The sequence below is a fragment of the Pelophylax lessonae genome (genome assembly GCF_965119305.1).
Source record: "Pelophylax lessonae genome assembly, chromosome: 9".
NCBI classification, from domain to species: Eukaryota; Metazoa; Chordata; class Amphibia; order Anura; family Ranidae; genus Pelophylax; species Pelophylax lessonae.
The window spans coordinates 48,269,950-48,558,307 of record NC_138776.1 but is presented as its reverse complement, the minus strand read 5'-3'; the positions used below and the strand labels follow the sequence as shown (position 1 = coordinate 48,558,307).

General features: G+C 44.4%; 3 protein-coding genes across 3 annotated transcripts in view; 1 reads left to right on the top strand and 2 right to left on the bottom strand.

Annotated features, from left to right (window-relative positions):
* Positions 1–78,572, bottom strand: part of ACSL5 (acyl-CoA synthetase long chain family member 5) — a 103,349-nt gene extending 24,777 nt beyond the window's left edge. Inside the window, exons 1-12 of the mRNA XM_082268373.1 lie at positions 78,419–78,572; positions 40,097–40,269; positions 36,115–36,223; positions 30,802–30,866; positions 30,609–30,710; positions 29,874–29,973; positions 26,134–26,312; positions 20,460–20,492; positions 16,659–16,710; positions 12,089–12,162; positions 8,584–8,661; positions 1,054–1,188 (exon numbers count right to left, since the gene is read on the bottom strand). Of these exons, the coding sequence (XP_082124499.1) occupies positions 1,054–1,188; positions 8,584–8,661; positions 12,089–12,162; positions 16,659–16,710; positions 20,460–20,492; positions 26,134–26,312; positions 29,874–29,973; positions 30,609–30,710; positions 30,802–30,866; positions 36,115–36,223; positions 40,097–40,252 (1,083 nt within the window). The 5' untranslated portion in view covers positions 40,253–40,269; positions 78,419–78,572. The remainder of the gene's footprint in view (positions 1–1,053; positions 1,189–8,583; positions 8,662–12,088; positions 12,163–16,658; positions 16,711–20,459; positions 20,493–26,133; positions 26,313–29,873; positions 29,974–30,608; positions 30,711–30,801; positions 30,867–36,114; positions 36,224–40,096; positions 40,270–78,418) is intronic.
* A 35,574-nt stretch (positions 78,573–114,146) lies between these two features.
* On the top strand, positions 114,147–247,779 carry LOC309564206 (guanylate cyclase 2G-like; the record flags this gene model as incomplete). The annotated part of the gene is made up of 22 exons (XM_082268833.1): positions 114,147–114,497; positions 127,833–128,181; positions 140,298–140,422; positions 149,762–149,929; positions 161,900–162,044; positions 163,330–163,465; positions 165,722–165,825; positions 174,489–174,655; positions 175,872–176,024; positions 199,832–199,918; positions 205,727–205,831; positions 208,553–208,624; positions 214,637–214,805; positions 222,511–222,666; positions 223,003–223,180; positions 223,299–223,439; positions 229,401–229,593; positions 229,827–230,001; positions 233,299–233,397; positions 237,877–237,968; positions 242,884–242,991; positions 247,756–247,779. The coding sequence occupies 22 exons, from the start codon at positions 114,147–114,149 to the stop codon at positions 247,777–247,779; spliced, it is 3,297 nt and encodes a 1,098-aa protein (XP_082124959.1).
* A 4,761-nt stretch (positions 247,780–252,540) lies between these two features.
* Positions 252,541–283,176, bottom strand: TECTB (tectorin beta). Its single transcript, XM_082266694.1, has 10 exons — positions 282,966–283,176; positions 277,677–277,867; positions 275,035–275,177; positions 274,860–274,932; positions 270,763–270,866; positions 266,997–267,080; positions 266,678–266,840; positions 264,051–264,120; positions 262,275–262,307; positions 252,541–252,646 (listed from the first exon to the last, which is right to left on the bottom strand). Exons 1-10 carry the CDS (start codon positions 283,039–283,041, stop codon positions 252,594–252,596), a joined length of 990 nt encoding a protein of 329 aa, XP_082122820.1. The 5' UTR covers positions 283,042–283,176; the 3' UTR covers positions 252,541–252,593.
* Positions 283,177–288,358: the final 5,182 nt, after the last annotated feature.

Below are 288,358 nucleotides of genomic sequence, written 5' to 3'. Positions count from 1 at the left end.
CATGCTCACAGCCCCGGATACCTAATGGAAGAGCTGAGGATCATGCGCACTAGTCTGAAACGATCTCGGTGTCCGTTAAAAAAACCTACCGACGCGGCGGTGACATAAAATAGCTGTGCTGCACTATGAGTCATCTCCGCTCCTGTCCCGGTCATTTCCCTGATCTTGGCTAGTAAATATAAAAGCGGCTGGCGGCTCCGTGATTTATCTTTTTATACACCCGCCGCCGCTTTTATATTTAGTAGCCGAGAGCAGGGAAGTGACCGGGACAGGAGCGGAGATGACTCATAGTGCAGCACAGCTGTTTTAATGTAACTGCTCGCGTTACACACACTACCGTGAACCGGAAGTGACGGGGGTAGGTTTTTCTCACGGGTAGGTAATTCTCACGGAACACCGGCACTAAGGCTACATTCACATCTAGGTGTTGCTATTTTATAAGCGTTTTTCAGGCATTTTTTATATGCGTTTTTACAAGCGTTTTACAGGCGTTTTTATAGGCGTTTTTTGCAGGTGTTTGGAGAAAGGCATTGACATCTAACAAAAACGCCTCTAATCTGCCCAAAAAGAAGCTCATGTACTTTTTGGAGCGTCGGGCATTTTGCTCAAGGCGTCGAAATGCTCAGATGTGAACAGGGGCCATAGAAATTAATAGGATTTGTCTTGTTGGGTGTTTTTTGAGCTGATCCTTAGAACTGAAAAATTCCCCAAAACGCCTACATGTGAACGTAGCCTTAATGTTTGTTTATAAATGCTGCCTAAATTATTTTATTTTACACGGCTGCTTGTATCTCTAATTGATGTGAAAAGCTTATTTCAGGGAAAGAGAGCACCATAAGTGCAGAGTGGGGGCACAAAATAATGTTGTTGAAAGATTGTTGAAGGAGCTCAGAAGCATCTCAAACTGTTCTAAAATAGAAACTGAATGTACCTAAATGGATGATACATTACACTTCTACACAAGCCGAAACTGAATTGGCAACCTGGCCTGGCAAGTATCGTTAAGCCAAAGGCAAATGCCCTCGTCGCTCTGAAATTAAAATCTTCCTATACCTTGTCGTAGATACGATTGAGTAGTCTTGGCACAGTGGGGAACATTGTCGGCTTCAGAACCTTCATATCATCTGTTAGTAAACGTATGTCCCCTTGGAAAAATCCTACTTTGGCTCCAGAGCAGAAGACCACCGTCTGATGGACAAGCAAAGAGGTGTCAGCATGGGACATACAGGAGGAAGGTTCATAGAATGATAAGAGTAAGACCAAACCAATAAAATTCATTTTTCAACTTGCACCAGTGAAAACTTAAACAAACAATTCTCAGTTTCAAACCCAGCTTATTTCCTTACTTGTCATCTTGCAAAGTTCAGGTCAGGGAATAAAAGTAACACCCCCCCCCCCCCCAGTGGGGACAAAAGCACAATTTTAGTGGACTGGGAAAGGGATACATTTTTTTGGAAGATGTCCAACATCATCTAGCTGTCTGAACATGGCTTCCCTGTCTCCTGAAGACATGATTTAACATGAAACACGTAAGAAGGAGCATATTGGGCAGCGATGCTGTTGTAAATGTCCGATACTCTTAGATGTTTGTGAGTACCTTTACTTTTGAAGAATTCCCTCTTCCTGGCTGATACTGGGCCATGGAGTTTGGTTTATTTTCTTTTGAGGGATACATGGATCCCTTGATGGAGACTTATTGGAGGCAGGGGCTTTGGTGAAAGCCATCAAGTGGGGAGCCGGGCTGCTTCTACTGTGAGTACAGAGAGTTTCTGTATGCCATCTTAACCTCTTATAATCTTGAGGTTAACAACTTTTGGTAAGCTGCGAGCACTGGTGGCAGTGGTGGCACACATTTGGAGGTGCATTATAGAACCTAAAATTCTAAATCACCAGTGTGTTCTGAAGTTTTTGGACTTTGGATGGACTTTTATATACATTATAATATATTTTTATGTATTTATTATGTGTTATGCACATGGGCACTTCATCTTCCAATATTGGCACTTGAATTGATTTCATATTGATTTTGGAATATATTTATTTGTTTAAGCACTTGAGCACTTTTAGTAAGGAGCACTTCTCTTCATCCTATCTGATGGTTGAAGTCATAATTTTTATAAAAATGGGAGTTTTTTCTTTATTGAAAGTCCCAATCCAAAATACAGATAGCTCTAAACATACTCCAAAAATAAAACTTTTATAAAAAAAAAAAACAAAATAAAACCCCAAAAGTTTGGCCCCGGAATACAAAGTTTCTGGGAGACCCGAGTAATGTCACAGTGCCTCACCTTGAAAAATATAATATCTCAGGTGGCTGTAGGTGCGATTGCCATCATCCCTTATTTTTTAACCAAATTTTATCCTCATTGAATGGGATTTTAAAGGCAATCAAAACATAACTATATAAAAAGTATCTTTTTTGAACATTTTTAAAAAATCTTTATAAAAACATATACATTTGTGTATATAAGAAGCAAGCAAACAACAAGTAATCCATGGTCAATAATGTATGAAATAAGGCGCAAGCATGTGATATTCCCCAACTACTTGCTGTACGGTTCCATTTGAGAATTGAAACAGCATTGATGTTTCTCAGTAGTGGGAGACGCAAATCAAAAACCAATAAACAAAGATCAGCTTGAGCTTGATAGAGCTTTGATTTTTGTTTTGAGTTTTTGTATTTTTGATAACTGCTGGACTGGGGTGAGGTATCAAGAGGCATGGTGTCATTTGTTAGGATTACCAGCGATGTATGATGTGTTGGGTGCTGGGGGTTCTGGAGGCTGGCTTGTGAAGGTTGGGTTGACAGGTCAACCCCTCCCCTTAAGTGGGAGGGGCTAGAGAAAATTTCTCCATACAAGAAGAGAAAGATGGTAGTGACTATTTTGCTCTGAAGAAGAGGACATGTTCCTCAAAAAGCATCAGTGATAGTCTGATTCATACTAGGACTCTGCGAGTTCCATCTTCTGGATCACTATCGTGGTTTCAGTGTTTGTACTAAGCTTTTATTCCTTGGCTTTTGTGAGTGTATACTCACTTGGTTTTATACTCAATGAATTAGAACAGTAATGTACTAGGCCCCTGCACCCTTTGTTTGCTCATTTTGTTTTTAAGATTCCCTAATCTCAGGATGGCATTTGGTGGATCATTCCCATTCTGGCTGTCCAGGGAGGGCTGCCACTCAGGACATTTATGCATGCCAGAAACTTGTGCAGATACAGGCACTGCCCCTTTTGTATCATCCACGAGGAAACGTCTTTTCACGTTTTCTGGGAGTGCTCATTTGCACAGAGCCTGTTGAGGGCCTTGGAACCTGAACTTAGAGACTTTGTTTCACAGACTGCCATCACACATTTTGCTGTGCTGAATGGACTTTTTCATGGTACTTTTACACAGGAGGACATTGACAACGCCTGGCGGGTGTTGTGTTGCTTTAAGGACGCTTTATGGTGCGCCAGAAAGCGCCTTATCCACCAGCGGGAGAGGATGTCCATTGAGGACTGTCGCAGACTGGTTCACAGTCTGCTCAGAGACTATAACCTGATGGATCTCATGGAGGAAGAGGAGGTCTGAAGATTTCCCCTTCCCCCACTCTCCCTTGCGTGTCTTTGTCCATTCAATAAAGCTTCGGGCCTGTGATTTCATTCCCCTCCCCTTACCCCTCTCTCCCACCCCCCATCACACCTGTTGCTTATTGAAAATGTTATAGTATTGAAACAGTTATGAGTAATGCAACGTATAGACAATGTTTTTAGTTTCATGCTTCAGGGGTATTGCGGCGTCATGCATGATGTGATGGCACGGGGTATCCTTACTCCGCACACCACATCAGGCATCATACCGCAGAATGAATGTATGTGATTGAATGTATTTATTAGTATGACCGGAAATGTATTGTAATGTAGTGTATTTATGCGCTGCGTCGCAGTACAGGGGAGAATGTACCCCGACAAAAGTATTGTTTTTTGTATATCTTTTATGCAAATAAAGATTACATTTTCAACCAAAAAAATTCCCATTCTGATATCGCTTCTCAGCCTTTTGGCTAAGATCAAGTGTAGTATCTGTTCTTATCAGTTGGTATGGGCCTAAGCTAGTACCAGTATGACCGAAACCCGGAGCGCTCAGAGTATTGAGGTATGCGGAGTAGGTCATCTGGGAAAGCATGTGGGGCCCGCCGCCTCCTGATTTGAATGGGTTGAACTGTCCTAACCAGTTTGAAGGGAGCAGGAAAGCCGTTGGCTGACCGGTGGAACTGCTCCTGGATGTAATGGGCTGAGGAACAGGATGGCGAGGGGAGGGCTTTCTCTCCTGGGTTTTGATCTGGCCTTGCAAAAGGCCTGTCCCCAGTGGTAGGTAAGCTCTCTCTAAGCTGTCCAGGTTCTGATGTCTGCTGGTGGGGATGGGCTACACTCGGTCTGGCCGGGGGCTGAAATTGAAGAAGCCCGTAGTGTAAGTGCCCCTGGGGTGGCAGCCCAGGGGTGCCTTAATTTCTCACTGGTGAGGGGCAGCTCGCTGTGAGTTTTTTCGGCACCTTGGTCACTGCACTATGCACACCTTTTTCACACCTGCCTCTTGGGACAGGCCTTTTGGCTTGCACCAGAGGAATTTTTTATTCCGGCTGGAAGGCCTGCCTTGGTTCTTCACATGGCACCAAAGCACTTTCCCCACTACCCCTTCCCCACTTCTTTGTTTTGTTTGTCTTTTTCTTTGGAGTCCGTCACCTGCACTGTCACCTTTGTTTTCTTTATTTGCACAGACTGGAGTGTGTGGGTCCTCGGGCCCAGCCTTAAGTCTTGGGAGGGGGTGGATATGGCCTTTTGGCTTAGTTCGCCCTCTCCCATGGGGTCTCCCTTCGGGGGAGCCCTACTTAGTACTCGGTGGGGGCTGTTTCGGCAGTCCCCCTGAAGAACGGGGTCAGTCTGGTTTCGGCCAGACAGACCATGAGTACCTTATATCCCTGTCAGGAGTCTTGCGCCCCGGGGGATTGAGGTTTCGGGTCCTACCTCTTCGGAGGGAAGACCATACGATTTCGCACACCCTGTGCTTTTTTGTGTTCTCACCTTGTGTGTGTGCACTTTTTTATGCACCGGGTGGAGTCTTTTGAGTGTGTTGCACACGCTACGGGCTAAAAGGGAAAAAAAAAAATAAAAAATTCCCATTCTGATATCGCTTCTCGGCCTTTTGGCTAAGATCAAGTGTAGTATCTGTTCTTATCAGTTGGTATGGGCCTTAGCTAGTACCAGTATGACCGAAACCCGGAGCGCTCAGAGTATTGAGGTATGCGGAGTAGGTCATCTGGGAAAGCATGTGGGGCCCGCCGCCTCCTGATTTGAATGGGTTGAACTGTCCTAACCAGTTTGAAGGGAGCAGGAAAGCCGTTGGGTGACCGGTGGAACTGCTCCTGGATGTAATGGGCTGAGGAACGGGACGGCGAGGGGAGGGCTTTCTCCTCCTGGGTTTTGATCTGGCCTTGTAAATGGCCTGTCCCCAGTTGTAGGTAAGCTCTCTCTAAGCTGTCCAGGTTCTGATGTCTGCTGGTGGGGATAGGCTACACTCGGTCTGGCCGGGGGCTGAGATTGGAAAAGCCCGTAGTGTAAGTGCCCCTGGGGTGGCAGCCCAGGGGTGCCTTAATTTCTCACTGGTGAGGGGCAGCTCGCTTTTTCACACCTGCCTCTTGGGACAGGCCTTTTGGCTTGCACCAGAGGAATTTTTTTATTCAGGCTGGAAGGCCTGCCTTGGTTCTTCACATGGCACCAAAGCACTTTCCCCACTCCCCTTCCCCACCTTTTTGTTTGACTGTCTTTTTCTTTGGAGTCCGTCACCTGCACTGTCACCTTTGTTTTCTTTTTTGCACGACTGGAGTGTGTGGGTCCTCGGGCCCAGCCTTGAGTCTTGGGAGGGGGTGGATATGGCCTTTTGGCTTAGTTCGCCCTCTCTCATGGGGCCTCCCTTCGGGGGAGCCCCACTTAAGACTCGGTGGGGGCTGTTTCGGCAGTCCCCCTGAAGAACGGGGTCGGTCTGGTTTCGGCCAGACAGACCATGAGTACCTTATATCCCTGTCAGGAGTCTTGCGCCCCGGGGGATCGAGGTTTCGGGTCCTACCTCTTCGGAGGGCAGACCATACGTTGTCGCACACCCTGTGCTTTTTTGTGTTCTCACTTTGTGTGTGTGCACTTTTTTATGCACCGGGTGGAGTCTTTTGAGTGTGTTGCACACGCTACGGGCTTAAAAAAAAAAAAAAAAAAATTCCCATTCTGATATCTAGTTGATGGTCTTCGATTTACCACCTGACCGGCTTCTGAAGTATCCCTGAGCGATATGCTTTAAAGGGGTTGTTGTTGTTTAAGCTATTTGTGTTCATAGTTACATAGTAGTTGAGATTGAATAAAGACTATAGTCCATCCAGTTCAACCTGTGTAGGTGTGTGTGGCTGCAATCATTCCACATACCCCTGAATGTTCTGATCCTTGAGATGTACGTCCAAGAGACTTTTGAAAGTAGCCATACTTCCCGCAGTAACTACCTTTTGTGGTAGAGAATTCCACAATCTTGTAGCCCTAACAGTAAAGAACCCCCTGCGTTGCCTGAGGTTAAAACGCTTCTCCTCTAATCGCATTGTAAGGCCTCGTGTCCTCATGCAATCCTTGCGACTGAATAGTTTTTTTTCTATGCTGAGATCACCGTTGAGGTATTTGTAAATTGCTATCATGTCCCCTCTCAAGCATCTCTTCTCCAGGGAGAATAAATCAAGCTCTTGTAAGCGCTCTCCATAATTAAAGTCCTCCAATCCCCTAATTAGTTTAGCTGCCCTTCTCTGGACTCTCTACAGCTCCAACACATCCCTTCTGAGAACTGGCGACCAGAACTGGACAGAGTACTCCAGAGGTGGTCGGACCAGAGTTTTATGAAGTAGTTTCCATTTTCAATGAAGGTCAACTTCAATCTAAGGATTGCATACAGTCTGATCACACTGCTTGCACCTGGCCCCTACACCCATATATATATAGTGTTAGAGCCATTTGGGTTGTTCAGAGGGGTGGTGTCAGGGAATCCCTGTATGACAGCTGGTGCCCAGGCATGCGCATGGTATTTCATACAGAACGGTGACCAAGCACGTGCACCTGCGCAGGCATGCACACACGTGCATCCATAGTTCCTGTTGGCGCCAACCGGCCTATTTAAAGCTCATGCCCATGCTTAGTGCTGACTGGTCTTCAGCTGTTCCTGTGTCCTGCTTGTATCTTGTTCTTGACCTCCATTGCTGGCTCTACAATCAACATCCACTTGCCCTCGTGTTTCTCCTGTCCCTTGTCACCATCAGTTCCACCTTCAGTGGGGCCTGGGCTAGAGATACAGGAGAGGCCAACCTCATAATCTCAGTCTCCTATCAGGTACGTGACAGGTGGAGGCTGTTGGTAAAGAAGACTTTCCATTTTCAAGGAAAGTCCACTTCAATCTAAAGATTGCATACAGTCTGATCACACTGCTTGCACCTGGCCCTTACACCCACAGACACAGTGTTAGATCCATTTGGATTGGATGGAACCCTCTATATCCCCATTCACCAAGCTGTAGCCCGAAGGCCATATGTGGCCCTTTGGTGCTTGTTGTGAGGCCCTTATTCCCCAGCAGTCAGGAGTGGAGAAGTTGGTTTGTAAAGGGGCTGCAATGGCGCTAATCTCTAGCAGTCTCTTATAACATGTCCCCAGTCTCTGATTGTCTCCTGCAGAATACTCTCTGTTTCTAATGACTCCTGTAGCATTTTACCCAGGGTTTTACCCTCTCCTGTAATAGGCATGCTGTTTCTGACAGTCTTCAGCAGCATTGTAAACATACAGAGTAACTTGGGTAACCCCTTGGTGATGTAACAAGAGGTTCCCCTATATCTCTCCTCCCCCCTTTGTAATAAGATGTTTCACAGTGCGTTGATTCTAGCAGACAATATATTCTCTTGTTTTAAAGATTGGGTTCCATTACACTGATACTGTTCACATGTGCTCCCGAGGAAGATCATTTGAAATGTGTTGAGTCCACATATGGATTTTTTTATTTGTGAACCCTTACAGTAGACATATGTTAGATCAGTGGTTCTCAACTCCGGGCCTTGGGACTCACCAACAGGCCAGGTTTGCAAGATAACTAAATTACATCACAGATGATCTCATTTGCTGCTCAGTGATTGCAGTATTCTAGTCTGCATCCCCCCAAGGTAATACTTAAAATCTGGCCTGTTAGTGGGTCCCGAGGACCAGAGTTGAGAACCACTGTGTTAGATGTATCTGTTCCTGTTTTATATTGGATGTACATAAAACTAAAATGTTGTTATATAAATGTACTTTAGTGCTCTTTATCTATATGTCCCTCAAAAAAGTCTAGGGCTACATTTTAGTGTTGTCTGGTATTACTCATAATTGACCACCACTGTTCTATATGGAACAATGTTTCACAGCTTTTTTAACTTCTAGTTACATGTAGCAGAGAACAGAAGCAGAGAAGGAACACAGTAATACAATATACAGTACGGTAGATCACACAGTGACTGTAGTGATAACAGACTGGAGCACAGAGCAGAGTCCTTACCTGAACCACCCTCTCAAACATGTGGGCCATGGGCAGATAAGAGATTTCAACATCGGAGGTCGTTGGAGCAAAGGTACTCTGTACAGTAAGAGAGGACACAAGTCAGCCTACATTGTGCAAAAAGCCAAACACACTTTCCCAGCTTACAGTTCAACATTGCATTACACATCCAATCATTCACCCTTGCCTGTCCTGCACTGTGGTCAGCAAATATATATAAGTGAAAGGAGGGGAGTTGGTGTGAGCCCCCAAATTGACCTGCGCAAATGAATGTGATGAATAAAATATTACTGAATTAAATGTGGATTCGTGTATTTTGTGAAATTTCTTTCAACCTTGTGAGCTGCAACATAAACGTGGTACACGTGGATAAATGCAAAAATATAAAGATATGACGCTCAACAAAAAATAAATCACAATATACATTAAATGAAACCACAAACGTGCTGATAGTGGAAGTAAATGTGTCAAACGTTGGTGCTCAGTCAATAAAGAGTGACAATAAATAAATCAAGTCTCTGGTGCTCAAAAAAACATTCAAACAGAAAGTCCAAATAACAGCAGCTGATGGAAAATCCTAGACTTAATAGCAGTGTATTCCTTAAGTGCCGGTTCACACTCTTGCGAGTGCAGCGATCTCATGTAATATCGGAGCGCACTGCTCCTTCATTACATGCGATCAGCTGTGCGGTGCGAATTCAGCCATACACTTATGGCTATGGCTAAATTCGCACACTGCACCCGCACAAAAGTCCCACATGACCTTTTTTTCAGCCGCATCAGGATCGGATCGCACAGTGGTTCACACTTGTGCGATCCGATCCTGTGCAAACTGTAAAGATCGCACTGCGATATGCGATTAAACTGGGGGTGTCGTTAACATTTCATTGACACCCCCAGCGTATCGCATATGGCAGTGTGAACTGCCAAGGGTGCGTTTGCGATGCGGGAACAGGCTGCGGATTCACAGCCTTCCCGCATCGCATAAGTGTGACCCGGCACTAAAAGCCTCCACATCCACACGTTCACCCAGTGCAAGCAAATATAAATGCTTACCAGAAATATAGGACTCCTTGATTATAGGGGGTCACTAAAGCATATTCCTTTCAACATGTGATCCGACCAGACCATACATCAATGTTAAATTAGCGCTTGGTGTAGAAAAAATGCTCTCTCACCATAGAGAGTATGTAGCCAGACCAAGAGTTAAATCAGGACCATGATATGGATAGAGAGAAAAAGAAAGGCTCTCATGGCGCAGTATCTCATGACAAAACCATTTAATAGTTTTAAAATCACACTTACTACATCCAAAGTATAAAAGAGCCTTCAATGCAGGAATCTCGGTTACAAGGGATAGGAGCGCCGCTTCCACGTTCCACCTGCGTTCCTCTTGACCGGAAGTTACGATCTCACGTTCCCGACGTACGTTTCGTCAGTTCGTGATGACGTCAGCTGCTGTTATTTGGACTTTCTGTTTGGATGTTTTTTTGGGCACCAGAGACTTGATTTATTTATTGTCACTCTTTATTGACTGAGCACCAAAGTTTGACACATTCACTTCCACTATCAGCACGTTTGTGGTTTCATTTAATATATATTGTGATTTATTTTTTGTTGCGCTCCATATCTTTATATTTTAGCAAATATATATAACTGTACACAAAAATGTAATATGCTGTAAATTTATATATGAAGATATATTTAAATATGATAGATAGATAGATAGATAGATAGATAGATAGATAGATAGATAGATAGATAGATAGATAGATAGATAGATAGATAGATAGATATTATAAATATAAATCTAACTACTATATAATTATATTATTATAATATAAATCCTACTATTCAAAAGGTCCTGCTGGAAAAACAGTATTCGGTCAGCCTCTGCAGAAAGTTGCTGCAGCACTGATCAGTGTATTCTAAGAAGAAGCGGGGGGTTGGAATACAATAGTACAGCAAGAGAGATTCCTGCATGCATACTGCTTGTGTGTGTTTTTTCTCGTTCAATCTGCTAGCTGAGTGAATAAAACTCTCAGTGTATAAGCAGCCTAAAGTGGTTGTAAACCTCTAACATGAGATATGAACAAAACATATCCCTCTATTTTGTGTGTAGCACTGTCCCCTAGGGAGCTGCTGAGTGTGGAATTCCCCTGGGTTACCTATAGCAACAGTCCGTAAAACTCATCTCTTTAAGACTTGGCTCAGTCAGTAAACAGTCCAGGGGATTTGGTTTTTTTTTTATTTTAGAACTTGGATAGGAGAAGGGATGAGTGGGATACTCCAACTTGAACTATGCACAATTTCTGAGGACACTAACTGTAATGGGTGCGGCAAGGCCGCTGCTTCACCTTGCCACTGAAGTAAAGTAGCAGATAGGTTCCGAATCCTGACTGAATTTCTCTTCAGGGTACTGACTTGGCAGTTGGCACCCCCTTTCTCACTTCCCGTGCATGCTAGCCCCTTGTCCACTGATTCTCTACTGGAGTGGTCCCCTTCCTGCACAGACCCCTGGCAAGCTACCCAGTACTCACGTATACTGTTTTTCCCTGGGCTGCTCTGCCTTCAGCTTCACTTGTCAGTATCCTGGACCTCCTGGCTTAGCATCACACACTTGATCCACTAGGCCGACTGCCTGTGACCACCTTTTTTGCTGACAGGAGGAGAGAAAAACCTTCACCCTCCTCCTGGGACCTGGCTTCCCGCCCAAAGACGCCCTGTCACATGTGCCCCTGGCTTTTATGACCTATCCCAGGATGCACCACTGTTGTGCCCTCCCACTCGGACAGCCACAAAAGCCTGTGTGTCACTGGCTGGGTTTCCTCCACTGTCCAACAGGCTCCCCTATTGGATACAGTGGGGACACTCCCTCAGACCAAGTGAATCACACTTGGACATATGTAACAGGCAAAACTACAGATCAGGCTCCCCTGAAAAGCAGATGGAGCAAACAATGCTTTTACATAGCACCTACCTAGGAGGTGCTACATCTTTATTTGTCATAGTTCAGAGTACTAAAGTTTAATTTCTATCTGCTGCCTCCTCACAAGTTTTCCTAAAACCGAGAAAAAAAAGTGATGGGGAGGGATCTCCAGCACACAGCCTGTGATTTACAGCCTCAGCTCTGTTCCTGTGTGCTATGTGAATAGGTGTGTCCCTTTCCTTCCAATCAGCTCTCACTGAGCTCTGCAGAGTGTAACTTCAGCTCCCCCTCACCTGCCTTCTGGAGCTCAGAAATGCTGCGTCAATTCTGGACTTCGATGTAGAGGAGCAAAGCAGATAAACAGGTACAACTTATGCAGGAGGATTTGTTTCATCTCTGTGTATCACCTGAGGTCAGTCACTTTACTGGGTCTATGTAAGGGTTTACAACCACTTTAACTCTTTACAAGAAGAGACAGATAAATCTGCAGGATTTTTAAGAACAGAAATATGCTTTCTTGGTTTTTTGATAACTGAGCTAAGAATCTGCTGAATCTCGGGGAAGGCGAAGGCTTACCTCTACATTTTTAATAAAACTGGCAGCATCAGCTACAACGTTTCTGTGGGTCAGCATGGCACCTTTTGGGTCACCTGATGTAAAAAAGAAAAAAAATAGGTGAAATAAAAATATAATCAGAGTAATAAGCAGAGCCCAAACAATGTACAACAAATTGGCAGCAAGAACTGAATCAATGACTCTAAGGGGACCTGTTGGATTAGAACTCTAGAAACTGCTGATAACGATTTTCTTAAAGTGAAGCTGTGGACAGGCCATGGATTTTCAAATATTTACATATTGCTAACGAACAAACAGCTGGTGACTCAGCAAACTGAATGCGTTATTGTATTATTTCCTACAAGAATAGCTGCCTTATCCGGTTTTTGGTTTTAGATTGATGAACCCTGATGAAGGGGGCCTGTGAAGCCCCTGAAATATGTTGGCTAATTGCTGTGACTTTTGTAACTTAAAACAAACGTCTGAGTGTGTGGTTAGGAGCATCTAGTACAAAAGTTCATTTCATGAGGGAATAACCTTTAAAACATTTATTGGTTAACCACTTGCCGACTGCCGCACGACTATTTACGTCGGCAGTCAGCCCCTCACAGGCAGAGTGACGTAAATCTGGTGGTCACGGACCCCCTCCCCCCCCCCCCCCCCGCGTGTGACCGGCGGATCCGATGTCCGCCGGTCACTCGGCGATCGACGCTGCAGAGGGAGAAAGGCAGGCGGCTGATGTAAACAAGCCGCCTGTCATTCTCCCCTGTGTAGAAACAGTGATCATACGGTTCTACTATGTAGGACAGTTGATCACTGTTCCTACACCTCAAGCCACAGCCAATCACAGTTAGAATCACGCCCCTAGGGACACACATAACCCCTCCCTCTCAAAAAAAAGTTAACCCCTTCCCTGCCAGTGTCATTTTGCAGTAACAGTGCATATGTATAGCACTGATTACTGTAGAAATGTCACTGGTAACCCCAAAAGTGTCTAAAAAATGTCAGTCAAGGGTCCGATCTGTCCGCCGCAATGTCGCAGTACCGCAAAAAAAATCGCAGATCGCCGCCATTACGCGTTAAAAAAAAAAAACAGCAAAAATGACAAAAATCTTTCCCTTTGTTAGTAAACGCGATAACTTTTGCGCAAACCAATCAAAATACGCTTTTTGCAATTTTTTTTACCAAACATATGTAGCATAAAACAAATTGGCCGAAAATGTTAAAAAATTTAGATTTTTACATTTATTTTGGGGGGGAATTTCATATAAAAAAAATGTGAAAAATAATGTTATTTTTGCAAAATTGACGCTCTTTTTTTGTTTATAGCGCATGATCAAAAAATCGCACAGGTGATCAAATACCACCAAAAGAAAGCTCTGTTTGTGGGAAAAAAGGACGTCAATTTCGTTTGGGTACAGCGTCGCACGACCGCGCAATTGTCCGTTAAAGTCATGCAGTGCCGAATCGCAAAATAGGCCCTGGTCAGGAAGGGGGTAAAATCTTCCGGGGCTTAAATGGTTAAAGCACATCTCTAGAGGACAGCAAAAATGCTCCTTTGCATTGGGGCTGCCCCCCGGCACAGTAAGGATTACATGCTCGCTTAAGTCTAGGAAGCAGCGAAAAGCACTTTTACATACTCCCTCCTCTGTTCCCCTGACATCTGGTCCTCTCCTCCACTTTCCTGTGCTTTGACAGTGGACTGTCCCTCAACTGTTCTCACATCCATTGCAGCACTGTGGGCTCTAAATTGTTCTTGATGACATCAGAGGACCTGCTTAGGGAAGGAGAGGCTGCAAGGACCAGACTTACAACCTAAAGCAGCCTTCAGAGGGAGGATCAGGTAAGTAAAAACTGCTTTTTTGTGGCCCCCTTACAATTGGGGGTAGGGCAGTCCCACCGCAAGAGAGTATTGTTGCTTTCACTGAAGCTCAGCTTTAAGAGGATAAAAAAGAGACAACACGTTTCAGGGGAAAGGGATCCTCCTTCTTCAGGTCTTGGACAATAGTTCGTAATAGGCTCAAGATGGAGTTTGTTTTGAGCATCCGATACCGCCAACACATTTCAGGGGAAAGGGCTCCTCCTCCTTCAGGGTTTGGACAATGGTTTGAAATAGAATCAGAATGGAATACACTAGAAACCTGAGTTAAGGCTGAATTTGGACCGTACTAACATGTATTGGTTGAGCCAGATGGACTTGTGTCTTTTTTCAACCTGACTAACTATGTGTAGCACCCTACCAGGTAGGTGCTAGGTAAAAGCGTAATGGGCTTTGGCTGCCTAACAGCGGTGCCATGATTTTCAGCTGGACTGTCATATCTCCCAGGTGTGGCTGCTGAGAGGAGAGTCTCCCCACTGGCTCCAAGAGAGGATTCTCATTGGGCAGTGGAGGAAACCCAATCAGTGGCCCATTCAGGCCTGTATCTACCCCAGAAGGCAGATTCTGCCACAGAAGATTCTGGGAGTGGGTATTAGTTTGAGGGGAACGCATGACGCAGCGTCTTTGGTGGGGAGCAGAGTCCCAGGAGGGAGGGTACGGCTGTCTCTCCTCTTGTCAGAAGGATCGGGTGTCTTGGGTGGCTGCCTGAGAATCCAGAAGGGAGAGCGGAGCTGAGCTGCAGAGAGGATCTGTTGTGCCGAGGACCAGTGGAGAAAGAGGGGTTCAGTTCCAGGAAAGCATTCCAAGGTCGTGAGTACTGTGAACTGCCTCTAGGGGTCTGCCTAGTGTAGAGGGAGCCTGAGAATCCAGAAGGGAGAGTGGAGCTGAGCTGCAGAGAGGATCCGTTGTGCCGATGACCAGTGGAGAAAGAGGGGTTCAGTTCCAGGAAAGCATTCCAAGGTCGTGAGTACTGTGAACTGCCTCTAGGGGTCTGCCTAGTGTAGAGGGGACCACTCCGTTGAAGGTCCCAGGGATCCTGGAGCCCGCAGGTGTCAAGGGGGTTGCCTAGTGAAAGGACCCTAAAGTGTCAAGGGGGTATCTTAGTGAAAGGACCCTAAAGTGTCAAGGGGGTTGCCTAGTGAAAGGACCCTGAAGTGTTAAGAGGGTTTTCTAGTGAGAGGACCCTGGAAGTGTAGAGGGGGTGTCAGCGGTTGGGCCCTGAAGAGTCAAGTATACAATGTTAAGAGTTGCAGCAGCACAAGCAATTACAAGGAGCTACCTCAGTCAATAGAGGGCTGGAGGGAGTCATACACAGGACTTTTGAGGTAGACAGAGTGTCAAGAGTCAAGGATCAATACAATCCTAGATCTTCTGAGTTAACCAAGGAGTTAAAATCGAAGTTTCAGCACTTTCAGCAGAACAGTATTTAAAGCGCCAAGCATTGGTCGGCATTCAGCTGGCGTCAGGACAGCGCTAGTAAGCATTTTTCTACAAAGTGTCCCAGTTGAACCTAGTTGAGCCAGAGGAGTATCCCACTCATTCCCTTCTCCCATCCCCATTATAAAATAAACATCACAAACCAAAGATGCCGGAATGGTCATTGTCTCAATTCTCACACTTGGGTTTTCAGCTTAAATGTGTTGGAAGTGTTTCCGGTAACAATGGCAGACATATGTAACTATGTAACTACAGTATGTAACTATGTCTTAGCTGCAATGTGGAGTGCCAGCTGTCCACATTGCTCTTAGAACGAGCTAGCCCTAACCCAGCCCTAACTCAGGCTTTCTAGTTTGAATGATTCTGTTACAAACCATTGTCCAAGCTCTGAAGAATGAGAAGCTCTTTCTTGTGAAATGCATTGGCTGTATCAGATAGTCCAGACCAGTTCCATCTTGATCCTTTTACAAACCATTGTCCAAGTTCTGAAGAAGGAGGAGACCTTTCACCCAAAACACAATGGCTGTATCTGATGCTCCTATTCAACAATTTAAATTTGATTCAATCACAGCCCTTGTTCAAGCCCTTCAGAAAGGTAAGTAATATTACCCAATAAGCATTTGTTGTATCTGATGCTCCTAATTAATTCCTCCATGGTTCTATCGCTAACCATTGTCAAAGCCTTTAGGAGTAGTTGGAAAGTAATTTCACCCGATAAGCATTTGATTTATCTGATGCTCCTACTGAATTCCTCCATAGTTCTATCACAAACCATTGTCCAAGCCCTATGGAAGGGGGAGTCCTTTCACCCAAAACCCAACAGTTGCATCTGATGTTCCTAACCAATGAATGTTGTAGAATAATTTCCAACCAAGATGAACTTTTGTACTAGGTGTTCCTAACCACATACCCAGAAGTTAGATGTGTGTTGAACAATTTGTCTATCAAGGTCAGGGAGGTAGCAGCCTAGGACCAGAATTAATTCCTTACACACATTCTTTTTAACTTAACTCCTTTAATGTTATTCCACATTGATTACTGTACAACTAATTTCCATTCTCATTGGTCCAGTGCTACCACAAACTTACCAGACCAATAAAACAAAGGGGTCTTTTCAGTTTACTTTTGGCACTCTTCTTTCTCTACCATACATACAAAGGATACAATTTTTATTGTTTTGACTTTTTTTTTTTTTTTAATGCATTTCAAAGCTAATATTATCTACTGAATATGTTATTTTTTCTAGTCATCTGATGTTTAGCAGACGGACAGTACCTGTGGTCCCACTTGTAAAGCAAATCACACACAGGTCTTCTGGATTTGGCGGCTGTATCAAAAAAAGACAAAAGGAAGAAATGCAAGTTTTCAAAAAATTATTTTGAGGCATACATTGTTTATTTGAAGGGTACTCAGCTGTTAGTAAAACAGTTGAAAATGTTGTTCATGGGATCATATCACACAAGGTCAGGGATCAACCCACTGGAACCCGTCCACCCAATGTAGGTAAATTACATAATAGTTTTCGTAACAATATTTGAAATCCCCTAATAAGGTGTATGTAATTCTAAAATCTGTATTTCAGTATGTTTGGCATTCTCAGGTCCACTGATAAGGAAGTAGCACTTGCCCTCTTGTATGGGGCCCAGGCCCCATAAGTTCAACAGGGGGGGTACAGAGCAGCAGGAGTGGGCTCAATTACGGCTCAATTACTGGGACCAACCCCCCTGTGTTTACATTGCTTCAGTTTGTCAATGAACAGGGAGCCTCTGTACAGAGTGCCTCCTGTTCATTCACCCTGCAGCTGAGGCTGTAGAGAAGGGATTGAGGAATCTGTGTCCTCAATCTTTCTCTGTCTCAAAAGTGAGACGTTAGGTGTCTGTTTAGACCCTTTCTTTTTCACCAGCTCCCACAGGGCTGTTCAAAAATATGTAAAAAATAAAAAACAAAAATTTTAAAAAATAATGAAAAAACATAATTAGGGCTCTTTCACACGGCCGCTCCGCTTGTCCGCAAATCATCCTATTTTTTTGCGGATGATTTGCGGACATAATGTAAGTCAATGGCATTGCGGATGTCAGCGGAATACCATCCGCTGACATCCGATTTTCTTCCTTTCAGTTCTGTTCCGTTTTTTGGAACGGAACAGAACCCTATTTTTCCTCCGAGTAAAAAACGGAAAGGAAGGAAAATCGGATGTCAGCGGTGTCATCTGCTGACATCCGCAATGCCCATAGACTTACATTATGTCTGCATATCATCCGCAAACGGATGGGATGATATGCGGACATACGGAGCGGATGACACAAGTGTCATCCGCTCCGTGAAAAAAAAAAAAAGTCCCGCATCGGATAAGAACAGCGGAGCGGCCGTGTGAAAGAGCCCTTAGGGCTCACTCTCACAGGTATTCTGGTTGCATGAATGAGTGGTTTGTTCATGCAGCTGGAGCCGCTTGTTAGGTTTGTTTCACTGTTCTTGTCAACTAGGTTTACGGGGGCCTCATGATTTCTAACAGCAGCCCTGGGCCCTCTATTCAGTATTCTTAGGCAAATTGTTTTTTTTTTTTCTGAATCTTTTGCAAAGTTTCTTCCTTTGGGAATTTACCAGTACCAGTAACTCCTGTTGCCAGCTGACAACACCAAAGCACTTGACAGCCTACTGTGCAAACTCCTTCAAGTGGAGTTCCGGGCAAAAATTTTTTTGGGCATAAAAATACCCCTAGGACAGTCAGGGCGAGTGCATTTAACCACTTGCCGACCGCCGCACGACTATCTACGTCGGCGGTCAGCCCCTCACAGGCAAACTAACGTAGGTCTACGTCGCTTGCCTGTGAGGGTCTAGGGAGCGAGCGCGCGCCGCCGGAGGCGCGCTCCCGCTCCCGCGTGGTCACGGACCCCCCCGCGCGTGTGACCAGCGGACCCGATGTCCGCCGGTCACTCGGCGATCGGCGGAGGAGAGGGAGAATGTCAGGCAGCTTGTGTAAACAAGCCACCTGTCATTCTCCTCGCTGTAAAGACACTGATCACACGGATCTAGTATGTAGATCCGTTGATCAGTGTCCTTACAGCTGAAGCCACAGCCAATCACAGTAGAAAGCACGCCCCTAGGGACACACACAGCCCCTCCCTCCCAAATAAAGTTAACCCCTTCACTACCAGTGTATTTTTACAGTAACAGTGCATATGTATAGCACTGATTACTGTAGAAATGTCACTGGGACCCCCAAAAGTGTCACAAATGTCAGTCAAGGGTCCGATCTGTCCGCCCCAATGTCGCAGTACCGCAAAAAAAATCGCAGATCGCCGCCATTACGCGTTAAAAAAAAAAACAACAAAAATTACAAAAATCTCTCCCTTTGTTAGTAAACGCAATAACTTTTGCGCAAACCAATCAAAATACGCTTTTTGCGATTTTTTTTACCAAACATAGGTAGCATAAAACAAATTGGCCGAAAATGTTAAAAAATTTTGATTTTTATATTTTTTTGGGGGGAATTTCATATAAAAAAATGTGAAAAATATTGCTATTTTTGCAAAAGTGACGCTCTTTTTTTGTTTATAGCCCGTGATCAAAAAATCGCACAGGTGATCAAATACCACCAAAAGCTCTGTTTGTGGGAAAAAAAGGACGCCAAATTCGTTTAGGTACAGCGTCGCACGACCGTGCAATTGTCCGTTAAAGTCACGCAGTGCCGAATCGCAAAATACCCCCTGGTCAGGAAGGGGGTAAAATCTTCCGGGGCTTAAGTGGTTAAGCAACGATAGCCTCTGAACTGTCCCCTGCTTAGTGTACCTGTAAGAAGAAAAACTTACCTTGAAAATTTCTTGTCCAGCGCTGCCATCTGCGGTGTGGGTAGCTGAAGCCGTAGTGTCCCTCTTCGTGTCCTCTTCCTGGATGTCGGAGTCCCAGAATGCCAAGCTCGACACTTCCGGGGCAGGCGCATCATCCCGCAGCTGGTTCTGCGCAAGCCCAAAAGCTGTTCTAATGCATTCAGCAGGGAATGACGCACCTGACCCGGAAGTGACGAGGGACACCGGTGAGGGCATTGACTCCTGGGATTGATAATGCTCATCTCCCAGGAGTCAATGCAAAGGAGGAAGTGATGTCGGGGGCCGCGGCCGCAGAGGGAGGAAGTGGAAGGAAGGTAAGTTAATTTTCAGAAAAAATCAGGTAAGTGAAACAAAAAAAAATAACTATCCAATTCTTTTTCAGGATCTTTTAATGTAACAGAAACTGCAAAGTTGAAAAATAGGGTGGAACTCCGCTTTCAGTTGGCCATTGGTAGACCTGATTGGCAACCCAATGATCAACTGAAGGAGCTTGCACACCAGACTGACAACGCTGCTGCCAATTAATGGGAAGTGGTTTGGTGTTGTCTCCCTTGAACAGAAAGAGCAGTAACTGGCAGGATCTTCAGGTAAATATTTTTTTCAACAGATTCAAAACTATTTGCTTAAAGTGTAACTAAAAGAAAAACTTTTTTTTTTTTTTTTTTGGAATAAAGTGGAGAGGGATTAGTACACTGGTCAGGTTTTATTGCTTTCTGTGCCCCTGTGTGTTTCTGAGATTCACCCTATCTATTGGTCCTGTTCATCATTATCACCGAAAGTGAAAGAATTTCCCAAGGTCTGCAATAGAGGGGAAATCTTCCAATGGGGGGCACAAGTTCTGGTGACAACAAGGGATTTCCTCGATTTGGAAGGATTTCCTCTCACTTCCTGTTTTGGCTAAGGGACAGGAAGCAAAGGGAAATCTCCCTAATGGGACACAGATAGCAAAAAAAGACCTTATATGTGCTATGACTCTTCTTTACTTTATCCAAAATAATAATAAAAAATAAAATAAATTAAATATAGAAAATAATAATAATAAAAAAAAATGTTAAAGTGGTAAGGTGATTGTAAAGTCAGAAGATTTTTTTTATCTTAATGCATTCTATGCATTAAGCTAAAAAGCCTTCTGTGTTTAGCAGCCCCCCCCCCTCAGCCCCCCTAAAACTTACTTTGCTGTTTTCTTAAAGTGATTGTAAAGTCTCATTTTTCTTTTTCTCTATTAAAATAACAAACATGTTTTACTTACCACAACTTTCTTGAAGTTCTCTTTTCCCAGGTACTAGAACAAAAGAATACATAAAGAATATATAAATGATTAATATTAAGGAAAGAAGTAAATCAAATTATTCATCAATAATTGGTGATATTAAACAAATGTTATACTTATACAATGATGAAATAGGGAGCCCTCAGTCTATCTTACCCTGTGCTATAAGAGCCAGTGTGGCCAGATTCTGCAACCAACCACCTTCTAGATGTCAGACCAATAGTGCTTGGCTGAAAATAAAATATGTAAGGATGTTGATTGGTTGCTTTGGGCAGTTTAGAATTATTATTTTAGTACTAGTTATTTTTTTTTTAGAACAAAAGTAAGTAAAATTGACATTTTATTGATACTTTAACCACTTGCCGACCGCCCACCGCATTTATACTGCGGCAGGCTGGCTCAGCTGCGCAAATCGCTGGAGGCGTGCGCATGCGCCCCCCATTCGTCAGCAGGGAAGCTGATTCACGGGGGCGGCGGCTGTGATTTCCACCGGGCACTCGTGATCGCTCCCCATGGAGAGGGAATGGCGGTTTGCTGTTGTAAACACAGCAGACCGTTGTTCTCTCTGAAATCAAAACAGAGCGCCTGTGATCCTTCTATTTAAGATCACACGTCTCTGTATTCATTCCATAAGCCCACCCCCCTCACAGTTAGAAAACACCCCCTAGGCATACATTTAACCCTTTGATCGCCCCTGGAGTTAACCCCTTCCCTGCCAGTGTCATTAGTATAGTAACAGTGCATATTTTTAAGCACTGATTACTGTAGTAATGTCTCTGGTCCCCCCATAAGTGTCAAAAATGTCAGTTAGGGGTCCGATCTGTCCGCCGCAATGTCGCAGTCCCGCTAAAAATCCCTGATCACTCCCGTTACTAGTAAATTAAATGACATAAATCTTTTCCCTAGTTTGTAGACGTGATAACGTTTGCGCAAACCAATCATAATACGCTTATTGGGATTACCAAAAATATGTAGCGGAATACAAACTGGCCTAAAATGATGAAAAAAATTTGATTTTTACATTTTATTTGGGAATATTATATAGCAGAAAGTGAAAAATATATATATATTTTTTCAGAATTGTTGCTCTTTTTTTGTTTATAGCGCAAAAAATAAAAATCGCACAGGTGATCAAATACCACCAAAAGAAAGCTCTATCTGTGGGGAAATAAGAACATCAATTTTTCCGGGTACAGTGTCGCAGGACCACACAATTGTCCGTTAAAATAAGTGCCGAATCACAAAAAATGGCCTGGTCAATTAAGGGGGAAAATCTTCTGGTCCAGAAGTGGTTAATCACACCTGGGCATTCACCATTTTGCCAAAATTTCTGCCAGAGTTCGTGGAAAAGATTGATTAGGATGGTTTTGGGTGGTTTTGGGGGGTAAAAGTTTTAAATGGCTGTCAAGGGTTATGGAGCTCCCTGCATTTTTAAAAAAAATGTCATGCTATTTTTTGGACTCTTTTTCTATTTTTATTACTTGAATTAAAGTGTTTACTTCGCTATATATTCACCTAGATAGCAGTGGCGAAGCGTGGGTTGTCAGCACCCGGGGCAAGGCAAGTAATTTGGGCCCCCTAACCCGTGGGATTTCAGCACTCGAATCTCTTCCACTAGATTAGTTAAAGAAACCCTTACCCCCTAAGCACATGTATTGTTTGTTATGAAAATACTGATGTAATTAAAGTAAAATGCATCTAAATACAAGTTTCAATGACCAGCGTGCCCCCTTTCAATGCAGAGAGACCAGCGTGCCCCCTTCAATGCAGAATGACCAGCGTGCCCCCTTTCAATGCAGAGAGACCAGCGTACCCCCTTTCAATGCAGAATGACCAGCGTGCCCCCATTTAATGCAGAGAGACCAGCGTGCCCCCTTTCAGTGCAGAATGACCAGCGTGCCCCCTTTCAATGCAGAATGACTAGCGTGCCCCCTTTCAATGCAGAATGACCAGCGTGCCCCCTTTCAATGCAGAATGACCAGCGTTCCCCCTTTCAATGCAGAATGACCAGCGTGCCCCCCTTTCAATGCAGAGAGACCAGCGTGCCCCCTTTCCATGCAGAATGACCAGCGTGCCCCCATTCAATGCAGAGAGACCAGTGTGCCCCCTTTCAATGCAGAGAGACCAGTGTGCCCCCTTTCAATGCAGAGAGACCAGCGTGCCCCCTTTCAATGCAGAATGACCAGCGTGCCCCCTTTCAATGCAGAATGACCAGTGTGCCCCCATTCAATGCAGAGAGACATGCGTGCCCCCTTTCAATGCAGAGAGATCAGCGTGCCCCCTTTCAATACAGAGAGACCAGTGTGCCCCCTTTCAATGCAGAATGACCAGCGTGCCCCCTTTCAATGCAGAATGACCAGCGTGCCCCCTTTCAATGCAGAATGACCAGCGTGCCCCCTTTCAATGCAGAGAGACCAGCGTGCCCCCTTTCAATGCAGAATGACCAGCGTGCCCCCCTTCAATGCAGAGAGATCATCGTGCCCCCTTTCAATGCAGACAGACCAGCGTGCCCCCTTCAATGCAGAGAGACTTACCTGCAGCGGCGGCTTCTTCTCAGTTCCCAGCGTCTCCTCGAGTCCTCCCACCTCCTCCTCGGCCAATGGCATGTGTTCGCCTTTTGGCCAATCAGGAGGAGGATCCGTGTGACAATAGCGAATTTTCATTCGCTATTGTCACACAATGGGTGGGCTTGGGGCGCACTGCTCTGCGCCCTGGGTCCAACATTTTTTGAAGCCTATTAGAGCCTCTGGCTCTAATCAGGTGATAAAAAAAAAACCCACTCTGTAACAGCGCCAGGCTGCTGACTCACTCGCTGCTAAACTGACTGAGCAGTGAGGAGAGGCGGCATAGGCAGGGCTTGGCTTTCAATGCCACCCCACCCTACACCAATGCACAGGTGAGGCACAGTCCAGCCCCGCCCCGACCCGCCATTTTCAGCCATAGGGCGGCCGCGCTGGACATCTCCCAGCCTAAAGATGGAGGCAGCCGCAGACAGTGTGAACTGTGTATGTCAGAGTCAGACAGACAGAGTGACACTGAGGATGCGCCCCCCCTTCCCCCAGATGTTGCGCCCGGTGCGGCCAGCCACCCCTGCACCCCCACGCTACACCATTGCTAGATAGAAACACAGTGGCAGCTTTGTTGACAAACAATACCATGTGAGTGATATGGCTCTATTTACCAAAAAAGTAATTTATTTCCATTTACTCAAATCACACAAATTCAGAGTCTGAAATGGCTTTGTTTATGAACAAAGCCACACAGCAACAACGATAGATAGATAGATAGATAGATAGATAGATAGATAGATAGATAGATAGATAGATAGATAGATAGATAGATAGATAGATAGATAGATAGATAGATAGATAGATAGATAGATAGATAGATAGATAGATAGATAGATAGATAGATAGATAGATAGATAGATAGATAGATAGATAGATAGTGCAAAACGTTTAAGCAAGTGTGACGAAATGCTGTAAAGTATGAATGCTCTCAAAAAAATATAATTTAATTGTTTATTTTTATCAATTTACAAACTGCAAAAAGAGCAAACAGAATAAAAATCCAAATCAAATCATTATTTGTTGTGACTAGCTTTGGCTTCAGGCCAGCATCAATTCCTACATTTGCACACAGTCAGGGAAGTTGTAGGATTAGAGTCAGGTGTATGATTAACAAATTATACTAAGGAAGTGCATATGATCATGAATTTCACATATAGATTAAAACAGTCATTAAATGAAGCAAACAGTTGTGTAGGAGGCCTAAAACTGGGTGAGGAACATCCAAACTCTGCAGCTAAGGTGAGGTTGTAAAAGACCGTTTTTATAGCGTACATTGTACGTACTACATAAGGGGTTCTTTACTTTCAGAGCAGTAAGGATGTGGAATTCTCTTCCACAAGCAGTGGTATCAGCAGGGATCATTGATAGTTTCAAAAAACTTTTAGATGGACACCTTAAAGAGGTTGTAAACCCCAGATTTTTTTTTTCAACCTGCAAGAGAAACACATAATGAGCTAGTATGCATCGCATACTAGCTCATTATGAAATACTTACCTCAGAACGAGCCCCCGCCTTGCCGCCCGCTTACCTCCATGACGGGCGACATGTCCAGTCGCCCGTCTTCCGGGATCCCGGCATCCGGCCATCTGGTTGGCCAGAGCCGCGGTGACATCACTCCCGCTAACGCGCGCAGGAGCCTACGGTCACGGCACGGGACTCTGAAGGAACGGCACCAGCGGTCGTTCCTTCAGAGCGCATGCGCCAGTGATGTCACTGGCTGCATGTAAGGTAAATATCTCCTAAACGGTACATGTTTAGGAGATATTTACAGTACCTATAGATAAGCCTTATCATAGGCTTATCTATAGGTACAAGTGTCAGAGGAGGGTTTACTTCCTCTTTAAAGACCGCAACAAACAGGCAGTGGTGGGATTCAGACGGTTTGCACCGGTTCCAGAGAACCTGTTACTAAAAATTGACAAGTTCGCCGAACCGCTGACTCAGATTTGTAGTCAGACTTACTGTTCAGTGACCCGTTGCACCATCTGGAATGGATCATCCGCATCCGACTCCGCTGGCTCTGGCTGTGGCTGCTCTCTCTCTCTGCTGCGGGAGGCGGGGGGGGGGGGGGGGAGCCCACACACACAGCACTGGTTGCTAGAGCCGCTTGGCGTCTAGCAACCAGTGACGTCACTTCTTCTTCCTCCACGCCGCCGCACCGCCACTACCCCGCCTACTTCAATTTGTCTCCGCCTCCACTCCACCCACTTCTTTCAGCGCGGTTAGCACTGCAGGCTGCCTCCCATCCCACCGGGAGACCCGAGTGACCAGCCAGTGCATCTGCCAGCTGGCCGGACAGCCAAGCAAAGCTAGGATCTGCTTTGATCAGCTGTTCGTAACAGAAAATCGGAAGCAATGACGGGACATAACTTCCAGCTTACTCGGGAACAATCGGCGACAGTTTTTAAAAATCTAAAGCATTAAAAAATGCAGATCTTGGTGTTTTGAATGCTTTTAAGTGCAGAGGAGGGATTTGCAGTTTTTTAGACCCCCGGATGTCTCCAAAAAGTGTACCTGTCACATGCCTATTGCTGTCACAAGGATGTTTCCATTCCTTGTGACAGCAATAAAAGTAATAAAAAAAAAAAGGTAGATCAACAGCGTAAAAATGTAAAAAATAAATAATAACAAAAAAAAAAATTAAAGTGCTCCCGTCCACCTGCGCTCACACGCAAAGGTAAAAGCGTGCGTCGGTCTGGCACGCATGATAACAGTGATCATCCTACACATGTGAGGTATCACCGCGAACATCAGATCATGGGCAGTAATTCTAGCACCAGATCGCCTTTGTAATTCCAAAGTGGTAAGGTGTAAAGGCTTTTAATGCGTTGCATATGGATAGTAATATGTACGTTGTTTGTCGCTGTTGCAGGGGCATGTGCAATTTTAAAGCAGCTGAGATGGGACAAATTTAGATGGGGGGGGGGGGGGTTGATTTTAGTCTTGCCTAGGGCAGCACAAAACCAAAAGACTTCCACTGCACCACTGTCTTGCATTTCTAAGTAGCCACAAAGTATAAGGCTGGTTCATCTTCTGTAAACATTTACTCTATTATATTTGCTCAAGCAGTTTTCTGGAATTACCTCCACGTCTTTCATAAGAAGAACCTCCACTCCACACTTGGTACCCCTCTCCTTCAAGTCATCTCCAAACTCCTCCATCAGGATGAGGATTTTCAGCACAGGGGTCAGTCCCTTTTCACAGTTGTTCAGAATGACCTGGGCCTTGTCCAGCTTGTCGCAGACCACCACTGACAGTTCCGCTGTATAAACACAGAAATAGAAGGACACATTCCCATATTTAATCATGGAGAAATTGTTAAACCGGAATAAAAGCCAAACTTCATTCAAAACTATTTTTTTAAGTAAAAGTATAAGAAAACCTTTTATTTTCATTTTGGATAGAGTAAGGGAGGGTTATAACTTCTGATCAGTTTTTGTTTTTTACCACTTGTGTCCCATGGTGGAGATTTCCTTTGACTTCCTGTCCCATACCAAAAAACAGGAAGTGATAAGAAATCCTTTCAAAGTGGGGGAATCCTTGGTTGTCACCAGAACTTGTGTCCCCATTGGAAGATTTTTCCTCTATTCTAGTTTTGGTGATAATGGTAAACTGGACAAATAAAGAGGATAAATCTCCCAAACGGGGGCACAGACAGCAATTGGAACCACATAAAAATAGAAATAGAATCTTATCGTCCTCTACTCTATCCAAAACTAAAAAAGTTTTGACTTTAGTTATACTTTACATTTTGGATTCCCCTGACATCATGGAGCAGGGAGAGGAGGAATCCTTATAGATAAGATAAGTTGGTTTGCAAGGGTTATGGTTAATAGTATTATTTTACAAAGGAGGTAGGATAGGATTAGGGTAAGGGTTAAGGCAATAGGGGTTAACCCTAAAGTCAACTGAGAGAGACTGGGGCAACCCTTGTGAAAATGCTATTTGTCTGGCTGGCGTGCTGACATCCTGGCTTCAGTAAATTAAGTCAATATCCTGAAACAAGTATGCAAGAAAGTAAAAAACAGGACAGTCAGAATGAAAGGCGATGGTTAATATTAACTGTTAGGTTAAGAATTAAAGTAAGACTTTTTTTTTCCAATTTTGCACAGAGTGGGGAAGGATTAGAACCCCTGTCAGTTTTTTTGCTGTCTATGTCCTCATTAAGGAGGTTCCCCTCTCTATTTGGCCTGTTTATCTTTATCATTGAAAGTAAAGGAAAATCCCAAATTTTGGGTTGTCCTCAGAAAAGAATTAAAAGGGAAATCTTCCAATGGGGACACTAGTTCTGGTGATCTGGGGGTCCCTAAGGAATTCCCTTATTTGCAGGGATCTCCTCTCATTTCCTGTTTGGCTATGGGACAGGAAGTGAAGGGAAATCTCCACAATTGGACACAGGTGGCGAAAAAAAAATAAAAACTGACATGGGTTATGTCCCTCTCTTCCTCTATCCAAAAAAATAAAATAAAATTGCTATAGTTCTACTTTTCTGTCAATGAGGTGAAAGGCTATAAAGTGGCGTAGCATGGGTTGTCAGCACCCGGGGCAAGGCAAGTAATTTGCGCCCCCTAACCCGCGGGATTTTAGCACTCGAGTCTCTTCCACTAGATTAGTTAAAGAAACCCTTACCCTCTAAGCACATGTATTGTTTGTTATGAAAATGCTGATGTAATTAAAGTAAAATTCATCTAAATACAAGTTTGAATGACCAGCATGCCCCCTTTCAATGCAGAGAACAGCGTGCCCCCTTTCAATGCAGAATGACCAGCGTACCCCCTTTCAATGCAGAATGACCAGCGTGCCTCCATTCAATGCAGAGAGATCAGCGTGACCCCATTCAATGCAGAATGACCAGCATGCCCCCTTTCATTGCAGAATGACCAACGTGCCCCCTTTCATTGCAGAGAGACCAGCGTACCCCCTTTCAATGCAGAATGACCAGCGTGCCCCCTTTCAATGCAGAATGACCAGCGTGCCCCCTTTCAATGCAGAGAGACCAGCGTGCCCCCTTTCAATGCAGAATGACCAGCGTGCCCCCTTTCAATGCAGAATGACCAGCGTGCCCCCTTTCAATGCAGAGAGACCAGCGTGCCCCCATTCAATGCAGAGAGACCAGCTTGCCCCCTTTCAATGCAGAGAGACCAGCGTGCCCCCATTCAATGCAGAGACCAGCTTGCCCCCTTTCAATGCAGAATGACCAGCGTGCCCCCATTCAATGCAGAGAGACCAGCGTGCCCCCTTTCAATGCAGAATGACCAGCGTACCCCCTTTCAATGCAGAATGACCAGCGTGTCCCCATTCAATGCAGAGAGATCAGCGTGACCCCATTCAATGCAGAATGACCAGCGTGCCCCCTTTCATTGCAGAATGACCAGCGTGCCCCCTTTCATTGCAGAGAGACCAGCGTGCCCCCTTTCAATGCAGAATGACCAGCATGCCCCCTTTCAATGCAGAATGACCAGCGTGCCCCCTTTCAATGCAGAATGACCAGCGTGCCCCCTTTCAATGCAGAGAGACTAGCGTGCCCCCTTTCAATGCAGAATGACCAGCGTGCCCCCTTTCAATGCAGAGAGACCAGCGTGTCCCCTTTCAATGCAGAATGACCAGCGTGCCCCCATTCAATGCAGAGAGACCAGCTTGCCCCCTTTCAATGCAGAATGACCAGCGTGTCCCCATTCAATGCAGAGAGACCAGCGTGCCCCCTTTCAATGCAGAATGACCAGCGTGCCCCCTTTCAATGCAGAATGACCAGCGTGCCCCCTTTCAATGCAGACAGACCAGCGTGCCCCTTCAATGCAGATAGACTTACCTGCAGCGGCGGCTTCTCCTCAGTCCACCGCGTCTCCTCGAGTCCTCCCGCCTCCTCCTCAGCCATGCGTTCGCCTTTCGGCCAATCAGGAAGCGGGTCTCGGACCCACTTCCTGATTTGCCAGGAGGAGGATCCGTGTGACAATAGCGAATTTTAATTCGCTATTGTCACGCAATGGGTGGGCTCGGGGCGCACTGCTCTGTGCCCGGGTCCACCCTTTTTTGAAGCCTATTAGAGCCTCTGGCTCTAATCAGGTGATTAAAAGAAAAAAAACTCACTCTGTGACAGCGCCAGGCTGCTGACTCACTCGCTGCTAAGCTGACTGAGCAGTCAGGAGAGGCGGCATAGGCAGGGCTTGGCTTGCAATGCCACCCCACCCTACACCAATGGACAGGTGAGGCACAGTCCAGCCCCGCCCCACCCCGCCATTTTCAGCCATAGGGTGGCCGCGCTGGACATCTGCCAGCCTAAAGATGGAGGCAGCCGCAGACAGTGTGTGAACTGTGTATGTCAGAGTCAGACAGACAGAGTGACACTGCGGATGCGCCCCACCAGATGTTGCGGCCGGCACCCCTCACGCTACGCCACTGAGGCTATGTATTGGGGTCAGGTTAGGTTAAAGAAACCCTGTCACTAATTTTAAAAAATTGCAGGGAACGGCAGAGAAAAATCTAATATTTGCAGTGTTTTCCTTTCCATAAATTATAATTTTTTTACTTGCAATGAGCCTTGGTCCAATGTGAACTTGCAGGAAATTTGACTACTTCCTTAGTATAGCCCCTTCCTCTTTTTTTTACAGCCCTCTTCTTTTCTAAGAGTGTCTAATTACTGTCTGTGCTAGCCCAGCTCCTCTGCACCCCCTTTTAAGTAGCTGTTGAGGGTGGAGTGAAGAGGAATATTATAGACTTGAATGACAGCTCTGAATCTTCCGGTAGCTGCTGACGCTATATCTGGGCTATAAAGCAGCAGCTTTATATGTATATAAATTCCGGCATGCCATGTGATGTCACTCACCTCTGTTAACAATAAACACAATGGCTTCCGGTCCTAGCGTGTCATAGAGAGGTACTACAGCCATGGAGTAGGAATAACAGGCCAGCTCCGCAACCACCACCTGAAGTTGGAAAAGAGGACACTGGTTATTACCACAATAGAAGGATTTTTGTCTCTGCCCCTCCCACAATGGTGAGATTCCTCCAGTAGTTTGTGTCTCTGCCCCTCCCACAATGGAGAGATTTCCTCCAGTAGTTTGTTTCTCTGCCCCTCCCACAATGGAGCGATTTCCTGCAGTAGTTTGTGTCTCTGCCCCTCCCACAATGGTGAGATGTCCTGTAGTAGCTTATGTCTCTGCCCCTCCCACAATAGTGGGATGTCCTGCAGTAGTTTATGTCTCTGCCCCTCCCACAATGGTGAGATGTCCTGCAGTAGCTTATGTCTCTGCCCCTCCCACAATAGTGAGATGTCCTGCAGTAGTTTGTGTCTCTGCCCCTCCCACAATGGTGAGATGTCCTGCAGTAGTTTATGTCTCTGCCCCTCCCACAATGTGAGATTTTAATGCAGTAGTTTGTTTCTCTGCCCCTCCCACAATGGGGAGATTTCCTTCACAGTAGTAGTGTCCCTGCCCTTCCCACAATGTGAGATTCCTCCAAAAGTTTGTGTCTCTGCCCCTCCCACAATGGGAGATTTCAATACAGTAGTTAATGTCTCTGCCCCTCCCCCAATGTAACCCTTCTGTGTTGCTTTGCTTACCTCTGGTCGGTTCTGAGAAAACACCCCAACAAGTTGTTCTGGGGAAGCTTTACATCCCTTGTACAATAGGCCTGAGCCAAAAAATTCCGCTCTGTCAACGACCTACAAAACACAGAACAACACTGAACTTAGAATGGCCGCTGTATGTGGAAACACAACCCACAGAGTGCAGAATATGGTTGTTAGGACTTACCTGTCTGTAGGTGATCCATGTATAGGGCTGGTTCGGCCTGCGGGTTCCCAAGCAGTCTCCATTCCCTGCAGTCATAATGCATAGGTTTCATTATTTATTTAAGCAGATGATAAAAGCCCAGGCATTGGACCATGTGATCGGTTCTACAAGAGGGATTGGCCAATCAGAACTCTAATCTTTCCTTACAGTGGAGGTCATGTGACTATAAGACTTGAGTTTGGTATCCAGGGGCAGCAGTTTTTCTAGTCCAAGGTATGTTGTGCCTTCTGTAAAAGTTAGCGGGTGGCCGTGGAAGCTGAGGTCTGATTTTAAAGCTCAAATACAAAGAGAACCTCTTTCAGGTAATCATCAGAAATGTGTCCTTACTTTATGTCAGGTAACCACCCAGGAAATGAGGGGACATCTGCCCCAAGGGGACACTAAATCCAACCACACCCTCTACTCAAAATGAGAAAAAGAACATTTTTGGCTGGGGTTCTGCTTTAACAATAGTTCTTCTTCAGAGCAGGGGTCTCCATACTATGGACGGGGGGCCAAGATTTTATCCAGCCGGCAGCTAGGGTCAATGGTTTCTCATACAGGTCTTCAGGTCAGCCTATAGTCTCCATTTCTCTCCAACATCCACAACCCCCCCACTCTTGTCTCCAGCACAGGTTCCCCAGCTGAGCTGGTATTGCACCATCGTTGGTTGATAGGAAGCCCGGCATGCTGATAACCAATCATGTGCTTGCTCCAGCTTTGAGGAAGAAGGAACTTTGTCTAGACCTGCTTCACCTCCACCTACTTCTACAGCCAGGCACCCGGGATCCCAGCCATGCTGTAAGTGTGTGAGGCAGTGGCGGCTGGTCAATAGGGGGCGCAGGGGCGCCGCCCCCCCCCCCCTAGGCTAGTCACAGTAAAATGCAGCATATAAAAAAAAGTGTACCTTTAATATGCCAGCGGGGCGCCGGACACATTGCTGGCTATGGGAGGGGTGGGGTTTTGGCATCATGTGCCTCTTTTCTTTTGCAGTGATTGGTGGCCTTTGAGGTAAAGGTGAACTATGATGGAGACTTTTATGTAAGGGAGGACTCTGATGTAAGGGAAGACTCTGATGGAGACTCTGATGTAAGCAGTGTTGCCAACCGCCCGTAGATTTACGGACAGCCCATAAAATCAGGGCACTTTTCTCCTGCCTGTAAATGCCCGTAGCAGGAGAAAAGTGCCAGTAAATCTACGGCGGCAGCGGCAAGGTTGGAACTGCGCATGCACGGCGCGCAGTTCCGGACTCGGAGATCCCCGAAGCGAGCCGAGTTCTCTTCTCTCGCAGAGACCGTGTGATGTCAGCCCCAGCTTCCCCCCTCCCTCTCTCGCACACCCAGCGCTGCGCGTCTCGGCCAATCACAGCCTCCCCTGACTCTCCGCACCTGACACATGCCAAATGGACGGAGCTGTGTCAGATGATCGTCGGACGAGAGACTAGTGCCACAGCCCGCCTGCGCCCGCCCCTGCCTCCGCCCCCGCCCCTGCCTCCGCCCCCGCCGTCATTTAAGTTTTCCCGCCGGGCCGGCCGCCAGGCGCCGGCTAGAGACAGTGTGGTGGAGTGGAGTGGAGTCTGATGAACAGTGCCTGGCCCTGTGGATACTAGATGCAGCTGGAGTCTGGACAGATGGTGGAGTGGACAGAGCAACAGACTGACAGCAGAGGCAGCCACCCGCAGAGCACACAGAAGAGAAGAGGACTGGTGAGTGGGGCTCTGAGCCTCCGACAGCTAGCAGACAGAGCAGACTGGAGTAGAGAGATGAGTCAGGGGGCAGAGGACATCAGTGTCCTGCTCCTGTGCCCCCTTCACCTCTCCACAGGCAGTGTCACAGCTTCACTCTGCAGTAATGTCACTGATATGGCTATGGAGAGGTGAAAGGGACTTAGGAGGAGGACACTGATGTGCTAATATGAAGGGGGACATAGGAAGAAACTACTGTGAGGGGTGAGGAGGGCAATTCCATGTCCGCAGTCTCTGACCACCTCCTGTTCCATGTCCGCAGTCTCTGACCACCTCCTGTTCCATGTCCGCAGTCTCTGACCACCCCCCTGTACCATGTCCGCAGTCTCTGACCACCCCATGTACCATGTCCGCAATCTCTGATCACCTCCTGTTCCATGTCCGCAGTCTCTGACCACCCCATCTACCATGTCCGCAGTCTCTAACCACCTCCTGTACCATGTCCGCAGTCTCTGACCACCCCCCTGTACCATGTCCGCAGTCTCTGACCACCTCCTGTTCCATGTCCGCAGTCTCTGACCACCCCCATGTACCATGTCCGCAATCTCTGACCACCTCCTGTACCATGTCCGCAGTCTCTGACCACCTCCTGTTCCATGTCCGCAGTCTTTGACCACCCCCCTGTACCATGTCCGCAATCTCTGACCACCTCCTGTACCATGTCCGCAGTCTCTGACCACCTCCTGTACCATGTCCGCAGTCTCTGACCACCCCCCTGTACCATGTCCGCAGTCTCTGACCACCTCCTGTTCCATGTCCGCAGTCTCTGACCACCCCCCTGTACCATGTCCGCAATCTCTGACCACCTCCTGTACCATGTCCGCAGTCTCTGACCACCTCCTGTTCCATGTCCGCAGTCTCTGACCACCCCCCTGTACCATGTCCGCAATCTCTGACCACCTCCTGTACCATGTCCGCAGTCTCTGACCACCTCCTGTACCATGTCCGCAGTCTCTGACCACCTCCTGTTCCATGTCCGCAGTCTCTGACCACCCCCCTGTACCATGTCCGCAATCTCTGACCACCTCCTGTACCATGTCCGCAGTCTCTGACCACCTCCTGTTCCATGTCCACAGTCTCTGACCACCCCCCTGTACCATGTCCGCAGTCTCTGACCACCCCCCTGTACCATGTCCGCAATCTCTGACCACCTCCTGTACCATGTCCGCAGTCTCTGACCACCTCCTGTACCATGTTCGCAGTCTCTGACCACCTCCTGTACCATGTCCACAGTCTCTGACCACCTCCTGTACCATGTCCGCAGTCTCTGACCACCTCCTGTACCATGTCTGCAGTCTCTGACCACCTCCTGTTCAATGTCTGCAGTCTCTAACCATCTCTTTTCTTTAATCGTGTCTGCAGTCGAGTCTGGAGAGAAGTCAAGAGTGAGAGCGCCGCCGGGATGGGGGTCACGGGAGAAGTTAGATGTGTGGGGCCACGGCCTGCGGAGTGGAGACCAGAGCCGTCTGACTGAGCCCTGCACAGTGCACACCTGAGGGGAGGTCAGTGACAGCGCCGCCAGACCAGTCTGATGGGGGGGGGGGTCACTGATGTAAGGGGGAGAGAATACAATAATGTAAGTTGGCACTGACTTTTGTTTAACTTAAACTCATTGCTAATAGCACTATCTACATGTTTATAGTTTAATTATTCATATTTGCACGGTTTAGCACTGAAAACGGCTATTTTATGTACATTTTTGCAGTGCCAGTAAAAAATTGGTGCCGTCCGTAAATTTTGGACGTTCTGCCAGTAAATTTCACTCCGGGGGGTTGGCAACACTGGATATAAGGGGGGACTCTGATGTAAGGGAGGACTCTGAGGGAGACTCTGATATTAGGGGGAACTCTGATGTAAGGGAGAACTCTGATGAGGACTTTGGTGTAAGTGGGGACTCTGACGGGGACTCTCATGTCAGTGAGGGCTCCGGATAATTTGCCTTTGGGATAATTATGTGTTTATTCAGAAGAGGAAGGTGCAAGTAAGTGTCATATTTATCGACCCCTTACCCAATGCTCCATCTTGAAACATTCCCCGCAGCAGCCAGTGGGAGAGGAGAGGAGGGATGCCTGCAGCGTTGTGCGAGGGGAGACACACACAGGGAATCTGCACCACCCCGGGTGATTAGAGTGTGCCCAAGCACACCTGGCACACCCCATGTGCATGCCTATTAGGGCTGCTGAATATAATTGCCGAATCGATGCATCGCGATGCGACCCTTCGCGATTCTGCATCGATTCGGGGTGGTTGAATAATCGATTACCTAATGACGTCACTTCCGGGGGCGGGGACAGAAGTGACATGGCGGCGCTGGCCGGGCTTGTGGGATACGGAGCTCCTCCTCGCGGCGCGGGAGAGGAGAGGAGGAGAGCGAAGCTATCAGTGCTCTCTCTGGCCCCGGGATACACACGGCATGCCCACTTAGCACGCTCCTGCCCGACCGCCCGCTCTGACAGCCCGGCCGCCCGAAGTCGCGGCCTTCCCAGCTCAGTACACTTCTGGTAGCGGTGCGGTTCTCGGCAGACAGCCTGAGTTGACCGCAGGGGAGCGAGGAGGCCCTGCTTTCCGCCTGTACCGTGCACTGCACTAGTCCGAGCTCCAAATTCCCAACATGAGGCTCATCACCCAGGACCTGTCCGAGCCCTACTCCATAAACCTACCGCTACTTCATCCACAACTGGCTGCAGCTCTGCTTCCTGGTAAGTCGGGGCACTACAGGGCTGCACAGAGCCAAGCATTCCTCCTTACCAGAGCCTGTTATACTACAGCTAGGGGGACTACAGAGCCCAGCATTCCTCCTTACCAGAGCCTGCTATACTACAACTAGGGGGACTACAGAGCCCAGCATTCCTCCTTACCAGGGCCTACGGTACTACAACTAGCATCAGGTAACTCTTCTAACCTGATGTGGCCTGCTCTAAAGGGGGATCTATGAGGGGACCTGCTCTACTAAAGGGGGATCTATGGGGGGACCTGCTCTACTAAAGGGGGATCTCTGGGGATGCTGGCCTGCTCTAAAGGGGGATCTATGGCGACCCTGCACTAAAGGGGATCTATTCCATAGGGTCCCCATAGATCCCCCTTTAGAGCTCAGTTCCCCTGGATCCCCTTTAGGACAGGCCCAGGCTCCCCATAGATCTCCTTTAGAGCAGGGTCCCCATAGATCCCCCTTTAGAGAAGGGTCCCCATAGATCCGCCTTTAGAGCAGGGTCACCATAGATCCCCCTTTAGAAAAGGGTCCCCATAGTAATCGTGATGCATCGCGGAATCGAATCGTATCGAATCGCGACCCTAATAATCGTAATCGCATTGAATCGTGAGGTAAGTGAAGATGCGCAGCCCTAATGCCTATGGCAATATACTTTTTTAACCTGGTGTGTCAGAGGGGCTGAGGTCATTCACAGAGTCAAAGCAGAGAACAGAGAATCCATTTTATGGGGGTAGAGCTACACTGTAAATACATGTAATGGTCACCACCTGTATGTGTACCCCCCTCCGCTCACCCTCCAATCCCCTTCCACTAATATTTACCAAGACTCCGCCCCTCTCACCTGACACCCGCAGACCTCTCAGGAACACTTCATATAGCGTTTTAGCATCTTCGTAGTAATGTGTCATCAGGGTGTCATCCTTCAGAAGCGCACATCTCCGAGCTCCAGCCTGCATTCACATTTACAAAACATTTACCAAACATTCACAGAATTTTCACCAATTTCATTCCTCGGTTTCCTTCCTGAGATAAACAGTATCTCACAAAAGTGAGTACACCCCTCACATTTGGGTAAATATTTTATTATATCTTTTCATGTGACAGCACTGAAGAAATGACACTTTGCTACAATGTAAAGTAGTGAGTGTACAGCTTGTATAACAGTGTAAATTTGCTGTCCCCTCAAAATGACTCAACAAACAGCCATTAATGTCTAAACCGCTGGCAACAAAAGTGAGTACACCCCTAAGTGACAATATCCAAATTGGGCCCAATTAATTATTTTCCCTCCCCGTTGTCATGTGACTCGTTAGTGTTACAAGGTCTCAGGTGTCAATGGGGAGCAGGTGTGTTAAATTTGGTGTTATCGCTCTCACTCTCTCGTACTGGTCACTGTAAGTTCAACATGGCACCTCATGGCCAAGAACTCTCTGAAAAGATGAAAAAAAGAATTGTTGCTCTACATAAAGATGGCCTAGGCTATAAGAAGATTGCCAAGACCCTGAAACTGAGCTGCAGCACGGTGGCCAAGATCATACAGCGATTTAACAGGACAGGTTCCACTCAGAACAGGCCTCACCATGGTCGACCAAAGAAGTTGAGTGCACGTGCTCAGCGTCATATCCAGAGGTTGCCTTTGGGAAATAGATGTATGAGTGCTGCCAGCATTGCTGCAGAGGTTGAAGGGGTGGGGGGGGGGGGTTCAGCCTCTCAGTGCTCAGACCATACACCACACACTGCATCAAATTGGTCTGCATGGCTGTCGTCCCAGAAGGAAGCCTCTTCTAAAGATGATGCACAAGCAAGCCTGCAAACAGTTTGCTGAAGACAAGCAGACTAAAGACATGGATTACTGGAACCATGTCTTGTGGTTTGATGAGACCAACATAAACGTATTTGGTTCAGATGGTGTCTTGCGTGTGTGGCGGCAACCAGGTGAGGAGTACAAAGACAAGTGTGTCTTGCCTACAGTCACGCATGGTGGTGGAAGTGTCATGGTCTGAGTCTACATGAGTGCTGCCGGCACTGGGGATCTACAGTTTATTGAGAAGACCATGAATGCCAACATGTATTGTGACATACTGAAGCAGAACATGATCCCCTCCCTTCGGAGACTGAGCCGCAGGGCAGTATTCCAACATAATAACGACCCCAAACACACTTCCAAGATGACCACTGCCTTGCTAAAGAAGTTGAGGGTAAAGATGATGGAGTGGCCAAGCATGTCTCCAGACCTGCTACCCTATTGAGCATCTGTAGGGCATCCTCAAATGGAAGGTGGAGGAGCACAAGGTCTCTAACATCCACCACCTCCGTGATGTCATCATGGAGGAGTGGAAGAGGAATCCAGTGGCAACCTGTGAAGCTCTGGTGAACTCCATGGCCCAAGAGGGTTAAGGCAGTGCTGGAAAATAATGGTAGCCACACAAAATATTGACACTTTGGACATTTTCACTTAGGGGTGTACTCACTTTTGTTGCCAGCAAATTTACGCTGTTATACAAGGTGTACACTCACTACTTTATATTGTAGCAAAGTGTCATTTCTTCAGTGTTGTCACATGAAAAGATATAATAAAATATTTACAAAAATGTGAGGCGTGTACTCACTTTTGTGAGATTCTGTACCTCTACCCGCTTATTCCTATACACCTTACATTAAGGAAAATGATTCCCCCATTTATTTATCATTTTCTTTTAAAAACTCAAAGGATGAAGATGTCTATCTATCTATCTATCTATCTATCTATCTATCTATCTATCTATCTATCTATCTATCTATCTATCTATCTATCTATCTATCTATCTATCTATCTATCTATCTATCTATCTATCTATCTATCTATCTATCTATCTATCTATCTATCTATCTATCTATCTATCTATCCATCTATCTCCAAGAATCTATCTAATCTATCCCCAACTGATTAATTCAGCAGTCAGTGTAATCTGATCTCTCCTGTCCTTTAGTTCTACTTTTGGCATTATAGCTTTAGACAGGATCTTGTATAATAATAATAATAATAATATTAATTATAATTGACAGGATCTGCAGAGAGATCTTGCAGCTCAAAGAGCTCCCCTAGCCCCACCTGCTGGCTTCAAGTGGTAAATAGGATATGATCCAGTGCTGTATTTTATTGTATAACACCTAGAAAAATATTTGTAGTATGTATAAGTGATATTAAGATGGAAGAATAGACACCTGAAAAAGATGCAATCTTTCTAGTAACATTTGAATCTAAATGGGGCACTGGCTAATGTCTATCAGTGGCCAAAGAGATGTTAGTTTTCTCATTTTGTCTTACATAGTTTGGGTCTCCAGTGCTGGGCACAGACCCGTTAGCATTTAGGAAATGTTCCCCACATTCAATCAGCCTAAAATCACTAAAGAGGTTATTGTTGTTGCATCCTACCAAAAAAGTCTGCACTTTATTAATTATTTAATACATAGTTACATAGTTAGTCAGGTTGAAAAAAGTCCATCTGGTTAAAAGAAAAAAAACAAAAAAAAAAAACAGTATTGCAAACCCAACCATACAATCCCATATACACAATCCTATACCCGCAGTTAATCCAGAGGAAGGCGAAAAAAAACCCAGCAAAGCATGATCTTGCTACAGCAGGGGAAAAAATTCCTTCCTGATCCCCCGAGAGGCAATCGGATATTCCCTGGATCAACTTTACCTATAAATATTTTAGTACCCATTTATATTATGTACACCCAGGAAATAATCCAGGCCTTTTTTAAAGCAATCTACTGAGCTGGCCAGAACCACCTCTGGAGGGAGTCTATTCCACATTTTCACAGCTCTTACGGTGAAGAAACCTTTCTGTATTTGTCCTCTGTGATGACCTTAAAGTGAACAACTCAACACCAAGTTCACTATATGGACCCCTTATGTATTTATACATGTTGATCATATCCCCCCTTAATCTCCTCTTCTCAAGAGAGAATAAATTCAGTTCCTCTAATCTTTCCTCATAGCTGAGCTCCTCCATGCCTCTTATCAGTTTGGTTGCTCTTCTCTGCACTTTCTCCAGTTCCCCGATATCCTTTTTAAGAACTGGTGCCCAAAACTGAACTGCATATTCCAGATGAGGTCTTACTAATGATTTGTACAGGGGCAAAATGATATCTCTCTCTCTGGAGTCCATGCCTCTCCTAATACAAGAAAGGACTTTGCTTGCTTTGGAAACTGCAGCTTGGCATTGCATGCTATTATTAAGCTTATGATCTCCCAGAAGAACACCCAGATCCTTCTCCGCTTCAATACATTTGTGTTGTTTTTTTTTTTCCCCCTTTTAACTATTTTAGTCTAAGTATGGCCTCGTTCACACAGGTGACAGAGGAATGGATAAAACAAGCAGATGATCTGTGTTTTTACTACCCCCCAACTACCCATTGGAAAGTTAACATTGCTGATGGATATGTCTGTACACATTGTCGGGATCATGTTGCGGCAAAGTGTATTCAGCATTGTGCTTTTGGCAGGTGGTACCGTGGCCAATTGCACATATTCAAGTGAATGGGACAGTGACACAACTGTGTCCAATGTATGTGGTGCATCAGTATTTCTCCTATAAAACAGCTGACCAGGAGACATCATATCTCCTCCACCGCAGATCGCTTTTCAGAGCTGTCCAAAAAACAGCCACTCGTGTGAATGAGGCCTATAGATCTATGAAAATTGCCTGAAAACTGTCAGGGGTATGGTCAGCAGAAAGGTCACAGCGTGCAACTCTATGACTGAGCCCCATAAACAGGAAGCAAATAATCCACCCCGTGTCATGTGACCAGCGCTGTCACTTTCCAGAGCTTACCTCTGTTCCGATGGACTGCTTGTTGAGGTCTATTGGTGGGTAGACGGGTTTAGGTTTGGTGAGCACATAGATGAACGCCGATATCCCAACTGTGATGAGTGCGATGATAACTGACGTGGGGAGAGGCGTAAACAAGAAACCGAGGCAGCAGCACATTTCCACAAGTGACCGATCTGTCCAACACAAGAGAACAAAACAGGCTAAATTCACCACATCGTAAAAAGAAAAAGAGTACTTGTGTTACAGAATGTACTGATGATATATATATATATATATATATATATATAGAGAATATGAAAAGTAGATGTAATCCCTAACAGAACGAATGTTCTTTAAAGCTATTTTCTTTTCGCAGCGAATGTTCTTTTATTATAGGCAGATAAATAACACATTATGGCCACTAGATGGAGCTGAGGAGCAAATAGTCTAGAAAGAAAGAACATTTCATTTTTGCCCAATTCATATAGAACAAATGTACAAGCAGATTCGCTGGAGGAATGTACATTTTTTACAAAGAGACCCCCATAGTTTGCTCTGTGCATCATAAACATACAGTATGCTGTTGTCCGGTCATGCAATCTGGCTCCCCTGTATCAGCCAGCTGGAGCTGCAGAGGAGAAAAGGGAGCACTGATGATAGACGGGCCATAGGAGCCTATGGCCCCTTTCACACAGGCGGACCGTTCAGATCCGCCTGTCCGTTTTTTTGGCGGATCTGAACGGTCCCCCCATGCATTCCTATGGGGCATCGGATGGCAGCGGAGACACGTCCGCTGACATCTGACCCGATCCGATCCGTCAAATCTGGACGGATGGAAACCCTATTTTCCATCCGTCCAGCGGATCGGATCGGATGGGATCGGGTGAGAACGGACTGACGGTCCGTTGACATCCGATTTCCCCCATAGAGATGCATGGGCAACTGTCAGCTGTGTCTCCGCACACAGTGCTGAGACACAGCTGTCCTCCTGCTGCTCAGCGGGGGATCGGCGCCTCGATCCCCCGCTGAGAAAAACGGACTCCGTCCAACGGACGGAGTGTGTGAAAGAGCCCTATGGGTGACATCACCGCTCTCAGGCATTACTAGCTGTTGTCAAGCGCTCTATTCTCTCCCCTGCAGCTGCTGCAGGAGATCACGTGACCAGACTGGAGCGGGCTGAGAATAGGTAAGTATATAGATCTTTATTATAGAGGATAGTCAAAGTAGGTGTTAAGAGGGGGGAGGGGACGTATTTAAGATTAGTTGGGTATATCCCAGAATTGTTTTATTTATTTTTTAATTCTTTTTATTGAAAAGTTTTCAAGTGCAAGGCAGGGCCTTGGGCATTCCATGGCCAACAACCACAACACTTAAAAACACAAACATAACCCAAACAATTGGAGGTCACTAACAAAGACCCCCCACACACACAAGCTGCTCAGAACCCAATACTCAGTTAAAACACATGAAAAATGGTATAGAAACAATGTCAGGAAACATTATTGTCTCTCCCCTCGTGGCTCCCCACACCCGAACCTCAAGGCGTGCTCGGCTCCGAGTCCCACTCATTTACCGTAGATGTAGAAGTTACCCATACCTGCCAGACCTTTTCATATTTCTTAGGGAAATTTCTAGAAATGTATGTCGCCTTGTACAACGGCACCACAGCATTAACCAGTCCCTTCCAGAAGCCCATGGTTGGGGGGGGGGGTGCGATTTCCACTGAAGGACTATCGCCTTCCTGGCATAGAATAACAGGATAACTATTAGGGTACGTGTCGCCCTGGCCGTCGCCAACTGGTCTACCAGGCCAAGGAGACAAACCCCTACTGTTAGAGAAATCGAAACAGAAGTTAGGTCAGAGATGAACCGGGTCAACCCCAACCAATAGGAAGCGATCTGTAGGCACTCCCAGAAAATGTGGGAGAAACCCACAGAATCGCAAGAACATCTCCAGCACGAAGCCGAGACACTGGGGTAAATACGATGTAGCTGTTGAGGAGTAAAATATATTCTATGCAAGATTTTAAAATGAATCAAGACATCCCTGGTCGCTATAAGCGGCTGAAATGAACTGTCCCACATGTCCTCCCAGTCCTCGTCATCCAGTCCCTCCTCCTCCGCACACCACGCCGCCCGCAGCCCAGCCAGTCTGGCGTGGACCGAGGGCAACAGGGCCCTGTAGATGGTGGACAATGGTTTGCTTAAGTCAGGGTCCCACACTTGGGACTCAAAGTCCCTGCGCTCCAGGCTAGCCACGGGAGTGGTGAACTGCGCACGATAGGCATGGCGGAGTTGGAGGAACCTGAAAAAGAAGGAATTAGGAAACTGAAACTTAGCCTTGAGGTCGTCAAATGTGGCTAGGGTGCCGCCATTGCTAATGTCTGCCAAAGTCTTAATGACTCTGGTTGCCCACAGGGCGGGGTCCGGAATAGACAGGATATCCGCCAAGTGGGGGTTGAACCAAAGTGGGGTATCCGGAGACCAGCGAGCCCGTCTCTGCTCAGGCACAACTACCAAGAGAGTCCACACCCTCACCACAACCCGCATATATCCCAGAATTTTACTTTAATCTTTAAGCATTACATTATCTTGGTAGAACTCAGCACTATCATTCCATTTTGAAATCTGTATTAATAATTGTATTTTTTTAAACCAAAACTCTGAAGCTGTAAAATTAATTTATAGAAATACATAAAAATACATAAATAATTTAAAAATATATATATATAGTGGGGAAAATAATTATTTGATCCCCTTCAGATTTTGTAAATTTGCCCACTTACAAAGAAATAGTCTATAATTTTTATCATAGGTGTATTTTAAATGATAGAAACAGAATATCAATCAAAAATTTAGAAAAAACACATAAAACAAATGCTATAAATTAAGTTGCAGTTCAGTGAGAAAAATAAGTATTTGATCCCCAAGCAAAACACGACTTAGTACTTGGTGGAGAAACCCTTGTTGGCAAGCACAGAGGTGAGACGTTTCTTGTAGTTGGTTACCAGGGTTGCGCACATCTCAGGAGGGATTTTGGTCCACTCTTCTTTACAGATCTTTTCTAAATCCTTAAGGTTTCTTGGCTGTCTCTCAAAGGTTCAGCTCCCTCTATAAATTTTTAAACTAAAAATGACATTTTTGTTGCAGAGCATGCCTAAAATCTGACTTGTGCAGACTTCTAGGAAACTCAGTGAGCCAAGCAGATTAAAGGTAAAGGTCATGTTTACCAACACACAGGTACAATATAGCTAGTTTAGCATTTTTTTTTTATGACTTGCTATTTTTTTCCACAAGAGTAGAAGTAAAGTGGAATTCCAGGGTATACCAGGGTGTGTATATATATATATATATATATATTGTGAGGGATTAGCTCGGTGGTAGGCGTGGATGACCCCTTTGGGGGTGCGTTTTCACAGAGAGATAGCCGATTAGAGGTTGAAAACAAGACTGATTTATTCATGCAATTTACTTAACACAATTGCAAGCATCAAAACAGCCAAAATAAAATAAAAGACAAAATAAATCCTTGCCTCTGTGGGCGGCTACCTTCTCACGCTGGAACCTACCTAAGAAGTCTTTCCAACCTACTGTTGGGCCGACACTGCTGATCCTACAGCAGACACTCAAATGTCCATTTGTTTGCTTTTCACACAGCACAAACATTGTCCATTGAACATGTCCCTTTGTTTTCTTTCACACAGCACATGTTCATTTATAACAGGATCCTTTACTCTTCAGATTCTTCATATTGAACACAGTTCATTTAACAGGTCCCTTTACTCTTCACACTCTTCACATGGAACACTTTGTCTTCTCACCTTTGAGACGTCTTCACTCGTGGTTACCCTCCTTAGCTTCACATCGCTGTAGGGGGTCTTCTCCCATGCTCACCAGCTTGTCGGGAGGCACACATCCGACTGTCCCCCTCTCCCAGCCCACACGGCGACAGGCGGCAGCAGTCCTTCTCCCATGCCCACACGGCGTCGGGAGGTACACGTATGTCTGTCCTCCTCTTCCCAGCTCACACAGCGACAGGAGGCAGCACTCAATAGATTTTCTCTGGACAAATTATAGAGTCCTTGATCTCCTCATTCTGAACAGCTGAATGGTTTTCAACTTCCTGCTGGCTCTCTCTGCAGCCAACACCCTATAGTATCAGTGAACTTTCAAAGCAGGTGGGAATGTGTCTCCTCTCAGTGACTACATTCCCAGATTTACCTGACTTCCTGTCACATACCCCCCCCTCTTGTTTCAACCCTAGGGTTGGGACACATATTTCCAGGCACGCATGTGTCAGGCACTGCTGACTCACTGATAAGCCTCCTATTATCCTCAAGCTTCCGGATGAAACTGTTTTGTCATCTTCATTGACAGATTTCTCATAACTGCCACACAGTTTGTCTCTCATCTCATATACACATTCTTCAACTGCATTTTTGGCATCATTTTGCTCCTTCTCGTTTCTGTCATCTTCATTGACAGCTTTCTCATAAATGTCAGACAGCTTGTCCCTCATAACCGTCTGTCCAATCCACCATGGAGGACCGTGATCCATAGGCAACTCAATTGGGCTAGTCTTAATGTCTTCAACATTCTTAAGACGCCTCTCTCTGCAATCCATAAATGTTTTCCACAAAACTTTGAGAACCTTTGCTTCACTAAGCTTTGTTCCAAGTAGGGACTCTTGACATCCCTCTGTGACTTGAGTTGCCTCTCCATACATCTGTACACAATCATTGACTTTTTGTTGTAAAAGGGAATGATCTTCCTTCTTGAGCTTTGCTTGCTCTAAGATGCTGTGCAGAGGATTTTCCAATTGAGACAACAGGCTGTCACACATTTCTTCAAAGTGACCCCTGTTCCTTTTCCCAGAGATATCAATATCATTCACCAAACATTTCATATTCATAGGCAGATCGGAAGCATTTGCACTCATCAACTTCTTAAACTTTTCGCCCTCCTGAGCGAGTCGCAGTAAAGGCCTACTATTTGATTTGATATTCAGTTTATATTTCTTGCCAAACTCTTCACAGAAGTAGTCAACCAGAACATCATCAACTTTCCTTACACCAACATAGGGGTTAAAGGCAACAACACAGTTGAACCCAGCGATCTGGGTGGTATCCATTATAGACCTCCTCTCTGCATCAGTGAAGAAGCATGGAACTGCAACACATTCTTTTACAGGTTTCTTCAATGCACTTTCTGCTGAACTATTTGACCGCTCAAGGTCACCTAGTTCTTTTTCTCTATCTGAATTCCACATGGAATGCATCTCAAGATCACGATCAAACTTCTGCCACCCGTCTTTCACCAGTTCCATTTTGGAAACACTCCCTGAAAGGCACTTATTCATTTGCTTCACGTTTTCACCAACAGCCTTAGTTTTCCCCACTAGGTTTTCAGCCTGAACTGAGAAATCATCACATTTCTTACTCAGCTCCTTTGTTTGCTGAAGCTCTAATGATACATTTTCCAATGCTTGAAGTTTTTGAAGGAACGGTTTATTCCAAAAGGGTGATTCAAGCCACATGTCATCACATTTCTGAGGCTCACTCAGGACAGACCCCAAAACACTGATCCTTTTAAAAACTGCATCAGGCACACTATCCCCTCTTTGGGACAGATCCTCTGTTGCCTGGAATTCCTCTTCCAGTTCCTGCAACGGAATCTTCATCTCTTCTACTTGCTGTTCTAAGGCTCGCTTAGACTTTTCTAGCTCCTGAACTCTTTTCACAACATCCTCCTTGGAGCTGACCAATTCTTCCATTTCTGTACGCAGCTGTTTGTTAACACTTTCTAGTTCAGCCTTACACTCTAGAGCTTCCTCCAAAGAGCGAGCCAAGAACAGGGCTTTGCTCTCGTTATCACGCACCTCCGTTTCTGCACGGGCGCGTTCTTCTGCATATTTTGCAGACACAGTCTTCTCTTCACCAAGCATCTGATCAAACTTCTTTTTCACATCTTCAACACACTGTAATGAACCAACGCTTTCTTCCATGCGTTTTTTCATATCCGCTATCTGAGCTTGCAATGTTGCGACTTGCTCTGATAGGTTTTTCTTTGCTTCCGCCTCCTCTTTTAATTGTTCCAGGAAGCCATTTTTCTCATCTTCCATTTGTTTGAGCTTTGTGCTAAAACTCAGCCTTTGACACCTCTCTTCCTGTAAGAGTTCCTGCGTGTCTTGCAGCTGCGATTCCAAGATAGAAAAATCTTCCGCAATTTCTCTAGATTTGCTGTCTGCTTGAGAAAGCTGATTTGTAACATTGTCCAACTCAACCTGCAGTCGGTTTGCCTTCTCTGACAGCTTAGCACACAATCGGTCACCTTCTGACACCTTGACTTGCGATTCCAGAAGCTGTGCCTCTACTTTTTCCCTCTTATGTTCACAATCTTCTTTTCCCTGCATAAGAGCCTTCACCTCATTGGCTAGCATCTGGGAATAAGAATGTAATTCTGCCACACAGGCTTCTTTCTCCTTTAACTGCTGCTGGACACGTTGGGCTTCCCCTTTCCAACTTTCACAGTCCGCACGCCATTCATCTACCACATTGCTTAAAGTAGTGAGCTCATACACAGTACTCAGTAATTTAGCCTCTCTTTCACTTTTCTCTTTGTCGCTGAGAGACAATGTCGCTTTCAGAGCAACATTCTGTTCCTGCGACTCCTGCAGGTCTATTTTTGTAACTTCCAAACACTGAAGACTTTTTTCCAGCTGATTACGCAACTCCAACATATCAGCCATACTTTGCTTCTGCAAAGTCTGAATTTCACTTTCCTTTTCCATGAGGATGGTATCTTTCTCCATTATAGTCTCTCTGCGTTTTTGCAACTCGACCAAAAGAAGAGCAGTGGATTCTTCCCACTGTAACACATGAGACTTGAGTAGTTCATTCATTTCCTGCAAGTTTCTATGCTCCATTTTAAGCAATTCCAAGGCTTGTTCCTTTTCTTCCATTTTCCGTTGCAAGGCATCCAACTCAGCCCTGCACACATACTCGGTTTCTTCCAAACCGATGGCCTCCATTGGCTGCTGGCGTCTCTGTTTCCAGCCTGCCATGCTCTCTTGGTGAGCCTTTTGCTGAGCTGCAAAGCTCCGCTGAAAATCCGCATTTGCCTGCTGTTGAGCTGCATTTGCTTGCTGTTGAGCTGCATTTGATATAATCAGATGTTTCAACATCTCCTCCATTTTGAGTTTACTTTTCATCTGAGCACACTGCGTCTCCATAGCAGTTTCATCAGTGTTGCTAGGGATAACAACCTTCCTCTTTAGTAGACTCTCTTTAGGCATGGATGGGGCTGGTTCAGACGGCAACATCCCCTCCATCCAAAGAATCCGGTCTCTCATTTCATCTATCTTTGCATTTTTCAGGCGTTTGGACCGCCCCATCTTCAATAACTCCACAAACAAATTTTTCACAGTCCAGCAAACAATTTTCAGACCACTGTCTCTTCAACACATGTAGTTTTTCTCTCTCTTGCAGGATCTCTTTTCCTGCGCACACAGTTTGTGCAGTCACTTGCACCAGACACAACAAAGTTCATCAAAAAAATTTTGAGACCCCTGTCTCTTTAAAACACTTTTTTTTTTTTTTTCTGTCAGGATCTTCTCTCCTGCACACATAGATTGTGCAATCTCATGCACCAGACAAAGTTCATCAAACATTTGCACTTCCTTGCAGGGATCTTGCTGCTTCTGCCCGCATCCTCCACCATATGTGAGGGATTAGCTCGGTGGTAGGCGTGGATGACCCCTTTGGGGGTGCGTTTTCACAGAGAGATAGCCGATTAGAGGTTGAAAACAAGACTGATTTATTCATGCAATTTACTTAACACAATTGCAAGCATCAAAACAGCCAAAATAAAATAAAAGACAAAATAAATCCTTGCCTCTGTGGGCGGCTACCTTCTCACGCTGGAACCTACCTAAGAAGTCTTTCCAACCTACTGTTGGGCCGACACTGCTGATCCTACAGCAGACACTCAAATGTCCATTTGTTTGCTTTTCACACAGCACAAACATTGTCCATTGAACATGTCCCTTTGTTTTCTTTCACACAGCACATGTTCATTTATAACAGGATCCTTTACTCTTCAGATTCTTCATATTGAACACAGTTCATTTAACAGGTCCCTTTACTCTTCACACTCTTCACATGGAACACTTTGTCTTCTCACCTTTGAGACGTCTTCACTCGTGGTTACCCTCCTTAGCTTCACATCGCTGTAGGGGGTCTTCTCCCATGCTCACCAGCTTGTCGGGAGGCACACATCCGACTGTCCCCCTCTCCCAGCCCACACGGCGACAGGCGGCAGCAGTCCTTCTCCCATGCCCACACGGCGTCGGGAGGTACACGTATGTCTGTCCTCCTCTTCCCAGCTCACACAGCGACAGGAGGCAGCACTCAATAGATTTTCTCTGGACAAATTATAGAGTCCTTGATCTCCTCATTCTGAACAGCTGAATGGTTTTCAACTTCCTGCTGGCTCTCTCTGCAGCCAACACCCTATAGTATCAGTGAACTTTCAAAGCAGGTGGGAATGTGTCTCCTCTCAGTGACTACATTCCCAGATTTACCTGACTTCCTGTCACAATATATATATAATATAAATATATACTGTATATATTTATTTATTTTTTTTACTTTTCAATCTGCAGCGCTGTCATTTTCTGTAAAATGCAATGCAATATGGCTACCTGGAGGCATTATATACACTGTCAATGTAGAGAACTTCCCCAAAAATGTAATTTCCTGCTTGCGTGATTTGATTGACTAACCATTTTTCCCAGAAATCTGCCCAAGTTGGATTTTAGGCATCCTCTGCAACAAAAATGTCATTTTGGTGAGATACTCCCAAAGTATTAATGACTTCTAAAGGGATGCAGGCACTGCAACTTTTCTCACTGGCAGTGCATCAGCTAATTAATAATGAAAGAGTCGCTCCCATTCAGATTCGCTCTGCACATTGACAAAATCAAACAGCTTTTTCTTTAGAGCAGAAACAGGTAAGAATCTGCAACAAAGTTTGCTAAAGCTGTGGTCTGGACATATTGTTTTGGTATTTGACAATTAACGTATGTCAATTTTTTTTTAGATTGTAAACTCTAACTAGCAGGGCCCTCTGATTTCTCCTGTATTGAATTGTACTGTAACTGCCCTCATGCTGTAAAGCACTGCACAAACTCTTGTTGCTATATAATTCCTGTATAATATTATAAATAGCTAAGGTAAAGGTGTAATCATTTTTTAATTATTTTTTGAATTGTATCCTTATAAAGTGAATCCATAATTAAGTATGTTTGATATTTTTTAATGGTTACATTGTGTGGATCTTCATAGTAACTGCCATTTGCAGTAGGTTTTCTTCAACCTCTGCATTTTTCTTAACCCGTTAAAGACCGCCCGCCGCAGTTATACCACGGCAGGCAGCCCCTCCTGCACGAACCGACGTAGGTATACGTCGGTCGCGTGCCTGCAGCTAGGGGGCAAGCGCAGCTGCCGGTGGCGCACTCCCGCCCCCACTCAGCAGCGGGGCCTCCGATGCACGGGGCAGGCGGCTCCGATTGCCGCCTGACACCCGCGATCGCTCCCCGCTCAGAGAGGAGGACGGGCAGCTGTTGTAAACACAGCTGACCGTTCTTCTCTCTGGAAAGATCACAGAGCGCCTGTGATCCTTCTATGTAGGATCACATGTCTCTGTGATCATTTCAACAGCCCTGCCCCCTTACAGTTAGAATCACTCCCCTAGGCTCATATTTAACCCCTTAATCACCCACAGTGTTAACCCCTACCCTGCCAGTATCATTATTACAGTAATAGTGCATATTGTTAGCACTGATTACTGTAGTAATGTCACTGGTCCCCCCAAAAGTGTCAAAAATGCCAGTTAGGCGTCCGATCTGTCCACTACAATGTCACAATCCCGCTAAAAATCGCAGCTCGCCACCATTAATATAAAAAAAAACAATAAAAATGACATAAATCTTTCCCGTAGTTTGTAGATGCGATAACTTTTGCGCAAACCAATCAAAATGACATATAGTTACATAGTAGTTGAGGTTGAATAAAGACAATAGTCCATCCAGTTCAACCTGTGTAGGTGTGTGTGGCCGTAACCATCTCTCATACCCCTGAATGTTCTGATCCTTGAGATGTACGTCCAAGAGTCTTTTGAAAGCAACCATACTTCCTGCAGAAACCACCTCTTGTGGTAGAGAATTCCACAATCCTGTAGCCCTAACAGTAAAGAACCCCTGAGGTTAAAACGCTTCTCCTCTAATCGCAAGTCCTCATGCAATCCTTTCGACTGAAAAGATTTTTTTCTATGCTGAGATCACCATTGAGATATTTATAAATTGCTATCATGTCCACTCTCAGGCGTCTCTTCTCCAGGGAGAATAAATTTGCGATTGCAGACGCTAATTAGTTTAGTTGCCCTTCTCTGGACTCTCCCCAGCTCCAAAACATCCCTCCTGAGGACTGGTGACCAAAATACGCTTATTGCAATGTTTTTTTTACCAATATAAATATGTAGCAGAAAACATTTTAGGCCAAAACAAATTGGCCTAAAATGTTAAAAAAAATTTGATTTTTTTTTTTTTAATTTTTGGGGAATGTTATATAGCAGAATGTGAAAAATATTAACTTTTTTTTTTTTTCAGAATTGTCGCTCTTTTTTTGTTTATAGCGCAAAAAATAAAAATTGCAGATGTGCTCAAGTACCACCAAATGAAAGCTCTATTTGTGGGAAAAAAAGGACACCATTTTATTTGGGTACAGCGCTGCACAACCTTGCACTTGTCCGTTAAAATAACGCAATGCCAAATCGCAAAAAATGGCCTGGTCATTAAGGGGGCAGATCCTTCCGGTCCAGAGGTGGTTAATAAAGCTTGTTAAAATCCCTTCAATGTATATTGATCACCCAGAGGAGATTGTTTTTTTTTTTTTTCCCCAACAATAGCAGAGTTTTACTTTATCATTTAACTGTCTGTGTATCTATTGCAGAGATTACCCCTCACTTCTTGTCCTGGTGACGCCCTGACACATGCCTTGGGATGGCTTATCTCAGTATCTACAGAACAAAATCAGATCAGCATCTCCCGTACAACCTTGCAATGTGTTTCCCTGAAATTATTATTTTTTTACTTTTTCTCAGTAAAGTTGCACTTTAAATAATTTCAGCATTTGACCCTGAAAACTATTTGAAATTGTTGGGGGCTATGCAGGTCATAGAATCTTCCTCTGCCGGGTTTAGTTACAGTCAGCCGGATCTGCGTGATTGATTTAATTTGGTCTTCGGATCCTGCAGTTATCACTACATGTGCGAACACGCACAGCTCAGAACATGTCGGGCTAATTAAAAAGTGAGATTTCCAAAGTGCAATTAAATTAATTATGGGTTATTAAAAGCATAAATAGACAGCGCTAACAGGTGACAAAATGTAAATGAATTATAAATATATATAAATGTGCTACAATAATTAATTGGTGCCCTAAAACATTGATGCTCTAAAAAATTGGTACAACCAAAAAGTGTATATATAAACAATACATATATAATAAATACTAAAGTGCTAAGATTAAGTGTCCATAATATAACCATTAAAGTGCAAAGTGATTTGTTAAGGTGCAGTCCAAAAAATGCTTCTTCAACACAAAACTAAAGTGCCAAACAGGTGCTCGAATCCATAAAAGTGCCCAAGTGCTCTTCAGGAAAAAGGCCCCCAATGGGGATGCACTCACCAGATTTTGGGTAAAAATGAGCCTTGAACATGTATAATGTTCCTTGATCGGATCACAGGATCAATGCAGCTACCCTAGCATATGAGATATCCCTCAAACGGATGGATGGATGACAAGCACCTCATAGACTGGCTCCTTAATAATTCGTCTCCTCTCTCTCTCCCATGTGTGTTTCAAATATAAAGAGAGAAGCCGTACATAGTGAAGCCCGTAATATTTATTTAAAACAGAATGGTAAGAATAGTACTCACAATGTATCTTTAAAAAATCGGCAATGAACAGCATTAAACAGCCTAGCACAGTCAATCCTCCAATTTCCGTGTCTGGACACGGAAATTGGAGGATTGACTGTGCTAGGCTGTTTAATGCTGTTCATTGCCGATTTTTTAAAGATACATTGTGAGTACTATTCTTACCATTCTGTTTTAAATAAATATTACGGGCTTCACTATGTACGGCTTCTCTCTTTATATTTGAAACACACATGGGAGAGAGAGAGGAGACGAATTATTAAGGAGCCAGTCTATGAGGTGCTTGTCATCCATCCATCCGTTTGAGGGATATCTCATATGCTAGGGTAGCTGCATTGATCCTGTGATCCGATCAAGGAACATTATACATGTTCAAGGCTCATTTTTACCCAAAATCTGGTGAGTGCATCCCCATTGGGGGCCTTTTTCCTGAAGAGCACTTGGGCACTTTTATGGATTCGAGCACCTGTTTGGCACTTTAGTTTTGTGTTGAAGAAGCATTTTTTGGACTGCACCTTAACAAATCACTTTGCACTTTAATGGTTATATTATGGACACTTAATCTTAGCACTTTAGTATTTATTATATATGTATTGTTTATATATACACTTTTTGGTTGTACCAATTTTTTAGAGCATCAATGTTTTAGGGCACCAATTAATTATTGTAGCACATTTATATATATTTATAATTCATTTACATTTTGTCACCTGTTAGCGCTGTCTATTTATGCTTTTAGTTTTTCTGGTATTTCACCTAGTGAGCAGCAGCTTCAGGTTTTATACATTGTTTATATTTTATTTTTTCACCAAAATATACATCACAGCGCGGAAAATAAGTTATTGTTTTACACAATTATGGGTTATTATCCAGACCTTACAAATCAATATTGAATTTTTCAGATTTCTTTGTATGTTTGGATAGCACAGGGCTGGAAATACATCTGCAGTTATATTCCATAAAACTGTTTGATCACAGCTGTTTACATTGGGATTAGTAAATGACACTCTAAGCTTACCCACACTCAGCACAAAGCTGGGCTGGGGTGGATAAACAAGGAGCAAGAGGATCTTTAACCACTTAAGCCCCGGAAGATTTTACCCCCTTCCGGACCAGGGCCTATTTTGCGATTCGGCACTGCGTGACTTTAACGGACAATTGCGCGGTCGTGAGACGCTGTACCTAAACTAATTTGATGTCCTTTTTTCCCACAAACAGAGCTTTCTTTTGGTGGTATTTGATCACCTGTGCGATTTTTTGATCATGCGCTATAAACAAAAAAAGAGCGTCAATTTTGCAAAAATAACAATATTTTTCCAATTTTTTTATATGAAATTCCCCCAAAAAAATGTAAAAATCTAAATTTTTTAACATTTTCGGCCAATTTATTTTATGCTACATATGTTTGGTAAAAAAAATCGCAAAAAGCATATTTTGATTGGTTTGCGCAAAAGTTATCGCGTTTACTAACAAAGGGAAAGATTTTTGTCATTTTTGTTGTTTTTTTTTAACGCGTAATGGCGGCGATCTGTGATTTTTTTTGCGGTACTGCGACATTCCAGCGGAAAGATCGGACCCTTGACTGACACTTTTGGGGTTACCAGTGACATTTCTACAGTAATCAGTGCTATACATATGCACTGTTGCTGTAAAATTACACTGGCAGTGAAGGGGTTAACTTTTTTTTTGAGAGGGAGGGGTTATGTGTGTCCCTAGGGGCGTGATTCTAACTGTGATTGGCTGTGGCTTGAGGTGTACGAACAGTGATCAACGGTCCTACATAGTAGAACCGTATAATCACTATTCCTATACAGGGGAGAATGACAGGCGGCTTGTTTACATCAGCCGTCTGCCTTTCTCCCTCTGCACCGACGATCGCCGAGTGACCGGCTGACATCGGGTCTGCCGGTCACACGCCCGGGGGGTCCGTGACCGCGCGGGATCGCGCCTCCAGGGGCGCGCGCTCGCTCCCTAGACCCTCACAGGCTAGCGACGTAGTACTACGTCGCTCTGCCTGTGAAGGGCTGACCGCCGCAGTAAATAGTCGTGTGGCGGTCGGCAAGCGGATAAATATTAGCATTTCCTGGAGAAAACGCTGCTCCAATCTCTCTTTACTGCTGCTCACGGGGACCTTTTTAATTGTTTTTAACCTTTATATTTGAGTATAAATTTATTTTTGCCCCAAACATAGTTACATAGCTAGTTAGGTTGAAAAAAGACACAAGTCCATCTAGCTCAACCTATAAAAAAACAAAAAAGAAAACCCAACCATTCAATCCCATATACACAATCCTATACCCGCAGTTGATCCAGAGGAAGGCGAAAATCCCCAGCAAAGCATGATCCAATTTGCTACAGCAGGGGAAAAAATTCCTTCCTGATTCCCCGAGAGGCAATCAGATATCCCCTGGATCAACTTTACCTATAAATATTAGTACCCATTTATAGTATGTACACCCAGGAAATAATCCAGGCCTTTTTTAAATCAGTCTACTGAGCTGGCCAGAACCATCTCTGGAGGGAGTCTATTCCACATTTTCACAGCTCTTACGGAGACAAAATCTCTTTTTCTCTTGATGTAAAGAGCGCCCCCCTTGTCCTCTGTGATGACCTTAAAGTGAATAACTCAACGCCAAGTTCACTATATGGACCCCTTATGTATTTATACATGTTGATCATATCCCCCCTTAATCTCCTCTACTCAAGAGAGAATAAAGTCAGTTCCTCTAATCTTTCCTCATAGCTGAGTTCCTCCATGCCTCTTATCAGTTTGGTTGCCCTTCTCTGCACTTTCTCCAGTTCCCCGATATCTGTTTTTGAGAACTGGTGCCCAAAACTGAACTGCATATTCCAGATGAGGTCTTACTAATCATTAGTACAGGGGCCAAATGGTAGGGTCCCAACACTGAACCTTGGGGTACACCACTGATAACCTTAGACCATTCAGAGTAAGAATCATTAACCACTACTTTCTGAATTCTATCTTTTATCCAATTTTCTATCCATTTACAAACTGATCTTTCCAAGCCTGTAGACTTTACCTTACACATTAGCCGCATGTGTCAAACTCTTTTGCAAAATCCAAGTATACTACGTCCACAGCCACCTCTCTGTCCAAGGTTTTACTTACCTCCTCATAAAAAGAAATCAGGTTTGTTTGACAACTTCTGTCTTTCATGAATCCATGCTGTCTGTTGTTTAAAATGTTTTTTTCCAGCAGTAACTCATCTATGTGGTCTTTTATTAAACTCTCCAGTATCTTCCTGACTATAGAAGTTAAACTAACATGTCTATATTTACTTGGCAAAGACTTTGATCCCTTTTTAAATATAGGCACCACATTGGCCCTACGCCAATCCAGTGGTACTATTCCAGTCCTTAACGAGTCCCTAAAAATTAGAAGCAAAGGCTTTGAAATTACAGTGCTCAGTTCTTTTAGGATGCGTGGGGGGATGCCATCTGGTCCAGGTGCTTTATCCACCTTTATTCTGTCTAAATATTTCTGGACCATATCACTTTTAAACCATTGTGGATAATTTGGGGCTGTGTCATTACCATCCCCATTATGGTCATGAGCTCCCCCATGCTCCTTTGTATATACAGAGCTGAAGAAAGTATTTAATAAATGTGCCTTCTCTTTGTCCCTAGTCACCCACTCCAGATGTTTTTGTAAAGGGCCTACATCCTCAGACCTAACCTTTTTACTATTAATATATTTGAAGAATTTTTTTGGGTTTATCCTACTAACTTTTGCAATCTGTCTTGCATTTTGGATTTTTACCTCCTTAATTCCCTTTTTACATATTCTGTTATATTCTTTGTAACAATTAAACAATGATAGTGTTCCTTCATTTAAAAAAAAAAATTAAAAGCACTTTTCTTATTATTTATAGCTTTTTTTAACTTTGGCTTTTTTAACTTTTAGCCTTTTAAACTTATTGCCCACGGGAATATACTTTGCAGTAAGTTCACATACAGTTTTTTTTAAGAATGCCCATTTCTGTTCTGTGTTCATCGATGCCAATATTCCCTCCCAGTCTAAGTCTTAGAGAGCAGCCCTCATCCTTGGAAAATTTGCTCTCTTAAAGTTAAGTGTTTTTGTATTTCCTCTATGCGTTTTTTGCTTACAGCTAACATTAAATTAAATCATATTATGGTCACTGCTACCCAGATGTTTTATGTTATATGAATATTGGTAATAAGCTCTGCATGGTTTGAGATTACCAGGTCCAGCAGAGCATAATTTCTAGTTGGGGCCTCAATAAACTGCACAATAAAATTGTCTTGTAATAGGTTTATACATTTTTGCCCTTTAACTGTTCCAGCAGTGACATTACTTCAGTCAATGTCTGGGTAGTTAAAATCCCCCATTATTATCACTGTCCCAGCCCTTGCAGCCCTATCTGTGCCAGGAGCTGAGTGTCTACCTCCTCATTAATACTGGGAGGTCTATAACAAACTCCAATGATAATCTTTGTTTTACGCACACTCATGTACATTTCCAACCCATACTGCTTTAGTCTCAGCACACTCTCCATCAGTTAGGTCCTCTTTCACACTCACTTTGAGATCACATCTAACATAGAGACTAACACCACCACCCCTCCGTTTTACCCTGTCTTTCTGAGAGAGAGCATAGCCAGGAATAATAATAGCCCAGTCGTGTGAAGAATGAAGCCAAGATTCAGCAATACCAATAAATCATAGTTCTCCTTGTGCACCAGAGCTTCCATTTCCCCTATTTTGTTCGGCAGACCTCCGGCATTGGTGAACAAACACTTTAATTCATTGCCACATTTTGCACACTTGTTTTGCATATTTTTTATTTTAGTACAAATAGTACCAATTCCAATAGTTGTTTGAACATTTTTAAACTCACTTACTGTTTACTGTCCCATTCCCTCTGCTGGAAGTCTGTTCAAAGCATCAAATACTAAGGTTCGTTTTGAAACATGATGAATTTTATTGAATCAAGGATGCTACTAACCTACATACAGTGCATCCGGAAAGTATTCACAACGCTTCACTTTTTCTACATTTTGTTATAGTACAGCCTTATTCTGAAATTGATTAAATTAATTACTTTCCTCAAAATTCTACAAACAATACCCCATAATGACAATGTGAAAAAAGTTTATTTGAAATCTTTGCAAATGTATTAAAACTAAAAAAACGAAAAAAAATCCCATGTATAGAAGTATTCAAGGCCTTTGCTCAATACTTTGTTGAAGCACATTTGGCACTACTTACAGCCTCAAGTCTTTTTGAGTATGATGCTACAAGCTTGGCACACCTATTTTTGGGCAGTTTCTCCCATTCTTTTTTGCAGGACCTCTCAAGCTCCATCAGGGTGGATGAGGAGCGTCGGTGCACAGCCATTTTCAGATGTCTGCAGAGATGTTTCATCATGATTTAAGTCTGGGCTCTGGCTGGGTCACTCAAGGACATTGACAGCGTTGTCCCATAGCCACTCCTTTTTTATCTTGGCTGTGTGCTTATGGTCGTTGTCCTGTCTGAAGATGAACCTTCGCCCCAGTCTGAGGTCCAGAGCAGGTTTTCATCAAGGTCTCTTCATTGCTGCATTTATCTTTCCTTCAACCCTGACTAGTCTCCCAGTTCCTGCCACTGAAAAACATCCCCACAGCATGATGTTGCCACCACAATGCTTCACTGTAGGGATGGTATTGGCCAGGGGATGAGCGGTGCCTGGTTTACTCAAGATATGATGCTTGCCATTCAGGCCAAATAGTTAAATCTTTGTTTCATTAGACCAGAGAATTTTGTTGTTTATGGTCTTAGAGTTCTTCAAGTGCCTTTTGGAAAACTCCAGGTGGGCTGTCATGTGTCTTTTACTTTCGTCTGGCCACTCTACCATACAGGCTTGATTGGCAGAGTACTGCAGAGATGGTTGTTCATCTGGAAGGTTCTCCTTTCTTCACAGAGAAACCCTGAAGCTCTGTCAGAGGGACCATCTAGTTCTTGGTCACCTCCCTGACTAAGGCTCTTCTTCCCCAAGTTAGTTAGTTGCTTAGTTTGGCTTGATAAAAGAAAAGGAATTGGCACCACTCCAGGTTGAGTCAAAATCCAGATTTATTGACTGGACATCCAAATAGGACAATCGTGACAAGGTAGACGCGTTTCACACACTGACTGTGTGCTTAATCATTACAAAGAAAAATGGATATAACATCTCAATATATACACACAGTTTGGCTTGATGATGGAGGCCACTATTCTCATTGGGACCTTCAATGCTGCACACATTTTTCTGTACCCTTCCCCAGATTTGTGCTTTGATACAATCCTGTCTCGGAGGTCTACAGACAATTCCTTGGACTTTATGGCTTGGTTTGTGTTCTGACATACACTGTTAACTATGGGACCTTATATAGACAGGTGTGTGCCTTTTCAAATTATGTCCAATCAACTGAATTTACCACAGGTGGACTCCAAGTAAGGTCTAGAAACAGCTTAAGGATGATCAGTGGAAACAGGAAGCACCTGAGCTCATAGGTGTGCGCAGCCTATTGCATTAGGGTGTGCAGTCCAAAGCTCAAACACACATGTGTACACTCTTATTTTAAAATGTATTAAAACAGCCAGTAGGGCAGTGGATGTCAGTAGGACAGAGGATGGTATGAGTAGAACAGTAGATGATGTCAGTAGAGCAGTGGACGGTGTCAGCAGTTTTTTATTTTATAGAAAAAATATTAAATATTATTATTATTATTTTTTACAATTTACTATTTTTACTATTTTACTATTTACTATTTTTTACAATTTTTTCAGGAGCCCATTTGGGGGGCTTTGGTAAAATATCAGGGGTTCTAACAGACTCACACTTTTCAGACAGAGAAAAGGACAGAAGACAGAGATTCCCAATCCCTATCTGTGCAGCCTCTACTGCACTGGGCAGTGAATGAATGGGAAGTGTTCTGTGCTGAGCAGCTTCCTATTTATTCACAAACTGAACCATAGTAAACACTAAGCTGCACTGCACAGGATGATCAGGGTGTGCCCAGGTACATCTGGCACACCATGTGCGCTCACTTATGCCTGAGCTTAATTTTGAGTGTCATGGCAAAGGCGTTGAATACTTATGCACATATGATTTTTTGGTTTTTATAAATTTGCAAAGATTTCAAACAAACTTCTTTCACATTGTCATTATGGGGTATTGTTCGTAGACTTTCGAGTAAATTCATGAATTCAATCCATTTTGGAATAAAGCTGTAACATAACAAATTGTTGAAAAAGTGAAGCGCTGTGAATACTTTCCGGATGCACTATATAAGGCTCCATTCACATCTAAGCTTATAGTTTTTAGGCCCTGTTCACACCTGAGCGTATTTCAGCTCGTTAAACGCTCATCTCTGAAGTCTCAAAAAACGCCCAACAAGAAAAATCCTATTTATTTTAATGGCACCTGTTCACAAATGAGCATTTTGTCACCTGAAGCAAAATGCCTAAATGTCAAAAAAGTACACAAGTTTATTTTTTGGCAGATTACAAGAGTTTTTGTTAGATGTCAATGCCAGCCTCCAAACACCTGAAAAAAATTCCTAAAAAAAACACCTGAAAAACACCCCAAAAAAAACGACTGAAAAACACTTGAAAAAACACCCGAAAAAAACATCTGAAAATGATACGCTTAGGTGTTAATGGAGCCTTTTGCATTTTTTCTAGGCATTTTTCAGGCGCTTTTCATATGTTTTTTTGGCTTGTCAGGCGTTTTTTGCAGGTGTTTGGAGGCAGGCATTGACATCTAACAAAAACGCTTGTAATCTGCCAAAAAGAAGCTTTGAGCTTCAGCGACAAAACTTTCAAACGTGAACAGGGGCCATTAGAATGCATAGATTTTGCTTGTTGGACCTTTTGGAACTTCAGAGACGATCGTTTTACGAGCTGAAAAACACTAAATTTGGAACAGGGCATAACTGAAGCTTTTACAATTGTCAAGGGCTTAATGGCAACTTTCGGCCCAGGGGGAAGTACAAACCGAAGGCCCATGGTGCAGAAAACCCAGCCCCCCTCCCACTCTCCCTATTCCCGGCCTCCTCCTGACCTCATTCCAGGCTGAAGCTCTGCTCCAGGTTCTTTCTACTCATCGTTTAAATCAGGGTTCCCAACCTGGCCAACAGGGGGCGGTTGGGGGAGCTGGGTCAGCTCGGTTGGGGCTGGCGGGGGGAGAAGAGTCTCCAGTGGGGCATGGAACCGGCCTCTGCTCAGACACAGTTTACACCATTCATGCTGGGGGGGGGGGGGGCCTGCTCTCTGTCCTTGTCTTCAACCCGCACTTAGTAGGTCAGCGGCAGGGACTTTTCACTTCTCTTCACCAGGAATCCTTTAGGCATGTCAGCAGCAGAAGCCGTGCAGCCTTTTTACGGGGCATCAGAGCGGCCCGGGGGGGGGGGGCAATTGCCTCCCTGTCCCCTGGCCCAGTCCTCCCCTGACAATCGTGTACGTTAAACACAATAAAATGATGTAAATTATATGACTTTCAGCTAAATGTAGCAATCATAACTCAAAATTGTATGTGGCCCTATAAATGGTCTGTAGTTTCCCTATCAGTAAAGGTAATTGAGCAAATAGTTGTGTTTGCAGCTTTTGCTGTGAGCGATATCAGAAGGTGATGAAAGGTTTGTGTGTAAAAGGGCAGGAGTACGATCGCTAAAGGTCGGGGAAATGAGTGACGGCTGATCTTTCTGTAGATGTCATCACAAAAGGAGGGTAAAGGTTATCGCTTATCGGTCTAAATCCCGAGTAAATCAGATATCTCCTGAATGACTTTGGCAATCATGGAACGATTTGCTTGTTGTAATCGCAACATCTCAAATACTTAAGGTGGACTTGTCAGTCTAAAAGTCTACATGAAAATATTCCTGACATGTCAGAAAAATACAGCAACGCTATCACTTTTTTAAAGCTCCGCCTTTTATCATTTAAAAGTTGTCCTTCAGCTCCAATTGTCAGATGTCATCAATCTGCTGCAGGCAGGGGGAAGCATTTTCTCAGTCTTCTTTCCTTCAGTTTTATAGTCTCAAGTCTCAAGTTTTTCTTCCCATGCAGGGCCGGGACAAGGGGTGGGCAGGAGGGACGGCTGCCCTGGGCACTGTGGTATTATGAGAGGTGGGATCGGGCACCACGAGGACATTAGGGGGGGGGGGATTTGTATTGGAAGGGAGAATTTGGGGGACAGCAGGGGGTAGGTATTGTTATCGTAATGTAATGCACCTACAGTTGTGTTTTGCAAATGCCGCAAGTCCTTTCTTACTTTCATTTCACTTTTCATGCGTTTATTAATTCCACTGGCCAGATTATTAAAGTGATACTAAAGTCTCATTTTTTTGGTATTAAAAAATAACAAACGTCATACTTACCTGCTCTGTGCAGTTGGTTTTGCACAGAACAGCCCAGATCCTCCCTCACCGGCGCTCTTGGCCCCTCCCTCCTGCTGAGTGCCCCCACAGCAATCAGCTTGCTATGGGGGCACCTGAGCCGATGCTCCTTATTGGCTCACTGACTTTGATTAACAGTAGTGGGAGCCAATGGCACCCCGCTGCTGTCTCAGCCAATGAGGAAAGAGAGTCCCTGGCAGCCGAGACTCTCATGCATCATCGCTGGATCAAGATGGAGCTCAGGTAAGTATGAGGGGGGCTGCTGTACACAGAAGGCTTTTTATCTTATTGCACAGAATGCATTAGACTAAAAAAACCTTCTGACTTTATAACCACTTTAATTTATTTTGGCCATTGGAATGAATCTCAAGAGCTAAATGTGCCTAGCACCTGACTGCATTTAGTTTACTCGTGTTTAGGCGCATCAGACTTTTTTTTGCGGCAAATCACTCCTCTCTGAAACGAGCTGGCTCTGGGTTTTTTATTCTGCCTCTAAACACTTGTAAATGTGTTCAAGGACACCAATTTACTAAAACTGGAAAGACTGAAATCTGGTGCAGCTGTGCATAATAGCCAATCAGCTTGCTCAGTAAGGCCCCTTTCACACAGGTGGACCGATCAGATCTGCCTGTCTGTTTTTTTGGCGGATCTGAGCGGTTCCCCCATGCATCTCTATGGGGGATTGGATGTCAGCGAAGACATGTCCGCTGACATCCGATCCGATCCGTCAAATCTGGACGGATGGAAACCCTTTTTTTTCATCCGTCCAGCGGATGGGATCGGATGAGAACGGACCAACGGTCCGTTCCCATCCGATTTCCCCCATAGAGATGCATGGGGAACTGACAGCTGTGTCTCCGCACACAGAGCAGAGAACAGCTGTCATCCTCCTGCTCAGCGGGGGATCGGCTGATCGATCCCCCGCTGAGAAAAACGGAATCCATCCGACGGACGGATAGTGTGAAAGGGGCCTTAAGCTTTGACAAAAAAAAAAACTGGAAGCTGATTTTTTTTCTATACAGAGCTGCACCAAATTTTGCACTATTCAATTATAGTAAATCTACTCCTGTGTGTCTGATTCTGCATAAAGCACCTCATTGGCCCCTCACACAGAAAGCACCTCATTGGCCCCCCACACAGAAAGCACCTCATTGGCCCCCCATACAGAAATCACCTCATTGGCCCCCCATACAGAAATCACACAGAAAGCACCTCATTGGCCCCCCATACAGAAATCACACAGAAAGCACCTCATTGGCCCCTCACACAGAAAGCACCTCATTGGCCCCCCATACAGAAAGCACCTCATTGGCCCCCCATACAGAAAGCACCTCATTGCCCCCCCCCCACAGAAATCACACAGAAAGCACCTCATTGGCCCTCCACACAGAAATCACAGAGAAAGCACCTCATTGGCCCTCCACACAGAAAGCACCTCATTGGCCCCCCCACACAGAAATCACACATAAAGCACCTCATTGGCCCCTCACACAGAAATCACACAGAAAGCACCTCATTGGCCCCTCACACAGAAAGCACCTCATTGGCCCTCCATACAGAAAGCACCTCATTGCCCCCCCCCCCCCACAGAAATCACACAGAAAGCACCTCATTGGCCCCTCACACAGAAAGCACCTCATTGGCACTCCCCACAGAAATCACAGAGAAAGCACCTCATTGGCCCTCCACACAGAAATCACACATAAAGCACCTCATTGGCCCCTCACACAGAAAGCACCTCATTGGCCCCCCACACAGAAATCACACATAAAGCACCTCATTGGCCCCTCACACAGAAAGCACCTCATTGGCCCTCCACACAGAAAGCACCTCATTGGCCCCCCATACAGAAAGCACCTCATTGCCCCCCCCCCACAGAAATCACACAGAAAGCACCTCATTGGCCCCTCACACAGAAAGCACCTCATTGGCCCTCCCCACAGAAATCACAGAGAAAGCACCTCATTGGCCCTCCACACAGAAAGCACCTCATTGGCCCCCCACACAGAAATCACACATAAAGCACCTCATTGGCCCCTCACACAGAAAGCACCTCATTGGCCCTCCACACAGAAAGCACCTCATTGGCCCCTCACACAGAAAGCACCTCATTGGCCCCCCACACAGAAATCACACAGAAAGCACCTCATTGCCCCCCCCCCCCCACACACAGAAATCACACAAAAAGCACCTCATTGGCCCCTCACACAGAAAGCACCTCATTGGCCCCTCACACAGAAAGCACCTCATTGGCCCTCCACACAGAAAGCACCTCATTGGCCCCCCACACAGAAAGCACCTCATTGGCCCCCACACAGAAATCACACAGAAAGCACCTCATTGGCCCCTCACACAGAAAGCACCTCATTGGCCCCTCACACAGAAAGCACCTCATTGGCCCCTCACACAGAAAGCACCTCATTGGCCCTCCACACAGAAAGCACCTCATTGGCCCTCCACACAGAAAGCACCTCATTGGCCCCCCATACAGAAAGCACCTCATTGCCCCCCCCCCCACAGAAATCACACAGAAAGCACCTCATTGGCCCCTCACACAGAAAGCACCTCATTGGCCCTCCCCACAGAAATCACAGAGAAAGCACCTCATTGGCCCTCCACACAGAAAGCACCTCATTGGCCCCCCACACAGAAATCACACATAAAGCACCTCATTGGCCCCTCACACAGAAAGCACCTCATTGGCCCTCCACACAGAAAGCACCTCATTGGCCCCCCACACAGAAATCACACATAAAGCACCTCATTGGCCCCTCACACAGAAAGCACCTCATTGGCCCTCCACACAGAAAGCACCTCATTGGCCCCCCACACAGAAATCACACAGAAAGCACCTCATTGCCCCCCCCCCCCACACACAGAAATCACACAAAAAGCACCTCATTGGCCCCTCACACAGAAAGCACCTCATTGGCCCTCCACACAGAAAGCACCTCATTGGCCCCCCACACAGAAATCACACATAAAGCACCTCATTGGCCCCTCACACAGAAAGCACCTCATTGGCCCTCCACACAGAAAGCACCTCATTGGCCCCCCACACAGAAAGCACCTCATTGGCCCCCACACAGAAATCACACAGAAAGCACCTCATTGGCCCCTCACACAGAAAGCACCTCATTGGCCCTCCCCACAGAAATCACAGAGAAAGCACCTCATTGGCCCTCCACACAGAAAGCACCTCATTGGCCCCCCACACAGAAATCACACATAAAGCACCTCATTGGCCCCTCACACAGAAAGCACCTCATTGGCCCTCCACACAGAAAGCACCTCATTGGCCCTCCACACAGAAAGCACCTCATTGGCCCCCCACACAGAAATCACACAGAAAGCACCTCATTGCCCCCCCCACACACACAGAAATCACACAAAAAGCACCTCATTGGCCCCTCACACAGAAAGCACCTCATTGGCCCCTCACACAGAAAGCACCTCATTGGCCCCTCACACAGAAAGCACCTCATTGGCCCTCCCCACAGAAATCACAGAGAAAGCACCTCATTGGCCCTCCACACAGAAAGCACCTCATTGGCCCCCCACACAGAAATCACACATAAAGCACCTCATTGGCCCCTCACACAGAAAGCACCTCATTGGCCCCTCACACAGAAAGCACCTCATTGGCCCCTCACACAGAAAGCACCTCATTGGCCCTCCCCACAGAAATCACAGAGAAAGCACCTCATTGGCCCTCCACACAGAAAGCACCTCATTGGCCCCCCACACAGAAATCACACATAAAGCACCTCATTGGCCCCTCACACAGAAAGCACCTCATTGGCCCTCCACACAGAAAGCACCTCATTGGCCCTCCCCACAGAAATCACAGAGAAAGCACCTCATTGGCCCTCCACACAGAAAGCACCTCATTGGCCCCCCACACAGAAATCACACATAAAGCACCTCATTGGCCCCTCACACAGAAAGCACCTCATTGGCCCTCCACACAGAAAGCACCTCATTGGCCCCCCACACAGAAAGCACCTCATTGGCCCCCACACAGAAATCACACAGAAAGCACCTCATTGGCCCCTCACACAGAAAGCACCTCATTGGCCCCTCACACAGAAAGCACCAGCATTTCTGAGAAGCTGAGATGAGGTCACCAGAGGTTTTATTGTATATTGTACCTATGACCTTGACCATATGGAAAGTCTGGACTAACATGGGCCAGGAGCCAGATTATGTTGAGTGTACATATCAGCCTTGGATCCCGAACAAAGGTGACTTTTATGGCCTGAACATTTATATTATCACACGAATGGCAATTTTCTGTATGTCGAAGTCTCAGTACTCACTGGATGTTTCATCTGTTCTGTTATAGAAAAGAAAATCATTTGTGTTGTATTGCACACATCATGTTCCATACATTGTTTTTCAGTCCCAGGATCTTGTTGGATTTTGGTATCCTGAAGAGAAAATCCATCTGAATAACCAGAGTTTCCCAACCCGTGTACTATGGAACCCTAGGGTTCCTCCAGAGCAGGGCCACTGATAGGGGGGGACCACTGGTCCTCCTGTAGGAGGCCCGGACAGCAGGAGGATCGGTGGAGCAGAAAAGGAACAATGCCCTCTGTGTCACTCACCCAACAACTAAAAGCCAGTTTCCACAGCCCGAAAACTCTTTTGCTCCTGGGACCCATCACATTCACATCAGCCTGCTGGGTGTGTGTGTCTGACAGCAGCCTACGGTCTAGTGCACGAAGCCTGACCCGCTTCAAGAACTCCGCGGATGCTCGACGCTGCACTGTGGAAGCTCTCGCAGTGCCACTGAGATACAGACAGCGGAAGTTGGTTGGGCATCTCGAGGTGGCAGAGCACGGCCAGCTTCCAGGTGTCGGAGCGTGGGAGGTCGCATCGCCTGTTCTATAGGGCCTTCACAGAGAGAGGGTGCCTGTGCCTGGCTCGGACCACAAGTATTTCACCTCATCTTTGCACTGAACACAGTCATTGTAGAAGACATTATCCCTTAGGATTACAATTTAACATCTGGATCTTATTGTCATCCTAAACCACAGTGGAAACTATTTATGAGCTCCAACTGCTGGTGAAGAACATAGCAAGGCCTTGCTATAGGGAGGGACATTGGTGCACATCAGCTTTTAACCGGTTCCTAACCGCACGCCGCCGATTTACTGCGGCAGTGTGGCCCTCCTGCATGAAACATCGTAGACCTATGTCGCGCGCCTGCAGCTAGGGGGCAAGGTCACGGCAGCGGGGACTCTGATGCATGGGGCAGGTGGCTCAGATTGACGCCTGCAACCCGCAATCGCTCCCCACTGAGAAAAAAGAACGGTCAGCTGTTTTTTGAGAATGTTATATAGCAGAAAGTGAAAAATATTGTTTTTTTTTTCGGAATTGTCGCTTTTTTTTTTTTGTTTATATCGCAAAAAATAAAAATCGCAGAGGTGATCAAATACCACTAAAAGAAAGCTATATTTTTGGGGGAAAAAAAAGGACATCAATTTTATTTGGTTACAGTGTCGCACGACCGCGCAATTGTCCGTTAAAATAACGCAGTGCCGAATCGCAAAATATGGCCTGGTCATTAAGGGGGAAAATCTTCTGGTCCAGAAGTGGTTAAAGGGGACATGTTATAGATATATTACTATATCTTTACTTAGAATAGTGACAGTATAGATAAGTTTAAAGCTCTTCTTTAATCTTGAGTACTGCTTCATTACAGTAGAGTATATCTATATCTATATACTTGCTGAATATAGAGTACTGTGTTGAATATAATTTCTTGTTATGATACTATTCTGTTTATCTATTGTTTCTGTCAGTCTTGTTGAACCCTGACAGTTTATAAGGGGTTTAGTTGACTGACATAATTTCACTTGCATATTCACTGAGTAAAGCCTCGTACACACGCACCGATTGTTGGCCGACCGATCGGCCGTCGTTTGGCCAGTGTTGTTGTGTTGGTTGAAATGTGCTCTAGACTTGCACTGGACTTTTGTTGGCCGACAGAAACCAACTTCAGAAGTGATGTCATGTGCTGGTTAACTTTCCGTGTGTTTTTCTTCTCTGAGCATGCCCAGTCTTGCTCATCTGATTTTTGTCTGCCGAAATCTGTACTGACTGAGGAACAATCGGCCGTTCTGGTGACGGCCAACAAAAATTTTATAGCCTGCACACCAGATTTTGTTCGGCAGTCGGTTGTCGGAAGCATCATACTAACAAGCCGACAATCGACCGATCGGACGTTGGCCGAAAATTTACGGCCAACAATCGGTGCGTGTGTACGGGGCTTAAAAGTCAAAACTCATTTGTACTGTGTCAGTGTGTTTCTTAAAGGTATATACACAATGTTTGAACCTAGAGTGTCAGGTGGGCTGGACGGTTTGCAGGGTCACAGTAGGGCTAAAGAACACCCATCAATCAGCAACCCCCAAGGGGGTAGTGCTATAATGACAAATCCTTTAGTAAAAAGTTAAAAGCCCCCAAAATATCCCACAACGTGTATCCATCATCGATCATGTCATCCATCAATAAAGATCAACGTCAGTCACAATAAATCTTCCAAAAGGAAAAAATCCTGCCGACTGAATGACATCTCCCATAGTCTCACAGATGATTATGTCATTGACCAAATATGGACATGACCATATCTAGTCAATTTCATGGCCCAATTATTTGATCGGTGATGTTAGCGCTATCTCCGCCCCTTTGTTTATATGGCTGTGGATTCCAAACCAGTAAATGAATGAGATCAGGTGATGTCACTGTTTGCTAAGGAAGGTGCACGTGCTGGCCTTGCCACTTCCTTAGCAACCATTGACAGGGAGGAATCTGTCATATATATATATATATATATATATATAGCGGGAAAAATACTATCATTATATATGACATTTAGCTCTCACTGAACAAACAAAAAGCCTGGAAGTCGGACGACACTTTGAGCTCATCCCTGCATTTTCCCTTCCCCTACCTGATGCACAGCATATAACTGGCTATTAATATTTACAAGTAAAAAAACACCAGAGGTTGCTGACCCAGGAAATATCCCATTGCCCTAGGACTGGCAAAGGGCCATTTTAATGTCCTTCTGACTTTAGGAGGGCCGGATTGTGGCTAGTGGGGTAGAAAATGACCCAGACATAGTGATTAGTGGGGGTTAAAAAAATAAATACATTACATTTATTTAGAAATAGTGCCTCCTCATTGGCATTAGTGGAAAGAATAATTTCCATCATTGGAGTCAATGGAAGGAATGGTGCCCCATTGTTGGTTTTAGTGGGAGTAATAGTGCTCCATCATTGGTATCAGTGGGAGAAATAGTGCCCCGATCATGGTGTCAGTAGGATGAGTAGTGCCCCGTTCATGGTGTCAGTGGAAGGAATAGTTCCTCATCTATGAGGTCAGTGGGATAAACAGTGCCCTGCCTGTGGTGTCGGTGGGATGAACAGTGCCCATTTCCCCCCCTTCCAGTTTTTTATCCCGTTATATAAACTAGGCAATCAGTTGTTTGTACCATATTAATATTATGTTATGATTTTATTATATTACCCTACTTACCAAGCCGATTGCCCTATGTACCCTTATTATCATTTTTTATTCCCTCCCCTTGTATTCATCAGTGCCCCATCTATGTTGTCAGTGGGATGAATATTGCCCCATCTATGGTGTCAGTGAAAGGAATATTGCCCCATATATGGTGTCAGTAGGATGAGTAGTGCCCCGTTCATGGTGTCAGTGGAAGGAATAGTTCCTCATCTATGAGGTCAGTGGGATAAATAGTGCCCTGCCTGTAATGTCGGTGGGATGAACAGTACCCCATCTATGTTGTCAGTGGGATGAATATTGCCCCATCTATGGTGTTAGTGGGAGGAATAGTGCCCCATCATTGGTGTCAGTGGGAGGAATAGTGCCCCATCATTGGTGTCAGTGGGAGGAATAGTGCCCCATGTAAGGTGTTAGTGGGGGGAATAGTGCCCCATCTATGGTGTCAGTGGGAGGAATAGTGCCCCATTTCTGGTTTCAGTGGAAGGAATATTCCCCTATCATTGGTGTCAGTGGGAGGAATAGTCCCCCATCTATGGTGTCAGTGGGAGGAATAGTGCCCCATTTCTGGTTTCAGTGGGAGGAATATTCCCCTATCATTGGTGTCAGTGGGAGGAATAGTGCCTCATTTCTGGTTTCAGTGGGAGGAATATTTCCCTATCATTGGTGTCAGTGGGAGGAATAGTGCCCCATCTATGGTGTTAGTGGGGGGAATAGTGCCCCATCTATGGTGTCAGTGGGAGGAATAGTGCCCCATTTCTGGTTTCAGTGGAAGGAATATTCCCCTATCATTGGTGTCAGTGGGAGGAATAGTGCCCCATCTATGGTGTCAGTGGGAGGAATAGTGCCCCATCTATGGTGTCAGTGGGAGGAATAATGCCCCATCTATGGTGTCAGTGGGAGGAATAGTGCCCCATCTATGGTGTCAGTGGGAGGAATAGTGCCCCATTTCTGGTTTCAAATTCAGTGGAAGGAATATTCCCCTATCATTGGTGTCAGTGGGAGGAATATCTCTGGTGTTGTTTCAAGATGCACAATAAGGAGGCACTTGAAGAAAGATGGGCTGCATGGTCGAGTCGCCAGAAGAAAGCCATTACTATGTAAATGCCACAAAGTATCCAATACTTACAATACGCCAAACAGCACAGAGACAAGCCTCAAACCTTCTGGCACAAAGACATTTGGAGTGATGAGACCAAAATTGAGCTTTTTGGCCACAACCATAAATGCTACATTTGGAGAGGAGTCAACAAGGCCAATGATGAGAAGTACACCATTCCTACTGTGAAACACGGAGGTGAATTGCTGATGTTTTGGGGATGTGTGAGCTACAAAGGCACAGGAAATTTGGTCAGAATTGATGGTAAGATGAATGCAGTATGTTATCAAAAAATATTGGACGAAAATTTGCATTCATCAGCCCGGAAGCTGCGCATGGGACGTACTTGGACATTCCAACATGACAATGATCCTAAACACAAGGCCAAGTCGACTTGTCATTGGCTACAGCGGAATAAAGTGAAGGTTATGGAGTGGCCATCTCAGTCTCCTGACCTCAATATCATTGAGCCATTCTGGGGAGATCTCAAACGTGCCGTTCATGCAAGACAGCCCAAGAATTTACAGGGACTTTATGCCAGGAAGAATGGGCAGCTTTACTATCGGAGAAGATAAAGAGCCTCATCCACAAATACCACAAAATACTTCAAGCTGTCATTGATGTTAAGGGGGGCAATACACGGTATTAAGAACTGGGGTATGTAAACTTTTGATCAGGGTCATTTGGGTAGTTTCTGTTGTCATTAATATATAAAAAGAGTAAACACAGTTGATTGATATTAAATGTCTTTAGCCAAACACTAACCATGAGTGAAAGATAAGTTTTTGTGTTATCATTCATATTCTCTGAAAAATGGCCCAGAAATCATAAATTCTGCCAGGGTATGTAAACTTATGAGCACAAATGTAAATGAATTAGCTTCTCCTTCGTTTTTTTTTTCTTCTGGGTCACACATGTGCAGTACCAACAGTTTAATTTTTAACGGGAGAGAAACACATCAACCTTTCAACCCTTCAATTTATCATCCATTTCCAAACTGTTCCTTAAATTTTTTGTCTCAAAAAGTCACAACTGATTTTCAATCTGCACCCATTAACTTGACAAAAAATCCACCAGCAGTAACTGCCAACACTACCCACCAGCATTACCCGCCAGCAGTAACCACACCAGCAGTAACCGCCAGCAGTACCCACCAGCATTACCCGCCAGCAGTAACCACACCAGCAGTAACCGCCAGCAGTACCCACCAGCATTACCCGCCAGCAGTAACCACACCAGCAGTAACCGCCAGCAGTACCCACCAGCATTACCCATCAGCATTACCCGCCAGCAGTAACCACACCAGCAGTAACCGCCAGCAGTACCCACCAGCATTACCCATCAGCATTACCCGCCAGCAGTAACCACACCAGCAGTAACCGCCAGCAGTCTACAAAATAAGTAGAAAAGGTATGTGCATTAGCGTGTGTAAATTATTGTAATATGTTTTTTAATAACTAGTTGTGTTTTGTCATAATATGTCATGTCCTTGTTCATAAGGACATGACATTTTCTGGCTGCCTAAGTCACATGTGCTAGGGGTGCAACTGTCCCCCATCACATAACTGTAAATATCCCAGCATGTGCAGTGTTTCTGACTCCTCCCACTATCACCACTTCAAATCACTGAAGTGGTCATGGTGGTTAGAGTGTTCCTTTAATATCTCTCAGAAGAAGTAAACTTCTGTATACTGATTCCATTTCATTTGATCATCCTTTAGTTGTGTTAAATTAGTGAAATGGGGGGGGGGGCGCGCGGCGGCACAGGAAGGATGCAGTGGCGCGGGGAGGGGGGGGAGGCGGCAATCGCGGAGTACCACCTCCTTGAAACAAGTCTGCCACCTCCCTGAAATACGTTTTTGCAGGTTGGGATGCCTGGTTACTGACCAGGTCACCAGGTGAAAACGGAGGGGAAAAGGCCTAAAAAGGAAAATGAATGCAGCCACCACATCGAATAATTGGAAAGATGTAATATATTACATTTTTGGTTTTGGGTTGAATACCGCATTTAACTGACCATACATTATACAATCAGACTGCACAAGCTCCTTTAGATCTACCATTAACTTTGTATTACAAGAGCCTACCTGATTGGATACAAATTGAACTGATTGTTTAGATGTGTCCTCATTTAACATCTTGGTACATGTAATGGAGATTGTATGGATATTGCAGATTGTATAGTCTATGGCCAGTTTAAGGCTCCATGAGTTAAGACATATGCATGTGTAATATGTATACAGTGGTGATTGAAAGTTTGGGCACCCCAGGTTAAAATTTGCATTAATGTGTCTAAAGAAGCCAAGGAAAGATGGAAAAATCTCCAAAAGGCATCAAATTACAGATTGGACATTCTTATATGTCAACAAAAGTTAGATTTTATTTCCATCATTGACACTTTCAAAATGACAGAAAACAAAAAAATGGCGTCTGCAAAAGTTTGGGCACCCTGCAGAATTTATAGCATGCACTGCCCCCTTTGTAAGGCTGAGACCTGCCAGTGTCATGGATTGTTCTCAATCATCGTCTGGGAAGACCAGGTGATGTCAGTCTCAAAGGTTTTAAATGCTCAGACTCATCTGACCTTGCCCCAACAATCAGCACCATTGGATCTTCTAAGCAGTTGTCTAGAAAACTGAAAATAGTTGACGCTCACAAAGCTGGAGAAGGCTATAAGAATTTAGCAAAGCATTTTCAGATGTCAATATCCTCTGTTCGGAATGTAATTAAGAAATGGCAGTCATCAGGAACAGTGGAAGTTAAAGCAAGATCTGGAAGACCAAGAAAAATATCAGACAGAACAGCTCGCAGGATTGTGAGAAAAACAATTCAAAACCCATGTTTGACTGCAGGATCCCTCCAGAAAGATGTGGCAGACACTGGAGTTGTGGTACACTATTCCACTATAAAGAGATACTTGTACAAATATGGTCTTCATGGAAGAGTCATCAGAAGAAAACCTCTTCTACGTCCTCACCACAAAAATCAGCGTTTGAACTTTGCAAATGAACATATAGACAAGCCTGATGTATTTTGGAAACAAGTTCTGTGGACCGATGATGTTAAAATTGAACTTTTTGGCCGGAATGAGCAAAGGAACGTTTGGAGAAGAAGGGCCACAGAATTTAATGAAAAGAACCTCTGTCCAACTGTTAAGCATGGGGGTGGATCAATCATGCTTTGGGGTTGTATTGCAGCCAGTGGCACAGGGTACATCTCACGAGTAAAAGGAAAAATGGATTCAATAAAATTTCAGCACATTTTGGATGGTAACTTGATGCCATCTGTGAAAAAGCTGAAGTTAAAGAGAGCATGGCTTCTACAAATGGATAATGATCCTAAACACACCTCGAAATCCACGGGGGATTACATCAAGAGGCGTAAACTGAAGATTTTGCCATGGCCTTCACAATCTCCTGACCTCAACATAATTGAAAATCTATGGATAGACCTTAAAAGAGCAGTGCGTGACAGACAGCCCAGAAATCTCAAAGAACTGGAAGACTTTTGTAAGGAAGAATGGGCAAAGATACCTCAAAGAAGAATTGAAAGACTCTTGGCTGGCTACAAAAAGCGTTTACAAGCTGTGATACTTGCCAAAAGTACAAGACATTAACTCAGCAGGGTGCCCAAACTTTTGCAGACCCCATGTTTTTGTTTTCTGTTATTTTTAAAGTGTAAACGATGGAAATAAAATCGAACTTTTGTTGACATATAAGAATGTCTAATCTGTAATTTGATGCCTTTTGGAGATTTTTCCATCTTTCCTTGGCATCTTTATGCACATTAATAAAAATTTTTACCTGGGGTGTCCAAACTTTTGATCCCCACTGTATATATATATATATATATATATATATATACACATGCATGTGTGTTTGAGCTTTGGGGTACATACCCTAATGCAATAGGCTGCGCACACCTATGGGAAGAAAGGGGATTTGAATGCATTTGAACGCGGCATCGTTGTTGGTGCCAGACGGGCTGTCTGAGTGTTTCAGAAAATGTTGATCTACTGGGATTTTCACACACAACCAGGGAATGGTCCAAAAAAGAGAAAATATCCAGTGAGCGGCAGTTGTGTGCAGGAAAATGCGTTATTCATGTCAGAGGTCATCGGAGAATGGGCAGAATGGTTCTAGGTGACAGAAAGACAACTCAAATAACCACTCGTTACAACCAAGGTATGCAGAATACTATCTCTGAACGCACCACACATCGAACCTTGAACAGATGGGCTACACCTTGTAGAATCTAAGCCATGAAGAATGAAGGCAGTTCTGAGGGCAAAAGGGGTCCAACCTGGTACAAGCAAGGTGTACCTAATAAAGTGTCCGGTGAGTGTATATGACTGTTGTGGATACAGTGGATAGAGTGTAAGCTTCTCTGGTGCAGAGACTGATATGTTCTCTGTACAGCACTACAGAACATGTCAGAGCTACATAAATGTATAATAATACTATTAATATGAACGGTTTGTAACTGCGGTGGGATATTGAAGTGTAAGCTCTTCTGGTGCAGAAACTGATGTGACTGGTACAGTGTTCTCTGTACAGCACTGCAGTATATGTCAGAGCTATATACACATATAATAAGAATAGTGTGTGACTGTGGGGGGAGATTAGAGTGTAAGCTCCTCTGGTGCAGAGGCTTATGTAATTGACCCTGTTCTCTGTACAGCACTGTGGAATAAGTCAGAGCTACAGTATATACATCTATAATAATGATAGTGATAGTGTGTGACTGTTGTGGGGAAATTAGATTGTAAGCTTCTCTGGTGCTGGGATTGATATGAATGACTCAATGATCTATGTATAGCACTGCAGAACATAGTCAGAGCCAGGGTCGGTGCTAGACTATTTTGCGCCCTAGGCAAGACCAGCTACTTGCACCCCCCCCCCCCAAAAAAAACTGTACATATTGCCCCCCCCTCCTGCACATAATGCCCCCCCCTTTAACCATACACTCCCCTTCCTATACACACTGCCCCCCTTTAATGCTACACCCCTTCCTACACACACTGCCCTACTTTAATGCTACACCCCCTTCCTACACACACTGCCCTACTTTAATGCTACAACCCCTTCCTACACACACTGCCCTACTTTAATGCTACACCTACTTCCTATACACACTGCCCTCCTTTAATGCTACACCCCCTTTAACCCTACACCCCTCTTCCTATACAGACTGCCCCCCTTTAAGCCTACACTCCCCTTCCTGTACACACTGCACCTCTCTCTAGAGGTGATATTCACCGGGGATGAGGAGGTGACAGGAGAGGAATATGGCACTGGCCATGGCTGCGTCCTAAGTGGCAGTGCGCCCTAGGCGGCTGCCTAGTTCGCCTAGTGGTAGCACTGGCCCTGGTCAGAGCTTTATACATGTATAATAATAATCATAATAATAATTATTATGATTATTATTATTATTATTATTATATCAATAGTGTGTAACTGTGGTGGGATATTAGAGTGTAAGCTCTTCTGGTGCAGAAACTGATGTGACTATCTCAGTGTTCTGTGTACAGCACTGCAGTATATGTCAGAGCTATATCAATGTATAATATTTAATATCAGTGTGTGACTGTTATGGATACATTAATATTATTATATTACAGGATTTATATAGTGCCAACAGTTTGCGCAGCGCTGTACAATATGAGGGCATAAAGTACAGTTACAATACAATTCAATACAGGACGAATCAGCGAGCCCTGCGAGTGTAAGCTCTTCTGGTGAGGAGACCATGAAATGGCTCGGTGTTCTCTGTACAGCACTATGGAATAAGTCAGAGCTATATAAATGTATAATAATAATAATAGTGTGTGAATGTGATGGGACATTAGAGCGTAAGCTTCTCTGGAACAGAGACTGTAAGCTCTTCTGGTGAGGAGACTGATGTGAATGGCTCAGTGTTCACTGTACAGCACTGCAGTATATGTCAGAGCTAAATTAATGTATAATAATAATAATAATAATAGTGTGTGACTGTAATGGGACATTAGAGTGTAAGCTTCTCTGGAAAAGAGACTGATGTGACTGGTACAATGTTTCTCATACAACACTACAAAATATGTCAGAGCTATAAAAATGTATAATAATAATAGTGTGTGACTGTTGTGGGGAAATTAGATTGTAAGCTTCTCTGGTGCAGCGACTGATATGAATTGCTCAGTGATTCATGTATATCACTGCAGAACATTGTCAGAGCTTTATACATGTATAATAATAATAATAATATCAACAGTGTCTAACTGTGGCGGGATATTGGAGTGTAAGCTCTTCTGGTGCAGAAACTGATGTGAATGGCTCAGTGTTCTCTGTACAGCACTGCAGTATATGTCAGAGCTATATCAATGTATTATAATAATAATAATAGTGTGTGATTGTGGCGAGACATTAGAGTGTAAGCTCCTCTGGTGCAGAGACTTTGACTGGCTCAGAGTTCTCTGTACAGCACTGCAGTATATGTCAGAGCTATATCAATGTATAATAATAATATTAGTGTGTGACTGTTATGGATACATTAATATTATTATATTACAGGATTTATATAGTGCCAACAGTTTGTGCAGCGCTGTACAATACGAGGGCAGACAGCACAGTTACAATACAATTCAATACAGGAGGAATCAGAGGGCCCTACTTGTTAGAGCTTACAAGCTAAATATAGAGTGTAAGCTCTTCTGGTGAGGAGACTGATGTGAATGGCTCAGTGTTCTCTGTACAGCGCTGTAGAATATGTCATAGCTATAAAAATGTATAATAATAGTGTGTGACTGGTATGGATACATTATTATTAATATAATGCAGGATTTATATAGTGCCAACAGTTTGTACAGCGCTGTACAACATGAGGGCAGACAGTACAGTTACAATACAATTCAATACAGGAGGAATCAGAGGGCCCTGCTCGTTAGAGCTTACAATCTAAAATTAGAGTGTAAGCTCTTCTGGTGAGGAGACTGATGTGAATGGCTCAGTGTTCTCTGTACAGCACTATGGAATATGTTAGAGCTATATAAATGTATAATAATAATAATAATAATAATAATAATAATAATAATAGTGTGTGACTGTGGGGGGGCATTAGAGCGTAAGCTTCTCTGGTGCAGAGACTGATGTGACTGGAACAATGTTTCTTATACAACACTACAGAATATGTCATAGCGATATAAATGTATAATAATAATAGTGTGTGACTGTTGTGGGGAAATTTGATTGTAAGCTTCTCTGGTGCAGCGATTGATATGAATGGCTCAGTGATCTATGTATAGCACTGCAGAACATTGTCAGAGCTTTATACATGTATAATAATAATAATAATAATAATAATAATATCAACAGTGTGTAACTGTGGCGGGATATTAGAGTGTAAGCTCTTCTGGTGCAGAAACTGATGTGAGTAGCTCAGTGTTCTGTGTACAGCACTGCAGTATATGTCATAGCTATAAAAATGTATAAGAATAATAGTGTGTGACTGGTATCGATACATTATTATTATTATAATGCAGGATTTATATAGTGCCAACAGTTTGCACAGCGCTGTACAACATCAAGGGGAATACAGTACAGTTACAATACAATTCAATACAGGAGGAATCAGAGGGCCCTGCTCCTTAGAGCTTACAATCTAAAATTAGAGTGTAAGCTCTTCTGGTGAGGAGTCTGGTGTGAATGCCTCAGTGTTCTCTGTTCAGCACTATGGAATATGCCATAGCTATAAAAATGTATAATAATAATAGTGTGTGACTGGTATGGATTTATTATTATTATTACAATACAGGATTTATATAGTGCCAACAGTTTGTACAGCGCTGTACAATATGAGGGCAGACAATACAGTTACAATACAATTCAGAGGGCCCTGCTCATTAGAGCTTACAATCTAAAATTAGAGTGTAAGCTCTTCTGGTGAGGAGACTGGTGTGAATGGTTTAGTGTTCTCTGTACAGCGCTGTGGAATATGTCATAGCTATAAAAAATGTATAATAATAATAATAGTGTGTGACTGTAATGGGACATTAGAGTGTAAGCTTCTCTGGAACAGAGACTGATGTGACTGGAACAATGTTTCTTATACAACACTACAGAATATGTCAGAGCTATATAAATGTATAATAAGAATAGTGTGTGACTGTGGTGGGACATTAGAGTGTAAGCTCCTCTGGTGCAGAGACTGATGTGACTGGCTCAGTGTTCTCTGTACAGCACTTCAGTATATGTTAGAATTATATGGAATAAGATATAGAAGATATGGAAGAACACACACAAAAGTTATTAGTATTTTCTCTTCGGGAGTGCGGGACCACCTACCTCTCTGTCTTGTATCTAGTTGTCACCTGTCATTCAGGAACCTGAGGAACCGGGTTATATCCTCGATAAGTCCAAACGAGGGACTGTACTACGACCGTCCCAGGGACGGCTGTGATAAAGGCCTGGCATTGCACTTAGAGCCTAATCTTTGGACCTTGGCTGCAATAGGGTACAAAGGTTTGGAATCCTTGTGTCTGAGTTCTGGTGACAGGCTGTACATGAAAGGAAATTCTCAGCTGAAACCAAGAGCCTTGCACAATCTTTAGTTGGCTTAAAAATGGCAAGAAGTTAAAAAGTTTCAACATCCAGCCAGATTGCATGCTCGGATTATGGGTCCAGTATGGATTTTGGACACATTTTTATTTTTTTTGCATGGAGATCCCTCTGGAAGGGAACCCCATTTCTTTCATTTTTTTTCCACCAAAGATTCATGGGGGGTCTGCTATGTATTTTGGGAGGGGGGCACTTTGAAATTTCTCTTTTTCATTTTGGCCATAGGATGTGCTACAGCAAAAGTGACATTTACAAAGAAAACTAATTATACTGTATATTTTAAATTGCTGGAAAATTAAATTTCAGTGCCTGCTTCTTAAAAAAAAAAAAAAAAGAAGAAGTCACAGTTTTTTCTTTGTTCACTACTTCAATACTGGGCACTTTCACCCCCTTCCTGCCCAGGCCAATTTTCAGCTTTTAGCGCTGTTGCATTTTGAATGACAATTCAAAAACTGTACCTACACCAAATTTATGTCATTTTCTCCCCACAAATAGAGCTTTCTTTTGGTGGTATTTGATCACCGCAAGGTTTTTTCTTTTTTGCTAATAAATAAAAAAAAGACCGAAAAGTTTGAAAAAAAAAAAAAGTTTTTTTGTTTAGGTTATACAATTTTGTAAATAAATAGTTTTTTTCCTGCACTGATGAGCACTGATGAGGCTGCACTGACAGGCACTAATGAGGAGGCACGGATGGGGTGGCACTGATATGCAGCACTGATAGGCGGCACTGATGGGCACTGATAGGTAGCACTGATATGCAGCATTGGTGGGCACTGATATGCGGCACTGCTGGGCACTGATAGGCAGCATTGATGGGCACTGATAGGCGGCACTGCTGGGCACTGATAGGCAGCATTGATGGGCACTGATAGGTGGCACTGATGGGCACTGATAGACAGCACTGATGGGCACTAATGGGCACTGATAGGTGGCACTGGTGGGCACTGATGGGCACTGATAGGCGGCACTGATCTGCACTGACGGGTGGCACTGATGGGCACTAATGGACACTGATAGGCGGCACTGGTAGGCAATGATGGGCACTGGTGGGCAGCACTGATGGGGAGTGCACTGGCAGGCAGCACTGATGGGGAGGGCACTGGTGGGCTCTGTGATCATTCCAGGGAGAAGAACGGTCAGCTGTGTTTACAACAGCCGACCGTACTTTTCTCTCAGCAGGGAACGATCACGGGTGTCAGGCGGCAATCTGAGCCGCCTGACCCATGCATCGGCTTCCCCGCTTACCCCCTAGCCTCCTGAGAGTAAGCGATGTACAGCTACAGTGATTTTGCCCAGTAGCGTCTGCCTGCCGCCGCCGTTAAAAGAGAAGTTTGGGAATAGCAAAAAAAAAAAAGGCTACTCATCTAGATGGCTGCCGCATTGATCCAAGCTGCAGCTGTCCCCCACCGCCTGTAAGACCGAGCGATCATAGCCTGCTAATTGCACAGTTCTCGGTCTTAAGTCTGCAGGGGGCCAATGACTGTCAGTCCCCACTCTCTGCTCTGCCCATCCAGCGCTTGCTGGAGCACTGGGCTGTGGAGGGGGCGGGAGCAGCTGGCTCAGGTGATCAGCGGCTTGCTCATACTTGCCAACTGTCCCTTTTCTCCAGGGACAGTCCCTGCAAATAGGAGCCTGTCCCAGGTAATTTATATTGTCCCTTGAAGTGCCTGTTAATCAGGCTGCCCATAAATGTTACACAGAAGTAGTGCAGCTGAATAGGAGAAATATTCCATCTCTGCTGCTGTGGCCTTAAGTTTGAAATTCCCTTTTTAATTTCCGGTAATTCTCTCTATATTGAGTAGATTCTATAATCTGATGATAAATAGGCGAGATTAATTATGCCGAGTGGGCGGAGCTTCGGGGAAGTGGGTGTGGTAATTGATAGCTGTGCTGCAAAGTGTCCCTGGAAATTTTTTTTAAATGTTGGCAACTATGCTTGCTGAGAGGCTGCTTCAGCTGCTGGTCCAGACTTCTGGGTGGATCCCGACCATATGGGTGGATCTTTCCCCCAGCCTAGACTGCTAGACTGGCTCTGTGACGCGCTTTAACCTGCTGTTGGCGGAACCTGGGTCACAGAGGTATGGCCGCTGTTATCTCAGCACTTTAATGACCACCCTTTGAACCCACCGGAGATTTTCTCCTGTCCCTGTGGCTGTTCCCCTTGCCACCACTCATAGGAGTGTTTGAAAAAGCAGCCTTATCTTTGTTTTCGGCTCTCCACCAGGACAAATTTGTCTTGAGGCCTAAAGCCTCCTCTCTCCACAGGAAATGTATAGCCAAAAAAATTTGACCATACTTCTCCTTTAAGAAAATAACCGGTCCTATCTAAATGGAATCCATTAAAACATTTTTTTTTTTGCATTCGCACATGTTTCCCAGGACCGTTCCCACCCCCACGCTATTTTATTGACATCCCCAAAGGCCCTTTCACACGGGCTTTCCGATCAGGTCCATCTGTCAGTTTTTTAGGCAGACCTGATTGGATCCTCCCCCCTCCCCCCTATGGAGCGGCGGATGTCAGTGGTGAAATGTACGCTGGCACCCGCTGCTATCCGATTCGGTCCTGTCCGTGAAATCCAGATGGATGGAAACCCTATTTTTCCATCCGTCTGGAGGATCAGATCGGATGAAAATGGACAGGCGGTCCGTTTTCATCCGATCTCCCTTAGAGGCGAGCCGGGATCTGACCAGGGGCGTAACTACAGGGGCTGCAGGAGTTGCAATTGCAACCGGGCCCCATGCTCCAGGGGGCCTGTGCAGCTCCCCTGTACACCTGGATAGGAGGGGCGGCGGGGGCAGCATGTAGAGAAATCACTGTCCTCCTTTTTCCTCCTGTAGCTGCAGGAGGAAAATGCAGGAGATTGGTTCCTCTGTATGCTGCCCCCGCCATTCCTCCGATCCATCTCACTTGTGTTCTGTTGTCTCTGGGCCTCTGTGTGCTCCCTTGCCCCCCCCCCCACTGTGCTACCCCCCTCCCTACTGTGCTCCCTCCCCTCTCCTGCTGGCTGCTGCAGGGGGGATGTGTCACAATAGAGAACCATGAAGGGGTCGGTAAATATGTAATTTACCAGCTCCTTCCATTTCTGAATGGACAGAGTCATAGTCAGTGACATTGTAAAAAAGTAAAATAAAATGATAAAAAATAATACAAATTAAAATACCAAAAAATAAAAACTACTGACACCAGTGGGTGAACTTCCATGATCGCAAAGGTCACACTTGCAACTGGGCCAGGGCCGGATTAAGAGCATCATGGGCTTGGTGCTGAGGATTTTGAAGGGCCTTAAGGGCCGTGCCTTGGCATGCACCCAGAGGAGGAAGGGTGCAGCCATGCTTGCCTAATTCAACATGGGATGCTGTCTCTGAAGCCCATAAACACATCCATGCATCGGCAACTGTCCCTCCTTGTCCGGCCTTCGTGCTGTGTGGGGAGGTTCTGAGGGAGCTGCCTGGGGAAGCGAGCATAGAAGCCAGACTTCTGTGTTTACAAGTGACAGAAGAGCGGTAACAGTGAATATGGCCAACCCGGGGCCTATATAAAGGTAGGGGCCTGGAGCTGCAGCTCCAATAGCCCCTACGTTAATCTGGCCCTGAACTGGGCCCTGGCATTCCACCACCGTGGGGAGGCCCCAAGATGGCAGGAATGGGGCCCACTGCAGAACTTGTGAAAGGGTCCCTCAACAAGAATAAAGGGCCCCAGGATCAGTGGGAAGAGCCCCAGGCTTGAAGGGAAGGGCCCCGGCCAGGTTTCTTGCACCAGGACCCTGAAGGTTCTAGTTACGCCTCTGGATCTGACAGGTAAGCAGAGACGAAGCTGTCATCCGCCTGCTCAGCGGGGATCGGCAGATCGATCCCGGCTGAGAAGAACAGAGTCCGCCGGGCGGAAAGCCCGTGTGAAAGGGGCCTTAGTCCAGAAAATAGGAATTTGTAATTTGACAGTTTGTCAGTACCCGAACGTTTTGAAAGTTTGCAGAACAGCACTTCAACCAAACCCAGGGCAGCTTGGCTCATCCCTGCTTGTACATACTGTAACTGGGATCAATACTGGTTTTTCTCTTCATTGGCTTGTGGTTTTTACTATTATGTGCCCACTCAATATATTGTACAAGTGCATTAGGGATGACTAGCTTACTTTAAAAAAAAAAAAATGAACATTTTTACTAAATGAGACCAAATAGATTGGTGGAAAGTGCAGTGATTCATAGTAGCCAATCAGCAGAAACGTGATGTTTGATTGATTGTTTTGGCAGACTGCACATCCTCGCTCTTTGCACTCCACTAATGTTGCAACACATACCACTAAGACTAGTTAAGGTTGTAACCGGCATATCTGAAGCTCTCGGTGTCTTTAGGTGATCGGGGAGGGGAAAGGTCAATGACAAACCAAGAATAGATAAGTAAATATGAAACAGTCCAATATCCAGAGATCGTGACAACTGTCACCCTGGAGGATTAAAGTCATAGAATGGAAATGAACACAGCGGCACAACAGGTGTAAAGACTCAGAAACTCAGGGAAAAGACGGTGGTAGCTCCTCATAATGGGCACAGCAGGTGTGCAGACCCAAAAACTAAGCACAGACATGGTGGAAATGCTCATAATGGGCCCGGTAGGTTTGCAGACCTGGGAACTCAGAGAAGGGATGGTGAGAACCCCTCATAATGAGCACAGGTGGTGGGGGGTCTGGGAACACAGTGTAGGGATGGTGGGAACCCCTCATAATAGGCAAAGCAAGTGTGCAGACCCAGAAACTAAGCACAGAGATGGTGGAAGCCTCTCATAATGGGCTGAACAGGTTTGAGGACCCACAAATTCAGTTCAAGGATGGTGGGGACCCCTCATAATGGGCACAGCAGATGTACAGACCTGGGAACTCAACACAGGGATGGTGGGAACTCCTCATAATGGGTACAGCAGGTGTACAGACCTGGGAACTCAACACAGGGATGGTGGGAACCCCTCATAATGGGCACAGCAGGTTTGCAAACCTGGGAACTGAAAGCACCAATGGCGCTGGTGCATTGGGGACGCGGGGCGCTGCCCCCCCCATCCAATGCGTCCGGCCCCTTAATCTACATGCGGGGCGCCAGATGCATGGAGTTCAATGGGGTTTGTTTTTTTCGGAATCACCTGATTAGAGGCTCTAATAGGCTTCAGAAAAGGGTGGACCCAAGGCGCAGAGCACTGCGCCCTAGCCCACCCATTTGTGTGACAATAGCAAATGAAAATTCGCTATTGTCACACGGATCCTCCTCCTGGCCAATCAGGAAGCGGGTCCGAGACCCGCTTCCCGATTGGCTGAAAGGCGAACCCATGCCATTAGCCGAGGAGGAGGCGGGAGGACTCGAGCAGACACGGGGGGCTGAGAAGAAGCCGCAGCTGCAGGTAAGTGCACTGACTGGTCTCTCTGCATTGAAGGGGGCACGGCACGCTGGTCACTCTGAATTGAAAGGGTAACGCTGGTCACTCTGCATTGAAAGGGGGCACGCTGGTCACTCTGCATTGAAAGGGGGCACGATGGTCACTCTGCACTGAAAGGGGGCATGATGGTCACTCTGCATTGAAATGGGGCACGATGGTCACTCTGCATTGAAGGGGGCACGATGGTCACTCTGCATTGAAGGGGGCACGCTATACATTGATTACTGAAGGCCCCTTTTACACTTTTGTGACCTCAAAGTCACGCAATTTTTTACACCGTTTTTTGCCGCAAAGCACAGGTAATGGCTATGCCTTAAAAATAATATAATCTGCCTTGGTAGCAGATATTACCAAGCCTTGATTAGGGGCTTTTAACTCTATCCACTCCAATTTCAAAAATGCATTTGAAATGCATATCAACGGGCACCAATAATGCATGTTGACGCACAAAGGAAACACATGATGATACACGACAAAGCACCTTCTATATAAAATGCACGCACATGCATGAATCTAAATGGACCCTTATTCTGAATGGCAACCCAACAAACTAAGGCAACGCAGCTGCATTGCGGTCCAATTGAAGTGGTTACATTTGATTTTTGACACATTAGGGTGCAATGGTAGTCCAATACCTTCAATGGTCTGCCTTAAAAAAGATTTCGGGCCAGTGCTACTTTGGCCATACTTCTCTTCTGGATCCCAGGAGTGCAGAATCCAAAGCCTTCTGTCAGCTGACATCACAGAGTCGGCCCACTCTCTGGAAAAACCTGGCCAATAATGTCGGGATCCACCTATATGCTTGACCGGCCGCTGGCTCAGCCTTTCAGGTCACCACCCCTGACCCCTCCACAGCTCCAGTGAGCGCTGGAGGAACAGAGCAGAGAACGGTTACTAATAGCCACCACTCTCTGCTCAGAGAAGAAAGAGAACTGACTGATCAACAGTCATGTAATCGCTCAGTTCTCAGACTTAGAGTCGATATGCAGAGGAGGGAAAGCTAATACTTGAGGTTAAAGGAAGTCTATGGTCACAGCATACACTTTCATTTTATAACCTCGGCATTGTAATAACAATACAAACAATAGTTATATTTGACAACCCAATATAAGATTTCTTGAGAAATCTTCTTTCATATGAGTGCTGGAGGAGAGCGGTGGCTGTCAGTAACCATACTCTGCTCTGTCCCTCCAGCGCTCACTGGAGCCCCAGGCAGTGGAGGGGGCAGGAGTGGCAAATGTATTATTGGAAAGAAAAAAGTTGACCTCAAGCTAACTTCTAAATATATGTCAGTACAAGAATCACTGCTTACAAGGTACCATGGGATATATAGTCCTTAGAAATGAAGGAGAAGCTCTAAAGCATGCAGGAAATCCAGGAAGCTGTGGAAAGAGACGGCCTGCCCGCATGGGTGCTCAACCTGTGGCTCTCCAGCTGTTGTGGAACTACAAGTCCCAGTATGCTTCTGCTTTGGGAGGCATGCTAGTTTAACCTCTTCCCGACCGATCGCCGCAGTTGTACTGCGGCAGGGCGGCCCTCCTATACGAACCGACGTAGGTATACGTCGGTCGCGCCTGGAGCTAGGGGGCGAGTGCGGCACTCGGCAGTGGGGACTCCAATGTATGGGGCAGGCGGCTCCAATTGCCGCCTGCCACCTGCGATCGCTCCCCACTGAGAGAGAAGGACGGTCAGCTGTTGTAAACACAGCTGACCGTTCTTCTCCCTGCAATGATCACAGAGCTCATGTGATCCTTCTATATAGGAACACAGGTCTCTATGATCATTTCACAAGCCACGCCCCCATACAGTTAGAAACACGCCCCTAGGTACACATTTAACCCCTTGATCACTTACTGTGTTAGCCCCTTCCCTATCAGTGTCATTTTACATTAACAGTGCATATGTATAGCACTGATTACTGTAGTAATGTCACTGGTACCCCCAAAAGTGTAAAAAATGTCAGTTAGGGGTCCGATCTGTCTGCCGCAATGTCGCAGTCCCGCAAAAAAAAAATCGCAGATCGCCGCCATTACTCGTTAAAAAAAAAACAACAAAAATGACAAAAATCTTTCCCTTAGTTAGTAAACGCAATAACTTTTGCGCAAACCAATCAAATACGCTTTTTGCTAATTTTTTTGTTTATAGCGCATGATCAAAAAATCACACAGGTGATCAAATACCACCAAAAGAAAGCTCTGTTTGTGTGAAAAAAAGGACGTCAATTTCATTTCGGTACAGCATTGCACGACTGCGCAATTGTCCGTTAAAGTTAAGCAGTGCCGAATCGCAAAATAGGCCCTGGTCAGGAAGGGGGTAAAATCTTCTAGGGCTTAAGTGGTTAATAGGATTTATGTTAGGGGCCGAGGCACAGACCGACTGAACGGCAGCAGTGGGGAGGAGTCAGCTAAATGGATCGGGCACGGGCTGCTTAGAGTTTGGAACCATTTGGTGATAAGCTGCGGTTGTATGGAAGGAGCTTTATCTGATCATTGCGGCAATTACTATAAAAAGGTTTAAAGGGCGCTCTAATGGATTGATTTTCCGACAGCGTCATGTGACCCAATCACAGGAAAAAAATTTTATCAGCCAGAAAAAAATGAAGAAAGGAAATGTAAGGATGACTAAATCATAACAAAAACATTTAACCAACCAAGTAGCTACTGTTTTTGTCAAGCTGGAATACATAGACATTATGTCAACTCACAAAAAATGTGTAATTCTGTTCAGTCAGTCTAGAGATTCACACACTTCTTCACAATGCACAGACAGAGGAGGGACACCACTAATAATAATAATATATAAATACCTCCATGTGCAGAAAATGTATACTGTTTAGTCTAAACAAATACAGTATCTCACAAAAGTGAGTACACCCCTCACATTTTTGTAAACATTTTATTATATCTTTTCATGTGACAACACTGAAGAAATGACACTTTGCTACAATGTAAAGTAGTGAGTGTACAGCTTGTATAACAGTGTAAATTTGCTGTCCCCTCAAAATAACTCAACACACAGCCATTAATGTCTAAACCGCTGGCAACAAAAGTGAGTACACCCCTAAGTGAAAATGTCCAAATTGGGCCATCAACCATTTTCCCTCCCCGGTGTCATGTGACTCGTTAGTGTTACAAGGTCTCAGGTGTGAATGGGGAGCAGGTGTGTTAAATTTGGTGTTATTGCTCTCACTCTCATACTGGTCACTGGAAGTTCAACATGGCACTTCATGGCAAAGAACTCTCTGAGGATCTGAAAAAAAGAATTGTAGATAAAGATGGCCTAGGCCAGTGATGGCGAACCTGTGGCACGTGTGCCACAACTGGCACGCAGAGCCCTCTCTGTGGGCACGCCAGCTATATTGAGAAGCTGCCACCATAGCTGCATTGATGTGACAAGGGGAGAAGCGAGCGAGGGCTGTCGGTGTATTTCCCACCGCTCGCCCCCCTTCTGTTAAGCAGCACTGGACAGGGACAGAGCAGCGCTCGCAGAGATCGCCGCCCATTGTGATTCTTCCTGCCTCCCCATTGGCTGCAGCCAGGGACCAATGAGGAGCTTGACAAGTGCACCATGGGACATGTAGTCCCGGAAGACTATGGGTCCATTTTAATGTCCACCACTCGGAGAGAGAGTCATTGCTGCAAGGGAGAGAGACAGGGGCAGCACACGGTGAGCCATGGGACAGACAGGCTGCGAGGATACAGCCCCTGCAGTGCCATTTGCGGGTGTCGCAACAGAGAATGAGTAAACATCTGTTCGGAGCAAGCGTTGTTGCTGTGATTGGTGAGAGGCCAATTATCTGTGGCTGTTACTAATTGCAGTGTTGGCACTTTGAAAAAAATAAGTTGGTTTTGTGAAGCAATTTGGGCACTCGGGCTCAAAAGGTTCGCCATCACTGGCCGAGGCTATAGGAAGATTGCCAAGACCCTGAAACTGAGCTGCAGCACGGAGGTTTAACCACTTGCCGACCGCTCACGTTGCTGCTACTGCAGCAGAGCGGCCCAGCTGGGTCTTGCGACGTAGACCTACGTCACTAGATACCTACCTCTCTCGGCGGTGCGCGCGCGCCGGAGTCTGGCCAGGGGAGGAGCGGCAGTGATCACTGCCGCTCTTCCCCGATCATCGGGGAAAGGCTGAGGAAATCCGCCCGCTTGTGTAAACAAAGCAGGCGGATCTCTTCTGTGACAGGCAGGGACAGATCACAGGATTCAGCATAGCTGAACCTGCAATCTGTGTCTGTGTCACAGAACCCCCTCCCCCCACACACGTCAGTAAGCATGAGGCACACATTTAACCCCTTGATCACCAACAGTGTTAACTCCTTCCCTGCCAGTGTCATTATTACAGTAACAGTGCATATTTATAGCACTGATTACTGTAGTAATGTCACTGGTCCCCCCAAAAGTGTCAAAAATGTCAGTTAGGGGTTCGATCTGTCCGCTGCAATGTCGCAGTCCCGCAAAAAAAACGCAGATCGCCGCCATTACTACTTAAACAAAAATAAACAATAAAAATGACAAATCTTTCCCGTAGTTAGTAAACGCGATAACTTTTGCGCAAACTAATCAAAATACGCTTATTGTGATTTTTTTTTTTACCAAAAATATGTAGCAGAAAACAAATTGGCCTAAAATGTTAAAAAATTTTGATTTGTAAATTTTTGGGGGGGGGGGGGGGGGGGGAATGTTATATATCAGAATGTGAAAAATATTGTTTTTATTTTCAAAATTGTCGCTCTTTTTTTCAAAAATTAAAAACCACACAGGTGATCAAATTCCACCAAAAGAAAGCTCTATTTGTGGGGAAAAAAAGGACATAAATTTAATTTGGGTACAGAGTCGCACGACCGCGCAATTGTCCGTTAAGGTAACGCAGTGCCGAATCGCAAAATATGGCCTGGTCAGGAATGGGGTAAAATCTTCCAGTCTTAAAGTAGTTAAAAATACGCTCTTTGAGAATTTTTTTGTCAAAGACGTGTAGCTAAATACATTTTGGCCTAAATATATGACAAAAATTGAATATATTGGATATTTTTTAACTGTCAAAGTAGAAAATGTCAATTTTTCGCGAAATGTTTGCTTTTTCTTTTATTAATATTGCAAAAAATGAAAAGCGCAGAGCTGATCAAATAACACCAAAAGAAAGGTCTGTTTGTGGGAAAAAAAGGACATAAATTATGTTTGGGTACAGCGTTGCATGACCGCGCAAATGTCAGTTAAAGTCGCGCAGTGCCAAGTTGAAAAAAGTGGCCTGGACGTTAAGCAGGAAAATCCTCCGGTCTGAAAGTGGTTAATAGGACAGGTTCCACTCAGGATAACGACCCCAAACACACCTCCAAGACGACCATTGCCTTGCTAAAGAAGCTGAGGGTAAAGGTGATGGACTGGCCAAGCATGTCTCCAGACCTAAACCCTATTGAGCACCTGTGGGGAATCTTAAAACAGAAGATGGAGGTGTGCAAGGTCTCTAACATCCACTCCCTGATGTCATCATGGAGGGGTGGAAGAGAACTCCAGTGGCAACCTGTGAAGCTCTGGTGAACTCCATACCCAAGATGGTTAAGGCAGTGCTGGAAAATAAGGGTGGCCACACAAGATATTGATACTTTGGGCCCAATTTCGACATTTTGACTTAGGGGTGTACTCACTTTTGTTGCTAGCTGTTTAGACATTAACCACTTGCCAACTGCCTGCCGCAGTTATACCGTGGGTCGCGTGCATGGTGCTGAGGGGCGAGCGCGGGGTGCCGATATATGGGGCCGGCTGCCGCGATTGCCGCTGGCCACCAACAATCGCTCCCCGCTGAGAGGGAAGAACGGTCGGTTGTTGTAAACACAGCTGACCGTTCTTCTCTCTGAAATGATCATAGAGCCCCTGTGACCCTTCTATATAGGAACACAGGTCTCTATGGTCATTTCAAAAGCCCATCCCCCCCACAGTTAGTAAACACTCCCCAAGGCTCACATTTAACCCCTTGATCACCCACAGTGTTAACCCCTTCCCTGCCAGTGTCATTATTACAGTAACAGTGCATATAAATGAAACAAAAACTGTTTGTTTCATTTATTGAAAAAGAGTGTTGAGGAGGAAGGAAAGAAGGTAGGACAAGAAGGAAGAGAATGAAGGGAGGGAGGAAATGAGGAAAAAGGAAAGGATGGGAGGAAAGGTAGGAAGAAAGGGAGAAGAGGGAGAAGGAAGGAAGTGAGAAGAATATGGAGGACTGAGCTGTTTTTTTTTTAAGAGACAATTTGGGGGGGAGGGGGAATTAAGGAGAAAGACATAAGAATGCGGGGGGGGGGGGGGGGGAGAAAGGCTGGAGGTAAGGAAGATGGGTAGAGTACCCAATTGCATTACTTTACATTTCCCTGCATTGAACCCCATTAGCCATGTGTTTGCCCACTCCTCTATTTTATCAAGGCCACCCTGCAAAATTGCTATATCATGTGGTGAAGTTATTGTCCTGCTTAGCTTTGTATCATCAGCAAACACTGAGATTGAACTATTTATTCCATCCTCTATATCATTTATGAACAAGGTAACCACTTGCCGACCGCACTATAGCAAAATGACGGCTACACCGTGGTTGGTCAGTTCTGGGAGGGAGTCATATGATGTCCTAACGTGATCGTGCCTGCTGCGGTACAGGGGCGGCGCGCTCTGTAATCGCTGTGTCCTCAGGATTGGCATTCCTTTCCAAACTTTTATATTTTATTAAGAGACTTTATATGGTATAAAGCACCTATTGTGTTTAGAATTGATTTCACCATTTGTTGTTATATTACCTGTTGCTAGCGCTGTTTTAACTTAAATTTACACATTCCTTTCCTAACACTGTCACAGCGTGAGGAGAGAGCTGGTAACTGGCTAGTGTGAAAGGGGATATCTGCACTAATAATCAGGGCACTGATCAACAATGTCCTGATTATCAGTGCAGCCCCGACAGTGCTGTAAATCAGTGCCCATCAGTGCCGCCTATCAGTGCGTATCAGTCCTGCCTCAACAGTGCCTCCTCATCAGTTCAGCCTATCAGTGCCGCCTATCAGTGCGTATCAGTGCCGCCTCAACAGTGCCTCCTCATCAGTTCAGCCTATCAATGCCCATCAGTGCCGCCTATCAGTGCGTATCAGTGCCGCCTCAACAGTGCCTCCTCATCAGTTCAGCCTATCAGTGCCCATCAGTGCCGCCTATCAGTGCGTATCAGTGCCGCCTCAACAGTGCCTCCTCATCAGTTCAGCCTATCAGTGCCCATCAGTGCCGCCTATCAGTGCGTATCAGTGCCGCCTCAACAGTGCCTCCTCATCAGTTCAGCCTATCAGTGCCCATCAGTGCCGCCTATCAGTGCGTATCAGTGCTGCCTCAACAGTGCCTCCTCATCAGTTCAGCCTATCAGTGCCCATCAGTGCCGCCTATCAGTGCATATCAGTGCCGCCTCAACAGTGCCTCCTCATCAGTTCAGCCTATCAGTGCCCATCAGTGCCGCCTATCAGTGCGTATCAGTGCCGCCTCAACAGTGCCTCCTCATCAGTTCAGCCTATCAGTTCCCATCAGTGCAGCCTATCAGTGCCAATCAGTGCAGCTTAATCAGTGCACATCAGTGAAGGAGAAAACTTTCCTGTTTGCAAACTTTTATAACAGAAACTAAGAAAAACTTTTGTTTTTTAATCAACATTTTTGAGCTTTTTCTGTTTGTTTACCAAAAGATAAAAAACCCAGCGGTGATTAAGGCCCCTTTCACACATACAGTCCGTTCAGTTCATCAGTTCAGTCACGTCAAATGTATCAGTTTTTCATCCGTTTTTCATCAGTTTTTCATCCGTTTTTACATAGAGATGCATTGATGTCCGTTTTTCATCCGTCAACGGATGGATGAAAAACGGACAAACGGACAGCATGTGTGAAAGGGGCCTAAATACCACCAAAAGAAAGTTCTATTTGTGTGAAAATAAATGACAAAAATGTCATATGGGTACAGTGCTGCCCGTGCAATTATCATTAAAAGTGCGACAGCGCTGAAAGCTGAAAAGTGACCTGGGCAGGAAGGGGGTCAAAGTGCCCGGTATGCAAGTGGTTAAACAGGATTAGTCGAAGGACAGAACCCTGGGGTACCCCATTTATAACTCCAGACCATTCAGAAGATAGGTTATTTATCACCCAGCAGTGGTCAGACTGAGGCGGGCAGATCTTTTTCCATTCAGAGGAGGGCGCCATCAAACTGGGCATAAATCCTTACTCACCAACAAGGCCAGGTGGGGTAATTACAATTGTCTGTAATAAATAAAATGTATTTTTCCCTTTGGTGTGATGCCTAGCTGGTACACAGGGTAGCAGTAGGTGTGATATTTTAATTAGAAAAATGAAGACAAATTATTAGCATTTAAATGAATTCCCAGGTGCAGGCCAGGCATTCAGGACTTCCCGTGAACTGTACACAAGGTGGTGATGACTCTCTGGGGTGCCCCTGATTGTTTTTGTGCCAAAGTCTAATTACCTCCCAGGGATAATCAATGACAAGCTGAATCTGCCATCATTATTTCATGAGTCAAGTCCCTTAAAGCGGAACCACACTGCATCTGAACACCACAAACCAAAAACACTATGTAATTAATTTTAATTAATTAATTAATAAATTAATTAATTAACTCACCCATCCATCCATTCATGACTTTACTTTGCTGAGAAATCACCTAAACCACCCCCTCCCCCCAGCATTTCTCATCATGGCCATCTTAACCACTTTACGACTGCTCACAGTAATATTACTGCGGCAGAGTGGCTCGTTATCGTCTGACGACGTAGTACTACGTCGTCAGACACTCCCCCTTCTGGGCGGCGCTTGCGCGCCGCCGGAGGCTCGCTCCCGCTGTTTTCATTCACAGCGGGAGTCAGGCCAGGGGAGGAGCAGCGGCGATCGCCGCTGCTCTTACCCGATCGTCGGGGATCGAGTCTGGAGATCCGCCCGCTGTGTGTAAACACAGCGGGCGGATCTCCATAGTGACAGGGAGTGACAGATCGGACTGTTCAGCATAGCTGGACATCCGATCTGTCCATGACTCACACAGTCACCTCCCCCCCTACACGTCAGTAAGCACCAGGCATACATTAACCCCTCCCTCTCCAATAAAATTAACCCCTTCCCTGCCAGTGTCATTTTTACAGTAACAGTGCATATATATAGCACTGATTACTGTAGTAATGTCACTGGTACCCCCAAAAGTGTCAAAAATGTCAGTCAAGGGGCCGATCTGTCCGCCGCAATGTCGCAGTCCCGCAAAAAAAATCGCAGATCGCCGCCATTACGCGTTAAAAAAAAAACACCAAAAATGACAGAAATCTTTCCCTTTGTTAGTAAACGCAATAACTTTTGCGCAAACCAATCAAAATACGCTTATTGCGATTTTTTTTACCAAACATAGGTAGCAGAAAACAAATTGGCCAAAAATTTTTTAAAAAATTGGTTTTTACATCTTTTTTGGGGGGAATTTCATATAAAAAAATGTTAAAAATATTGTTATTTTTTCAAAATAAACGCTCTTTTTTTGTTTATAGGGCAAAAAGTAAAAATCGCACAGGTGATCAAATACCACCAAAAGAAAGCTCTGTTTGTGGGAAAAAAAGGACGTAAATTTCGTTTGGGTACGGCGTCGCACGACCGCGCAATTGTCAGTTGAAGTCGCACAGCGCCGAATCGCAAAAAATGGCCTGGACGGAAGACAGCAAAATCCTCCGGTGGTAAAGTGGTTAAGTAAGGGCAGATGATTTATGTAGCTTTTACTTCCTGGAATCCATCTGCCCTTAGTTTAGGCATGCAGGCAGGAGGTTGTGCTTAGCTGAGCAAACCTCTCCTCCTCTCCTGACGACTCCTGGGATACATGACCAAATTTTGGCCTAGGCCAGAAACCAGTTAGTAACTGAAGAAAAAAAAGTGTAAAACAAGTAAATATTATATATTTTCCTATCTATTTACTAATGCTAGCAGCTTGAGGATTCAAAATAATCAATGTTGATTGAGAGTGAAGTTCCTCTTTAAACTTACTGTTCATCTGTAAAAAATCCTCCAGCTCTAATTCTTCAGTCCACTGCCAGCTGCAGAAGAACCAACAATGTAATTGTTAGCTCTTGGGTCAACTGCACCTTTCACCTTTTAGTTAAAAAAAAAAAAAAAAATGCAACCTGCACTCCATGTAGCAACCAGCAAAGTGAATGCTGCTCTGATGTTTGTGGAATAGGTCCAATGAAAACTGGAGATAAATTATTTAAAAATAAGATGCCTGCACATTTGAATTATCCAATCTTCTAATATCCCCATACACTGAAAGCAGCTTTGCAGATCGAACCTCTGCCTTTTCTTTCTTCTTGCTGGTAGACTATCACTGCAGACAAAGTTCAGTGTAAATAATGCATTGGTTACATTCAGCTAGTCTGCGGTCCACACTATTACTACAGAGGAGGACTAAAAAAAAACACAAAAGGATAGCACCTGCTATATATACCTGTTTGAATTAATGAGGTTGATTTACTAAAGGCACAGAGCAAATTCACTTTGAAAAGTTTATGTTTATTTTAGCCTAGTGAATGAGGTAGAGCTGTGTTCTTATACTGGGCAAGAAAATATCCTATTTTCCTTTTTTCTCTACCATAATTGGGTATTTAACGTGAACTCAGCTTCACTTTATTTACTAAGCTATGTAAATGACTGCATGTATTCAATCAAACAAACAGACCTTTTGACAGCTTCAATACAGGTTAATAAAAAAAATGAAAAAAAAAAAAAAAGAGAGCAGTTTTGTTTTACGGATTTGTCCTCCAGGTTCGGCTGAGGCAATTTCAATCTCATCTCTATGTAGTCGATCAAATTTTTTTTATTCCAATCGAAAATGGTTGAAATTGTCAGAAAGTTGTTATGTGTATGGTCAGCTTAACCACTTTACCACCGGAGGATTTTGCTGTCTTCCGTCCAGGCCACTTTTTGCGATTCGGCACTGTGCGACTTTAACTGACAATTGCGCGGTTGTGCGACGCCGTACCCAAACGAAATTTACGTCCTTTTTTTCCCACAAACAGAGCTTTCTTTTGGTGGTATTTGATCACCTGTGCGATTTTTACTTTTTGCGCTATAAACAAAAAAAGAGCGTTTATTTTGAAAAAATAACAATATTTTTCACATTTTTTTATATATGAAATTCCCCCCCAAAAAAATGTAAAAATCAAATTTTTTTTAAATTTTTGCCCAATTTGTTTTCTGCTACCTATGTTTAGTAAAAAAAATCGCAATAAGCATATTTTGATTGGTTTGCGCAAAAGTTATTGCGTTTACTAACTAAGGGAAAGATTTCTGTCATTTTTGGTGGTTTTTTTTAACGCGTAATGGCGGTGATCTGCGATTATTTTTGCGGGACTGCGACATTGCGGCGGACAGATCGGACCCTTGACTGACATTTTTGACACTTTTGGGGGTACCAGTGACATTTCTACAGTAATCAGTGCTATATATATGCACTGTTACTGTAAAAATGACACTGGCAGGGAAGGGGTTAATTTTATTGGAGAGGGAGGGGTTAATGTATGCCTGGTGCTTACTGACGTGTGGGGGGGGAGGTGACTGTGTGACAGAAGGACAGATCGGATGTCCAGCTATGCTGAACACTCCGATCTGTCAGTCCCTGTCACTATGGAGATCCGCCTGCTGTGTTTACATACAGCGGGCGGATCTCCAGACTCGATCCCCGACGATCGGGGCAGAGCAGCGGCAATCGCCGCTGCTCCTCCGCTGGCCCGACTCCCGCTGTAAATGAACACAGCGGGAGCGAGCCTCCGGCGGTGCGCGAGCGCCGCCCACAAGGGGCGGAGTCCAGCGACGTAGGTCTACGTCGCTGGACGGGATCGCGGCACTTTGCCGCAGTAGCCTCCATGTAAGCGGAGGTAAAGTGGTTAAAGCGGAGTTCCGGCCTATATTGCAACTTTAGTGATTCCTGGAGTGCTCGCTATGCTGATCAACAATTGAGCATTTTCAATTTTTTTCGGGGGTCCCTTACCTTATTTTTAGGGCATTTTTGATTGTACTTCCTCCTTCTCCCCCCTCTGTGGCCACGGCCACTGACATCACTTCCGCCTTTGCATTGCATCCTGGGAGCTGTTTGTCATCACTCCCAGGAGGCTGGAATCAGGAAGAACTCCCAGAACACTCCCTGGAATCAGGAAGAAGGACACAGCAGATTACACTGCGGCTTCAGATGCCCACATCCAAAATGGCCGCTCTCAGACAGCTTTTTTAAAAGTAAGATTTTGATTAAAACCCAATACTGTACACCTTGTAAGTATGAGAATAGCGGTTCTGTAAAGGGCAATGGATTAGCATTATAGGGGGATTTTTAGTTAAAAAAGGTATTTGAGGCCGGAACTCCGCTTTAAAGCAGAACTATGGCCTCCCATTAATTTGCCAATCCCGCTATAGTCTAATGACAGCTTCAGCTCTGTCATCCAGTTCTGGGAAGGTGTCCATGGACGTCCTCCCAGAACCCCGCCTCCTGCACGCACCCTGGGTCCCAGATCGTGATAAAGGGGCCAATCACATCGGCACTTTGTGATGTGATCAGCTGTGTCCAATCAAAGCTGATCACATATAAACAGACTTGCCAGTTATCAGCAATCCTTTCCTCATGTGCAGTGTCTGTGTGAGGAAAGCAGAGCCAATAACTGGCTCTGATCATCAATGCCCTGATTATTAGTGCAGCCCCATCAGTGCAGCTTTCAGCGCCTATCAGTGCAGTTTTCAGTGCCCATCAGTGCAGCTTTCAGTACCTTCTCTTCAGATCCCATCATTATTATAATAATAATAATAATAATAATGTATTTAATGTATTTTCTAAAGTAGTTGTAAAGGCAGAAGTTTTTTTTTATCTTACTGCATTCTATGCATTAAGATAAAAAGCCTTCTGTGTGCAGCAGCCTCCCTAATGCTTACCTGAGGTCCATCTAGATCCAGCAATGTTGCAGGAGTGTCTCGGCTGCCCTGGACTCCCTTCCTCATTGGCTGAGACAACAGCGTGGCGCCATTGACTCCTGCTGCTGTCAATCAAAGTTAATCAGCCAATGAGGAGAGAAAGGGGGCGGGGCCGGGCCATGGCTCCATGTCTGAATGGATACAGGGAGCTGTGGCTTGACTCGGGTGCCCCCATAGCAAGCTGCTTGTGGGGGCACTCAGCAGGAGGGAGGGGCCAGAAGCACAGAAGAGGGACCAGAGAAGAGGAGGATCCAGTCTGGTCTGTACAAAACCACTCCACAGAGCAGGTAAGTATAACATATTGTTATTTTTAACAAAAAAAAAAAAACGAGACTTTACTATAACTTTAAGGTTAGGGGTTAATCATTGTTTATTTATTTATAATTTCATATTATTAATTTATTTTATTTATTTGTTTATTATTAATTTATGATGATTTTTAGTTATTTGTGTATTTATTTTACATTTGTTTATACATATAGTATTGCAATTTTTTTAACATCTTTCATTAGAGCAGAAAATTGTGCAAAAACATCAACGCATCAAAATGCAAACAAATACGCGGAAATGGCGTGTTTCCATTCATTTAACAATGGGAATGAAAAACCTACCAAAAAATGTGCAAATTTTCCCAATTTGAGCTATAAAAAAAGCTCCAGAACTTTTATACAGCTTAGGGGCTCTTTCACACACACTGTCCGTTGGACGGACTCCGTTTTTCTCCACCGATCCCCCGCTGAGCAGGAGTGTGAAAGCTGTGTCTCCGCTCTGTGTGCGGAGACACAGCTGTCAGTTCCCCATGCATCTCTGTTGGGGAAATCGGATGGGAACGGACCGTCGGTCTGTTCTCATCCGATCCCATCCGATCCGATCCACTGGACGGATGGAAAATAGGGTTTCCATCTGTCCAGATTTGACGGATCGGATGTCAGCGGACATGTCTCCGCTGACACCCGATGCCCCATAGGGATGCATGGGGGGACCGTTCAGATCCGCCAAACAAAACGGACAGGATCTGAACGGTCCGCCTGTGTGAAAGGGGCCTTAGACTTTTGGCTTCAGGTGACATGTAGCGGAGATGTGAACCATCTCCATAGAGAATAATTGATTATTTTCTCCTCCAGCGTTTTGGAGCTTCAAGCTACAAAATGCTGAGGTGTGAATGGGGCATTAGTACCCCTACAAAGTCCCATAAATATCAACAATGCTGCACTGCTCCTGGATTCAGAGCACCATTGCCGCTCTCATGTAGGCGGTGCCTCCCTGCACTACAGAGAGATGAAAATGTTGCAGGAAGCGTGGCCATCAATGTCCCTGCTGATTCACAAGCCTGCAGGCTGTGAATCAGCACCTGTCCACACTTAACCCCGCCCACTGCTTTCTAGATTGACAGCACTGCCTCTGTTGCTGAACCCTCCCACTGTGAGCTGCAGTGTCTGGGAGGGGGAGCGTGTAAGATTTAAAGGAAGGAGGATTTGGTTCAGTTAAGGGAGGTAAAAGCAGATATTTCTTTACATTCTGAGGCTTGTGTATTACATAGTTACTGGATTTAGCACTTGTTTAGACTATCATACAGGAGCCTTTAATTATAAGTTTAACCGCTTGCCGGCCGCCCCACGCAGATTTACTGCGGCAGGGCAGCTCTGCTGCGCATAATCACATAGATCTACGTGATTATGTGCATACAGTCTCGGCGGCGCACGTGTGCCGCCGGAGCCGTGCACGTGTGCCGCCGGAGCCGCGCTCCCGCTGTGATTAGACACAGTAGGAGCCAGACCGCGGGAGGAGCAGGCCTGATCGCCGCCGGTCTCCCGCGATTTTCAGAGCAACTGACAGGAGAGGGCCGTCTGCCTATGTAAACAAGGCAGGCAGCTCTCCTGTCAGACAGACACAGTGAGATTGTGTGTCTCAGCTAAGCTGAAACACTGATCTCTCTTTGCCTTTCACAGAGCCCTCCCCCCTCCACAGTTAGTAAGCACAATTTAGGCTCAAACTTAACCCCTTGATCACCCTCAGTATTATTTAGCACTGATCACTGTGTTGGTGTCACTGGTCCCCAAAATGTGTCACTTAGTGCCAGATTTGTCCGCTGCAATGTCGCAGTTCCACTAAAAATCGCTGATCTCCGCCATTACTAAAACAAACAACAAAAAAAAAATAAAAAGTCCTAAAATCTATCCTATAGTTTGTAAACGCTATAACTTTTGTACAAACCAATTAATATACACTTTTTGGATTTTTTTTTTTACCAAAAATATGTAGCAGAAAACAAATTGGCCTAAACTGATAAAAAAAATAGATTTTTAAATTTTTGTTAATGGGAATGTTATATAACAGAAAGTAAAAAAAAAATATATTTTTTTTCAAAATTGTCGCTCTTTTTTTGTTAATAGCGCAAAATCTAAAAATCGGCAGAGGTGATCAAATACCACCAAAAGAAAACGGAAAATTCCTATCATACTTACCGTAATTTTCCTTTCCTGATAGTCTCCATGGCAGCCTACGTGTGGGTTAACCCCGCCTCCACTCCAAGGGTATAGGACCCCCCTCCCATAAATTTCAGCTCTCAGGTACAGCAGGTGTTCCATATCTTAGCCGAATCCAAGACGAGAGGGTGGGTACTCCGGCTGCCATGGAGACTATCAGGAAAGGAAAATTACGGTAAGTATGATAGGAATTTTCCGTTTTCCTGTCTGTCTCCATGGCAGCCTACGTGTGGGAAATAACTAGCTCACTCCACACGGGTGGGAATGCTTTAGCAAAGAAAATTTTAATTCATGCTATTTGCAGACAAAACAGTCAAACCAAAATTAACTGAGGACAGAGAAGCAGGCTCTACACAATAGTGGGTCATAAAAGTATTGACTGATGACCACGAAGCCGCTCTGCAAATCACATCTGGAGCCACGTGCCGCGAAGCCGCCCAGGAAGTAGAGATACTCCTTGTAGAGTGCGCCGTCACCGCCTCCGGAGGAGCCAGCCCCTCAGCTCTATAGGCCTGTTGGATAGCTGCCACTATCCATGAAGCGATAGTCCTAGATGAAGCAGGTTTACCTCTGTTCTTTCCCCAGAACAGGACAAAGAGGTTGTCAGACTGCCTGAATGGTGCAGTTGCTTGAAGATAGGCTTTTAAGGATTCTCCTACATCCAATGGATGAGGATTGGACTCATTAGATGAACGGAAAGTAGGCAGGACAATCTCCTGATTCTGGTGAAACACTGAGGTGACTTTCGGATTTGAATTCAGCCTGGGTATCAGTACTACCCGATCCGGAAAAAAAGTCAAGAATGGTTCTTTACATCCGAGAGAACTTAATTCAGAGACCCTTTTAGCCGAAGTAATGGCTACCAGGAAGACAGTTCGGATGGTCAGGTCCTTGATAGAAGAAGAGGAATCTATGCCCGATTTGGAGAGGGCATTTAGGACAAGAGGTAGATCCCATTTCGGGAACCTAGGTCTTCTCTGAGGATTGAGCCTGATTGCTCCTTTGAAAAATTGTTGGATTAGTGGGTGTTGGGCCCACATGACCCCGGAGAAGGCCGATAAGGCCGAAACTTGAACTCTAAGAGTTGCCACTGAAAGGGGCATATCCAGACCAGCCTGAAGAAAACTTAGTATTTCTTGAATCCCAGGGACTGAGGAAGACATACCTTCAGGATATGCAGACTCCATGAATCTTGCCCAGATTCTACAGTATACTTTATTAGTACTTGGTCGTCTAGCATTCATCAAGGTGGAAATGGCTGTAGATGGGCAGCCGAGCGATTCCAACCTTTCCCTCTCAAGAACCAGACCGTCAACCGGAGGATTGCAGGACAGGGGTGCACTGATGTTCCCTGAAGAAGCAAGTCTGGTCTGAGGGGAAGAGGGACCGGATCCCGGTAACTCAGTTGTAGGAGTAGCGGAAACCATGGCCTGTTCGGCCAGAAAGGCGCCACCATCACTATCTCCACATCTTCCGCTTGAAGTCTTTGCAGGAATTTGAGAATGATGGGTACTGGAGGAAAGGCATAAGCCCTGCTGAACTCCCACCTGTCGGTTAGTGCATCTGTCCCGTAAGCTTGAGGACACTTGCCCCTCGTGACATACTTCTCCAACTTGTGGTTGCAAGGGGAGGCGAACAGATCGACTTCGGGAGATACTCCCAACGACAGAATCCATTTGAACGACTCCACATGGAGCGACCATTCGTTGTGGTTCAACTGGACCCTGGACAGAAAATCCGCTTGAACATTCTGTGAACCTGGGATGTAAACTGCCGAGATGTTTACTAGGTGAGTCTGGGCCCAGGACATGATCGGGTCTAATTCTCGTAGCAGAGAGAGACTCCGTGTCCCACCTTGTCTCTTCACATAAGACACTGCCGTGGTGTTGTCCATCCGAATCATTACAGATTTCCCCTCTAGCAGGTGTTGGAAAGATCGAAGACCCTGGTAGGCTGCTCGGAGTTCCAGTATATTGGAGACTGGAGTGTGTCTCTGAAAAGACCATCTCCCCTGTGTCATCTCTGTCAGACAATGAGCCCCCCAACCTGAGTTGCTGGCGTCTGTTGTGATTATAGTCCATGAGACTGGAACCAGAGAATGACAGTTGAGCAGATTCCTGCGTTGCAGCCACCAAAGAAGACTGTATCTCATGCTGGAGGAGATATGAATGTACTGATCTTTCTCTTCTGTGTTCCATTGTTGTAGGAACCCTTTTTGGAAGGGCCTCATATGCCAGAGAGCCCATTTGACCATTGGAGCCGTGGACACCATGGTGCCAATGATTTTGAGGCACTGAGAGGCCTTCAGCCGAGGAGAGGAAAGAGCCGGAAGGATTCTCTCCCTCACTACCGGTATCTTCTCTAATGGGAGAGAGATTGAATTCTCGACGGTGTCGAATTGCGCCCCAAGATAGACTAGGCGCTGAGTAGGCTCCAGCTGACTCTTTTGTAGGTTTAGCAGCCAGCCAAACTCTTTGAGGGTCGATATGACCTGATCTCTGTGTGCCAATAACTGATCCTTTTCTTGAGACAGAAGCAGAAGATCGTCTAAGTAATGATGTAGACGTATACCTTTCAATCTTATGAAGGCTACCACTGCCAGAAGAACTTTGGTGAATACTCTGGGTGAGGTAGACAGGCCGAAGGGTAGGCAAATGAATTGCAGATGCTGATTCCGAACACAGAAGCGAAGATATTTGTGGAAGTCGGTTGCCACAGGTACATGAAAATACGCATCCTTTAAATCTATTGAGGCGAGCCAATCTCCCGGCAGTACTGCCCTTTGAATAGTTGAGAGTGTTTCCATCTTGAATTTTTCGTTCTTTATGAACTTGTTCAGGTATGTGAGATCTATAACAGGTCTCCAGGCCCCGTTCTTCTTCTGGACTAAGAAGAGGGGTGAGTAAACCCCTTGAAATTTTTCTTGTTCCGGAACCGGAGCTACCGCTCCTTGAGCCACCAAAGCGTCTACATAGGCGAGCAAGACTTCTCTTCTCTCTTCTAGACAGGGTAAATGAGTTGAGATGAATCTTGGAACTGGATCTGCCAGAAATGACCATCTGTGGCCTGTAGAGACCGTCCTGACGGTCCAAAAGTCCGTGATTGAGGCCGCCCAGACATGCTGAAAATGGAGAAGACGTGCCCCCACCTGACATGCCTGGACGGGCCCAATCTCAAAAAGATTTAGTGGAATCTTGTCCAGCAGGCGCTGGATTTTTTGATGACCTCCGAGTAGAGGATTGACCACCTCTCCAGTTTCTTCGGAAATCTCTATTAGGCTTGTAAGAGCGTGCATCTCTTGATCTCTCCGTGTATTGCCTCCTAGGTTGAGGCTTCTTCTGACCAAATAGTCGTCTGTCTTGCGGGAGGAAACCTGACTTTCCGCCAGTAGCCTTGGCAATGGCGCTGTCTAGTTTGTTTCCAAAAAGGGAAGTACCCTCAAAAGGGATCTTACACCATGCCTGTTTAGAAGCTGGATCTGCAATCCACGGGCGAAGCCACAAGGCCCTCTTTGCTGTTACTGAGGATAGCATCGATCTGGACAGAAGACGCAGAACATCAATAGATGCTTCTCCTAAAAACACTGAAGCCAGCTTGAGTTCGTGAATAGGGGAACTTTCTACGGCTTCTTCCGAGAGACTTCCAAGTTTGGATTCTATATCGGAAACCCAGACTTCCATGGCTTTAGACATTGTTGCTAATGCCATCACAGGTTTGCAGGCCGCGCCGGCCGTCACAAAGATCCTCTTTAGGTCCAGATCTATCTTCCTATCCAAAGGGTCTTTGAAAGAGACCGCGTCATCTAGTGGCAAAGTGACATGCTTTGCTAATCTTGTAACTGCCGCATCCACAAGAGGAGCAGATTCCAGACGGGCGACATCTTCAGGTTTAAAGGGATATAATTTCCCAAGTTTGGAGGATAAGGAAGACTTACTATCCCCTTTACTCCATTCTTCAGTAATCACCTCTTGTAATTCAGAGAGGGAAGGGAAGTTGATACGCTCCTTACCAAGGTGCTTGAAGAACTTCCGCTGCTTTTTCTGAGGAGACACAGGATCCTCCCATCTGAGAGCTTCTTTAATGGCTCTGATCAGGGGTGAAACTAGGGCGAACTCAAAGCCGCCTACAGCCCCTTCTTCTTCCGAATCACTGTCAGATGACTTTGCAGAAGTAATACTCGGTTGAGAGGGGCCTTGATCTTCCTGCACTTCCCCTGGAGAACTGGATGTGGTGGGACCAAGTGGTGGGACTGTACCCCATTCTTTCAGGGACTGTTGTACTATTCTCTTCACTAGAGATTCCAATCTTTGATCCTTTTGCCCCCTCTCACCGGCTGCATGAGCAAAACATGGCTCACATAGGGACTTGTCCTCCGGGACATGCGCCCCACAACCCCAACAGGCTCTCTGGTGTGTGCGGTGACTCTGGTATCGTGTATGGTGTCTGGGGGAGGAATTGGAGCGTCTCCCTTGTTGCCTACTCCCTGATGGAGATTCACGGCGTTTAGATCTGGAGGATGAACTCCCACGAGGTCTGACAGGGTCTCTTTCTTGTGGTAAATCAGGCCTGGGAGAGCTGATGGAAAAAGAGAAAATCGGGGAGACACTGGATTTAGCCATGACCTAGGGACCAGCAAGCCCTCCCCGCCCCCCCCTCTGAAAAAATGCCAGCACCCACCTGTTGTGAGAGGGCTGGCCACAGGAGGGCGGTGACGCAGGATCCATACTTCAGGCCAAACAACCAGACTGATAAAGAAAGGTAATACATATCAGACACCATGTCAGTGATACATTGTGAGGTGACAACCCTCCGACCCCCCCCCCCCCCCTCTGCAGTCAAGTCTCCATTGCACATACCTGAAGCAAGGAATCCAGAGACACTGGGAAGCTGCCGCAACGCCCACAGTACATTCCCAAAGTACAGGGGAATCGTCAGCTGTTTAAATCTCCCGCCGGAATGACGTCAGCGGTGATGCGGCCGCGATCGCTAATGCGCATGTGCGAACCAAGCCTCGACTTCGCTCGCGGCGCACTGCGCATGCGCGGGACCACGAAGCGTCTACCGATTGGACGCTAGAAGCAGAGGAGGAAGAGGAAGGGTTTGTTGGAACGCAGGAAGGGTTTGCTGGAACGCAGGAAGCGTTCCAGCGCCATTGGGCCAAACAAACAAATTGTACAGTGATAGAAAAAGAGACAAACAAAGTGTACATAAATAACAAATACCGCTGCCATGAAGGGAAGCAATGCGAATCTTCAGACCCATGTCAGAGAATGCCAATCAAGCTTCAGTCAACCGCAGAGAGCAGGGGATTTTAAATGTCACTCACCCGCCCGTGGCTGGGCTCTGGACATGCAGACACCATCCAAAGTATCCTAAGGTAAGCTGGACGTAGTAAGACATCAGAAGTGTAGGTCCTTGGAGGAGGACAAAAAATGAACACCTGCTGTACCTGAGAGCTGAAATTTATGGGAGGGGGGTCCTATACCCTTGGAGTGGAGGCGGGGTTAACCCACACGTAGGCTGCCATGGAGACAGACAGGAAAGCTCTATTTGTAAGAAAAAAAGGACATCAATTGTATTTAGGGTACAGCATCGCACAACTGCGCAATTGTCAGTTAAAGCAATGCAGTGCCGAATCGCAAAAAATGGCCTGGTCATTAAGAGGGTAAAACCTTCTGGGGCTGAAGTAGTAATGGTGGATATACACGCTTCAATTTTTTTATCCAGTTGTTTGGAGATTCCATCAAAACGATCGAATCTGCAAAAAAATTGAATATCCAAAACTTCCCCTCCAATCGATTTCGATTCAATCAAACTGAGTTAATTGGCCGAGGTAAAAAAAAAAAATGATTGATCGTTTTGCATTGATTGGGACCAGCAAGATACTTTGTTCATGAATATGATCGCATTTCGGTCAATCAGAATATGAGTTTGTATGTTGGAAATAGAAATCCGATTGATGACTTTTGATCATATCTTTAAGTGGTTCTAAAGGCAAGTCGTAAAAAATGTCCAAGTGTTTGTATCGCCCCTCAAGCCCCCCCCCCCCCATATTGTTACCTAAGTCCCATCTCAATCCAGCACTGTGCCCATCTGCAGCAGCACTGGTCTCTGTCCCCCCACCTTTCAAGACCTGATGCATGCTTAGACTAGGGGTCTTAAAACAATAAAAATGACATAAATCTTTCCCGTAGTTAGTAAATGCAATAGCTTTTGCACAAACCAATCAAAATACGCTTATTGCGATTTTTTTTTTTTACCAAAAATATGTAGCAGAAAACAAATTGGCCTAAAATGTAAAAAAATTTAGATTTTTACTTTTTTTTTTAGAATTTCATATAAAAAAATGTGAAAAAGATTATTTTTTTCAAAATTGTCGCTTTTTCTTTGTTTATAGCGCAAAAAATAAAAATTGCACAGGTGATCAAATACCACCAAAAGAAAGATCTGTTTGTGGGAAAAAAGGACGTCAATTTAATTTTGGTAAAGCGTCGCACGACCGCGCAATTGTCTGTTAAAGTCACACAGTGCCAAATCACAAAATAGGGCCTGGTCATTGAGCAGCCAAATCCTCAGGGGCTTAAGTGGTTAAAGTTAATTTTAGGGGGCACAAAAATACAATAAATTACCCAATTTTTTGGTAAAACATAAAAGACGAGGTTGCACCGAGTAAATAGATACCCAACATGTCAAACCTTAAATTTGTCTGTGTCCCTGAAATGGCGATATACTTCAGTACCCTATATTTTCCATGGGCGACGCTTTAAAAGCCCCCAATAGGTCATCAGTTTAGTATTATGAAGGAGGTCTGATGCTAGAATTGTTACCACCATCACAGGTCAGAATGCAGCACATCCAGGCCTTGCTGCGAGAAATGCTGCATTCTGCTTCTCCATGCGCTGGCAGAGGAATTTTCACTCACAGAGAAACAGTTGCGGTTAGCAATCCAACAGCGCCTGCAAGAAGAGGGCGGTTTGAAGATGTGTTGGTCACTTCTAATATGAGATCATTCTTTCAGCCAACTCATCGACAGCTGTACTCCGGATCCAGCATCAGGGAACGCCTAGACCGACAGGTGTCCGACTACATAGGGTTAACGGCCGATGTGGACGCTCTGAGGAGTGATGAACCCCTGGACTACTGGGTGGGCAGGCTTGACCTCTGGCCAGAGCTTGCACAATTTGCAATGGAACTGTTGGCTTGCCCCCCATCCAGTGTCCTGTCCGAAAGGATGTTCAGCGCAGCAGGGGGGTTTGTGACCGATAAGCGCACTCGCCTAGCTCATGACAGTGTCGATTACCTCATATTTATAAAAATTAATGAGGTATGGATCTCAGAGGAATTTAACACATGTGACCAGTAGACCATGTTTCATTGAAATTCCTCATGACAGGCCACAAATATCCCCCAGACCGCCATCCACCCACAGCAATTCCTGGTCCTTGTCTTCGCTAAATACAGCGGCATATAGGCATTTCATGTCAATTGAATGCCTAATTTTTGGGACCTTTCATGGCCAACAATTATTTTTCCTGTCAATGCCTAATGTAGCTCCAGGCAGCCACAGAATACTACGTTCTTAGCTGTCAGGTAAACCCATGTGGGCTAATTTTTGGGGCCTGGAATGGCCGACACTTACTTCTGTATCCAGTGAATGCCTAATGTACCTTCAGCCACAGAATACTACATTCTTAGCTGTCAGGTAAACCCATGTGGGCTCATTTTTGTGGCCTGGAATGGCCGACACTTACTTCTGTATCATAGTTACATAGTTACATAGTAAGTGAGGTTGAATAAAGACAATAGTGCATCCAGTTCAACCTGTGTAGGTGTGTGTGGCTGTACTCATCTCACATAGCCCTGAATGTTCTGATCCTTGAGATGTAAGTCTAAGAGTCTTTTGAAAGCCACCATACTACCCGCAGAAACCACCTCTTGTGGTAGAGAATTCCACAATCTTGTAGCCCTAACAGTAAAGAACCCCCACTTTGCCTGTGGTTAAAACGCTTCTCCTCTAATCGCATTGTATGCCCCCGAGTCCTCATGCAATCCCTTCGAATGAACAGCTTTTTTTCTAAGCTGGGATCCCCATTAAGATATTTATAAATTGCTATCATGTCCCCCCTCAGACGTCTCTTCTCCAGGGAGAATAAATCGAGCGATTGTAGACGCTCTTCATAGTCAAGGTCCTCCAATCCCCTAATTAGTTTAGTTGCCCTTCTCTGGACTCTCTCCAGCTCCAACACATCCCTCCTGAGGACTGGCGACCAGAACTGGACAGAATACTCCAGATGCGGTCGGACCAGAGTTATATAAAGTGGAAGGATTATAGTCTTATCTCTGGAATACATCCCTTTCTTTATGCATGCTAATATTCTGCTGGCTTTGGCAGCTGCCGCTTGACATTGCATGCTGTTGCCTAATCTATCATCAACCAAGACTCCCAGATCCTTCTCCATTTTTGATTCCCCCAAGGGTTCCCCTCCTAACGTGTATTGTGCTTTAATGTTTTTAGTCCCCAAGTGCAAAACCTTACACTTCTCCACGTTAAACCTCATTTGCCATGTCGTTGCCCACTCTGTAATTTTGTCCAGGTCATTCTGTAGGATATCTGCTTCATGCTGTGCAGTTATTGCCCTGGCCAATTTTGTGTCATCTGCAAAAACTGATAACGCACTACTGATCCCGTCCTCAATGCTGTTTATGAATAAATTGAACAAGGTTGGTCCCAGGACTGAGCCCTGGGGCACCCCTCTTACAACCTCAGACCAGTCTGAGTATGCGCTGTTTATTACCACCCTTTGGACACGCCCCTTTAAGCCAATTCCGTATCCAAGAGCAAACCCTGCTGTCGATACCTGCAGACCTTATTTTATAAATTAAGCGCTTGTGGGGAACTGTATCAAATGCCTTAGCGAAATCCAAGTACACCACATCCACTGGTCTCCCCCTATCTAGCTCACAGCTTACCTCCTCGTAGAATGCTAAGAGATTGGTTTGACAAGAACGCCCATTTGTAAACCCGTGCCGATTACTGCTGATGATGTTGTTGTCTTTAGCAAACTCTACGATATAGTCCCTTATCATCCCCTCCAGAAGTTTACATAGTATTGATGTCAAACTGACAGGCCTATAATTTCCCGGGATATGCCTCTGGCCCTTTTTGAATATCGGAATCACGTTAGCTTTCTTCCAATCCCCTGGTACATCTCCTGTCCTAATACTGTCAGCAAAGATCAGGAACAGTGGTCTGGATATAACCTTACTGAGTTCCTTGAGTACTCTCGGATGTACGGCATCCGGGCCTGGTGATTTGTTTGTGTTAAGTTTATCCAGCCTTTCCCTGATTTCACCCTCTGTTAGCCATAGTGGCAAGTCCTGTGTATTACTACTAACCATACAGTCATGGTCAGTGTACCCCTCCGTTTCCTGTGTAAAGACTGACGAGAAAAAAGCATTCAGCACGGTTGCTTTTTCAGTGTCCTCTGTAACCATCCCCCCATCATCGCTAATTATGTGTGCAATATGCTCTGCCCTAGTTTTTTTGCTGTTGATATATTTAAAGAATTTCTTTGGGTTTTTTTTACTATCCTCCGCTATTTGTCTCTCAAAGTTGATTTTAGCCATTTTGATTTCGTGTTTACTTTTCTTATTTGCCTCCTTGTAATGCTCGAAAGCCGATACTGTGCCCTCTGATTTATATTTCTTGAAGGCCAATTTTTTTCCCCTAATAAGTTTTTTTAACGCTACGGTTTAGCCAGCCAGGTTTGGCTTTGTCTCTTCTAAATTTATTTCCCATAGGAATGCACTGCAAGATGCCTTTGCCTAATATGTTCCTAAAGCATTCCCATTTTTCCTCTGTGGTCAGGGATCCCAGGGTTTGGTCCCAGTTTACCCTTTCCATCAATGAGTTCAATTTTGGAAAGTTTGCCCTTCTGAAGTTTAGGGTTCTTATGTTCCCCACTTGCCTTGTTATATTGTTATTTACACTAAATGTGATCATCCTGTGATCGCTAGAGCCCAGGTTGTCCTGAACTCCTACCTCCGAGATTATGTCTGGGTCATTAGTGATCAATAGATCCAGGACTGCATTTTCTCTAGTCGGAGAATCCACCAACTGTGACATGTAATTATCCAGTAAGGTTTCTGTGAATAGGCGGGCCTTCTGTGAGTGTGCAGTCCCCTCGTCCCAGTCAATGTCGGGATAATTGAAGTCCCCCAATATGATGACTGATCCCAATTTTGCCACTTTACTCATTAGTGCTAAGGATTCCAGCTCTACCTCCTCCCCTTGGTTAGGTGGCCTATAACAAACCCCCACAATTACTTTCCCCTTTTCTCCTTCCCTATGGAGTTCAACCCACACAGATTCTAACTCCATACTCATCCCTTCCGTAATGTCACTCCTTTCTATCACCTTTATATTGTTCTTGACATAGAGACATACCCCTCCCCCTCTTTTTCCTACCCTGTCCTTCCGGTACACCGAATACCTTTGGATATTGGCCAGCCAGTCATGTGAGGTATCCTGTGAATGCCAAATTTTTCAGACTGGAATTGAAAATCAATGGGTCTGTAAATGTTCCGCCAAATTGTGGAATGGATTTTACAGACGCGTGAATGGACCCTATATGTATTAGACAATGTATTTACCAGCTGCTGTCTGTTCTAGCTGATTTAGGAAAAAAAATAAAAAATTTAGGGCAACATTTCCAATTGCAATACTTCTGCTATGACATTGTCCATGTGCTGGGACTATTTGTGCACAGCTAGTATGTATTTTGTGGCTGCAAATATGACCTAAAGGTTTTTAAAGTTCACCTCCCATTAAAGTCGATGGGGCCCGCTGCGAACTGCAAGTTCGCGGACATTTGAGAAAACTTGCGGCTAACGTTCGTGAACTGCCCCGGCCGATGTTCGTCCATCACTAACCCCTGCTTTATCCTACCAGCTGTTCATTTGTCCTGTTAATTCTCATGCTAAATTGTTTCGTAAAAATCTAAGCCCAGAATTGTGAATGCAGTTTATCAGTATACATCTTATCTATACCCGTGTCCCTGTTTGAAAAATAAAAATAAAGAATGTTAAAAAAAAACCGAACGCAACCACCACATTTAGGCTCTATTCACACCAATGTGTTTTTTCATGCTTTTTGCAGATACACAAGACATAATTTTTTAACATGGGTTCCTATGGAATACGTTCACATTAATGCATTTTTGCGCCTCTTCATTTTTGGAAAAGGTCAGGGACTTTCTGAAATGCAAAACGGTGCTTTTTTTTTTTTTTTGCTTTTTTTGTTTCAATAGACTTCAATGGAGAAACTGCAGAAAAGTATGTGGTGCATTTTTACATTTTTTTGCCGCAACTTGCGTTTTTAAATCTGCCCAACAAGTTTTAAAAAAAAAAAAAAGTATAAAAAACACAAAACACAAATCGTGGCAAGATTGCTGTTAAAAAAAAGCACTGCAGAAACACTTAAAAGCAACACGCCTAGATGTAAACCCAGCCGCAAGGACTGGTAGGCACGTGCTGTGACACCTGCTCAGTCACATCTCTACTGGTCAAAGGCAAACTTATTTTTGATGAAACGTGTTACCTTTTCTGGTTACATTCCCCATTACTAAGGCTGGCCATACACCAAGTTAACAAAAGAAATGTACTTGATTCCCCCATCCACAAACTCGATGTGTATGAGGGAATCCCTCCCACTGAGCTATTGTATTCTGACAGTGGGGAGATTTCCCCGCCATCAGTCAGAATTCACTCATCGGTACTGCGGACTATAGCCAGCGGCGCTGATCAAGAGGACATTTTCCAACGTACTGGTTGCACACAAGGCGATCAATGGATTGACCTGTGTACAACCAGCCTGATCATCCATGGATCGAAATGTGGCTGGTCCCTGCTGAACCGGACAAATTTCGATTAATTTATGGCCGGCTTAACTGTGAAATGCAGACAGTCGTGGCTGCGGTGTAATTATACTAATCCAGACACTGCAGAACTCGGATTTCTAGGAAGAGGAAATCAGCTGGCAACATTCAATCAATTCTCAGTTTAACCTGATTTCCCTTCCAACTGTGCCGCAGCCGTCCGTCACATTGTTATGTCTGATTGGTCATTACTGCGAGCGAGGCCTCGTTATACCTTGTATAGAAGGAAATAGAACGATGAGGTAACTGTGTGACATGGAAATTCTACCATCCACAACAGTCTACTTGGCTCATTCTTTCTTTCTTCTGGTTCTATGATTTCTTTCTTTCTTTCTTTCTTTCTTTCTTTCTTTCTTTCTTTCTTTCTTTCTTTCTTTCTTTCTTTCTTTCTTTCTTTCTTTCTTTCTTTCTTTCTTTCTTTCTTTCCTTCTTTCTTCTTTCCTTTCTTTCTTCTCTTTCCTTTCCTTTCTTTCTTCTCTTTCCTTTCCTTTCTTATCTCCCTTTTTCTTATAGTTATATGATCTCCTTTCTTTCTTTCTTTCTTGCTTTCTTGCTTTCATTCTTTCTTTTCTTTCTTGCTTCTCTTTCCTTTCTTTCTTCTCTTTCCTTTCTTTCTTCTCTTTCCTATCCTTTCTTTCTTATCTCCTTTTTTCTTCTAGTTATATGATCTCCTTTCTTTCTTTCTTTCTTTCTTTCTTTCTTTCTTTCTTTCTTTCTTTCTTTCTTTCTTTCTTTCTTTCTTTCTTTCTTTCTTTCTTTCTTTCTTTCTTTCTTTTCTCTCTTTTTCTTCTAGTTCTATGATCTTCTTTCTTTCTTATCTCTTTTTTTGTTTCTTTCTTTCTTTCTTTCTTTCTTTCTTTCTTTCTTTCTTTCTTTCTTTCTTTCTTTCTTTCTTTCTTTCTTTCTTTCTTTCTTTCTTTCTTTCTTTCTTTCTTTCTCTTTCTTATCTCTCTTTTTCTTCTAGTTCTATGATCTTCTTTCTTTCTTATCTCTTTTTTTGTTTCTTTCTTTCTTTCTTTCTTTCTTTCTTTCTTTCTTTCTTTCTTTCTTTCTTTCTTTCTTTCTTTCTTTCTTTCTTTCTTTCTTTCTTTCTTTCTTTTTCTTCTAGTTCTATGATCTTCTTTCTTTCTTATCTCTTTTTTTGTTTCTTTCTTTCTTTCTTTCTTTCTTTCTTTCTTTCTTTCTTTCTTTCTTTCTTTCTTTCTTTCTTTCTTTCTTTCTTCTAGTTCTATGATTTCTTTCTTTGCTTTTTTCTTTTCTTTCCTTTCTTTCTTCTAGTTCTATGATCTCCTTTCTTTCTTTCTCCTTTCTTTCTTTCTTTCTTTCTTTCTTTCTTTCTTTCTTTCTTTCTTTCTTTCTTTCTTTCTTTCTTTCTTTCTTTCTTTCTTTCTTTCTTTTTTTCTTTCTTTCTTTCTTTCTTTCTTTCCTTCTTTCTTTCTTTCTTTCTTCTAGTTCTATGATTTCTTTCTTTCGTTCTTTCTTTTCTTTCCATTCTTTCTTCTAGTTCTATGATCTCCTATCTTTCTTTCTTCTTTATTTCTTTCTCTTTTTTTTCTTTCTTTCTCTCTTTCTTTCTTTCTTTCCTTTCTTTCTTCTAGTTCTATGATCTTCTTTCTTCCTTTCCTTCTTTCCATTTTTAAAAGTCCTGCTTGCTGCATTTTTGGTGCGCTTTTCAAGACTGCACCAAACACGCAGCTCCCCATTTAAATGAATAGAAAATGCGTAAAAAAACACACTGCGGTTGCGTTTTTGGTGTGGTTTTTTTTGAGTCACCTGATCCTGTTTTACAGGTGCATGCTGGGGGGTCAGGCAACCATAAGCCTCCGTTCGCACAGGTACGATTTGCCATGTGATTTGACAAGTTCCAAATCGCTTGACAAGTCGCACCCTGTTGTCGGCAATAGAACTGTTCAAATTGGTGCGACTATGACTTCATGGTGCCGCACCGATTTATAAAAAGGTTCCTGCACTATTGTTTGGCGATTTCAGTTGCAATTTGCATAGACATATGTACATGAACTTGCACGGATGTCGCACCTGAAATTGTACTGACCTGTGGCTTTGGAATCATGCTACATCAAGTGAAGTCAAGTCACATTTAATGTGGACTACGGCTTAAATGTTCTATAAATGCATCAAAAACTGCATTTTTCATGCATTTTTTTTGTGTGAAAGCAGCCTGAAGTACAAAAAAAAGCAACATATAATACTTACATATTTATAAATTTCAAGGTAAAAACAACTATTTGTTGATTTCATAACCTTAAAAGTAGAATAAACACATTGTAACAATTCGCACTCGCAGCAAACGTTATCACAGTGTTCTGGAAGGAATGAAGGGTGAAATATTTGATATAAAATGACTGATTACAGAGGTGGCCCTCAAAGGGTTACAGAATTAAGGGCCAATGAGGACCTCAGCTGTCACTGGAGGCTGTGCGTCTCTGCTAATGAGGGTTGTTTCATAAGGGACATGTAGAAGACACAGGAGAATTGGACAGATATCAGGTATAAGTAGCCTGGATCGAACACCGCTGAGGTCTTCGCGTCTTCGGTAGGGGGGAAAAAAAAAAAAAGTCATCCCTTGTTAGTTGAACCTCCTGCTAATCCTCCACAATGCTGCTCATCCTCTGTGCTCTTTGTATCTGTTTTCTCGTTGCAGAGACTCAGGTGATCAGCGCGGTCAATGACACGGAAGGACTGGGGTCAAAAATATTTCTGGGCTTCCAGGCCCCGTGGAATTTCTCATACCCATTCAGTGCCCAGCGCCTGGGCTCTGCTATCGAACTGGCCATCGATAAGGTTTACAAAGAGTGGAACATGGAGCTGCTGGGGAACAAGACTTGGGAGGTCGTGTACGCCGATTGCGGCTGCAGCGCCAAAACCTCCCTCCCTGCATTCATCAGCCAGTTCAAGAAGTACCAAATCGCCGCGCTTTTCGGGCCAGTGTGTCCAGAAGCAGCCGAGGTAGGTGTAACATTCTCTAGGGCTGGTAAAATGCAGCTACTAACTTCTGTGTAACTATGGGGTGAATTTACTAAAGGCAAATAGACTGTGTACTTTGCAAAGTGCAGTTTCTCCAGAGCTTAGTAAATGAGGGGAAGCTCTGCTGACTTCCATCATCCAATCCTGTGCAAGCAAAAATTATGTTTCTCAAATTTTCCTTACACGTGATTGGGTATTCTTTGCAAAGTAAAGCTTTACCTAATTTACTAAGCTCTGGAGCAACTGCTTAATCATGGGAATGGAGATCCCAAATGTAAGGGGGGGGGGGGGTATATATCAGGGTTGCCAACCTACCAGATTGAAATTTACTGACACTATACCCAAAATTTACTGGCACAGCCAAGTTTTTACTGACATTTCTAAAAGTTACAAAATTAGAGTTTTAAGTGCAAATTTCAGTATTTAGGCTATAAACAAGTACAGTATGCAATTAGCAGTGTGATTTAAGGTAGATATTAAAGCAAAAAACATTTCCTATTTTATTTTATATATAGTAAGTAAGTAACTTAGGGACAGGACAGGAGGGCAGCAGCCTATTTGCCTTTAGCAAAACAACTTTTTAAGGGCCAGTTTACACCATAGAAACGCAGTTCGGATGCATTCCAGATGTCCAGATGCTTTTCTGCATGCGTGTTTTTGATGCGCTCCAGTGCATTTTGGATGCATTTTTGATGCAGTCCAGAGCATTCCCCCCCCCCGCTTTTATATTAACCTTAAGGGCCAGTTCACACCATATGTGTCACAAACGCACCTAAACTCACAAAAAATGCACTGGAACACACATGTCCTTATTAAGGGCCAGTTCACACCACATGCAGTCCAGTGCGTTTTTTTTTTGTCTGCATCAAAAACTCAAGGAAAGTAGGTTATATGGTTTCTAATGCCATAGTTCCAGTCCAATGCTTGCAGTTCCAGTGCGTTCCAGTTCCAGAAAAAAAAGTAGAACATGCTGCATTTTTCCTGCACTGGACTGTACTGGAACGCTGTAAAATGCATCAAAAACGCACTGGAACGCTCCTAAACTCACCAACAATGCACTGGATCACACATGTCCTTATTTAGGGCCAGTTAACACCATAGAAACGCAGTCTGGATGTGTTCCAGATGCTTTTCTGCACGTGTGTTTTTACATGTTTTACATGTTTTTGATGCATTCTTGTGCATTTTTGATGCAGTCCAGTGCATCCCCCCCCCCCTCTTTTTTCTAAACCTTAAATAAGAAATTGTTCGTTATTGGTGCGTTTAGGTGCGTTCTAATCTAAAAAAAAAGTTTTGCCTTTAGTTATACATTAAGTGGTTTGTCTCTTCCAATTTGATACATTCTGCTAGGGGGATTTGTACTGTGAAAAACCACAGACTTAATGCCAGGATCACCAGGTGACAATAAAAGAAAGTAAGCCTAAAAAAGACAACTAAATAAAAAAATTTTAACCACTTCCATACCACGCAAGTTCCAACATTCCTCTCCTACATGTAGAATCATCATTTTTTTGCTAGAAAATAACTCAGAACCCCCAAACATTTTATATATATATATATATGTATATATATATATATATATATATATATATATATAGAGGCAAATGTAGAGGCAGTAATTGCCCAAGGAAGACTGGGGGAAGGGGAGGGAAAAGGGAGAGGAAGGGAGGGGGGAGGGGCTAGGGGTCTAGCCCCCACCTATTCCTCTCCCTTTCCCTTTCCCGTCCCCCTCCCCCCAGTCTTCCTTGGGCAATTGCTGCCTTTACATTTGACATTTCATTGGGATGAAGGTACCATATTAGCTATTATTTGTATTGTTTAACACACTCAATTCTTTTTTTTTTTTTAATTCTTTTTTCATATATGTATATATATTTTTTTTAGCAGAGACCCTAGGGAATAAAATAGCAGTCATTGCAATTTTTTATGTTACATGGTATTTGTGCAGCGATTTTTCAAAAGCGATTTAAAAAACAAAACACTTCAGGATTAAAAAAAAAAAAAAAACAAGACAGTAAAGTTAGCCCAATTTTTTGTAAAATATGAAAGATGATGTTACACTGAGTAAATAGATACCTAACATGTCACGCTTTAAAATTGCGCACACCTGTGGAATGGCACCAAACTTCAGTAATTAAAAATCTCCATAGGTGCCCCTTTAAAATCTTTTATAGGTTACCAGTTTAGGGTTACAGAGTAGGTCTAGTGCTAGAATTATTGCTATCGCTCTAACATTTGCGGCAATACCTCACATGTGTGGTTTGAGCGTTGTTTACATATGTGGACACGACCTACGTATGTGTTCGCATCTGCATGCAAGAACGAGGAGATGGGGGTGCTTTAATAATTTTTTTGCTATTATTGTTTATTTTATTTAAGTTTTTTATTTTTACAAATCCCCTTTAATTTATTTATTTATTTTTAATCACTTTAAGCCCCCATTCACACTGGGGCGACGCTACTTCGCACCGCGACCTCCGAGGTCGCGGTGCGAGCAGCGCGCCGCTACCTCGGAGCGGCCGCCACGGACTTCGTAACATTGAAGTCTATGGCGGTCGCCTCCTGGTCGCCCCAAAGAAGCTCCGGACCCTTTTTCTGAGTCGGAGCGACTTGTGTCGCTCCTATCAGAACGGGTCCGCAGCTTCCCTATGGGAGGCGACCTGCGGCGACCTGTGAGGCGACCAGGTCGCCTCACAGGTCGCCCCAGTGTGAACGGGGGCTTATTCCTATGACAAGGAATGTAAACATCCCTTGTGATAGGAATAGGGCATGACAGGTCCTCTTTATGGAGAGATGTGGGGTCTATAAGAAAAAAACAGACCTCAAGCTCTCCAGCTGAATACGCCCGGCTTCTATAGTAAACTTCCACTGCCGGCGGATTCTTTCGCTGTCTCGCCAATTGCACAAGCGAGCTGGTAAAAGCACCTGTAAAAACAATCAAGCGGCTGAACTGCTGCTACGATTGCTTTTACGGTGCAGGGAATCGCCGGCTGAAAAAGAAAATATCTGGATGATGCCTGCAGCTGCACCCAACACCCAGATATCTCCACTGAAAGCCCAGGACGTCACATGACCTACTGCGGTATGGAAGTGGTTATTATTGCTTTCACCACTTCAGCCCCCCGGAAGATTTTACCCCCTTCCTGACCAGGCCCTATTTTGCGATTCGGCACTGTGTTATTTAACGAACAATTGCGCGGTCGTGCGACGCTGTACCCAAACTAAATTTACGTCCTTTTTTTCCCACAAATAGAGCTTTCTTTTGATGGTATTTGATCACCTGTGCGATTTTTATTTTTTGCACTATAAACAAAATAAGAGCGACGATTTTGAAAAAAAAAACAATATTTTTCACATTCTGCTATATGACATTCTCAAAGAAAAAAAATGTAAAAATCTAAATTTTTTAACATTTTAGGCCAATTTGTTTTCTGCTACATATTTTTGGTAAAAAAAATTGCAATAAGCGTATTTTGATTGGTTTGCGCAAAAGTTATCGCGTCTACAAACTATGGGAAAGGTTTATGTCATTTTTGTTGTTTTTTTTTTTTTTTACTAAAAACTGGTTGCAGGACTGGTCAAATCGCATGACAAGTCGCATCCTATTGCGGGCAATCAAATCAGTGGGACGCCGACTTTGCAGTGCCGCATCAATTTAAAAAAAAGTAGTTCCTGGTAGTTTCGGGTGCGACTTGCATAGATATCTGTGCATGAAGCGGCACAGATGTCTTCCAAATTGCACCCGAAGTCGCACTGATATGCGGCTTTGAAATTGTGCGATTTCAGATGAAGTCGCACAATTTCAAAGCCGCAGTCAATGTGAACAAGGGCTTAAGGGGCTCAGTACCCTTTTAGGGAGGGACAGCGATAAAAGGAGTAGCAGTGATAAAAGGATGTACATAGACAATTATCAGCAGACAATGTGTGATAAAATACATTTGAAAAAAGAAACATTATAAGTTCATACTTCAAGAAATTGTTTGTATGATATAATGTAATGCATATACGATTTATAGAGAAAAATAAGGAAGAAAAAATATATAATAATAGTAATATTAAGAAAAATAAAAAAATGGTAAAATAATTTAATAATGATACTAATAATAATAAAAACTTTTAATAATAGTTTAAAATATTTAATGATAATAATTAAATATTTTATAATAATAATTAAAGTTGTCTGTTAATAAAGGAAGACTAGTGAGCCCCTAAAAGGAGATGGCCACACCCATAATTTTCTCTAGACCATTGGGGGCCAGATGTGGCCTTTTGCTTGCTTTTATCCGGCCCTCGGGGCATTATTCCCCCCACTGTTGCATAGTTCCTGTCACTGACACTGACAATAGAGCACTGTTCTTCCCCCTGACACCAATGATGGGGCACAATTCCTCCCCCTGACACCAATGATGGGGCACTATTCCTCCACCTGACACCAATGATGGGGCACTATTCCTCCCACTGACACCAACTATGGGGCACTATTCCTCCCACTGACACCAACTATGGGGCACTATTCCTCCCATTAATATCAAAGATGGGGTCCTATTCTTCCCACTGGGGCCAACGATAAGGCACTATGCCTCCTACTGACACCAATGATGGGACACTATTCCTCCTACTGACACCAATGATGGGACACTATTCCTCCCACTGACACCAACTTTGGGGCACTATTCCTCCCACTGACACCAACTATGGGGCACTATTCCTCCCATTAATACCAAAGATGGGGTCCTATTCTTCCCACTGGGGCCAACGATAAGGCACTATGCCTCCTACTGACACCAATGATGGGACACTATTCCTCCCACTGACACCAACTATGGGGCACTATTCCTCCCACTGTCACCAACTATGGGGCACTATTCCTCCCATTAATACCAAAGATGGGGTCCTATTCTTCCCACTGGGGCCAACGATAAGGCACTATGCCTCCTACTGACACCAATGATGGGACACTATTTCTCCCCCTAATACCAAAGAGGGGACACTGTTTACTCCCATCGGCCACAGTCCAGCCCCCCTAAAGGTCGAAGGACAGCAAAGTGGCCCTATGTTCAGAAAGTTTGCAGACTCCTGCACTAGAACTTGGATCTGGATTAAACTTGGCGCTCTCACTTCTTGACTATCTTTATTTTAGCAATTAAAGCCTGAGAGCAGGTCTAACACTTTCCTATCCATGATAAAGAAAAATATATGGCTTGAATTCCACTTTTAAGTTAGAGACCCTACAGCAGTCAAAATAATAGTTTAGGAAATCCATAAAATCTCTTAAGGTTCAGCACCAGGCCCAGGTGGCTTTTCCTTGTTTTACTATAAACAATTTGCTCACCTTTTGATCCCAAAATGAACATCATTATATAATAGAATTTTGAAGGGTGAGGTTTTCCCTTAAGAAATGCTCCTCACCAACATGTCATTAACCACTTTACCACCGGAGGATTTTGCTGTCTTACGTCTAGGCAACTTTTTGCGATAAAAAAACAAAATTTACGTCCTTTTTTTCCCACAAAAAGAGCTTTCTTTTGGTGGTATTTGATCACCTGTGCGATTTTTACTTTTTGCGCTATAAACAAAAAAATAGCGACAATTTTGAAAAAATAACAATATTTTTCACATTTTTTTATATGAAACCCCCCCCCCCCCAAAAAAAAATGTAAAAATCTAATTTTTTTATCATTTTAGGCCAATTTGTTTTCTGCTACATATTTTTGGCAAAAAAAATCGCAATAAGCGTATTTTGATTGGTTTGCGGAAAAGTTATTGCGTTTACTAACTAAGGGACAGATTTCCGTCATTTTTGGTGTTTTTTTTTTAACGAGTAATGGCGGCGATCTGCAATTTTTTTTGCGGGACTGCGACATTGCGGCGGACAGATCGGACCCTTGACTGACATTTTTGACACTTTTGGGGTTACCAGTGACATTACTGCTGTAATCAGTGCTATACATATGCACTGTTTCTGCAAAATGACACTGGCAGGGAAGGGGTTAACTTTATTGGGGAAGGAGGGGTTTAAGTGTGTCCCTAGGGGCGTGCTTCTTACTGTGATTGGACATGGCTACTGGTGTAGGAACAGTGATCAACGATCCTACATAGTAGAACCGTATGATCACCATTCCTACACAGGGGAGAATGACAGGCGGCTTGTTTACATCAGCCGCCTGCCTTTCTCCCTTCACAGCGGACGATCGCGAGGTCACACGCACGGACTTCCCAGGGAACGAGCCGGGGCGGGCGCGCGCCTCCGCGAAGGCGTGTTCGCCCGCTATTGGCTCACAAGGAAGTGACAGGCTAGTGACGTACTGGTACGTCACTTTGCCAGGCCGGGGCTGACCGCCACAGTATATGTACTTGCAGCGGTCGGCAACCGGTTAAGAAATGCTCCTCACCAACATGTCATTTATACCCAAACCAGGAAAAGATCATACTTTACCCCAAAATTGCAAACTTAGGCCAATCTCAGTAATAAACAATGATCTCAAGATATTCAGTAGATTATTAGCAAACAGACTTTATACAATAATCCCATCACTGATATCCTCATACCAATATGGATTTATCCCTGGTGGCCAAATTACAGATAATATCTGTCTAGTGACAAATATAGCAAGATGCAAACCTTCAATCTCGAGCTGTACTGTTTCTAAGTCTAGACATTAATAAAGCTTTCCATAGCGTCTCATGGAAGTACCTAGACAGTATCTTACGCAGATATGGTTTCCAAGGTGAATTTCTTCACGCTTTCCAGGCATTATACCATATTCCTTACACAAGAATAAGATTACCTGGCTGCAATTCTGAGTTTTTGAGGAGTGCCACAGCAATGCCCCCAATAAATGCAGAGTGCCACAGCATTGCCCCCAATAAATGCAGAGTGCCACAGCATTGCCCCCAATAAATGCAGAGTGCCACAGCAATGCCCCCAATATATGCAGAGTGCCACAGCATTGCCCCCAATAAATGCAGAGTGCCACAGCAATGCCCCCAATAAATGCAGAGTGCCACAGCATTGCCCCCAATAAATGCAGAGTGCCACAGCAATGCTCCCAATAAATGCAGAGTGCCACAGCATTGCCCCCAATAAATGCAGAGTGCCACAGCATTGCCCCCAATAAATGCAGAGTGCCACAGCAATGCCCCCAATAAATGCAGAGTGCCACAGCATTGCCCCCAATAAATGCAGAGTGCCACAGCAATGCCCCCAATAAATGCAGAGTGCCACAGCAATGCCCCCAATAAATGCAGAGTGCCACAGCAATGCCCCCAATAAATGCAGAGTGCCACAGCATTGCCCCCAATAAATGCAGAGTGCCACAGCAATGCCCCCAATAAATGCAGAGTGCCACAGCATTGCCCCCAATAAATGCAGAGTGCCACAGCATTGCCCCCAATAAATGCAGAGTGCCACAGCATTGCCCCCAATAAATGCAGAGTGCCACAGCATTGCCCCCAATAAATGCAGAGTGCCACAGCAATGCCCCCAATAAATGCAGAGTGCCACAGCAATGCTCCCTTTCAATGTAGAGATGCCAGCGTGCCACCTTTCAATGCAGAGCGCCAGCGTTCCCCCCCGTGAGACCCGTCCGTGCAATTACCTCACTTCTCTTCAGTTCAGTCCCCGGCTCCCTGATTGGCCAGGAGGAGGATCAGTGTGACAATAGCGAATTTTCATTCGCTATTGTCACACAATGGGCGGGCTCGGGGGGGGGAGCAATGCTCTGCTCCTCGGCTGCGGCAGTGACGGTTTTAGGCATGGGGGAATGGGGCTCAGCTGCCACAGTGAAATTATTCAAAGTTCCTCGGGCGGCCCGGTACCATTTGATCCATGGACCGGTACCTGTACCGATCCGCGGCCCGGGGGTTGGGGAACACTGTCATGCCGCCCCCCACGTGTCATGAAAAAATGCCGCCCCCGGGCGGCTTCCCCGTTCGCCCATGCCTAAAACCGCCACTGTATATACCACCCTCACAATTAAACACATTACATAATTCCTTCCCCTTCATATGGTCTATGGAGTCTCTCTCGTATCTGGGCATTAATTTAACCCCTGACATTAAAGATTTATTTGCTAAAAACTACCTCACACTAATACAAAAATTAGGAGAGACACTTAGATTATGGAAGTCCTACCATATCTCCTTCTTAGGTAGAACTACAGCCATTAAAATGTCGATACTCCCCCAAATGATTAAACTTATATAGAGCACTCCCTATTAGAATAAATAAAATAATGGTAACGAAATTTCAAACAGAAGTCAATGAATTTGTGTGGTCAGATTCTCACCCATGCTTTTCCAAAATGGTCCTACATAATTTGCAAAACAGAGGAGGATTCGGTTTACCACACTTCTGTTTGTACTATTTAGCAGCATGTTGGTCGCAAATAGTCCAATGGGATATACAGTATTCCACAAAAGTGAGTACACCCCTCACATTTTTGTAAATACTTTATTAGATTTTTTCATGTGACAACACTGAAGAAATGACACTTTGCTACAATGTAAAGTAGTGAGTGTACAGCTTGTATAACAGTGTCGATTTGCTGTCTCCTCAAAATAACTCAACACACAGCCATTAATGTCTAAACCGCTGGCAACAAAAGTGAGTACACCCCTAAGTGAAAATTTCCAAATTGGACCCAATTAGTCATTTTCCCTTCCCAGGTGTCATGTGACTCGTTAGTGTTACATGGTCTCAGGTGTGTTAAATTTGGTGTTATCACTCTCACTCTCTCATACTGGTCACTGGAAGTTCAACATGGCACCTCATGGCATACAACACTCTAAGGATCTGCAAGAAAGAATTGTTGCTCTACATAAAGATGGCCTAGGCTATAAGAAGATTGGCAAGACCCTGAAACTGAGCTGCAGCACAGTGGCCAAGACCATACAGCGGTGTAACAGGACAGGTCCACTCAGAACAGCCTCGCCATGGTCGACCAAAGGTGTGAAGTGCACATGCTCAGCGTCATATCCAGAGGTTGTCTTTGGGAAATAGACGTATGAGTACTGCCAGCATTGCTGCAGAGGTTGAAGGGGTGTGGGGTCAGCCTGTCAGTGCTCAGACCATACACCGCACACTGCAGTCAAATTGATCTGCATGGCTGTCATCCCAGAAGGAAGCCTCTTCTAAATATGATGCACAAGAAAGCCAGCAAGCAGTTTGCTGAAGACAAGCAGACTAAGGACATGGATTACTGGAACCATGTCCTGTGGTCTGATGAGACCAAGATAAACTTATTTGGTTCAGATGGTGTCAAGCGTGTGTGGTGGCAACCAGGTGAGGAGTACAAAGACAAGTGTGTCTTGCCTACAGTCAAGCATGGTGGTGGAAGTGTCATGGTCTTGGGCTGCATAAGTGCTGCCGGCACTAGGGAGCTACAGTTCATTGAGGGAACCATGAATGCCAACATGTACTGTGACATACTGAAGCAGAGCATGATCCCCTCCCTTTCCGAGACTGGGCCACAGGGCAGAATTCCAACATGATAACGACCCAAACACACTTCTAAGACGACCACTGCCTTGCTAAAGAAGCTGAGGGTAAAGGTTATGGATTGGCCAAGCATGTCTCCAGACCTAAACCCTATTGAGCATCTGTGGGGCATCCTCAAAGTTGGAGGAGCTCAAGGTCTCTAACACCCACCAGCTCCGTGATGTCATCATGGAGGAGTGGAAGAGGACCCCAGTGGCAACCTGTAAAGCTCCATGCCCAGGAGAGTTAAGGTAGTCCTGGAAAATAAAGTTGGCCACATAAAAAATTTACACTTATGATCCAATTTGGACATTTTAACTTAGGGGTGTACTCACTTTTGTTGCCAGCAGTTTAGATATTAATGGCTGTGTGTTGAGTTATTTTGAGGGGACAGCAAATTTACAGTTATACAAGCTGTACACTCACTACTTTACATTGTAGCAAAGTGTCATTTCTTCAGTGTTGTCACTTTTAGCCCCCGTTCACACTGGGGCGACGCTACTTCGCGCCGCGACCTCGGAGCGGCCGCCACGGACTTCATAACATTGAAGTCTATGGCGGTCGCCTCCTGGTCGCCCCAAAGAAGCTCCGGACCCTTTTTCTAGGTCGGAGCGACTTGTCGCTCCTATTAGAACGGGTCCGTAGCTTCCCTATGGGAGGCGACCTGCGGCGACCTGTGAGGCGACCAGGTCGCCTCACAGGTCGCCCTAGTGTGAACCGGGGCTTAAAGATATAACAAAATATTTACAAAAATGTGCAGGGTGTACTCACTTTTGTTAGATATTGTACATACACTGAAGATCTTATGGGTCAGATTTGAGAGAGATTCAATCTCCCCCTTCTCATTTTCAGGACTCTTGTGAGGTAAAAATATCCCACAACAAGCTCTAGCAACAAGAGACCAATTAGTATTCCAATCATATCAACTATGGAAACTATATAATACAAAATATAATATGACTTTAGCCACCCAAACCCCCCTCACAAGCCTCCTTTGTAAGAGATCCCAAATTTCCTCTAGGACAGGGATCCTCAAGCTATGGCCCTCCAGCTGTTGCGGAACTACACATCCCATGATGCATTGTAAAACTTTAACATTCACAGACATGACTAGGCATGACGGGAGTTGTAGTTCCTGAACAACTGGAGGGCCATAGTTTGGAGACCCCTGCTCTAGGAGAACACAGATCCACAAACTTTGCATGCTGAATTACCAACAATATAACCACTCTTTTCAACTTTATTGAAAATTCTACTTTCACCTCTTTTTCATGTCTACAAGCAAAATATCAAACTCCCAATAATGAACACTGTAGATTCTTACAGATTAGACACTTTTTTTTAACCACACTTTCAAACATCAACCCAGGCCTTCCATCATTCTACAAAAAAATATGTCAGACATCCCCTAGAGGACAGGGCCTGATCTCAGATATATATAGCAATATGGTGAATTTGTGTACACAGGAGAAGTTCCCATATATGCAAAAATGGGAGTCAGAATGCAGAACATCCCTCTTTACAGAGGAATGGGTGGATTGTATAATGAACCTTCGTAAATGTACAAGATCTCTTACGGTCACAGAGACTACTACCAAACCTTTTACTAGATAGTACTATATGCCCACTAAGTTACATTCCATCTTTCCTACAGTGCCCCAAATGTGTTTTAGGGGATGCGACTCACCAGTCTAATTTTCACACATATTTTGGGAATGTGAGAAAATTTTGCATCAACTATCTCAGGTTCCTAAATAAATTTTACTCTTCCTAATGGCTTATTGTTCACACAAATCATTGGTTTGTCTCTTGACCACACATGAGACTAATGCCCCGTACACACGTGCAGATTGTCGGCCGAAAAGATTCGGCCGACGACCGATCGGCCGATTGTAGGCTTGTTAGTATGATGCTTCCGACAGCAGACAGCGCACTTTCGGCCGAACAGAATCTGTCGTGCAAGCATTAACATTTTTGTATGCCGACACCAGAACGGCCGATTGTTCGCCAGTCAGTACAGATTTCGGCCGACAGACAGCAGATTTGCAAGACTGGGCATGCTCAGAAAAGAAAAAACACAGGGAAAGTTAACCATCACATGACATCACTTCTGCAGTCGGCCATTTTCTTGGTTGGAAACCAGATCCTAAAGGCGATTTCTGAGCGAGACATGCTGTTTTATCTGCTACGAAATGTGAGTTGCCAACTTTTATACTAGTGCATCAATAAACACACTCGTGACTGTACTTCACTATGGGAGTTGTCCCTCTTTCTTCACATATGTACCTATACCTGTGCCTTCAATGATTGGAGCTGATTTGGATATCGCTATGACCCGGGTACTGTCTACAAGGGCCATATAGATGTGTGAATTGAGCTGGATCTGATCTCTGTAGTGGGGATCCATACATTGCGGTAAGGGGCCATCTTTTCTCTTGGTGGTGGTCTCTCTGCACAGATCTGGAGTGTGAAGTAACTGGCTACACCTTTGGGAGCACGTCTTTCTGAGTGGACTTGTTTTCCTTCCAATGATTGATATATTTGTATATGGACTGCGGAGTTCATTTTATCATATAAGTGCTACACCACATACCTTTACAGTCGGCTGTTGTTGGCCGACAAAATTCTTTTCAACAGACACGACAGCCCTCGGACAAAAGACGGCCGATCGTTCGGCCGACGATCGGTACGTGTGTACGAGGCATTATGGGCCATACACACTATAAGATTTTCTGAAGACTTTTTCCTTTAGATTTACCAAAACCATATAATATGAGGTCAAACCTAAACACGTTCAATTTGTATGCAATCTGGCAGGCCCTTGCACTACATAGAAAAGGTAAATCTGAAGGAAAAAGTCTTCAGAAAATCTTATAGTGTGTATGGCCCTTAAAGCCCCGTACACACGCACAGATTGTTGGCCAACTGATCGGCCAACTTTTGTCCAGTGTTGTTTGTCGGTTGGAATGTGCTCTAGACCGCACTGGACTTTTGTTGGCCAACAAAAACCAACTTCAGAAGTGATGTCATGTGATGGTTGACTTTCCCTGTGTTTTTTCTTCTCTGAGCATGCCCAGTCTTGCTCATCTGATTTTTGTCTGCCGAAATCTGTACTGACTGAGGAACAATCGGCCGTTCTTTGTTGGCCAACAAAAATTTTATAGCATGCACACCAGATTTTTTTCGGCCGAAAATTCTCAGTTGGTTGTCTGAAGCATCATACTAACAAGCCTACAATCGGCAGATCGGACGTTGGCCGACAATTTACGGCCAACAATCTGTGCGTGTGTACGGGGCTTTATTCATACTATTAGTGTTGCCATACATTGGCTCATAGCTTATCATTGGAAATCCCTATTGGTTCCGACAGCCCAATTGAAAACAAGAATAAATACTATCAACGTAATTGAAAAAATATTTCACACACCATATAACGCTATGCAATTTATGAAAAAAAAAAATTGGACCCCTGGTTCATTCATGGTGATGTTTTATTTAGTCATTTGGATAACTAATCTTATATATCCACTGCCCTACTGGGAATTTAATTTTACAATATTTATTAAAAAGATGAAAAGGAATATATGATTATTGCCCCGTATTATATTCTTTTTTGTACTGTTGTATTCTAAGTAACATGTTTTTTTGTAACGAGCCTAACAAGATAGTCCCTATATACTTTTTGTAGGTCAGTCATATACAATTTACTATGATGTAAGATTTTTCTTCACAATGTTCGAATTTTCTTTTTGTACCATTATTTTGCACCAAATAAAAAAGTTTGTAAACAAAAAAATAATAATAGTTTGGCAAATTTGCTCTGTTCCTTCTCCATCCAGGTCACAGGCTTGCTGGCCTCCTCTTGGAATATTCCCATGTTCGGTTTTGTAAGTCAGACAGCAAAAATGGATAACACACTTATTTATGACACCTACGTCAAAATGGTGTCACCCCTGCAGAGAATATCTGAAGCCTGTGAGAAGACCTTAAATTATTTTCAATGGCAGTATATCGCCCTTTTCGGAGGGACTTCAGGGGGTTCAACTTGGGAGAAAATTGATGAACTCTGGGCGTCCTTGGAAAGCCAACTGGTTGCCAACTTCACCATCACAGCCAAGATCAAATTTGACACGGGAAACCTGGAAAATCTTCGGGAAAATCTTCTGCTAGTTACTTCAGCTGCACGAGGTAAAAAAAAAAAATCCTGGCTGGCTAAATTGCACCTATTAAGATGTGTGATTATTATTTTCTTGCTTTCTTTGCTTGGCAGTTGGCACTCAAAGTGCAACTAAAGACTAGTCAAAATGTCTTTCCTTTATTTTTTTCTTAAAAAAAAAAAAATCATTATTTTACAGTTTTGTGACAAAACAGAGCAAAGAATTCCAAGCATAGGAAAGAAAATTTTTCCCACAGATATGAGGCACTATTCCTCCTACTAACACCAACAATGGGGAAATCATTTCTCCACTGACACCAACAGTAGGGAACTATACCTTCCACTGACACCAACGATGAGGCACTATTCCTTACCCTGACACCAATGATGGGGCACTATTCCTCCCTCTGACACCAATGATGGGGCACTATTCCTCCCACTGACATCAATGATGGGGCACTATTCCTCCCACTGACACCAATGAGGGGGCACTATTCCTCCCACTGACACCAATGATGAGGCACTATTCCTCCCACTGACACCAATGATGAGGCACTATTCCTCCCACCGACACCAATGATGGGGCACTATTCCTCCCACTGACACCAACGATGAGGCACTATTCCTCCCCCTGACACCAACAATGTGGCACTAATATTTCCCCCAATACCAAAGATGGGACATTGTTTACTCCCAGTGAGCCAGGGCATTTTCTACTCCCACTGGCCACGGTCCAGCCCCCCTAAAGTCTGAGGCACAGTGAACTGGCCCCTTGTTTAGAAAGTTTAGAGACCCATGATCTATATGTACATGTTCACAGCAATGCATTGGGTTTTGTCTGTCTGGCAGACTTCTTTAGATCTCATTTAAGCAGAGAAAGTCAGGAGTAGAACCAAGGTAACTTTAAGAATTAGGAACATGATAGAAAAGACTGCATGCAGGAGGGTAAGAGAGGAAAACGGGATGGGAGGGGGGGAGGGGTTTAGGGTTGGGTAGAGGTCAAAAGGTTAGGATGAGAAAAAGGTAAAGGGGTGGCGGGGACAAAAGGATAGTGGTGGGGGGTGGAGAAGGTTGTACAGTAGCTGATGTAATTGTCCCAAAATGTCTTCGTTTTAAATAAAGGTAGTGAAGGGTCAAAAGCACCTGGCCTATTTTTGACAAGGTCAATATTTTATTGGATAATTTCTGGACTAAATAAATAAAGAATTAAAGTGATACTAAACACACACTGTTTTTTTTTTTAACAGAAATTTTTTATTGAACAAAGCAGCATTACAAAACAAATGCATAAAAGCATCCAACACATTGCACGACAATGTAATCATTGACAAAAGAAAACGGAATTTCTTGAATCGGTGGCTAACCCCTGGTTACACACCATACATAGTAGGATTCCCAACCATTTGAAACCTAAAGGGAAAGTGTATTATATCATTGAAGTTTATTTCAAAACCAAGTAAACACTGCGCTAAGAGGGGAGCTGCTAGCACTTGGAACGGCGATACAGGCTTCCGAAACAAAAGAATAAACAAATAGTGCAGCGCTAATGACAATAGATAAAACCATTAATTTGGCATGATTATAAAAGTGATCATAATAAAAATGATAATAAATAAGGATAATAAATAATCAAGTTCATATAACATCCATAAAAGTGATCAGATCCAAAAGAGAAGGGGTGGATGACACCACCAGTCCCAGGAGATCCACAAATGGATAGTAAGAGAAGGTGACTAGAAAAACCAGGAGAGAAGCTTTACACCCTATGTGATAAGGTAATCTCCTTACCAGATCAAATGGACCACTAGATTATAGGTGGTCAAACCAGGCAAAACATCTATCCATAAAGAGTGGTCATCTGTCCTCCAATACACCAAGTAGATCACTAGATAGTGGGTAGTCAGATCTAATGAACAATCAAGCCTCCGTTCATAAACACTACAGGTGGTCATCAATCCTTACACTCAGGAATCATGGAGAAGGGAAGATGCTCCCATAGTGCATTAAAAGATATCACATTTATTTTAAAAATAATCGATTGCACTTACAAAAAACAAGACATAAGCAGGCATACAAAAGATGGTAAATAAAACAACTATGTACCTGCGCTGCTTGTGCATAAATTTGTGTTTATGCACAAGCAGCGCAGGTACATAGTTGTTTTATTGTTTGAAAGGTATTACCTTTTATACCTGCGGCAGCTTATTATTTTGGGTAGTTATTTATTAATTTATTCATCTAATCATTTACTAACACCAAGTGATCCTAAGCGCAAACCCCTCACATTTCTAATACAAAAGATGGTGCTGTTGCGGCGTTCCTGCGGGCTTCGCTTCTCTAGCCCGGCTTCTGGGAGGGATAACGGCAAACCTCTAACCAGAGTCGGGAAGCGTGATGTTGTCACCGCCGTAGACCACGCCCTACATGTTTCGTCCTACGTGACGTCGTATGGGAGTTGGTCTTGGCCCAGTTATCACTGCCAGAAGCCGGGCTGGTGGAGCTAAGCCCGCAGGAACGTCGCAACAGCACCATCTTTTGTATGCCTGCTTATGTCTTGTTTTTTGTAAGTGCAATCAATCTTTTTTAAAATAAATGTGATATCTTTTAATGCACTATGGGAGCATCTGCTCTTCTCCATGATTCATGAGTGTAAGGATTGATGACCACCTGTAGTGTTTATGAATGGAGGCTCGATTGTTCATTTGATCTGACTACTCACTATCTAGTGATCTACTTGGTGTATTGGAGGACAGATGACCACTCTTTATGGATAGATGTTTTGCCTGGTTTGACCACCCTATAATCTAGTGGTCCATTTGATCTGGTAAGGAGATTCCCTTATCACATAGGGTGTAAAGCTTCTTTCCTGTTTTTTTTTAGTCACCCGCTCTTACTATCCGTTTGTGGTACTCTTGGAACTGGTGGTGTCATCTACCCCTTCTCTTCTTGATCTGATCACTTTTATGGACGTTATATGAACTTGATTATTTATTATCCTTATTTATTATCATTATTATTATGATCACTTTTATAATCATGCCAAATTCATGTTTTTATCTATTGTCATTAGCGCTGCACTACTTGTTTATTGAACTTTTTTTATCATCCTTCATACCCTATAATTAACCAGTTTATGTCCAAGGATGGAAAGTAAAGTGCAGGAAGGAAGGGGGTTGGGGGAGTACATGGGGAAGAACAACCCAGGTGGCAGAGGAGGGGGGGGGGGGCAGGAAGGTAGGAGGGGAACGAGGAAGGAAGGGAAAGCAAGGGTGAGAGAAGGGGACGGGGAGGAATACAGTGTGGCCCCGTTGCATATCCAGGACCCCGAGGGCATCCATTCAGACATTGGAGTTTAACCATGTGCGTCTATCCATCTAGATTAAATTTTATCAAATTTCCTCAGGTACTGTCTGCTCTCATATGTGATTCTATACAGAGTTAGGGCTGAGTTGACTGTTTTCTGCCTGGAACTGTGAGTAGAGGGGGATCTTCAGATTTCCATCTCAAAAGAACTTCTCGTCTGGCATAAAACAGGGTAAAGTGAGACAGAGCTTGGTGTATATAAAATCTCCCTCCATGTCCTCCAAATGGCTCAGCAGAAGGACAAGAGGGTCTAGAGGTACTTTAATATCACATAGGTTGCTCAAGGTGGTAACTACTGCTTCCCAGTATGGACGAAGTTCAGGGCAAGACCAGACCATATGCCAAAAGGTTCCAGTCTCTTGATTACATCTGGTACATTTGGGATCTAGCTGGGGGTATATGTGGGATAGCTCCTGTGGAGTGAAGTATGCCCTATGGAGAAACTTGAGTTGTATGAATCTGTCATTTGCTGCTATCATAGAAGGAACAAAGGAGGAGACACAGTGCTCCCACTCCTCCTCACTGAGAGCAGGAATATCTGCCTTCCACTTGTCAAATGAGTGATATAAATAGAGGAAAGATAAAAGTTTTTTTATCACACTGGAGGTGAGAAGACGCTCCACAGAGTCTGATTCAAGAACAATAGGCTCCGGGAAGTGAGCCCCGATGGCATGCCGCAATTGTCAGTATCTAAATTTAAAGGATTTAGGGACCGAATACAGTCACCTGAACTCCTGAAAGGACATAAGTCTACCATCTTTCATCACATATTTTAGCATGGTGATCCCCCTTCTTGCCTGGGTTGAGGGGTCTGGGACATTATTTAAGTGAGGAAGCAAAGGATTGCCCCACAGAGGGGTGTGCAGGGATACATGAGAGGGCTTCCTATATATTGCCCTGGCACACTGCCAAACCCGTATAGTTGTTTTCATAGGGGTTGTCACTGCTGGGTGAGCTCTATGTCCCCAGAACCTGAAGTTGCTCAACGCAGCATAGGATCCCAATATCGCCGCCTCCAGAGCCACGGCAGGATTCTGTCTGGGCTGGGAGAACCACCATTGTACAGTAATTAGGACAGCTGCCCAGTAGTAAGTTGGAAGTTTGGTAGCGCCAAGCCGCCGCCAGACAGCGGAAATTACAATATATGCTACTCTCGGAGGCCTCCCAGCCCAAAGAAAAGACACCACCACTCCTTCCAATCGCCCAAAGAAGGTTTTAGGGACACAGGATGGGGTATTCCAAAAGAAATATAAAAACTTGGGTAAGTATATAATTTTCAATAGATTAACTCTTCCCACCCGTGTCGATGGAAGGGAGCGCCAGGCCACACATCTACGGGTAAGCTGCTGTAGTATGGGATTTACATTCTTCTCCAAATAATTACCTGCACCGCTGCTCACCCTAATTCCCAGATAGACAAATTTGTCTACCTACTGGAGAGGAGTGTGAGTATCGACCTGAGGGACAGAAGGATGTAGCGGAAACAGCACTGATTTGTCCCAATTAATAGGAATGTTAGAGTATTGGCCAAACTGATCAAACACAGCCAATGCGGAGCGAAGAGATGTAGAAGCACCCACCAAGTAGAACAGGGTGTCATCTGCGTAGAGAGACATTTTTAACTCAATGGGTCCCATCCTAATACCCCTCACCCCAGGGTCTGCCCTCAGTAGGATAGCAAGGGGTTCCAGAGCCAGAGCAAAAAAGCCCAGGGAAAGAGGACAGCCCTGATGAGTCCCATGTCCCAGGAAAAAGCAGGCCGATAGGTTGTTATTAGTTCAGACTTGCGCTGTCGGACTGGCATAAAGCATTTGTAGTCCGGATAGAAACCGGGGAACAAAGCCAAATCTGGACAGGACTGCCCAAAGGTAACCCCACTCAATGGAGTCGAAAGCCTTCTCCGTGCCGAGTAAGGCTACCACTCTCGTGAAGTTGGCATGGCTATATGAGTGTGGAATCTTCTAATGTTAATGTCTGTCCCTCACCCTGATATAAACCCCATCTGATCGGGGTGGATCACAGCAGTTATAATCGTGTTCAGCCTAACGGCAAGAACCTTGGAGAGCAACTTTGCGTCTACATTCAGGAGGGAAATGGGGCGGTAGGAGGAGCATAAGGAAGAGACCTTCTCCAATTTGGGGATCACCACTATTGCCGCCTCCCCCATATAGCTTGGAAGTGATCCCCCCTCCATCAACCCAGCAGCATCAAATGAAGCCTCTGGGTCAAGACATCTTCATATGTTTTGTAAAATTCTATTGGGATGCCATCGAGCCCAGGGGTTTTATCACAGTGGAGCGTCTTTAGGGCCTTCAGTATTTGGTGCATCCAATTTGTCGTGGTATACTGAGGTGAGAACCGGGATGTCGATGGTCTCAAGATAGGAGGTCAACTCATCAGTCCCATATGTCGCCCAAGAGCTATAGAGAGTTTGATAGAACAAAACAAAGCATTGATTTTTCCCGTCAGAGGCAGAAAAAAGAGTGCCGTCTGGACCAAGGATATGAGGTACAGTAGTCCCCCCCCATCCATTCCCTAGAAAGCTAGCAATCTCCCCTTCCTCTCCTCCCAAAGATACCTTGAGCTTGATAGAGTTAGTAGCTTCTTTTGTGTGAGGGATGTACAGAGGCGAAGCAAACACACACTGTTTAATTAACATTTGACCTATTTCTCTACAGTGCCTTGAAAAAGTTTTCATACGCCTTAAAATTTTCCACATTTTGTTATGTTATAACCAAAAACGTAAATTTATTTTATTGGGATCTTATGTGATAGACAAACACAAAGTGGCACATAATTGTGAAGTGGAAGGAAGATAAATGGTTTTCCAAATTTGTGAAAAGTGTGGCGTGCATTTGTATTTAGTCCCCTCTGAGTCAATACTTTGCAGAGCCACCTTTCGCTGCAATTACAGCTACAACTCTTTTTGGGGATGTCTCTACCAGCTTTGCACATCTAGAGAGTGAAATTTGTGCCCATTATTCTTTGCAAAATAGCTCAAGCTTTGTCAGATTGGACGGAGAGCGTCTGTGAACAGCAATTTTCAAGTCTTGCCACAGATTCTCAATTGGATGTAGGTCTGGACTTTGACTTGGCCATTCTAACACATGAATATGCTTTGATCTAAATCATTCCATTGTAGCTCTGGTTTAGGGTCATTGTCCTGCTGAAACTGGTGAACCTCCGCCTCAGTCTCAATTCTTTTGCAGACTCCAATAGGTTTTCTTCTAAGATTGTCCTGTATTTGACTCTATCCATCTTCCCATCAATTCTGACCATTTTAACAATTTCCCTTGGGATTATTAAAGTATTCTGTATTTTGACCAGCTTCCCTGTCCCTGCTGAATGAAAGCGTCACCACAGCATGATGCTGCCACCACCATGTTTCATGGTGGGAACGGTGTGTTCAGGGTGATGTGCAGTGGTAGTTTTCCGCCACTCATAGCGTTTTACTTTTAGTCCAAAAAGTTAAATGTTAGTCTCATCTGACCAGAGCACCTTCTTCCACATGTTTGCTGTGTCCTCTATATGGCTTCTTGCAAACTGCAAACGGGACTTCTTATGACTTTCTTTCAACAATGGCTTTCTTCTTGCCACTCTTCCATAAAGGCCAGATTTGTGGAGTGCACGAATAATAGTTTCTCCCACCTGAGCTGTGGATCTCTGCAGCTCCTCCAGAGTTTCCATGGGCCTCTTGGCTTCTCTGATTAATGCTCTCCTTACCCGGCTTGTCAGTTTAGGTGGACGGCCATGTCTTATTAGGTTTGCAGTTGTGGCATACTCTTTCCATTTTCGGATGATGGATTGAATAGTGCTCTGTGAGATGCTCAAAGTTTGGGAATTTTTTTTACTACCTAATCCTTCTTTTAACTTCTTCACAACTTTATCCCTGACCTGTCTGGTCTGTTCCTTGGCCTTCATGATACTGTTTGTTTACTAAGGTTCTCTAACAAACCTCTGAGGGCTTCACAGAACAGCTGTATTTTTACTGAGATTAAATTACACACAGGTGTTTACGAATTAGGTAACTTCTAAAGCCAAATGGTTCCACTAGATTTTAGTTAGGGGTATTAGAGTAAAGGGGGCTAAATACAAATGCATGCCACAATTTTCAGATATTTATTTGTAAAACATTTAGAAAATCATTTATCATTACAATTATGTGCCACATTGTGCTGGTCTACCACGTTAAATCCCAATAAAATACATTTATGTGTTTGGTTGTAACATGACAAAATGCAGAACATTTCAAGAGGTATGAATACCTTTTCAAGGCACTGTATATGGATGATGGCACTGTAATTATTTCAATAAAAAAAAAAAAAAGTACCTTTTTCCTAATCGATATACAACTGTGACCTGACCCAGATCTTTCCCAGCCTGTCTACAGGGAAACATAAGCAGGAGGAGCTTCTAGACCTCTGCTGCTGCTCACATGTTAAAAAAAAAAAAAAAAAAAAAACAGCCTTTGGAATACAGAGTAAAAATAAATAATTAATATTAATAAACTGTTTTAAATTGTCATGCAATATATATATATATATATATATATATATATATATATATATATATATATATATTTGAAATTAAATCTTTATTATTTTGTGGAAATAACATGGTGTCGGCAGATTTCTGCCAGTCACAGGCAGTGTAATACCCCTCCAGCCTGTGTCTTAATATAAAAGAGGGATGTGAAGCATCCATTAATCTACATTTAAAATCAAGTCCCCATTATGTTTAGCTGATTCGTGGGCATGGAGGAGGAGGGAGGGGGTGGGCTGTCATTTACCACTGTGTATACGACCACGTGTGTGACTCTCTAGTCAAATGGGCTGCTCAGATGTGATAGGGAGGAAATGTTAAGCATAGAAACTCATAGAAACTCACTGAAAACTGAGCATGTGCAGAGTTGTCAACACTGCTGCAAAATCCCTAGAGGAATTGAGGACATGGACAGAAGGTCTCCCCCATAGAGAGCAGCAGGATCAACCAGGTTTTTTGCAGAATACAGAAAACAAACCTCATAGTGACTGAGCGAGTATGAACAACATGTAATACACCGTTTATTGATAGTTTTGTTATAATGTGGGTTCAGTGACACTTTAGGGGGAAAAAAAATTCCCGCCCATTTGTCCTAGAGGCACAACAGGTAATCTCTCCAAAGTAAGGGAAATCATGCTCCCAACTTTGTGGGAACGGTTAAAGTTGTCCAAAATGTATTGTTATGCTTAGAAGTTCCCAAGCCCAACTCCTGGAAAAAACCTACATCATAATTCCCCCCTCCACCAAATGATTTGAACCAGTGCACAAAGCCAGGTCCATAAAGACAGGGATGAGCGAGTTTTGGGGCTTGACGGGCTTGAGTCCTGACCTCAACCTGATAGAACATCTTTGGGATGAAATAGAGTAGAGACTGAGAGCAACATCAGTGTCTGACCTCACAAATGGGCTTCTGGAAGAATGGTCAAACATTCCCATAGACACACTCCTAAACCTTGTGGACAGCCTTCCCAGAAGAGTTGAAGCTGTTATAGCTGCAAAGGGTGGGCCAACTCAATATTGAACCCTACGGACTAAGACTGGGATGCCATTGGTTAACGTGAGTGTAAAGGCAAGCGTCCCAATACTTTTGACAATAAAGTGTATTTTGAATATATTTTCTGCAGTTTATTAGTAAAAAAAAAACCAGCTACAGTAAAACCTTGGACTGCGAGCATAATTTGTTTCCGGAAACGTGCTTGTAATCTAAAGCACTCTTTTATTAAAGCAAATTTCCAGAAATAACTGGAACCATTTATTCATAAATCCTTCAGTGTATAGTCCATATAAAAAGATAATAGCAATGTGATAGGTTGTGTAACCATAAAATGTCCATCCACAAATGGCGCCTCCACAAGGGGATTAGAAGCAAAATCCAGCAGGAGCTACAGAGTATAAAAGAGAAGAGAGGCGCCTCTAAGTGTAGCAATATGGTTACATTTAATGAAGGTTCAACATTTACCAACTTACATGGTTGATGACTAAAACAGGCACATCTAAGCAGAGGCGTACCTAGGGTCTCCAGCGCCCCTTGGCGAGGAACTGTATCGGCGCCCCCCCAAGTAGAGAGAGTTTGACAGAGAGAGAGGGGGTTACAGAGAGAGGGGGTGACAGAGAGAAGGGATGACAGAGAGAGAGGGGGGTGAGAGAGGGAAAGAGAGAGAGAGGGCAGGTGACAGGGAGAGAGAGAGAGGGCAGGTGACAGGGAGAGAGAGAGAGAGGGCAGGTGACAGGGAGAGAGAGAGAGGGCAGGTGACAGGGAGAGAGAGAGGGGTGACATGAAGAGGGGGGGCCCGGGAAAGAGAGGGGGTGACAGGGAGAGGGGGTGACAGGGAGTGAGAGGGGTGACAGGGAGTGAGGGGGGTGACAGGGAGTGAAGGTGGGGGTGACAGGGAGTGAAGGTGGGGGTGACAGGGAGTGAGAGGGGGTGACAGGGAGTGAGGGGGGATGACAGGGAGTGAGGGGGGTGACAGGGAGGTGACAGGAGTTGACAGGGAGTGAGAGGTGGTGAGAGGGGGTGACAGGGAGTGAGAGGGGGTGACAGGGAGTGAGAGGGGGGTGACAGGGAGTGAGAAGGGGTGACAGTAGGGGAGGGGGTGACAGGGAGTGAGAGAGGGTGACAGGGAGTGAGGGAGGGGGTGACAGGGAGTGAGAGGAGGTGACAGGGAGTGAGAGGGGGTGACAGGGAGTGAGAGGGGGTGACAGGGAGTAGTGGGGGGTGACAGGGAGTAGTGGGGGGGTGGTGACAGGGAGTGGTGGGGGTGACAGGGAGTGAGGGGGTGACAGGGAGTAGTGGGGGGTCAAAGGGAGTGGGGGGTGACAGGGAGTGAGGGCGGGTGACAGGGAGTAGTGGGGGGTGACAGGGAGTGAGGGGGGTTGACAGGGAGTAGTGGGGGGTGACAGGGAGTGAGGGGGGGTTGACATGGAGTGGGGGGGCAGAGTAGTGGGGGGTGACAGGGAGTGGGGGGGGTGACAGGGAGTGAGGGGGGAGGTGACAGGGAGTGAGGGGAGGGTGACAGGGAGTGGGGGGGAGGGTGACAGGGAGTGAGGGGGGGTGACAGGGAGTGAGGGGGGTTGACAGGGAGTGAGGGGGGTGACAGGGAGTGAGGGGGGTGACAGGAAGTAGTGGGGGGTGACAGGGAGTAGTGGGGGGGTGGTGACAGGGAGTGGTGGGGGTGACAGGGAGTAGTGGGGGGTGACAGGGAGTGAGGGGGGGTGAAAGGGAGTGGGGGGGTGAAAGGGAGTGAGGGCGGGTGACAGGGAGTAGTGGGGGGTGACAGGGAGTGAGGGGGTTTGACAGGGAGTAGTGGGGGGTGACAGGGAGTGAGGGGGGGTTGACATGGAGTGAGGGGGGGTTGACATGGAGTGGGGGGGTGACAGGGAGTGGGGGGGGTGACAGGGAGTGAGGGGAGGGTGACAGGGAGTGAGGGGGTGACAGGGAGTGGGGGGGAGGGTGACAGGGAGTGAGGGGGGTGACAGGGAGTGAGGGGGGTTGACAGGGAGTGAGGGGGGTGACAGGGAGTGAGGGGGGTGACAGGAAGTAGTGGGGGGTGACAGGGAGTGAGGGGGGGTTGACAGGGATAAGGGGGGTGACAGGGAGTGAGGGGGTGACAGGGAGTGAGAGGGGTGACAGGGAGTGAGGGGGGGTTGACAGGGAGTGAGGGGGGGTTGACAGGGAGTGGGGGGGTTGACAGGGAGTGGGGGGGTGACAGGGAGTGAGGGGGGGTGACAGGGAGTGAGGGGGGTGACAGGGAGTGAGGGGGGTTGACAGGTAGTAGCGGGGGGGGGGTGACAGGGAGTGAGGGGGGGGGTTGACAGGGCTTGATACACCGCCCCCGGTCCTTGTACCATCATGGATGGTGCACTGCTCGGCAATGAAGTCTCCATGATCCTACCTCCATCACCGCATCTCGCAGACACACTCTCTCCCCCTGTGTGTGATCCTGTCACTGGGCGCGCTCCCCCTTACCTTCATTTAGCAAAGCTGCAGCATCTCGCGGGAAGCCGGGAACACGCTCCGACGCTCATTCCAGCAGCCGCGAGCAGCCAGGTGGGCGGGGACACCTTCCAGCGAGAACAAACCCAGAGCATGGGTGGAAGGCAAAGTGAAGAAAAGGAAGGGAGGGAGGGGGGACGCTGGACGCCGGACGCCCGCCGGGGGCACAGGCTGAGGAGCGGTAATTCACTGCTACAGTGCCAATGTTTTTGCGCCCCCCCCCTCGGCCTGCGCCCCTGGCAGGTGCCGTTCTGCCCAACCCCACGGTACGCCCCTGCATCTAAGTATGCAGGCATCCAGGGTAAAGCTGTCCACATAGACCATCCTTTGCACCGCCAGCTCTTACCGCTGTCAGTCTGCAGTCGTGACCGGGAAGACTGCAGTAGAGCTATCTGAAAGCGAGGCTTGAAGCGCTTGTGGAGCGCAGTGTGGAAGGGATGACGTTGATGGCGGTGAGGAGAACGGTCTACGTGGACAGCTTTACCCCGGATGCCTGCATACTTAGATGTGCCTGTTTAATTATCAACCATGTGAGTTGCTAAATGTTGAACCTTCAGTAAATAAAACCATATTGCTACACTTAGAGGCGCCTCTCTTCTTTTTTGTACTCAGTTGTGACGTGACACTACTTGTATATCAAAACATCGCTTGTTTATCAAGTCAAAATTTATTTAAAAATTGTCTTGCAAAACGCTCTCAAACCAAGTTACTCTCAATCCAAGGTTTTACTGTATTTCTTTTTTCTTCCAGTGATCATTTTAGTGACCAGCTCAGCAGATGCCAAAGTAATTTTACAGGAGGCGGAGAAACAAGGGTTAACAGATGGACGCTACGTGTTTATTATGTTGCAGCAGTTTGAAGTCAGCGGATTCCTGGTGAGTACGAAAGTAATAGAAGATAACGAAACCTACAGAGTCCTGATACACAACCTGCGGCCCAGGGGGCCACATACTGCCCTTTGGCTCCAAATATGCTGCCATAAAGGCCTCTGCACACAGCAGCCTGGGCTTTCCTTACCTAGGTTCTTTCTCATGCCAGTGAAGGAGAACAAATCTTTGGACGGAATTCCAGTTTACGCTGTAAATTGTTTCGATTGTTTCTCTCGCGCTATCTTATTTTATACTGTGCTGTCTCTTTCCTTTTATGTTTTTCTAATGGATATTGCTGAGAGAAATATCAAATGTCCCCCAAGCAGGGGCGGCCCGTCTATTGGGGGCGCCGCCCCCCCATCCATGCGTCCGGCCCCCTAATCTACATGCAGAGCACCAGACGCATGGATTCCAATGGGGTTTTTTTATTTATTTTGAAGCACGTGATTAGAGCCAGAGGCTCTAATAGGCTTCAAAAAAGGGTGGGCTCGGAGCGCAGAGCACTGCGCCCTGAGCCCACACAGATGTGTGACAATAGTGAATGAATATTCGCTATTGTCACATGGATTCTCCTCCTGGCCAATCAGGAAGCGGGTTTCCCGATTGGCCGAAAAGAGAAGCCATGCCATTGGCCGAGGAGGGAGGAGATGCAGGAGACCGATGGGGACCAATGGGGTAGCCGCTGCTGCTGACTGCTGACTGCCCTCCACATGTCTGGGGTGAGAGGGCGACCGGGGGGGGGGGGGGGGTTGGGCATGGTGTGCGGGCTGGTGTGCTCTGAGGGGGGGTATGGTGGGGTCCATCTGACGCCCCCCCCCCCGGCCCATGGAGCACCAGCCGCCACTGCTCACAAGTAATTTTAAGGGATTGTAGGGAGCGCATATGCATTTATTTGTAAAGAGACTGTAATAGCCCTGATCTCCGGCAGCAGGGCTGCTGTTATAAATCATGGTGCCCCGTACAGCTTGTTTGACATTGCCCCCCCAGAAAACATCAAAAAAATATTTTTGCAAAAAATACACTAAAATCTTATTAGCGGACACAAACACAACATAACTTACATGTAGCGCCCTCTTAGGTACCTACTAGTATAGGTGTGTGTGGTTTTTGGTTTCTCTGCTTGGCAGGGAGACAGCCAGGTAAATCTAGGAGCCGTCTGCCTAACAGAGAGCTGTGATTGTTGGATAGAACCTTCCCAGTGTGCTCTGATGCTGCTCATCCTGGCTTGATGTTTCACACTGATCCAATAATAGTACAGTGTATTGGACAGTGGGAGGAAACCATGCAGATGAGAGCAGGGGATATCTGTACAGCCCTGGCCAATGGGCATGGGAGGTGCCCCAGTGCATGCTGGGTGCTTGCACTTATATCTGAGGTGCACATGTGGCTCCTGGTATTCGGCCGGAGAGCGGAGTCCAGGTGGGGAGGGGCTGTCGCCTCTCCCCAGCACAGGCTGCCATGCGGCCTCGGGTGGTTGACCTGAGGGCCAGAAACAAAGATGCTGAAACCCAGGGATTCTTTTAAACAGTGGCGGCTGGTGTATTGAGGGCGCAGTAATGCCGCCCCCCCATTCAATGGTCCGGCCCCCTAATCTGCATGCAAGGCACCGGACGCAAGGAGCTTAATGTTTTTTTTTTTTAATCACCTGATTAGAGCCAGAGGCTCTAATAGGGTGATGCAAAGGGTGGTCCCGGGGTGCAGAGCAGTGCGCCCTGAGCCCACCCATTGTGTGACAATAGCGAATGAAAATTCCCTATTGTCACACCGATCCTCCTCCTGGCCAATCAGGTGGCCGGTCTAATACCGGCTTCCTGATTGGCCGCAAGGCAAACTCCATGCCATTGGCCGAGGAGAAGGCGGGAGCGGAAGGACTCGAAGACGCGCCGCCGAGGGACACAGTGAGGACTCGGAGAAGCCACCCGCAGGGACTGAAGAGAAGCCGCCGCCGCAGTCTCCAGGTAAGTGCACTGCATTATTGAAGGGGGCACGCACGCTGATCTCTGCATTGATGGGGGCAAGTTCTCCTTTCGAAGCCGCTGCCTGTGTGTGTGTCTCCTCTCCCGCCGGCCACCACTGCTCTGTACACATGGGTGCCCCATGGCATGGCTGGGGTTAAGAAGGGTGACCCCCTCAGCCCGGCTGTCTGATCTGCTCTCATCAAATTGATCCGGCACTCCGGGGGAAATTTAAGGTGGCGTGTGTCAGTGAGCGGAGGAGCGGCGGTGGCGGGGCTGTAACGCCCTGACATGCTGAGCCATCTGGGAGGTCTATACAGGGTGACCTATATAGGAGCCCCCCTCCTCTATGTGCAGCCTTTTTTCTTGTGCCCAAACACTGCTTATATTTATAAAAATGTAATCTAGAACTATATTGTAATATCTGTAAACATAAACATGCATTTAATTAGTGTATGTCCAAATTGTTCTTTTCTTGGTGGTGTTTTCTCTTTACTTTTGCTCATTGACTTAGTAATGCATACATAATATGATCAGTATGTAGGTTTGCCCATCATTATGTAAATCTAGGACAACACAGTAAATAAAACATTGAAATGTGCTGATAGTGAGTGTTCAGTGGATAGGTGTGTTTTTTTGATTGTTCATGGACACAGAAAGTATTCTTGCTTTGACTCCTTGGCCTTCTGGGAAGATACTGTGTTCACATGCATGCCCTTACAGCAGGGGTGGGGAACCTTTTTTCTGCCAAGGGCCATTTGGGTGTTTATAAAATCATTCGGGGGCCGTACAAAATTATCAACTTAAAAATGTGCCTGTTATATTTGGTTTAAACATTTAATTAACTCACCCCTAATGTGATGGTTGCAACTGCTTCTCTTTGGCGAGGTGTGTGATGTTAGCTGGTATTGATGATGTTGCTACTCGCAACTGGTTTTCCAGGTTTGCGTCCGTCAGTCTGGAGCGCAGTCGAATCTTTGTGGTGGTAAGTTTTGAAAAGAACTGCTGGCGGGTACCGCTGGTGGGTATAGCTGGTTGGTACTGCTGGTGGGTATAGCTGGCTGGTACTGCTGGTGGGTACTGCTGGCTCAGGCTGGTACTGCTGGATTGTACTGTGCTGAGGGTACTGCTGGCTGGTACTGCTGGCTCAGGCTGGTACTGTGCTGTAGGTACTGCTGGCTGGTACTGCTGTGAGTACTGCTGGCTCAGACTGGTACTGCTGGCTGGTACTGTGCTGTAGGTACTGCTGGCTGCTACTGCTGGTTCTGTCTGGTATTACTTGTTCTGACTGGTACTGCTGGTTCTGTCTGGTACTGCTGGTTCTGGCTGGTACTGCTGGCTCTGGCTGGTACTGCTGGCTCTGGCTGGTACTGCTGGGTGTGCTGCTGGCGCGAAATGCTGATTAGCAGCGGCGCTGGGCTGGAGGAAGAGACAATGTTTCCTGTATTGGTCACAGGCGGAGTGCATTTGATATCACTCCGCCTGTGACTCACTCAGACTGTCCGAACAGAGCCGGAACTATACAGGAAACATCGGCTCCCTTCTGACAGATCAGCTGAGAGACACAGACTCAACTGCACAGGGGGCCGTACCAAATGACTTTGAGGGCCGCATACGGTCCCCGGGCCGTAGGTTCCCCACCCCTGCCTTACAGCATTAGCACTGAGGGACAGATCACATTTCCTCTTTTTCAGCAAGCTGACATGTGCTTTCCTTTGCTTGCCTATTGAACCTGGATTGTCTAAGTGAACCTGAAAATGTTGAATTGTGTTTTCTATTATATGGAGATGATGATGATGATGGGTGTATAATACAATGATGAGGATGATGATGAAGGGTGTATTATATGAAGATGAGGATAGTGATGACGGGTGTATAATATGGAGATAATGATGATGGATGTATTATACAGTGATGAGGATGAAGATGAGGCTGATGAAGGGTGTATTATATGGAGATGATGGGTGTATTATACAATGATGAGGATGATGATGAAGGGTATATTATATGAAGATAAGGATAGTGATGACGGGTGTATAATATGGAGATAATGATGATGGATGTATTATACAGTGATGAGGATGAAGATGAGGCTGATGAAGGGTGTATTATATGGAGATGATGGGTGTATTATACAATGATGAGGATGATGATGAAGGGTATATTATATGAAGATAAGGATAGTGATGACGGGTGTATAATATGGAGATAATGATGATGGATGTATTATACAGTGATGAGGATGAAGATGAGGCTGATGAAGGGTGTATTATATGGAGATGATGGGTGTATTATACAATGATGAGGATGATGATGAAGGGTATATTATATGAAGATGAGGATAGTGATGACGGGTGTATAATATGGAGATAATGATGATGGATGTATTATACAGTGATGAGGATGAAGATGAGGCTGATGAAGGGTGTATTATATGAAGATGATGGGTGTATTATACAATGATGAGGATGATGATGAAGGGTGTATTATATGAATATGAGGATAGTGATGACGGGTGTATAATATGGAGATAATGATGATGAGTGTATTATACAGTGATGAGGATGAAGATGAGGCTGATGAAGGGTGTATTATATGGAGATGATGGGTGTATTATACAATGATGAGGATGATGATGAAGGGTGTATTATATGAAGATGAGGATAGTGATGACGGGTGTATAATATGGAGATAATGATGATGGATGTATTATACAGTGATGAGGATGAAGATGAGGCTGATGAAGGGTGTATTATATGGAGATGATGGGTGTATTATACAATGATGAGGATGATGATGAAGGGTGTATTATATGAAGATGAGGATAGTGATGACGGGTGTATAATATGGAGATAATGATGATGGATTTATTATACAGTGATGAGGATGAAGATGAGGCTGATGAAGGGTGTATTATATGGAGATGATGGGTGTATTATACAATGATGAGGATGATGAAGGGTGTATTATATGTATTATATATTTTTGCGCCCCCCCCCCCCAAAAAAAAAAACTTTGAGCACCAGCCGCCACTGCTTTTGAGAGCTGACTGAGGGAGGATGTCCATGGATCTCGTCTGGTATCACGGAGGAATGTGACCTGTGGACCGGACATTGTGACTACAGACTTCACACAGGGAAACTAGATACTGTTGCTGTTAAAGTCCCCCTCTTGGTGCTAGAAAGTCAATGTGTTGGGTGTAAGCTAAAGGGGATACTTGATAGTGTCCTGAAGATACAGAGTTCACTGAGTCTGCTGCTAAGGCAGGCAAAGGACCTATTCTTCCCATACAAGTGATGTATGGTTCAGCAGAAGATCTGCTATTCAGTTCCACTAAGTGAGGCCAAGTCAGAGTTGTCTTCACCTGTACAAAGTTGAATTTGCAGTATCCCTTTAACCACTTTACCACCGGAGGATTTTGCTGTCTTACGTCTGGGCCACTTTTTGTGATTCGGCACTGTGCGACTTTAACTGATGATTGCGCGGTCATGCGACGCCGTACCCAAACGAGATTTATGTCCTTTTTTTCCCACAAATAGAGCTTTCTTTTGGTGGTATTTGATTACCTGTGCGATTTTAACTTTTTGCGCTATAAACAAAAACATAGCGACAATTTTGAAAAAATAACAATATTTTTCACATTTTTTTATATGAAATTCCCCCAAAAAAATGTAAAAATCTAAATTTTTTTAAATTTTTGGCCAATTTGTTTTCTGCTACATATGTTTGGTAAAAAAAATCACAATAAGCGTATTTTGATTGGTTTGCGCAAAAGTTATTGCGTTTACTAACTAAGGGAAAGATTTCTGTCATTTTTGGTGTTTTTTTTTAATGGCGGCGATCTGCGATTTTTTTTGCGGGACTGCGACATTGCGGCGGACAGATCGGACCCTTGACTGACATTTTTAAAACTTTTGGGGGTACCAGTGACATTACCACAGTAATCAGTGCTATAAATATGCACTGTTACTGTAAAATTGACACTGGCAGGGAAGGGGTTCATTTTTATTGGTGATCAAGGGGTTAATGTATGCCTGGTGCTTACTGACGTGTGTGGGGGGAGGGGACTATGTGACACAGGGACAGATCGCAGGTTCAGCTATGCTGAACCCTGCAATCTGACCCTGCCTGTCACATAGGAGATCCGCCCGCTTTGTTTACACAAGCAGGCGGATCTCCACACTCGATTCCCCGACGATCGGGGAAGAGCGGCGGCGATCGCCGCCGCTCCTCCCCTGGCTCCCCTGGCCCTGGCACGTGCGCCGCCGAGAGAGGGGAATGTCTGGGGACGTAGGTCTACATCGCCAGACGTTATCGAGCCACTTTGCCGCAGTAGAGCTCTAGTGAGCAGAGCGGAAGTGGTTAATCCCTTCTCCTATTCAAGTTCTCCAAATAAAATACAAAACAAATCCCCTAGAATGGTCATTGGAGACAAAGAGCGAAAGTGTGTGTGTGTGAAAATACCCGGTATCTGGCAACAGGATAATCAGAGGGAGACCCAAGATAGTTTTAAAGGTCAGCAGCTCCTAGGGGGGCAGTGCTACATACAAAACTGCTAAATGCATCAAATTAGGAGCTGCGGCTGTGTTCGTACAGCCACTACAATCCCATAGAGTAAGGCTGGCCATACATGTTCAACTTTTGTTGTACAATTTTCTGTTAGATCTACCACAAACCACATAATTTGAGGTCAAAGCTAAACAACACTTTCACTTGTATCCAATTAGGCAGGCCTTTGTACTACGTACTTGAAGGTAAATATCAAGAAAATTGGACAGAAAATTGTAAGAAAATTGGATCATGTATGGCCAGCCAAACAGACACCTTCAGCTACATGAACAACACACTCCTTCATACAACCAGAGCACCTATGTGAATGAGCTCTTAGGACTTGTTCAATTGTAAGTTTGGGGAGAAAGGGGTGGTAAAATCCAGTAAATGAGCTACAACTTTTCCATCCCCCAATTGCTACCACCTTTAGCTCCAGAAGCAGCAGCTTATGAAGAACACATGCCGTGGTTATAATGCTTTGCTTTATGCTCCATAGCAGGAATTGTACCCCCTGTTGCAATTTCTGTAACCGATGCCCCTGTGGCTCCTCCTGCAGCAGTTGAAAGCCAGGTGGGAGGTAGAAGAAGAGAATCTGGCTGCTCTGCAGGGGGATCTGTTTCATAAATTAAAGCATAGAATGCACAGTGTTTATATTTTGAGGTTACTTTACCAGATATATAAAACACATTTACCTATGTTAAAAGGGCCGCCAACAGGGCCTCTGATAAGGCAGTACAGCTGACCCTTCTGTACCAGTAGACCCTCTAGCTCCTCATAGGGCCTCCAGAACTCTTTTGGGTTTTTTACTTTATTGTACCCGTAAAGCTGTTGTACTCAGATGGAAATCCTCCTTAGCTCCTTCGGTAAACTTTTGGTAAAATGTTAATTTAGCTTTACCACTCTAAAAGGCTTCACCACAAAGTTCCACAAAGTATGAAATATTTGGGTAGAATCCCTGTCTACGAATGAAGAATTTAAAAATTGCAGCGCTAATCATAAAGGACAAATAAATTAATTAAGTCCATAAAAGTTGCTAAAATCCACGTGGTAATGTGAAGCCACACCGACAATGTTGAATGTGAAAAAGGTTCACTAGATCCGCCACCAATAGATATGTCCAAAATACCCTTACCAGATCCAAAGATTAGAAAGGCCATATACATGAGATGTAGAAATCTGGGAAGCATTGATCTAGAAACACCGAACTATTCCACATCTATATCCTACATTTCAATTCAAGCCACTGAACCACTTTGAACTTCACTCTCATAAAAAGGAGAAAAGATGCCTCTCATAGTGTAGTGAATCAAACATGAATTTATTATAACAAAGGAGAGAGACTCACATTGTATCAGAGTGGCAGCAGCATGTGTGTGCAGTTCATTCGGCGTGGTTCCGTTTACAACCAAAAAGATGGCCGCTGTCCTCCTCAGCTGCGCATGCGTCCGGACATCCACCAATGAGAGTCCACCCAATGCGTTTCGTCACACATAATGACGTCGTCAGGGGCGTCTACGAATGCTGATTCTAATACACCTGGTTACCACTTATACCAGTGTAATTGATGTGTTCCAGGGAAAGGGAAATGGTATTCTATGTTATTGCTCTTTGTGATATAGTACTCAGCTAGGTGATTACATCTGGGAAGGTGCCTTGTTCATCATCCTCCTTTGTCCAGAATCCATGATTTCAGGTATAAACTCTGAAAAAAAAACTTGTGATTTCAATCCGTTTGTGGTCTGAGTGTACTTTTTAGTTTTGCGTTGTTTCGTTTTATTTTTTTTTTGTTTCCATGTTGGTTTGTTCTACGAGCCTGGGCATGCCTAGGCTCTGTATTGAACAAAACTTTCGAAACTTTCAATAAAAATAATTAAAAAAATAAATAAATAAAATTTCTTGAGGAAAATCTGCTGCCCGCTACCAGAAATTTGTCAATGGAAAGAAGGTTTACCTTATAACATGACAATGACCCAAAGCACACAGCAAAAATAAGAACACAGTGGTTAAAGGTGAAAAAGATGAATGTCCTTGCATGGCTTAGTCAGAGCCCAGACCTAAACCCCATTGAAAATTTGTGAAATGACTCGCAGACTGCAGTCCACAAATGGTCATGCGCATTTCCCGCATTGCGTTTTAGATGCACTGCACTTGGGATCTGCAGCGGGTGTCAGTGTTAATTTATTGACACCCCAAACGCAGTGTGTTTGCCTGCATCGGATCGCATAGTACAGTAGCACCATACAATCTGGTTGCTATGCGTTTTAAAATTTAGTGTGATTTATGGTGTGAACCGGCCCTTAGCTCTGGTTCACACTGATGCGGTGTGGGAAACGCAGCGATTCCTGTGCGTTTTCCGAACTGCATAGCAATTGCACTAAGATCATGCGATCTGCTGTGGGTGCCAAACAAAAGTTAACCACACCCCAAAAGCAGGTCGCAAAACACAGTGTGTTTGCATGAACCGGATCTCATGGGTGTAAACCAAAAAAAAAGCCATCTGCACCTTTTTCATGCGGATGCTGTGTGATATGAGCCATTCAAAATAATGGATTCAAATCACACTGCACGGAATGTGGTGCGAATCACATGTGGTGTGCAGTGTGAACCAGGGCTTAAGCGTGTTTTTTTTTTTTTGTCTGTTTTCACTCTTTTTTTGCTTTTTCCCCCCTTTTTTTTTTTTTTTTTTACCAGTCTATTTACTTTTTACCATGATTCCTTTTTTATTCTGCATCTTTCTATATAGAACTTTCATAAACGTTGTAACTTAGTAACAATGTGTCGCAAAATTAAATGTAATTTCTTTTCCTGGTCTTTAAAAATGTTCTTTTCCTTCTTTCAGGAGATGTTTTGGAAGGACAGCGAAAGCACCCAAAATAAATTTAGGGCTTATGACCCGGTGCTCATGATCGCCCTGAATTCCAGTTACAGCTACACATCCTTCATGAAGCAGGTCTATGAGAGACTGAAAGGGCCTCCGTACTACAGCGAAATCACTTCTGAGAGCCAGGTGATTTTATTGAATTCTCAGCAAACAGCTCAGCACATACCTTCCAAAGGATTTGTATTTCTTTCCATCCAGTCCTGAGTTTTACACAGCCCTGTCAGGACAGGAGACCAAAATTTTCTCTGCTGCAGTTAAGCAACTTTTAACCACTTCTGGACAGGAAGATTTTCCCCCTTAATGACCAGGCCATATTTTGCGATTCTGCACTGTTATTTTAACAGACAATTGTGCAGTGGTGCGACGCTGTACCCAAATAAAATTGATGTCTCTTTTTTCCCCACAAACAGAGCTTTCTTTTGGTGGTATTTGATCTCCTGTGCGATTTTTATTTTTTGCGCTATAAACAAAAACAGACCATCAATTCACTTTCTGCAATTTAACATTCTGAAAAAAAATGTAAAAATCTAAATTTTTCAACATTTTAGGCCAATTTGATTTCTGCTACATATTCTTGGAAAAAAAAAAATCACAATAAGCGTATTTTAATTGGTTTGCGCACAAATTATTGCGTCTACTAACTACGGGTAAGATTTATGTCATTTTTATTGTTTTTTTTTTTACTAGTAATGGCGGCGATCTGCGATTTTTAGCGGAACTGCGACATTGTGGTGGACAGATCGGACCCCTAACTGACATTTTTGACACTTTTGGGGGGACCAGTGACATTACTACAGTAATCAGTGCTAAAAGTATGCACTGTTACTGTAATAATCACACTGGTAGGGAAGGGGTTAACACTGTGGGTGATCAAGGGGTTAAATGTGAGCCTAGGGGAGTGATTATAACTGTGAGGGGGGGCGTGGCTTGTGAAATGATCATAGAGACCTGTGATCCTATATAGAAGGATCACAGGCGCTCTGTGATTATTCCATGGAGAAGAACGTCGGCTGTGTTTATAACAGCTGACCGTTCTTCTTTCACAGCGGGGAGCAATCGCGGGTGTCAGGCGGCAATCGGAGCCACCTTCCCCATGCATCGGAGTCCCCGCTGCCGAGTGGGGGCGGACGCTCGCCCCCTAGCTGCAGGCGCTGACTGACGTAGGTCTACGTTGGTTTGCGCAGGAGGGCCGCACTGCCGCAGTAAATAGGCAGCGGGCGGTCGGGAAGCAGTTACAGAGGAAATAAACCCTCCTCTGTAACTTTTACCTATAGGTAAGCCTATGATAAGGCTTACCTATAGGTACTGTAAATATCTCCTAAACATGCACCGTTTGAACCATAGAAAAATTCCCCTTAATGTGGAACTGTTTAGGCACTAATTGAATTTACCACAGTATTTTGTATAAAAGGCTCATTTTATTGTATCACAAATGAATCAAAGCATTTACAAAAGAATTACAAAAAATACATGGAATGCGCAATGGTACTTGCACCAATGTGTATAATGTACATCAGGGGTAATGAATTAAAATTCAAGGAGGTCCGGTCGCTAAAATTTTCATTTGCCCGAGGTCCGAATCTGGTCTGAGTCTGTGCTGACTCTGAACAAAATGTGCCCACCAGCGTGACCCTTAACATAAAATATGCCCATCAGCGTGCCCCTTAGTATAACATTTGCCCGTCAGCGTGACCCTTAACACAAAATAAGGGGCACGCTGATGGGCATATTTTATGTTAAGGGTCACGCCGATGGGCACATTTTATGTTAGGGGGCACCCTGATGGGCACATTTTATGATGGTGGGATCGCTGATGGGCAAAAAAAATGTGTAAATCAGCGTTGCTCTTAACATAAAATATGCCCATTAGAGTGCCCCATAACATAAAATATGCCCATCAGTGTGTACCACAGTATAAATATGCACATCAGCATGCCCCTTAACATAAAATATGCCCATCAGCATGACCCTTAACATAACATTTGCCCATCAGCGTGACCCTTAACACAATAAGGGGCACGCTGATGGGCATATTTTATGTTAAAGGGAACTCTGATGGGCATATTTATGTTAAGGGACACGCTGATGGGCACATTTTATGTTAAGGGGCACGCTAATGGGCATATTTTATGTTGAGCGCAACGCTGATTTACACGTTTTGTTTTGCACATCAGCGTGCCCCCTAACATAAAATGTGCCCATCAGCGTGACCCTTAACATAAAATGTGCCCATCCGCTTGCCCCTTATTCTATGTTAAGGGTCATGCTGATGGGCATATTTTATGTTAAGGGGCATGCTGATGTGCATATTTATGCTGTGGTACACACTGATGGGCATATTTTATGTTAAGGGGCACTCTGATGGGCATATTTTATGTTAAGAGCAACGCTGATTTACATGTTTTATTTTGCCCATCAGCGATCCCACCATCATAAAATGTGCCCATCAGGGTGCCCCCTAACATAAAATGTGCCCATCAGCGTGACCCTTAACATAAAATATGCCCATCAGCGTGCCCCTTATTTTGTGTTAAGGGTCACGCTGATGGGCAAATGTTATGCTAAGGGGCACGCTGATGGGCATATTTTATGTTAAGGGTCATGCTGGTGGGCATATTTTGTTCTGCCCATCAGAGTGCCCCTAACATAAAATGTGCCCATCAGCTTGCCCCTTATTTTATGTTAAGGGTCATGCTGATGGGCATATTTTATGTTAAGGGGCATGCTGATGTGCATATTTTTTGCTGTGGTACACACTGATGGGCATATTTTATGTTAAGGGGCACGCTGATGGGCACATTTTATGTTAAGGGTCACGCTGATGGGCAAAACAAAACGTGTAAATCAGCGTTGCGCTCAACATAAAATATGCCCATTAGCGTGCCCCTTAACATAAAATGTGCCCATCAGCGTGTCCCTTAACATAAAATATGCCCATCAGAGTGCCCCTTAACATAAAATATGCCCATCAGCGTGTCCATTAACATAAAATATGCCCATCAGAGTGCCCCTTAGCATAAAATAAGGGGCACGCTGATGGGCACATTTTATGTCAAGGGAGCAATCTGATGGGCATATTTTGTTTCTTTTATGGGGCACTCTAATGAGCACAACAACACATGCCAGTCTGCACACTTCAGGGTTTTTTTTTTTTTAAATTGCATTATTCTCCTCTAAAAATGTGCTCCACATACCTGGAGCCAGCTGAGTCAAAAGCCGCGAACAGGGGGGCGGGGCATGCACATAGCGTCCGCTGTGAGGGAGCCGCAGTCAGGAGCAGAGGGCGGGGCGCGCGAGTGACGTCACGCCCCTACTCGCAGCCCGACAGGACACCGCGATGTCCATTAGTCAGTTGCAGGGGGCGGGGCGCGCGCGGGACGTCACTCCCCTACTCGCGGCTCGCGGCCCGACAGGACAACGGCTGCTAGTGAGCCGCAAGCGGTCCGGGCAGAAGCATCGCGCGGGCCGCCAATGGACCGCGGGCCGCCATTTAGTGACCGCTGATGTACATGGATCAACAGCTAAGTCACTGACGCGTTTCAAAGCCCAGGCAGCTTCTTCCTTAGGGGTGTAATATGTGTCAATACTCTATAAAATGCAAATATATATGTCAGTAGGACATACATGCCACAATGTATATTACAATCAAAAAAATCATAACTTGGTACAGGAGAACCTACATATATTAAACTGATGACGGATTCCAAGTTTCCATGTATAATGTTAAAAACAATGTCTCAGGATCTCCGCCATCCGTGCCTAGACATATATATCTATGTGACTTTTATAGGTATGAAGTGTTGGTGGTGGGAGTTTTATATACAGTCACAACAATCTTTGACCACTGAGGCCGAACAGACATGCCCTGTAATGCAAACACATATTTGCCATTAAATGAACGAAAAGAAACGTTCATAAACTAGAAAAAGGATAACTTAGTGGAACAGCCTACCTGCAGCGGGATATAGTATGGGGATGCTGTTTACCGTGTACCCCAAAGTGTTGGAGGTGCTACCTTCAACAAGGCTGCCTAAATGCATAGACAAAAATTAAAAATCAACACACACACACACATATATATCTCTATCAATCTATCTATCTATCTATCTATCTATCTATCTATCTATCTATCTATCTATCTATCTATCTATCTATCTATCTATCTATCTATCTATCTATCTATCTATCTATCTATCTATCTATCTATCTATCTAAATATATATATATATATATATATAAATGTGCGAGCCCACCCACACATAAAAATATATGCACCCATACAACAAAGCAATCCCTGATCCAGGACTGATAAACCCGACAGTGCTTGCATATATTGTAACTGGTAATAGTATATTACACCTGAGAGGGGACATGATAGCAATTTACAAATACCTCAATTGTGATCTCAGTATAGAAAAAAAGCTATTCAGTCGCAAGGATTGCATGAGGACACGAGGACATACAATGCGATTAGAGGAGAAGCGTTTTAACCTCAGGCAATGTAGGGGGGTTCTTTACCGTTAGGGCTACAAGACTGTGGAATTCTCTACCACAAGAGGTGGTTACTGCAGGAAGTATGGCTACTTTCAAAAGACTCTTGGACGTACATCTCAATGATCAGAACATTAAGGGGTATGAGAGATGATTAGGGCCACACACACCTACACAGGTTGAACTGGATGGACTGTTGTCTTTAGTCAACCTCCATTACTATGTAACTATATAGACTTGATCAAACTTAGGTGCAAGTGAGTGTCTGTTTAAGCTTGCTCGTGCCCCTGTTAGGTAAAGTCTACCCTTGCAGTGACCCCCCACCCCCGCACTACATAGATTTGATTCTTACAAACACATTGCAATGGTCATGGGCCTTTAAATGAGACAGGTCACTTAATAAAGTACAACTTCATTAAAAGTAGTAATAATTACACATTCCATGACTTACACAAGTATATTCAATCAATTTCCAAATATAACACAGATATGTTACAAAAGAGCTGACATAGGAAAAATTTATATTGTAGTAAACCAAATTCATATTATAATGATATAGAGGCATATAAATGTACATGACTGACCTATTATATAGCATTGAGGATATAGGATTGAGTCCCAAAGATGCCAAGATATTTTATGTGCTATATCAGGGTTTCCCAACCTTTCTTCAGTCAAGGCACCCTTTTAAATTATGCACCCCATTCTCGAGACACCCCATTCTAAAATGTTTAAAACAAAACTAATATTCTTACATTTGCAGTACACACGTCGGACATCCAACATTAGAGGTGATTTATTTTTAAAAAGCAAATGCATCTTTGCATACTGGTACTGACTAGTATTTAGTGTTTCTCTTCTCTCAGTTTCTCTCCCTCACTTAGCTAACTTGACCAGAGTGCTGAAAAAGAGGAGCAGAGGAAGGGCAAACTAGAGTGTCCTCAGGCATCTGATGCCCACCTTATCAACCTATGATGTCATTGGTTCTTAGACACTGGCATCTGCCCTACACAGTGCCCAAGGCTCTAGTGTTGCACAATAAAAGCTTGTAGCTTTGTTTAACAAAAAAGGCAGACCTCATCCACCCACGTGTTGACAGTTTTTGGACAATTTGGGGCAAATTTTAGGCATTTTGTCAAGGCACCCGTGAAGAACCCAAAAGGCACCCCAGGGTGCCAGGGCACCCTGGTTGAAAAAGGCTGTGCTATATTATGGAGTGTGTATATTATGCAGTGGGCATTATTCCTCCCACTGACACCAATGATGGGGCACTATTCCTCCCACTGACACTGATAGGGCACTATTCCTCCCACTGACACCTATAGGGCACTATTCCTCCCACTGACTTCAATGATAGGGCACCATTCCTCCCACTAACACCAATGATGAGGCACTAATTCTCCCACTGACACCAATGATAGGGCACTATTCCTCCCACTGACACCAATGATAGGGCACTATTCCTCCCACTGACACCAATGATGGGGGACTATTCCTCCTCACTGACACCAATGATGGGGCACTATTCATTCCACTGATACCAATGATGGGCCACTATTCCTCCTCACTGACACTGATGGGGCACTATTCCTCCTCACTGACACTGATGGGGCACTATTCCTGATGGGGGTAGCGTGCGGACTTCACTTTTTTCTGCATGTAGGAGAGAGGGCAGGGTCGGTCCCACAACCCTAGTGCTGTTTTGAGGGGAGAGAGGGGAGAGGAGAGACGCCCAGAGGGTAGGGAATCTATGAAGATCATAACTAGTAAACAGTGCCATAGTATAAAATTGAGAAAACAGTACAGCCTGGTAAGTAGTCATTGGTTAACTGTCACAATATCTGATTAAAATCGAACATACAAGTGCTCACCTTTTGAAAAGTAAGCAAAAGACCCATTGGGGATTATTATCCCAAATAAACATTAACTCAGTTTAACATTTATCAGCTTACCAAGTTCACCAACAAGGGTAAGGTATGCCTCGCTATGAACGAGGAGAAAGAGAAGAGGGCCCCACATGAAGGGCTGTGTGACCAAAAGTTCAGGTGATGGCTCTGCGGGAGGAGGGAGCACCATATCTGACTTTTTTTAATGATTCCTTAGTGGGGGTTATTTGCGCTTTGCGTGATAGCGAAGCTTTCCTGGCAGGAGAAGAGGAGTCTTCCATAGGTATGAGGTTAGAAGAGAGGTAGTGTTCCGCATCAGTAGGGGAGTGAAAAGACAAGCATTCTCCTACCGTAGCGGTCACAGGCAATGTGCAGGGTAGGCCAGGGTAAATTTAATTTGCTGCTGGAAGAGGGTCGAGCAAACCTGAGAGAAGGATTTACGTCTCTTGGACACCTCCGCAGAGTAATCTGCAAACAGTAGAATAGAATAGCCGTACACTTGGAGTGAGCGTTGGTGCCTGAATTTCATTCAAATTAAATTTTTGTCCACATAGTTCAGGTACCTGGCTATGATGGGTCTTGGATTTTTCCTGTACTTATTAGGTGAGCCTACCCTGTGAGCCCGCTCCACAATGCAGGGGGATGTAAGGCCTAAGGCGTGTGGTATGGTATCGGAGCAGAGTGTATGTATGCCTTCCCGATGAACCGATTCTGGGACCCCAATAATGCAGAGATAATTTCTCCTGGAACGATGTTCCGGGTCCTCAATTTTGTCCTGCAGGGCTTGTAGTGCCTAATCTTGAGCTTGTATTTCTCTGTTATTGAGTATTGTTTCCTGTATCTGGTGTCTGTGGGAGGTAAGCTCCTTGTTGATTTGTGACAGGCCCTGGGTTATGGCAGATTCCACAGCTGCCTTTATAGTAGGGGACAATATTGCTGCAACATCCTCAGCTATTTTGTGGTAAGCTGGGTCCGTGGGTTACCCTGCGGGTGTAGGGGATTGCTGTGAGGGCATATTGGCGCCCCCTTAGAAAGAGAGAGAGGGGGTTTACAGAGAGAGAGAGAGAGGGGGGGGGTTTGACAGAGAGACAGGGGGTGACAGAGAGAGAGAGAGAGGGGTGACAGAGAAAGAAAGAGAGGGGGTGACAGAGAGAGAGGGGGTGACAGAGAGAGAGAGAGAGGGGGGTGACAGAGAGAGAGAGAGAGAGAGGGGGTGACAGAGAGAGAGAGGGGGGGTTCCCCAGTCAGCATTGCCTGGGAGAGGAGGTTGAAGGAGTCTCATTGTGCTGGGCGGTGGTACGAGCTCAAGGATTGGAGCCGCACGCTGCCTGGGGTCGTTTGGGTTGCATGCTGAGTGGAGGGCGCAAAAATCACTGCTAACACTGCCAATTTTTTTGCGCCCCCCTCGGCCTGCGCCCTTGGCGGGCACCAATCTGGCCAACCCCTTGGTACGTCCCTGGGCGTCTGTCTGTTGTGCAGCGGCCCCCGGACGATCGGTGCTGGAGGCAGCCTGTGACTTCTGGTGTTCTAGGAATTGATCCATTCCGACCTCCAGGGGGTCTGGATGCTGTGCGGGGTGATTGCTCTCCTCCAGGCACCCTCCGGTGCTCTATTTTTAAATAGATGTGCAGCGGGAGCTGAGTGGATCGCTCCTCCTGCATGAGCGCCAGAACCGGAAGTATGTGCATACTTGCCAACTGTCCCTTTTTTCCTGGGACAGTCCCTGCAAATAGGAGCCTGTCCCAGGTAATTTATATTGTCCCTGGAAGTGCCTGTTAATCGGGCTGCCCATAAATGTTGCGCAGAAGTAGTGCAGCTGAATGGGAGACTTATTCCAACTCTGCTACTCTGGCCTTAAGTTTGAAATTCCCTTTTCAATTTCCTGTAATTCTCTCTATATTGAGTAGACTCTATAATATAAGTAGGCGAGATTAATTATGCAGAGTGGGCGGAGCTTCAGGGAAGTGGGTGTGGTAATTGATAGCTGTGCTGCAAAGTGTCCCTGGACATTTTTATGAAATGTTGGCAACTATGTATGTGTTTGAACTTGAAGATCTTAAGAATGGCTGTCTAAAATTGATGAGCAGTGGAGGGCTCTAGAACCTTGGGGATCAGTGAGAAGAATGCTCCTTACATTGGTGGTCAGTGGGAAAAATGTTCCTTACATTGGTGGTCAGTGGGAGTAATGCTCCTTACATTGGTGATCAGTGGGAAGAATGCTCCTTACATTGGTGGTCAGTGGGAAGAATGCTCCTTACATTGGTGGTCAGTGGGAAGAATGCTCCTTACATTGGTAATCAGTACGATAACTGAAAAGATCACTGGTATTAGCGGTAACTTATCTGAGATGCATAAATTGTTAAAGAGCCCATACCAACCTCTGGAACAGTGATGGCGAACCTTGGCACCCCAGATGTTTTTGAACTACATTTCCCATGATGCTCATGCACTCTGCAGTGTAGTTGAGCATCATGGGAAATGTAGTTCCAAAACATCTGTGGTGCCAAGGTTTGCCATCACTGCTCTAGAGGTGCCCTATGGTTTGACGGAACCCTTTATGAGAATGGCAGCGCTAGGGGGCGCTCTCAGCGCAGTGGCTTGGCAGGATTATGTCTAAATTATAACAGCTGTTAAGATAAAATATCAGCCACACATTGGTTTTAATTGGCTGACTCACAGACTTATATTGTTAGAAGGAACAGTAAGGCACAACCATTGTGTAGCAAAGCAAAGCAGGAAACAGAACCTGCATGTCCTTTATTCCTCACTAAATTATATTTCTTTTTACCTTTTGTCTGCGTTGTAAAAAAATGTTACTAAAGCAATCCTGAAAGCAGAAAAACTGATATGCAGCAGTGGAACGTTTAATCTATTCTCCATCGTATGAATGACCTTTGCCCTTGCCTATTTTGCTATCTTCCAATAATGAAATGATCTCTCACAATGCATGGACGTATCATCTTCATAATGTCCAGAATTGCTGTGTGAGATTTTTGCCCACATATGATTTTCATGGTAGGGAAAGTCATTGGTGTTCATGCAGAATAATCTTTCCTATAAATTATGGATTTCCCTGATGTCATTAAAATGAAAAGTCACAAATTTGCTGAGTTGCTTAGATGAAATTTACATGAAAAAAAAAAAGTTTTACTTTTTTTTTTTAATTTACATGCCTTTTTTTTGGGCGGGGGTATGTAGTTTAGTTTTAATGTTAATTTCTGTTATTTTATTGCTACTTGTGTACTGTCGCTTTTAAATTATTTTCATATACACTAGAATGTCAAAAGTATTGGGACGCCTGCCTTTACACGCACATAAACTTTAAAGTGGTTGTAAAGTCAGGAAGGCTTTTTATCTTAATGCATTCTATGCATTAAGATAAAAAGCCTTCTGTGTGCAGCAGCCCCCCCTCAGCCCCCCTAATACTTACCTGAGCCCGACTTTATCCAGCGATGTCCACGAATGCCTCGGCCGTCCCAGGACTCTCCCTTCTGATTGGCTAAGACACAGCAGCATTGCCATTGATTCCTGCTGCTGTCAACCAAAGTCAGTCAGCCAATGAGGAGAAAGGGGGCGGGGCCTGGCCCCAGCTCCGTGTCTGAATGGATACAGGGAGCTGTGACTTGACTCGGGTCCCCCCATAGCAAGCTGCTTGTTGTGGGGGCACTCAACAGGAGGAAGGGGCCAGGAGAGCAGAAGAGGGACCCAACAAAAGGAGGATCCAGGCCACTCTGTGCAAAGTCAACTGTACAGAGGAGGTAAGTGTAACATGTTTGTTAGTTTTATTTTTTTTAAAAATGAGACTTTACAATCACTTTAACCGGTTGCCGACCGCCGCACGACTATATACTGCGGCGGTCAGCCCCGGCCAGGCAGAGTGACGTATCGGTACGTCACTCGCCTGTCACTGACTTGCGAGCCTATAGCGAGCGGGCGCGCGCCCGCCGAGGCGCGCGCCCGCCGCGGCTCGTTCACAGGCAAGTCAGTGCGTGTGACCGGCGGACTCGATGTCCGCCGGCCACACTACGATCGCTCCTGTGAAGGGAGAAAGACAGAGCAGCTTGTGTAAACAAGCTGCCTGTCAGTTCTCCCTGTGTAAAAGTAAAGATCTGACCGTTCTACTATGTAGAACGGTTGATCTTTGCTTTTACACCAATAGCAATGTCCCTACACAGTAGAAAGCACGCCCCTAGGACACACTTAACCCCTCCCTTCCCAATAAAGTTAACCCCTTCCCTGCCAGTGTCATTTTTGCAGCAACAGTGCATATGTATAGCACTGATTACTGCAGTAATGTCACTGGTAACCCCAAAAGTGTCAAAAATGTCAGTCAAGGGTCCGATCTGTCCGCCGCAATGTCGCAGTACCGAAAAAAAAATCGCAGATCGCCGCCATTACGCGTTAAAAAAAAAAACACCAAAAATGACAAAAATCTTTCTCTTTGTTAGTAAACGCGATAACTTTTGCGCAAACCAATCAAAATACGCTTTTTGCGATTTTTTTTACCAAACATAGGTAGCATAAAACAAATTGGCCGAAAAATGTTAAAAAATTTAGATTTTTACTTTTTTTTTTGGGGAATTTCATATAAAAAAATGTGAAAAATATTGTTATTTTTGCAAAATTTACGCTCTTTTTTTGTTTATAGCGCGTGATCAAAAAATCGCACAGGTGATCAAATACCACCAAAAGAAAGCTCTGTTTGTGGGAAAAAAAGGACGTCAAATTCGTTTAGGTACAGCGTCGCACGACCGCGCAATTGTCCGTTAAAGTCACGCAGTAAAAAATCGCAAAAAAACCCCTGGTCCTTTAGCAGCCAAATCCTCCGGGGCTTAAGTGGTTAATGGCATCCCAGTCGTAGTCCGTAGGGTTCAATACTGAGTTGGCCCACCCTTTGCAGTTATAACAGCTTCAACTCTTCTGGGAAGGCTGTCCACAAGGTTTAGGAGTGTCTATGGGAATGTTTGACCATTCTTCCAGAAGTGGATTTGTGAGGTCCGGCACTGATGTTGGAGAAAAGGCCTGGCTCACAGTCTCTGCTCTAATTTATCCCATAGGTGTTCTATAGGGTTGAGGTCAGGACTCGGTGCAGGGCAGTCAAGTTCCTCCACCCCAAACTCACTCATCCATGTCTTTATGGTCCTTGCTTTGTGCACTGGTGTGCAGTCATGTAATGGCAACTCTTATATGTATGTAAATTAGGGGGCCGGACGCATGGATAGGGGGGGCGGTGCCCCTGCTCCCCATATACAACAGCCGCCACTGGTCTGAAGTGATGTGCAGCTTTTCGGGTTTTATCCTTTGCTCTACATAATAAAAAAGCATTTAATACAAAAATAAAAAATATATAAATATAATATATAATAAAAATATTTATATATTAAAAAATATTTTTTTTCAGTTGTTTTCTGTAAATCATTTTTTTTTTCACAAATAATGAGGGTAATAAAATTTTTGCCACAAGAACAGGTTTAGGATAGATGAAAGGAACTTCTGTAGTCCTCAGGAGATAATTAAAACACAATTATACTCTTAAAAACACAAAAAATCTACCTTAATTATACCTTCCCCAATAACTCCAATGCATTGCACCAAAATGCCAGATTTTACCAAAATCTCGTATTTTTCACCAGAATTTTGGGTGAATGTAAAAACTCAAATGTTTATCTCCATTGACAAGATCCTATACCTTCCTACCTGATGTGTTCTTCCTTTGCAGGTGAGCCCCTATGCCGCTTACCTCCATGACTCGGTCTTAATGTATATGCTGGGATTGAAGATAAGTCTGAAGCACGGGATGAATATGACGGACGGAAGGTCATTGGTGCAAAGTCTGAGAGGATACAACCACACTCAGCTCTATGGTGAGAGCAGTGACCACTCACAAGCCCATTGCACCGGGTCAGTCTCTTGAAAGAATGTGTGCCAGAATCCGAGAATGGGCCCAGCCATCGGTAAATCCAAAGGCGAAAAACCCAGCGGCACGCCATTATAATTCAATACAGGTGTAACTTTATTGTTTCAGACATGTAGACACAAAGTAACCTATAGAACAGGGATACTCAAACTACGGCCCTCCAGCTGTTGCAAAACTACTCATCCCATGAGGCATTGGAAAACTCTGCCATTCACAGACATGACTAGGCATGATGGGAATTGTAGTTCCTGAACAACTGGAGGGCCATAGTTTGAAGGATCCTCCTCTACAATTAAGCCCAGTTTTTGAGTGGAATGACTGAAAAGGATACGCAGCAGAGCAAAAGCCTTTGGCTCACCATTAATATTCAATGCAGGTGTAACTTTATTGTTCATGATAAGCAGACACAAAGTCTCCCCCTGATGTGTTTTACCAAAAAACACATTTTAATTGTATAATTGTAGAGGAGGAGGTCCTAGGGAGAAGGCGGGAGGGAGCTCTGTGTCTGCTTATCTTGGTACAATAAAGTTACACCTACTTTGAATTTTATTTGTGCGCCACTGGCTTTTTCTCTGGCACCTATTATGTATAGAAACAGCGGAACTGATGGTCATTGGCTTGCAGCATGAGGGACAATCCCGAGAAAAATATAATAATTTTCAATATGATGTATTTTTAATGCAATTTTTTGTGTAAAAGTCACAATCTAATATATATATATATAAAAAAAAAAAAAAAAACAGATTTCAACTATGCTGTATATTTAAACTGTTTTACCAGCCATAGTTTTGTAATATTTTTTGCCCATTCCTGGCATTTACACACATCTCTCATGTTATACTGTTATAGGGTGGCACCATTGCTTTCCACTGCAATAATGCAGCTTCCTGTGTCTCCTGCCTGCTTGTTGGAAGTAAGAGGAATTCCCCCCTTAGACAGTTGTTAGTGGAACAGGAGGGATATTTCTGCTCTATTCCCATTCTGTTGACAAGTGTAAAATTTTGGATTTCCCATCAATCACTGTCTCAGTGATAATGGTCACCAGAACACATAGAGAGGGTAAATCCCCCCAGCGGGGACACAGACAGCAATAAAAACATGACAGGGGCTCTAACACTTCCACACACCCTCCCCAAGTAAAAAAATAAATAAGGCTTTATAATACAAGTTAATTTTAAAGCTTTGTTATACTATACTTACATGGCATTTATGTCAGTAATTCATCTACACAGGAATCACTGGCCTGTTGAGCATTGATGAAAAGGGACAGCGTTTTATTGATTACTCCATATATGACCTGCAGTTGGTTGGCAATATGTCTCAATTCGTCCCGGTCCTGCAGTATGACAGTTACCGCAAAGTGATCAGGTAAGTGTGTAACAAGGTGTTAGGCATGTAGTTCTCACTATTCACCACAAGATACACCACCCATCTCCTTAATTGAAATAGTTTTGCAGGGCAATATATTTCCTTTTGTTCTGTCTAGGGTCGGGGGACAGGCATGGCATCAATGTGCCCTCAGCCATGGATCCTGGTTGCCATCTTGAGAAGCCTGTGTCTAATGGGATGCAGAACAGAGATTTGAGACAGAGAGGTTATATACAGCCCCTGTGCCAATCTTCAACCAATTAAAAAATCAGACTTATCCAGAGCATCAGAATATTACCAATATGAAAGATTGGAAAAAAGGTAAATAACACCACTTGTAAACCCAGAGCCAGGTCATGGGGTTGGCAAAAGAGGCGGCTGCCCTATGCGCTGTGGTATCTTGTGAGGTGGGGGGGCACCTCAAGGAGATGGGGGGAGAGATTTGTGTTGGGAGGGGGAATTTGGAGGGTGGCAGGGGGGATAAGAATTGTTCCAGGAGGGGGTGTGCTAGTAGTGGTTTGGGGGGGGGGGGGGTCTGTGTTGGGAGGGAGAAGAGGATTTGTGCTGGGAAGGGGGATTTGGTGGGGTTGTGCTAGAAGATGTGATATAGTAGAGGTGGAGATGGTAGAGGGGGAATTCGGAGTTGGGGGAGAGGATTTGTGCTGGGAGGAGGGATTTGGTGGGGTTATGCTAGAAGATGTGATATAGTAGAGGGGGAGATGGTAGAGGGGGAATTCAGAGTGGGGGGGAGAGGATTTGTGCTGGGAGGGGGAATTTGGTGGGGTTGTGCTGGAAGACGTGATATGGTAGAGGGGGAGATGGTAGAAGGGGAGAGGTAATTGTTTTTGTGGCAGATTTGTGTTGGGGGGATTTAGAGAAAGAGAGGGTTTGAGGTTGGAGAGGGTATAGGGGGCAGATTTTCACTGAGAGGAGGGGGAATGTATGCTTAGGGGGTAAGCATGCAGATTAGTGCTCTATTTTTTATGGGGGGGGGGGGTTGTTGCTGACACATAATGCTCAAACATCTTGGGGGGGGGGGGGGCAGGGGTGCAGATTGGTATGTGTGCCGTGGGCTCTAGATGACCTTGCTCTGGCACTGTGTGAACCGTGCATGAGAAGTCCATCAATGCAGTATGGACTTATTGTTAACGATTCACACGTGGTGATATTTATTTTATTGTTTACCTATTTTTCATATTGGTGATATTCTGATAAATTGGATGGGTCTGATGATTTAATTGGTTGAAGATCGGTAAACACTGATATTTATTATACACATCACAACAGTATCTGCATAGATTATTTGTGATGTTGTTTCACATAAATTTATCACAATTTTTCATTTATTTATTTGCCTAATTACATGGGTACAATTTATTTGATTTAAATTCAACACTGAGCACAGTTATATTCCTAAGTATATATAGCCTCTGTTGAGCCATTTTGGTTAACCCACAGTGTGGATAGTTTCAGGTAGAGACAGATACCCGTTTGTGAGTAAAAAATATGTTCAGCTTTGAGAACAGATTCCTGAAAGGGAGGGACAGTTTAGGGACCCTACCAGAAGGGCCGGCGCTACCTGTAAGGCGACCTAGGCAGCTGCCTAGGGCGCAACTTAGAGGGGGCACTACCATCCTGCACCCGGAAACAGGATGAGGACTTCCAGCGTCGCCAAAATCCCCATAGGAAAGCATTGAATAATGCTTTTCCTATGGGGAGGTCTAATGCGCGTGCGGGGCCATTGCTGTGCATGCACATTAGGCGAGTAGGCTGAGCCTGACCCAGCGCCAAGCTAAGTGACTGAAGGAGTTTTAACCCTTTCAGCAACTTAGGATGGGGGTGGGAGGGAGAGGGGCTCTACAGGGTCCTGCAGTGCCAGAAAAACAAATATGTTTTCCAGGGGGCGGCAATTTTTATGTTGCCTAAGGTGGCAAAAATCCTTGCACCGGCCCTGCCTACCAGACACCCTTGGAGACCACCTGGTGTTCAGGGAAAATATGCTTACCATTGTTTCAGCTAATTGGGCTGCTTCTGCAGCTCGAAGTACAATTCTAGTATCTACCGGCTGCTGGGATGCTTTAACTCCCGTGTGCATGTGCAGGAGTTACGTCATCCCATGCTGGCCAGTGAAGATAGTTGAAGACCTTGTATCCTGAAGAAGCCAAGGAGAACATCTCAGCACCGGCAAAGGAGCTTGCTGGAGAGGAGGTGAGTATTTGTGGACTTTGGTTCTATATCAATTGTTTGATGTGTTAGTCCTACAGATGCCTACCAATACATCAGCTGGCCTGGACCCAATCCCCCTAATGACCATCCAGACTGCGGCTTCTCCAATGAGCTGTGTGGGGTAACAATAATCGGTAAGTGTGCTGGAAGACATACATCCTAACATTTGTGATATGCTAACCATATATTCCACCTTACTTATATCCTATTAGATTGTAAGTTCTTCTACCTTCTGTAGTTTTTCTTATGCCTTAAAAGATTGTAAGCTTCTCTACCTTCTGTATTTTCCCTTATACCCTAATAGATTGTAAGTTCCTCCACCTTTAGTATTTTCCTCCATACCCTAATAGATTGTAAGTGTAAGCTTCTCTACCTTCTGTATTTTCCCTTATACCCTAATAGATTGTAAGTTCCTCCACCTTTGGTATTTTCCTCCATACCCTAATAGATTGTAAGTTCTTCTACCTTCTGTATTTCCCCTTATACCATAAACTATTGTAAGCTCTTCTACCTTCTGTATTTCCCCTTACACCCTAAACGATTGTAAGCTCCTGTATTTCCCCTTATACCCTAAAGGATTGTAAGCTCTACTACCTTCTGTATTTTCCCATATACCCTTAAAGATTGTAAGCTCTTCTACCTTCTGTATTTCCCCTTACACCCTAAACGATTGTAAGCTCCTGTATTTCCCCTTATACCCTAAAGGATTGTAAGCTCTACTACCTTCTGTATTTCCACCTATACCCTAAAGGACTGTAAGCTCTTCTACCTTCTGTATTTTCTCTTATACCCTAAAATGGCCTTTCTCAACCTGCGTTCCATGGAACACTAGGGCTCCTCCAGAGGTTGCTTGAGGTCCCCTGAGCAATGAGCATTTGCTGCCACTGAGATAAGTTGCCCCTGAAACCAATGATCTTTTTAGCTATCTGTAAGAAGGGAATTATTCCCACTGACTACAAATGTAAGGAGCATGAATAAGGGTATTCCTAAGGCTACTACCCCTAACCCCTAAACCACTTCCTTAAAATATAAAGAAACACCCGTGACACCAGTTTGGAGAAAAGTGGCCCGGTGGGCCATTTATTAACACAATTAACCAAAACACATAAATATTAACATAACCATAAATACTCCAGTATCCCCTAAATGAGTTGTTGGTCTTGGGAGGCACCAAATTCCAATTGACTGTGTATCAGTGTAACTCGTTAAACGGTCCCCAGCCGCGAAACACCAGCTCAGGGACAACCCACTTGACCACTGATACCTCGTTGTTACCACTTCCCGTTAATCCGCTATTAACCGGGATACACTAGAGGGCTCCATACCTAGATGGGTCACCCTATGAACTTTGTTACCAACAACAGATTGTACCGTCTCCAAAGACCCCCAACCGCCAACCCAAAAAAAAAAAAAAAAAAAAAACAACCCCCAGCACAAACAAACCAACCAAACCCACCAACCCAATACACCAACAAACCCAACCAGCAAAACAATCCCCCTAGAACTAACCAATCCAGGGCGGGAGGGCGGGGATCCTTTCACCTTGGCTCCCAGCGAATTGTGCTGCAACCGTAAGTAAACCCCCCCCACTTCTCTCACTAACTACCCCACCTACCTGACACTGACCAATCCCTGACCTTGACCTCCACTTGAACCAACAGCCTTAACCCTAGACTGACCGTAGCCCATTAAACCCTTCCATGAGGCCCTACGCTTATTTTTTTTTTTTTTGCTGCGGGCCTTTCTTGAATAAGGGTATTCCTAAGGCTACTACCCCTAACCCCTAAACCACTTCCTTAAACTATAAAGAAACACCCGTGACACCAGTTTGGAGAAAAGTGGCCCGGTGGGCCATTTATTAACACAATTAACCAAAACACATAAATATTAACATAACCATAAATACTCCAGTATCCCCTAAATGAGTTGTTGGTCTTGGGAGGCACCAAATTCCAATTGACTGTGTATCAGTGTAACTCGTTAAACGGTCCCCAGCCGCGAAACACCAGCTCAGGGACAACCCACTTGACCACTGATACCTCGTTGTTACCACTTCCCGTTAATCCGCTATTAACCGGGATACACTAGAGGGCTCCATACCTAGATGGGTCACCCTATGAACTTTGTTACCAACAACAGATTGTACCGCCTCCAAAGACCCCCAACCGCCACAGCACGCAGACGTGAAACCTTACGCCTGCGAGCCCCTCCACACTCGCAAAGCCCTCTGCAAGCCCTCCTGAATGCCTAGGAACCACAAATCTGTCCCCACCGCATTAAGGTGGACACCATCACTGCGCAGATACCTCCAGGTGTCCACCTCCAGTTCCCGGTGTCTGACTACCAAACCCCCATTTCTGATGACAAAACGGCTGACCGCCGAATTGACCTTAATCCTGGCCTTATTCAACCTGGCGACTGACCTTGCAAAACGCCAGGAAGTGCGCCCCACAATCTCCGACCACACCACCACCGTCCCGGGAAAAGACACACGCAACCGGAGAAAATCATACTTAATATCCCGGATGAGGTGGCGCATGGACCGGACCCCCAGGTCGTTGCCCCCTGCGTGCAAGAGCAAGATGCCCGGCGGCCCTGTCCAACTGAGCAAAACGAGTGACCTCCGGCAGGACCCTGCACCAAAGCAAACCCGGAATCCCAATCCACCGAACGGTGGCTTCCTCCCTGGTGAACCCCAACTGCCGCCCATCATGCCTAACTTCCGCCCTCCTGGCCCCCCAATACACATATGAGTGGCCCAAAATCCAGACGAGGCAGGCGGCTCCCCCTGTAAGGAAAAAAAAATAACACGTAGCAAATCACAGAAGACAGACCACCAACCTCCCCAGAACACACGAAAAACCCCACAGAAACAACTAAACCAAATGAGGACGTACATACAACCTAAAACGAGAAGATTCCCATCGACCAATCCGTTTCAACGTGGCTTCATCCACACCCCACCTGGCCGCCTCAGTGGCCGCCCCGATGTGGAAGGAGTGAGAAGCGTACCGGCGGGCATCGTAACCCAGCTCGGACAAGCACCGCCAGAACACCGCCACGAACTGAAACCGGGACAAAGCCGACCCGTCCCTGTGCATCAGAAAGGAACCCCCCCCAGGCGGACGCACCTGCCTGAATTCCTCCACCACCCCAACCGGGCAAAGGGGCGAACCCCGAACCCGGTACAGACGTACCTGCACACCCTTACCAACCTGATCCGTCTTGGAACGCCGGAGGAATATCACCACCGCCGAGTCCGAACAACTCACCTCACCATCCTGAAGCCCACCGTGCACAGTCCTGGAAGGGCTGACCAATTCCCCTATACGAAACGCCCCAAAGAAAGCCAAAACGAAAGCCGCTGTAAATAAAAGAGACTCGTACCCAGAGGAACAAATGCTACGCAGTTTTCCCACCACCTCACCCAGCAAAACAAAGGAAACCGGCCGGCGCCCGTCCGGACGCCTGGCCCCTTTCCGGTACCCCTTCAGAGCCTGCCGCACCACGAAGTCTTTCGTGAAATCCTGTAACCCAGACATTTTGAACAAGAAAGCCAGGCCAGCCAACTTCCGATTAATGGCTGCCACTGACACCCCTTGTTCAAAATTCAAACACACAAAATACAATAACAGGGATCGGGAACCCATACTCACCCCGTCCACTCCCGTCCGCGCCAACAAAACCCGCCATTCCTGCCATACCTTGCTATATGCCGACCAAGTCCCGCCACTCAAGGACCTTCTGACCAACTCGGCGGCGATCCCAACGCAATCACCCAGAGCTCCGATGGACAAGGCTCCCCCCGCTGCTCCGCATCCGGCGCCAACGCCCGAAACCTGTCCACCTGGAAACGAGACAAAGAATCCGCAACCGAGTTGGTCACACCAGGAACATGCATGGCATACAGAAAGACATTCAGCTGCAAACAGCGCAGAACTAGGTGACGCAACAGACGAACGACCGGTGGAGAAGAGCCCGACAGCCTGTTAATAACCTGCACCACCCCCATGTTATCACAGTGCAACCGCACCTTCCTGTCCCGAAGGGCATCCCCCCACAACTCCACCGCGACTATGACGGGGAAAAGTTCCAACAAGACCAAATTCCGCAAGAAACCCTCCCCCCGCCAAGCCTCGGGCCAACGCTCAGCGCTCCAACGACCCTGCAAGTAGGCACCATAACCCGTGGACCCAGCCGCGTCCGTAAACAATTCCAAATCCCAATTGCTGATCGGACCCCGCAGCCACAGCGAACGACCATTATATTCCGACAAGAAGACGTGCCAAACCCGCAAGTCCTCCACCAACCCTGCCGACAGCGTGACAAAATGATGCGGAGACCTGACCCCCGCCGTGGCAGCCGACAGACGGCGACTGAAAACCCGCCCCATCGGCATGATCCGGCATGCAAATGCCAACTTGCCAAGAAGCGACTGCAACCGACGAAGTTGCACTTTGCGCTTGCCCACCAACAGGCCGATTTCTGCCTGCAGATCGCTCAACTTGTCCTCGGGCAAGCGACATTCCATAGCCACAGAGTCGATGACAATGCCCAAGAAAACGATCGAGGTTGCCGGACCTTCCGTTTTGTCAGCCGCCAAGGGGATGCCGAAACGCTCAGCCACATGTTGAATGGTGGCCAGCAGAATTCCGCACAAGGGAGACAACGAGGGGCCAATGCACAAGAAGTCATCCAAGTAATGGATAACCGAATTGACCCCCGCCACCTCCCGAACCACCCACTCCACGAACGAGCTAAAGGTCTCGAAAAGCGCACAGGAAATAGAGCATCCCATCGGCAAGCAGCGATCGACATAAAACGCCTCCCGCCACCTACAGCCCAGCAGGCGGAAACTATCCGGATGCACCGGCAACAAACGAAACGCGGCCTCCACGTCCGTCTTAGCCAGCAACGCCCCTTCCCCATAACGGCGAACCCAACAAATGGCAGCGTCGAACGACGTGTACGACACCGCACAGGCCTCCGGATCTATGCCATCATTGACCGAGCCCCCTTTCGGAAATGACAGATGATGAATCAACCGAAACTTATTCGGCTCCTTCTTCGGAACCAAACCCAAGGGAGAAACCACCAAGTCAGGCAAGGGGGGGTCAACAAACGGACCCGCCATGCGACCCAATAGCACTTCCTTAGCCAACTTGTCAGACACCACCCCGGGGTTCAGTCCCGTGGAACGCAAGTTGTCCGCCATAGGGGGAACCCGGTCAAGGGAACAAGGAATCCGGAAACCAAAAGAAAAACCATCCTCCAGCAAGCGGGCCGCCGCCCTGTCCGGATACTTACTTAGGAAAGGCTGCATCCTTTCCACCATCACCGGCGTCGTCCCTTTTACCTTGAGCATCCCCGGAACGAGACTTACCTTGCTTGAAACAACGGATAAGGGGTGTGAGCCCCCGCAACCGGAGCACTCATGCTTAAACCTACAGGCCGTCCCGAAGCGGCACGTTCCTTCATTGAACTGCCAACAGAAACCCCTGCGTTTCGTGGCCGACTGTCTGGAGGTAGACGGACCGCCGACCCCACTCGGAAATGACGACGGCGCTGCCCGGGCCGACGTCATAAGGCGCATCCACAAACTGATGTCCTTATGGTCCCACCTCAGCGACGGGCGAACCGCCTTACGCTGGCGGAATTGCTCGTCGTAACGGAGCCACGCCACCCCCCCATAAACCCGGTGAGCCTCACCGATCGCGTCCAAATAACAAAACAACGCGGAGCAATGCTCCGGGTGTTTCTCCCCCACCACACTCGCAAAAATAGCGAAAGCCTGGAGCCAATTGCTAAACGTGCGCGGAATCAACCGATAGCGCCGCCGTTCCTCATCATCCTTCTTCGATTCCTCCGGCTTCACCCTGTCCAGGTTGAACTTCTCCAGCGGAAGCAGCGTAAAGATCTCGACGTATTCATCCTTCCAGATCTTCTCCCGAACCTCCGCCTTGAGGTGAGCCCCCAAGGGGCCCTCAAAACATACGTATACCTCACATCTCGCCGAATCCGCAATGCGAATCCCATCATCCTTACCTGCAGCCTTGGGTACAGCCACCTTATCCACCACAGGCAGCACAGGAGACGGATCCACCGACGACACCGCCTTGTCCACAGGAGCCGCAGGGGCCCCACTAGTACCAGCCGCCGCCGATCCTGACGCTGACACGGCCGGGACCCCCCCCGTTCCCCAAGCCGTCACCGGAGCCTGGCCCACCTCACCGCCGTCAAAACGCTGTACCAGGGATCGCAGCCCCGCCAGCAAGTCCCCAAGGCCCCCCGCCGCTGCCGGCGCAGCGGGCCCAGGACCCCCCGACCCCACCACAGGCGGAGTGCCCGTCCTCACAGGAGCCCCAATCACCACGGCCCCCCCCCCCGGTTCTGCTCCGGCCCCAACACCCCCGCTAGCGCCGCCACAGCAGACCGCAAAGACACAGTGTCAAGGGAAAAGTGCTCACCTGCCAGAGACCCCGCAGCGGCGGGTCCCGCAGCCACAGCCGAAGACGGTCCTGGAACAGCCTCCTCTTCAGAGCCCGACAGCTCCCCTTCCGACCGGACATCACGATCCTCCGTCCCCCCACCGGACATGGGGCTGGAAAGCGCAGGGGGGGCACTCCGCTCGGCCTCCTCCCCCCGCCGACGACCGGAACTGACGACCTCCGGTGACCTCCGCTGCCGCTTCCTTCCGGGTTGCCGCGTCACATCCGCTTCCCGGGGACCCGCCGCACCGGAAGTGCGCGGTGTAGCAGCGCCGGCCGTTCCCCCCGACTGGCCCGGGCGCCTGCACAGTCCTCTCCCACGCTGAGCCGGCCTGGGCAGCCGGTCTTCACCACCACAGGCCGCCGGAACAGGTCCCGAATCCTGACGTACGGGCGGGGCCGGAGGCGCAGCACGAGTGTGGCCCCGCCCGCTGGAGCTCCGCCGACGTCGGGGATTCCTCCCAGGGGGTCCACCGCGCCCAGCAAGCGAGCGCTGGGACGGCGACCCTGGAGGGTCCACACAGGGGCTCCCAGTATGGCGCTGAGCTCCGGAGGACACCGTGGGGCTGTAACGCTCCGGCGGCCGGGACCGCCGAGCGCGGGAATGCCGCTCCCCCCTCACTGAGTCTTCGTCGGCCATAGCCGCCTCCAGATGCTGCTCCAGCCACTGCGTCCCACGGGTGGCCGCCGCCTCACGCAACCGCGAAATCATGGCCTCCAAATCGCCCATCACAGCACTAACCCGGACAAACTGAAGCAGGGCAGAGGATCCTTTCACCTTGGCTCCCAGCGAATTGTGCTGCAACCGTAAGTAAACCCCCCCCACTTCTCTCACTAACTACCCCACCTACCTGACACTGACCAATCCCTGACCTTGACCTCCACTTGAACCAACAGCCTTAACCCTAGACTGACCGTAGCCCATTAAACCCTTCCATGAGGCCCTACGCTTATTTTTTTTTTTTTTGCTGCGGGCCTTTCTTTCTTTCCCTTCACCAGCACCCGAATGTACAGTGAGATGTAGATGAAATCATTTTTAGCAGGGGTTATCTGAAACCAGAACACGATTTCAAGGGTTTCTCCATATTAAAGAGGTTGGGAACGGCTGCCCTATTGGATTGTAAGCTCTTCCACCTTTTGCATACTCATTTTACCCTCATAGACTGTAAGCTCTTCCACCTTCTGTATCCTTTCTTATACCCTAATAAATTGTAAGCTCTTTTACCTTCTGTATCCTCTCTTATACTCTATTTGATTGTAGGCTCTAGTATCTAACTCTCCTCTCCTAAAATACTCTGCACTGTTGGAGGACTCTGCTCCTTCCTCTAACTCTCCTCTCCTAAAATACTCTGCACTGCTGGAGGACTCTGCTCCTTCCTCTAACTCTCCTCTCCTAAAATACTCTGCACTGCTGGAGGACTCTGCTCCTTCCTCTAACTCTACTCTCCTGAAATATTCTGCACTGCTGGAGGACTCTGTTCCTTCGTCAAACTCTCCTCTCTTGAAATACTCTGCACTGCTGGAGGACTCTGCTCCTTCCTCTAACTCTACTCTCCTGAAATATTCTGCACTGCTGGAGGACTCTGCTCCTTCCTCTAACTCTCCTCTCCTAAAATACTCTGCACTGCTGGAGGACTCTGCTCCTTCCTCTAACTCTACTCTCCTGAAATATTCTGCTCTGCTGGAGGACTCTGTTCCTTCGTCAAACTCTCTTCTCTTGAAATACTCTGCAGTGCTGGAGGACTCTGCTCCTTTCTCTATCTAACTCTGCTCTCCTGAAATACTCTGCACTGCTGAAGGGCTCTGCTCCTTCCTCTTTCTAACTCTCCTCTCCTGAAATATTCTACTCTGCTGGAGGACTCTGTTCTTTCTTCTAACTCTCCTCTCTTGAAATTCTCTGCACTGCTGGAGGACTCTGCTTCTTCCTCTATCTAATTCTCCTCTCCTGAAATATTCTGCTCTGCTGGAGGGCTCTGCTCCTTCCTCTTTCTAACTTTCCTCTCCTGAAATATTCTGCTCTGCTGGAGGACTCTGTTCCTTCTTCTAACTCTCCTCTCTTGAAATACTCTGCACTGCTGGAGGACTCTGCTCCTTTCTCTATCTAACTCTCCTCTCCTGAAATACTCTGCACTGCTGGAGGACTCTGCTCCTTCCTCTATCTAACTCTCCTCTCCTGAAATACTTTGCAGAAAAGGTCTCCAGAAGATCAAGTTTCCCTTTCCACTTGTTGCAAATATGTATTGTACTGCCCTGTAATAAAAATAATAATATTTTAAAAGTAATGCTACATAATTTTAACTTTTTGGCAGACACCCCTGTGATGGCTCTGATTGTCACCCTCGTAGTGACCGCTGTGGGAGGAGCTTTGTTTGCCATATTCCTCTTGGTTCAGAAAGGAAAACTTAGAAAGCAGTTTGATGACGACACCTGGTGGCAGATAAAATATGAAGACATCACAATTTTGAAGGACAACAAGGTATGATGTCCTCCATCAGAGCAGAATATTTCAGGAGAGGAGAGTTAGAGGAAGGAGCAGAGTGCTCCAGCAGTGCAGAGTATTTCAAGAGAGGAGAGTAAAGCCTTGTACACACGATCAGATTATCGGACGAATTTTCATCCGTTTTTTGTTGCATGCTAGTCTCAGATCAAAGGTTACTTTTATACGAAAATTCTCGTACGACAGAATTCAACTTCAGAAGTGATGTCATGTGTTAAATTGTTATGTACAGTATGTGTTCTTCTGTTGCCGAGCATGCCTAGTCTTGCTCTTATGATATTTTTCAGACGAAAATTGTACTAACTAAACGAAAATCGGACGTTGGGTTCACATACGATAAAGATTTTATAGCCTGCACATTTAGCTTTTGTTGGAAGAAAATTCGTAATCGGCTGGCCGACCGTTGGCTATGGACGCCGGTACCAGGTAGATGCCTCTATCTGCAGGCATCACTCTGGTACAGCACTTTCCAAAATTTCGGCAATATCGATAATCTCTGGGGCCGATTCCGATATATTGGGGAAAGTGCATATCGGCCCTCAACATATCGGCTTTGCCGATAATCGGTCGATCCCTAGTGCAGAGCATTTCAGGAAAGAAGATTTAGATAGAGGAAGGATCCTCCAATCCTCCAGTGGTATAGAGTTCTCCCACGGTGCAGTGTATTTCAGGAGAAAAGGGTGTTAGATGAAGGAGCAAAGACTTCCATCAGTGCAAGTATTTAGGGAGAAGAGAAATGGATAGAGGAGGGAGCAGAGGTCTCCAGTGGTGCAGAATAATTAAGAAAAGGACAGTTTGATAGAGGAAAGAGCAGAGTCCTCTAGCAGTGCAGAGTATTTTTTAAGGAAAGAAGAGTTAGATAGAGGAAGAAGTAGAGTCCTCCAGCAGTGCAGAGTATTTCAGGAGAGTTAGATAGAGGAAGGAGCAGAGTCCTCCAGCAGTGCAGAGTATTTCAGGAGAGGAGAGTTAGATAGAGGAAGGAGCAGAGTCCTCCAGCAGTGCAGAGTATTTCAGGAGAGGAGAGTTAGACAGAGCAAAGAGCAGAGTCCTCCAGCAGTGAAGAATCAACCTCTTTTCTACTAATATGAAACAAGCAATAGATTGCTAGAGAATGACCTTCTACTCCTGAACATGTTTTCCCTACAATAGCTGACATAAGCAGATCATACTGTTTTTGCTATGACTCTTTTCTTAGGTCAATCCTGGGGAATCGCTCTGCAGTACGCCAACAATGTCAAAGCGGTTTGGGAGTTTTGGCTCCAGTGCTGTCATCTCCAGCAACCAGAGCTACGGCTTCACAGACAAGCAAGGAAAAGAGATCGTATATACCACCATTGGTGTCTATCAGGTGCCCAGATCCCAGTCAATCGAAACTCTTTAAAACTGTTTTTTTTGGGGGGGGAATTTTTCTCTGTGCATAAATTCCACAGAGTATAGCGTAGTTTTATAGAGGTTAAGCTAATGTAATTGACACTTCCCATGGAGAACAAGACGAAAAATCTGTTTCAACCTTTTATACATATGCCTTTATTACAAAGTTCAGTACACAGATACAGTGGGTACGGAAAGTATTCAGACCCCCTTAAATTTTTCACTCTTTGTTATATTGCAGCCATTTGCTAAAATCATTTAAGTTCATTCTTCTTCCTCATGAATGTACACATAGCACCCCATACTGACAGAAAAACACAGAATTGTTGACATTGTTGCAGATTTATTAAAAAAGAAAAACTGAAAAATCACATGGTCCTAAGTATTCAGACCCTTTGCTCAGTATTTAGTAGAAGCCCCCTTTTGATCTAATACAGCCAGGAGTCTTTTTGGGAAAGATGCAACAAGTCTTTCACACCTGGATTTGGGGATCCTCTGCCGTTCCTCCTTGCAGATCCTCTCCAGTTCTGTCAGGTTGGATGGTAAACGTTGGTGGACAGCCATTTTTAGGTCTCTCCAGAGATGCTCAATTGGATTTAAGTCAGGGCTCTGGCTGGGCCATTCAAGAACAGTCACGGAGTTGTTGTGAAGCCACTCCTTCGTTATTTTAGCTGTGTGCTTAGGGTCATTGTCTTGTTGGAAGGTAAACCTTCGGCCCAGTCTGAGGTCCAGAGCACTCTGGAGAAGGTTTTTGTCCAGGATATCCCTGTACTTGGCCGCATTCATCTTTCCCTCGATTGCAACCAGTCGTCCTGTCCCTGCAGCTGAAAAACACCCCCACAGCATGATGCTGCCACCACCATGCTTCACTGTTGGGACTGTATTGGACAGGTGATGAGCAGTGCCTGGTTTTCTCCACACATACCGCTTAGAATTAAGGCCAAAAAGTTCTATTTTGGTCTCATCAGACCAGAGAATCTTATTTCTCACCATCTTGGAGTCCTTCAGGTGTTTTTTAGCAAACTCCATGCGGGCTTTCATGTGTCTTACACTGAGGAGAGGCTTCCGTCGGGCCACTCTGCCATAAAGCCCCGACTGGTGGAGGGCTGCAGTGATGGTTGACTTTCTACAACTTTCTCCCATCTCCTGACTGCATCTCTGGAGCTCAGCCACAGTGATCTTTGGGTTCTTCTTTACCTCTCTCACCAAGGCTCTTCTCCCCCGATAGCTCAGTTTGGCCGGACAGCCAGCTCTAGGAAGGGTTCTGGTCGTCCCAAACGTCTTCCATTTGAGGATTATGGAGGCCACTGTGCTCTTAGGAACCTTAAGTGCAGCAGAAATCTTTTTGTAACCTTGGCCAGATCTGTGCCTTGCCACAATTCTGTCTCTGAGATCTTCAGGCAGTTCCTTTGACCTCATGATTCTCATTTGCTCTGACATGCATTGTGATCTGGAAGGTCTTATATAGACAGGTGTGTAGCTTTCCTAATCAAGTCTAATCAGTATAATCAAACACAGCTGGACTCAAATGAAGGTGTAGAACCATCTCAAGGATGATCAGAAGAAATGGAAAGCACCTGAGTTAAATATATGAGTGTCACAGCAAAGGGTCTGAATACTTAGGACCATGTGATATTTCAGTTTTTCTTTTTTAATAAATCTGCAACAATGTCAACAATTCTGTGTTTTTCTGTCAGTATGGGGTGCTATGTGTACATTCATGAGGAAGAAGAATGAACCTAAATGATTTTAGCAAATGGCTGCAATATAACAAAGAGTGAAAAATTTAAGGGGGTCTGAATACTTTCCGTACCCACTGTATAGTGAGAGAACATTATTATAGAAAAACAAATTCTTTAATATTTTTATTCCCTAAAAAAAAAAAGAAAAAAAAAGCTGCATTTCTAACCCTATCCAACCATAATTAAAGCCAAAGGGCAGCCAAAAATCAGCACAAGGGACTTACAGGTATTATGATGTTTCCCTTGTGCTAATTCCTCTCCTTTCAGTAATAAACAATTAATCCTGCTTGGTACTGTCCCGATCAACTTCCACCCCTGCTGCAGTAATCTTCGGATGCGGCAGGGTAAGGGACTGTCGGTAGAGCGAGTTTGACTATGCCTGCCTTTTCATGTCAGATCCGCCATTTAACCACTTACCGCAAAGTGACGTAGGGCTACGTCGGCAAACCTTGCGGTATTATACCGGGGTGATGCCTCAAGCTAGAGGCACCATCCCGGTACCGTGGTTTAGAGCCGACGGTCGGCTTTCCGTCGGTAACGACCGATGCGGCTCGGGAGCCGCTCGATCGTTACCCTGGTGAGCGGGAGGGGACGTCCCCCTCCTGCCGCCTTTGCTCGGCCTCCCGTCCCACCAGGAGACCCGAGCACCCTGCCGGCGCATCCGCCGGCTGGATGGAGTCCCAATATAAGCCGGAAGCGGCTTTGATCGGGTCTCCGATGGCGTAACCCGGAGGCGGCGTCCATGACGTCACTTCCGGGTTACTCTGCTGCAAAAGGCGACAGATTTAAAAAACAGCTGTATGCAAAAATGCCGTTTTCGGCGTTTTGCATACATGAAAGTGTAGTGGAGGGGTCGAGGGTCTTTTAGACCCTCGATCCCTCCATAAAGAGTACCTGTCACTGCATATTGCTGTCACAAGGGATGTTTACATTGCTTTTGACAGCAATAAAAGTGATCAGATTTTTTTTTTTTTTTTAAAACCTGTAATAAAGTAAAAAAAATAAATAAAATAAATAGGAAAAAAAAAATTTTAGCCGCCCCCGTCACCGTTAGCTCGCGCACAAAAGAAAACGTATACAGAAGTCGAGCCGCGAATGAAATTACTGTTCAAACCACACATGTGTGGTATCGCCGCGATCACCAGAGTGTGAGCTATAATTTAAAAAAAAATAGCTACACTCTAAATCTAAACTGGTAACCGATAAAAAATGTTAAAGCGTCGCCTATTGAGATTTCTATTGACCGCAGTTTGTCGCCATACCATGGGTGTGTGCAATTTTAAACCGTAACATGTTGGGTATCTATTTACTCGGCGTGACATCATCTTTCACAATATCCAAAAAAAAAATGGGCTAACTTTACTGTTTATTTTTTGTAATTTTTCCAAAAAAATGGCGTTTTAAAGACCGCTGCGCAAATACCGCGTGACAAAAAATATTGCAATGACCAACTATTCTCCAGAGTCTTTGCTAAAAAAAAAATATATATATATATATATATATATATATATATATATAATGTTTGGAGGTTCTAAGTAGTTTTCTAGGAAAAAATACTGATTTTAACTTGTAAACAAAAAGTGTCCGAAATAGGGCTGGGGCTTAGGTGGTTAAAGAAGGAGGTACTTCTAAGAGATATTTGATAGCTCTGCCCCTTTATTCATTGCAAAAATTATATTTTTTTAAGCAATCCATAACTTTAAAAAAAAATGAAACAACAAGCTGCGCTTGGGTCTGTTAAATATAAAACAGTTGCTGCACATATGTTGGATAAAACATAAAAAACAGTATAAAATTGAAAAGCAGCGCTATATAAAAAGTCCAAAGGTATAGGTAAGGTCCAGCTGATTGGTCTCCTTGAAGTGCCACCACCAGAGAGAGAGAGAGAGAGAGAGAGAGAGAGTGACCCGAATCACCCTGCTGCTTACCGTCCCACTATTAAAAGAAGGCTCAAAGGATCCACCAAACTGCTTCTCCAGAAATCCCCAGCAATTCCAAGATCAAGCCAATTAGGTGCGACTCCATATAGATGATACAGGGCAGACTGATCACTCATAAGTAACAGGAAAAAGCAAAAAGAAAACCATAGTGCAACACCTTATGAAACACCATTTATTTTCATTTGCCAAAAAACTGCTTACAGGTAATATGAGTAAAATGAGCTTAGCTGCCAGTGATTGTGGCCAAGTGATCCTGACAGATAAGCTCATTTTACTCATATTACCTGTAAGCAGTTTTTTGGCAAATGAAAATAAATGGTGTTTCATAAGGTGTTGCACTATGGTTTTCTTTTTGCTTTTTCCTGTTACTTATGAGCAGGGCTTTTTTTCTCAGAGAATAGGTTCAGGAACTCCTCCATTTCGAGTCAACCTTTGACTCTGACCCTTACCCACCTCCAAGCACTGTTCCTTGGTTCCACCCCTTACCCACATCCCAATACCGCCCCTTTTAGAGAATACAGACCCAAGAATTATTTTGTGGTGCTAAGTATTTTGTATGGAATTTGTTAATGATAACGCGAAAGACAGTAAAATAGATCTAGCAACAATGGACACTCCAACGACAATAGATCCACCTCAGCAACAATAGATTACCAACAGCCAGAATCAATAGACCCTCCAGCAGCCAGCAACAAAGACCTCTCCCTCAACAGTACATCCCTCCCAGCAACAACTGACCCCCTGCCACATAAGATCCACCCCCAGCAGCAATAGATCCCTTTTAGCAACAATAGACCTTCCCAGCAACAATAGTCCCCCTGCTAAAATAGATCCCTTCCAGCAACAAAAGGTTCCTCAGTAGCAAGCATCAATAGACCCTACAGCAACAAAAAACCCCTCCCTCAACAGTACATCCCTCCCAGCAACAAGTGACCCCCAGCAACCTAACACCCACCAGCAACAATAGACCCCTTGTGAGCAACAGAAGAACTCCCCAGCAACAACAGGCCCCCCTTCCTACATAAAAATAGATCCCCACCAGCAACAATAGATCGCTCAGCAGCCAGCAATAATAGACCCTCCAACACACCCCGGCACCTGCTATTACATACATTCAGTTCTGAAGGTGCCAGAACTGCGTTCTCCCGCGTTCCCCCGCGTTCCCCCGCGTTCCCCCTGAAAAAAAGCCCTGCTTATGAGTGATCAGTCTGCCCTGTATCATCTATATGGAGTCGCACCTAATTGGCTTGATCTTGGAATTGCTGGGGATTTCTGGAGGAGCAGTTTGGTGGATCCTTTGAGCCTTCTTTTAATAGTGGGACGGTAAGCGGCAGTGTGATTGGAGTCACTCTCTTTCTCTGGTGGTGGTGGCACTTCAAGGAGACCAATCAGCTGGACCTTACCTATACCTTTGGACTTTTTATATAGCGCTGCTTTTCAATTTTAATCCATAACTTATTACAACTAAAACAAATCAATTTTACTTTTTTTAAAAAGTGTCACAGTACATAAAAAGCATACATTTTATTCTATAATCTGTCCATTTTAAAATTACACTACACTTAATAATTTCTGTACAAAGCATAGCATAGAATCGAATAAAGGCTTTTCTTTTTTACACTTTTTTTAAATTTGACATTAAAAAAATAATGAACAAAGTAAATTCAATTGGCAAAAAAGTTTACATTTTTAGGGGTTAGAAAAAATAGAAACAAACTAAATATTAAAATAATAGCTACTAATGAGAGAAGGGAAAGAAGTTAATCAGGACTGATAAGGGTAGACGATGGGTTAATACTGAGTTAAATAGGAACAAATTATACTTATTTAAAAAAACTATACTTTTTTACTTTTGATGTTGCATGGCCAATGTCCAAAACTGGTGAAAGGTAATAAACCAATGAATAAATATTGATCTAGCATGTCCTAACCTGTAAAACATGAAAAAGAAATACATCCCAACCTAATTTATCCCAAATTGAAAAAAAAGCTTTTTTAGATACTTTTGGCTGCAAAATCAGATTTTTTTTTTTAATGAAGTGGCAATGGGTCTGAATTGACCAGTGGAAGTAGCAGTCACAACAGATCCAAAAGCTTTAGGAGGGTCACTCTTAAAAAAAATGAAGCTAAAGCCCTCCATTTATTACAAATTGTTCAGAAGCAAAACAGTTCAATAGTATAACTTGTGAGCTTTTTTCTTCACGTAACAGTGCATAAAAACATTTCAAAACCACAACCTCCTCATTCTATGAAAGCCTTCCCATTCCCACTTTTATTTAAAATATTGACTTCAGGTAGGTGTTTTGTAAAAATTGAAAAGCATCAGGAAAGTACAAGTTCACTTGAATAGTCAGCAAAAACAAAGAGATGAGGTGGATTTTTATCTTGCAATAAAAATAGAGCTTATTATCTGAAAAACAATAGCCACAAATATTGTTCAGTGACTGGACAGTATGTAAGTAGATTGGTTAGGCAGCAATATAGGAGGTAGAGCTAAGGCAAGTTTTATCTTGCAAAAAGAAAAAAAAAATTAGAGTGTATTATGTGAGAGAAAATGGTCACAAATAATGTTTAATAGCTAAACAGTATGTAAGCAGCTTGTTCAGGCCACAGAGATACAATAGCCACAAATATTGTACAGCAACTGGATAGTATGCAAACAGCTTGGTAGGCTACAGTGTTGGAGGTAATAATGAGGGAGATTTTACCTTGCAGTAAAAATAGGAGTTTAAAATAGCCACACATAACTGGGAGAGACAAGGCAGCTTTTATATTGAAAAACATATTATGTATTATTGTATTGACTGGCTAGTATGTAAGCGACTTGGGTAGACTGCAGTATAAGAGGGAGAGACAAGGCTGGTTTTAACTTGTAATAAACTTTAGAGTGTATTTTCTTGGTAAGCTACAATGTAAGAGGGGAAGGTGAGGTAGGTTTGATCTTGCAATAAAAATTAGACTGTATTATCTGGGAGTCTATAGCCACAAACATTATACATTGGCTGTACAGTATGTAAACCACTTGGTAATGCTGTAATGTAAGAAGGAGCGATGAGGCAGGTTTGATCTTGCAATAAGAGTGTATTATCTGAAAAACAATAGCCACAAATAATTTTGACTATTGAAGCACCAGAACATGTACAATGCAAAATTTTACATGCAGTAAACATTACAAATTTGGTAGCTGGGGTCCAGATGCATTAACATATGTAGCTCATTTATGGTGCTAGAGCACTGGAATAGGCCGCAAACTTCGTGGTGCAATGCAGGATTTACCCTTACTTGTCAGCTAAGGTCCAGCTGCAGAAATGTTAAGTGGTTGGTTTTGATTGCTTTATAGACAATTTTAAGATTGCTTGTGTCAGTATTTTGTGGCCTTTTTTTTTTTTTTATATAATCTTTATTTCAACTTTTCAAAAACACATATAGGAATAAACAATGGGTGAAAACCATAGGTATAATAACAAGCATTTGACAAGGAAACATCAACCCACAAAGGTCCAATCCTTAGGATAAGAAGTCCATGTAATGAAATAGGCCACTCCCCTGTACTTGGCACCCAGAGCTAAGTGTCGAGGGCCGTAGCCCCCTCTAGCATCTTTTGCTTAAACATCATGGCAGGCGCTCATCCGCAAACATAAGGAGCATATGGGAAACCTGTCCAATCAGGGCTATAGGGGAGAAGGGGTTTGGTGGCAAACAAGGAGGAGAGGACCAGGTGATGAACCAGTCCTTTTAAAGGGGGGTGGGGGGAGCGGTAAATGAAAAACCGGGGAAACAAGGAAGGTCTGAAGGTCTCAGAGTTCTACAGCTAAACTGGGTCATGGGTCAACACTGGGTCGTCTTCCGTGAGGGCGGCCTAAGGCCGATAGCGAACACCTAATCTGGAGCTTGAGTGCTAGAAGGGGATGAGGCCTGCCCACCCGTGTCTCCACCAGTGTAGTGTATCCACACTGCCCATTTGGAGTAGAATTTTTCATATCGGTCCCTGCACCTTGCCATCCACTCCTCCGTGTAATGTACTGGTACCTTTGGGTACCCTAATTACTCTTTCATAAGTGTATGCGCCCCACCATTCTCTTTTGGTAAGGTGCGCATACACCTTTAAGACTGATGCTGTCATCACTGAGCGCCGGACTGGATGGCTATTTAGATCGCCGGCTCTCACTCACATGTGTTCGTTCAAACTGCTTTGTGCCTTGATGCTAACCTGTCTTGAAGCTCTCGTGCTTGCAAGCATACCTCGCTGTCGGAACCACGCTGCGCTGATCCCTGTATCCCGCTACCGGATCATCCGCTCTTGCCGAACCTCTCCTCTGCTACATTGCTATTAGTGATAAGTACCCCACAGGGGAAACCTCTATAACCTTCATACTAAAGCTTACACTATCTAGCTCTGCATACTAAGGACTATTACTACATCTGCATTATCTAAGATTGCTAGCTCTTGAGCCTACTACCACCTGTTCTTGCACTGGGTTGATCTCTCTTGTATGTCCACCTGCTACTCTGTCATCTGCTACCATACATGATTGCTAAACCTATCTGCATCCCATCTGCTACTATCTTACTTTCAAGAACATTTCCTTTCAAGTGTCTATCATCTACCATCTCTACCCAACCTGTCTCTTCAGCCTATCATCACTGTGTTACTATATACATAAGTCACTCTAGGAAACATCTTATTGAGTGTGTGTATTTACTTGCTGAATTGAGATCATCCACACATGATGAGTCATTGGGAGTTGGGATTGGTGTCTCAGCGTTTCTCTACATGACTACTCAAGTGGAATATTTCTGCAGCTGAAAATCCACATCATACATAAAACGCAGGAGCGTTACAGATTGAACGAACCACAAATGGATTCAGCAGAAATAACCACTCAGATGACACAATTAAAACAGCAAGTAACTGCGTTAATACACGCACTTGCTGAATTAAAGAAGACAATCAGGCTCTGTCGCAGCAGGTAATTAGACTGACACAACTTACCACTGCTCAGTCCCCTGAACCCAAAATAAATCCTCCTTTGGTATTTACAGGCGATCGCAAAAAATTTTGCGAATTTAAAAACGCATGTGAGTTACTTTTCTTGCTAAAACCCCGTACCTACCTTACTGATCACATTAAGGTTTGTACTATTATTTCTTACCTAACAGGCGATCCTCGGGCCTGGGCAGACTCTCTTTTTGAGAAAAGCGACCAGCTTCTCAACTCCTATGCCTTGTTCCTAGCAGAACTCACTAGCCTATATGATGATCCCAATAGGCAGAGTACTGCCGATCTTCAATTAAGATCCTTGAAACAAGGTAGGAGACCTGTAGAAGACTTTGTCGCAGAATTCAAGAGATGGACCCTTGATTCAGAATGGAATGATGCATCTCTGAAAACCCAATTTAGGCTTGGCCTATCAGAGGCCGTTAAAGACGAGCTCGCCCGAGCGGATCTGCCAAAAACCCTGGATGCATTGATACAACTCAGTATCACCATAGATAGAAGACTACGAGAAAGAAAGGCTGAGAAAATGGGAATGCCATTATCCAGTTCTTCTCGGATTTCGGCCGTTGACCCCGTTCCTATGGAGGTAGGAACCATACGCCCACCTCTATCAACTATGGAAAGAGCCAAAAGACGATCTGGTAATCTCTGCTTGTACTGTGCATCCCCGGATCACAAGATAAACGTCTGTCCCCTAGTCTACAAAAAGAAGGGTGAGTGTTCACATGTCCTCCTAGGGGGATTGACAACTTCAATCACTAACCCTTACCTTTCTGTTTGCTTAACATTACAGTGGGACCAGAACAGGATTACTACTAAGGCCATGATTGACACAGGATCTTGTGGAAATTATATTGACATACGTTTTGCTGCTTTAAATAAAGTTCCTATTATTTCTAAACTTAAACCTGTCTCAGTGAGTCTTATTAACGGTGTTCCTTTATCCTCTGGTCCGATCACTGATCAGACACAGGCACTCCTAATCACTACTAACGGGTCTCATATGGAGACCACTACCTTCGATCTAATACCTTCACCCCACTTTCCCATTGTGTTGGGACTTCCCTGGTTGCACACACATCAACCAACCATAGATTGGAAGGAACGGACCCTGGCCTTCCTCTCTTGCTATTGCGAGGGTACGTGTAACCTCCCGTCTTTCGGGAAGATCCTGTCTGTGGTGACAGATGAGATTGCACCACTATGTTATCAGGATCTCTCTGAGGTTTTTCTTGAGAAAAATGCTCAAGCACTACCTCCCCATCGAGACTATGATTGTAGCATTGATCTACTCCCAAATAGCAAATTGCCGTTCGGTCATGTTTATCCTCTTTCACAGGATGAACTTTCCCATCTCAAAGACTATTTGGATGAGAATTTGAAGAAAGGTTTTATTAGACCTTCCACTTCTTCCACAGCAGCAGGACTCTTTTTTGTCCGCAATAAGGACTCAAGTCTCAGGCCTATCATCGACTATAGGCAATTGAATGCTATTACAATAAAAGATCGCTATCCTCTACCGCTTATCCCTGAGCTCATTGAGCAGGTGCGTGGAGCTACCTATTTTTCAAAATTGGACCTGAAAGGAGCATACAATCTCATTCGAATCCGTGCTGGACACGAGTGGAAGACTGCATTCAGAACCAGATACGGATTGTTCGAATATCTTGTAATGCCATTCGGGCTATGCAACGCCCCGGCAGTTTTTCAACGATTTATAAACGATATTTTCAGAGACTTACTAGATGTCTGTGTTGTGGTATATCTGGACGATATACTTATATATTCACGATCCCTGTCTGAACACATAAGACATGTAAGACTAGTATTATCGAGATTGCTTGCACATAACCTTTATGTGAAACTGAAAAAATGCTTGTTTCATAAAGAAGAAGTACTGTTTCTAGGCTACATCATATCCAAAACAGGAATCGAGATGGACATGAGTAAGATATCCTGCATTCAGGATTGGCCTACACCAACCACACGCAAGGCGCTACAGCGATTCCTTGGATTTTCGAATTTCTACAGGAAGTTCATCAGAAACTTCTCTGCCATTGTGAGACCCCTCACACAGCTCACTAGCATTAAAAAACCATTCAAATGGTCAGATGAAGCAAATAAAGCTTTTCACCTGTTAAAGACAAGGTTTACTTCTGCTCCCATATTACGCCATCCAGACCCATCCCTCCAATACATTCTGGAAGTAGATGCGTCAAACATGGCAGTAGGAGCAATACTCTCCCAACGACCAACTCACACTTCACCACTTCATCCAGTCGCCTTTTTTTCTAAATCCCTAAGCAGTCCAGAGATAAATTACCCCCTGGGTGAAAAGGAACTGCTTGCTGTAAAATTGGCTCTGGAGAATTGGCGACATCTACTCGAAGGCACCCAATTACCAATACTTATATACACGGACCATAAACATCTCCAATATCTTCAGACTAACAAAACTCTCTCTCACCGACAGGTAGGATGGTCACTATTCTTTCTAAGGTTTAACTTTCTAGTGACCTACACACCTACAGATAAGAACAAAAAGGCGGATGCACTATCACGACTAACTGAAGAAAACTACTTTGAAATCCCTTCCGTTCCTATGATACCTCACAAACGCATTATTGGAGTTGTCCGTTCCTTGAAGGAAGAGGTTTTGCATGGTATAAGTTTGGATTCACCCCCACCACAACTAAATACTGATGCAGAAGGCTTCCTCTACTACAACGACAAACTTTACATACCACCTACCATACGCACCAAGATCTTGGAATTATCGCATGATGTGCCTATGGCAGGACATATGGGTATTGCAAAGACTCTTAATCTGATTACCAGGCAATTCTGGTGGCCTGACATGAAAACATCTATACAAAAATTCGTCTCTTCATGCAATGTCTGTGCCAGGTCCAAAATTTACACTACGAGACCATCCGGTCTACTATGCAGTCTACCAATACCCCAAACTCCATGGGAAGTTGTGTCCTTGGACTTTATAGTGGACTTTATTAACTCCTTCCAAAGGATTTAATACCATCTTAGTGTCAGTGGACCATCTGACAAAAATGGCACATTTCATTGCTATTCGCAGACTACCTTCGTCCAAACAAACGGCAGAACTCCTGATGAAACATGTCTTTAAGTTACATGGTATCCCAAAAACTCTTCTGTCTGACCGTGGATCACAATTTATTTCCAAGTTCTGGCAAGAACTATGTCACATACTACGGATCGAGCGGAAGCTCACTTCTCCTTACCATCCGCAGACCAATGGACAGACTGAAAGAGTCAACCAATGCATCGAGCAATATTTACGTTGTTACACTTCTTACCAACAGGATGATTGGGTGGATCTTCTCCCTCTGGCAGAATTTGCCTACAACAACGCAACCCACAGTACGACCAAGCAGAGTCCGTTCTACTTGAACTATGGGTTTCATCCCTCTATTCTTCCACCCCGCATCCTTCCTTCAAATAACCCAGTAGCCTCAGACTATCTTACCCAAATAAAGGACTCTCTGGGTTTGCTTAATACTACCATTGCACACGCTCATAGTCAACAAAAGAAGTACTATGATCTTCGCAGAAGACCTTCTCCTCAGTACGCTATCGGGGACCTCGTTTGGCTCTCAACAAAAAATTTAAGACTGAAAATCCCTAGCAAAAAGCTTGGACCTCTGTTCTTGGGACCTTTCCCAATCAAGAAACTTATTGGAAAAGCTGCAGCACAGCTTACATTGCCAATAGACCTCAAAATACATCCCATTTTCCATGTGTCACTACTGAAGCCCCATGTTCCTGACCAAGGAATAAGGCCTACTATCCCACCTCCTCCTCCTGTACAAGTTGAAGGTGGAGAAGAATATGAGATAAAAGAGATTCTGGATTCTCGTATCCACCGAGGAAGACTTCAGTACTTGGTTCGATGGAAGAACTATGGGCCCCAAGACGACACCTGGCTAAACACCTCTGACATACATGCCTCTAAATTAATCCGCAATTTTCATGCGAAGTACCCAGACAAACCAGCTCCAGAGGCCTTCAGGAGCCGGCCTTAAGGGGGGGGGGGGGTACTGTAATGTTCTGGTACCTTTGGGTACCCTAATAAACTCTTTCATAAGTGTATGCACCCCACCATTCTCTTTTGGTAAGGTGCGCATACACCTTTAAGACTGATGCTGTCATCACTGAGCGCCGGACTGGATGGCTATTTAGATCGCCGCCTCTCACTCACATGTGTTCGTTCAAACTGCTTTGTGCCTTGATGCTAACCTGTCTTAAAGCTCTCGTGCTTGCAAGCATACCTCGCTGTCGGAACCACGCTGCGCTGATCCCTGTATCCCGCTACCGGATCATCCGCTCTTGCCGAACCTCTCCTCTGCTACATTGCTATTAGTGATAAGTATCCCACAGGGGAAACCTCTATAACCTTCATACTAAAGCTTACACTATCTAGCTCTGCATACTAAGGACTATTACTACATCTGCATTATCTAAGATTGCTAGCTCTTGAGCCTACTACCACCTGTTCTTGCACTGGGTTGATCTCTCTTGTATGTCCACCTGCTACTCTGTCATCTGCTACCATACATGATTGCTAAACCTATCTGCATCCCATCTGCTACTATCTTACTTTCAAGAACATTTCCTTTCAAGTGACTGTCATCTACCATCTCTACCCAACCTGTCTCTTCAGCCTATCATCACTGTGTTACTATATACATAAGTCACTCTAGGAAACATCTTATTGAGTGTGTGTATTTACTTGCTGAATTGAGATCATCCACACATGATGAGTCATTGGGAGTTGGGATTGGTGTCTCAGCGTTTCTCTACATGACTACTGAAGTGGAATATTTCTGCAGCTGAAAATCCACATCATACATAAAACGCAGGAGCGTTACACTCCGCTGCCATGATTTCATTCACCAATTTTGTCCAAGCTGCACGGCTGGGCACCGCCAACTGCTTCCAAAATATCGGGACCAGCCAGCGGGCAGTGTTCAAAAGATGCGGCAGTACACTTTTCTTATATCTGCTAAGAGGAATGGATGGTACATGAAACAGGAAGTGGCGGGATGTCCACGTCCAGGATCGCCAAGATCTGTGCCCGCACATCCAGCCAGAAAGGCCGCAGGAGCGGGCACCCCCACCATATGTGTAGGAAGGAGCCCCGACACCCACAGCCCCTCCAGCAGCGATCCGACAGGCCCGGATAGATCTGTGCGAGCCGGGAGAGCACTCTGTACCATCTAGTAAGTAACTTTTCCCATTTTCCTGCATCTTCGTATCTACCATGCTAGAGTGTCTTAGGTGGTACATATGGGATAGTTGCTGTTCGGAAAAGATACACTGTAGGTCTCTCTCCCACTCCCGCACAAATAGGGGTTTGGACGCGTTGTCATTCAGCACAGAAGCTGATACAGCAGAGCAATGGAGTGCTGGATCAGTTCCTTGGATATGCAAAGTTTCTCATAAGGAGACATCGATGGCGGGGAGCGAACTACGTCCAACTTTGGGCGTAGAAAGTGGATGAGTTGTTGATAACGACAAAAATCCATAGGGAATCTACCGTACCGTTTCCGGAGCTCCGACAAAGGCAATATCACCCCTTCCTGAACAAATCGACCACATCGTGTCTCCCCTCCCAACACTCAGGTTCCAAAAAAGGAGACATCTTCCCCCGGAAGGAACCATGGGAACCCCCCGAGGGGCGCCAGGGGGGAGACCGCTTCTGACAGCTGTAGCCGTTTGTTAACTGCATCCCAGACCTGCAGGGTATGTATGGTGGCTGGAGAAGCCAGTGGGGACAGTCCTCTATGCTCTCCTGTAAGCCAGGGAGCATGGGACAGGTTCCTGCCCGCCATGAATTTCTCCATGGGGACCCAGAGCTTGTTCCGGACATGGTGATGCCAGTCCAGAACCCTCTGTAGTGCAATCGCTTCATAGTATCTCTGAACAACCGGGATCCCCAAGCCACCTGCACCCTTAGAGTGCTGCATGAGGCCGAATGCCAGTCGGGGGTGCCTGTCATTCCATACAAAACAGATGAACATGCTGTTGAGGCTTAAAAAGAACGACCGGGGCAAATACACAGGTAGCATCTGCAGGTAAAACAGGATTTGAGGCAGAATATTCATTTTCAGCACGTTCACCCGCCCAATCCACATCAGTGTCAACTTAGCCCAGTGTAACGCTCCTGCGTTTTATGTATGATGTGGATTTACAGCTGCAGAAATATTCCACTTCAGTAGTCATGTAGAGAAACGCTGAGACACCAATCCCAACTCCCAAAGACTCATCATGTGTGGATGATCTCAATTCAGCAAGTAAATACACACACTCAATAAGATGTTCCTAGAGTGACTTATGTATATAGTAACACAGTGATGATAGGCTGAAGAGACAGGTTGGGTAGAGATGGTAGATGACAGACACTTGAAAGGAAATGTTCTTGAAAGTAAGATAGTAGCAGATGGGATGCAGATAGGTTAGCAATCATGTATGGTAGCAGATGATAGAGTAGTAGGTGAACATACAGGAGAGACCAACCCAGTGCAAGAGCAGATGGTAGTAGGCTCAAGAGCTAGCAATCTTAGATAATGCAGATGTAATAATAGTCCTTAGTATGAAGAGCTAGATAGTGTAAGCTTTAGTATGAAGGTTATGGAGGTTTCCTCTGTGGGGTACTTATCACTAGTAGCAATGTAGCAGAGGAGAGGTTCGGCAAGAGCGGATGATCCGGTAGCGGGATACAGGGATCAGCGCAGCGTGGTTCCGACAGCGAGGTATGCTTGCAAGCATGAGAGCTTCAAGACAGGTTAGCATCAAGGCACAAAGCAGGTTGAACGAACACATGTGAGTGAAAGCTGCTGATTTAAATAGCTGTTCAGTCCGGCGCCTCATGATGATGTCAGCACTCTTAAAGGGAAACACACCTATATGTGCTTCATCTATCTAGGTAGATGGAAAGCACCCGGAAATGATGTGATAGGAGGCACTGAGAGTGCCAGAACCTTACAGTACCCCCCCCCCCCCCGTAAGGCCGGCTCCGGAAGGCCTCTAAGGCTGGTTGTCGATATAAGAATCGGAAAAAGCTGGTTGCCGATACGAGAATCGGATAAGACTGGTTGCCGATACGAGAATCGGATAAGACTGGTTGCCGATACGAGAATCGGATAAGGCTGGTTGCCGATACGAGAATCGGATAAGACTGGTTGCCGATACGAGAATCGGATAAGACTGGTTGCCGATGTGAAAATCGGTAAAAAACTGGTTGCCGATACGAGAATCGGATAAGACTGGTTGCCGATGTGAAAATCGGAAAAAAAAAAAACTTGTTGCCGATGTGAGAATCGGATCACTTGTTGCCGATATGAGAATCGGATCAGGTTGGTAACCGATGTGAGAATCGGATCACTTGTTGCCGATATGAGAATCGGATCAGGTTGGTAACCGATGTGAGAATCGGGTCACTTGTTGCCGATATGAGAATCGGATCAGGTTGGTAACCGATGTGATAATCGGATCACTTGTTGCCGATACAAGAATCGGATCAGGTTGGTAACCGATGTGAGAATCGGATCACTTGTTGCCGATACGAGAATCGGATCAGGTTGGTAACCGATGTGAGAATCGGATCACTTGTTGCCGATATGAGAATCGGATCAGGTTGGTAACCGATGCGAGAATCGGATCACTTGTTGCCGATACGAGAATCGGATCAGGTTGGTAACCGATGTGAGAATCGGATCACTTGTTGCCGATATGAAAATCGGATCAGGTTGGTAACCGATGTGAGAATCGGATCACTTGTTGCCGATATGAAAATCGGATCAGGTTGGTAACCGATGTGAGAATCGGATCACTTGTTGCCGATATGAGAATCGGATCAGGTTGGTAACCGATCTGAGAATCGGATAGGACTTGTTGCCGATACGAGAATCGGATCAGGTTGGTAACCGATGTGAGAATCGGATCACTTGTTGCCGATATGAAAATCGGATCAGGTTGGTAACCGATGTGAGAATCGGATCACTTGTTGTTAGGGTGTCTGCTACATGAACCCCTCACTAGAATCGGACGCATAACCATCCGAAGTAGTCCTAGCAACCAATGCTTCTTCAAACATCCTCAGATCCTTCCTACATACCACCGTGTCATTAGAAGCGCGTACGCAGTCAGGTGCAAGAATCTCAATGTTTTCATTGGAAGCTAGAAATGTACTTGCAAAAATAGGAGTATCTATACCAACATCTGCCAATTTCTGGGTGTCCTTTTCTGATATAGAACGGGGACAGGGCTGGCAACAGCCTTGGTAATTTCCAGGCTGTTTTTCAGGGAAGACAGTTCGGATTCGCCTGGCCTCCATTGGGAGAGCCTTAGGCCTATGGGGTCGGGTTGGGCAGGATGTAATGAAATGTCCCCCTTCTCCACAATAAAAACAAAGGCCACAGATTCTCCTGTGATCTTTTTTTTTTTGTAAGGACAACTTAGTATGTACGGCACCAATCTCCATAGGCTCCTCATCCATCTCTGTAGGATCAGGGTTCAAATGAGATGTGTCAGAGTGACAAGGCTGACTGTTTAAGGCAGGCTTGGACCATGACCAGGCAGGATCACCATATTCATTTGGTTTCCTTTTTTCCCTAGGTAGCCGAGGTCTGCGGTTACCTGGAGCAGGTTTAGGAGTAGATTTTTGGGAGGGGAGACACTGGGAGTGCATCGCAATTGCAAATGATTCCCAATTGTCTAGGATCAGACTTTTTTCTTGCAGTTTCTCGTATGCCCACATTTTTATTTTGCCAGAAAGAAAATTAATGGCAGCATGCACTTTAATAAAGTCATTATGATAGGTCCTGGGCTTAAGGATAAATAGGAGCTCACAATCCATACGAAAAAAAAGAAAAGAGGAACGGGAACCATCAAACCTGTCTGGTAGAAGGACAAGAGGTTCTGGGGGTTGAGCAGCAGTAGGCTGTGTCAGTCTGGCCACCTGCTGCGTCAGAGCCTGATTGTCTTCTTTTAATTCAGTAAGTGCGTGTATTAACGCAGTTACTTGTTGTGTTAACTGTGTCACCTGAGTGGTCATTTCTGCTGAATCCATTTTATCTGGTTCGTTCAATCTGTAACGCTCCTGCGTTTTATGTATGATGTGGATTTACAGCTGCAGAAATATTCCACTTCAGTAGTCATGTAGAGAAACGCTGAGACACCAATCCCAACTCCCAAAGACTCATCATGTGTGGATGATCTCAATTCAGCAAGTAAATACACACACTCAATAAGATGTTCCTAGAGTGACTTATGTATATAGTAACACAGTGATGATATGCTGAAGAGACAGGTTGGGTAGAGATGGTAGATGACAGACACTTGAAAGGAAATGTTCTTGAAAGTAAGATAGTAGCAGATGGGATGCAGATAGGTTAGCAATCATGTATGGTAGCAGATGATAGAGTAGCAGGTGAACATACAGGAGAGACCAACCCAGTGCAAGAGCAGATGGTAGTAGGCTCAAGAGCTAGCAATCTTAGATAATGCAGATGTAATAATAGTCCTTAGTATGCAGAGCTAGATAGTGTAAGCTTTAGTATGAAGGTTATAGAGGTTTCCCCTGTGGGGTACTTATCACTAGTAGCAATGTAGCAGAGGAGAGGTTCGGCAAGAGCGGATGATCCGGTAGCGGGATACAGGGATCAGCGCAGCGTGGTTCCGACAGCGAGGTATGCTTGCAAGCATGAGAGCTTCAAGACAGGTTAGCATCAAGGCACAAAGCAGGTTGAACGAACACATGTGAGTGAAAGCTGCTGATTTAAATAGCTGTTCAGTCCGGCGCCTCATGATGATGTCAGCACTCTTAAAGGGAAACACACCTATATGTGCTTCATCTATCTAGGTAGATGGAAAGCACCCGGAAATGATGTGATAGGAGGCACTGAGAGTGCCAGAACCTTACACCCAGTCAGTAAGGTCACGTCGGATCACCGTGAAAAGGGGGACCCGGGCCAAAAATGGCTTCAGGGTCAGTGCGAAAATAAGCGGCGAAAGGGGGAAGCCCTGGCGCGTGCCATTTCGAATCGGGAAGGGAGGAGACAGGTAACCCCCCGCCTTAACCCTAGCCTCCGGAGAGGCATATAGCGCCGCTAGCCAACGAGACATATGTGGACCCAGACGTTCCAGAACCGTCCGGATGTACACCCAATCCACCCTGTCGAAAGGGTCGATGGAGCGGTTGGGACCCGACCCAGTGGATAACCTGGAGTGCCCTATTGGCGTTGTCTCGGGCCTCCCTGCCGGCTATGAAACCAGTCTGGTCAGGATGAACCACCGACGGTAGCAAGGGTTTCAGTCTATCCGCCAGGATTCGGGCTAGAATCTTGACATCCGTGTTAAGCAAGGATATCAGTCGGTAACTGCTTGGCAATGTGAGGTCCTTACCCTCCTTAGGGAGGACTGTGATATGGGCCAGGAGCGCATCTCTAGTGGTAAGGGAACCCTGTGCCAATGCATTAAAATACGTGCACATAGGGGACATGGGGGTCGAGCTAAATTTGAGGTAGTACGCATTGGTATAGCCGTCCGGCCCAGGGCTCTTGCCCTTCGGCAGTGCCTTCAGTGCCACCCCCAGTTCGTTTTCCGAGATGGGTCGCTCAAGGGCTGTCGCTGCTCGGGAAGTAAGTTGAGGAACATCGGCCTCCTCCAGATACTGGTGGATCCGAGCATGTTTCGCCGCCAGACTTGCCTCTGACAGTGGCGGTGAGAGGCTATAGAGCTGTGCATAATAATCCCGGAAGGCCTCGGCAATCCGAGAGGGGAGTTGTGTCACGGTGCCCTGTGAAGTCTGTAATTTAGGGATGCGGGTAGATGCCCACTGTCTACATAACGTTCGGACCAACATCCGCCCGCTCTTGTTACCAAACTCGTAAAATTTGTGAGAAAGGTAACGCAAACCTCTGCGTATCTGCAACTCCAGGAGTGCGGATAGTTCCACCCTGAGAGTCTGAAGGGTTTGAAGGGCATCTGCCGACTGTGACTTTTTATGCGACAACTCCGCCTTCCGGATCCGCGCCAGAAGCTGGTTGAGGTCTGCCATGCGTTCCCTCCACAATCGCGCCCCCTGTGAAATCAGCTCGCCCCACACCACCGCCTTGTGGCCCTCCCAAACCGCAAATGGGGAGACTTCGTCACCACCGTTCTCCCTGAAATAGTCGGAGATCGTCTCAGTCACCACCCGGGTCACGACCGCATCGTCCAGCAGGTTTTCATTTAGGCGCCACGTCCACTCCCCGGCCCCCTGATGTAGATGGTCAAGTTGTGCAGTCACCGGTGCATGGTCAGAGAGCGTACGAGGTCTAATGTCTGCCCCCGCCAGTGAATATAGGCGAGACTGGTCCATCAGTATCATGTCTATGCGCGTGTAGGAGTTATGTGTCGCTGAATAGAAGCTATAGTCTCTAAGGGAGGGGTGGAGGAGCCTCCAACAGTCCACCAGGCCATGGGCTTGCAGTATTTTAAGGAAACGACGATGGGCCACAAACGAGTGCGCTGATCGTCCCGTCGAAGTGTCAGTGCGAGGGTCCGCACAGAAGTTAAAATCTCCCCCGAGGACCAGTTGGCCCTCACGGAACGCAGTCAGGGAGTCCAGTGTCACGTCCAAAAAGGACAATTGGCCTGAATTCGGGGCATATTTGGAAGCCAAAGTCAGTGGGCGACCGTATAGTGTACCCTTCAGGAAAATGTACCTGCCCTGGGCATCCAGAAGGAGGTCCACTGGGACAAAGGGACAATTCTTGTGTATTGCTATCGTGACCCCCCTGACTTCGGCCGCGGGGAATGACAGTAAAACCATTGGTTGTATAGGTGTGTTGGCAATCGCGGCATGGACCGAGGGCAAACATGCATCTCCTGCAGAAAAACCACCTGTGCGCCCAGCCTCCTCAATTCAAGCCACAACTTACCCCTTTTAAATTGAGAGCTCAGTCCCCGGACGTTGTACGTCAAGAATTTCAAAGGAGCCATATGCAATCCGATAAGAGCGGACCCCAGGAAGCCCGGGGCAGGAGCGGGAGAGAGCCACCAGTACCACCTCACATCTGACCGAAGACCCTGGAATATAGAAAGCGAAATAACATGACCTTCAGGCAGTACACATAACAGAAAAAAAGGGGGGGGCAATGAAAACAACAGAATAACAATCACTGAACAGCGAACAATGAGGACCCGAGGAGGCCAAATGCCCATCCTCTGCCTCAAAAAGTGCCCTGACCGGCCATGGCGAGCCCCGTCTCCCACTGCTAGAAAGGGCAGGGAAAGAGGAGGGGCGCCCCTGCCCGTCAGTGGTCGGGGCCCCAAAAAGGGGGACCATCTCCGGCTCCCAAAAATCTGGAGAGCTGGGGAAAAAAGGGGGAAAAATGGTAGGGCAGGAGGAGCGAGGCGCCCCACCTATCACCTCTGCAGAGAACAGTTCCAGTTCCACCAGTCCAAACAGTAATTAGGGTAGTTGAAAAGTAAGAAAGAACAGGGGGGCTCAAAAAGGACGTGGGGGAGTCTTCAGTTATCAGAGGGCTATGAGATCGTATCCCATAGACCAATCCACTGCTGTCCGTAGATGAGAGGTGCTCCGATCCACAGCTGATCAAGTCAGGCCACCGTCCCCGGGTAAAAGTCCCCTCATCACCGAGACGGCAGACAGGGTACCATGGAGAAAAGTGGTTTTGGCGTGGTCCACTGGTCCCTCAAGGGTTCTGGCGGGAAGGCCCGGGGCGCGGGCGGGTACAGTTACGGCCTCGTTGTCTGGCTTGTTGCCAAGGAGGTGTGCGGGTTGGCAAAGGTGGGTCAGGTGCAAGGCGCCAATCTGGCACGTCCACTGGACGAAGATCAAGCTGAGCAACAAAGTGCGGGAGGTCATCTCTGTTCCGTAGGACATGCTGTTTGCCATTTTTAGTCACGGTGAGACTGAAGGGGAAGCCCCAGCGGTAGGTTAAATCCGCTTCCCTGATAGTTTCCAGCAGGGGTTTCAAGGCTTTGCGTTGCATCAGTTCAGGGTGCAACGTGAGATATCAGGATATAGGGAGATCCACGCCCCATCAAAGTCCACATCAGGAACCCCTCTCATGTGGTACATTATGCGGTCTTTCACAGTGTATTTGTGTAGCTTGCAAATAATGTCCCGTGGCCTTTCAGGATCGTCAGAGGGGGGGCGCAGGGCCCTGTGCGCCCAATCAATTTCTATATGGTCCGGGGCGTCCCTCCCCAGGATCTGCTTGAAGATGCCCTGAAGGGTCGGGACAATGTCTCTGGCAGCTGTGGCCTCAAGTAGGCCTCTGATGAGAATGTTCCCCCTGCGACTCCTATTCTCCATGTCATCAAGCTGGTCTAAAAGTGCATCAATGCACCTATCTTGAATCCTACAGCGGTCAGTGAGGGCCTGCACAGCGGGAATAATGTCCTCCACCTTAGTCTCAACCTCCCCTACCCTGTGGCCTAGGTGCGCGGTGTCGGTTTTGATTGCCTCTATATCCTGGCGTAGGGCCTTCTCTACTCTGTCAGCCAGCCGGTCCAAGTCCGCGGCCGTGGGAAGAGATAAAATGGGAGCCCTGAGATCCCTATGGTCAGCTGCATCTTCCGGGCCTCCTCTGGTGGTGTAGGAGCCCGTGGAAGTGGGAGACTGCGGTGCAGTGAACTGCAGGCGGGGGGATGGAATAGGAGAGCGCGCGCTTACCGCAGGCTCGGCGTGCTCCAGCGCCATCTTGGGTTGTGCAGGCCCCGGTCGGCGGCTGCCGGCAAAGAAGTCTCCGATGGAGCTTGAGCATGGCTGGGGTGTCCTCTGAGGCTGCGGGCACTGATTCCGCTTTGGTGGCATCCTGTATGGATCGAGGTGAGTGTCTCTGATGTTAGGTAGGATGCTGTAAAGAGGTGATGTGTCGGGAGCTCCTGTTCAACATGTCCTCACTCCGCCGTGCCGAGACCCCGCCCCCTTTGTGGCCTTTTTATACCCCTCTATGGCTGCCTTTGCAGCTTGGGGGGGGGGTGGGGTTAGTAAAATTGTGGCACAAAAGCCTTTTTGGCACTTACAACCAGCTGCAGACACATTGGGGGGGGGGGGGGGAATTCAATAACGCTGCTGTGCCACTTTTCTGGTGTTAATCCCTCTTTTTACTGTATTTCACCAAATTCATGAAGCTTTTGCAACACCTTTGGTTCTGACATCGACTTGTGCACCAAATTCAGGTAGTTCTAAAATGCACCACTTTTACATTGTGTCGCATGGAATGCACCAAAATCAAAAGTGGAGCTAATTAGGACCAAATCTCTTTTGGCATACAGAGAGAAAAACTGTCTCAGACAGATTTTACAAGAGTGTCTCCAGTGCATTCTTTTTACCATGGCTGATACGCAGCAGGCAGATAGGGCAGACTGCAATGGTGCCATCAGTGGCAGAACAATTTAAAAAATAAAAATCGCACAGGTGATCAAATACCACCAAAAGAAAGCTCTAATGTGGGAAAAAAAGGACGTCAATTTAATTTGGGTACAGCGTCGCACAACCGTGCATTTGTCTGTTAAAGTCACGCAGTGCCGAATCGCACAAAAGGGCCTGGTCTTTGAGCAGCCAAATCCTCAGAGGGTAAAGTGGTTAAGGGGAGAAAACCTTCTGGTCCAGAAGTGGTTAAAACATTATTACTTTTTCCCAATAAAGTCGTTTGAAACTTAAAAAAAAAAAAGTGATATGCTTTAATGGAACATCAAAAAAAAAAAAAAAAAGTAGTTAAAACGAATATAGCCAATTTTCTGAAAATAACAAAAGAATAACAGAACTTCTGAAAATACGAATCAATTCAGAACAGCGAAAACAAATCATTCTAACATAACAATTATGATGAAACGAAATTAACAAATGAAACCGAAAACAAGCAAATTTTTCCATCATGCGTATCTCTATTCACGTATTCTTTTTGGTGGGGGGGGGGGGTATATTATTTTTAATGTTTGAGAGTCACATCTCACCATGTGTTTTTTTTTTTTTGTTGTTTTTTTTCTGCATATGGTGATTAAGGACTTATTTAATGCACTATAAAAAATGTTTGTTTGTTTTTTTTAGGGTATTAACGTGGCCCTTAAGTTCCTCACTGACCAAATGGCGTCTTTGCGAGTGAAGAAGCCATCGGTGCTAAAGGAATTCCGCGTGGTGAGTTTGTCAGAAACTTAGAGGAAAACTTTCAAAAGAAAATACTTTCAATGCTGACCTCCTCATGTTTTTGACAGCTGTAAACATTTTTTACCTTTTGTGTTGAATTTCTCCAGGAAAATAGCAGTTTACTTCCTGTGCCTAGGCACTCCTTTTTATGTAGCCTCATAACTGTATATAAGCATACCTCTCAACTTTAGAACCTGAGAATGAGGGACATTTCAGGGAGACAGTGACCTGCAGCACAGTAAGCGTGCCATGGTAAAAAATTGGGTGTGGTTGAAATGTGGCCGCAGCGAGGGGATAATCTTCCTTAGCGCTGGGAGTGTTGCTTATATATAAAGCTTAGGCACCTTTGGGCCACCCAAGTGAGACTAGTAAGGCGGCACGCACACTGCAGGGTGGTGAACAATGGGTGTGGCCAAACTATTTACAGTGGGAGGGGCTTAAGAGGTTAACCACTTGTCGACCACCCTTCAGTAGTTTTACTGCTACAGGCTGGCTGTATACTAGATCATATACGTATATACAGTATATATATATATATATATATATATATATATATATATAGATCTGTGATCCTGCACTTCCGGGTACCAGGTACGAATGTGTGGTGCCGACGGCTCGCTTCCGCTGTGATTATGCACAGCAGGAGCCAATCAGCGAAACCTGCTGGCACCCACAGATTATCCAGCACAGAGGTAGAACAGTAGTCTACCTATTTAAACAAGACAGATTGGGGTTCTGTCAGTAGGGAATGCATGGATCCTGTGTTCCTGCAAAGCAGGGACACAGATAACTGCCTTCCCCTAGTAAAAGCTCCACCCCCACAGTGCAAAAACACCGGCTAGGCACACAGTTAAGTCTTCCAGCCAGTGTCATTAGTACAGTGACAGTGCATATTTTTAGCACTGATCACTGTGCTGGTGTCACTGGTTCCCAAAAAAGTGTCAGTTAGTGTCCGATCTGTCCGCTGCAATATCGCAGTCCCACTGTGAGTCACTGATTGGCGCCATTACTAGAAAAAAATAAAAATAGATCCCATAGTTTGTAGATGCTATAGCTTTTGCAGCTGGGGCTGCTGATGTTTGAGGAGGACTTAGATTTTGTGGGGATAACAGAGACTTGGTTTGACAGCTCTCGTGACTGGATGGCGACCATTCAGGGGTATTCCCTTTATCGCAGGGATAGAGAAGGTAAAAAAAGGGGGAGGGATATGTCTGTATATTAAGAACAGTGTGCAGGTAAATATGAGGGATGATAATAATAATGGAGCTATGGACGAGGTAGAATCCCTATGGGTAGAACTTCAAAGGGAAGGCACTGTGGGGAAGGTAATATTGGGCGTATGCTATGGGCCCCCCAACCAGAGGGAGGAGGGGAGGCGGACCTCCTTTTACATATAGGATTGGCAGCAAGGATGGGAAATGTCATTATAATGGGGGACTTTAATTATCCAGATATAGACTGGGCAGAAGGAACCGCACATTCAGCCAAGGCTCGGCAGTTCCTAAATGTTTTGCAGGACAATTTCATGGGTCAGATGGTGAACGCACCGACAAGAAGCAATGCGGAACTTGACCTACTGATTACCAACAATACAGACCTGCTCACGGATATAGAAATACGGGGCAACTTAGCAAACAGTGACCATAGGTCAATTAGTTTCAGTATTAATCATAGTAACAGGAAACACAAGGGTAATATAAGAACACTGAATTTCAAAAGAGCCAATTTCCCAAAACTGCGCTCTCTGCTAGAAAATAGGGTCAAATGGGATAGAACCCTGGGAACAAAGAACACAAAGGAAAAATGGGAGTGCTTCAAGAGCATACTTAACAAAGGGATTGGCCAGTGCATTCCAAAGGGAAATAAATTTAAAAGAGCAAAACAAAACCCTGGGTGGCTAAACTCCAAGATAAAAATGCATATTAATGCTAAAGAAAAGGCCTTCAAAAAATACAAGACTGAGGGGTCATTGGCAGCATTTAAGCATTACAAAGTGTGTAATAAGAAATGTAAAGACGAAATCAAGGCGGCTAAAATAGAACACGAGAGACATATAGCGGAAGAGAGTAAAAAGAACCCCAAGAAATTCTTTAAGTATATAAACAGTAAGAAAGCGAGGCCAGAACACATTGGCCCCATAAAAGACGACAAGGGAGATTTGGCCACAGAGGACAGAGAAAAGGCGATAGTGTTAAATAATTTCTTCTCTTCAGTCTTCACAAAATAATTGGGGGGCTACACTAACCCAGCTTGTAAGGCCAAACTAAATAACACACCTCAGGAAGTACCGCGATGGCTAACAGAAGATAGACTTAGAACTAAACTAGAGAAACTTAACATAAATAAATCACCGGGACCGGATGGCTTGCACCCGAGGGTTTTTAAAGAGCTCAGCCAGGTGATTGCCAGACCATTATTCTTGATCTTTAAGGATAGTTTACAGACGGGTATGGTGACAGCTGATTGGAAAAAAACCAACGTGGTACCAATATTTAAAAAAGGGCAGAGATATATCCCGGGTAACTATAGGCCGGTCAGCCTAACATCAGTAGTCTGCAAGATTTTGGAGGGGATGTTAAGGGACCACATACACGACTTTAGTAATGAAAATGTTATTATTAGTAGTAATCAGCATGGATTCATGAAAAATCATTCTTGCCAAACCAATCTATTAACCTTCTATGATGAAGTGAGCTGCCACCTAGATAAAGGTAAGCCTGTGGATGTGGTGTATCTGGACTGTGCAAAGGCCTTTGACACCGTTCCCCACAAACGCTTACTGTTCAAACTAAGGAAGGTAGGTATGGACCATAAGGTGAGTACCTGGATAGAGAACTGGCTCCAGGGGAGAGTGCAAAGGGTGGTGATTAATGGGGATGTGCTGAAACTGGAGAGACTCCAGAGAAGGGCAACAAAAATAATTAGGGGAATGGAGGACATCAACTATGAGGAAAGACTACAAGCACTGAACTTATTCTCTCTGGAGAAGAGACGATTGAGAGGGGATATGATATCAATGTACAAATACTGTACTCAAAAAAGAGGAAGGTACATTGTACCATATTTTTTGAACCTGTGTAGATATAAAACCATTCTGGGAGGGAGTAAAAAATATTATTCAAAAATTTACGGAATATAAGATTGAAGAAAATCCGCTTTTTTTCCTGTTGCAGGGGTCAGATATACCGGCGGGGAGATATGAAAATTCTATTATTCCGTATTTAGTAAATGCAGCTAAAGCATGTATCCCAGGCAACTGGAAAAAAACACAACCCCCCTCGATGGTAGAATGGATACACAGAGTAGAGGATATTAGAAGAATGGAAGAGTTAATTGCTTTCTCCCAAAATAGACAGGAGAAATATAAAAAGATATGGGAAGCATGGAACTTTTTTATAGTCTCTGAGGAAGGGAAACAATTCATAGGAGGATAAATGGAAGGAAAATATAGGAAACATAGCGGAAGGATAATGGGTCCCCCATGCTGACGGCAGCGGAACAATTAAAACCCTTTTTTTTTTTTTTTCCTCCTTTCTCTCTTTATTTGGGGGGGGGGGGAGGGAAGGGGGAGGGTTGGCAAGGGACAAAAAAGGAAAATAAGGAAGGAATATAAGTTGAGTAAACAATGAAAGATTGGGAATAATAAAGGTTAAATGATATTGTATTACTTGTTGAATTGTCAATGTATTTAAGCTGAACTTCCTGAATAAAATTTATATTTGAAAAAAAACAAAAAAAACAAATACTGTACTGGCGACCCTAGCATAAGGAACAAACTATTCAGAGAAAGGGAATACAATAAGACACGTGGCCACTCACTAAAACTAGAGGAAAGGCGGTTCAATCTTAAAATACGTAGGGGGTTCTTCAATGTAAGAGCAGTAAGGATGTGGAATTCTCTTCCGCAAACAGTCGTATCAGCAGGGAGCATTGATAGTTTCAAAAAACTATTAGATGGGCACCTTAAAGACCACAACATAAAGGGGTATACGATGTACGGTTAACAGCAAACACACACACACATCATAGGTTGAACTGGATGGACTGATGTCTTTTTTCAACCTCACTAACTATGTAACTATGTTTTGCGCAAACCAATATACACTTAGTGGGATTTTTTTTCCAAAAATATGTAGCAGAATACATATTGGCCTAATTTGATGAAGAAACTAGATTTTTTACTTTTTTTTATATTGGATATGTTTTATAGCAGAAAGCAAAAAATATTGTTTTTTTTTTTCTTTTATAGCACAAAAAATAAAATCTGCAGAGGTGATCAAAAACCACCAAAAGAAAGCTCTATTTGTGGGGAAAAAAGGACATAAAACTTATTTGGGTACAGTGTCGCACAACTGCACAATTGTCAGTTAAATTAACACAGTGCCGTGTCACAAAAAAGGGCCCGGTCATGAAGGGGGGGGGGGAGGTAAACCTTCTGGAGCTGAAGTGGTTAAACAAAACCTAGGCTTCCTTGTATCTAAAAATATGCTTTGATTGCTGCGCCACTTACAAGAATCTTACAGACACACATAAACCTCAGCACAATCATTAAAATAAAAAACTCTCCCATTACACATGATTTCTGTACAATAACATAGACAGAGAGCTATCACTCTTTGTGAGCCTACTGTACCTTAACCACTTCTTACCCGCCGGCGCAGCGGTGTATCCATTGTTCTGGGACGCCGTCATGTGACAGCGCACTAGAACAGTCTCTCTCGCAGCCCTCGGGTGACCCCGATCTCGGTACAGAGTCAATGAAATGACTCTTTACCCATGTGATCAGCTGTGTCCAATCATATGTAGTCGACTAACCTCATACAGCCCTCAAACACAGAAAGGCTCACCGAAAGAGTACATCCTTTGTCCTGGGCTCCTCTTCTTGTGCAGGATACACCATCAGAACCTAGGATGAGCCTAGGAGAAGCTCCCTCTGCTCTGACCTGTACTGTTATAACAGGCAGGGAGGGATGGCTGTTGCATGTGCAAACTTGATGCTGATGACCTGGAGGGCACCTGCAATGTGAATTAGTGTAGCCCAGGGCCCAGATTCATGGGACACCAGTATTTTGATTAAATCTTGGGATGGTTAAGAGATATTATATAAGCAATGTAAGATCATCTAAGGCAGTGGTTCTCAACCATGGTCCTCATGGTACACTAACAGGCCAGGTTTGCAAGATAACTGAAATACATCCCAGGTGATATAATTTGCTTCTCAGTGATTGCAGTACACTAGTCTGCATCTCCCCAAGGTAATACCTAAAATCTGGCCTGTTAGTGGGCCCTGAGGACCGGAGTTGAGGACCACTGATCTAAGGCACTGCTGTTTCTGACTGCTAGTTTCACCAAACTTGGATTGAGATTTGGTGATGTCATTATTGTGCTGCCCAGGGTTCTCCTTGCTGTAAAGGAAGCTGCACCTGAGGACTTGCAGGGCCAGGATCTCCCTGCTCCCTCCATTCAGTGGATCTTCCTTCACCTCTTATTACCCCACCAGGCATCACAGCACCAGTAATGGGAGGGAGAAGAGTGGCTGCTTTGACAAGAGGAAGCAAAGTCCTGCCTCTATTAATATCGCCACCACCGCAAGGTATGATAAGTCAGTAATGGGTAAAAAAAAAAAAAACTGTATGCAGGAAGCCTATAGGCATTTTTTATGACTGGTTCCATAGTACAGGTGCTCTTTAAATCTTTATCTAAGATGTTACTTTAAACATCATTCTTAGCCAAATAGAGTGTCATATTAGTAGAAATGTAAAGTGTGTGTTCTCTAAAACCTTTGCTTTCCTTCTCCAGATTCGAGAGTTGAAACATGAGAATCTCATTACTATTTTTGGTGTCTGCATCGAGCCCCCCAATGTCTGCATTCTGACCCAGTACTGCAAGAAAGGCAGTCTGAAGGTAAGGGGGCTCATTGCCTCTTCATGCAGTCTAACAATTATTAGCCATTCTTACAGATGCTGGTCACACGCTGAATGAGTTATTCTTCTCACTAAGCGATAGCTGGAAAAGTCACGATTGTCGTGAAGTGCATGACATGTAAGAGAATTTGAATAAATAATCTCAATTACATTTGTTGAAAAACTAAGACTGTATACATATACACATATATATATATACACAAACAGTATCTCACAAAAGTGAGTACACCCCTATTATTTTTGTAAATATTTTATTATCTTTTCCTGTGACAACACTGAAGAAATGACACTTTGCTACAATGTAAAGTAGTGAGTGTACAGCTTGTATAACAGTGTAAATATGCTGTCCCCTCAAAATAACTCAACACATAGCCATTAATGTCTAAACCGCTGGCAACAAAAGTGAGTACACCCCTAAGTGAAAATGTCCAAATTGGGCCCCATTAGCCATTTTTCCTCCCTGGGGTCATGTGACTCATTAGTGTTACAAGGTCTCAGGTGTGAATGTGACGCAAGTGTGTTAAATTTGGTGTTATTGCTCTCACTCTCTCATACTGGTCACTGGAAGTTCAACATGGCACCTCATGGCAAAGAACCCTCTGAGGATCTGAAAAAAAGAATTGTTGCTCTACATAAAGATGGCCTAGATTATAAGAAGATTGCCAAGACCCTGAAACTGAGCTGCAGCATGGTGGCCAAGACAATACAGCGGTTTAACAGGACAGGTTCCAGTCAGAACAGGCCTCGCCATGGTCGACCAAAGCATTTGAGTGCACGTGCTCAGTGTCATATCCAGCGGTTGTCTTTGGGAAATAGACGTATGAACACTGCCAGCATTGCTGCAGAGGTTGAAGGGGTGGGTCAGCCTGTCAGTGCTCAGACCATACGCCGCACACTGCATCAAATTGGTCTGCATGGCTGTCATCCCAGAAGAAAGCCTCTTCTAAAGATGATGCACAAGAAAGCCCGCAAACAGTTTGCTGAAGACAAGCAGACTAAGGACATGGATTACTGGAACCATGTCCTGTGGTCTGATGAGACCAATATAAACTTATTTGGTTTAGATGGTGTCAAGCTTGTGTAGTGGCAACCAGGTGAAGAGTAAAAAGACAAGTGTGTCTTGCCTACAATCCAGCATGGTGTTGGGAGTGTCATGGTCTGGGGCTGCATGAGTGCTGCCAACACTGGGGAGCTAAAGTTCATTGAGGGAACCATGAATGCCAACATGTCAACATGCCAACATGTACTGTGACATACTGAAGCAGAGCATGATGCCCTCCCTTTGGAGACTGGGCCCCAGGGCAGTTTTCCAACATAACGACCCCAAACACAGCTCCGAGACGACCACTGCCTTGCTAAAGAAGTTGAGGGTAAAGGTGATGGACTGGCCAAGCATGTCTCCAGACCTAAACGCTATTTAGCATCTGTGGGGCATCCTTAAATAGAAGGTGGAGGAGCGCAAGGTCGCTAACATCCACCAGCTCCGTGAAGTCATCATGGAGGAGTGGAAGAGGACTCCAGTGGCAACCTGTGAAGCTCTGGTGAACTCCATGCCCAAGAGGGTTAAGGCAGTGCTGGAAAATAAAGGTGGCCACACAAAATATTGCCACTTTGGGCCCAATTTGGACATTATAACTTAGGGGTGTACTCACTTTTGTTGCCAGCAGTTTAGACATTAATGGCTGTGTGCTGAGTTATTTTGAGGGGACAGCAAATTTACACTGTTATACAAGCTGTACACTCACTACTTTACATTGTAGCAAAGTGTAATTTCTTCAGTGTTGTCACATGAAAAGGTATAATAAAATATTTACAAAAATGTGAGGGGTGTACTCACTTTTGTGCGATACTGTATATATATATCTCATACCTGTGGGACTGCTTTAGAAGATGACAATCACTGTCAGGACTGCTGTAAGAAACCACGGGCCCCCATAGAGCCAACCTGACAAGGCCCCCACCCAAATAAACACAGTTTTCTATGCTTCTGTTATGAATAAATCCAGTGAGTGATCAGTACTGATCACTTATTATGTTGATTTAGGAAGAAGATTTTGGGTAATATTACATATTTATTGCACTCTTCCCCCACTTTCATCCAGAAGGATCCTTTTATGTGCTTGCAGCTGCCGGCGGTAAGGAGAGGAGGAAAGCCTGCAGCACTTCCAGGGTAGGAGGGGCACACAGGTGGGCCAGGGCAGCACGTTTAAACGTATCGTTCACAGTAAGGGCGATTGATGTGGCGGGGGAGCAATTACTGAAACTGATCTCCTGTATGGCTCTCTCTGCAGCAGTTGAAAGCCGGTGGGGTGGAGAGGAGAAGAAGCCAGCTTTCAGCTTCTGCAGAGAGAGCCATACAGGGAATTGGTTTCAGTAATTGCCGTGCCTATCACCCTGCTGCCTGGGCCTCCCAGGACTGGTGGTATCCCCTTATCTACAGCCTTGATCACTGCAGTAGTTGGTGCTACTACAGTGATTGCTGCTATTTTCTGGCAGAATATAAGCACTAAACCTCAGTGTTAAACTGTCACATCCCATAACTAGATGCAAATATTTTCAAATAAAACAATGTAATAGAATTGGTAGCCCGTAGCTAGAACTAAGAGTCCACAGAGATTGGTTTGTATATTTTGAGTGTGTAATGGGGCTCCTGTGTATAGTAGACCGTTGTAGATAACCATCAATATTTTCTGAATTTTAGGATGTTTTGCACAATATTGACATTGAGCTGGATTGGGTCTTCAAGCTCTCCTTTGCATATGACATTGTTAACGTGAGTCTCCTTTATCTGTACTTACAGTGGTCACACAGGGGGTAATTGTCCACAGGCCCTAGAGGGCAGACGTCTTAATAATAACTACCAGGCCTATCCAGCTATATGCTGTATTCTGTACAGACACCTATAACACTGCTTCCTTCACATCCCTTCCCCCATCTGTGATCCTCAAATAGATATTTAATGAAAATAAAAGGAAATGTTTTATACTCTAACGTTTTGTATAATATTTGATAGGACATACTATGTTTCAAATGCTCTTAAAGGGTTAAATGTTAACCCTCACATATACCCAATGAAGTGTACTGCCTCAGATGATACACAGAGATCTCCCTACAAAAGTTTTACATGTATATCTGCTGTCTTCAGCTTTCCATATTCTTTAAAATGTGCACATCATGTTAGAAATGTTTCTTCCTGTTTCAGCAGTGGGAGAGGAGTCTAGGCATATATTGTGTGTGAGCTAATTGGAGGAAAGGCATACCCCCCCCCCCCCCTCTACATAGGCAGAGGAACAAAGAAACTTGCAGAGCTGTGCTGTGAATAAACAAGCTCTCTGCTAATCTGTCTCTAAGTTACCTCCCTGATACAAATTTCCAGCTGCTTTTATCTCCTGTCTGAGAACATGTCAGAAGTTATTATGCTGATAATAGAGGAACGGAGCAGCAGAAAGACACGGGACTCAGCACTTTGGAGACAGAGAGAGAGAGAGAGAGAGAAGTAAACACTACAGACATGTGCCCAGGTCAGATTTCATGAATGGGGTTTACATCCACTTTAATGCATTGAAATAGCTTGATAGACTTAGCTAGCTTGCCACCATCCAAAGGCAGACTAACTCTTCAGTAAGACATAGAGGGGTTGATTTACTAAAGCTAGAGTGCAAAATCTGGTGCAGCTGTGCAGAGTAGCCAATCAGCTTCTAACTTCAGCTTGTTCATGCTCTGATGAAAAAAACCTGGAAGCTGATTGGTTTCTATGCACAGCTGCACCAGATTTTGCACTTTCCAGTTTCAGTAAATCGACCCCAAAATGTCACGGCCAGGGGTCAGGTTTGGAGACCATTAGCTATAGCAGTAGAGAGGCTCCCACCAACCAGCAGGATATGTATACAAGCAGGTCACCCTGTCGAATGATGCAGGCTAACCTGAGTTGTGGGGTCTAAGCATTAACCAGTATTCACCAGAGCTTCTAAAGGTAAAGATGGGTTTTGCTGTGTGCTATTACTGGGTCTTGATCCTCAAGAAAGCCCCACCAGGAGGTGAGCAAGCCAGGGTCCAGTAGCAGACATAGCAGGTAGGGATCAAGCAGAAGCATAGTCAGTAAACAAGTGGTTGCAGGTTGGGACCAGGCAGAAGCATAGGTGATGAACAAGCCAAAGGTCAGTAACATGTGGTTGCAGGTTGGGATCATGCAGAAGTGTAGTCAGTAAACAAGCCAAGGGTCTGTAACAAGTGGTTGCAGGTTGGGATCAGGCAGATGCGTAGTCGAAAAACAAGCAAAAAGTCTGTAACAAGAGGTTGCAGGTTGGGAACAAGCAGAAGCATAGCCAGTAAACAAGCCAAGGATTGGTAACAAGTGGTTGCAGGTTGGCATGAGACAGAAGAATAGTCGAGTAACAAGCCAAAGGTTGGTAATGAGCGGTAGCGAAGATATGGACGGCAGCAGAAGTGACACAATAATCTGGCAAACAGGAAGTGCAAAGGCATGGTTTAATAGAAACTTAATGGGAGGAGCAAAGAGTTCAAGATTAAAGAGAAACAAGTCACAAGGCGTGATTTACTAAAGAATTAGGCAGGGAGCAGTCAAGCATCTCAGGAGGCTCAGCTAGAAGAGACACCATCCAGACATAGCAGAGGCCACAGGTTCAGATCCCCTCTTTCCCTTAGGACCAGGTTTGTGAGGAAACCTCTGGTGGAATTCTATTGCTGATCTAGGGGCATGAACATTCTCCTTACGTTCCCAAGAATTTTCATTTGGCCCATATCTTTCCCATTAAACCAGTTATTGTAATTTGTTCCTAAAGATTCTGGAATCAAGAACTTTCTTAACCACAAATTCTTCTTCACCCTGTACCTCAACAGGTGGAGGAGGTAGAAGAATTCTTCCAGAAAAATAATTTTCATTAAATGGTTTGAGTTGCGAAATGTGAAAAACAGGGTGAATCTTCATACTGTCAGGAAGTGTGATTTGCGAAAGGTGATTTGCGCAGTGATCTGAAAAGGCCCTACAAAATTTTTACCCAACTTAGCAGATGGACCATGAGAGAAGATGTGCTTGAATCCAAAAGCCCTTCTTGTACTGAAGATTAATGTCTTTAGGAGGATGATTGAGAAGTCAGTCATTCTCAAAGCACTCTTTGAGGAGACTCGAAAATGTCTTGGAATTTTTGGCCCCTAGGAAATTCTTCTGATGCAGGATTGTACATTCAGAGTCGCCTTCTTAGAGAAGCTCAGGCAACATCCTCGATAAAGTATCAGCCTTACTGCTTGTCTAGAAGACAATCAACTGGCAGAACAAATTAATTCCAAAGTTTTATGACCGGTGAGAACATTTAAGGGATGATTAGCCCCCTCCAACAGTTGCCTCCATTTGGAAAAGGCTTCCTTAATTGCCAGCCACTCTTTATTCCCAATGTCATAAATCATTTTTGCTAAAGACATTAAACGAGAGAAATAAGCACAAGTATGAAGCTTTACACTGCCTCGCTGAGAAAGGATAGCTCCCACGATAGAGCCTGCATAATAAATTCATATCTTTTTGCAAGTAAAAAAATGTGCATTTATTATTTTTTTTACACTGGAGCCTGTAAAGCATTGCATCTACAATAAGCAGATTGTGGGTGCAATGCCAGGATCCAGCGGACTCTCAGTACACTGTCTTCCCGTACCCCCGATACAGGCAGGCAGTTACAAGCAGGCAGTTACTGAATTGCATGAAGAATCAATGAACTACGAGGATGCTCATTAGCGCCCTCGCAGGTCATTGAGAAATACAAGCCGCCGGCCGCTACTTGTAATTTATTTATTCAAAGAACTGGGTGGAGCCCTGCCAGGCCGCACTCTTTTTAAAATGTGACAGCAAGTGCGGGGAGAGGATCCCCCGCCCGCTGTCACAGGGAGGAGGGATGGGGGGGGGGGTGAGAATGCAGGAGCTTTAACATGGTATTTGCTCCAAAGGTGAACTTAGCCTTTAAGTAAACACCAATTAGTGGCCCTAAACCACCACTAGATGTCAGCATACAGTGGTAACCTGAGTTCAATACAATAGCACAGTGGTTCTCAATTCCGGTCCTCGGGACCCACTAACAGGCCAGATTTTAAGTATTACCTTGGGGGATGCAGACTAGAATACTGCAATCACTGAGCAGCAAATGAGATCACCTGTGATGTAATTTAGTTATCTTGCAAACCTGGCCTGTTGGTGGGTCCCGAGGACCGGAGTTGAGAACCACTGCAATAGCAGAACAAATAAGTATAGGTAGGTCAGAACAGGGTGCCTTTTACCAGGGTACTTATGCTTTACATCCTTTAAAATGTATATAAACCAATATCTATTTTTCAGTATACAGTGCATCCAGAAAGTATTCACAGTGCTTCACTTTTTCCACATTTTGTTATGTTACAGACTTATTCCAAAATGGATTAAATTCATTATTTTCCTCAATATTCTACAAACAATACTCCATAGTGACAACGTGAAAAAAGTTTGTTTGAAATCTTTGCAAATTTATTACAAATAAAAAACAAATAAATCCCATGTACATAAGTATTCACTGCCTTTGCTCAATACTTTGTTTAGGCACCTTTGTCACCAATTACAGCCTCAAGTCTTTTTGAGTATGATGCTACAAGCTTGGCACACCTATTTTTGGGCAGCTTCTCCCATTCTTTGCAGGACCTCTCAAACTTCATCTGGTTTGATGTGGAGCATAAGTGCACAGCCATTTTCTGAATTTTCCAAAGATGTTCAATCAGGTTAAAATCTGGGCTCTGGCTGGGCTACTCAAGGACATTCACAGAGTTGTCCCTTTGTCACTCCTTTGTCATCTTGGCTTAGGGTCATTGTCCTGTTGGAAGATGAACCTTCGCCCCAGTCTGAGGTCCAGAGTGCTCTGGAGCAGGCTTTTAATCAAGGATGTCTCTGTACATTGCTGCCATTATCTTTCCCTCGATCCTGACTAGTCTCCCAGTTCCTGCCGCTGAAAAACATCCCCACAGCATGAAGCTGCCACCACCATGCTTCACTGTAGGGATAGTATTGGCCAGGTGATAAGTGGTGCCTGGTTTCCTCCAGACATGACGCTTGCAATTCAGGCCAAAGAGTTAAATCTTTGTTTTATCATACCAGAGAATTTCATTTCTCATTGTCTGAGAGTCCTTCAGGTGCCTTTTAGCAAACTCCAGGCGGGCTGTCATGTGTCTTTTACTGAGAAGTGGCTTCCGTTTGGCCACTTTACCAATGGTGTATTTTGGTTTTGTGCTGCCCTAGGCAAGACTAAAATTGCGCCCCTCCCCTTCCGACTCCTATGTAAATTTGCCCCACTCCTTCCTTTTTAATGGATGTGACTCCCTCCAAAATTGAAGAACTCCAAGTCCCAGCATGAACCCCTGAGATCTCACGAGGGAAAGGGGGGGGGGTAAGAGAGGGTGGGAGAGAGAGAGAGGGGGTGGATGAGGGAGGGAGAGAGAGGGGGGGATGAGAGAGAGAGAGGGGGGGTGGGTGAATGAGGGAGGGAGAGAGAAAGAGAGGGGGTGAGGGGGGGTAAGAGATGAGGGGTTGAGTGAGGGGGTGTGAGAGAGACAGGGGTGACAGAGAATGGAGGGGTGAGAGAGAGAGAGGGGGAAGAGAGAAGAAGGGGGGTGACAGAGAGAGGTGGGAGAGGCGACTCTAGCAACCAGTGGCCAAAAAAGTCTCAGGTGGAGGGGGGTGGCTTTTTTGCTGCCCCCCTACAAAGTGCCGCCCTAGGCCTGGGCCTTGTTGGCCTAGGCCAAAATACAGCACTGCACTTTACCATCCAGGTCTGATTAATGGAGCGCTGTGGAGATGGTTGTTCCTCTAGAAACTTCTCCTCTCTCCACAGAGAAACTTTGGAGCTCTGTCAGAGTGACCGTTTGGGTTCCTAGTCACCTCCCTGAATAAGACCCTTTTCCTCCAATTGCTCAGTTTGGCCGGGCGGCCCGCTCTAGGAAGAGTCCTGGAGGTTCCAAACGTCTTCCATTTAAAGATGATGGAAGCCACCGTGCTCATTGGGACCTTCAATGCTGCAGAAACTTTTCTGTACCCTTCCCGAGATCTGTGCCTCAATACAATCCTGTCTCAAAGGTCGACAGACCATTCCTTGGACTTCATGGCTTGGTTTGTGCTCTGACATGCACGGTTAACTGTGGGACCTTATATAGACAGGTGTGTGCCTTTCCAAATCATGTCCAATCAACTGAATTTACCACAGGTCCAGTCAAGTTTTAGAAACATCTCAAGGATGATCAGTGGAAACAGGATGCACCGGAGCTCAATTTTAAGTGTCATGACAAAGGCTGTGAATACTTATATGATTTTCTTCATTTTTTATTTTTAATAAATTTGCAAACATTTAAAACAAACTTCTTTAACGTTGTCATTATGGGGTATTGCTTGTAGAATTTTGAGGAAAATCATTAATTTAATCCATTTTGGAATAATGCTGTAACATAACAAAATGTGGAATAAGTGAAGTGCTGTGAATACTTTCTGGATGCACTGTATATTTGGCATTATGCCTCACTGTATACAGTTTTCTTAAGACTGTTAAGGTTTAACAAAAATAAAAAAGACAATTGATGATGTGCATAGCGTAGTAATCCCTGGCAACCAAAAATATTTTATAGCTGATCTGCCTTCTGAGAACTGTTCTTTTTTTTTTTTTTTTTTATTTAATCATTTTTTTTTTTTTATAAAACTGTTCTGTCGTAGGTGATTATACCCATCGGCCATCATACTTACTGAATATACCTGTATATGTCTCCTCAGGGGATGGGCTTTCTCCACAGCAGCCCTCTTATCTCTCATGGAAACCTGAAGCCCACCAACTGCCTGGTAGACAGCCGCATGCAGGTCAAGCTCTCTGGCTTTGGCTTATGGGAATTCAAATATGGAACGACACATCGAGACATCACTATTAAAAATGTCATCCACTCCGGTACGACTCACATATCCTTTGTAAAAAATCATAACATACTAAAGGGGATGCCACCGAAACTAATATATTGGCATAGCTCCCAACTGTCCCTGATTTTGAGGGGCGGTCCCTGATTTGGAACAAAGTTCCTCTGTCCCTCTTTCCTCCTCATTTGCTCCTCATTTTGGTCTGATTAGTTTTTTTTACCAAAACTGTTCCCTTATACTGGCTTTTGAAATTTACAAATGCAGCAATTTAGAAATTGGATGAAAGGTTTAGCTCTGGGAAACACTTTTTGAAAGATAAATAGTGCATTTTATATACAACTATACAGATCAGACCAACATGAGGGACAAATGAGGAGGAAAGAGGGACAGAGGGATTTTGTACCAAATCAGTGACAGTCCCTTGAAATCAGGGATAGGTGGGAAGTATGCATACCACCATCGTTCAGTTTGACTATTAGACCCTCAATATTCTCAAACAGATCGTGTTTGAATAGCTACATCCTTCAGGAATGACAGCTGTGACACAGGAAGTGACATAATACATGTTGCTTCTGGGGTCATTAGTTGCAGAAGGGATCAGGGAACAGATCAGGGAACATGGAACAGATGAGTTCCTTCAACTCTTAAACTGACCATACATGGTACGAATCGCTAATGCGCAGGCTGAATGTACCAAGTTGATCGAACAACTTGGGTACAAGCAGTCTGCCAGATTCTCTTGCTATTATCGCTAGCAGCTGATATAGCTGCAGGCAATAATCACTGTCTTCTCCCGGGAGAAGACAATGGCCCGGCATAGGGGATTGTTGCATCAACACTGTCTGTGTTGATGGGGGGAATCAAGGTAATTTCTTTCCTGCAACCTGTGCAGGAAAGAAATTAGCTCTGCGTATGGCCAGCCTTACTGGGCATGTAGATTCCTGCAGTCCCAGGCTCTCCAGAGGAATAGACGAACCAGGGAACCAGCTCGGGTGCTGCTGCGGGGGGGGGGGGGGGGGTTGCTTGCACTTTGAGAGCCCCATAAAAGAAGTGATTGGGCGTCCGTGGAAAGCCCATTGCTGACTCTTAAAACTGGTACCGAGCTCGCAGCTGCAGCAGCCATGAGCTTGATTTACCTACTTGGCTATGATGGAGTTTATACTTTAACCACTTGCCTTCTGTGCACTTAAACACCCTTCCCATCCAGGCCAATTTTCAGCTTTCAGCGCTGTCACACTTTGACTGACAATTGCGCGGTCATGCTACACTGTACCCATATGAAATTTTTATCATTTTTTTCACACAAATAGAGCTTTCTTTTGGTGGTATGTAATCATCTCTGGGTTTTTATTTTTTACAAAAAAAAAGAATAAAGACAGAAAATTTTGAAAAAAAAAAAAGTTTTTCTTATTTTCTGCGAGTAAATTTTGAAAATAAATTTTTCTCCTTCACTGATGTGCGCTGATGAGGCGGCACTGATAGGCTGCACTGATGGGCACTGATGAGGTGGCACTTATGGGCACTGATGTGGTGGCACTTATGGGCACTGATGAGGAGGTACTAATATGCCGCACTGATGAGCACTGATAGGCGGCATTGATAGGCGGCACTGATAGGCGGCACTGATAGGCGGCACTGCTGGGCACTGAGAGGTGGCACTGCTGGGCACTGAGAGGTGGCACTGAGGTGGCACTGCTGGGCACTGAGAGGCGGCACTGATGGGCGGCACTGATGGACACCGAGAGGCGGCACTGATGGGCACTGGCGGATGGCACTGATGGACACTGACGGGTGGCACTGATGAGCACTGATGGGTGGCACTGATGAGCACTGATGGGCAGCACCATCAGTGCCCACACTCAGTGCCCATAGTGCTGCCAGTCAGTGCTCATCAGTTCCTAGATGAGCAGGCACTGATGGACACTGACTGGCAGCACTATGGGCACTGATTGTGGGCATTGATGGGGGGCACTGATGGCAGGCACTGTGGGCACTGTTGGGGGCAATTTGTGTATGTTTTTTTACCCTGCAGTTATCAGGGCACTGGTGATCAGTGCCCTGATTACATGTCTCTGTGTCCCCGGCGGCTGACGGCTCCCCCTCCTTCCTCACACTGCAGGCTCCGTGTGAGGAAGGAGCGCCGGCGATGAGAGATGATCTCATGTATTTACATATGAGATCATCTCTCATTGGATGGTCCGATCACGTGGTGAATGGCCGCTGTGATTGGCCATTCACCACGATCTGTGATCGGCTGTGTCCAAGGGACACGGCCGACACAGATTCTCCCCGATGCGCGCTCGCGGGAGCGCGCAGGGAGCCTGCTTCTGGGAGGCCGTTTAAAAACGGCCTCCCGAAAATTCGAGTTCGCGGATGGGAGGAAGTTAAATGTACATTGGTAGATAAGTGGTTAAAGCTAAACTCCAGGCAGATATAAAATGCCTAAATTAACGCAGCTCTGTGTTCATTAATACATCATTAAATGTATTTTTAAAATGCAAGCAGTGCCTGGATTCAACCCAGTATCAGCCTCTTATAATCCCCTGTACAGCAGAGCACAGACTGGGGGAAGGAGAAGCATCACAAGGAACCAAGCATTGCTGTTGCAGGAAGCATGGTGATAGGAAAAGAGGGCAGTTTGAGAGAAAGTTGAGCTCATCAGTCTTATGCTTCTCCTTTTACTTCCAGGCAGAGGCCGAGAAGGGACAAGCTATACAAAAAGATGGCAACCACCCCAATCTTTAAATAGCCTGTGCAGTAAGGTGCACATGGAAGGGCAACGCACAACAATAAAGAGAGATGACACCGCTCAGGCTACTCAAAATCCACAATCCAGGGTAGGTGCTGAACCTCGGCTCGCCTCCGGGAGAAGCATCTGAGAAGAAAATGGTCGCACACCACCACAGAATCCAATAAAGAGAAGTTCCTTTATTCATATGTGAACTGCAGCTTCCATATATGAATAAAGGAACTTTTCTTCATTGGATTCTATGGTGGTGTGCGACCATTTTTGAGGGCAGCGCACAACACAGACAGAAAACACATATTCAAATATACGTGGAAGCTGCAGTGCCTATGTCAAGGCTCCTCTGTGTACTGCGGTCCTATCTTTATATTTTTAAGAGTGTCCTAATTGGAGTATATATATATAGCAGTGGATAAATTAGGGGCAGGTTTGCCTGGGGGGAGCCCATTCCTTCTTAAAGGCACAGGGACACAATGGATGCCCAGCAAGAGGACAATGGTGGGTGGAGGCATCCAATGTGTCCCCAAGCAAATCAAGCAAACAAGCTATGCAAAAGATGGCAACCACCCCAATTTATAACTAGCCTTTGCAGTAAGTGCACATAAAAGGGCAACACACAACATGTGCTAACGAAAATTTCCCAGCATACATACCAGCTGGACAAAAAAATTGTCCCTGTCTAAACATTTGCATTAAAAGCAGAGGTTTTAGTTGCACTAATTTGTAAATATATGTGGAGGCTGCAGTGCCTATGCCAAAACTCCTCTGTGTACAGCTGTCCTAACTCTATATTTTTAAGAGTCTCTAACTTGTAGATCTTTAAAAATATAGTTAAGACCACAGTACACAGAGGAGCCTTGACGTAGGCACTGCGGCTTCCAGATATATTTACAAATGTGTGCAACTAAAACCTCTGCTTGTAATGTGCATTGTTAGACAGGGGCAATTTGTGTTTTTGTAGGTGCAGCGTACCCCCTTAGGAGCTGCAAGTAGAAAGGGATCCCCTACCCTGCACAGCCAGGCACACCAAATTTCCAGATAACAGTCCATGACTTTGTTTCTTTGTTTTATTGAGGATAATAAACGTGGATAGGGATTGAAGGTTAGGGGATGCCCACTTGACTTCAACCAAACTTCAGGGACAACTTTTCCTATATACAGTCTCTATATACAGCTCCCCTACTTCCTCCAGCACACTCTCGCTTTGTCACCCTGTTGTGGTTTTGTAGTGAAGGCCTATTACAGACAGGGACCCACAGTCCCTATACTTAGAGAACAGATAGGGTGACACAATTTACACTTTCCAGCATTTCCTCTCTGTTGTCACTGATGCCAGGACCACCTCTTCAGGCACTGCCAACCCGCCTGGCTGCAGCTGCCCCTTTCACTAGCCCTCCAGGCTAACTTCTCCCCACAGTTCTCCAGACTGACACTCTCTCCACAGTCCTCCAGACTGACACCCACCAGCCCACCCGGCTGATTCTCAAAAGATCTCCCAGCAGGGCCGGTGCTAGACTATTTTACGCCCTAGGCAAGACCAACTACTTGCGCCCCCCCACCCCCAAAAAAATAAAAAGGGAAGGGGTTAAAAACTCCTCTTATGTCATACCCAGTGACCCTGATCTGATGGCTCCTCTATGTTATGCTGTCATACCCAGTGACCCCCATATTCCTCCGTGTCACACCTGGGGACCCTAATGTCCCTCTATGCCACACCAAGGGACCCCGATGATCCTCCATGTCACACCAGGGGCACCTGATGTTCCTCCATGTCACACCCAGAGACCCTGATGTTTTTCCATGTCACACCTGGGGACCCTGATGTTCCTCCATGTCACACCTGGGGACCTCAGTCCCCAATGGCACACCCAGGGACCCCAATTCCTCATTGCACACCTGGTGACCCCGAAACCCTGTTACACCCGGTGACCCCTATCCCCCATGGCACACATGGTGACCCTGATTCCCTTTCATACCAGGGAACCTCCATGTCACACCCAGGGACCCTGATCCCCTGTTCTGGGGACACTCACTGGGCGGTATGAAGAGAGTGGCCCGCACTCTTCCCTCCTTCACCTTGATCCTGCTGATTCCTTCTTCTAGGATGCTCCTCTTCTGGACCACAGTGCTCACCACAGCTCCAACCGGCTCCTGGTGAAGGGAGAAGCAGCAGTCCGAGAACTCCGCACGTCCCTAATCCCAAACCTCCTCAGACCATTCCGGTGCCTCGTCGTTTCTGCTCCAGTAAAGGTGCCACCCTCCAGTGTCAAGCTTGGGGTCAGGTTCAGCTCTCCTCCACTCCCTGCTTAATACCGACCCAGGGAAATGAACGGCTGCCCACCAGCTCAGTGCAGAGAGTCACTTCCTGCCCAGGGTTTACACCATTCAGCTCCAGCCAAAGAGGATCTTAATGCAGGCAGCACTCCTGTGGGCTCCCTTCCTGCCTCTAGGGACCCCCCCCAACAGTGGTGGAAAGCCAGGGCCTGGTAGTTCAGCCACTGCCCCAGACACCTGGCATCTTCCTCTGTCCATTCTTCCTCCCCCACTTCCGCCCCCTCCCCTCAGCTCACAAGGATCATTCATGATGGACAGATAGTGCCAACTCATGGCTGCCCCCCCAGGTTGCAATGCGCCCTAGGCGGCTGCCTAGTTTGCCTAGTGGAAGCACCGGCCCTGTCTCCCAGACATGCTGATCTGCTCCTGCTGTCCTCTTACTTGATCCTGTGCCTCCAGGAAAGGATTCCTCCTTGTGTTCTTGTGTTGTAGAGGGTCCCCTCCAGCACCTGTGCCCCAGGCCCGAAGTAACCGCCCCCCCCCCGACTAGTGGGCGCCCTCAAGGACCACCGACAGCCTCCTGCCTCCTCAGCACTCCATCTTCATCTTCCACTTGACTGCTCCTGCTGGCATGACCCATGTCTATTTATGAGGTGCCTACCCCCTTCCAGACCCTTTTTGCTGAGGCTCAGGTCAAATATTCCAAACAGCCTCTCCTAGCCTCCACCCACTGCAATCTGGAAGCTTCACTAAGGTTCCAGAAAACAGGGGCAGGCACCAGAAGAGCTGTCTGAATGAGTCATCCAGCCTTCCTAAGTCACTAATCCCTGACCCAGATTCAACGCAGGCCTGGCTCTCAGTCAAGCCAATTTCCCTACACTAACAGGGACAAGACCTGTGAGTAAAAATGAAACTTCAGCAGACATAGATCAGGTCACTTGCTGTGTAAGCCCGAGACCAATGAACTGAGAGCCAAAGCAGCCTGTATTTGATGGTCTTGTTGAACAAATACCAATATTTAACATTTCTAGACTCTCGGTTCATTGAGTTTGTACACGTTGACTCTTAACTTTGAGTGCCCTAGTTAAAGAAGAACTTCGCTCCCCACTGCTTTTTTTGTTTTATTTTACTCCATCTTACCCATCATGCAGTATTGTCCTCAATTCACATATTTACCTGCCCAGCACCTCCAGCACTGTCCTGCTGCAATGTTCAGGTGTGACAGTCCAGGTCCCATGCTGCCATTTTGGTTAACCTCTGTCATTGCGAGCCAGATGCCTCTTCCAGTCATTCTCTCCAGTGAATATTCCTATATCCCAATATAGAGATCCTAGGAGGACACGTCACTGGCCTAGGCAAGAATGGCAGCAGGGGGATGAAAAAAAAGTAAAAGGAAACCGTCACCGAAACAAAGTGGTACCTTTCAAAATGCAATGGAAAAGAGAGGGAAGGGGGGGGGGGGGGTCAAGGGAAGCAGATTCCCAAGGGAAGGTTCACTTTAAGGGTACACTATTTGTTTTTGGGAGCAGCCTCACTTACTGCGACTATTTGCCCTGTTTGAAAAAAATATAAAAGTCAGCAGCTACAAATGCTGTAGCTGCTGGCTTTTAATAAAAGGACACTTACCTGTCCTGTTGTCCAGTGCCGTGCTCACCCAAACCAGTTATTCGCCGGTCTCCAGGCCTCCCAGTGCCAGCATGTTTACTCTTGGCGGTTGGCTATGAAAACCAGGTAGAATAGAAGAGGGGGGAGGAGGGCATAAAGGGAAACCTCCCATTTAGAGTAAAGTTTTGCTTTAACCAATTGGGCCCCATATGAATTTCTTCTTCTAACATGATCCATTGATTTAACTTGCTAGAAGATTATGACTTAGGAGGGTGTGCCAGAGAGTCAATGACTCGGTCCTTATTTCTAGCTCACAAATTGATTATGATACATTGGAAATCAGAGAACCCTCCTACTGTAAAGTAATGGATTAACAATGTAGGCAATACGCTCAGACTGGAGAAAATAATCTATCAACATAGGGGTAACGCACACAAGTTTGAGAGATTGTGGGGACCATGGCTGGACACACCTGGGCTAGCCCCGGTGGACCTAGTCATGGATAGACTACTAGGCGGGATTACTGGTTGAACAGGATATGTTACAGTCCTTGTAGGAGGTGGAGATACCAAGGTTGGTGACATTGATATTCTGGGAGGGGGAGAATGTTATATCTCTTATATATGTGTCTGGAAGGTGTAAATAATAAAGACATGGGTTTTTCTATCTTACGTATTGCAATATTGCTGTTCCCGTGGCATGTTATGTTGAATTGGATTGTATGTATTTTGTATATGCTTTCTGTTTTTTATTCTCAAATAAAGTTTATTCTTTGGATTAAAAAAAAACCATGATCCATTGATGAGTTGTATGCAGCACTTCAGGCTTTGCTGTGTGGCAGAGCTGTGTAAATCTTAGGAGTAGATTGACAGAAATGCAAATCATTTAGCTAGTAAAATATCTCCCATGTCTCGTAAATATATTTTACTGTTTTCCTGGAGTTTAGCTTTAAGTACTGTCTGAATTCAGGTGCTGAAAATGTTTGTGTCAATGGGACTTTGAAAATTAGCTGTCCATTTTCAGTGGCTGAAACGCGTCATACTGTTCATGTATCGGTTAAAAGACAATCCATTCCCTGTGGTCCTCAACCTCTTCTTTCTCTGTATTGCTTTAGAACTTTACTGGACGGCTCCGGAGCTGTTGCGGATGGGGAGATTCCCCTTCCATGGCACACAAAAAGGGGACGTGTACAGCTTCGCCATAATTATGAGAGAGCTCATTTATAACAGCGAGGACGGACCTTTCCAGGACCTCAACATGGAACCAGAAGGTAAATGGTAGAGGATGGAAGGCTTATAGAGCAGCGAGTCTCAACCAGGGTTCTGTGGAACCCTAGGATTCCTCCAGAGGTTTCCAGGAGTTCCATGAGCTGTGGCTGGTTGACCTCCCATCTGATGGGCCAAGCTCCTTTCCCTGAGATGTATTGTTTCATACAATGCTTCTTTTTCTTGCTGTTAAAGTCCCGTGGGAGAAAATGTAATTGTTTGTGAGAATAGAAGAGAACACACCCACAGTTATGGATGCTTTCCTTAATATAAATGTTTCTTTCCCTGAAGTCATAGCTGGGCACCTTTATCAGCCATTTAAATCTTATTTTGAAATTTAGAAATCATTCAGAAAATCAAAGATCCGAACGCCGTGGTTCCAACGAGACCGTTCATATCAGTGGAGAAATGTAATGAGCGAATTATCACCATGCTGAAGATGTGCTGGGATGAGAACCCGGATCGGCGGCCTTCCTTCACCTCCATAAAGAGGAGCCTGCGAGGAGCCAGCCCTGAAGGGTGAGACATGCCCCATTCTAGGAATCCTTCAACCAAAATCAGGAATTTTCTGCGACGTTCGACCATCGAGCCTTTCCTGTGTAAAGCAATCTTATCTTTATCTGATATATCTCCGCAGACATGTCAACATTCTAGACAACATGGTGAATAAGCTGGAGAAATACGCCAATCACTTGGAGGAAGTGGTGGAGGAGCGCACCGTACAGCTGATAGCTGAGAAGAAGAAGACAGACAAGCTGCTGTCCACGATGCTGCCGAGGTAGGATGATGAGCTGTGTAGACATGATCTAGATCAGGGGTCTCCAAGCTTTTAACTTCGAGGGCCATATCGTGTAATTTACAGGGATTTGTGGGCCGAAAAAAAAAAACATTAATAAATAAAACCACAGCCACAGAAGAGAATAGAATTTGAAAAGCTGCTATCAGCCGGATGATGCACCTGAACCCTACGTCTGCACTTAAACTCCAGAGCCTTCTGCATTAGGGCTAAACATTCAGTGTGCATGAGACCTTACGTCTGTGTTTCACCAATGGTGAAACACCATCAGAGTCTTCCTGCACATTTGTGTCCCCATCAGAGTCTCCCCATACATCTATGACCCCATCAGAGCCTCCCAGACCATCTGTGTCCCCATCAGAGTCTCCCAGCCTATTTGTGTCCCCATTAGAGTCCCACCACACTTGTGTCCCCGTCAGAGCCCCCTGAACACGTGTGTCTCCATCAGAGTCTCCTCATACATCTATGACCCTCCCAGTCCATCTGTGTCCCCATCAGAGCCTCCCAGCCTATTTGTGTCCCCATCAGAGTCTCCCCATACATCAATCACCCCATCAAAGCCCATTTGTGTTCCCATCAGAATCTCTCCTTACATCTGTGTCCCCATCAGTTTCCTTACACATTTGTGTCTCCATCAGAGCCCCTACCACACATATATGTTCCCTCAGAGCCACCTCCCCACACTAGTGTCCCCATTAGACCCCCCCCCCCCCCCCCTGAACATCTGTATCCCCATTAGAGCCCCACCACACTTGTGTCCCCATCAGAGCCCCCTGAACAATTGTGTCTCCATCAGAGCCCCCCCCTCCTCCCGCACACTTGGGTCCCCATCAGAGCCCTGCCTGAACATTTGTGTCCCCATCTGTATCCCCCCACATTTGTCTCCCTATCATAGCCCCGCCACTTGTGTCCCCACCAGACCCCCCCCCTGCACACTTGAGTCCTCATCAAAGCCCCCCACACTTGTTTCCCCATCAGACCCCCCCCTGCACACTTGAGTCCTCATCAAAGCCCCCCACACTTGTTTCCCCACCAGAGCCCCAGCATTTGTGTCCCCATCAGAGCCCCTCCCACATTTGTGTCCCCAGCAGAGCCCCCCTACACACTTGAGTCCCCATTAGAGCCCCCCCACTTATTTTCCCTTCAGCGCCCCCCCACTTGCGTCCCCATCAGAGCCCCCCACAATTTGTGTCCCCATCAGAGCTTCTCCACTTGTGTCCCTATCAGAGCCCCCCCACACTTGTCCCTCCCTTCAGAGTCCCCCCCACACTTGTGTCCCCATGAGAGCCCCAACACTTTTGTCCCCATTAGAGCCTCCCTGCACATTTGTGTCCCCCCATCAGAGCCCCCACACCCTTATGTCCCCATCGGAGCCCCCCCCCCCACTTGTGTTCCCATCAGAGCCATCCCTGTACATTTGTGTCCGCCCATCAAAGCCCCCCCCCCCCACACACACACACTTTTGTCCCCCATCATAGCCCCCCCCACACTTGTGTCCCCATCAGAGCCCCTTCCACATTTTTGTCCTCACCAGAGCCCCCCCAGCACATTTGTTTCCTCATCAGCCTCCCCGTGCCATCTTATATTGACCCTGTATATCAATGTCTATTACCACTGTAGTGTTCCTCTTAAAGGCTGGGTTTAGTGCAGACCTACTGCACCTCCTGGCTCCCATCCTGCTGTTACACAGGCACACTGTATGTGAAATTACTATTACTATTTTATTACTAATATTACCTGAGGGCCCGAGCTGGGAGGTGCAGCAGGTCAGCACTGAAATATGTTTGATTTTGTAAGGTGCGGGACATGCACTGCATACTGGTGTGGGGTGAGGCCCCCCTCAATGCCTGTCAGTATGCTGAACAAGTCCCACAACCCGAACAGAGACCTTTCCTGCAGTGAGTCTGAGGGCTGGTCCACGGGCCGTACTTTGGAGACCCCTGGTCCATCTGCTAACTACAATATTTCATCTGGACCGTAGCTAGGGTCAGTGGCGTATACTCAGTATTCATAGAACATCAGGCTGGCTATGGCCTCCGCTTCAATCTCCCCCCATAACCCACACCCGAACTCTGTAAGGAGGGACTTGATGGGGACCTTAATGTAAAAGGGGGAATCCAATGGAGGCTTAGATGTAAGGGGGGACTGTGATGGGAACCCTGACCTTACGGGAACTATGGGATCCTTTTGTAGGTGGGGACTCTAATGGGGACCTTGACATAAGCAGGGCTCTGATGGGGACTCTGATGTAATTGAGGACAGTGATGAGGGCCCTGATGTAAAAGGGAACCTAACGGGGATACTGATGTCAGGAGGACCCTGATGAGGATTTGTTTTGGCCCATGAATATTTGTAAAATATACAATGTGGCCCTCATACTAAAAAGCTTGGAAACCCCTGGTCTAGGGTGAGAGCTTCAGGGAAGGGGAAGGCTGTCTTTATTCAGGTGAACTTTCTCCATATACAGTTCAGTAATTCACAACCCTCAGCTAATCACCTTCCAAAACAAAGTTAAGGAGCTGTGAAACATGAGCGCCCAGTTCGAAGATATTCAATCTGAGATAGAATGGGCATTTGTTGTCATTTATACTTGTAGAATAGAATAGGTATCCATGGCTGCATGTCCACCCAGAGTTTATCTCTTCACAACTGATATCTGGTTAGGGTTTAGACCTAACGCAGCCTTTATATTCCTTAGGTAATTGCCTGAGGGTTAGGGAATAAATAAATGAGCCCCCTTCTGTGAATCAGTCCATCATGGATTGGTGTGGATCCTCTGTTCTACCGGTGGTAGATGCAAGTTGCTTGAAACATGGATTACATGGAGTGCCACTGTTCCCCAGAGACGCCTACCAGGAGGTTTGGATTATATCAAGCTTCCAGGTTGCAATTTTTAGCTTTATTCCAAAAGTGACAGCTGACAAACTAACAATTCCAAGTATCAAATTATTATGGAAGATATTGAAGATGCAAAGGTCAGGGCTATAGGGGCTAAGGTAGAATCATGTAAAGCGCTGCGTAAATTGACAGCACTATATAAGAACCTGAAATAAATAAATAAATAAATAAAAATGTAACAGACTGAAGGTCCCAGAAAGCAGCAGATAAAAAACAGAGAGATGCTGGGCCATATTTGTAACAAGGTAAAGAGGGGATATCAACTGTGGGGGTACCAAAGTGTAGCATTAAAAGGTATCCATTTATTTAAAAAGGCAATTTGCATTTTAAAAAACGGATATCTTTTTTTTTTTTTTTTTAAGTGATACTTTTTAGTGCAACACTTAGTTGATGCCCCCTCTTCACCTCCTTTCCATTACAGAGATTGCTTCTATCTCCTGGGTGAGCTGCCTTAAGTGCCCCTGATATCACACATATAAACCTTATCTGGACTGTCCAGCATTTATATATGGTTTCTTTTGGCCATTTTTTTTTTTTTTTTGTATTGCCCTGATTAGTGCATTACAACTAGGACTGAGTAAGTTTAACCCCTTATGCACCATTTATTATTTATTGACATATTTGAAAGAAGACTTCATGCAGGGTACAGTAACAGTTTCTCTTGAAAGAGAAACCCCCCCACCCACTAATACTGATTTTTTGTTCGCAACCCCACCGTTGTGTTACTCCTCCTGAGTCGTTGGGAATTACTTCCAGGTATGTGACCTCCTCCCCGGATGCAGAACTCCAGTCTGAATAGCCAATTGCCCAAAAAATGTTATGTGAAAACAGGCAGGGGAAGTCTGTATTGCAGTATGTGTAAGCATTACCACATCTGATCCTAAGATTGGGGTTGGGACTACGGACTCCGACAAAGAAACCGTTTTTGATCCAACTTGCTGTCAACTCCTATTTTACCACAAGATGGCAGCATTGCAACACAACTGATTGCAATCATTCATATCCCAATCCTTGTAATATTTAGAACTTTCTTATCAATCATTTCTTTTTAGAGTATACAGAAAACATACTTTGTGTTTAGTTATAGCCCTGGTGCCCAACCTGCTGCCCTTTGGCCCTTATCATGAGCCAATCAGGACCCCTGTAGGCAATAATCTGTATAGACTGCTGTTGTAGAATATGGTAAGAGGTTGCCACTAAAGTTGTGTTTTGCCCTCCTCTGTACCAATACTGCTGGAATTTGTAATGGACTTGATATCAATGTGTTTTCATTTGTTTATGTCTTTAAAAGTGGAACTTTTAGTAACTTTACAGCTGCATGAATAAATCCCTGACACATCACAATACACAGCAACATTTTTAAGAAATAATTTATCCACTTGAGCTCTGGAAGATTTACCCCCCCCCCCCCTTCATGACCGGGCCATTTTGTGCGTTTCGGCATTCAGTTACTTTAACTGACCATGCGCGGTTGTACCCAAATAAAATGTATGTCCTTTTTTCCCCACAAATAGAAATTTGGTGGTATTTGATCACCTCTGTGTGTTTTGTTTTTTTTTTTTTTTGCAATATCAACAAAAAAAAGACTGACATTTAAAAAAAACAAACAAACATATTTTATACTTTCTGTGACTTTACCTAGGCTGAGATGATGGAGGAGGGAGATTTGGGACTTTAAGGCTCCGTTCACATCTAGGCGTTTTGGGGCGTTTTTGGGGCGTTTTTCTGCTCTAGGATCAGCTCTCAAAACGCCCAACAAGACAAATCCTATTCATTTCAATGGCCCCTGTTCACATCTGAGCGTTTTGACGCTGTATACAAAACGCCCAATGCTCAAAAAAGTACATGAGCTTCTTTTTGGGCAGATTACAGGCGTTTTCCATTGATCTCTATTCAATCTAAAAACGCCTGCACAAAAATCGCGGTAAAATCGCGGTAAAAAACGCCGCAAAAATCGCGGTAAAATCGCGGTAAAAAACGCGCGAAAAACGCTACGCTCAGGTGTGAATGTAGCCTCAATGAAGCACATGGCTATAAGGTGATGAAAAATCAATGTATAATATCCTTCTGGACTAGGCTGAGATGATGTCATCAGTTTGCTGCAGGCAGGAGGAAGCATTTCCTCAGTCTCCTCCCCCCCAGTTATCAGACTGCAACATTGTAATTTTCGAACAAATCACAAGGACAGAGATAAGACTATAATCCTTACACTTTATAAAACTCTGGTCTGACCACATCTGGAGTATTCTGTCCAGTTCTGGTCGCCAGTCCTCAGGAGGGATGTGTTGGAGCTGGAGAGAGTCCAGAGAAGGGCAACTAAACTAATTAGGGGATTGGAGGACCTTAAAGATGAAGAGCGTCTGCAATCGCTTAATTTATTCTCCCTGGAGAAGAGACGACTGAGAGGGGACATGATAGCAATTTATAAATATCTCAATGGTGATCTCGGCATAGAAAAAAAGCTATTCAGTCGAAGGGATTGCATGAGGACTCGAGGGCATACAATGCGATTAGAGGAGAAGCGTTTTAACCTCAGGCAACGTGGGGGGTTCTTTACTGTTAGAGCTACAAGATTGTGGAATTCTCTACCACAAGAGGTGGTTTCTGCGGGAAGTATGGTGGCTTTCAAAAGACTCTTAGACTTACATCTCAAGGATCAGAACATTCAGGGCTATGTGAGATGATTACAGCCACACACACCTACACAGGTTGAACTGGATGGACTATTGTCTTTATTCAACCTCACCTACTATGTAACTATGTAACGATGAACACAGCCAAGTCCACCGGGCACCAGGGTTTACATGATTGTGTCATCTCTGAGCTGGCAACCCAGTAAAGGGTGACCCTGTTTGATGACTGAATAAAGATGGCGCTGTCCCAGAGAGAAAAGCAGATGATAACATTTTTAGGGGTGGTACTGTGTGAGAGGGAATAAATACTTTTGATTTTTACACACTTACTTAGCATGCATGCCCTTAACTTGTAAACTAGAATACATTTGATGACAGGTCCACTTTAATTAAGTACCTCTTATGTGTTCAGCTTCATCTCAGAGCAGCTGATGGCGGGTAAATCGGTGGAGCCGGAGAGTTTCAGCTCGGTCACCCTCTTCTTCTCAGACATTGTGGGCTTCACGACGCTCTGCTCTGCCAGCACTCCGCTAGAGGTGGTCGATCTGCTCAATGACCTGTACAGCCTGTTCGATGAGATCATCAAAACATACGACGTATACAAGGTACAAAGATACAGATAGAGAGATTTTATTAGATATATGTTTATTGGGTTTTACAACTTTTATCAATCAAAAATAAAAAATGACCCAAACTCCACCCTCCTCCGAGTCCAAGTGTAGATAGCAGAGAGAAGTGAAGATAGAGAAACAATAGAGACAATGATTTATAAAATACACATATGTGAAAATGCTGAGAAAAAAATGCAATATTTAGGGTAACGTACTTTTAACCATAGGTGGAAACAATCGGGGACGCATATATGGTCGCCAGCGGTCTTCCGCTCCGGAACGGTATCCAGCACGTGGCAGAGATCGCTACAATGTCTCTCCATTTTCTCAGCGCCATGCTGTCCTTCCGCATACGGCACGTGCCCGACGAGAAGCTGAAGCTGCGGATCGGACTGAACACGGGTACGCCTCTGTTTCATTACTGAATTTTGTGTGTCTCCAGCTCCTCAGTACATGAACAGATCTCTAGTACACTGGAACCACTTACTGGCAGTCAAGCATGGCAACATTTCCCTATGCTGTTTCTAGAATTATTATTATTATACAGGATTTATATAGCGCCAACAGTTTGCGCAGCGCTTTACAATATAAGGGAAGACAATACAGTTACAATACAATACAGGAGGATTTAGAGGGCCCTGCTCGTTAGAGCTTACAATCTAGAATTTGTTTTATACTTCTGACACAAATGTTTGGCACAGATCAGCCCCTGCTGCACCTCATTATCATGGGACAAAGTTAAAATGTAGTCCGTGGACTGGGGGAGGGGAGACTGGGTAAATGTATCCTCCTGCCACCAAATGTGGTATATTCCATTGTAAATCAATGGAGAATATTCGATCAGCGCAGTTAATAGCCTAATGACATGGGGTTTTTTTTTGTCCTCATTTACACTGAATGAATGAAAAGCAGACTTTTTTTACACTGAATGAAAAGCAGACTGATGACATAATCTCAGTCTAGGCAAAGTCACTGGGCTGGAGCTCAAGGATATCTTTTTTATTGATAAAAAGGAAAGCTTTGCTAAAAGTGTTGGGTTCTATTTATAAAAAAAAAAAAAAAAAAAAAACACATAGCAACGAATGAAAGTCTGCTTTTCATTCATTCAGTGTAAATGAGGACACCCCCCCCCCCCCCATGTCATTAGGCTATTAGCTGCGCTGATCGAATATTCTCCATTGATTTACAATGGAATATACCACATTTGGTCCCTAGGTGGCAGTAAGTATCATAGGTTTTTGTCATGATACTTTGTCTTCGTCAACTTTCGTATTTTTCATTTTAAGTCAGTGGGAAACATTCGACCAACAAATAGCCTAATAACATTTGTTTTCTGTCACACTTTTGCATAGAACGAATGTTCATGCACTTTAACAGGCAAATTGCTATGCACATTTTTCTTAATATACTTCCCATAGTGTTGCTTTTATATTCTGAAGTGGCTGAAATTTACTATTTACAAGTTCATTTTAAGCAGCCCCCCCCCCCCCACCTTTCAGTCTTTCATGATTTGAATGATTGTGTCAACTCTGAGCTGGCATGTGAGTCCAGGAAGCAGATAGGGACCCTGGATGAAGCCTGAACAAAGATGGCACCGTCCTTCTGGAGAGAAAGCCAGTTAAAAGTTTGTCAGGGAAGTACTGTGAACTCTGTGGGTATTGTAAAGCACTGCATAAACTATTGGCACTATATAAATCCTGTATAATAATATAAAATAGTATTAAATACATGGTGGTGTTACCAGGGTTGGCCCAAGACATTTTTCTGCCTTGGTCCAAGAATGAAATGATGCCCCTTCCCCTCAAAAAAAAAAAAAAAAAATCATACCCACCAAAAGGCCCCCACATTAATTTATATAAATAAAACATTTAGAAATTATTATATACAGTATCTCACAAAAGTGAGTACACCCCTCACATTTTTGACATTTTTGTCAATATTTTATTATATCTTTTCATGTGACAACACTGAAGAAATGACACTTTGCTACAATGTAAAGTAGTGAGTGTACAGCTTGTATAACAGTGTAAATTTGCTGTCCCCTCAAAAAAAAAAAAACTCAACACACAGCCATTAATGTCTAAACCACTGGCAACAAAAGTGAGTACACCCCTAAGTGCTAATTTCCAAATTGGGTCCAATTAGCCATTTTCCCTCCCCGGTGTCATGTGACTTGTTAGTGTTACAAGCTTTCAGGTGTGAATGGGGAGCAGATGTGTTAAATTTGGTGTTATCGCTCTCACTCTCTTATACTGGTCACTGGAATTTCAACAAGGCACCTCATGGCAAAGAACTCTCTGAGGATCTGAAAAAAAGAGTTGTTGCTCTACATAAAGATAGCCTAGGCTATAAGAAGATTGCCAAGACCCTGAAACTGAGCTGCAGCACGGTGGCCAAGACCATACAGCGGTTTAACGGGACAGGTTCCACTCAGAATAGGCCTCGCCATGGTCGACCAAAGAAGTTGAGTGCACGTGCTCAGCGTCATATCCAGAGGTTGTCTTTGTGAAATAGACATATGAGTGCTGCCAGCATTGGTTGAAGGGGTGGGGGGTCAGCCTGTCAGTGCTCAGACCATATGCTGCCCACTGCATCAAATTGGTCTGCATGGCTGTCGTCCCAGAAGGAAGCCTCTTCTAAAGATGATGCAAAAGAAAGTCTGCAAACAGTTTGCTGAAGACGAGCAGACTAAGGACATGGATTACTGGAACCATGTCCTGTGGTCTGATGAGACCAAGATAAACTTATTTGGTTTAGATGGTGTCAAGCATGTGTGGCTGCAACCAGGTGAGTAGTACAAAGACAAGTGTGTCCTGCATACAGTCAAGCATGGTGGTGGGAGTGTCATGGTCTGGGGCTGCATGAGTGCTGCCGGGACTGGGGAGCTACAGTTCATTGAGGGAACCATGAATGGCAACATGTATTGTGACATACTGAAGCAGAGCATGATCCCCTCCCTTTAGAGACTGGGCTGCAGGGCAGTATTCCAACATGATAATGACCCCAAACACACCTCTAAGATGACCACTGCCTTGCTAAAGAAGCTGAGGGTAAAGGCCAAGCATGTCTCCAGACCTAAACCCTATTGAGTATCTGTGGGGCATCCTCAAAAGGAAGGTGGAGAAGCGCAAGGTCTCTAACATCCACCATCTCCATGGTGTTGTCATGGAGGAGTGGAAGAGGACTCCAGTGGCAACCTGTGAAGCTCTGGAGAACTCCATGCCGAAGTGGGTTAAGGCAGTGCTGGAAAATAATGGTGGCCACACCAATAATGACACTTTGGGCTCAACTCAATTTGGACATTTCCACTTAGGGGTGTACTCACTTTTGTTGCCAGCGGTTTAGACATTAATGACTGTGTGCTGAGTTATTTTGAGGAGACAGCAAATTTACACTGTTATACAAGCTGTACACTCACGCGGCAGTGTGAGATGGAGAAATGCCGCCTGTAACGCGCCGCAAACTGATGACACAAAAAACTGCTGGAAAAAAATCTTGGGCGTCAATTTGCTGCCCCTCTCAAAGTGCCGTCTGGGTCCAATGTACCCACGGTAGGGCCGGCCCTGGGTGTTACAGTGATATATTATATATACTATGCTGTACTGAACATGGAACACTATATCTTATGACAAGTCTATTTTTAGATGAATTTTGTCTCCTGTATCATCTACGCTCCTTTCTGCCCCCTGCTGGTTATAGGTCCCGTGGTTGCCGGTGTGGTGGGGGTGACCATGCCCAGGTACTGCCTGTTTGGGGACACGGTTAACATGGCATCAAGAATGGAAAGCAACAGTCTACGTAGGTAAACTTGGTGCATTTTACTAGTTTGTGTGATTAAACCATCCCTGCCAGCCTGAAGCCCACCTCCAGCCTCCCTTTCAGTCTTGCACAAATGTAACCGCATCCTCTCCTCTACTGAAATTGCTTTCTGTGATTTCACAATGTGCATTAGAGACTGCAGCAAGTCAGATAGAGCCCATCTCATTTTCTGCCTGGAGGACGTTCAGCCTCATCTAGCACTTTGCTCCCCAGACTGACTGTCCCTTTCATTCATTGGATGTCAGTTTTTATCAATCATGGAGGCTCATCATAAATATGTGCATAATTGAATATTATTTTAATTATATACTCATAATTTAAAAATTCTACTACCATCCCATGTGGACTTTGGCTAGGTTGATCTGAATGCGAATACAGTCTGCCTACAAACGCTCACCCCTCCAGACTGACACCCACCCATAACTCCCCAAAGAGCCAATCTATTGCTTATATCAGGGACTAAGGGCTTTTAGGAGTAGAAAAAACAGCAGGTATGGTGGGAACCCCTCATAATGGGTACAACAGGTGTGTAGACCCAGGAACTCATCACAGGGTTGGTGGGAACCTCTCATAATGGGTACAGCAGGTGTACAGACCCGGAAACTCTGTACAGGGATGACAGTAATGCCTCATAATGAGCAACGCAGGTGTGCAGACCTGGGAACTCTGCACAGAGCTGATAGGAACCTCTTATAATGGGTACAGCAGGTGTGAAGACCCAGGAACTCAGTACAGGGATGGTTGGAACCCCTCATAATGGGCACAGAAGGTGTACAGACCCAGGAACTCAGTGCAGGGATGGTGAAAACCTCTCATAATGGGTACAGCAGGTGTGCAGGTCTAGGAACTCTGTACAGGGATGACAGTAATCCCTCATAATGAGTAACGCAGATGTGCAGGCCTAGGAACTCAGCACAGGGATGATAGGAACCCCTCATAATGGGTAGCACAGGTGTACAGACCCAGGAACTCAGTGCAGGGATGGTGGGAACCCCTCTTAATGAGCACGGCAGGTGTACAGACCTGGGAACTTAGCACAGGGATAATGGAAACCCTTCATAATGAGCACAGCAGGTGTACAGACCGAGGAACTTAGCACAGGGATGGTGGAAACCCCTCATATTTGGCACAGCAGGTGTATACAGTGGTGATCGAAAGTTTGGGCACCCCAGGTAAAAATTTGTATTAATGTGCATAAAGAAGCCAAGGAAAGATGAAAACATCTCCAAAAGGCATCAAATTACAGATTAGACATTCTTATAATATGTCAACAAAAGTTCGATTTTATTTCCATCATTGACACTTTCAAAATTACAGAAAACAAAAAAATGGCGTCTGCAAAAGTTTGGGCAACCTGCAGAATTTATAGCATGCACTGCCCCCTTTGCAAGGCTGAGACCTGCCAGTGTCATGGATTGTTCTCAATTATCGTCTGGAAAGACCAGGTGATGTCAATCTCAAAGGTTTTAAATGCCCAGACTCATCTGACCTTGCCCCAACAATCAGCACCATGGGAATCTTCTAAGCAGTTGTCTAGAAAACTGAAACTGAAAATAATTGACGCTCACAAAGCTGGAGAAGGCTTTAAGAAGATAGCAAAGCGTTTTCAGATGTCAATATCCTCTGTTCGGAATGTAATTAAGAAATGGCAGTCATCAGGAACAGTGGAAGTTAAAGCAAGATCTGGAAGACCAAGAAAAATATCAGACAGGACAGCTCGCAGGATTGTGAGAAAAACAATTCAAAACCCATGTTTGACTGCACGATCCCTCCAGAAAGATCTGGCAGACACTGGAGTTGTGGTACACTATTCCACTATAAAGAGATACTTGTACAAATATGGTCTTCATGGAAGAGTCATCAGAAGAAAACCTCTTCTACGTCCTCACCAAAAAAATCAGCGTTTGAACTTTGCAAATGAACATATAGAGAAGCCTGATGCATTTTGGAAACAAGTTCTGTGGATCGATGAGGTTAAAATTGAACTTTTTGGCCGGAATGAGCAAAGGTACGTTTGGAGAAGAAGGGGCACAGAATTTAATGAAAAGAACCTCTGTCCAACTGTTAAGCATGGGAGGGGATCAATCATGCTTTGGGGTTGTATTGCAGCCAGTGGCACAGGGAACATCTCACGAGTAGAAGGAAAAATGGATTCAATAAAATTGCAGCAAATTTTGGATGGTAACTTGATGCCATCTGTGAAAAAGCTGAAGTTAAAGAGAGGATGGCTTCTACAAATGGATAATGATCCTAAACACACCTTGAAATCCAGAGATTACATCAAGAAGCATAAACTGAAGGTTTTGCCATGGCCTTCAAAATCTCCTGACCTCAACATAATTGAAAATCTATGGATAGACCTTAAAAGAGCAGTGCGTGACAGACAGCCCAGAAATCCCCAAGAACTGGAAGACTTTTGTAAGGAAGAATGGGCAAAGATACCTCAAACAAGAATTGAAAGACTCTTGGCTGGCTACAAAAAGCGTTTACAAGCTGTGATACTTGCTAAAGGGGGCAGTACAAGATATTAACTCTGCAGGGTGCCCAAACTTTTGCAGATGCCATTTTTTTGTTTTCTGTTATTTCGAAAGTGTACATGATGGAAATAAAATCTAACTTTTGTTGACATATTATAAGAATGTCTAATCTGTAATTTGATGCCTTTTGGAGATTTTTCCAAACTTTCGATCACCACTGTAGATCTGGGAACTCAGCACAGAGATGATGGGAGCCCCTCAAAATAGGCACTGCAGGTGTACAGACCCATAGACTCACCACAGGGATAGTAGGAACCTTTCATAATTAGTATGAAAAATTTTGATAGAGAGCCAATTATTGAAAAAATTATTGAAAAAAAAAAAAAAAGAGATTTGTTTGGATTTAGTGTCTGGGGGGGTCTAAAAAGTGTACCTGTGAAGTTTCAGCTCTGTAGCATGTCCAGAACCAGAAAAAAAAGATAATTTTTCTTAGAATTTTTATTAGTGCAGGGATGTGGTTCCGCTCCTATCACACCTATATGTGTGTATGTGTATATATACATATATGTGTGTGTGTATATATACCCCTATACAGAAGTTCAGATGTTATGCCTGCCTCCAGAGACACCCAAAAAATGCCCAATAAACACCTGCAACAAAAACGCCCAGGTGTGTTGTTGCAGGCGTTTATTGGGCATTTTTTGGGCATCTTTGGAGGCAGGCATAACATCTGAACATCTGTATAGGGGTATATATACACACACACATATATGTATATATACACATACACACATATAGGTGTAATAGGAGCGGAGCCACATCCCTGCAAATAATTTCATTAGCGCATGGATAGGGTTCCGCTACTTTCACACCTATATGTGTGTATGTGTATATATACATATATGTGTGTGTGTCTATATACCCCTACACAGAAGTTCAGATGTCATGCCTGCCTCCAAAGACGTCCACAAAAAAGCCCAATAAACGCCTGAAACAAAAACGCCCAGGTGTGACAGGAGCGGAGCCACAACCCTGCTCTGCTGCAATTCGAAGACAAATAATCTTTTTCTTATGGCGGTCACCCTGACATGGATGAGTTCTGTCACACTGGCATAGCAGTCAGAGTCATTTCACCCCAAACTACATTACGGTCACCCTGACACTTAACACTTTCCCTACAGAAACGATATTTTTGAATCTAACTATAGTGGTATATAGTACCCTAACTACACTAGATATCCCTTTCCTCACACTAATAATTGCTAAATGACACTTTTGAAGCAGGAGTAACAGAAATGCTTCCACTCTCTTCCACAGCCCCTGTATTACAGTGCTAGCCATTTGGCGGGGCTATGTTATATACTGGGGGGGGCGTATTCACTACTGATTGGCCTCTGGACCCCTTAGTCACTCCAATCACATTCCTAGCGTCCTCCTGCCCCCTCAATTGGCTTTTACTGATGTTTCTGGTCCAATCACGGGCTTTTAAAGCCCAGTTCCTGTCCCATTGCATTTTGGTCGGTTCTGGTTGTCGAATTCCGAACTTTTTCCGCAAAAAGTTTGGTATTCAGCCGAATTTTGAACAGTCAATGTTCGGGTCGAACCGATGGTCGACCCGAACCGTTCGATCATCCCTAATAATTAGCACAGCAGGTGTGGAGACTTGGGAACTAAGCACAAAGAGGGTGGGAAGTCCTCATAATGAGCACAGCAGGTGTGTAGACCCAGGCACTCAGCACAGGGATGATGGGAACTCCTCATAATGGGCAAAGAAGGTGTATAGATCTGGGAACTCAGTGGACAGATAACGCCAATGAAGTCCCCGAGAGACAGAAGAGACTTCCAGGGGATTTAACTCTCTATCATCCACAAAACAAAGAAACATTTGTTTAGGGTGACTTGCCCCTTTCACACATCAAATCCTATACACAGACTGATTGGTATGTCCAGGTTCTATTCCTATATCTCTCTATCCTGGCAGCTCTACGGATTCATGTCTCTGAAACCACCGCCAGCGCTCTGAGAGACATCGGGGGCTATGAAATAAAGGAAAGGGGATTTGTCCTGATAAAGGTAAGAGACAAGTCTATCCCTAATACTGACTTCTCTTCTGCACGCACTACGCTTGTCTACTTCACTGGTCTCCAAATTGTGGCACAGGGGCATATGCTTGCTTTTATCCAGCCCTTGGACCAATATTTCATCCACTGGTACCAACAGTGGAGCATAATTCCCCCCACTGACACCAATGATGGGACACAATTCTTCCCCATGATGACACTAACGATAGGGCATATTTCTCCCACTGACACCAGTGATGGAGCACATTTCCTCCCAATGACACGAATGATTGGGGCATATTTCTCGTACTTATAGAAAAAAAAAACCCAGAGTAACTGGGATTTGTATAGCGCTTGCTAGTATTAGCCAGGGATGGACAATTGCTTATCTATAGCCTGGATAATAATAATGGGCAGGTAAAAGTGGCAAGATGATAAATTAATATGCTCAATATATGCGTGTAACTTGTGACTAAGTAATAGTGTATCACAATAGAAATCACAATATAAAAATAGCACAGTAAAAATCACATATGTGCCATAAGGTGCAAATAAGTGCCAAATAAGTCCGGGTAAAAAGTTCATAAGTGACTTTGGTGCATAAATGAAAACGTCAGTGCCAGGTTAGGGAAAGTGCGGTTGCTTGTGCTGAATCCTCCAGTAGTCCAACTGCTGGTACTTGTGGTGTGGGCCTTGTGGAATAAAGGGGGGGTACGCACTCACCAGAAGTTGTGGGTCTTAGTTACCGTACGGTAAGAAGACCTAAAGAGCCTTGTGGCCTCCTGGTCCAGGAAGGTAACTGCTGGGCTTTGTAGTCCCCTACGGTCCAGGGTCCCTCTCCTGGATAATCTAGATCCTCAGGGTCCGGTTGGGGTAAAGAATAAAATGCTCCAGATAGGGCAGTACCGTTAAAAATATCCTTTAATATGTATTGCACAGTACAAAAAGTTTAAAAATTGGGATTTCGTCTGCTAAGAGCGGTGCCTGTGAGTGGAGAGCAGTAATTACCGGCTTGCGTTCCACCAGGCTCCCAGAACGTGCAGCGTCCTTTCCACCTGACGCGCGTTTCGTCAGAGCGTATGACGTCTTCAGAGGCCTTTATTCCACAAGGCCCACACCACTAGTACCAGCACTACTGGAGGATTCAGCACAAGCACCCGCACTTTCCCTAACCTGGCACTGAAGTTTTCATTTATGCACCAAAGTCACTTATGAACTTTTTACTCGGACTTATTTGGCACTTATTTGCACCTTATGGCACATATGTGATTTTTACTGTGATTTTAAAACTATTTTTATATTGTGATTTATATTGTGATACACTATTACTTAGTCACAAGTTACACGCATATATTGAGCATATTAATTTATCATCTTGCCACTTTTACCTGCCCATTATTATTATCCAGGCTATAGATAAGCAATTGTCCATCCCTGGCTAATACTATCAAGCGCTATACAAATCCCAGTTACTCTGGGTTTTTTCTTTCTATGCATATTACTTATCCTATAGCAGCTGCTATCATTACCCCTTCCCATTAAAGTTACACGGATTCATTTATTTATTCCTAGTTCCCCCCCCCCCCCCTTTTCCAAATAGGCCATCCATAGGCGCGAGGGATATACACTATTCAGTGTATATATCTTTACCAATATTTCTCCTACTGACACCAGTGATAGGGCACAATTCCTCCCAATGACACGAATGATGGGGCACAATTTCTTCCAATGACACCAACAATGGGGCACAATGGCATCAATGAGGGAAGACAATTCCTTCTACTGACACCAATGATGGGGCACAATTCCTCCCACTGACACCAATGATGGGGCACAATTCCTCCCACTGACACCAATGGTGGGGTGCAATTCCTCCCAATGACACCAACAATTGGGCACAATTTCTCCCAACGACACCAACAATAGGGCCCAATGACACCAAGGATGGGGCAAAATTCCTCCCACTGACACCAATGATGGGGCACAATTTCTCCCAATGACACCAGCAATAGGGCCCAATGACACCAATAATGAGGCACAATTTCTCCGGCTGACACCAATGATGGGGCACAATTACTCCCACTGAAACAAACCATGCGGCATTACTTATTCCCACTGACGTCAGAACCTTTTTTGCTCCCACTAACCACAGTCCGCCCCCCCCAAAGTCTGATGGACAGTAAACTGGCCCTTTGCTTAGAAAGCTTCATGCTGTCCTTCCAAAGCCTGGAGCTCATCCGTCATTAAGTAAATAAAGTTTTCTTTATTTATTGTGGGTGGGATTAAAGATAAAATTTAAAAAATATATTTTCCTGAAGCCCAACTGAACTTTTCGTTTCAGGCTCGGTTCACACTAGAACGCACGCGTGGCGTTTTTGACAGCCCATTCATTTCAAAAGGCTGCCAGACGCACGGGAACGAGCAAGAAGGGCAAAACCATAAGGCCATATTAGGCCAATGATGTCACAGTTATCACCTCCTTGCATACATTCAGCTGCAGGCTGGGGAATCCCATTGGCGCAGCTGATTGGACCGGAAATGACAATTTATTTTAGGCTTCAGCAATACTTAGGTTTGGACCAAACCAAAGCTCATCCCTCATGCTCATTCTTTCACACTTTATTCAAAATTAGAAAAACGTTCTTGCATCCTATTCACATATGCATACCTCCCAACTTTTTGAGATGTGAATGAGGGACACCTATTAGGAAAAGTATGTATGCATAGGACACATCTCCTGTCATGCCCCCTAAAGGAGAATTAGTTTAACCACTTCCATACCGCGCCATTGTAAAATGACGGCGGCAGGAAGCTTTTGTCAATCTGGGCGGACGTCATATGACGGCGGCCTGCTCTCGCCCCTCCTGCGCACCCCTGGGGGCGCGCAGCGCGGCGATCGGGGACGACACTCGTCCCTCGGACAGAGCCCATCCCCAATCTAGGTAAAGAGCCAATGAAATTGGCTTTTTACCACGTGGCCGGCTGTCAATCACAGCCGGTCACAGAATGTCAACAGAGAACACGGTAACTAGCTGTTACGGTGTTGTCCTCCACACACACTGATCCTGGGTGAGGAGGAGATCATAGAATATACATTGGGGTGTTTCCTTTACAAAATGGGGTCATTTTGTGGGTAATTCCATTGTTCTGGTGCTCCGGGGCCTTCAAAAGTGTGATAGGTCGTTAGGAAATTATATGTGTAATTTATGCTCCTAGAACGGTGCTTCTTGGATGTTGGGCCTCTGTATTTGGCCAGGCTGTGTAAAAGTCTCACACATGTGGTATTACCATACTCAGGAGGAGTAGCAGAATGTATTTTGGGGTGTCATTGCAAGTATGCATATACCGTGTGTGAGAAATAACTTGTTATTATGACAATTTTGTGTAAAAATAAATATTCCTTCATTTCCTTAGAATTGTGGGAAAAAATTACATCTTCAAAGAACTCACCATGCCTCTTACTAAATACCCTGGAATGTCTACTTTCCAAAAAGGGGTTATTTGGGGGGTATTTGTACTGTCCTGGCATTTCAGGGCCTCAGAAAATGAGATAGGCCGTCGGTACATCAGGTGTGATCAATTTTCAATGATTGGCACCATAGCTTGTAGACTCTATAACTTTCACACAGACTAAATAATGACCACTAATTTGGATTATTTTTACCAAAGATATGTAGAAGTATACATTTTGGCCCAAATTTATGAAAAAAAAATTACTTATTTGCAAAATTTTATAATAGAAACTAAAAAGAAATGTGTTTTTTTTTTTCTAAATTTTCGCTCTTTTTTCACTTATATCGCAAAAAATAGAAAAACCAAGTGGTGATTAAATACTACCAAAAGAAAGCTCTATTTGTGTGAAAAAAATGATAAAAAAATTTGATTGGGTACAGCATTGTATGAGTAATTATCATTCAAAGTGTAAGAGCGCCGAAAGCTGAAAATTGGGCAGGAAGGGGGTGTAACTGCTCTGTATGGAAGTAGTTAAAAAAATGATTAGCTGAACCCACAAGTGCTTTTTTATCACTACTATTTCTATATAATGGCTTTTGAAATCTACAAATGCAGCACTTTCCAAATTGGACAAAAGGTTTAGCACTGGGAAATACTTTTTGAAAGATAAAAAGTGCATTTTATATACAACTATATAGATCAGACCAACATGAGGGACAAATGAGGAAGAAAGAGGGACTTTGTTCCAAATTATAGACAGTCCCTGGAAATCAGGGACATTTGGGAGCTATGCATATGTACATGGAAGTATCAGCTTAAAGCGGAGTTCCGGGCAGAGAATCGTTTTTTTTTTTAACATACCCCCGGGACAGTCAGGGCTAGCACATTCCACAATGGCTAGCCTCTGATCTGTCCCGGTTCGCACTTACCTTTTAGAAGAAATACTTACTTAGAAGTTTTCTTCCACAGCGTTTCCATCTCGGTTGTGGGCAGCTGAAGCCGGCGCGGTCCTCTTCTCCGTCTTCTTCCGCGTCTTCGTGTCCCAGAATGCGCTGCACCGGCCCCTCTCGTCACTTCCGGTGCGGCGCCGCATTCCTAAACAGCTTCTGGGCATGCCCAGAAGCTGTTTAGCAGGGGAATGCGGCGTCGCCCGGAAATGACGAGCGGGGCCGGTGCGGCGCATTGATTCCTGGGAGCTATGACGTTTAGCTCCCAGGAATCATCGCGAGGCAGGAAGTGACGGGGTGAGCCGCGGCGCTGGAGGAGGAAGCTGTCATAGGTGAGTATTTACGATCGTCAATAAAAAGGTGAGTAAACAAAAAAAAAAAAAATAACTATCCAATTCCTTTTCAGGTGCGGCATACCTAGCGGAGGGGCACAAAAAAAAAAAATCTTTTTTGTGCCCGGAACTCCGCTTTAAGGTAAGCTGAAATAATTGAAAAGGAAAAGTACTGAGATCCTGATTACATTCCCAGGGGAAGGGGAAGCAGAAGACCTATTGGCTGAAGGGTAAGGCTGGTTTCCGGATGCCTCTGCCAGACTTTCCAGAAGATTTGAAGGATCCTTTTTACAACTTATCGGAGGTAGGTAGCCCAGTACTTTCCAGCATATTTTTTTAGCATTAATAGGACATCATCTGAATATTCTGGACAGTGCAGTCACTGACACGTACTGAAAGCAGCTGACCAACTAGACAGCTGGGGTCTCACAGAAGGGCTTGGGGTATACATTAAACTTTTTATAAAGAGCAAAAAGAGGGCGCACTGACCTTGAGCATTACCCAAATGGAGTTGATTAAAATGAATAAGAATAAATATACTCACAAACATAAAAATGTAAAAAGCATATCGATCCACAATGGACCCAAAGTGACCAGGTCATCAGGGCAGGAAAATCTGTGCTTACCCCCGGAGTTCTAGAGACCCACCGCCGCCACATCTGTCGAGCGCAGGAGATTTTGTCCATTAAACTTTTTATGTCTGGAGAACATTGATGTGTGGATTCCCAGACCCACATCCGTAAGTGCTGAGAGGACATGACCGGATTGGATCCGCCACATGTCTGCTGACATCCGCCACTCCATAGAGAGCAATGATCAGTCCGCTGGTGTGAAAAGGGCCTTATAAGTTAACAAATGGACAAAGTTTGTGCTGTCTCAACTGCTGCTTTATGCACTGACATACCTCCTAGGATCTTGATATATCTGGACATTATGGCCACTTGCTGAATAAGCTGAATTCACAGACAGAATAACTCTCCATAACGACACAGAAGCTGAATCCAGTGCAGTTTTACTTTGCAAAGTACAGTACAGCAGTCCTCCAAGTGTATGAAGACAATGTGGTTGATTTACTAAAACTGGAGAGTGTCAAATCTGGATCAGCTCCCAGATTATTTGTCAAAGCTTAACTGAACAAGCTGAAGTTAGAAGCTGATTGCACACCTCCTAACTTTTTGAAATGGGAAGGAACGAGGGACACCTATTAGCAGAAGTATGTAGGCATAGGACACATCCCCTGCCACACCCCTAACCACTTGCCAACCACCAGCCGCATATATACTGCAGCAGGCTGGCTCAGCTGCGTGAATCGCCGTACCTGTACAGCGATCCGCAGCGGGGCAGCGGGGATGCCGATCCATGGGACCGGCAACACCGGCTGTCGCCAGGCACTCGCGATCGCTCCCCGCTGAGTGAGAAGGACGGTCAGCTGTTGTAAACACAGCTGACCGTTCTTCTCTCTGAAATGATCAGAGCACCTGTGATCCTTCTATATAGGATCACATGTCTCTATGGTCATTTCACAAATCCCTCCCCCACCAGTTAGAAAATGCTCCCTAGGCTTACACTTAAAGCGGTTGAAACCTAAAAAAAAAAAAAAAAAAAAAGAAAAAAACCCGGCAAGACAAAGGCATAATGAGCTATTAGCTCATTATAAATTACTTACCTTAGAACGAAGCCCCGACACGGACCCCCGGACAACGCTGTGGGAGCTGACATGATACCTCGGCGTCTCTTCCGGGTTCGGCTGTGATTGGCCGGAGCCGCGATGACGTCACTCCTGTGAATGCGCGCGGGAGTCATTTTCTGGCAAGCTCCCGGCAAGGGAAGCTGAAGGTCTGCTGGACCTTCAGAGCGCATGCGCTGCTCGCGTGAGCGGCTGCATGCAGTGCAAATATCTCCTAAACCGTGCCTGTTTAGGAGATATTAATTGTACCTACAGGTAAGCCTTATTACAGGCTTACCTGTAGTTAAAAGTGGAAAAAAGCGGTATATTACCGCTTTAACCCTTTGATCACCCTTAGGTTAACCCCTTCCCTGCCAGTGTCATTATTACAGTAACAGTGCATATTTTTAGCACTGATTACTGTAGTAATGTCACTGGTACCCCCCAAAAGTGTCAAAAATGTCAGTTAGGGGTCCGAGCTCTAGGTCCTGGGGTGCACCCAGGACCTAGAGCTGATTTTTAGCAGTCCCGCTAAAAATCGCAGATCGCCGCCATTACTAGTAAAAAATAAATATAAATGACGTAAATTTTTCCCCTTGTTTGTAGACACGATAACTTTTGTGCAAACCAAACAAAATACGCTTATTGGGATTTTTTTTTATTTACCAAAAATATGTAGCAGAATACAAATTGGCCTAAAAGGATGAAAAAAAATGTTTTTAAATTTTTTTTTTTTTGGGAATGTTATTTAGCAGAAAGCGAAAACTATTTTTTTTTTTCAAGGACTGTCGCTCTTTTTTGGTTTATAGCGCAAAAAAAAAAATCGCACATGTGATCAAATACCACCAAAAAAAGCTCTGTTTGTGGGGCAAAAAGGGCATCAAATTTATTTGGGTACATCATCGCTCGACCTGTGCAATTGTCTGTTAAAGTAATGCAGTGCCGAATCGCAAAAAATGGCCTGGACATTAAGGGGGCAAATCCAGAAGTGGTTAAAGGAGAATTATACAAAAAATAAGGTTAGATAAACCCATAAGTGCATTTTTTTTACCACTACTATTCCATTATACTGGCTTTTGAAATTTACCAATGCAGGAATTTAGAAACTGGATGAAAGGTTTAGCACAGAGAAAAACTTTTTGAAAGATAAAAAGTGCATTTTATATACAACTATATACATCAGACCAAAACGAGCGAAGAATGAAAAGGAAAGAGGGACAGAGGGGTTTTGTTCCAAATAAGGGACAGTCCCTTGAAATCAGGGACAATTGGGAACTATATGATTGGATGTTATCTAGAGCTGCACCAGATTTTGCACTCTCCAGCTTTGGTAAATAAACTCTGGGGACTTTCTAAACCTCACCTCTGCAAAGAAACTAAATAGAACATGATAAAAACAGGAGGGTCCAGCTAGAACTGCACAACTTAGCATAAAACAAGAGGGGGGCCAGGAAAATACTAAAACTACAAATGAAGAAATTGCTGTGGCTCTGTACTACCACTAGATGTCAGTAGATACAAGAACATGAATAATTTAATATAATACATAGCAATACATAATAGGTGTATTATTTTACAAAGATCATTTTATACTCAGACTTTTTGAATTCATAAAGTAAACTATTAGCTTTCTAATAATGTAATAACTTCCAACATTGTACTTAAAGGATAAGTCCACCCTAAAACTAAAATCCCTGATTCTATAGATCTCCGCGTTCTAATACTAACCTATCTATCTGTAAAGAAGAAATCAATATATTTACCTTTTTTTAAAGCCGATCCGACCCGATCCTACGCACAGCTGTCTCTGTGTAGGCGGGTGCAGAGGACACAGGCGACAACGGAAGCCCCATAGTACCTCTATGGGTGACTGCACTTCCCATTCATTTCACAGCCGTTGTCGGCCGTGTCCTCTGCAGAGCTTCCGCCAATGGAGATTGCTTCGGATCGGCTTCAAAAAAAGGTAAGTATACTGATTTCTTCTTTACAGGGCTAGATAGGTTAGTGTTAGATCGTGGAGATCTATAAATTCAGGGATTTTAGTTTTAGGGTCGGTTCACATTAGTGCGATCACAGAGATCGCATGTAATTTGTAGCGCACTGCTCCTAAATTACATGCGATCTCTGTGTGATGCACATTTCAGCCATACAGTTTGTATGTCTAAATTCGCACCGCAATCGCTCTAAACGCGCACATGACCCTTTTTTTTTCTCCGCAGCAGAATCGGATCGCATGGTAGTTCACACTAGTGCGATCAGATCCTGTGCGAACTTGCAGATCTCACTGCGATATGCGATCTCAACTGGGGGTGTCGTTAACTTTAAATTGACACCCCATGCGTATCGCATATGGCAGTGTGAACTGCCAGGGGTGCGGATTCGATGCGGGAACACGCTGCGTTCCCACATCGCAGAAGTGTGAACCGGCACTTAGGGTGGGCCGGTTCACACTGGTACGATTCAGGATAATCCTGCGAATCCAGTGTGGGATCTGCATTGCATCAGAATCACGGACAGTTCACACTGCCCTCTGCGAACCGCTGAGGTTGTTTATTTGTAAACAAACCTGTGCAGCCCAGGAGGTTTTGTTTGTAAACAAAGCTCCTGGGCTGAAAATGATAAGCATGATTGGCTGTTATGGGGATCACATGATCAGAAGCCACACTGATTGGTGCTTAGCTTGAGCTCTGTAAAGCCTCGTACACACGCACCCATTGTTGGCCGACCGATTGGCCGTCTTTTGTCCAGTGCTGTTGTGTTGGTTGAAATGTGCTCTAGACTTTCCCTGGACTTTTGTTGGCCAACAGAATCCAACTTGGTGATGTCATGTGCTGGTTAACTTTCCGTGTGTCTTTCTTCTCTGAGCATGCCCAGTCTTGCTCATCTGATTTTTGTCTGCCGAAATCTGTACTGACTGACAAACAATCGGCCGTTCTGGTGACGGCCAACAAAAATTTTATAGCCTGCACACCAGATTTTGTTCGGCCGAAAAGTCGCAGTCGGTTGTCGGAAGCATTACATACTAACAAGCCGACAATCGGCCGATCGGACGTTGGCCGAAAATTTACGGCCAACAATCAGTGCGTGTGTGCGGGGCTTAACTGTCAGTGCCATTTCTGACTCGGAACTGCAAACACATGTTTTAATTTTAAACATTTGAGAATGAGACGGATCAGCCGGCTAATTAGTAAAATTAGATGTCCATTAGCAGTGAACCAGCTTGATCAGCTGACCATCTGCGATTTCAATTTTAAAATATCAGAGTAGTCCACAGTTCAATGCAATATAATAAATTAGGCATTGTGGGCTGAGTCTTGCTTCTTAGAAAGGTTGTCAGGAATCAGGATTGGAATTTAAGAATGCATTACAAATGTACCCAATATTTGTACTCTTTTATTACAGGAGGAAGAGATCACCTTGCACTGAATAGAGAACCTAATGCTGAATATTAGTAAAAAATAAAACGTTTTTTGTATCCTTTATTAACACATTGGCTTATTTGTTTTAATTTGCTCTGACACTTTTGCTGCAGCACTTTGCAGACACTATTGAACCACCATTTTCTGCATAACAGGAGCTTACACTCTAATGCCCCCACATGGTGAGGCCAAGGTTAATATAAGCTATTTAAACTACCACTATGTAGTAAATCTTCAAAAATAAACAGACAACATTTTGTATCTTTTATAAGCCCTGATAAAGGGGGATCAAAACCAGAAATGCATTGGCTACTTGATTAATACCAATTCAATTAATACCATGAATGGGACTTATGACTACTCTCATGGCACTGTCTTCTCTTCACTACACATATCGCTGATGTCCTGAGGACTATTGGTGTCTACAGAGCTGCTTCTGTTTCAAAAATGTATTCATTGGAGACATCTACAGTATATTGGGGTCCAATGCTATCTAACACTTTCTCAAAAAAGATAAATGAAGAATGCAGTGAGTCTATGCCGATAGAGTTGGTGGTGGAAATTGCACCCAGGACCTAGAGCTGCAAAATGATGAGAACTGGTTAGTTACCCAACTGGTACCAAATCAAACTGAGACTTCACATCGGGGTAACTGAATGATCTCCTATTAGGGATTCTGAGAACTGTACTACTGAGGACTGAGCTGTATTGCACACAACCCGTACATATAGTTCAGGTGGTTTATGCAAACCAGTTTTCCTGCTGTGTTGGTAGCACATAGGGCAATTTCTTGGAAAGCAGCAGAACAGAAGTTCCCCTTGCCCTACTGCCTTATCATTTCTGATCTTCAACATATGAATTAGACTATCAAAATACACAAATTCCAAAAAGTATAATATATTTTCAGCAAGTTATTATTTTGATGTTTACACACTTTTATATGCTTTCCATTACGGTATTACAAGGGCACATTTGTAGTATCTTCCTTTAGGTTAATCTATATTCCACAGCAATCACTTTCTCCCTAATTAACAATTTCCAAAATAAAGTCTCCACCAAAAAAGAGTCTATTGCTTTTTGTCAAACCTTATCAGTAAAAGACTTCTCTATACATTGGTAGTCAAGGGGAAGAATGTGCCTTAACATTGGTGGTCACTGGGGTGAAGAATGCCCCCTTGCCTTGGTGGTCAGTGGATGGAAGAATGCCTCCTTTATTTGGTCATCCGTGAGTGGAAGAATGTCTCCTTAAATCAGTGGTGTATTTAGGTTTTTTGCTGCCCTAGGTCTGACTAAACTTGTGCACCCCTTAATTTAAATATGACCCACCCCTTCCTGTAAAGGTCACACCCCTTCTTGTTTATGACCCGCCCTGTCATCTGTAAACCACAGACTACAACCAGTCTATCAGTGCCCATCAGTCCAGCCTCATCAGTTCCAATAAGTTCAGCCTCATCAGTGGCAATCAGTGCAGCCTCATTACTGCCCATCAGTGCAGCATATCAGTGCGGCCTCATCAGTACAGCTTGATAAGTGGCCATCAGTGGAGCTTATCAGTGCCCATCAGTGTAGCCATCAGTGAAGCCTATTAGTGCTTATCAGTACCGGCAGGTAGCAATGTGACCGCTTTATGGGGGTGCCAGACTGATTTGCCCCATAGGACTGGCACTATACTAAAAGTGTAGTGCAAGCCGGTCGGGACCCTTTTCGTGCGGGAGCCAGGAGAAGGCTGTTTTTTTTCCGCGCGGGGTGCAGCTTTTATGCTGCCCCCCTGCAAAGTGCTGCCCTAGGCCTGGGCCTTGTTGGCCTAGGCCAAGATACAGCACTGCCTTACATTGGTGGCTAGTGGGAGAAAGAAAGTCCCTTACACTGATAATCATTGAGAGGAAGAAAGTCATCTCACATTGGTGTTTAATGTGAGTAAGAATATCACCTGACATTGGTCATTAATGAAAATATTGGTGATTAGTTGGACAAAGAATAACCCATTTCTTTTAAGTAGGGGGAAGGAAGAATGCCCTCTATTACTTTAGTGGTTAGTAGGAGGAAGAATGCCCCCTTACACTGATGGACAGTAGCAGTGAGAATAACTCTTACATTGGTGGTCAGTGGGGGAAAGAATTCCCCTTAGATTGATGGTTAGTGGGAGAAAGAATGGCCCCTTAGATTGGAGTCAGTGGGAGGAAGAATGCTCCCTTTTACTTTGGTGATCATTGGGAGGAAAATGCCCCTTTACAGTGGCAGCCAGTAAGAGCAAGACGGACCGGTACATTTGTGTTCAGTTGGAGAAAGAGTACCCCTTATATTAATGACCAGCAAAAAGAATAATGTCCCATTACATTGAGAGGAAGAGTGCACCTTTGCAATGGTGGGGAGTGGGAAGAAGAATGCTAACTTACACCAGTGATCAGTGGGAAGAATAATTTCCCCCTTACCTTGGTAGCCAGTGGAAGGAAGAATGCAGTTTTCTATTGATGGTGAGTGGAAGAATATCCCCTTGCATTGGTGATTGGAAAGAATACCCAGTTACACTGGAGGTCAGTTGGAAGTTTAATGTCCTTTATATTGGTGGTCAGTGGCAAGAGGAATGTGTCAGGGCAGAAAGAATGTCCCCTTACATTGATTGTCCCTGGGGGAAGAAGGACTCCCTTATAACAGTGGTCAGTGGTTTCCCTGATGGAGTAGTAAAGAGGAAATGCTTCTTTGCTAGTCTTGCCATTGGCTCTGTCAGTATCAGGACTATAATCTAGAGCCACCTTTGGGTGGAATAACAATCTCCTCCAAAGTTACCTTTGGGTGAAATATCATTCCCCCCAGTAAATTATCTGGGACACTTTGCTACAATGTAAAGTAGTGAGTGTACAGCTTGTATAACAGTGTAAATTTGCTGTTTCCTCAAAATAACTCAACACACAGCCATTAATGTCTAAACGGCTGGGAACATAAGTGAGTGTACCCCACTATTTGGACCCAATTAGCCATTTTCCCTCCCCAGTGTCATGTGATTTATTAGTGTTACGAGGTCTCAGGTGTGAATGGGGAGAAGATGTGCTAAATTTGGTGTTATCGCTCTCACTCTCTCATACTGGTCACTGGAAGTTTAACGTCGCACTTCATGGCAAAGAACTCTCTGAGGATCTGAAAAAAAAAGAAATGTTGCTCTACATAAAGATGGCCTAGGCTATAAGAAAATTGCCAAGACCCTGAAACTGAGCTGCAGCATGGTGGCCAAGACCATGCAGTGGTTTAACAGGACAGGTTCCACTCAGAACAGACCTCGGCATGGTCGACCAAAGCATTTGAGTGCACGTGCTCAGTGTCTTATCCAGAGGTTGTCTTTGGGAAATAGACGTATGAGTGCTGCCAGCATTGCTGCAGAGGTTGAAGGGGTGGGGGGGGGGATGGGGGTCAGCCTGTCAGTGCTCAGACCATATGCCGCACACTGCAATCAAATTGGTCTGTATGTCTGTGGTCCCAGAAGGAAGCCTCTTCTAAAGATGATGCACAAGAAAGCCTGCAAACAATTTTCTGAAGACAAGCAGACTAAGGACATGGATTACTGGAACCATGTCCTGTGGTCTGATGAGACCAAGATAAATGTATTCGGTACAGATGGTGTCAAGCGTGTGTGGCGGCAACCAGGTGAGGAGTACAAAGACAATTGTGTCTTGCCTACAGTGGTGGTTGGAGTGTCATGGTCTGGGGCTGCATGAGTGCTGCCGGCACTGGGGAGCTACAGTTCATTGAGGGAACCATGAATGCCAACATGTACTGTGACATACTGAAGCAGTCCATGATCCCCTCCCTTCAGAGACTGGGCCACAGGGCAGTATTCCAACATGATAACGACCCCAAACACACCTCTAAAACGACCACTGCCTTGCTAAAGAAGCTGAGGGTAAAGGTGATGGACTGGTCAAGCATGTATCCAGAGCTAAACCCTATTGAGCATCTGTGGGGCATCCTCAAAGAGAAGATAGAGGAGTGCTCTGTGATGTTGTCATTGAGGAGTGGAAGAGGACTCCAGTGGCAACCTGTGAAGCTCTGGTGAACTCCATGCCCAAGGGGGTTAAGGCATTGCTGGAAAATAATGGTGGCCACACAAAATAATGACACTTTGGGCTCAATTTGGACATTTTACCTTAGGGGTGTACTCACTTTTCTTGCCAGCGGGTTAGACATTAATGGCTGTGTGTTGAGTTATAGGTGTCATTTCTTCAGTGTTGTCACATGAAAAGATATCATAAAATATTTACAAAAATGTGAGGGGTGTACTCACTTTTGTGAGATACTGTATATATGGCATGCTACTACTGGGTGTGGCATAGGTCACCAATGCAAAGCACGTGGTATAATGGCAGGGTGGGGGGGGGGGGGGGGTCACTGAAAGAGACGGCCAAAGATTTTGCAGTAGGACCATGAGACATTTAGTTATATTGATATAGAAGGAGAACATTTTTGAAAATAGATATGATGGCAGGGCTACAACCAATTTTTTCTTTGTCCATAAAAATAGACACGTGTATCACAAAACTGGAAAAAACACTTTTATTTACAGGTTTAATGCACCATTGTGAAGCATGTATTAAAATAGTTTAGCACACGTCCAGGAATTCAGGCTCCAGCCCCGTAGTTAATTTAGCTAATATATAGTCTAAAATTTTGTCCAGTCCCAGACCTTGTAGAGGCCGGGCAATTGTCACAGATTCATGCATTCTGCTATGCAGCTGGGCAGCCATGTTCCTGAGGCCACGCTTGTGAATCTGGGTGTCAGAATCCATCTTGTTTGTAGGTGTGAAAATGCAGCGTTAACGTGGTCCAGGATTAGGACAGGATTCTACAGATCCCCACACTGAGCAGGAGATGGTGCAGGATCACTAAAGTAATGAAGATCAATAAAAGAGTATAAGGGCAATGTACGCATTATATTCACAACCACGTATGTCTACAGCAGGGGTCTCCAAACATTTCCATACATCGCAAATTTTACAAATATATACAGGTTGACAAAAAAAATGAGTGTTATAAGGGAACAATTTAAATTAAAAGCAGTATTAAACCCAAAATCAAACATTTATTATATTGCAGCTTACTAATTCTTAGATGTGATGGCTACATTAATTTTCTTATTTAGGCTTTCTTTCTTAAATTTTCACTTGGTGATCCTGCCAGTAAGTCTGTCATTTTTCAACAGAACAAACAGTCTTGCAGATGTACCACTGACAGGGGTTCTTACAATGGCCAGCCTTTCTTTGTTTATGTAAAAAAAATATTCCAAAAGGAACAAAACTGTTGCTGTAACTGCTTACAAAGTCTTAAGCCCAGTACACACGAAACGATTATCGGCCGACCGATCGTCTGTCTTTTGTCCAGAGTGGTGTCTGTTGGTTGGAATGTGCTCTAGACTGCACACGAATTTTCCCCCCCAACAAAATTCTACTTCAGAAGTGATGTCATGTGTTGGATTGCTTTCTTTGTGTTCTTTCTTCTCTGAGCATGCCCAGTCTTGCTCATCAGATTTTTCCCCGTCTAATTCTGTACTGACTGCACGAAAATCGGCCGTTGTGTTGACGACCAACAAAAATTTTATAGCCTGCCCACCAGATTTTTTTCGGCCATAAAGTCGGAGTTGGTTGTCGGAAGCATCATACTAACAAGCCCAAAATCGGCAGATCGGTCGTCGGACGAAAATTCCCTGCCAATTTTCGACGCGTGTGTACGGGGCTTTAGTTGGAATTTGGCTTCAATTTGTTAGTGTATATAAATCTTCTAGTATATCTAACACTCCCCTCTCCCCTAAGACTAACAATTCTGCTGTCCAAAGGTGCCCCCTGTGCTCCTTTATCCAGAATGGGGGCACTCTAATACAGGAAGTGTGTCACTGGCCAGATCACCAGTTGAAAACAGAGGGGAAAAAAGTTAAGAAAAGAAAACTAGTGCAGCCACCACATCTAAAGATTGGTAAGCTGCAATATATTACATTTTTGGTTTTGGTGTTTAATACCAATTTAAATGAATGAATATGTTTTACTTGAAGTTTTTTTCTTATCAGCATGATATGATTTAGGGCAACAAATAAACTTGAGCTCATCAGAGCCCCCGCGTGCATTAGAGCCCCTTTAGATCAGTCCCCATCAAAGCCCCCCTTACATCTGAGTTCCCCCTCACCTCAGGGTTCCCTTCAGAGTTTCCCTTACATTGGGGTCCCCATCGGAATCCTCCCTTACATCAGGGCCCCCATTAGAGTCCCCTGTTACACCAGCATCCCCATCAAAGTCCCCCCTTACCTCAGAGGGCGGATAAAAACATGATGTGGGCCAGATTTTCCTCACGAGCCAGTTTGGAGACCCTTGATCTACAGTTCTCTCGTTAGACTGCATACACTACATAATATTTATTTAACTTCAGTTTTATTGAGAGGAAAGTAATCCCCTCCAGTTCATTTATACACACAATGGCTTTTAGCAAGCACTATAGCACACCTTCACCTGCTTCTGTCCTGTACTGGGACAGTCAATGCCAATACATTTGATTTCATACATCAGCCATAGTGGTAAAGAAACATTGAACCCCTGGCACCCCCTTGAGATTTTCAACTTTCCTTTGCAATGTTCCACAATTATCCTAAGAACATTGCTGAGAGTACCACCTGTTTTATGACTGATCTGTAGGCATTTTTTGGCTTTAGAGCTCTCTCTATATACAGTGGGGGAAAAAAAGTATTTGATCCCCAGCAGATTTTGTAAATTTGCCCATGTACAAAGAAATGAAGGGTCTATAATTTTTATCATAGGTGTATTTTAAATGATAGAGACAGAATATCAACCAAAAATCCAGAAGAAACCACACGATACAAATGTTATAAATAGAGTTGCCGTTCAGTGAGTATAATAAGTATTTGATCCCCTACCAGCCAATAATAATTCTGGCTCCCACAGACTGGCTACTGTATATGCTGCACATATTAGTCCTAGCAGTTTAAGAAGGTGCTCCTAACGACAACACGTTATATATATAAAAGACACCTGTCCAAAGAATCTCTTTCTTCCATTCAAACCTCACCATCATGGGCGAGACCAAAGAGCTGTCAAAGGACGTCAGTGACAAGATTGTAGACCTGTACAAGGCTGGAATGGGCTACAAGACCATCAGAAAGAAGCTTTGCGAGAAGGAGACAACTGTTGGAGCAATTATCCGCAAATGGAAGAAATACAAAATAACCATCCATCGCCCTCGGTCTGGAGCTCCATGCAAGGTTTTGCCTCATGGGGTAAGGATGATCATGAGAAAAGTGAGGGATCAGCCCAGAACTACACAGTAGGAGTTTGTGAATGATCTCAAGGCAGTTGGGACCACAGTCACTAAACCATTGGTAATACAATACAACGCCATGGATTGAAATTCTGCAGCTCCCGCAAGGTCCCCCTCTCAAGAAGGCACATGTACAGGCCAGTCTAATATTTGCCAATGAACATCTAAATGTTTCAGAGAAGGATTGGGAGAAAGTGCTGTGGTCAGATGAGACCAAAATTGAGCTCTTTGGCATTAAAGCGGAGTTCCGGGCACAAAAACGATATTTTTTTTTTGTGCCCGTCCGCTAGTTCAGCCTAACCTGAAAAGGAATTGGATAGTTAGATTTTTTTTTTTTTAAAACTCACCTTGTAATTGACGATCGTAAATACTCACCTATGACAGCTTCCTCCTCCAGCGCCGAGGCTCTCCCCGTCACTTCCTGCCTCGCAATGATTCCTGGGAGCTAAACGTCATAGCTCCCAGGAATCAATGCGCCGCACCGGCCCGCTCGTCATTTCCGGGCGACGCCGCATTCCCCTGCTAAACAGCTTCTGGGCATGCCCAGAAGCTGTTTAGGAATGCGGCGCCGCACCGGAAGTGACGAGAGGGGCCGGTGCAGCGCATTCTGGGACACGAAGACGCGGAAGAAGACAGAGAAGAGGACCGCGCCGGCTTCAGCTGCCCACAACCGAGATGGAAACGCTGTGGAAGAAAACTTCTAAGTAAGTATTTCTTCTAAAAGGTAAGTGCGAACCGGGACAGATCAGAGGCTAGCCATTGTGGAATGTGCTAGCCCTGACTGTCCCGGGGGTATGTTAAAAAAAAAAACGTTTCTCTGCCCGGAACTCCGCTTTAACTCAACTCGCTATGTTTGGAGGAAGAAAAATGCTTACTATGACCCTAAGAACACCATCCCTACAGTCAAGCACTATGGAAACATGATGCTTTGGGGCTGTTTCTCTGCTAAAGGTACAGGCCAATTTGAGGGGCCAATGGACGAGGCCATGTATTGTAAAATCTTGGATGAGAACCTTCTTCCCTCAACCAAAACACTGAAGATGGGTCGTGGATGGGTCTTCCTGCATGAAAATGACCCAAAACATACCGCCAAGGCAACAAAGGAGTGGCTCAAGAAGAAGCACATTAAGTTTATGGAGTTGTCCAGCCAGTCTCCAGACCGTAATCCTATAGAAAATGTATGGAGGGAGCTTGAAACTTAGAGTTTGCAAGCGACAGCCATGAAACCCTAAGGATCTGTAAAGAAGATTGGACCAAAATCCCTCCTGAGATGTGTGCAAATTTGGTAACCAACTACAAGAAACGTCTTACCTGTGCTTACCAACAAGGGTTTCACCACCTGTCTACCAAGTACTAACTCATGTTTTGATTGGGGATCAAATACTGAATTTTACTAACTGAACTGCAACTCAATTTTTGACATTTGTATCATACTTTTTCTGGATTTTTGGTTTATATTCTGTCTCTGTCATTTAAAATAAACCTATGATAAAAATGATAGACCCTTCATTTCTTTCTAAGTGGGCAAACCTAAAAAATCTGCAGGGGATCAAATAAATATTTCTCCCACTGTAGCTGCAGATTGACATGTAAAGGTAATAGCATTAAGATCCAATTGAACTCATTTGAAAATAAAAATCTATATTGGCAATAGCTTTCTTGTGCATTAGACTGTAAGTGAGCTGAGACATATAATTCATGTAGATCAGAGGTTTCCAACTGCAGCCCAGGGGCCAGATGTGGCCCTTTTCTTGCCCTTATCCGGCCCTATCCATCCATTGACACCAACAATGGGATATAATTCCTTCTGCTGACACCAACAATGGAGCACTAATCCTCCCACTGACACCAGTGATGGGGCAGTAATCCTCCCACTGACACCAGTGGTGGGGCACTAATTCTCCCACTGACAACCACAATGGGGCACTATTCCTCTTACTAACACCTATAGTGGGGCGCTATTTCTCCTACTGACACCAATGATGGGACACTATTCCTCCTACAGACACCAATGGGGGGACACTATTCCTCCCACTGACACCAATGATGGGGCACTATTCATCCCACTGAACTCAACAATGAGGCACTAATCCTCCCACTAACACTATGATGGGGCCTATTCCTACTATTGACACTAAAGATGGGGCAGTAATCCTCCCACTAACACCTATAATGGGGCACTAATCCTCCTACTGACACCAATGATGGGGCACTATTACTCCCACTGACAATAACGATGAGCCCCTGTTCCTCCCACTAACAGCAATGATGGGGCATTATTCTTCTTATTGACACAAATTATGGGCACTATTCCTCCTGCTAAACCCAACGATGGGGCACTAATCCTCCCACTGACACCTATGATGGTGCATGTTTCTCCTACTGACACCAACGATAGGGCACTATTCCTCCCACCTACACCTATGATGGGGCACTATTCCTCCCACCGACACCTATGATGGGGCACTATTCCTCCCACTGACATCTATGATGGGGCACTGTTCCTCCCACTGACACCAATGATGGGGTACTATTCCTTCCAATAGCACCAAAGATAGGGCATTGTTTACTCAACTGGACACCAGGACATTTTCTACTCCCACTGGACACAGTCTGGCCCCCCTAAACTCTAAAGGACAGTAAGGACTGGCACTTTGTTTAATAAGTTTGGAGACCCCTGGTTTAGATAGTAAAGCAGCTTACAGCCATACTAAGAAGTCTATACCCCACCCTCTTGCAGCAGAGCTGGACCACTTTGCTCTGTGTGTAAGAAGAGGTCTCTCTGCTGCAGTCCAAAATGCAATTCGTTGAAGCTAGAGACCTCCCCTCAAAAAAGCTTACATTCCCTGCTGAGCAGAGGAGACTACAGATTTTGACTCATTGGGAGGGCGTGTTGGACTGCAGCAAAGAGACTGCTGCTTACACACATAGCAAGCAGTCATGCTGTGGGCTGTTTTCCTTTCTAAATGAATAGTAAGACTTTGCTCATCCCAAAAATGGAACAAGGATGCTATTGGCATTTTTTTATGTGTGGGTCCAACTGGGCCCTTGAGTAGCAATTATACTGTATATCTTTATTTAGCAAAATTGTAATAAACAGAAGTGTATATGGCTGTGTAAATGTTGGTCCATTGCGTATCATGATTTATGTAACCGTTATATAAATGATGTGTTGCAATATAAGAAAATATTTACTTTTCACAATAGAATATATTTGACATAAGGATGATATTGTATGCATGTGCTGGTTAGGATCTGGATAGTTTCCCACAGAAAGTACCCCCAAGTCACTTTTCTTCATTAAAGGTACTAACTTGCTTGAAGTCCTTATTAATTCACATATTATACCCTTATTCTGGTTTACATTGAGTCTGTGTATCACAGATTGAAGGGAGCATACCGTGCCTTGAAAAAGTATTCATACCCCTTGAAATGTTCCAAATTTTGTCATGTTACAACCAAAAAAGTAAATGTATTTTATTAGGATTTTATGTCATAGACCAAAACAAAGTGGCACAAAGTTATGAAGTGGAAGGAAATAGATAAATGGTTTTCAAAATCTTTTAAAAATAAATATGGTAAAAGTGTGGCGTGCATTTGTATTCAGCCCCCTGAGTCAACACTTAGTAGAACCACCTTTACTGCAATTACAGCTGCAAGTCTTGCAAGCTTTGTCTCTAACAGCTTTGCATATCTAAAGAGTGACATTTTTGCCCAAAATAACTCAAGCTCCATCAGATTGGATGCAGAATGTCTGTGAACAGCAAATTTCAAGTCTTGCTACAGATTCTCTATTCTAACATGAACATGCTTTAATCTAAACCATTTCATTGTAACTCTGGCTGTATGTTTAGGGTGTTGTCCTACTGGAAGGTGAAACTCCGCCCCAGTCTGAAGTCTTTTGCAGACTCTAACAGGTTTTCTTCTAGGATTGCCTTGTATTTGGCTCCATCCATCTTCCCATCAACTCTGACCAGCTTCCCTGTCCCTGCTGAAGAAAAACATCCCCACAACATAATGCTGCCACCACCATGTTTCACAGTAGGGATGGTTTGTTCAGGGTGATGTGCAGTGTTAGTTTTCCACCACACATAGTGTTTTGCTTTTAGGCAAAAAAGTTCAATTTTGGTCTCATCTGACCAGAGCCCCTTCTTCCACATTCTTGTTATGTCCCCTACATGGCTTCTCGCAAGTTGCAAACGGAACTTCTTATGGCTTTCTTTCAACAATGCCTTTCTTCTTGCCACTCCTCCATAAAGGCCAGATTTGTGGAGTGCGTGACTAATCGTTGTCCTGTGGACAGATTCTCCAACCTGAGCTGTGGAGCTCTGCAGCTCCTCCAGAATTACCATGGGCCTCTTGGCTGCTTCTCTGATGAATGCTCTCCTTGCCCGGCCTGTCAGTTTAGGTGGACAGCCATGTCATGTCATGGTAGGTTTGCAGTTGTGCCTACGCTTTCCTTTTTCGGATGATGGGTTGAACAGTGCTCTGTGAGATGTTGAAAGCTTGGGATAGTTTTTTTTATAACCTAATCCTGCTTTAAACTTCTCCACAACTTCATCCCAGACCTGGTGTGTTCCTTGTCCTTCATGATGCAGTTTGTTCACCAATGTACTCTAGCAAACCTCTGTGGGCTTAACAGAACAGCTGTATTTATAGAGATTAAATTACACACAGGTGGATTCTATTATTAATTACCTGACTTTGAAAGGAAATTGGTTCCACTAGGTTCCACTAGATTTTAGTTAGGGATATCATAGTAAAGGGCACGCCACACTTTTCAGATATTTATTTGTAAATAATTTTGAAAACCTTTTATCAGTTTCCTTCCACTTCACAATTATGTGCCACTTTGTGTCGGTCTATCACAAAAATCCCCAATAAAATACATTTACGTATTTGGTTGTAACAAAATGTGAAAAATTTCAAGGGGTTTGAATACTTTTTTAAGGCACTGTATATTGCATAGCAAGGTAATGATAAACCAAACAAATTAGACAGATTATAAGAATTTTTATCATAATGCTGCTGGATTCATAAATCCTGCCTCTGCTGCTCGGCAACTGAATGAAACCTGACCCTGACCCTGACCACCGAAAAAGGAAAAACTGAACTCTGAGAGCTGCCAGGGGACTCCCTACAGACAATCTTTTTCCATTACAGACATACAATGCACTGTGTCTTTGTGTGGAGGTGGCTATCTTTGTAGAGGCAGGTTTTTCCTTCCCCATGTTAGAGCCCCCAACAAGGTGAGCAGAGCCGTAGGTGACATCACCAAATCTCTCTCCCAATCTAGTGAAACTAGCAGTCAGAGGCCCCATGATCCTACACTGCAGATATACAGCTATGAGGCTGTACATACAGGAGTGCCTAGGCAAACACTTTAATTCTCTTGCAGACCTTTGCAAATACAGTGCATCTGGAAAGTATTCACAGTTCTTCACTTTTTCCACATTTTGCTATGTTACAGCCTTATTCCAAAATGGATTAAATTCATTATTTTCCTAAAAATTCTAAAAAAAAAAAAAAACCATAATGACAATGTGAAAGAAGTTGGTTTGAAATCTTTGCAATTTTTTTAAAAATAAAAAACTAAAAACATTCCATGTACATAAGTATTCACAGCCTTTGCCCAATAGTTTGTTGAAGCGCCTTTGGCACCAATTACAGCCTCAAGTCTTTTTGAGTATGATGCTACAAGCCTGGCACACCTATTTTTGAGCAGATTCTCCCATTCTCCTTGGACCTCTCAAGCTTTCATCAGGTTGGATGGGGAGTGTCGGTGCACAGCCATTTTCAGATCTCTCCAGAGATGTTCAATTGGGTTCAAGTCTGGGCTCTGGCTGGGCCTCTCAAGGACATTCACAGAGTTGTCCCGTAGCCACACCTTTGTTATCTTGGATGTGTGCTCAGGGTCGTTGTCCTGTTGGAAGATGAACCTTCGCCCCAGTCTGAGGTCCAGAGCACTCTAGAGAAGGTTTTCATCAAGGATGTCTCTGTACATTGCTGCATTAATCTTTCCCTCAATCCTGACTAGTCTCCCAGTTCCTGCCGCTGAAAAACATTCCCACAGCATGATGCTGCCACCACCATGCTTCACTGTAGGGATGGTATTGGCCAGGTGATGAGCAATGACTGGTTTCCTCCAGACATGACACTTGCCATTCAGGCCAAAAAGTTCAATCTTTGTTTCATCAGACCAGATAATTTTATTTCTCATGGTCTGAGAGTCCTTCAGGTGCCTTTTGGCAAACTCCAGACAGGCTATCATGTGCCTTTTACTAAGAGGTGGCTTCCGTCTGGCCACTCCACTATACAGGCCTGATTGGTGGAGAGCTGCAGAAATGGTTGTTCTTCTGCAATGTTCTCCTCTCTCCACAGAGAAATAATGGAGCTCTGTCAGAGGGACCATCGGGTTCTTGGTCACCTCCCTGAGTAAGACCCTTCTCCTCTGATCGCTCAGTTTGACTGGGCGGACGCACTAGGAAGAGTCCTGGTGGTTCCAAACTTCTTCCATTTACAGATGATGGAGGCCACTGTGCTCATTGGGACCTTCAATGCTGCAGAAATTGTTCTGTACCCTTCCCCAGATCTGGGCCTCAATACAATCCTGTCTCAGAGGTCTACAGACAATTCCTTGGACTTCATGGCTTGGTTTGTGCCCTGACATGCACTCTTAACTGTGGGACCTTATATAGACAGGTGTGTGCCTTTCCAAATCACGTCCATTCAACTGAATTCACCACAAGTGGATTCCAATCAAGTTGTAGAAACATCTTAAGGATGATTAGTAGAAACAGGATGCACCTGACCTTAATTTTGAGTTTTATGGCAAAGACTGTGAACATTTATGTACATGTGATTTTTTAATAAATGTGCAAAGATTTCAAACAAACTTCTTTCACGTTGTCATTATGGGGCATTGTTGGTAGTATTTTGAAGAAAATAATGAATTTAATCCATTTTGGAATAAGGCTGTAACATAACAAAGTGTGGAAAAAGTGAAGCACTGTGAATACTTTCTGGATGCACTGTATGTCTCAGTTAGTTGCACAGGACTGCAGGTACAGGGGTCACAAATATACAAAATACACATGTCACATACTTTGCAGCCTGATTTGTATCTAATGTTGTCACCAATTTGCTTGATGACTGTCCCTCAGAGTTTGCATGATATAAGCATGTCTACATTACCTGCAAGTCTGACGTTAAGTAAGGATGCAGCACCTAAAGACAAGAAGACATCATCCTGTTTGTACTAGTTTTGTATAAAGTGTGTCTTATTTCTTCAACATTAGCGATTTAACAATTTATGAATATATAATAGTAATTCAAAACAAAAATAAAATGAAATAAAGAAATAAAAAAAAAAAAAAATATATATATATATATATATATATATATATATATATATATTATATTGCAAATTAAAAATGTATCTTAACATTAGCATTTTAACAATTTATGAATGAATATAGTATGTATATATATATAAAATAGTAATTCAAAATGAAAATAAAATGAAATACAGAAATAAAAATAATATATATATATATATATATATATATATATATATATATATATATATATATATATATACATACACTATATATATATATTATAGATTAAAAATGTATCAACAATAACCAGTAGCATATCTATCTATATAAAACATGTGATAAAATATATTTATAAACTCTACTTCTATGGCTGTTGTTGGTATATTGTTCATATACTTCTAAACATTTAATACCATTCAGTGCCCTCTTTTTTCTAGCCTATAGCTCTGTATTTTTCCTGCCCTGGAATATATATATATATATATATATATATATATATATATATATATATATATATATATATATATATATATATAAAATATGTATATAATATTATTTTTTATTTTTTATATATATTACAGATTAAAAATGTATCAACATTAACCAGTAGCATATCTATCTATCTATCTATCTATCAATCAATCTATCTATCTATATTGAACATGTGATAAAACATATATAGATAATATATCTATCTATATATATATATTTATAAACTCTACTTCTATGGCTGTTGTTGGTATATTGTTCATATACTTCTAAACATTTAATACCATTCAGTGCCCTCTTTTTTCTAGCCTATAGCTCTGTATTTTTCCTGCCCTGGAATATATATATATATATATATATATATATATATATATATATATATATATATATATATGTATATAATATTATTTTTTATTTTTTATATATATTACAGATTAAAAATGTATCAACATTAACCAGTAGCATATCTATCTATCTATCTATCTATCTATCTATCTATCTATCTATCTATCTATCTATCTTATCCATCTATCTATCTATATTGAACATGTGATAAAACATATATAGATAATATATCTATCTATATATATATATTTATAAACTCTACTTCTATGGCTGTTGTTGGTATATTGTTCATATACTTCTAAACATTTAATACCATTCAGTGCCCTCTTTTTTCTAGCCTATAGCTCTGTATTTTTCCTGCCCTGGAACACAATATAATTTAAAGGCTACAAAAATAAAAGATAAGATCACCTTCCCATTTCCTCAATTTCATTAGATTAGATGCCCACTTACATCCAAAGGGAGGATATGATAAGCTTACTGCAGTAAATATTACTTGGAGTGTCACCTTTTTTTTCTATTTTTTTTTTTTTTACTAATATGTCTGCTCCCTTAGATACACAAAGATATAAATGCAAAAAAAGTAGAATTGTATTCATTTGTTTTAAATGAATAACACATGCAAGGATAAACTGCAGCTAACCAGCTAAAAACACTAAAAACACAGTTGAGATTTGTATTTGCTAACCATTTTACCTTCAAAACCATGCGCAATTCTGTTCAGCCAGTCTTGTGATTCAGATGTCTCTGCCAGACAGATCATTACAGGCTATTTAGTCATAGAGGAAATACTTACTCCGCAGGACAAATTCAGCCACCAGGACCCCTCCTGTCTGCTCCTTCTGTTGCCTCCGCTTGCTGCAAGTCTGACAGTGATACAAAGGAGATATTCACAGTCTGTAAGGTTCAAGGGTTTTTTTTTTTTCAGCAGTTTCTCAGAAGTATTTGTTGGAATGACTAAAGAAGGTAAGAGTTTGCAGTCTTGATTTTCATAAAATGTTTATTTTCTGGATTAAATAGAAATCCCACTTAACACCAGTAATGCCACACAGAAACCCAAAGGGTGCATGTATAAAATATTTGCAGAGCTATTCAGCCTGTAAAACTGAATATACATTCGTTTGGTGTGAATGGAGGAAAAAACGCATGTTCTTTAGGCTATTTCCCTCCAAGACCAAAATGAAGCTCCAGGCTACCCCCCAAAATTAAAATTCATCAGCTACAAATACTGTAGATGCTGACTTAATATAAAGACACTTCCCTGTCCATGGATCCCACAATGTCCTCTCCTGAGCCGATTCTTCAATCCGCTTCGGGTGCAGGCGCTGGCATCGTAATTAAAGGAAACCTGTTTTCTACTGCCCATGTGCGAGTCGCACTGCACTTTGTGAATGGTCCCATAGTCATCTGGGACCTGTGATGTGTCCCAGAAGGCTGCAGGGAAAGGAGGGAGGGGCGAACATCAGGCTGAGATCACCACAGCGCATCTGACTGGAAGTAGGAGCAGGTACCTGTCAAACCCCCTCCCCCCCAAAAAGTGCTAAATGTGGGAGGGGTGGGGGGGGGGGGGTATGGAAACAAGCCGAACTTCCCCTTTTGGGTGAAGTTTTGCTTTAAGTTCTACAGAAACTAGTGACTCAAGAAAATATTACACTATGGCCACTAGCTGGAGCTGAAGATCATAGGAAATAATGTGATTCATTTATTAAGATTGCATTATTATTAAGATTTTTAACCACTTGCTGACCGCCTCATGCAGATTTACTGTGGCAGGATGGCTCAGCTGCGCATAATCACATACATGTATGTGATTATGTGCATGTGCCGCCAGTGCCGCGCTCCCGCTGTGATTCGACACAGCAGGAGCCAGACCATGGGAGGAGTCGGCTCGATTGCCGCCGGCCTCCCACAATCTATGTAAACAAAGCAGGCGGCTCTCCTGTCACACAGACACAGTGAGATTGTGTGTCTCAGCTAAGCTGAAACTCCGATCTCTGTGTGCCTGTCACAGAGCGCCCCCCCTCTCCCCATAGTCAGTAAGCACATTTAGGCTTACATTTAACCCCTTGATCACCCCCAGTATTAACCCCTTCCCTACAAGTGTCATTATTACAGTAACAGTGCATATTATTTAGCACTGATTACTGTATTAATGTCACTGGTCCCTAAAAAGTGTCGCTTAGTGTCAGATTTGTCTGCCGCAATGTCACAGTCCCGCTAAAAAATCACTGATTGCCACCAATAATAAAAACCAACTATTTCATAGTTTGTAAACGCTATAACTTTTGCGCAAACCAAGTAAAATAGGCTTTTTCCAAAAACATGTAGCAGAATACAAATTGGCCTAAACTAATAAACAAAATTCGATTTTTTAAATTTTTTATTGGGAATGTTTTATAGCAGAAAGTAAAAAATATGGAGTTTTTTTCAAAATTGTCACGCTTTTTTTTATTTAGGCTCGGTTCACATTTATGCGATGCGGGAAGGCTGCGAATTCGCAGCCTGTTCCCGCATCGCACACGCACCCCCGGCAGTTCACACTGCCATATGCGATACGCTGGGGGTGTCAATGTAATCTTAACGACACCCCCAGTTTGATCGTATATCGCAGTGCGATCGTGCAGTTCGCACAGGATCGGATCGCACAAGTGTGAACCGCTGTGCGATCCGATCCTGATGCGGCTGCAAAAATGCCTCCTGTGCGTGTTTGCTCCGTACAAACTGTATGGCTAAACTCGCACCGCACAGCTGATCGCATGTAATGTCGGAGCAGTGCGCTCCGACATTACATGCGAACCCGGCACTCGCAGAAGTGTGAACCGGGGCTTAAGCACAAAATCTAAAAACCACAGAAGTGATCAAATACCACCAAAAGAAAGCTCTATTTGTAGGGGAAAAAAGGACATCAATTGTATTTGGATACAGCGTCGCACAACCGCGCAATTGTTAATTAAAATAACGCAGTGCTGAATCGCAAAAAAATGGCCTGGTCATTAAGGGGCAAAACTTTCCAGGGCTGAAGTGGTTAATAAAAATAAAAGAAAATTGGCCCTACTGTGTATGTAGGTGAGTTAGGGACCTTAGATTGTACGCTCCTTGAGGGCAGGGACTGATGTGAATGTGCAATGTATATGTAAAGCGCTGCGTAAATTGACAGCGCTATATAAGTACCTGAAATAATAATAATAAATAGTAATAATAAATCATATTTACTATGGCCTTAGCTCCATCTAGTGGCCATAATGGCTACATTTTTTTAGTCACTCTATTTTGTATGGATTGGGCACTCTTTTCTGATTTGATTTCTATATAGTACTGTGCTAATGGGGACCAAAATTAATATTATTAGGCAATAACGAATAGCTCTGCAATTTTCTTTTATAAATTCACCCCTAAGTGTCATTTACAGAGAATAAAACTTACCACCGGGCAGGAAAACTTTTCGCTGTCACAAAGGAAGGTCTCACAGTGCAGCCAGACCTTGGATAGTTTGGGGACATTCTGGAAGCGGAACGCGTTAAACTGAAAGGTGGCCCGGCTGTTCTTCCCGTTTTCATGCACCAGAATTGAGTCATCCGAAGCACACCTGGTGCCAGAGAATGTTGTTAATAAAAGTGTATAACGCACCCAGATAGGCAGAGCTGCACACTGTGATATAATGTATGAGTAGAAGAGGCTGATTGGCTGTGTGGGCAATGCCGTGAATGAGGCCCATTCTGTGGTTTACATTGAAGAGACTTACCCTTTACTAATGAGCTGCCACTGAATATGGTAGGCGTAGTCCAGAGCCGGAGTGGCCCAGCAATAGTTCAGGACCACCTTAAACCTGCAAAATACACAGAGAATATGTTATAGTGTGGTATTTGTTCTTTTAAAAATACTTTTATAGGGTTTAGACACAAGAATTCAAGAACAAAAATACATATGTAGCACCCTCCTAGGTAGGTGCTAGGTAAAGGCATTGTTTTGCTCCATCTGCTTATCAGGAGGAGCCTGATCAGTAGTTTTGCCTGTTGCATGTGTCCATGTGTGATTCACTTGGTCTGTATGAGTGTCCCCACTGTGTCCAATGGGGGAGCCTGTTGGACAGTGGAGGAAACCCAGCCAGTGACACACAGGCGTTTGTGGCTCTCCCAGTGGGAGGGCACAACCACAGTGCATCCTGGGATGGGTCATAAAAGCCAGGGGCACATGTGACAGGGCGGTTTTTGGGCAGGAAGCCAGGTCCCAGGAGGAGGGTGACGACTGTCTCTCCTACTGTCAGTGTGGAAGGTGGTCACAGGCAGTCGGCCTAGTGGACCAGAAGTGCGGTGCTGAGCCAGGAGGTCCAGTGGATGCTGACCAGAGAGTTGGAGGCAGAGCAACCTGAGGAAAAACAGTGTCCGTGAGTACCAGTGAGTTTGCCAGGGGTCTGCCCAGGAAGGGGACCACTCCAGTGAGGGTCAGTGGACAAGAGCTAGCACACACTGAAAGGGGGTGCCAAGTTTGGGACCCTGAAGGTTCAACACAACAGGGTAATTTTCACTATCTTCACTTCAGTGGCAAGGTGAAGCAGCGGCCTTGCCACATACTCTACAGTTAGATGTCCTCTACATTGTGCATAGTTCAAGTTGGAGTATCCCACTCATCCCTTCTCCCAAGTTCTAAAATAAAACACAAAAAACCAAATCCCCTGGACTGTTCATTGTCTGAGCCAAGTGTTAAAGTGATAAGATTTTACAGACTGTTGCTATGGATAACCCAGGGGAATCCAATCTCAGCAGCTCCCTAGGGGCAGTGCTACACATAATACATGGGGACAGGGCTGGCCCGAGACATTGTGCTGCCTGGGTCCAAGAATGAAATCATGCCCATCAAAGGGCATGAGCAGAAGAACAGAAGAAGACAGGCAGGGCACAAGGCCAGCCGCATCTACTCCTCCAGTTCCACCCAATAGAAAAGCAAACTGTGCGTGGATGTCGGCTGCTGGCGGAGCCGGTGGGAAAGGGATCTTTGCTCTCTGTCTCCTATGGTTACCCCGCCTCGGCAGTACACACACCTGAGCTCTTCATGTGTGCTCGGCTGTTTAACAGCCGGTGTTAGACTGTGTGTGAGCACCCTCGCACCCGGCAAATATGAGTATGTGTGTTGAGGGCAGCAGGGCAGCCTTAATACAGGGCAGTGGAGCGGCCCGGGGGGCAGTTGTCACACACAAAACCGCTGGAAAAAAAATCTTGGGCGTCAGTTTGCTGCCCCTCTCAAAGTACTGCCTGTGTCCAATGAACCCAGCAGTACCCATGGTAGGGCCAGCCCTGAATGAGGGGGGCTTTACATGCAATTTGGTTTACAAATATCTCGAACATTCACACAGCCATCACAAATAATCCCCGTAATTTGTCTAATATGTTTATTTTCTATTATGGTCAGCTCCATCTAGTGGCCATAAAGTGGCATTGTCCTCAAATACCTCAATCAATAAAAATGCTACATTATGGCTACTACATGGAGCTTTAATAAACAGACCCCATTGCAGATAACTGCAGTACAGTGATTATCATAGGCATCAGAATAGGGACTGCCACAGCTTAAAGCGGAGTTCCACCCAAAAGTGGAACTTCCGCTCATTTGCTTCCTCCCCCCCCTCCGGTGCTACATTTGGCACCTTTCAGGGGGGAGGGGGGAACGGTTACCTGTTTTTGACAGTTACCCTTCCCCACTTCCGGGAACGGCGCCGCGGCAAAGTGAGAACCCCTCCTCCTACCCTCTGCCGCCGAGCCAATCCGAATGTGCAGCAAGCTTCGCGCATGCGCAGTAGGGACCCGCCCGTGAAGCCGCAAGGCTTTACTGCCGGGTTCCCTGACCGGCAATGGCGGCGGGAGCACCCGACAGCCGATGGAAACATCGGCTGCGGTGCCGACATTGCTGGACTCCAGGACAGGTAAGTGTCCTAATATTAAAAGTCAGCAGCTACAGTATGTGTAGGGGGATGAGATAAAACAATATATTTCTTATCCTAATCCACAGCTCAACTGTCTTCCTTGTAGCCAATTCTAGCTGTGACAATCCCCCCCCCCCCAAAGCTGTTCTATTTGCTGGTCCCTGACTGGTCTTGTAGGCATCCCACTTGCTGACATAATTATTTACAATGCAGGGCCAGTGGCAAAGGCCCACCCTGGTAACATGGACATAGGTCCTGCATTGTGCATAATGATGTAGGAGTACTTATCCACATTCTGCCACTGGAGAAAAGATGACCAGACCATGTATTACTGTATATCATTCCCTAAATTACCAACAGATCCTTTATCAGACGTCATATTTGATGATTTAATTACTGCCCAGAGATCAGTTTTTAGACTAAGAGCCGGTTCACATTAGCGCGACACGACTCCTTACTACTTCGGGGGCGACTTGTGCATTACATTGCACCACAACTTCGGAGCGACTTGCAGGGATTTCACATAATGGAAGTCTATGCAAGTCGCTCCAAGGTCGCCCCGAAGTAGTACAGGACCCATTCTAATAGGAGCTCCTATTAGAACGGGTCCTGTACTACTTCGGGGGCACAAGTCGCCCCCGAAGTAGTAAGGAGTCGTGTCGCGCTAATGTGAACCGGCTCTTAGTCAGCGCTGCTCTTCCCCGATCGTCGGGGAATCGAGTGTGGAGATCCGCCCGCTTGTGTAAACACAAGCGGGCGGATCTCCTAAGTGACAAGCAGGGTCAGATTGCAGGGTTCAGCATAGCTGAACCTGCGATCTGTCCCTGTGTCACTCAGTCACCTCCCCCCACACACGTTAGTAAGCACCAGGCATACATTAACCCCTCCCTGCCAGTGTCATTTTTACAGTAACAGTGCATATATATAGGTATACTGGTACCCCCAAAAGTGTCAAAAATGTCAGTCAAGGGTCCGATCTGTCCGCCGCAATGTCGCAGTCCCACAAAAAAATCGCAGATCGCCGCCATTACTCGTTAAAAAAAAAACACCAAAAATGACAGAAATCTTTCCCTTAGTTAGTAAACGCAATAACTTTTGTGCAAACCAATCAAAATACGCTTATTGTGATTTTTTTTAACAAACATAGGTAGCAGAAAACAAATTGGCCAAAAATGTAAAAAAAATTAGATTTTTGCATTTTTTTGGGGGGGAATTTAATCTAAAAAAATGTGAAAAATATTGTTATTTTTTCAAAATGTACGCTCTTTTTTTGTTTATAGCGCAAAAAGTAAAAATCACACAGGTGATCAAATACCACCAAAAGAAAGCTCTGTTTGTGGGAAAAAAAGGACGTAAATTTCGTTTGGGTACGGCGTCGTACGACCGCGCAATTGTTAGTTAAAGTCACACAGCGCTGAATCGCAAAAAGTAGCCCAGACGTAAGACAGCAAAATCCTCCGGTGGTAAAGTGGTTAAAGTTACTCACACAGATGAATTATCGGTAAAGTGAGAACAGTTATTGTCAAGCTTATGTGTTTTTTACATAGTATACATTTCTTATTCCTAAGAAGGCAACAGTAGTTTTCTGTACCTGCTGCTGATTCCTTTGGCTTCGACTCCAGCGTAGACATCGGCGCCAATGTCTGATGTATCCACAACAAACGGAGCTTCTTTTTGGGTGGAAAACTTGGCATTCTTTCCAGGTAAATAAAAGCAACCAAACACATGCAATTGGGTTTAACGTTATACCAAAACTACAATATATAGTAAGTACAAGTCCTTTGTATAGGCTACTGAAATGATATCAGTTTGGGTTGGATATTTAACCGGTATACAGGGCAACCACATAGAGACTGGAGGATACTAATAATAAGATCATACTTAAACAATACTTGATAAGGGTCCAGCCCCCGGTAAGAGATTATTCTAGTTACATAGTAGGTGAGGTTGAATAAAGACAATAGTCCATCCAGTTCAACCTGTGTAGGTGTGTGTGGCTGTAATCATCTCACATACCCCTGAATGTTCTGATCCTTGAGATGTAAGTCTAAGAGTCTTTTGAAAGCCACCATACTACCCGCAGAAACCACCTCTTGTGGTAGAGAATTCCACAATCTTGTAGCCCTAACAGTAAAGAACCCCCCCACGTTGCCTGAGGTTAAAACGCTTCTCCTCTAATCGCATTGTATGCCCTCGAGTCCTCATGCATTCCCTTCGAATGAACAGCTTTTTTTCTAAGCGGGGATCCCCATTAAGATATTTATAAATTGCTATCATGTCCCCCCTCAGACGTCTCTTCTCCAGGGAGAATAAATCGAGCGATTGTAGACGCTCTTCATAGTCAAGGTCCTCCAATCCCCTAATTAGTTTAGTTGCCCTTCTCATACCATATGGTCATTTTGGGAACAACATATGCCATTGTAAGAAGCCAAATATCCTATTTACAGCTGTGGCCAAAAGTTTGGAGAATTTCACAAATATTAATTTTCACAAACTCTGCTGCTTCAGTGTTTTTAGATCTTTTTGTCAGATGTTACTTTGGTATACTGAAGAATAATTACAAGCATTTCATAAGCGTCAAAGGCTTTTATTGACAATTACATAAATTTTATGAAAAGAGTCAATATTTGCAGTGTTGACCCTTCTTTTTCAAGACCTCTGTAATTCGCCCTGGCATGCTGTCAATCAACTTGTGGGCCAAATCCTGACTGATGGCATCCCATTCTTACATAATCAATGCTTGGAGTTTGTCAGAATTTGTGGGTTTTTTTGCTCACCTGCCTCTGGAGGATTGACCACAAGTTCTCAACGGGATTAGGGTCTGGGGAGTTTCCTGGCTATGGACCCAAAACTTTGATGTTTTGTTCCCCAAACCACTTAGTTAGAACTTTTGCCGTATAGCAAGGCCCTCCATCATGCTAGAAAAGGCATGATTCATCACCAAACTGTTCTTGAATGGTTGGGAGAAGTTGCTCTCGGAGAATGTTTCTGTACCATACTTTATTCATGGCTGTGTTCTTAGGCAAATTTGTGAGTGAGCCCACTCCCTTGGTTGAGAAGCAACCTCACACAGGAATGGTCTCAGGATGCTTTACTGTTGGCATGACACAAGACTGATGGTAGCACTCAACTCTTCTTCACAGGATGAGGTTTGTTTGTGGATGCCCCAAACAATCGGAAAGGGGATTCATCAGAGAAAATTCATTTTGTCTTCAGCCGTCAAATCCCTGTACCTTTAGCAGAATATCACTCTATCCCATATGTTTTTCCTGGAGAGAAGTGGCTTCTTTGCTGCCCTTCTTGACACCAGGCCGTCCTCCAAAAGTCTTCGGCTCACTGTGTGTGCAGATGTACTCACACCTGCCTGCTGCCATTCCTGAGCAAACTTTGCACAGATGGTGCCTCGATCCCACAGCTGAATTAACTGTAGGAGACGGTCCTGGCGCTTATTTTGGTGGCCAGTGGGAAGAATGCTCCTTACAATGGTGGTCAGTGGGAAGAATGCTCCTTACATTGGTGATCAGTGGGAAGAATGCTCCTTACATTGGTGATCAGTGGGAAGAATGTTCCTTACATTGGTGGTCAGTGGGAAGAATGCTCCTTACATTGGTGATCAGTGAGAAGAATGTTCCTTACTTTGGTGGTCAGTGAGAAGAATGTTCCTTACATTGGTGGGCAGTGGGAAGAATGCTCCTTACATTGATGGGCAGTGGGAAGAATGCTCCTTACATTGGTGGTAAGTGGGAAGAATGCTCCTTACATTGGAGGTCAGTGGGAAGAATGCTCCTTACATTGGTGGTCAGTAGGAAGAATGCTCCTTACATTGGTGGTCAGTGGGAAGAATGCTCCTTACATTGGTGGTCAGTGGGAGGAATGCTCCTTACATTGATTGTCAGTGGGAAGAATGCTCCTTACATTGGTGGTCAGTGGGAAGAATGCTCCTTACATTGGTGGTCAGTGGTAAAAATGCTTCTTACATTGGTGGTCAGTGGGAATAATGCTTTTCAGCTAAAAAGATGATGGGCATCAATTGTTACTTATCTGAGAGGAAAAAGCTCCTTGTTTCTCAAGGAAACCCTAGCAACCTTTAAAGGAACCCTAGGGTTATATGGACCCAGGTTGAGAAAGGCTGGTTTCTAGCATTAAAGGATTAGACTTTTTATTAGGGTTTTTATTGCTGTTGCTGTATTCTCTGTGGGGAGATTTGTTTCATGTTTCAAAATCATGGTGGGAATTACGTGAAAATCTTTATTAAGGGAGGAGTTTTAACGGTATCACAGGTTTCCCCATTCCCTCAACTTTTGGACCCCCCCTGATTTTTCTCCCAGTGTCAATACTGACTATATCTAATATCAAAACATGGTGAATCTTGGAATTGGAGACCAAGACAGCACTAAAGGGATTTGAGCTCATGGCATTTGTCTCTGGCTTTTGTGTGGTGAAGGATTTTGGGTAGTTGCCTCCATTTTGAAGCAAAGGAACTGTGCTAATAAGGACCAGCCAATTTGACACCTGCAAAACAAGTTGTTTCCCAAGGGTGGCCTACCCTTAACCGCCTTAGCGGTAATCCCGAGCGTGACTCGGGGTTGGTTTTTCATATCAGGAGCGGTAACCCCGAGTCACGCTCGGGGTGGATTGCAGAGAGCGCAGCGGTGTTCTCTTACCTTATCCTGGCGATCCAGCGATGATCTCTCATTGCTGTGACCGCCAGCCGAGAGTCCCGCCGCTCCTCCGTCGGTCTCCGTCGCTCTGATCACTTCCTAGTTCCGTTCCCTGCAGCAGCAATGCTGCATGGGAGCGGAACTAGGGAGGGAAATTCAAAAAAAAAAAAAAACGTTGCACAAAGCACAAAACACATTTTATATTATATATGCATATATATATATATATATATATATATATATATATATATATATATATATATATATGCATATATATATATATATGTATATATATATATATATATATATATATATATATATATATATATATATATATGCATGCATATATATATATATATATATATATATATATATATATATATATATATATGCGCATATATATATATATATATATATATATATATACACCCCGGTGTATATATATATATATGCATATATACATATATATATGTATGCATATATATATATATATATATATATGTATATATATATATATATATATATATATATATATATATATATATATATGCACACACACATATATCTATATATAATATATAATGCATGAATTATAATCTAATCAATAATATAATTTTATTAAATATATTATATATTAAATAATAAAATAATATTATTGATTCGATTATAATTCACGTGTTTGTGTTTCAAATTTATCACATCTGGGATGTCTACTAGACTCTTGTTTTGGTCAGGTTTAAGTCAGTAATTACTAAGAATTGTAGGCCTATAATACATAACGCCAAATTTCCATGAAAAGAATTGTACCGCTTTTGGTATGTAATTCCTGACAGAATCATACCGCCAGGGAGGTTAAATGATGGCCTGGCCCTCTTTTTACACCTATCAATATACCCAAAAGTCACTCAAAGTGATCCTTCTGATTGGCCAAAGAGCCAACAGGATGGACCTTGCCCAATTTGCCATCAAGAGAGGTCAAAATGTCAAAATGAAAATTAGAAGGAGAGAAAGTTTTGAAAAGACTCACAGCGTAGAAATTGAGAGACAGTTGGGTTTCAAAGGATCCTGAGCTCCCGTTTTTCACATGAACTGTGGCTACTCTAGAAGTAGGAAAAAAATATGTAAGACTAAAACATACATGAGTGAGATGCGTCTGGCTAGTTCTGACTCAAAATGAGTTGTGCTCTAGAGAGAAGACTTACCTTTGATCAAAAGCTGCATGGCTGACCAAATAGTTGGACTGGTAGGTGCAGGTGAAGGAGTAGTTCACAGGCTGGTTTTTCACAATCAGGGTGCTGTCATTGGACACTATTGAGTTGTAGAAGTGATAGATTGGGTTCTTGAACTGTGGAAGCAAGTTCAAAGTGATACATTGTAATTCTTTTTCCAATTAAATCCAAAATTAGCTGAATATTTTAAGACTTTGCCTATTGTTGACATTTTCTATAAAAAAGAATGTATACGGTTGAGTCTCAATGTCTAAGTAGTTATGGAAATGGTATGGAAGGTCATTGATAGTTGGTGGGTTCTATTTGTATTAGATTGTGATTTTAGAGAGTCCTGATCCCATAGCAGACAAACTTCAAACTTATCCAATTTCCTGCAGAAATTTCATTTTGAATAGAAATCCCATTCATTACTAAGCACAAAACAAATTGGGTGATTTTGCGTTGTCCTAATTTTGGGTAAATTCTGGGCTTTTTGCAGAATTTTTGCCATTTCAGCATAATGCATTGGAGTCAGTGGGAAATCAAAGTGGTTTTCAGTTGTGGGACCACAATATGATTTTTTATGTCCAAATGCCCCATGCCATGAGAACGTTAATTACCCTCGCAGCAAAGAACTAGGAATGTGCAACTGTGTGTGTTCCCAGTTCTCAGTTAAGTCAAGTTAACAGACGCATTCCAACGCTGCAAAACTTGTTTTGGGCATCTATGTTTCATAAAAACTCTTGGCCCAAAAAGGCTAATAAGGTTTAAAGGTTTCAGGGGGGAAACCTACCACATATTGGCACAGATCTTTATAAATGTATGTATTTTGACGGTATTGTACTGCAACCCACTTGTCCCAGATGTCCTTAAAGTAAAATTAAAGGCAAAACTTTTTTTTTAGCTTTGGATAGAGTGGAGAGAAATTAGAACACCTGTCATATTTTTTTTTTTTTTTTGCTGCCTGTACCCCTGTTAACCACTTAAGCCCCGGAAGATTTTACCCCCTTCCTGACCAGGGCCTATTTTGCGATTCGGCACTGCGTGATTTTAACGGACAATTGCGCGGTCGTGCGACGCTGTACCTAAACAGATTTGACGTCCTTTTTTTCCCACAAACAGAGCTTTCTTTTGGTGGTATTTGATCACCTGTGCGATTTTTTGATCTTGCGCTATAAACAAAAAAAGAGCATCAATTTTGCAAAAATAACAATATTTTTCACATTTTTTTATATGAAGTTCCCAAAAAAAATGTAAAAATCAAAATTTTTTAACATTTTCGGCCAATTTGTTTTATGCTACATATGTTTGGTAAAAAAAATCGCAAAAAGCGTATTTTGATTGGTTTGTGCAAATTTTATTGCGTTTACTAACAAAGGGAAAGATTTTTCTCATTTTTGTTGTTTTTTTTTTTTAACGAGTAATGGCGGCAAACTGCGATTTTTTTTGCGGGACTGGGACATTGCGGCGGACAGATCGGACCCTTGACTGACATTTTTGACACTTTTGGGGTTACCAGTGACATTACTGCAGTAATCAGTGCTATACATATGCACTGTTACTGTAAAAATGACACTGGCAGTGAAGGAGTTAACTGTATGGGAGAGGGAGGGGTTAAGTGTGTCCTAGGGGCGTGTTTCTAACTGTGATTGGCTGTGGCTACTAGTGTAAGAACAGAGATCAACGGTCCTACATAGTAGAACCGTCTGATCTCCATTCTTACACAGGGGAGACTGACAGGCGGCTGTGTTTACATTATCTCCCGCTCTAACGGACGATCGATCGTGAGTGCACACGCGCGGGGGGGGGGGTCCGTGACCGCGCGGGAGCGCGCCTCCGGCAGCGCGTGTTCGCTCCCTAGAACCTCACAGGCGAGAGGCTTAGCCCTACGTCGCTTTGCCTGTTTGGGGCTGACTGCCGACGTAAATAGTTGTGCGGCAGTCGGCAAGCGGTTAAGGAGAATCATCCTTTCTACTGGTCCTATTTACTATTATCATTGAACGTGAAAGTAAAAGAAAATCCCAAATTTTGGGTTGTCCCCAGAAAAGTAATAGAGGGAAAATCTTCCAATGGGGACACTAGTTCTGGTGACCTGGGGGTCCCCCGAGGAATTCCCTCCCTGTTTGGCTATGGGACAGGAAGTGAAGCGAAATCCCTACAATGGGACACAGATGGCTAATAAAAATCTGACAGGGCTTATAACCCTCCCTTCTTCTATACAAAATGGAAAAAAAAAAACATTTTGCCTATAGTTCTACTTTAGATTTCAATATGACACCATTCACTGCTCTACTGAGATTGTCCTCTGTCCTACTGACTTGCTCACTGCCTTGCTGCTATGAATATATATATACGCATGTGTGTTTGAGCTTTGGGGTGCACACTCTAATGCAATAGACTGCGCACACCTATGGTCTTATTGCGGGGTCACATAATGATGCTAGCATTCTTATATGATTTCGTAATACAAGTTTGAGCTTTGCAACAAGCTCTTAGGTGTGCCAATGACAAATCTTTTTCTTCACTAATATCTGCCCACACTTGGTACAGCAACCTGAACCGGCATGGTCTAATTCAGCATGATGTGTGATAATCCCTGTAGTAGGGTGTTAAAGGTTCAGAGGTGTCATACTTACATCAGACTGTGTCCCACAGTATGACTTATTTCTGGGTGACAGATCAGGAATGGAAAACTGATAGTAACCAGACTCAATAATGCCGTTATAACACACTCCACCTAGGGCCAGCTGGGTAATCTCCCATCCGTAGGGGCACTCTGGAATTTTAGCCACAATAGACTTAGGATAGCAATGTACTATGATCACATCTGGAACAAAACAAAAAAAGAAAAACAACAAAAATAGAAAAATATTAGTTTTCTGCATTGAACAAAACTAATGAAAACACACTTTCCTTTAAAATACAGTGACACTTACATAGCTGCAACTAAGTCCCCTCAACCTAACGAATGCAAGAGAGCAAAGACTCAAGTTTTTTGTGTTCCAGTTTTAGCAAATCAAGTCAAAATATTTTTTTCTGATTCTTGTGCTTTTCAAATAGGTCTTTCTACGTAAACTCCCGCCGCAGCGCCTTATTGCTTTTATTTTTGGGATATGACACACAGGGGTTTATTTACTAAAGGCAAAAAGACTGTGCACTTTGCATAGTACAGTTGCTCCAGAACATAGTAAATGTGTAGAAGCTCTGCTAACTTCCATCATCCAATTATGTGCAAGCAAAAATTCTGTTTTTTTTTTTTTTTTCCTGTGCACTTTGCAGTTGCCCCTGCAAGTGCAGTTGCTCCAGAGCTTAGTAAATGAGGCAAGGCTTCACTTTGCAAAGAATACCCAATCACGTGCAAGGAAAATAAAAGAACAGTATTTTTGCTTGCACATGATGGAAGTTAGCAGAGCATCCACTCATTTACTGTGTTCTGGAGCAACTGCACTTGCAGAATGCAACTGCACTTTGCAAAGTGCACAGTCTTTTAGCCATTATTAAATCAACCCCACAGTCTCTCTCTGGGTACAGTGTAATGCTATAGGGTAGAGTAAAGAGGAGTGAACTGGAGTAGAGTAGAATGAAGTAGAGCAGCAAAGATTGAAGTAAAGAAGAGCAGAGTGGAGTAGAATAATGTAGAGTAGAATAGAGGAGAGTGGAGTAAAGTAGTGCAGAGTAGAGTAGAGTGGAGGGGGTAGAGTAGAGTAGAGTGGTAGGGGTAGATTAGAGCAGAGTGGAGTGGAGTGGATTGGAGTAGAATAAAGTAGAGAAGACGAGAGACAGTAGAGTAGAGTGGAGTGGAGTAGATTAGAATAGAGTGGAATGGAGTGGACTGGAGTAGAATAAAGTAGAGAAGAAAAGAGACAGTAGTAAGTAGTAGTAAGAGTAGAGTGGAGGGGAGTAGACTGGAGTAGATTGGGGTGGCAAAGAGTAGATTAGGGTGAATAAGAGTGAAATGGAATATAGTAGAGAAGAATGCTGTAGAGTGGAGTGGAGTAGAATAGATTATAAGTAAGTAGAGTAGAGTGAAATGGACTAGAGCAGAGTGGAATGGAATAGATTACAGTAGAGTAGAGTGGATAGGAGTGGAGTAAAGAAGAGTAGAATGTAGTGGAGTACATTAGAGTATAATGGAGTAAAGTAGAGTAGAGTTGAGTGAAGTGGACTGGAGAGTAAAGAGAGTAGAGTGGGGAAATCAGAATAGACTGGACTGGCGAAGAGTTGAGTGGAGTGGAGTAGAGTAGAGTAAAATAGAGTGGAGTAGATTAGTGTAGACTGGCGTGGCAAAGAGTAGAGTGGAGTGGAGTGGAGTAGAGTAGAGTAAATTGGAATAAAGGAGAGTAGAGAAGAGAGGAGTAGAGTAGAGTGCAGTGGAGAGGAGTAGATTAGAATAGAATGAAGTAGAGCAGAGTGGAGTGGAGTAGAATAGAGTGGAATGGAATAGAATGAAGTGGACTAGAATGGAGCAGATTAGAGTGGAATGGAGTAGAGAAGAGTAAAGAATAGTGGACTGTAGTAGAGTAGAGTGGAATGGAGCAGTGTAGAGTAGAGTGGAGTGGAGTAGAGAAGAGTGGACTGTAGTAGAGTAGAGTGGAATAGAGCAGTGTAGAGTAGAGTGGAGTAGAGTACAGTAGAGTTGATAGGAATGGAGTGGAGTGGAGAAGATTTGAGTAGAATGGAGTGGAGTAGAATGGGTTGAAGTACATTAGAGCAGGGTAGAGTGGAATGGAGCAGTGTACAGTAGAGTGGAGTGGAGTAGAGAAGAGTGGACTGTAGTAGATTAGAGTGGAATAGAGCAGTGTAGAGTAGAGTGGAGTAGAGTACAGTAGAGTTGATAGGAATGGAGTGGAGTGGATTTGAGTAGAATGGAGTGGAGTAGAGTGGGTTGAAGTACATTAGAGCAGGGTAGAGTGGAATGGAGCAGTGTAGAGTAGAGTGGAGTGGAGTAGAGAAGAGTGGACTGTAGTAGATTAGAGTGGAATAGAGCAGTGTAGAGTAGAGTGGAGTAGAGTACAGTAGAGTTGATAGGAATGGAGTGGAGTGGATTTGAGTAGAATGGAGTGGAGTAGAGTGAGTTGAAGTACATTAGAGCAGGGTAGAGTGGAATGGAGCAGTGTACAGTAGAGTGGAGTGGAGTAGAGAAGAGTGGACTGTAGTAGATTAGAGTGGAATAGAGCAGTGTAGAGTAGAGTGGAGTAGAGTACAGTAGAGTTGATAGGAATGGAGTGGAGTGGAGAAGATTTGAGTAGAATGGAGTGGAGTAGAATGGGTTGAAGTACATTAGAGCAGGGTAGAGTGGAATGGAGCAGTGTAGAGTAGAGTGGAGTGGAGTAGAGAAGAGTGGACTGTAGTAGATTAGAGTGGAATAGAGCAGTGTAGAGTAGAGTGGAGTAGAGTACAGTAGAGTTGATAGGAATGGAGTGGAGTGGATTTGAGTAGAATGGAGTGGAGTAGAGTGGGTTGAAGTACATTAGAGCAGGGTAGAGTGGAATGGAGCAGTGTAGAGTAGAGTGGAGTGGAGTAGAGAAGAGTGGACTGTAGTAGATTAGAGTGGAATAGAGCAGTGTAGAGTAGAGTGGAGTAGAGTACAGTAGAGTTGATAGGAATGGAGTGGAGTGGAGAAGATTTGAGTAGAATGGAGTGGAGTAGAGTGGGTTGAAGTACATTAGAGCAGGGTAGAGTGGAATGGAGTAGAGGATAGTAAAGTAAAGTAGGGTAGAGAAGTGGAGAGGAGAGGATAGAATACAGCAAAGTCCTATCCAATGAATCTGTTGGAAGCTTAAAAGATGGTGCAAATGAAAGCCATTTTGATTATTAAAAACTTCATCATTAGTTTTTTGTTTTTTGAAGGAGGGGAAAGCAAAGGAGGGGTAAAGTATAAGCTGAAGACACCAAAAATACTTTAAGATTTTGTATACACTAATATCTTTCCATATTATTACACTGTAATGTCTTTTTATTTTCAATGTATATTTGTTATGTATGTAAAGAAATTTATTAAGAGAATAAAAAATAAAATAAAAATAAAAAAACCTCATCATGGTTCCAGATGTTGATTTTATCTTTCAGAATAAAAAATATTTGGAACAATCAGACATATTTGAAACGGGGACAAAGGTTGGAACACAATACATGTTCATCAAGTTCACTCAATAGAAAAATAAATACATTAAAAACCTGCATCCTCAGAACTGTAAACACGCAGTTGATCAAAAGAAAGGCAAAAATCATTTTACAACATTGCCCAATTTGCGCCAAAAGGGGTAAAATAATCCTTCTTGATCAATTGTGAACATTTCCGGGCTGACCGGCCTAGAGTGTCAGTACTAACTAATTATGAATTAGTATGATTTTTGTATATCTAATACTTTTTCTCTAAAATTATTTTTTTAAAGAAATTTTTTTTGCATTAAAAAACATATATTCAGCCTTTTTTATGTATTTTTAAACAGTCTACATAGTTGGCTAGAACTAGCTCCTGTGGGAGTCTGTCCTACTTTTTCTCAACTCTGACTGAAAAGAAGCCTTTCCATATATAGTGGTTCAGCACCCTTTTTTCCAGCTGAGACTCAAGTTCTACAACAGTAAATAGAAAAGGATCAAAATGACAGATCCCATTTAATGCATGAAAAAAGTACATGATCCTTTTTCCACAACTCAGCACACCACCACATATGGTATATCAGTTATGGTGTGCAGCGGTGTGTTGTTCTGTACTGTACAATGTGTTGAGGGGACATTGACAATGAGAGGCAACACAATGCACCCCACATAGAGCAGGTGCATTGCCATGTCATTGTGCGATAATGTGTGCATTTTAGTGCACTTGCTACAATGGTGTGCAAGAGCATTATTCATTTGTTATAATATAAACTATCATTATGTTTATTAGCATTGCAATACTTATTATTACTATTGCTGCTACCAATATAACATTTATCCAAAGCAATTCTCTTATGTAGTGTACTGACTATGATAACGGCTCCCATGCTGACTGTCCTTGATTTCGGTGTACTATGTTATGGTCAATGATGTGTATTGTCGCAGTGCCGGCTGCTACAGATAGTGTTAGCTGGGGTAAGGAGGGGGAGGAGGTTCCATCAAAATAGTGGTATGGGACCCATGATAAGTGGGTGCACCCCTGCATGATGGCACAATGTAATAAAAGGATATTAATAGGTACTGCCAACCACATCATGATAAAGGCATAAAGTTTTACCTTAGCTGCTGTTTTTTTTTTTTTTTTTTTTAGTTATCTTAAGTATTGTTTGTTCACAAAAATACATACACCATCTTTTCTTTAAAAGGACAAATCTTTCTGGGGGCATAAACAGGCAGAGGATTTGTCACCAAAAATTCAGATGTATACCCAGTTTTAATTCCCAGGATGCCAATCAAGGCTGTGATTGTTTGCACTGCAATGGCATGATTTTGATTTGTTTTTTTCTCAGACCGTAATAAATCTTTTCATTATGAAAAAAAAAAAAAAAAAAAAAAAAAATATATATATATATATATATATATATATATGTATATATATATATATATATATAAGTGTACATATATATATATGTGTATCAGACCGTAATAAATCTTTTCATTATGAAAAAAAAAAAAATATAAATATATATATATATATATATATATATATATATATATGTATATATATATATGTGTATATATATATATATATATATATATATATATATATATATATATATATATATATATATATATATATATTTATTTATCTAAGCAACATTTTTTCTACATCCACAAATGATTTGCCCTTTTTTTGAATGTTTCTATCTGTTCATCAAAAGCCACATTTTAATCTGTTGCATCACTTTCAAAACTGTGGAATTACTTAATAGTTATAAATGATGCACCAAAGAATAAAATGTATTTTCTTCTGTATTCCTCACCTTGTTTATTGGGGGTACACTTTGCTGCAGAGCTCGCTATCAAAACACTGAGCACAACGAGGGTAAAAAGCACCATTTCTTCAAAGCAAGGTAAAACATAAAAAATGTTAAGTAAAGCAATCACCACCCAGTATCTAGAAAAGCCCAACGTCTCAAAGATCCAGGATTGTCACCTTCATTGCCTCCATGTTCTGTGCCTGGAAGAAAGGCCAATAAAGATCAAAAAACGTGCCTCATTATTTCTTATTGATTGATATTTTCAAAATCACAAATATTACTTATATAAACATACATTCATATGGGATATTATAAATCATCTGTAAAGACATCTGTAGTTACCAAAATATTTATACTTTTATGTACTTATTTATATATAAATTATTTATTCATTACTTATCTAACAAAAAGTGAGTGGAAAAATTAAGCATAAAGATATGTTACAATTTATCAATAAATAAATAAATATATAAATAAATAAATAAGTTATTTTTAAAAAATATTTTTTCTTCCATGTACAGTATTAGGGATCATTCAATTTGAATACATTGTTCTATATTTTCCAGGCAAAATAGATTGACCAGAAAATCTATTGTTTTTAATGACAACATTTTACCATGTCATGTAGCACTGAAGAAAAGTCCTGCATGCTAAATATTGGATGTGTAAACAAATCTTTCATAAATACATTGCCCTTATATTAGTTTTCCTTTTATATAAATACATATGTTCTTACTTTTTTTTAGTTGTCATTATTTTATTTTCTGAGACTCTTTATTTTATATTTTTTATCACATATTTACAATTTATAATTTTATTTAATTTTTGTATTTATTTATCTGCTCCATTGTTTTCTTAATAAAATGTAAACAAAAAAGAACAATGCAGTCTGCAGCAGCTAAAATGCATGTCATTCTTGCACACTTTAAGGCTACAGTTGCAACTTGCTGCATTTATTGTGTGCTGCAAAAAAAAAAAACAAAAAAAAACAAAACACTATTGTTGCATCTTGGGTGCAGTGCCCATTAAAGCCCACCACCCATGAATTGTGACACATGTAAAACGCGTCACACTGACACTGCACAAGTTCTACAGATTAAAAAAAAATAAAAAATAACAATATGCAATTGATGTAACAAATATCTCACTTAGAAAAATTCAAACTGAGTGCTCTCAATAATGTCTAATGCAATTATTATAGTATAATATACAGTGTGTGTGTGTGTATATATAGATATATAGCTATATATATATATATATATATATATACACACACACTATATTTACACACACACACACACATATATATATATATATATATATATATATATATATATATATATATATATATATATATATATATATATATATATATATATATAGTAAAATAGTTTGCTACTAATTGTGTAGTTTTTTTTATTTTTAAGATAAAAAATAACTTCCGCTTACACGTTATAATTTACTATATGTAATGTATATATACTATTTTACTTTAGTATATATATATATATATATATATATACATATATATATATATATTAAACTGTATCTTTTTTTAAGATAAAAAGTAAATTCTGCTGCTTACTTGCTATAATTTACTATGTATACACTATATTTACTTTAGTATATATATATATATATATATATATATATATATATATATATATATATATATATATATATATATATAGTAAAATAATTTGATAGTAATTGTATAGTTTTTTTTTTTTTTTTAATAAAAAAGTAACTTCTGCTTACCTGCTATATTGAAGGTTTGGCAATTTGGGCAGTCATGACTTGTCAGTCTTATATATCTGTATATTTTTCCCCCAGTGTGAACCATCTGAGTTGTACCGTACAGGTATCTTCCCTTTTATAGTCTAGAGGCTAAAGAGTAGTGATCCAGAGATAAGTGTGAGCTGCCAATAGAAGAGCAGTGTTCGGTCTGACACTGAACACATTCTCCATGACCTGGCAATGCTCAGGAGCTGTCTGTGTCTCAGCAATACATTTACATAATGAGCATTCACATTGTAAATATTGTCCGCTGGTGTCATGTATGAATGTATGCGCTTAAAGGGAAATGATCATTGGTTTGGGCTTAATTAGGTCAAAATAAGTCATTAGGCTTTTACATAATTCTTAACAAGCAGTCAATAAGCTTTAAAATAAGCGCTCGCTGATCTCTGTAGCTGCAGCCACTGTTAAAGAAGAACTATGGTCTCCTATTAAAAACTTAATTATAACTCCACAGTTTTCTCTTAGTCCCCTTACAAAGTCCCACAAATACCCATTGGTCCTGCCAGTAATCAACCAAACGCAGCTTCCTGTGATAGGGTGGTAACAATGCTGCACTGCTCTGCTCCTGAATTCAGAGCAGAGTTGTCACGCTCGTGTAGGCGGTGCCTTCTTGTATGACAGTAGGATGAGAAGATATTGCAGGGGGTGTGGCTATCAGCAATGTCTTTAGCTTGTCAATCAGCACCTGGCCGCACATAGCCCCGCCCACTGCTTTCTTAATTGGCAGAACTAATTGTGCTGCTGAAGCCGTCCCACTCCAAGCTGCAGTGTCTAGGAGGGGGAGCGAGAGAGACATAAAGGGAGGATTTTGCTCAGTATAGGAAGGTGAAGAAAGTTTAGTGTTTTCTTTATGAGTTTTGTACATCACATAGCAACTAGAATTGGGAATTGTTTAGACTGCAATACAGGAGCCTTTAGTTGTACATTAACCACTTGCTGACCGTCCAATAGTAAAAATACCTCATTACTTTGACGTTGAATACCAGACTTATGGCAGCTGCTAGCTGCCATAACCCCAGTATTTTTATTTTTTTTACTATGGCCGATTCTCTGTAAGATAAAAGTGGTACCACAGGCGCATTCGCCAGGCGATCACCTTTAGAAGCAGAAGGGAGGTTGTCCCCCCCCCCCCCCCTCCATTGGGGACATTGGGGAGAGGGGAGGAGAGGAGAAAGGGAGCAGGAGAGGAAAGGGGAGGAGAGGAGAGGGGAGGAGAGGATAGGGGAGGAGAGGGGAGGGGAGGGGAGGGGAGGAGAGGAGAGGAAAAAGGGAGGAGGAGAGGAGAGGAAAGGGGAGGAGAGGAGAAAGGGAGGAGGAGAGGAGAGGAAAGGGGAGGAGAGGAAAGGGGAGGAGAGGAGAAAGGGAGCAGTATAGGGGAGGAGAGGAGAGGGGGAGGAGAGGAGAGAAGAGGAGAAAGGGAGAGGAGAGGGGAGGGGGGGAGGAGAGGGGAGGGGAGGAGAGGAGAAAGGGAGGAGGAGAGGAGAGAAGAGGAGAGGAAAGGGGGGGACAAGAGGAGAGGAGAGGGGAGGAGAGGAGAGGAGAGGGAAGGAGAGGAGAGGGAAGGAGAGGAGAAAGGGAGAGGAGAGGGGAGGGGAGGAGAGGGGAGGAGAGGGGAGGAGAGGAGAAAGGGAGCAGGAGAGGAGAGGAGAGGAAAGGAGTGGAGAGGAGAGGAGAGGAGAAGGGAGGATATGAGAGGAGAGGAGAAAGGGAGCAGGAGAGGAGAGGAGAAAAGGAGCAGGATTGGGGGATCTTCACTGCAGAAATTAGTGGGGAGGAAGCCAGCAGGTTTGTAGATTTAGGTACATTTTTACAGTCTATGAGATCCCTTGAAAAATAAAATGAGTAGGAAATCCTGCAATATTTTTATTTTTTGGGCCAGCTAAGAATTCTACCTTAAGAACATGTAAATATTTAAAAAAATGCATGGCCTGTCCATAGTTCTGCCTTAAATTGATGATTTATGTTTTATGACATGTATTTATTATATAATGTTTTTTGTTTATAAAAATGTAATACACAATAGTATATCAGTATCTATCTATCTATCTATCTATCTATCTATCTATCTATCTATCTATCTATCTATCTATCTATCTATCTATCTATCTATCTATCTATCTATCTATCTATCTATCTATCTATCTATCTATCTATCTATCTATCTATCTATCTATCTATCTATCTATCTATCTATCTCCAGACTCTATATCCTACTCCAGACTCTTTTCTTTCTGCTTCCCAGCTCTGCCCCAAGCTTCTTAGGTAAGGAGGGTGCACTGTAAGGTAAGGAAGGGTGAGAGACTTTTGACTTTTGATGGTGGGGGGAAGCTTGACATACAATTCTATGCCAGTTAAAAAGGAGGGTCACACATTACCAGTATCATCCACAAGAAAACCTTTTGGAGACTGCTCAGACAGAACACCATGGCAGAACCGTGTTCCATCTGAGCAGTCTCCACTCTTCAATAAAGTTTTTTTTGTGGTACCCTCCTTTTCAGACTTGCATCATCTGCTAGCAGTGGTTCTCAATTCCGGTCCTCGGGACCCACTAACAGGCCAGATTTTAAGTATTACCTTGGGGGATGCAGACTAGAATACTGCAATCACTGAGCAGCAAATGAGATCACCTGTGATGTAATTTAGTTATCTTGCAAACCTGGCCTGTTGGTGGGTCCCGAGGACCGGAATTGAGAACCACTGTGCTACAGGAGTGTGAGTGGGCTCCATCCTGGGTACACAGCTGCCCTTCACAGCTTAAGTCTTTAGGCTACATTCACACCTGAGCGTAGCGTTTTCGCGCGTTTTTACCACGATTTTTAACGCGATTTTACAGCGATTTTTACCGTGATTTACAGGCGTTTTTACAGGCGTTTTTTGTGCAGGCATTTTTAGATTGAATAGAAACCAATGGAAAATGCCTGTAATCTGCCCAAAAAGAAGCTCATGTACTTTTTTGAGCGTTGGGCGTTTTGCTTACAACGTCAAAACGCTCAGATGTGAACAGGGGCCATTGAAATGAATAGGATTTGTCTTGTTGGGCGTTTTGAGAGCTGATCCTAGAGCAGAAAAACTCCCCAAAAACGCCCCAAAACGCCTAGATGTGAACGGAGCCTAAAGCGTAACTTCAATTTTGTTGATAAAAAACATTCCCCTCTGGATGATCTCTGTACAAGGATTTTAACAAACTTTGTTGCAGATTCCTACCATTTGTTATTCTGAAGAAATCATTGTTTGTTCCTCTGTGTCTCTGTGCTGATTGGGACAAATGGGAGTGGTTTCATAATTATCTATCAGCTGTGGCAGCTGCAGGGCACTAATGAGGAAATCTGCTGGGCCTGCATCCCATGATTCCCTATTTTAAGTATCTCACCAAAAATGACATTTTTGTTGCAGGGGATGCCAGAAATATGACTTGTATCTTAGGCAGACTTCTGGGAAAATCAGTGAGCCAATCACACAAGCAGGAAATGATGTTTCTGGGGTGTGGTCAGTATACATTTTGTGTACTGAACACCTCCAGGTAGCCATAATTCATTGCATTTTCAGAAAATTACAACAGCTGCAGATTGAAAAGGAAGGGTAATTTTAATACCATT

Bases quoted from the DNA above. Each gene is read 5' to 3' on its own strand.
- TECTB (XM_082266694.1), bottom strand. From the start codon at position 283,041: ATGGTGCTTTTTACCCTCGTTGTGCTCAGTGTTTTGATAGCGAGCTCT. The intron at 277,868-282,965 runs GTGAGGAATACA...GTTTTGTTCCAG, and splicing joins GTGTACCCCCAATAAACAAG to ATGTGATCATAGTACATTGC. The intron at 275,178-277,676 runs GTAAGTATGACA...TTGCTTCCACAG, and splicing joins ACTGTGGGACACAGTCTGAT to TTCAAGAACCCAATCTATCA.